The following is a 288,358-nucleotide window of genomic DNA, read 5'->3' as shown; positions in this document are numbered from 1 at the left end:
TGAGGTATGATCCTCAAAGACATAGCTGATATCACTTGTCTTGACCAGGGATGAGTTTGCTCTGGGAGAAGCCAGTTGACATGTGTGGTAGTTTGAATGTATTTGGCTCCCACAAGCTCATAGCGAATGGCACTATTAGAAGGTGTAGCTTTGGGAGTAGATATGGCCTTGTTGGAGGAAGGGTGTCATTATGGGGTGGGCTTTGAGGGTTCATATATGCTAAAGCCATGTCCAGTGTCTCAGTTCACTTCCTGTTGCCTTCGGATCAAGATGTAGAACTCTCAGCCCCTTCTCCAGCACCATGTCTGCCTGCAGGCTACCATTTCCCACCATGATGATAATGGACTAAACCTCTGAACTGTAAGCCACCCCAATTAAATGTTTTCCTTTATAAGAGTTGCCATGGTCATGATATCTCTTCATGTCAACAGAAACCCTAACTAAGACAACATGCCATCAGGCTCTACTCCCTTTCATCTCTGCCTACTCTTCTGCAGAGAACTCAACAGCCCTGTGGAGAAGTATACTTCACAAGGAACAGAGGCTCCTGTCAATGGCTAATGCCTGTTAACTACTCCCATAATTATGCTATTTTAGAGCAGAATTCCAGATGACTAGCTGACATCTGAACTGAAGTACTGTGCTGCACATGTGCATGCATGCATGTGTGTGTGTGTGTGTGTGTGTGTGTGTGTGTGTGTGAGCATGCATGTGTTTAATGTGCATGTGCGTGGGGATACATATGCCTATGAGTGCACCAACCAGAGGGTGTGAGCTAATTTGCTCTGTCATTATTTGACTTACTCCCTTTAAGCAGGGTCTTTCACAGAACTCAGAGCTCATGGTTTTTTGCCTAGGCTGGCTGGCCAGCAAAACACAGCAGTTGTATCTCCATCCCCCACAGTGCTGGGTTATAAGTGCATGCTGTCATGACAAGATTTTTTTTTTTTTTTTTTTGGTTTTTCGAGACAGGGTTTCTCTGTGTAGCTTTGAGCCTTTCCTGGGACTAACTTGGCAGCCCAGGCTGGCCTCGAACTCACAGAGATCTGCCTGGCTCTGCAAGATTTTTTTTAATGGGTCTTTTTGGCTCTGCCATTTATGTTCTTTGTGAGATACTAGTTAGTGAATGTCACTGTCCTGATCAAAGTCTTGCCTTTCAGAAATCTTACAGTGATTGGGGCTGGTGAGGTGACTCAGAGGTTAAGAGTCTGGCTGCTCTTCCAGAGGTTTTGAGTCCAATTCCGAGCAACCACATGTTGGCTCACAACCATCTATGATGAGAGCTGGTGCCCTCTCTGGCATGCAGGCATACACGCAGAAGGAACCCTGTATACATAATAAATAAATAAATAAAATAAATAAATAAATAAATAAATAAATAAATAAATAAATCTTAAAACAAATAGAAAGAAATCTTACAGTGATCAATAGCATGTGCCTCCTGCTTCTTGTCCCCCTCTGTTCTCATCAACTGCTCCCTGCTCCCTCACTCCATGTTGACCATTCTCACCTCTTTACCTCTAAACTGCAACTGCTTCTACCTCCCACCTATACTCTCTAGAGACTTATTGCTTGTCACATCCAACAGTGTTTAGGATGAGCAGTCTTAAAGGTTCCCAGTAGGCTGACCAAACTCTGACAGATCTATATTCTACTCTGAAGGCTGCCCCTTCCTTCTCCTCTTCTCCCCATCCCCCACTACCATGCTGGCAATCTAAACCAGGACCTCATACATGCTAGGCAGGTGCTCTATGACTGTGGTGGTTTGAATAAGAATGGCCCCCATAGACTCATGTGTTTGAATACTTGCCCCATAGGAAGTGGCACTATTAGGAGGTATGACCTTGATGGAGGAAGTGTGTCACTGTGGGGGCGGGCTTTGGGTCTAACATGCTCAAGCTACATCCAGTGTGGCACACAGTCTCCTTCTGTTTCCTGTGGATCAAGATGTAGAACTCTCAGGTCCTTCTCCAGCACGATGTCTGCCCACATGCCACCATGTCCCACCATGATGATAATGAACTAAACCTAAGCCAGGCCCAAATGAATGTTTTTCTTTACAAAAGTTGCCATAGTCATGGTTGTCTTCACAGCAATAGAGATCCTAACTAAGACAACCACCTACTCATGTTCCTAGCTTTCTTTTATTTTTTTAATAAGCATACTCCCCAATAATCTTTTGCCTTCCTAGTTTTATCTCAGAGTCTGCATCCCCAGAGACCAAAACAAACCCAAATACTGCTGTAAGCCCTTTGCGTACATGAAATAATCTAAATGTATGGCTTTTTACAGAATATTTAAAAGTCTAAAATCCCAGTAGCATGAGAAAGTTAATTAATCCTTACTTTTATTAGAAATATCACTCTTAGTTCTTAATCTTAAGTCATTTTAAAACAACTAATTGTTTTCTCTTTTTGGAAAGGAAAATAAACCATGGTTGGGCCCTCTGGCCATCAGTTTCCTGTCTTCATACTGCCCACTTCTAAGTCCAGCTGACCCCATTTTCTTCCTGGACCTTGTGCAGCCTGATTTCCCTCCATCCCTGGACCTTGTGCAGCCTGACTTCCCTCCATCCCTTGGAGCTTCTGGCCCTCTCAGAACCTGCCCTGCTTTCCAATGGTCCCTTTTCTTTGCTCTCTCCCAACTCCATGTCCAGCTATTGCTTCTGGATTTCCTTTGCCTTTCCTTCTTTCCCCTTAAATGCTTGCCAGGCTCTTCCCAAAGACACAATGCTTTGCTTTCCCGCTGCTGTCTCTGAGCAGTCTCCAGTAGCCTCTGCTAGTTTCTGGAGATGTCTAATGATGGTGTGCTCTCTGTCACTTCTGTACATTGTCACACTTCAGAAGTGGCTCCATAAAGATAAGCCTGATGTGGAAGCCATAAAAAAAACACTGGAATCTGCTGGCTTAAGATGAAAACACTGGTAAATAACTGAACAAGAAATGTCAAGAATTTGGGGAATCTGGTGCCTGTGGTGCAGTGAGTGGGAAGGGGCTTGGACCTGCCTTTGCTCAGTGTGCCCGGCTCTGCTGACTCCCCATGGGAGATCTTGATTTGGGGGATGTGGGGATGTAGGGTGGCTTGGGAGAGAGGGCTGGGGGGTGGAAGGAGGGAGGAGGTGGGATCTGTGGGTAGTATGTAGAGTGAGTAAAAGATTTCTTAATAAAGAAAAATAGAAAATAAAATAAAAGTGGTACTTAAAATAATAATAATAAAAAAAGAAATGCCAAGAAATCAACTTGACCACAAACAAATTTAATCATTAAGTAAGTGTTCTAGTTTGCTTTCTATTGCTGAAATAAACACCATGACCAAGAGCAACTTGGGGAGGCCATGGAGGAACACTGCTTAATGGCTTGTTTTACCTGTGTCTCACTTACCTTTTTATTGCTGTGGTAAAAAACCATGACCAAGGCAAATTTAAAATAGATTATTATTTTAATTTAATAAAAATTAAAAATAAAAGAAACAATTTAATTTGGGGGCTTGTTTACAGTTTCAGAGAGTGAGTCCATGACCATTATGTCAGGGAGCATGGCTGTAGGCAGGCAGGCATGGTTCTGGAATAATAGCTGAGGGCTTACACATGACCGCCTAACCACAGGTGGGGAGAGAGAGAGAGAGAGAGAGAGAGAGAGAGAGAGAGAGAGAGAGAGAGAGAGAGAGGCAGAGGAAGAAGGAGAGGAAGGGAGAGAGAGACTGGGCTTGCATAGGCTTTTGAAACCTCAAAGCTCATCCCTCATGACGCACCTCCTTCAACAAGACCACACCTTCTAATCATTCCTGAACAGTTTCACCAACTGGGGACAAGAATTCAAACATATGAGCCCACGGGGTCCACTCTAACTCAAACCACCACACTCTGGCTTGCTTAGTGACCCCCTCCGACATAACTAGTACCACCTACTACTTCCCCAAGGCTGGCACTGGCCCCCATCTTGATGATCAATCAAGAAAATTGGCTCGCAGGCCAATGTGATGAAAACAATTCCTCAACCAAAGTTCTCTCTTACAATGACTCTAGTTTGTGTGAAATTTATAAGAAAAAAAAAAAACACCAAAAAGCAAAACAAAACAAAAAACCTAACAAGCGAGGTGAGAAAAATATTTACAATCCACGTGATTACTTTTCTTACTAGAGGAGGAGTGCCACAAATTCATACAAGCACCTGAAATAGTAAAATAGAGAAGCAGGAAAGATGTAGACGCTGTATAGAGGTAACAAGGCAAATGGATGGTGGGGCGACCAGATCCTGACATGAGAAGAACGAATTTGGACTCTGACTTCATACTCTATAAAAACAGATAAAAATAAAGATTACAACACGAGCGTTCAAACTATAAAACTCTTAGAAGAAAACAATATGTTTGTGACTTGGGCTAGGCAAAGATCTGACACTAAAAGCATAGCAGCCATGTAGAAAAGTCAGGGGCACGACACTCTAACAGAAAGCCAGAGCTTTCGTGCATCAAGGGATATTGCTAAGAAAGTGAAGAGACAATTCACTGAGGGAAAAAAAATATTTCCAAATCACACATCTGCTGAGGCCTTAGTATCCAGAACATACAGAGAATGTTTGCAATTCACCAGCAAAATAAGAGGCAGTGTTCAAATGGACAAAACATTTTGGTATATATTCTTCAAAGGAAAAAAAACAAACAAACAGCTAAGAACAACTTGAAAAGCTGTTAGAAAATGCAAATAAACTCTGCAGTGGGGTACCACGTGTGTGACAATGAAGAAACTAGTGTCATAAGGACATGTAGGATGACAATCCCAAATTGTTAATGGCGAAGCAAATGGGGCGGTCTCTGTGTAAAGCAGTTGGCAGCATCTCAAAATGTCAAACATGAAATTACAATGTGACCCAGCTACTTCATCCTTCAAGAGGATTGAACACAGGGAATGTAGTTCAGGTGGTAGAGTGCTAGCCTAGTACGCCCATATCCCTGGATCCTGTGCCCAGCATCCAGGAAGCAGAAGCAAGAGGATCAGCAGTTCAAGATCATCCTCAGTTATGTAAGGACCTGGCTTAGAGGCCAGAGACCCTGCTACAAATGAACAAAAACTACTTAGGAAGGAACTGAAAAAAACTATATTTATACAAAATCTGTATTTGAATATTTAAAACAGTGGACAAAAGGTAAAAAAGAACCCAAATATCTATCACTTGATGAATGGATAAATAAAATGTGGTTATTTTAAATAACAGATCACCTAAAATATATATTTTAAATTTATTCTTTGAAATTTTCACACATGCATATAATGCATTTTGATCATATTCTCCGTCCTTTCCCATTATCCTCCTAACCCCCAAAATACCCCTTACCAATTTCATATCTTTTTTCAATAACCTGAGTCCAATTTGTGCTGTCCATATACCCTTGGGTGTTGGCCCATCTCTGGAGCCTGGGGGACCTACTAGGGACCATACTCTTAAAACTGACCTACTCTCCAAGCAGCCACAAAGTCAATAGCTCTTCTGCTAGGGGGAGGAGCTTACCTACTTGGTTCTGCAATGTTGACTGCTTTGATCTTGCTCAGCTACAAAAGCAACAAAGTATTTATAGATGTTTCAATATGGATGAAAATATGAAGCCATTCATAAAAGTCACATGTCATTTGATTCCAGTTATTGAAAATGTCCATATTTGTGGTTGTCAGAGACTAGAGTGTGGAGATAGGGTGAGGATGGGGACTGCTAATGCACATGAGATTTCTTTTTGGGGGTGATGTAAATTTCTGGAATTAGATAATGGTAATGGGGGTATAAAGTTATAAACATGCTAAAGCCACCAAGTTGCACCTTTTTTGAAGAAGTCTTTTTTGTTTGTTTGTTTGTTTGTTTGTTTGTTTGTTTGTTTTTGAGATAGAGTCTTATTGTTCATCCCAGTCAGGTCTAGAGCTCACTAGATAATTTAGCTAGTTCAGACTAAGATTCTTCTGTGTTGTTGGATTTTCTTTTATTCTAGCCCCATGTTGGGTGTCAAAATGTTGGTTGTTTTTTTTTTTATCTTTGGAGGGGGGGCCCATGACCCAGCTACCAAATAAATCACACAAAGAGGCTTATTCTTAATATAAATGCTCAGCCCTAGCTTGGCTTGTTTCTAGCCAGCTTTTCTTATATTTTTTTGGTTGTGAGCCTAGCTTTTAACAGCTGAGCCATCTCTCCAGCCCTAGCCAGCTTTTCTTAACCTCAATTATCCCATCTATCTTTGGCCTCAGGGTTTTTATCTCTGTATATTCCTGTATACCTTTTCTTTCCTTCTTACTCCGTGTCTGGCCCTGTCTATCCTTTCTCCTGATTTGCCATTGGCTGTTTAGCTCTTTATTAGACCATCAGGTGTTCTAGACAGGCAAAGTAACACAGCTTCACAGAGTTAAACAAATGCAACATAAACAAGAGTAACACACCTTAAAATAATATTCCCCAACACTTCTGCCTTAATTTTTCAAGTGCTGTGACCACAGATCTGTTCCACCATGCCTACCTAAGCTGTGGCTTAAAATGGTGACTTTGAAGGCAGATAAATTATTCATTTCTCTAATAAAAATGAGCTTAAAAATAAGGTAATAGATGATCAAACTCAAAATCAAGCTTTTAATGTTTGATTGAAACAATAACCAGGATTCATTTTTCCATTATTACATTAGCAAATATTTAAAATTTTGTACCACATAGTATTTCATAGCTACAAGGAAACTCCTTTATCTAATTTTGTTCAGATTAATAAGATATAGCATGTTCATAACTTTTTAAAAAACAAACATACTTCAGTCAGATGTTGCAACATTTGCCTTTAATCACAGCACACCAAGACTGATGCAGGAGAACAATGAGACTGAGGATAGTCTGAGTTACATAACAAGTCTAAAATAAAATAGGTAAACTATACAATTCATTAATTTATAAAATTAAATAGGGGCTTAAGAGATGACTTTGTCAGGGAAGTGTTTGCCACATAATCATAAGAACCTAAGTTCAGTCCCCAGTACGCACATAAAAAGTCAGATATGGTGGTGATCATAATCCTAGCACAGTGGAAACAGAGATAGGCAGAGCTGTGGAGCTGTGGCCAAGCAGTCTCTCACTTTGGGTCCCAGGGAGAGAGCAAAAGACAAGGTAGATGGGCTGGCTCCTGAGGGATGACACACGAGGTTGTCCTCCACATACACTCACACACATGTGCACCCCCCAAACACCAACAGTAAAGTAAAAATATAACTTCACTTCCAAGAGTTGAGTCTACGCTTTTGCTTTTATACAGATGTGTATAAAAGCTTTTAGCTATAGCACTGTTATCAAGACAAACCACTGGCCACAGCTGTATAGTCACACAAGGAAAAATCAGCTACCATGAAATAAGATTAAATTTACATGTAGGAAAATGTCTACAATATGTTTTTTTAAATTTATCACAATTACAAATATATATATAATGCCAAATCTATATGTATATTTACACATGTACACCTATATTTTATAGGTATTCTATTCATAGTACTTAAAAGGTACATTAAGGAGAACTTTTGAGAGATGAAATCAGTTTCCTAGAGCTCACAATTTATGTTATCTATGATTGGAATTTTATTTAGTTTTATTTAGCATGAGTTATCACATATTAGTTTATAGAAATGTTCTCTCCTGTCAGTTGCCAAGAGTTTATATCATTTCGTATCTAAGGAGAAAAAGCTGGACTTTGGAAGTAAGAGGGCTGTGCTGGTGGGCCATATCCCTGCTACTCAGGGGATGACAGTGCCTGTGAGAATGAGTGGTGCCTAGCATGATGGGAAAATCATCAACTGCATGGCCACCAATGGTCTTCTGTGCATACCTCACTGAAAGTGAGGAAGACAATTTTCTGTGTCCCATGAGAACAGGCTCCTATTTTCTCAATGACTCTGTCTCTGAGAACTAGCTCAGGTGCTGCACACACACAATACTTGTTTTCTTCTCTTATTGCTAGATTATAGTGGCTAGGCTTATGGAAGTCTTAGATGGAAGGTGCCGTGATATGAAGAGAGAGGGCTTTTCAGTGTCCTCTATGACATGGCTGGACATAACACTACTGCCTTTGATGGTTGACACTATGCTATATGTGGTAAAACCCAAAAGTTTGAGTAATGGACTTGTAAGGATTTTTATCCCCTATGCTTTAAACAGGGAAGCCCTATGCTTTAAACAGGGAAGCCGCGCACCTTATTGGCAAATGTAAACATTAATGCGGATGAAGTTGAGTTTGCTTGATAATACAGCTAGGCATCTGTGTCTTCCCAAATTAGTGGATAGGTGGTGATTTCTTTTCTAATACAGTGATAGATGTGGTGCTGCTGTTGCACAGTTAAAACTGGAAATAAAATTGATCCTCTTTTAAGCTGTAGTTAGATTTGTATATATTTGATTTGATTTGATTGTGTGTTTAAGCTTGGGTAATTTCACCTCTCTTTAACTAAATATAAAGCAAAAAACCAGTAGTTGTTTTCTAGTCTGAAGTGAAGTTGCAAGAGAAAAGAGCAAACACCTCTCTGTCATCGCAGTCTTGGAGAAATGAGAATGGTGTGGAGGAGGACCTCATGTTTCTCCAGACAGTATCTCACCCTGTACGCCATGCTGGCCACAGGCTGCTGGGATTACACATGTGTGCCACCGCGAGGAGGTTAGCAGGAAGTCTTAATGGGACTTCAGATTGATTCCTCTCTGCCTCCTTCAGAACGCCTTTTAAAATTTAGCTAGGATGCGGATCTAGGCACACCACACACATGTATTGAAATATCACACTTTGCCCCACAAATATGTGCAGTGACTGTTTCTCAAAGAATAAGGAGGCCAGACCCCAGAGTGACGAAGGAAAACCACAGCCGCCACCAGGTAGCTTTCGGGTACCGCGTCTTCGCCAGAGGCCAGCCAGACACCGGACCGCAAGGTGGCTCAGCTAGGAAAGATTCCAAGAACCCTTTGTTCTCCAGTCGCGGTGAACATTGAGAAAGAGGCATGCATGGTCTGCTCTGCTTTATTACTTGGTTGAGTGGTATCAGGAGGGAACGGTTTGCAGTCGTCACACTTCTCAGCTAGAGAGCAGCATGGTTGCAAGCGGTGGTCCAAGCTCTTGGAAATGCCACTCTCTGGGTTTCAGGTCCGGGCTCACAATTGCTTTAAATTCTTTGTTTGCTGTGAATTCTGTTCAGTTCAAACAAAACTGACACATTTCAAATCTAGACAGACAGGGAGCATCCAAAAGTTCCCATGAGGCAGGCAATCGTGTCGTGTCCGGATAGTACCTGCGTTTTGTTTGTTGGTTTGTTGTTGTTCTCTCTCTCTCTCTCTCTGTCTCTCTCTGTCTCTCTCTCTGTCTCTCTCTCTGTCTCTCTCTCTGTCTCTCTCTCTGTCTCTCTCTCTCTCTCTCTCTCTGTCTCTCTGTCTCTCTCCCTCCCTCCCTCCCTCTCTCCCTCCCTCTCTCTCCCTCTCTCTCTCTCTCTCTCCCCCTCCCCCTCCCCTCCCCCCCCCCTCCCCCTCCCCCTCTCCTTCCCCCTTTCTGTTATTTACTGGTAAATTCTGAGTGAAGTTATCACTGATGACTATGAAATGGTCAGAGACTGTGATTGTGATTCCACTTGTGTCCAGAGCACAGACTTCAATTGACCGTGAGCACCTGTTCAGACAGAGATGATATGACACATTGGGAAACTGGGAAAACAACTCAGTAGATCTCAACAACATTTACAAATAAAATCGAAGGTGATAAACTGGAACATATTAGAGTTTATACTCCACAGTAAAAGTAGACTGTTTATGGAGCCCAAGTTCATCGTGTGTGTGTGTGTGTGTGTGTGTGTATGTGTGTGTGTGTGTAGTAGTAGTAGTAGTAGTAGTAGTAGTAGTAGTAGTAGTAGTAGTAGGTTTAAGAGAAGATCAGATGCCTCCCTTATATTCATAGGCTCAAGTACAAAAGGTATCCAAACTAGTGCTAACCAATCACAGCCCACAGCAAATCCAAAGCCTGTGGAGTGTATGGCCTGCAGAATGGCTTTCATCTCTAGATGTTGGGGAACAGATCCCAATGAGTATTTCATGGTGAAAAATCATGTGATCTCAGACTTTAATGTCTACATGGTATTGTTGGAATCTAACCATTCCTGTGTGTTTCCATATTGTCTGTGGCCACTTTAGCAAGTTTGAGTCCAGTATTTAGGACAGTTACTTTATGGCTGACAAAGATTAAAAAAGTATAATATTTATGAAAACGAGTTTAGCAAACCTTGACCTAGAGGACTTGTGTGTGTGTATATATATGTTCATGGGAGTGGTGCATGTGCACACGTGTGTGGAAGCCAGAGATTAATCTCTGGTGTTTTATCTAAGATGCCATCCCTGCTTATTTGACATCTGGCCTGGCCCTGAAGTTGCTGAGTAGGCAAGGCTAGCTGGCCAGTAGTCCCTAAGACTCGTCTGTCTCTACCTCCCTAGCTGTGGGGTGATAAGTGCAGGTCACCATGCTTGGCTTTTTGCATGAGTTCTGGGGGTTTGCACTGAGGTCCTCATGTTTGTACGACAAGGTCTTTGACAACTACTGAACCCTCATCTCACCAGAGAACTCAATTTTATGATGCATTTTTCTCATGTGTATATCATCAGTATATATGTTTGCACTTATTTGTTGAATGCCTAGGGAAAAGGAGCATTTGGGGATGCCATGAGTACTACTGAAACTCTCCACAAAAAGGCAAGGAAAAGATAAAAATAATTCAAAACCCTACCACTCGTGTTGTAAGCATTTTAACCATCCTAGTATGGTTTTCAGTCTTTTATCAGACAGGAAGTGAGTCTGATTAACACCAAGTTGTCAGGCCCCAATATCAAACTAATATCATTATTTAATTGAATTTGTTTTTAATTGTTAAGACAGACTTGTCTTGGTCTGAGGTAATTAGCAACTGAATCCTCATGCTCATATACAAAGTCTTAAGTGTTTAAAATAATTTTAAAATCTTTGAGAGCTCAAGGTGACATCCTTAAAATTAACGTAATTAAATGAGTAAGACATGAGTTTAATTAATAAAGCATAGTGAAGAGAGGTCAGCAACTGGCTTCACGTGTGGATGATGCAGTTGGGCCATAGGACATGGTGCTGGTAGGAGGCTGAGCACATACATGGCAGACAGAACAGACACAGTGTAAGAAAAATTCTGTTATGGCAACTTTCTAAATGATATGAACGACTTGTTTCCGATTTTTACCATTTTCTCTACAAACTCTGTGAACTCTATGTCAAAATTATAAGATTTTCTAACATCTACAAAATTTAGAGCAAATTCAGATGCTATTTTCTTCTGGTCTTGAATCAGTCCTTAATAATAAGCTAGCGAAGTGGGTCCTTGCAATGCCGTCCAGCTCTCTGTGACATGCACGACTAGAGGCTATTCATATATGCAGAACGGGCTGCTCAGATTTCTGGTCTTGTAAAGAGCACCGTAATGAACTTCCCAGCCCCTCTCAACAGTGACAGCCTGATTGCTTTTTGAAAAGGCCACACCCATTCCCCATTCCTTGTGGGTGTGGCAGTTTGCCAAACTCTCACCAACATGGACTCCTATAAAACTTCCAAATCACCCCCTTCTCTCTTCCCTCCATGCGGTCTCTTTGTCTCTGTCTCTGTCTCTCTCTCCCTCTCTCCCCTCTCTCCCCTCTCTCCCCTCTCTCTCCCTCTCTCCCAATAAAGCTCTAGAAAGGTAAAAAACAAAAACAAAACAAAACTTCTAAATCTTCGTAGATCTGGTAGTTGAAAAGAAAGAATTGTACTTAAGTGGCGTAAATGATTTTTTAAATAACACTTATTTTACTTTTTTTTGTGTGTGTGTGTGTGTGTGTGTGTGTGTGTGTGTGTGTGTGAGAGAGAGAGAGAGAGAGAGAGAGAGAGAGAGAGAGAGAGAGAGCTTGCATGTGGGAGTTAGAGGACAACAATTGTTCTGTCTTTCCACCATGTGAGTCTCAGGAATTGAACTCAACAGCAAGTGACTTTACCCCTGAAGCCATCTTGCCAACCCTATATGCTTTTAGTCTGTGTTTCTGTGTTTCAGTTGTATCTGAATGTTGCAGTGAGTGCTCAACTATGAAAGCATCTCATTCACTTCATTTGTTTGGTCTGTTTATCCCTGAATGCTCAACTATGAAAGCATCTCATTCACTTCATTTGTTTGGTCTGTTTATCCCTGTGCGTCTTATCAGCCAATAGCCAGGAAACACTATCTTGCAGATGGTTAAGGTTTTTGCTTCCCTTGCAGAGGAGTGTTCACATTTAAAAACATTTACAAGCTTGAAGTTCCTAGGGAGCTTCATGGGAATTCTACTTAATCTTACTCTACCCTGAGAAAATGGCAAATCAAAGAGTTGGACAGCGTTGGCAGCTGCCCCAGCCTTCAGTACTGACATAAGTGCCGTCCCAGCTGTCTCTGGATTCAAAGAAGTCCCAAGGAAGGGCCAGATCCCTCTCTGGAGAAGCATTTGTTTCTAAATAAGGGATAAAAGTGTCTTTTGTGTTCCCAAGTTCCAGAGTCTTGCTTTTTCACGTGTGGATTCATATATGTTGACACTATCTTAAAGGAGAGAAAAAAATTCCATGCAAGTCATTTACTCAGATGACAGAGAAATCATGCTTTGCAGTGCATGGCTCTTGAACTTCTTTGGTGGCAGATTGTGTCCAATCCACCCTCATCCTTGCATCTTCCATGCTTTGTAGAATGCCTGGCACAGGATTGGAGAAGCAGGAAGAGGAACTGTTTTGTTTTGTTTTTTCTTAACTGGACTTTAGTGTTTGGGGAAAATCATTATATACAGAGGGTAATGGTTTAGACTTTGCTGAAATTAATGGCAAGATATTGTAGATGATAAATACAAGTTCTCTCTAAAACCACAACTGACTGATTTACAAATGTGGATTCTGGTTCCATTCTATTAGTAACCAGAAAGGAAAGCTTGATTATCACCAGAAACTCTGTTACTAAGGGAACCGATAAGGTCAAAGACCTCATTACTGATGAAGCTGAAAACACAAATTAGGAAACAAAAATCCATCAATGGCTGGTCAGAGAAGTCTCTAAAGAGTTAACGGACCTTGCTTGCTATTCACTTCCTTTTAAAAAAACCAGGTAGAGTGATGCAGAGGCAGGAGGATCATTGAAAATACAAGGCCAGCCTGAGCTCCACAGTGAGACCCTGACTTCAATGAAATAAGAAGTAAAACTAAAAATTATGAAATGCATGTTCATGCACTACCTAAAATCATCCCGCCTCCAGCGGCAGCCTAGCAAGCTCAGGCATGAAACCAGCCCAGCCCTAGATAGCCCCTTAGTTCTTGCATTGTGTTGCAATGCACAAAACATAAGGTCAAAAAACCAAACAAACAAACCAGGGACATCAGGAAAGACACATATTCACTTTCCTATGTGGATATTAGCTTTGAATCTTTGGATATGTGCATTTGGGTTCTCATAGAAGTCAGAAAGGGGTTATGGGTAAGGGTAGGGAGGAAGGAGACTTCAAGCTGGAGAGAGTGTGTAGAACACAGGTGGTAGGAAGTGGGAAAGGGGATTAATGGTGCAGAGAGGGTCACATGGAATGGGGAGGGGGAACAGGGTAGAGGAAGTAGAATGAGGATAGATAATTGACACTAAAGATCTTCGAAAAAGCCATTGGAAACCTATTATTGCATAAGCTTCCTAAAATCTATATGTGTATGAAAAGCATTGAAATGGAGTTACCCTATACAGATGCACAATGCCAGATGTTATATACTATCAAACAAGAAGCACAGTGTTAGTCAGTGGGGTCCCATATACTCCTAAAACAATACCAGCTATTGTCATTGTTGTTAGTTTCCTCCCAGAACTTGATGGTACCATATATCTGAGTGAAGTTGTTGTTGAAGTTACCATATATCTGAGTGATAGAGCATAGATAAATCAATATACAGCCAGAGGGATCTATGCATGCTCCCAGGGCAAAAAAGAATCAATAGTCTTACCCAGATGTGAACACTGAGCTACATTAATAACCAACCTAGCAAGTACATTCATTGATATAATAGCAGTATGAATGGACCTCATGGCTGGTACTGTTAACTGGGCCAAGAACCTGCAGCAGGGTAGGTCATAGATTCTAGAATTACTGCTATCACTTAGTTAAATGGACAGAGTATTAAACTGCACCCGAAATACTTACCTTTATACCCATAGACTAATGCTACTCTTAATTTCATCAGAGAAGCTTTTTTATTTTTTGCAGTAGATGGCAATTAATACAGAGATTCATAACTTATCAAAGTGAAGAAAACAAGATACTGTGCCGTGCTCAGCCCTAAATGGGATACCTGTATCTCCCTCTTCCTCCCTCCCTTCCTCCCCTTCCCTCCCTTCCTCTCTCCCTCCCTCCCGAGAGAGAGAGAGAGAGAGAGAGAGAGAGAGAGAGAGAGAGACAGAGACAGAGAGACAGAGAGAGACAGAGAGAGAGACAGAGAGCTCAGGGGTCATCATGGAAGAGGGCAGAAGATTATAAAAACCAGAAGAGTAGAGAAATAATGCTGTGAAATAACAGTTTCCAGATGTGACAGGGATGGTGCACAGATGAACTCACAGTGGCAATGACCACATCCAAAAGACTTGCATGAGATCAAGCTAGCCAAAATTCCAGTATCTGGGGAAGGGGCTCATGAGGTTCCCCCCTCCCCAGCTGAGGATAAATTCTGAGGGAGGGAGAGCCAATCTTCAGACAGAGCCCCTGGGAACTAGTTTGCTTCTTGGTACTGTAATAAACACTGTGACCAAAAGCCGCTTCAGAAGGAAAGTATGTCACCTGATGTCTTATAGCCCATCATGAAAGGAAGTCAGGCAGCAACCTGGAGGCAGGGACTTAAGCTGAGGCAATGGAGGGGTGCTGCTGCTTGGCTTGCTCCCCATGGCTTACTCAGTCTGCTCTCTTATACAACCTAGGACCACCTGCCCAGCAGTGGCACTTCCTACAGTGGGTTGGGCTCTCCCACATCAATGATAACTCTCCACAGACTTCCCACAGGTCTCTCTGATGGAAGCATTTTCTCAATTGAGGTCCCCTCTTCCCAGAAGTCTCTAGTCCATGTCATGTTGTCACACAAGTAACTGGCACATCTTGATAGGCTGCCCATGTTCCAGTGGAAGGCCCCATACCCATACGCATGATGGCAGCGGTAAATGGACTTACTGTGTTTTAAAAAAGAGTCCATGAAATAGCAAGGGGAGAGTGGGACATAGGGAAGGAGCCAGAGGGAAGGAAGTGTGTAGTGGATTTGAACAAAACACATATAGTCATGTCTGAAATTCTCAAACAATAAAGAAGGAAACTCGGGGTCATGATTGACATGGACAATTAGAAGTATATAAAATGTTAAATAGATTATCCCCCCCCCCTTTTTTATTTTTAAGACAGTCTCATTGGGTAGCCCTGGCTGTCCTGGAACTCATTATGTAGATTAGACTGGCCTCCAACTCACAGACACCTGCTTACCTTTGTGCTGGGATTAAAAGAGGTTACTACCACACTCCAATTCTTTACTATTCAGCTATTTACATGTCCTCCACCCAGGTACTGGGAGTTGGACATAGAGCCTTTGTTATAGCTAGACAGGTGCTACTGCTGAACTACATGCCAGCCCCAATAATGGTTTTAAAGTAAGGACAACTGTGTTGGAACTACTGAATTTTGAGGCTAAATGAACTTTGTATTGGTGTCTTAGTCACTGCCCTATTAGTATAAAGAGACACTATGATGTCAGCTGCTGGGACCTGCCCAGTCTGTCAACAGTCCTGAACTGAGGAGTGAGGACTGAGAAATTACAGAAACAGAAGACTAGATGGAGGCAGAAAAATAGGATCAGGAGGACTCTGAGTCAATACCACAGCAGCCCCGAGTTTATTTCTCAGGGCCTCTTTATACCCAAAGCAGGGGAGGCAAAAAGACCTCCCCCTCTAAAGGATACAATGGTTAAAGGTATAAACAAGTGTAAATACCTCCTTAATTCTCATAACATCTAGGAACCACACCTGTAGCAAAGCTTTGAGGAACAAAACATCTAGTAGCCATGCCTTTGGCCAATCATCCTGTCTTTCAGCCTTGAAGAGCAATGACAAGCTTGAACTCTCTAACCATAAGTCAAGATGGAATCAAGTCACTGGGGACTCCCACAGCCAACTTATGAAAGAAGACATTAATGAACTGGGGGCTTCCTTACAGTTTCAGAGGGCTAGTCCATGATCATCATGGTGGGAAGCATGGTGGAAAGCCAGCTTGGCTTTGGTACAGTAGCTAACAGCTTATGTCCTGGTCCACAGGCAGGGGCAGAAAGAAAGCACCTGGGCCTGGCATGGGCTTTTGAAACCTCAAAGCCCACCCCCAGTGACACACCTCCTCCAATATCCACATCTCCTAATCTGTCCTAAACGGTCTAGTAACTAGGAACCAAACATCCAAGTATATGAACTTATGGGGTCCATTCCTATTCAAACTACCATACATACATAGGGGGCTTTTCCCCCCTTAAGAATTACTTAGGTAGTAAGTGATTTTGTTATAAACAGCATAGCAAAACCTCTTTGAGAAGAAAAGATTGCAGAAATTATATGTTCTTCTCTTTTTTACCCCCAGGTGAAGGACCTCTGAACCCTCTCTCTCTACTTAATGTGTATTGATGGTATTGACAAAAAACTTGGCTCCTACCTGCAGCCTTATGAGTTGGAATCAGTGTGTTTCTTGGTCCTATGTGATTCATGCACATGTTGAAGTTTTGAAGTCTGAGGAACACTACTCTAAGCCATGGATACCTACCATGGCCAGACCTTACCTGGGAATCTTCCATAGACACAGCCCTGGGCAGCAAGCAAGAAAACGATGTGTGGACTAAGAACCTGATTGAAAACATAAGCTCTTGTGTGCTGTTTGCCATTGTTTTGACAACTTGACACAAGCCAGGGCCATCTGGAAAGAGGGAAAGTCAATGGGCAAAATTCGGTCATCAGATTTTCCTGGAGGCAAGTCTATGGGGGCATTTTCTTGATTATTGAAAACATGGGAGAGCCTTGTTCACTGAGGGTGATGTCACTCCCAGGGCAGGTGGTCCCAGGCTGTATAAGAAAGCAGGCTGAGTAAGCCACATGGAGAAAGCAGCATTCATTCATGGTCTCTGGTTCAGTTCCTGCCTCCAGGTTGCTGCCTTGAATTTCTGCCCGACTTCCCTCAGTGACAGGGACTGTGAATTGGAACATGTAAGCCAAACAAACCCTTCCCTCTCTCAGTTGCTTTTGCTTGTGGTATCTTCATCACAAACTCATCCTAAATCTGGGCCACAGCTGGTGATAGCCTACATAAAGGGCATGGGACAAAGAAGCTTCTGCTTTCGCCTGCCTGGCCTCAGTCTTGCTGGCCAGTTCCTGTCTCCTGCAGCTGAGGCTTTCCTTCAGTGGCATCAGAACACACTTCTTTGGGACTGCAACTTAGACTGAAGACCAGCTGAGACATCATCCGGCCTTGTGGACCAAACAACTACTAGATTCCTGACTTTCCATTGGAAGACAGCCTTTGTTGGACTAGCCAGACTACTGTCTATAAGTCACCTCTCATATATATATATATATATATGAGAGAGAGAGAGAGAGAGAGAGAGAGAGAGAGAGAGAGAGAGAGAGATTCTGTCAGTTGAGGTCCTCTAGAGAATCCTATTACGCCGTATTACACAGAAGACTTAGGAAGTGAACATTTCTTTCACTTAGAAGGAAACCACACAAGTCCAAACTGAAAACAGAATGCCAAACATTACTTGTGATTCTGCAGCTGATGGAGGGGCCAAGTGTAAGAATAAGGTGAAAGGGGGGTGGGGGCTGGCCAGATGGCTCAGTGGGTAAAGGTGTCTGCTGCCAAGCTAACAACCTGACTTCAACCCCTGGGACCCACATGGCGGAAGAGAACTGAGTCGGGCAAGCTGTCCTCTGACCTCCACATTTGTGCTGTGGTACACACACCGTACTCACTTACGTCCACACGAACTCAAAATAAATACACAAAAGTATAGTCAGACTCCTCTTGGATTGTCAGCCAGCAAATAATGACATGTAGACTTCTTATTAACTATGAAATCTTGGCCTTTAGCTTAGGATTATCCCCAACTAGCTCTTATAACTTAAATTAACCAGTTTTTATTAATCTATAATCTACCATGTGGCTTTTACTTTTCTCCCATTCTGTATATCTGACTTGTTCCTCATCTCCCTGGAGTCTCTCTGCAAGCCTAGATTCCTTCTCCTCTTCCCCTCTCTCCCCGGAAATCATGCCTATCCTTTCCTGCCTACCTGTTGGCCATTTAGTTCGTTATTAAACCAATCAGAAGGCACCTTATGCAGAGACACATCTTTACAGTGTATAAAATATTCTGCAACACAAAAGTGCAGTAAAAATTAAATTAAAAAAGAAATATGCAATATTAATTTTCTTCCTTTTTCCTCCCAACTCTCAGGACCATCTCACATCCCTGAGCGGCTGGTTCAGAAGCATGTCTGTCCTATGTGGGAAATATAGGAATACACAGGAAGAACAGAATCCATAGCAAGTAAAGAATTCATGCACATAAAAAAGAAAACGTTCACATTTATGTTTCTTTGAGGAAGCATTTTCCGTGGGAGGCCTTGCCCAAGGACTTCCTTTGTGTTTTCAGGGCCCCTCTGTCCTTTCTTCAGTCAGTATTTATTGAATGAATGAAATCGCTTCCCCTCCAGGGGCAGCGAATCTCTTCCCCTCTCTGCTCTGTAGCAACTGGAGTCTTGCCCAGAGGTCTTTGATATTGCACTTTCTCCATCACAACACTCATACAAAATCAGCACTTCTAAATGTCCCAGTGACTAAAGCAGAAGGCGGCTCTGAAGAAGGCCAAATGAAATGAGCCAATCAGAACACAAACAGGAATAAAAGGCTGTACTTCACCATGGTGACTGTTAGGTGAGCTGTAATCTAATGTTTGGATAGTAGAGAAGATTGCTTTGTTTTTAGTTTGTTTGTTTGTTTGTTTGTTTGCTTGTTTGTTTTTTGACACAGAGTTTCTCTGTTTAGCCCTGACTGTCCTGGAACTCACTTTGTAGACCAGACTGGCCTCAACTCCGCCTTCCTCTGCTTCACAAGTGCTGGGATTAAAGGCGTGTGCCACCACCGCCTGGCTGCTTATTTGTTTCTATTTCACCAGAGCATTCATCCTCCAGCTATCTTCTTAACACTTGCAGTCAGAGATGATAAGATATTATTAGAACATTATCTCATGTGACTATATATAATAAAGGACTTGGGTAAATCTAGACAAATAAAAATAACCTAATTTGAGCTTAAAAGTCCTTCAACATGTACATTTAGAGCTCTAATGCATTTTAGATTTCTGCAGGTACTTTATAGCAAAGAACAAGGAAAGAAAGGACCAGGTATTCCTATTTTGTGCCATCACACACTGATAGCCTGGGAAGAAATAAAGACAGGTCAAGTATCTAGACTAAAATATATTAGAGATGAGCCTACAGCATGCCTGGTACTGATTTGGACTCTAAATGTCTAAGGCAGACATTCCAATAGAGTGTAGTTCTTCTCTCTGGCTATATGGTAGAGACACTTGGAATGTCTGTCTATCTATCTATCTATCTATCTATCTATCTATCTACCTACCTACCTAGCTATCATCTATCTTTTATCTATCTCTTCTCTATCTACACACACACACACACACACACACACACACACACACACACACACACACGCACACACATCAATCAGATGCCTGCTCCCATTCCTAGAGGTTTTTAAGCAATTTGTTTGGAGTGAGGCTTTTTAAAAAGTTCTCTAGTATTCTGTCCATGGCCCAAAGTTAATAGTCACTGCTTTAAAAAATATTAAAATAATTTATACATAAATCATAGGGCCAGTTTATTTTGACCTGTGTAGTAATAGAGAGCATGTCTTTCCTTAGCCTTGAGACTATGGCCTTTGTGTTTCTATCAAGTCACAGAGAGTCATCATAAATGAATGTTGAAGACCTCTGCGATGACATCTGAGAAGCTACTTATTACTGTTTGCCTTCCTCAAGCTCTTTGAATGATTCTTTTTTAGATTTACTTATTTTATGTGTATGAGTATTTTGCTCATATTTATGTCTCTGCAGAGGTCATAAAGGGGCATCAGATCCCCTGGAACTGGGGTTATAGGAAGTTGTGAGACATGTGGGGTGGTTGGGAATCAACTCAGGTCCTCTGTAAGAACAGTAAGTGCTTTTAGCTGCTGAGCCATCTCTCTAGCTGCCCCCAAGCTCTTATACCTGTTTATTAAATGGGGAACAAAAGCTTGAGACAATGAAGAAAGATGCTGCATTCCTTTTGTGAAGCAGGGAAGGTACAGAACCCCATAGCTCCACTGTTCTGCCTCAGGAAACATGAACTGCCCATCTCCTCCCAGCACTCGACCAGCAAAAGTTCTTTGTAACAGATTGCCCAGAGAGCCCTGTGTTCGTCTCCTCAGGTCCATCCTCTGCATCATCTGCTGAGCCCAACTAGATGTAACCAAGAAGTAGTAATCAGGAAGAGTGTCAGTGTGCAGACTGGTTTATGTTAGCGTGACACCAGCTAGAGTCAATGGGGAAGAGGAAACCTCAACTGAGAAGATGCCTACACAAGACTGGCCTGTAGGCAAATCTGTGGCACATTTTTTTACTTAGTGATTAATGTGAAGGCCCATGCCACTGAGGGTGGTGCCACCCTGGACTAGTAGTCCTGAGCGCTGTAAGGTAACTGGCTGAGTAAGCTATGTAAGCAGCATTCCTCCAAGGCTTTTGCTAGAGTTCTTGCTGATTTCCTTAGATGATGGGCTGTGTAAGCTGAAATAAACCCTTTCCTCCCCAAGTTGCTTTTGGCCATGGTGTTTTATAGCACCAAGAGAAACCCTAACAAGGCAACCAGGAAGGAAATGCCATCAGTGAAGGGATGAGACAGAGCATCCGCACAATAGGGAAAGAGCTCTGAGGACTTAAGTAGTCAGGGGCTAAATTCTACTAGGCCAAGTCCTTCTATACTTACAGCCAGGCAGTTTCCCTTAAAAAATTCTACCCTCCTTGATACAAGTGAATATAGTGGCATTTTTGGCATCAAATGAAATTCTTTTGGTAGAGGGATATTATGCAAGCACATGGACATCTAAGTTGCACTTCAATGTCACAGACTATGAAATGTTTTCTTTTTTTTTTTTTTTTTACAACTGTGATGCCTAAATATCTGTACCATATCTAATGTTGTGGTATTTACTACACAGGATGCATTACATTGCCATCCCACCACAGCATTATTCCACTAACATACAATTTTTTTAAAAGATTTATTTATTATGTATACAGTGTTCTGTCTGCACCACGTATCCTTGCAGGCCAGACAAGGGCACCAGGTCTCATTACAGATGGTTGTAAGCCACCATGTGGTTGCTGGGAATTGAACTCAGGACCTCTGGAAGAGCAAGCAGTGCTCTTAACCTCTGAGCCATCTCTCCAGCCCAACATACAATATTTTGTTACATAGATTTAGATATGGTGGAGATGACACTGCTTCGTGGAACTGGAATTCCTATAAAAGACATCCCAGCATGCTCAGCCTCTGGATATTAGCCTCTCCCTCCAAGGTCAGCCAGAGTCTGTGTACTTGTGTGCAAAGCTCCGCTGAGTATCCCAGGAGGGTGCCTGCTGTCACAGCACCAACCACTGAAAATATAATTAGAGTTCCCAAGTCTTTCATCAAGGAACTAGCTCAAAGGGAAGGCAGCATCCATCCTTTCTTAAAGGGACATGCAGCTGAGAACAAACTCCAGCCTTCTCACCTGGTACCCAGTTCATAAACAGTTTCCTTGTCTTTGAAAAGAAATTAGGAGGCAGAAACTAGTTTAAAAATGGATCTTTATATAGAGTTTGACCAAAGGAGGAGGGCAGTATAACTTCATTCCTACTGCCCATGGCTATCTTCTGAGTTACAGAAAGCCATGAAATGGAGATGAGAATTTAAGGCTAATTAGTCTTTTCCTGACAAGAAGGGGAGCTGGACCCCAGGATGTGCCTCTGACAGGTCTCTTAAATAGAGATTTTATTTTTTTAAAGAAGTTTTATGTATTTGTATGTGGGTTTGTGCACATGAGTAAAGTGTCCACAGAGGCCAGACAATAGTCAGATCCTCTGGAGCTGGATGTACAGGTGGTGGTGTGCTGAAATCCAAACTCAGGTCCCCTGGAAGAGCAACAGTACCCTTAACTGATGAGCCATTTCTCTGGTTCCTCAGACAGTTCTTTATTTAGGTCTAGGCAGAAGAAAGTAGACTCCTAAAGAGCCCCCACCCCCCTTTTAGACAGTTTCATGATGTAGACCAGGCTGGCCTTGGATTCGATGTGATTTGCTCCCCCTCCTCCCTCCCATTTTCAGATAGTCTCATGATGTAGATCAGGCTGGCCTTGGCCATTATTCCACAAACACTGTGATTACACGTCTGTACCACCAAGTCCACTGCTCTCCCCAGTGTTGAGAAGAGCCCCTACCCACTGCAGGACTGGCAGTTCTTTGCCGGAACTTTCAATTACTCATTATCAATCAACTCTTGGCTCTATTAATATTTAACTAGTAGAGAGTTGTTGTAATCAAGGAAATTGTAGAAGGTGGCAACCACATTGCCTTCATTTTCCTGAGACAAAAACTTGCCTGGGGTTCGGCTTAGGAAGGACTGACTTCTTGTCCATAGTCTCCTTCATATTCTTTGTTTTGTCAGTTTCTTCCCTGAAAGCAATTGCAATCACCTGGCGGAAATGTGTTTGAGGATTATAATTTAACAGCAGAGGGGATGAAATAGTCAGGGCCTGCTGCAACAAAATAATACTATGTCATGGGTGGCTTAAGGAACAGAATGTTTCCTCCATTATTCTGGACTCTAAGGTCCAAGTTAGTTTCCTTTTAAGGCTGTGAGGACGAAGCTGATGTGTACTTCTCCCCCCAGGTGGTAGACCAGCAGTCTCTAGTGTTCTCTGGTTTATAGAGTGTCATCTTGAGCCTTGCAAACTCACTCTCTCTCCCCCTCCACCCTCTTCTTCATTTCTTCCTTAGGTAAGAACAGTAGTCATCCTGGATTACAGCAATCTAAGACCTCAGTTCAGCTGACTGCCTCCCTAACACCCTCTCCCCGTCACGTGCGGACGTGGTAGGATTAGAACTTTGATTCTGGGGAAACAGTCCCACATGACATGACTTTTTCTGAGACGTCTAAGATGCAATGGGTTACAGCTTGCCTCCTCACCAGCTGTGGTTCCTGTTTCATGCCTTTTTAACATCGTAACTGTGGTCTCATTTGGTGTTATCTTCCTCCAAAGGAAATAGCACTTGCTGTAGAGAGAGGAAACAGCTCTTTGCTCTCAAGAACTCAGGAGGTGACACTAGAATTATTGTTTTCTGTCATCCTTCCCCATTTCCTGCTCCCCACACCTTCTCCCAGGCTGCCGCTCAGCTTCTGACTTTCCTGCGAAGTCATTTGGGCTTCAGTCACTACCTCTGCTGTAGGAAAGCCAAGGAAGCCACTTATCTAGGTCTCTCAAATAGTTCAGACCCTGGGACACCCTACTTTGAGTTCTCTGTCCCTTACAGAGGAAGACAATCACCATCCAGAGATGAGTGATGGTCTCATCTGAGAAGAAAGAGGTCAACAGGATGAGCTGAAATGCCACATCTGGGGGGAAATGTGGTCCAGTGAGGCAGACAATAAGTGGAAGCATCAATATAGCACCCAGGAAGCTGCCTGAAGCTTTGGTTCATATTTGTGACCACACTGGGGTTTCTTACTGGCTTGCTAGGTGTAGTGATCACAACCAGAGCAGTTTCTAAGGCTAGGGCACAAAGCCACAAATGGGGAGGTGGTTGTGGTGGTTCTTCTGATTTTTTTCTTTCTTTTTGCCTCTAGTACTTTGCTTATAACTAAACCATTTATAATCATTGTTTTCCCCCTGATGTTCTGATGTCAAACCAAATAACCTTGGGGAAACTTTTTGTAAATCACCTAAAGGCTTATAAATAGTCATCTCCCAATACATGTGGGAATCCTCCAGAAAGACAATTGCAAATGGATTCTAAGAGACCTACAAGAGACCAAAGCCAGAACTCACACTGCATTTGAGAAGATGTCGGAAAAGGATGGGTGTGGTGGGTTTTACTATGTGGTAAAAACACTTCTCTCTTAGCTGCTCTGATTTTCTTTTTAATGATCAAACAGGGAACAGCACTCCTGCCCAAAGCTGGGTAGTCAGTGAGATATGCAGAATTACACCATTTTTGCCTGTACAGGTCATTCTGAGGCAAGTCCTCTGCCCCTTTCGGTGATTATATCTTAAGACAGTCCCATGCATAAGGAATGTTAGGAGAAAGAGAGAAAACAAAGTGAGAAAGACAGTAGATGCTCTGAGGGCTCGTCATCTCCTAATGCAGACTTCCTGTGCCCTGAGAACCTCCACTCAGATGTAGCTAAGGCTGGGTGACATGCATGGTCTCCACCTGGTGCTCTCACTCTGTTCTCTGTTCTGTACCAGTTTCTCTTCCATGTGGGCTCTGGTACACAAACACATCCACCTGCACACACATCCCCACAAGGTACTTTACATTGCTCTGGAATAGAAGTTGAGCAAAGGAAGCATTTTCTTCTTACTGTGGTTCACAGTAGCCTCTCCACCTCCCAATACTACTGTTCTTGTAGTATGCTACAATCTCATTAGCTGTTGTCTTGTCCCCCCTGGGGAACCAAAGGCCAGGAACAAATCTTTTATTTCTTTTAGCTGCTCTGAAGTTCTACCATGTTCAGAAGGTAGCAGATGTTTTAAAAATGCTTATTAGGGAGGAGAAAGTGGGGAATAACCTTGAATGCATTGGCACAGGAGACAATTTTCTGAACAGAACATTGATAGCACAGGCACTAAGATTTAGTAATTAATAAATGGGACTTTATGAAAATGAAAAACTTCTATAAGTCAAAGGACACCCTCAGTTAGACAAAGTGACGACCCACAGAATGGGAAAAGATTTTTACAAGCTCCACATCTGATAGAGGACAAATATCCAAAATATATAAAGAACTCAAGAGACTAGGCATCAAAATACCAAATAATCCATTTTAAAAATAGGGTTCAGATCTAGACAGAGAATTCTCAGTAAAGGAATCTCAAATGTCTGAGAAAGACTTAAAGAAATGTTCAACATCCTTAGTCATCAGGGGAAATGCAAATAAAAACTACTTGGAGATTCCATTTTATACCTGAAAGGATGACCAAGATTGATTAACACAGGCGATAGCTCATGCTGGAGAGGATGTGGAGCAAGGGGAACACTCCTCCACTGCTGGTGGGAGTACAAACTCATACAGCCACCATGGAAATCAATATAGCAATCCTCAGAAAATTGCAAATCAATTTACTTCAAGACCCAGCTAAATCACTCTTGGACATATACCCAAAGGACACTCTAGCCTACTACAAGGACACTTGCTTAACTATGTTCATTACAGTTTTATTCATAATAGCCAGAAAATGCAAACAACCTAAATGTCCCTCAACCAAAGAACAAATTTTTAAAAATATGGCACATTTACACAATGGAGTATTATTCAGCTCTTCAAAAAAAAATGACATCATGAAATTTGTAGGCAAATGGATGCAGCTAGAAAAAATCATCCTGAGTGAGGTAACCCAGACTCAGAAAGACAAATATTGTATGTTTTTACTTTTAAATGGATATTAACTGTTAAGTAAAGAATAATCAAGCTACAGTCCACAGACTCAGAGAGGTTAGATAAAGAGGGCTCTAGGTGGGAATGGCCAACCAGTGTCTGTTTTAACTTGAGGCCCACATCAAGAAAGGGAGCCCATGCCCTACACTGCCTGGAAGGCCAGGAACTGGAGTCTGGAGAGCCCAGAGACCTAGGGTAGAGGACACAGCTGGCAAAAAAAAAAAATCAAAGAATTTATTCCTAACTATATTCTACTATATGCCTAGACTGGTACCTTGTCTAGTCACCATCAGTGAGGTTTCCTGTGGCAGCTGACATGTGGAGAGAGAGCCCAAACTCGAGGTCTCCACCAGTCTCTCCTGTTGGAGCTCAGGGAACCCTGTGGAAGAGGGGAAGAAAGATTGTAGGAGTCAGAGGGTTGGAGGACCAGGAGAACACACCCACTGATGCAACTAAGCAGGGCTCACACAGGCTCACAGAGATGGTACAGCAAGCACAGGGCCTGCATGGGTCTGCACCAGGCCCTCTGCATATATGTCATGACTGGTAGCTTGGTGTTCTTGTGAGACTCCTAACAGTGGGAATGGGTGTGTCTCTGATTCTTTTGCCATCTCTTGGGACTCCTTTCCTCCTATTAGGTTGCCTCTTCCAGCCTTGCTACGAGGGCTTTTGCTTTGTTTTATTATATCTTGTTTTGTCATGTTTGGTCATTGTATCTTGGAGGTCTCTTCCTTTCTGAAGGGAAACAGGAGTGGGTCTGGGGGCGGGGAGCTGGGAGGAGTGGAGCAATTGGGATGTATTGTATGAGAAAAAAAATATGTTTTTAATAAAAAAGTTAACAACCATGGAAAATGCTTTTTAGGGGCTGGAAAGATGGCTCAGTGGTTGAAAACACTGGCTGCTCTTCCAAAGGACCCAGATTTGATTCCTAGCACCCACCTGGAGGCTCATAACTTTGTAGTTCCAGTTCCTGAGAATCCAGTGCCCTTTTCTAGCCTCTATGGGTATGGCATGCACACAATGCACAGATATACATGTAGACAAAATGCACATTTACATAATTTTAATTGAATTGTTTATTAATTAGGTTTCCATTGAATCTCTATGCTATATCTTCAATGATGTCATCGTCCCATTGAAACCAACTAAAATAGCTGGATTTTAAAAATCCCTGTGTTTGGAATAATCAGATAACTAGGTAGACAGATATTAGGTTAAGGCCCTAGAGACAGTGGGCATATACTGAGGTGACCAGAGCAGGAGACCCTCCTGCCCCAAACCCCAGGCACTTGTTGATTCTTAGGAGATGAGAGGCTGAGAATACATCCTGAAAGTGATGGTAGAGACAGCATAGGGCTTCACACAGTAGAAGATGCAAAAACTGGAACTTGGGTGTCCCTGTATGTGGGACTATGGAAAATCAGGGTAAACCCCCACAGGCAAATTCTTACTCTGTGGGCTTAAGAACTATGGGGACTGCCATCTGGTCCACTAGCCCCATGACTTGTCCTCTAGTCCACTCCTGCTGCCACTTCCTGATAGTGAAGGACTTGGGTAAAGATCTCAGGCTTGCATGGATCCCTGCACAGAGACATAGTAGGAGAAAAAGGAAGACCCAGAAATAGTTCTGGCTGAGTCCAACAGAAACCCAATTTCACATCAGCTCAATCCAAGGCTGGGTTAATGCAAACAACCATAGTTGCTTCATGAGAAGACAATCCTATCCAGGACTTCCATACATCTTCAAGCTGTTATTCCGTGGTATAATGATTTGTATACCTTTTCCCACCCAACCTTTCAGGTCTCCTGTGAGATGTGGGAAAAATAGTAGGTGTCCAGAAAACCTTGTCTCTGGGTTTGCTTCCTTATTAACAGAGCTGGTTTCTAGCTTTCAACACCTCTATCCCTGGAGTGGATCTTTCCTCAGCCCAGCCACTTGCTGCTCCCCAGCCAGTGAGGAGGCAATCCTAGCCCTGCGGTAATGGGGACAGATAGAGAGGATTGCCAACACTGGGTACACATATGGACCGTCACAGCACAGCCACTGTCAATGGCAACAGCACCATTAGTAACACAGCCAGGTAGGTCCTCTAGCATCTAGCATCTTCTTCCAAGAACTCTCAAACCCAGAAACCAGAGAAACCTGCTCTTTGCCCCTTTACCTTTGTTTTGACTCTGCTTTTTGGACCATTTTCAAGAGGCCACCCTCTCCTATATGTCTCCTCAAAGGGAGACCAGGGGACACTCAGAGGGCAGGACCTGACTTAATATCTTTCTTTTTTCCCTTTTTCCTGTATATGTGCATATTTGGTGTTCATGAGTGTGTGCATGTTCATGTCAGGGGAGGGTACATACACATGTGCGTGTGCGTGTGCGTGCGTGCGTGTGTGTGTGTGTGTGTGTGTGTGTGTGTGTGTGTGTGTGTGTACCAGAGGTGATGTTGGGTATCTTCCTTGGCTCTTGTTCACTTTATTTATTGAGATAGGTCTTTCACTTGAACCCAGAGCTTGCCAGTTCATCTCGTCTAGCTAGCCAGTTTGTCCTAGAAGATCCCCTGCCTCTGCCTTCTGAGTGCTTGGGAGTTTATGGGAGTCACCACCACCCCCTGACACTTACTCGGGTGTTTGCAATCCAACCACCGATCCTATGTTTGTACAGCAAGCACGTTACTGACTGTGCCCGTTCCAATGCTTTTCTTTTAAATAGACTTTTCTCAACCTATAGGGAAGGTAACTGCATCACAAAGAGCTCTGTCTCTCTCAAAACAACTCTTTCACAGTTCAATTAGCTTTGACTTCCTTAGTGACTACTATTCACACACTATTAGTCACTAAAGACAGTGAGAATTCATGAGGAACAAGCTACAGAGACAACGAACCAGATGACAGCCGCTGTGAGTCTTAAGCCCACAGAATAAGTATCTGCTTATGTGTTATAGCAGATTTCCACAGTCCTATGTGCAGAAGGCTCAGTGTTTTGGTGTCAGGAGTAGAGATGGGATAAAGGGTACAAGAGGAGTGGAGAGAGCAGGCCTGTTGATAAGACAGATTCAAAGGCACTGGGCTGCCAGCATCTGGCTTCTATCCCAGCCAAGGCTTTTCAGGTGTTCACTTGGGTCTGTGCAGGAGACAGCTACATGGTTGATATGATCATTTCTCTCCTCCCATTCTCTTCAAGCCAGAAGCCTCCCAGACAGAAAGCAGGAAGCATGAGTGTCAAGACAGAAATGGGAGAGATGCCATAGCCATTTTCTTCTGCATGTCCCTTGCTGTCCATCACACAGGGGCAGAAGAGTCTTTAGGACAGATGCTGCCTAGATTACTTGAAAACCTTCAGGTGAAGGACTAGTTTACCACAAGATGCACTGAAGTGGTTGGCCTGTTGGCTACACAGCCACCCCCCCCCCCCAATAACTGGGCGGACTTTTCCTTTCTTCCCTGTGTGCCTGTCCTCTACCAGATGGCTTTATATTCCTGATTTGAGTATGCCCTTTCAGAGACAAAGGTGGGCAGAGCAAAGCCCTGCTCTGTTCTCTTGTTGCTTCCTGAGGATGGACACATCATCTCCGCCTCTATCTCTCCATCTCTTTGGCAGCATCTCCTGATTTTCTCTGAGGACAGATGTGGGGGTGCCTGCAGAAGGTCTAGAGACTTCTTGCATCAAGCTTGTTCCACAGAAGTGCCTATTTCCTCACCAGTACTAACTGATAGCCCTCCACATACGGTTGGGGTGTGTGGTATGGCACATGGTCAAAGCATTTGTACCTACCCACACTGCTGTTACTGGCTCACTCCCAAGCCTGAAACAATAATGGCCCTGCTGAGGATAGTTTTCTTGACCGCAGTCCAGAAAGCTCTTATTTCATTTTCATATAGAAACCATTTAATCAGCCAGGGCAGCCTGTGGTCAGGCAGCCCGGCCCACACTTAGTCTTGACAGCTTGAAAGACTTTTGTGCTCTGCCAGGGGCACAGATCCTTTTCTTGAACATGTTGCTGTATCCATATCTTGTTTACCTCCCCTCTCCCACCACCCATGGGTCTGGTGATCTCCTTGGACCTGTGGCTGCCTCTAACTGACCACCGAGGAGGTAAGACAAGTTGGCTTTTGGGTGGAGTGAGCTGGCTATCACCACTTTGTGATTAGTTTGTTCCTACAGAGCAGCACCTCCCCTGTACACACTTCCAGAACCCAGCTTCTCAGAACACAAAGGTGGTGGCATGGTGGAAGAGTACCAAGGCCTATAGCTGAGGCGTGGGGCCTATAATCACAAAGTCACAGACAGAGAAGGCATATGAAGAAATGGGTCTTTTTTTATTATTATTATTATTATTCTCTGTTTTCCAAAAGGCTTTTCCTCTTGAAGGAGGAGTATCAGAACATCCCACCTGCATCCTCTGGGTGGAAGGCTGGAATGCAGCCCCTGGAACCATTGGGTACCATCCCACTTACCCATGGGATATGGCAGCATGTATTCTAAAATCAGATCTACAATCAAATTCTGTCTTTGCTTCTTTCTAGCTATGAGGCCTTGGGTAGGGGGCTTAACCTCTCCAGTTGGAGGGTTTTTACCTACAAAGGAAACTTAAGTCCCCATCTTGTTGACTCACTGAGCAGATTGACCAAGAAAGCCCAGGAGGAGCTTGTATCCCTGGTGTATATGTACAAGTGCTCGATACAGATCACCTTATTCTTTGACCTTTCTTTTTTTGTTTTGTTTTGTTTTTTTGAGCTGAGGACCTAACCCAGGGCCTTGTGCTCTACCACTGAGCTAAATCCCCAACCCTCTTCGACCTTTCTTGAACGAGAATCTTTGTTTTGTCCAGTGGATATAAAAGTGAAGGGGGAAAAAAGCCAAGATATGGGAAGAGATGATGAGAAGTAAAAATATGGGTCTGGAAGAGAAGTGGAAGCTGGATTCCATAGATGATGGAGTCTCTCTCACATTCCTTCGATGTTCGGGATACCACATAGACAAGAAATGAGTCTATTCCCCCAAGATGCTTTTCCAGGACTTTCTTCGAAATAAAAAGGTAATCATCTAGAGGACTTTTGAGAAAAGCCACTCTTGTGGTGGATATTCAGAATTTCAAAAGTCAACCTAGGAAATTAATACAGTGTCAATTATTGGATGAGATATGCCTGGATTCCCACGTCATAGTTGCTGTTTTTAGGGTATACAGAATTTTCTGTTGATAATATTTCCCAGTGTAAATATGGAGACAATTTGTCCAGTATATCATAGATTCTTGGACTGTGGGAAAACATGTCATTTGATAAAATCTTTGCCCTTGGTTACTGGCATGTGTCAGTGGGACAGCCACTAAGGGATGAAAAGGGATATTCAGACAGACAAAGCAGGGAAGGATGGACACACCCGGAGAAAGACTATTTCCAAAGGTCACATGTAAGGACCGTATGGCTAGTGCAGAATTCACGAGCCATTGAGCATCACCTGAGTGTAGGAGTGAGGGCTGAGTCAACACGTTGGTACTTGACATTTGAATTTGATCTTTCTAAGCTGTACGAAATCAGTGAATGCCTTAGGAGCATATAAAGAATGGTTCAGAAAAATCATGATACCGCAGAAAGAAAAAATCAGGAATTCCTGAAGTAGTGGAGGTAAGAAGGCCTGAGCTAAAGTAGGAAGAATCTTCAGGAAATTATTTTTAACCTTTCCCCAAATCTATCTGTCTGTCTGTCTGTCTGTCTGTCTATCTATCTATCTATCAACTACCTGTGTGTGTGTGTGTGTGTGTGTGTGTGTGTGTGTGTGTGTTAGAGTTTCTATTGCTGTGAATACACACCATGACCACATTAATATTTATAAAGGAAAAACATTTAATTGGGGTGGCTTACATTTTCAGAGGTTTAGTCCATTATGATCACAGTGTGACATTGTAGTATGCAGGCAGACATGGTACTGGAGGAGCTGAGAGTCTTACATCTTGACCCACAGGCAACAGGAAGTGATCTCAGATACTGGATATGTCTTGAGCATATATGAGACCTCAAAGCCCACCTCCACAGTAATATATTTCCTCCAACAAGGACATGTGTACTGCAACAAAGTAGTGCCCTTCCCTCTGAGCTTATGGAGGACAATTACATTCAACCTACCACAGTGTGTGTGTGTGTGTGTGTGTGTGTGTGTGTGTGTGTGTGTGTGTGTGTGTCTGTCTGTCTGTCTGTGTAGCCTGTGTCTATATGGAAGGATAACTTTTGGGAGCTGGTTCTCTCTTTCCACTGTTGGTTTGGGATCACATTCAGGCTGTCAGGTTTGTGCACTAAGTGTTCTTCCTTGCTGAGCCATTTCACTGGACCAGAACTCATGTTTGGATCACTAGATCCTGGAAGGCTTCTATCAGCAGGAGGAACAACTTCCTGGTTTCTGCTTTGATTATCTAGAGTGCATGATGGGGGCTCCAGGGACAGAGAACTTGCATGTGGGAAATGGATATTGGAAGATCAAAGGTAGAGGGGTGTGTGTGTGTGTGTGTGTGTGTGTGTGTGTGTGTGTGTAAACAAGGATGGGGCTGGTGAAAGTGCTCTCAAAGTTAAATTGAGTAGACACTGGCTCAGCTGCTGCCTTCTACTATCTTGTCTCTGTTCTTCTTAGAGAGGGAGTATTTAAGGATACCCCAAAGGCAAAGCAAACAGCTAGTGTTTAGCGTTTCCTTTGTGACTTCCTTGAGTCATTAAGTTCCTTACCTGTATTACCTCATTTGATCCTCAAAATGGTTTAATGAAATGAATACTATCATCTCTAATTTACAGATGAGCACATTGAGAGACAAAGGGATTAAGTGCTAAGCACCTCACCAATGGCAAAAGGCGGCATCAATGTCACTCTATGGGAATCGAGACATTTTCCATAAAAGAGAAAGGAGTCTTCCTTGTTCTTATTTTCAGCTGCAGAAAGATAGGGTAGTAAGACATGTGGATGAACAAATGTGCTTTGGCAGTTTTATTAGCACTTTATTCTTAGATCTGTTGATGCTTTCAAGACATGGTCACATCCCCTATTTCAGATTTCTCTCCAATTATCTGTGAGATAGCCCAGGCAGATGATCATGTCTCTATTAATCAATCAACAAATATTTGTTGGGTACCACACTGAGCAAGTCACTCTTCATAATGGCATTTTCTCTGTTTTTAAGGAGTTGAGGTCTAGGAAAGGACCCCTCCAGGGGTGATGGAACTACATGGGGTGTGCATGCTGAGTGCTGAACGAAGGCTGTGGAGCCCTGGCTTTCAAACATTGTTCCATGGAAACTCCAGATCCTGGTGCCTGCCTGGTAAGGTTTCTCAGAAGGATCTGGGATGGTTATGCCCTAGAGAATTCTGCAATGCTGAGGACAGTTTTGACCCCAACAACATCCCACCAGCATGCCGGAGAGAAATAGGGTATGCACTGATGGCATCCAGGGCACAAGGAAGTTGGCACATGTCCTGCTATGTACAGGACAAAGCCCACAGCAAGGAGTTAGCGACCAACAGAGAAATCATGCCCAGGCTGAGAATGCTACTCCAGGAAAACAGAGAAATAACACAGCACATTTGTTGAAAATTACAATAGACTGAATTCATGTGCTCACTCAAGGAATAAGATGCACCATGAAGTTAGGTGCTTTCTGGAAAGCCTTCCCAGCACAGTGATCATAAAGACCCCTCCCAACATAGTATGAAGAACATCCTAAAATTTTGAGGAGGGAGTTATTTAAAAAAAAAAAAAAACATACCATTTGAGGATTTTATTAATAAAATACAGAAATAAATTTGGAAGCTGAAGCTGATGTAAGATTACAGTCATCAGTAACTTTCATATTATTGTACTTACCAGCCTAATGGAATTTATAAATAAGGTTAGAATTGAACTTATACATTTGAATTAATGAAATACTTGTTTTATTTGAGGAGGGGGAAAGGCCTTTACTATTTTAAACAAGGGAAAAAAAGCCTCAAAACCCTATGCGAAGCTCCTGGACATAAAATCTGGTTCCATGGCTTTGAGCCTCACATGTTCTTCATAGTAGTGGAATTGGGATTGTTTGAGGAGCTCAGCACAAATGCGGAGTCCCGGGCCCAGCTCTGAGTCAGAACCTGCATTTCTATAAAATTCTGTTCCTATTAGAGTTTGGCAGTACTGGCTTCTGGGACTTCACAGAACAGAGACTTCCGGGGCATCATCAATAGGCAGGGCTATAGGCAGAGCGGCTTCTACAGGTGTGATTCAAGTGACCTAGAAAGGATGTACCGGGTGGGACCCCAGGTGAGGAGCAATAGGAGGGCTCTCAGACAGAATGTCCAGACAGAATTTTCTAGAATAGAAATAGGCAGGGTACAGGAAGAAGGTTACAGGGTACAGGGTCTGAAGAATTTAGGGTAATCGGGGAACTTGGAACTGAATGCAGAGCAGCCGCCAGCCAGCTCCCTGGCCCTGCGGCTGTCTCCTTACTGTGTCGACAGAGAAGCCACCACCCGATTCCAGGCCAGGATTGCCAAATGCTCAGCCACCATGAACCAATTAAACCTTCAATAGCCCCAGAATTTGAGGTTCATTATCTCCAATTTCTAGAGGGGAGCCAACCACTTCCGAAGCTCTAATTACCAAAGGTCAGCGGAGCACCTGAAACAGGAAGTCTGGTCTACAACAGCACATTCTTGGCCTCCACCGATCTTCATCCCAAGCCTCCCAGAGGAGGGGCTGCTCTCACTCAGTACAGTCCTTCCAGTTTCTGGGCCCTTGAGGGACTCTGACAGGAGAAAGGGGCTATTCTCCTCTTCATTTGGGCCCGTTTGGGGTAGAGATCAGAGTTTAACCTCATGCCACAAAGGGCCAGGCTGAGAAGGCTTCCAAGAAGGATACTGAGTCAGAGGTGTCCTGGGACCAGTAAGTGGGGAGCTAGAGAGAGCAGAGGAGGAGGCTGCTATGGAGTTGAGTCTGTCTCCATCCATGCAAGAAGTTGGAACCATAGCCAGCATCCAGTGAAGCAGCAGAGAAACCTCAGCTGAGTCAGGGATCAGCCAGTTAGTTTGTTGGGGAATCTGCTTCCTTTATTCATTCATTCATTATTGTAAGCGTGTCCATGTGGAGAAGATGCACATGCCACAGGACACGTATGCAGGTCAGAAGACAACTCTGTGGAGTGAGCTCTCTCCTTTCACCTTTACATGGGTTCCAATGACTGAACTGTATTTGTTCACCAGGTTTGTGTGGCAAGTGCCTTTACCCACTGAGGCACCTCTCCAGACCTTATTTGAGAATTCTAACTGAAGCCTTATTGGCCTGCAGAATCTTTCACATGCTAGAGTGGGCAGTCTAGGAGATGGGATTTGGAGACTGAAGTAGAAGCTGGCTGGGACTCCTGAAGTCCTAATTTCACTAGGAATCTGTATAGGGTCAGCTTCCTCCCAACCTCTTGAGAGGCCCAGAGGAGTGTCTAAGTCAAGGCAAAGGACTAAACTCTAGTAAAGGGACAAGTTCCCAAGCGATGACAGGAAAGAGACGGTCCAGCCACTCTATCCCTCCAAAGCCACTTTCTGCCACCGCCTAGAGACGGCATCTAGAGGCTAGACACCCTGCTCTGACCAGTTCTGCTCAGAGAACATACTGCCACCTAGCCCGGCACCCTGAGCTTTGTTTAGAGGCCAAGTGCAAGGTTTCTGGGCCAGCTTGAGCCTCACCTAGATGCTGTCCTTCAGTTCCTGGTTAATGACTTTCAGCTGTGAAGTCCTGAGTCTGTTAAGATATTTGGGAAGAAAAGGCCTTGAAAATCTGAGCCTTTTCCTAGGCAGTTATGGGAGCAGAGCAAATACCACTGGTCTCTCCTGTGAGCTATAGCACCACTGAGGAATGGGGAAATACCTTGAGTTGCTTGTAGGGAAACAGGGAAGTTATTGACCTCTTGACCTCTCGGGTCTCCTGCCCAGACCTCAGACATGAAATTTGCCCTCTCATTCATGGTTGGGTCTTTAGATGAGGTGTTAGTGTAAGGAACCTAGGATGTAGCCCGAGGACCCACTAATGCCTAACACTTACTCTTCTGGGATTAAAAAACAAAACAAAAAACATTTTTTTTTTTTTCCTGGCAACAACAAAACCCCAGTTGTTGACATTAAGCTGAGAATGCCTTAATGTAGTAAATGCGTGTGGGGCCTTCCACATGGTCTGGACAGGGGAAGATGGAGGAGATAGTTATGGTGGGTGACATGTGAAGAGAAACAGGGAAGCCCCAAGCTAATGGTCCTGCACCAGCTTATGGAGCCTCTCAAGCAGGGCTGTTCTCCAATCAGTTGTGGGTAGGATATACCAGAATCCTTTGGGGGACACTGCAGGGGAAGGTGGGCACAGAATGAAAAAAAGGAGATGAATACTGACAGGCTAGCCTAGCCCCAGCTCAGGTACCTGTCCCGGCTTCCATTAGAGAAGATGCCAACCTGACTGGACTTGGCAGGATTCCAAGCTGGAACCAGGCATCTAGCAGGCTCTGTGGGGACAGGCTGTGTGTCTTTTTTAGGAGTGACATGATAGTGCAGCCCCGTGATTTCACCCACCAAGACCCAGAAAGAATGGCGCACACGTGTAATAGGATACCACACAAGTTTTTAAAAATGAGTTGCTGCTGAGGTGGGTCAGCAAGTCAAGGCTCTGGCTGCCAAGCCTGGTGACCTCAGTTTGATTTCCAGAACCCACATGGTGGAGAGAGAAGCTCTGATCTCCAAGTGTGCACCAAGCACATGGACACCCCCAAATGAATAAACAAACAAACAAATAAATAAATGTTTTTCAAAATAATTACATGGAACTGGAGAAGTGGCTTACAGGCTAAGAGGACTCTGACTTAGATCCCAGCCCCCACACTGTGGCTCACCATCATCCTCAACTTCAGTTCCAGGGGAACCGATGTCCTCTTTTGACCTTTGTAGACACCAGACACTCGCCTGGTACACAAATAAATATACATGCAAGCAAAACATTCATGAACATAAAATAAAACAAATATATCTTTAAAAAAACATTTTCTTTTTTCAAGACAGGGTTTCTCTGTGTACCTTGGCTGTCCTGGAGCTCTCTCTGTAGAACAGGTTGGCCTTGAACTCATAGAAATCTGTCCTTAAAAACCATTATTTTTTAAAATTATACTATTCTTCAAGAATGTAAGTATGTAGGATAATCCCATGATGTTTTAGTTGGGAAAAGGTAGCCTTTGCAGCTCTAGAGTCCATGAATGTACACACATTCATGCTGAGAGCACAGGGCATCACCATCTCTGGATAAAACCTTGTGGGCGACATTATTGTCTTTATGGTTCTGGCTTTCTTTAAACACAACATGTGACTTCTAAGTTTTGGGATAACTAGGCAAGTGTATCCGGTGGACTCATGCAATGTCCGCAACAAATAGGTCGGGGGAGCAGAACCACCTCTACAAGTGAGTTCACCTGCATAACACACAGCTGGGAATTAGTACACCCAATCAGTATCTCTAAAAGGAGCAACCGATCTTTCTGACAGCCGCAATTATGATAGCACTGATTCTGCCACTCACATGCAGAATGGGTCTCAGCCAGCACACCACAAACGTGAAATTCCTCTAACAGTCCTGGTTCTAAGTTTTCGGGCAACGACAGCTGCTTATCCTATGGTAGCTCTGCTTTAAATGGTTGAAGCTGGCAGGGTTGAGGAGCCGTGACAGCCGAGAAGGGCCCTGTGGCCCTATAAGTTGTCTCTCACAGCCCTTGTGCATCTCCTTCCTGCCACTGCCTCAGCTTCACTCTGGTGTGGCCTCCTTCACTGCCCTGTAGGCCCTCCATTTCCATCTGGGTTTGTGTGCCAGAGGGAGGCTTAGGGACCACATTTAAAGTCCTGGCTGGACTTGGCTAAAAGGAACAGGTAGCAGAGGATGCAAGAGAGGTGGGGGCATAATGGCAGAGCACTGACACTCCCCCCAGCTGTCTCACTGTGGGCCTCAGCCTTCCTCCAGTGATGCTTCCTACAAACCTCCCTTTGTTCTCCTTCCCTACTGCTACTTCTGCCTGCCTTGAATGAGGTAGTAAACTGAATGGTGAACCATCAAAGATGTCCTAATCCCTGGAACCAGTGCCATGGCTGGCTTGCCAGCCTATCTATCTATCTATCTATCTATCTAAAGTATTCTTTCCAGATGTGATGGCCCATCCCTATAATCCCAGAACTTGGGAGATGGAAGCAGTATCTAGAATTCAGGGCCTTCCTCCCCAACATAGTGAGTTTGAGACCAACCTGAGCTATTTGAGACCCTGTCTCAAAAAACAGAACCAAGGGGTGGGTGGGACTCTTTTGTTCTTTGGTTATCACTAAGATGAGGAAATTGTGCTGGATTCTGCTGGGTGTCCTCATGAGAAGACCTGAGATACAGAAGAGAAGATGATGTCATCATGGAGGCTGAGACTGGAAGGATGTGGCCACAAGTCAAGGAAAGCAAACAGCCACCAAAAACTGGACAAGACAGAGAACAGATTCTTTCCTGAGACTCTAGAAGGACTACGAGAGTTCTGGTCTCCAAAATAGGGAGAGAGTAAACGTATTTAGTGTCTGCTGCTTGTTACCACGCCAGAGGAAATGCCACACAAGTGGTGTGCCACCAGCTCTGAGGAGTCTGGGTATGCTCCTGTGGCTCTCTTCCATCTTGACTACACTTTTACATTAGTCTCACTGTGCAACTGCCTTCTGATTGTTCCGATTTATGAACAGCATTTCCTAGCATGAGGATCTCTGGCATGGGCGTCTATTCACCCTTGTTGCCCCATGTCTCAGAGCATACTGAACCAACCCACTCCAAGAGTTCAGTCCTGGTTTGTCCAAGCAAGAACAGCAGTCTCCTTCGATTTCCCAGGAGTCACTCTAAGAGCAAACATGTCCCAACTGTAGCCAAATGGGCAGTTCCAGGTGAGGGCCACAGCACAGTCAGGTTTTCTCCCTTTCCTCTCTGGACACCAGCATGCCTGAGCCCAAGGCTGCAGTACCAACTTGCCATCAGCTGGAGCTACTGACTCTACCAGCTCCGTATGTGGTCCTGTTCTGCCTGTCCTGTCCTATAAGGTAACACATTTCCACACTGCTTCTTCACTTTAGAGCTGGGGTTACATCACACTAAACATAATTCAAATAGCTACATGTTGCTGCAAGGCAGAAGTGGTCCAAGGGTTATACATGTCCTGATACTAAAAAAAGAAAAAAAGACACTTGACTCGAAAGCTCTCATGAGTCCAGCAAGGTAGCTTAGTAAGTACCATTACTTACCCCAAGCTGGGCAATCTGAGTTCAGATGATCTGAATTAGATCCCCAGGACCCACATGGTAAGAGGAATCAACTCCTGCAAATTGTCCCCTGCTCTGTACACACACACACACACACACACACACACACACACACACACACACACACACACAATGCAAGTTGGGAAAGCAGGCAGAAGTGATGGGAGACTAATTGCCTCTCTCTGCAGTCCTTCAATCTCTGCTTAGCTTTCTTCATTTAGAAAAAGCTTCAATTGGGGCCTACCTTCCCCTCTGAGCTTTCCCAACATACGGGAATACTAATTCTTCAAGATCCTTAGAAAATTTGGTGGCCAGTAAGTTTGAGAAATTCTGGGTTTACAAACGAATGCCTCAAAGAGGTCTTACTTTCTGGAATCCTAGTTTTTATTAATGTAAGCCAAGCTCTCCTATGTTTCTTTTGATCAAAACATTCTTTGGCACATGTGTATCATCATCTCTTGACAACATCTTCTGAGAACTGCTTCTATGATGCCTGTGGATTTCCTTGTGAATATTTTGTGATTGGTTGGTTGTTTTTAGGTGGGAGTCTCACTGTACAGTTCTGATAGACCAACTCAGCATATTGGGTTCTGGAATTACAGGTAAAGGCACCACAGCCCGCACTGGGGGTTTTAGAGATTGTGGACCCAATATTTCCTTCTTTAGCTATCTCCCTAGTTAATTGCCAACCTATAACATGAGCAAGAAAAGATCTTGTTCTGTTGTCTGCTGCTGCAATAAAGTACTTGAACCCATGTACTTTGGGTTTGGGGCTTGTGTGTTTGGAGGCTGGAACTCCAAGATCTTGGTACTGGGATTTGCTCCGTAGTTGTTAAGATCTTTATGTGCTATATAGTGGTTAGGGCATGCCATAATTAGACTGTGATGGTTTGAATAAGAGAATCTGCCATAGGCTCGGACACTTGGATATTTGGTCACTACTTAGTAGTGTGGTTTGGATGGATTTGGGAGGTGTGGCCCTGCTGGAGGAAGTATGTCCCTAGCTGTGGGCTTTGAGGTTTCAAAACCATGTGCCAGTACTAATTCACTCTCTCTGCTTCTTGCAGGTGGTTCAAAGTGTGAGCCCTCAGCATCCTGTGCCAGTCTGCTGCTTGCTGCCCTGCTTCCATGCCATAACAGAGGGTCCTCACCCTCTGGGACCTATCAGTCCAAACAAAGCCTTCCTCTTGTGAAGCGGATTGGTCATGGTGTTTTATCACAGTAATAGAAAATGAGTTAATTCAAGACAAAGCAAGTGCACTAACTTAGGACTCTGTCCTTCATATAAAATGACTGATGCCATCATGGGCCCCACGCTCATGACCTCATCTAGTCCTAATCACCTCCTCCAGGCCCTACTCCAAATATTGCTAACATGAATTTGGAGATCAAATTTCCACATATGAGATTTTTGAGGACATATCTACATGAAAGCAGAGAAGGGTCAATGAATACCCGGGACATTGGCTTGCTATTCCTACTCAGTGATGAGGGTGGAAACAGCACCACACATTCCTCACCCCAGAGTTAGCAGATTTCCTCCAGAATACAATGGCCTGGGCTAGCTTTTATTGGTCTGACTTGGAGACTGGTTCCTGCTGAGCTGTTATCAGCAGAACTTGGCCCTCTCTAAAGCAGTAGCTTCCTCAGTGTGCCTCTTACATTGCTTTGTAATCTTTGTAAATAGCCCAAGCATCTCTCTTCTCTAAGCAGAACTGGTTTAGGAAAACTGTTATTCCTGGCCAGAAATTATTTCACAAACAGTCATCACAGCTGTAACTGGATACTTAGGATGTTGTCTGAATACCACCCAAAGACAAAGTCTTTGAGATCGCAAGAGAAAGACCCAAGGGCTCACTATACAATTTTGCTACTCTGAGGGAGTTTTGTGGGCCAGAAGCCCCAAACCACAGAGGACTTGTTAGAAACGCAGATCTGAGGTCACATCCTAGACCCAATGAGCAGTCCCTGCCATTGAGAAGCTCTGTTAAGTGATCTGTGGTCACACAAAGCCTAATACACATCAAAGTTTATCTCAGCACATGTCATTAGTTAATCCACTTAGTCGTGAGCAATTATCGAGTATTCACTGTATGCCCATATGTATGTCTTCTAGGTATTGGGGGCAGAGAGTAAAATAATAGCTACGTCTCTTCCTTCCATTATTGTGTGGTTACATTCTGGTAGGGCAGGTAAACAAACACTTTTAAGAAAACAGATGTTATGCAGTGTGAGATGCTTAAAAACTATTGGGTAATGGATAGAAAATGACTGAAGGTTGGAAGTGAGAGGCAGTGGCAAGGGAGGACCTGTCTGAACAGAGGCCTGCATGGTGAGGGCTCTGGTCCCAGGGGGTGGGGACAGGTAAATTTTAAGCAGGTAGCTGTTAGAGCAAAGGACTCGAGGTGAGTTTGAACTCAGGTACAGAGAGAAAGAAGACCAGTGTGGCTTGTATTTTGTGAATTAGGAGACACAGAGTTCAGAGAGACAGAAGAGAGCCAGGTCCATGTGTTTTCAAATTCACTGCTCTTTGAAATCACATGTTGGAAGGCATGGTAGACACAGATTTCTAGGGCTTCCCCTAGAGTTCATGATTTAGTAGCTGTGGAGGAAGGGGCCCAAGAATTCACATTTCTAATAAGCTCCAGGTGATGCAGTGGTGCTGGTCTGGGTACCTTACTTGTAGGGCCACTAGGGTGGGGCCTAGTTGGTCCTTGTAAAGAGATCAGTGCAGTGGAAAGCTAGCAGAAAATTCTGAATGGGACAGTGCCCTGGTCTGGTTTCCGTTTCCTTAGTGTCCTTCAGGAAAGAAGAAGGCCTTTCTAGTCACTCGTTATCACTGTGCTGATAACCTTTCCGGTCTTGTTCATCATGTGGTTTGATCATTCTCATACCCTTCCTTTCCATTTCCTCTCAAATACTTACATAGTATCTTCTGGAATCCCCATTCCCTAATCCATGCTCTTTCAGAACTCTACTTATTGGGAGCCTGCATCATACCAAGAACGCAGCAGGCTCTTTCTGGCAGGGCCTGTTTGGTCTGTGCCCTTCAAGTTCTATAGGTTATGTTTGTTGATGCCTGTTGTTGTTGTTGTTCTATGTTGTTGTTCTTTTAAACTTAACCTGTAGGATCTCTTACCAAAGCCTCTTCCTGTTAGGTGGCCCGACAGCCTGACTCACGCAGTCTTCATTTATTGAAGTCCATACTCCCTGGTTCCCTGGCTCCCTGTCTTCTTCTCTGCACATCTCCCTTGTTCATTTTGTTGAAATTAGCCCTGAGGGTGTCCCATCCTGTATCCTATCTTCTCACTGTTCTCAACCTCCTCATCCACTATGACCTTTGCTCTCTCCATTCCACCTCAAGGTTCTTCTCATCCTTGTTGCTATCAGAAAATATCATGCCTCTGCAAGTCCAAATGCTCATTCTTTCCCACACTGTCCTCTTCTTGGCACATGCAACAGTTCCTTGATGCATCAAGATCTCCTTGCCATTGATCCCACCAGCTTCTATAATGTATCAGCTATCTCCTATGCTCACCCTTCTTGTCTCTCCTAGGGTTTGTGGCCCACCATTGTGACCAGTTTCTTAACAATCTCCCATCCTCAGAACTGACTTGTCTCCCAAGTGTAGTCTACAAAACACCACTAGACCTGACTATTGACTGCTCCATGACTGCTCAAGTACCTCCATGTTAGCACGGAAAGCCAAGTGAGCAAGTCTGCTTCTACTTTCATTCAAAACCACTATGGGATATTAAGAACATAGTCTTTTATGTGACTTGGTCATAACCTGTTTTATCCTTAAAACTCTCACTTAACATTTTCCTGTTTTCTAATCTTCATGGATGAATTAGCCTCATGTCTCATTGAGAAAAGAGATAGGATAGAATGGGAACTCTGTTTCCTACCTAAAAATCCATAAACCAAGATTGGACCAAGAGCAGCTTGCTCAGACACAGGCACCTCTTGCACCTATTGAAGTAAGAGATGGGTAGATGCCAGTGCAAAAATATATAAACAGCTTTAAGAGCAATATGGCACCACCAGAACCTAGAAATTCTACAGCAGCAAGATCTGAACATCACAAGATAGAAGAAGCAGAGGAAAGTGACCCTAAAAATAACATTATGAAGATGATAGAGGCCTTTAAAGAGGAAATGAAAAATTTCCCTAAAGAAATTGAAGAAAAGACAAACAAAAATTTAGAAGAAATTAATAAATCCCATAAAGAAAGCCAAGAAAAGCAAGAAAAAAAAAAACAATTAAACAGGTGAAGGAAACAGTTCAAGACCTGAAAATTGAAATAGAAGCAATGAAGAAGAACAAACTGAGGGAATGCTGGAAATGGAAAACCTGAGTAAATGAACAGGAACTATAGAAACAAGCATAACCAACAGAATACAGGAGATGGAAGAGAGAATCTCTGGTGTGGATGATACAATAGAAGAAACAGATTCATCAGTCAAAGAAAATACTAATGCCAAAAAAGTCATAACACAAAATGTCTAAGAAATCTGGGACACCATGAAAATACCAAACCTAAGAATAATAGGGATCAAGGAAGGAGAAGAATATAAACTAAAAGGCACAGAAAATACATTCAACAAAGTCATAGAAGAAAACTTTCCCAACTTAAAGAAAGATTTCCTATAAAGATACCTATGAAGATGCAAGAAGCTTATAAAACACCAAATAGACTACACTCCACCCCCCCCAAAGTCCCCTCACCACATAATAATTAAACCACTAAACATGCAGAATAAGGAAAGAATGTTAAGAGCAGCAAAGGAAAAAGCAAAGTGACTTATAAAGGCAGACCCATCAGAATAACACCCAACTTCTCAATGGAGACTCTGAAACCTAGAAGGTCCCAGACAGACATAATACAGAGACTAAGAGACCAGGGATGCCAGTCCAGACTACTATACCCAGCAAAAGTTTCAATCACCATAGATGGAGAAAACAAGATGTTCTAATACAAAACCATATTTATCCACAAATGCAGCCCTAGACAAAGTACTGGAAAGAAAACTCCAACCCAAGAAAGTTAGCTGCACCCATGAAAATACAGGTGATAATCTCACACCAGCAAAACCCAAAGAAGAGAAATACAAATACACTACCAAAAAAAGATAACAGGAATCAACAAACACTGGTCATTAATATTCCTTAATATCAATGGATTCAATGAGCCTATAAAAGGCTAACAGAATGGATACAAAAACAGGATCCATCCATCTGCTACATAAAAGAAACACACCTCAATTTCAAAGACAGACACTACCTCAGTGTAAAAGGCTGGGAAAAGACTTTCCAATCAAATGAACCTAAGAAGCAAGCTGGTGTAGCTATCCTAATATCTAACAAAATAGACTTCAAACTAAAATCAACCAAAAGAGATCAGGAAGGACATTACATATTCATCACAGGAAAAACCCACCAAGACACAGTCTCAATTCTGAACATTTATGCTCCAAATATAAGGGCACCCACATATGTACAAGAAACATTACTAGAGCTTAAATCACACATCAAACCCCACACACTAGTAGTAGAAGACTTCAACACCCCACTCTCACCACTGAATGGATCTGCCAGACAGAAACTTAACAGAGAAATAAGGGATCTAACAGATGTTATAACTCAAATGGACTTAATAGATATCTACAGAACATTCCACCCAAACACAAGAGAATATACCTTCTTCTCAGCAACCCATGGAACCTTCTCTAAAATCAGCCACATACTTGGTTACAAACCAAATCTCAACAGATACAAAGAAATTGGAATAACTTTTTTTTTAAAACTCAGATCACCATGGTTTAAAGTTAGATTTCAACAACAGCAATAATTACAGAAAGCCTACAATCTCATGGAAACAAAATTGGAATATCTAAAAGAAATGGACAATTTTCTTTATAGATGTCACACACCAAAATTAAATCAAGACCAGATAAACAATTTAAATGTACCTATAACTCCTAAGGAAATATAAACAGTTGTTAAAAGTCTCCCAACTGAAAAAGCCCAGGACCAGATGGTTTCAGTGCAGAATTCTACCAGAATTTCAAAGAAGAGCTAATAACAAAACTCTTCAAATTGTTCCACACAATAGAAGCAGAAGGAACATTACTAAACTCTTTTTATGAGGCTACAGTTACCTTAATACTCAAACCACACAAAGATACAATAAAGAAAGAGAATTATAGACCAATCTCCCTCATGAACATTGATGCAAAAAATATTGTAGTTAGAGTTTCCTGCCTGGCCCAGTCAGGACAAATCTCTCTTACCCACCAATCCCATAGTCGCTCAGACCCAACCAAGAAAGCATACAAAAACTTATATTGCTTACAAACTGTATGGCCGTGGCAGGCTGCTTGTTATCTACCTTTTCTATCTTAAATTAACCCATTTCTGTTAGTCTAGACTTTGCCACATGGCTTGTGGCTTACCAGTGTCTTTACATGTTGCTTTTCATGGCGGCGGCTGGCGGTGTCTCTTTCCAACCTTCTACTTCCCAGAATTCTCTTCTCTCTTGTCCCGTCCATACTTCCTGCCTGGCCACTGGCCAATCAGAACTTTATTTACACAGAGCGATATCCACAGCAAAATATTCAATAAAATACTGGCAAACTGAATCTAAGAACACATAAAAAAAATCATCCACCATGACCAAGTAGGCTTTATCCCAGAGATTCAAGGATGGTTCAACATATGAAAATCGGTTAATGTAATACACCATATAAACGAAGTGAAAGAAAAAAAACCACATGATAATCTCATTAGATGCTGAAAAAGCCATTGAAAAAAATCCAACACTCCTCCACTGTTGATGGGAATGCAAACTTGTACAGCCACTTTGGAAATCAGTATGGTGGTTTCTCAGAAAATCGGGAATCAATCTTCCTCATGACCCAGCTATACCATTCTTGGGCATATACCTAAGGAATGCTCAATCATACTACAAGGACACTTGCTTAACTATGTTTATAGCAGCATTTTCATAATAGTCAGAACCTGGAAACAACCTAGATGCCCCTAAACCAAAGAATGGATAAAGAAAATGTGGTACACATTCACAATGGAGTATTACTCAGCTGTAAAAAACAAACAAACAAACAAACAAAAATCAATGACATCATGAGGTTTGCAGGCAAGTGGATGGAACTAGAAAATATCATCCTGAGTGAGGCAACCCAGACTCAGAAGGACAAATATGGTATGTACTCACTCATAAGTGGATACTAGATGTAAAGCAAAGAATAACCAGACTACAAACCACAGCTCCAGAGAAAATAGCTAACAAGGAGGACCCTAAGAGGGACACATAGATCGCCCTATGAAGGGGAAACAGATGAGATATCCATGAGTACACTGGGGATGAGGGGGCAATGGAGGGTGGAGATGGAGGATGAGAACATAAGGAAACAGAATGGTCAAGCTGCAACAGGAATGGAGTGGGAGAACAGTGAGGGAGATACCATGATGGAGGGAGATGTCATGTGGATTGGGAGAAACTGGGTGCTAGGGAAGTTCCCAGGAATCCACAAGGTTGACCCTAGCTTAGACTACTAGCAATAGTGGAGAGGGTGCCTGAATTGGCTTACCCCAGTAATCAGATTGGTGAATACCCTAACTGTCATAGAGCCTTCATCCAGTAACTGATGGAAGCAGGTGCAGAAATCCACAGCCAAGCACAAGGCAGAGCTCCAAGAGTGCAGTCAAAGAGAGGGAAGAGGGATTCTACAAGCAAGGGGTATCAATATCATGATGGGAAAACTTACAGAGACAACCAAACCAAATTAGTGGGAACTCATGAACTTTAGACCAACAGCTGTGGAGCCTCCTTGGCTCTCTGCATAATTAAGATGGTTGTGTAGCTTGATCTGCATATGGGACCCCCTGACAGCAGGATCGGGATCCATCTCTGGTGCATGAGATGGCTTTTTTGGAGCCCACTACCTATGGTGGGACACCTTACACAGCCTTGATGCAGGGGGAGGAGCTTGGACCTGTCTCTCTATTGCATGGACCAGGCTCTGCTGAGTCCCCATAGGAGGCCTTACCTTCTTGTAGGAGGGAATGGGGCTTGGGGAGGGGGCAGGAAGGGTGGAGGGGTGGGAGGAGGGAATAGAGGAGGGAAGAGAGAGGGATATGTGGTTGGTATGTAAAATGAATAATAAATTCCTTAATTAAAAAAAAGAAAAAAATTCCATAAACCAGTCTTCCCGGTTGGGGATTTAGCTCAGTGGTAGAGCGCTTGCCTAGCAAGCACAAGACCCTGGGTTTGATCCTCAGCTCAAAGAAAAAAAAGAAAAAAAAAAAAACCCACCAAAAATTTAAAAAAAAATTTCAATTAGGCCTTTAAAAAACAAAACAAAACAGTCTTCCCTTGTCAGACTCTTCTCTTTCCTCAGACGTATCATCCCTCTCAAAAGCTCACGAAGCCCCAGGTAATCTGAGTGGTCAAGCTCCCCACCCCAGTTCATTCATTTACTTCATCCTCATGGGTGTCCTCTATTGAATCGTTCCTACTGTCACACACATCGGCTGCAGGATATCCCATCTGCTCCTCCTGCAGTTTCTGTCTGTATTCTAATACAGCCATTTTTAGTTTCCTCCATCTCTGAACCCTTTCTAGTGCAGATATTCACCCTTTTAGTTCATGCTTCTCATCTTTCCATCCCGCCAGCGTTGCCACATCACCATTTTGGCTAAACGAATCAACGTTATATGTATGCATTTACTATGGTGGCTAGGCATCCGCAGCTGAACATGTGGAAAGTTATTTTTCTCTGGCTTAACTTTGATCATCTTGGAGCTACTAATTATTTTATTTTTCATTTTTTTTTCATATCACCAAGTTTTTCTAAACTTACCCCACAAATTACAAATCTTCTCTCATGAGTCACACAAGACTAACCAAGTTAGTTATGTTACTCCCAAGTTCAACACCTTTGTCAATACAGCTAAAAACAGCTCAGCTGTGAGCGGTACCAGACCGTGTGCTGAAATGTGGTGTCCCTAGCTTGGTAGTCATAGAATGAACATTGGAATCTCAGGATTCCAAGCATGAATGTTCTAGAAAACAAGGTGGGACCTTGAAGACTTTTAGCTTGGGGACAGGGAAAACCTCTCTAATGTATGAATGGAGTGTCACCAAAGATTTGTGTCTGTGTTTCAAAAATGTCATAGAATCACACACATATACATGAAAACACACACACACACACACACACACACACTCACACACACAGATTTGAGTTGAATATCTCTGGAGGGATTTTCAAAAAGTTGGTGGGAGGAAAACTAGGTCATTGGAGATGGGCAGAAAGAGGCATTCTATCTAAATCATTTTGTATGTTTTGAATTTTGCATTGTGTGTTTGAATCACTTTTTAGAAAATACTGAATGATTGGATATTTGTACCTTATCCCAACTTTTCTGGGTGTGTTCTCAAAATGTAGCAAGCCTGTGATGTCCTACAGAACTTTCATGATGATGGGAATATCTTGCATTTGGACCAGTATAATTAGGAAGCAAAGGACAAAATTCAAACTATACTGCACACCAAAGCTCCAGGAAGGGAAGGAGCTAATGTGACCAGTGTCCAACAGTGAGATGCCCAGAGCTTCTGTTTCCAAACACTTTTGCTCAAGTGCACCCGAAAACAATGTTAAGCTACTGGGTACCCTTTGCACAAATGAATGTTGACATCTACTTGCTTCATCTTTGGCTTGAGAGTTTATTTTTGTTAGGAGTTATAAAAGATTAAACATCTCATAAGATGAAATGAGATGAGGAGTGGCTATAATTGGAATAAATATTTCATGGGCTGGTTTGATAAAATAAGTTTTAATTACTGAATAATGCAGAATAACTCTGAAGAAAATCGTGTGAACAAGCCTATCATCACTAACCTCTAGTGCTCCTGTCTAAAGTTAGAACACATCAGTGTGGGCGCACTTCAGCCTTGACAGACACGCACATGACGGGGAAGACAGGAGCCCTGAGCACTGAAGACGACTTGATGAATCATTAAAGAAACCCCAGAAACCAACATATTCATCTTCTCTCTGTGGGCTCAAGGAGCTTTTGATACCCCAGAACAAGGCTCTGTGGTGAGATTACAGAAGGCAGAGGAGGGCATGGGAACTTTTAGGAGATGGTTGTGGAAACCAGTCCTTTGGGAGTTAAGACTCTGGCAATGGAGTCTAACACATTCATGACGTTGTGCCCTGGAGAAGTCCGCACAGCCTTGGATGTACTTTCTTCCCGGTCCGAAAACAGCTGCCGGGGATGATGGAAGAAGCAGTTTCTGTAGCTTCAGGTGAAGCTGAGAATGAGGAAGGAAGGGAAGGTGGTTTGCCGTGGTGTGTGTGTGGGGGGGGGGGGGGGTGGGAGGGTGGCCCTGGTAGTATTAGGGGCAGGGTTGCTCCCCATTGCAGTCCTGTTTATTTAGAGCGCAGTGACTCAGCACTGGGCTGTTTCTCACGGCAGTCATGAAGAACCAGCAAAGCGAAACCTAGTTGCTTTTGACCAGTAGTGGACTCTGCTCCAACTCAACCCTCCTCCCCCACAGCCCCTCCCCTCCCCTGACTAGGCGGCAGGTGAGGAGCATCTCTGTTCACCAAACGCGTGCCAGGACTCGCTACAGTATACTCCTTATACCAGGCTGTGGTGTCAGACCCATTGGGGACCAAAATTATCCTGTAACGTTCTTGAAGTTGAGCATGAACAATGGCTTACAAAGCATTTATAGGTGCCACATTGGAGACCAGCATGTTATCCTTCAAAGTATCCTGTGCAGAGCTACATTTCCCTACTGCCCGATCACCGTTTCTTTGGTCAAGTAGTGGATATGTAGATGATTGGCATCCAAGAGCCGCGTTGTAACTCTATGTTCTGTCAACCCAGGGGTCATGCCCCTTACACATTGCACACATAGCTCTGAGAGTGGGGTGGAGCCCTGTCACCTCTAAGATCCTGGAAACTGCGAACAAAGATCATCCCCTACTGGTGTGACGAGCAGAGTCCCTGACAGCATTTCCTTTTCCATTCAGAAACAGCTCCCTGCCCTATTCTCCACTCAGCAACTGTAGGTGAATTGTGTAAGTGTCCTTCTGCCTGCAGCCCTTGTCAACTCCATTCCCCTCCCTTTTCTTTAGTCACCTTCAGAAGATGGCAGATGTCCACTGCTCGCTGTCTCTTGCCAGGTCCTGCATGAAGCAGCCAACACTTAGCCTTCAGACAAGACCTTAGCACAACCGGCCCCTCAGTCTCACCCTGTTCCCAGGTTAAAAACCACACCTCTGTCTACTTGCAGCCTCATAAAGGACACAGAGGGCAAGAAAGGTAGCACATTTGGCCCCTTCCATCAACACAAGGAACTACAATGCCAGGAAGTGGCAAAGGAGGCAGAATTGGTGTGCTTAAGGTCTACTGTCTGGATGGTGTCTGTCATGGAAAGAGACCAAAAGGACCCAGAGACTCACAGCAGCCCAGTGGATTGAAAGGAAGGTGGGTGAGTGAAATCCAGGAAAACGAAAGCACTCGGTGTGACAACGTCTTGATAATTTTCAGTAGAAGACACTTAAGGCATCAGCGTGCTCTCTCTCATGCTCTGCCTCAAGGTAACTTCTAATGCATCAAATTAATAACTTCTATAACATGTGCTTAATTTGCCGGTAACTGTCATAAAGAAAAGCAAGCGCCTCATGAACATGTCTGGTTTAATTGACTCGCAGTTAGGACTCGCTGTTAGGACTCGCAGCCCCTCACTCCAGCATGCTGACGTCAGTGGCTAACGCTTATCTCTCCGCAGAATTAGCACTGCTGCAAGCTAATTCACACACCTGTTTCTCTTCCCCCATCAAGTCTCTTTATTAAGCCTTCACTGTCCATTTCAAAAGGTCTTGGGGGGTGCTGAAGTAAGCACTCAGTGGGGTCCTCCTCACCAGCCACCTAAGTAGCCCACTGTTCTGCAGATGTCAGGGAGGGAGGGAGGACAGATGAGTCAGAGAGCATTGCAGATGATGTCAGCTTCTTGGAGGGGGGGGATCATATTTCTGATCTGACACTACCAACAGCTATCTTCTGTTTGTTTTAATGATAAAGTAACAGGTGCTATATTACCTCTGTCGCTATGTTTCATCTGAAGTGCCCATTGCCAAACTGTTAGGATGTTACTTTCCAAGTAGAAGAAGCCTGGCATTTTCCCCTTTAACTCAGACCCAGACCCTTTGTGTTTGGGTAGTGATAAGGACACACTGTTCCCAGGTGAGAAGGTTCAAGTACCACCCACCTTGGCATGGTGTGTCCTGGAATTGTTAGCTGCTTGGTCCTGTCTCTGCTCATGCAGAATCTGGCTGCCTGCTGACCATGTTCTGATGCCTAAGTCCTCGATGACAGCTTTGCTCATACTGCGCCCTTTCAGCCCCCCTCTTCTTTCAAGAGGTCGTGCGAGCAAGCGAGTGAGCGAGCTCACTTGAGATTTGTCCACTATCCCCTTTGCCTCACCACGCTGTCTTTCTTTGTACTCCAATAGCCTGCCCCATCCACCCAATTCCATGGGCCTTGGAGATTCCCTATGCTAATATCAGTAAGTTTGGGCCCTACCTCAAAATAGTGGGGGCTCCGTTAGTGGCAGGGCTTGATTGTGTATCCAACACATGAGACCAGAGCTGGAGAGAAAAATGGGTTAGCTTCCACTCAAGTGACCTGTGAACCCATTGAGCATTCCTGCTCAGCCTCCAGTGTTTCGGCCTAGAACAATACACCCCTTGGTCATGCTAGCTGAAATGGTCCTTGGAGATTCCATTCTCCAGTGCTAGACAGCAATCACCTGGGTGGCTCCAGCATCCGAAGTGAGGCTGTACTGAAAACCAGCTTTCTGAGGCCCTCCCCAGAGAACAAATCACGAGGTTAACCAAGAGCGACATAGGTACCACTTTACTCTCTCAGCGGGATTTGTCAGAGAAATGAAAGTGGAATGTTCATTCTTTAGCACTTGACCATTGTAGTCACTGTTTCTGTCCCTGTCACCCCCCTGCTCCTGTTGCAGCAGAAGACTTAGCTGCTCCATGCTGTTAAGATGGAAAGGCTTCCACTTTGTAGTAGACTCAGCAAATATTTATTGTCTGCAGATGAGCAAAAGAGACCCCTGTCCTCATGGGCCACAGTCTACGCTAGCAGGGAGGATATGAGTAACAGTCAACACACACGTGGGTAGTAATAGCATTATCCAGTGTGCTGGTAGGGAATTGAATGTTACAGAAAACAAACCTGGGAGGGGATGGTGGTAAGGGTCAACAAAACTACCTCAGACATCAGGAAACACAAACACAGTTCACCCCGAGGGCTCTTTCACCCACGGAGAGACTCATCCTTATCAACGTGGAGGTGATTTTCAAGTCGGAACTGGAAGCCTGGTTATCTTTCTGTCACAGTGATATAGCACCATGGCCAAGGTAAGTTTAATTGAGTTCAATTGAGTTCCAGAGGGTTAAAGTTTCTGCTGACTGAATGGGACACAGTGAGAAAGTGGTTGGAGCAGCAGCCGAGAGTTCCCATCTACAAGCAAGAGGCAGAGAGTGCATTGGGAATGGCAAGGTCTTTTGAAATCTCACTCTTCCCCCTCCTCCCCAAACGGCCACACCTCCTAATCATTGCCAAGCAGTTCCACCAGTTGGGAACCAAGTTTTCAAACATATGAGCCCATGAGGCCATTCTCGTTCACACCACCACGTTCCGTTTCCTGGCCCCCATAGGTGCACAGCAAAGTGCATTTAGTCCAACTTGAAGTCTCTACAGTCCTTCAGTCTCAGCACCCTTAAAATGTCCAGGGTTCGAAATCTCAAAGTGCCGAGACTCAAGGCAATCTCTTAACTATCACCCCCTAAAAACAAAAAGGAAATTACACATTTCCAGTACACGATGGCCCAGAATATACATTACCATTCCAAAAGGAAATACTGCATCAAAGCAAGACCCAAATCCAGCAGGGCAAACTTCCAATCCTGTAGTTCCATGTCTGATGTCAGAGGGCTTAATGGCTCTGCCCTTCCACCTTGGCTGCCTGAAATACACTTCTTTCTCTTGGGCTGGTTCCTGTGTGCAGGAGCACCCCCTGAGTATAGCTGTCCTTGGCAGAGATTCCTGTATCTGGCCATGTCGGGGGCTCCATTGCAATCAGGCTTCACTATCACAGCTTCCCCCCATCAGCTTCCCCCATCGGCTGCTCAGGCCCTCCATGCAGGGTCTCCCCTGCCACATGCCTGACTTCAGCGGCTCTCTGTAACTTCAGAAGGAGATTCCGTGATGGTGTATCCTTCCTGGTTCTAAAATCTGCACATGGATGACACTGCCAAGTTAGGATACCAACTTGGGGTGACCTCTGGCCTCTTGGATCACATTTGTAGCTGGTTTCGTTACTTGTTCCCCTCTAGGAGCAAAACAGTCCTTAGATCTTTTCTTTCCACAGGTTAGAGGTTTAGCTGGGTGGGATCTTCCCCTGAGGACACTATTCCCCGTATTCTAACCCAGACCCTACTTTTCCTTAACCTCCACACCTCTTTCAGTGCCAGGCTCTCCACAAAAGCTTTCATCTCTCTTTCCATTGCTGGGCTGCTGATGCATTAAGATTTTTGCTTCTAGGCCAGTTCCAGTTTCCCATCAGCCTCCCTCATACTCACTAGAATTGGAAACTTTAAAAATTTCCCTTCCCCACTAAATTTTAGGATCAAGAAGACAGAAGTCTGTCCACATTGCCCCATACTCATTCCAAATACCTATTACCATGCCTGGCATGTAATTAGTGAACACTGAGTAAATACATGGATTGGTACCTATCAGATGGAGCCATTGCTGAGGCCTCTTGGAAGTGTGCTTTTGGGGCTTAGCAGTTAAGAGTACACACTGCTCTTGCAGAGGACCCGAGCTTGATTCCTCACCCACTTCTGGTGGTTCACAACGACCTGTAACTCCAGCTCCAGGGGTTCTCTTATGACCTCTATGGGGGCTGCACTTTTGTGCACAAACTCACATCCAAACTCATAAACATATACTTATAATTTTAAATTTTTATTTAACTAACATTTTTTCATTTATTATTCCTCTCCTCCTGTTCCCTTCCTCCAACTCCCATCTACCCCACTCTCCATCCACTCCTCCTCCATCTCCACTCAGAAAGGGGCAGGCCTCCCATGAGTTTGAACAAAACACGGCACAACAAGTTGAGGCAGGAATATATATATATATATATATATATATATATAATTTGAAAACTTTGGCCTGGCATGGTGGCTCATGCCTTTAATACATCCATCACTAGCCTACAGTGACCTAGGACAGCCAGCAGAGAGACCCTATCTCAACAAAACAAAACACAAAACAAAACAAAAAACCCACAATATATATTTTTTTAAAAAGTGTTTTGCTCCATGAGCCCCTACTTGGTCTCTCAAGTATCTACAGTAGATCATACCTACCCAGCTCCTTCCAGCTGGGGGAGCAGGGGACAGAGTTGTAGATAAAAGCATAGTCCTGTGCAGTTGCCTCCAGAGAGAGAAGCATCTGTTAGAGTCCAGAACATCCCCCTGGCCAGCAGACTTGTTTTTTTTTATTTTATGTTCTTTATTTTGAAATGTTCATGTGACTCCAAGATACAGACATCTTGAAACTGAAAGTGAGAATTAGGGAGGACAGCTGGAGCTTTGTCCTGCCCACCAACCACTAAACTGGGGAGAAAGGGTACACGTCTCCTCCTCCAGTTTCCTAAGTGGTATACCACAGGCTTTAAATTCCCAAGCCAGCACCCCAGGAAGAGGTCCTATGACAGATGCTGATGCCCAGGAGTGGGCAGCTACATGAAGGCCTTTGGGGGGGCATTCCTTCCACTGGGCAGGACCTGGGCTTTGGGGCAGCTCGGCTTCCTGAAAGGAGATGCAGCCTCAGGAGAGCACACCTTTCCCCTTTAGCTGAGGCTGTGTTCCACCATCCAGTTCACGTGCTCTAGGAGCCTCTTCCACTGGAAGCATGAGAGATCCCTTGTCTTCAAAGGGACCTATTCCCTGAATCTTGTTCCCATGTATTCTTGTGTTAGAAAACCAAGAGGTTGGTGCTAGATGTGAAATGGCTGAAGGTACTATGTCAAGGAGATGGTACCACCTCATGGCCTCCTCCAGGTGGGCTTGGCCTTTGGGGGTGAGTTTTGGGGCAACCAGAAGACAGGAAGCGCAGAGAAAGTTTGTTAGAAGTGTGTGGTTGGCAGGGTTTGTGGGCTGAGTTTGAGTCCAGGCCTTGTGACACAGAACTATTTACCTCTCCAGGGCTGTCCTGGGGTGATTTTGTACTGGTGGTGAGGCCTCAAGAGATAACCCATGGGCTTTCCAGCTCAGGGGACCAGCAGGCAGCTTGCCTCTCATTCGGGGGTTGAGTGTAGGAACTGCCCTGACTCCCATGGCACCGGGCCTCCACAGCTCTTAATCGGCTCCTGGAGGGCACTTTTTAGTGTCTCCCAGGAATCCCACCAGAACTTCTCAAACATCTTCACCAGGGTATTCTTGATGAAAGTTGAGTGCATGCCCATAAGCAACAGATAGAAATGTCTTTCAAGTGCCTTTCTAGCTTAAAAATTCATGTGAATTTTGCATCTGACTTTATAATCTACTCAGGCTTGTTTTAATATAAATATATTATTTCCTCCAACTATTCAAATAATATGTATAGTTCAAGGAAGCTGCCAGCAGAGGAGGACTGGGTAGCAAGCAAGCAGAGAGGACGCTAGCCCCTCATACCTGGAGCCTTGGTTAATTCTCTCCCCAACATGGCCTTCAGGTAGAGACTTTTGTTAGAAGAAACATATTTATTATAAAAGAATTAAAGCATTTTCAGCCTTTAGAAAGCACACTGTGAATACCCCTAGGACCTTCTCCTCCAACAAGAACCCGGGTAAGGACTACCTGTGTTATCTTGATTCTCAGGGGCCTTGCTCTGTCGGACCACTTTGTCCCCTGCAGCCCGAGTTCTGTCCTCACTGTCGTCCCTTGCAGATCCTGTGCCCACACTGTGCACAGAGTGGCAGCATTCCACCCAGACCCCATTCTGATAATCACATGCAAGTTGTCCTAGTTTGCCTTCTATGGCTGGGCTAAATACCATGACTGTCACCATTCCCTAACTGCTTCCGGAATCACAAGGCTGCACATGCGCTGTCAGCATCCAGGCAAAATGCTTACTTAGTCAGTCCAGGGCCTTACATCCTACATAATCTGTATGTACATGCATAGCGCAGCTACATAGCTCCTATATGAATGCTTGAAGTGGAAGTGATCCTTAAAGGCAGACTCCACCTGTTACCCTTCTCTTCCGTACATTTCTCTCTGGCAGGCCTGCTCACTCACTCATGTTTCCTACCCCCCCCCCCCCCCCGCCCCAGCAATGAACTCTTAAAGTGGGCTTTTTGTATCACATGGTCTGTTCTCATGCCTGGTAAAAAAATAATGACTAAAAGCATCTTGGGGAGGAAGTGTTTATTTTACTCACAGAGCCTATTCTAGAGGGAAGCCAAGACAGGAAGACAGGAGCTCAGGGCAGGAACCCAGAGGCAGAACTGAAGCAGAACCATGGCTTGCTCTTCTGTGCTTGCTCAGCCACGTTTTTTATACAGCTCAGGACCACCTGCCCAGGGCTGGCTGGCATTGCCAATAGGAGGCTGGGTTCTCCCACATCAATCATTAATCACGAAAATGCTCTATAGACTCACCTACAGGCAATCTGATGGAGACAGTTCCTCAGTTGAGGTTCTGTATTCCCGGATGACTTCACCTTGTGTCAAGTTGACAGAAACAAAAACAAACAAACAAAAGCAAACAACACCACCAAAAGCTAACAAGCACACAAGCTTTGTTTTGAACTCAACTCTGTCTTAAACCCAAAGAAATCACAGGAGAACTTGACCTGTTAAAATCATGCTTGGGCCAGGCAATAGTGCCTCACGCCTTCAATTCCAGTACTCAAGAGGCAGAGAAGGTGGGATCTCTGAGTTCCAGGCCAGCCTCGTCCTACAGAGTGAGTTCTAGAACAGCCAGTGCTACACAGAGAAACCCTGTCTCAAACAACAACAACTACAAAAAGATCCTGTCCTGGTCTTGAGGTCCAGGCTTAATTTCACAGGGACTTTTTTGTCTGGTGGGGCCATCTGCTGGTAGCCAGATGCTCAGGAATCTGCTTGAATAAAGAGAAGATGCCATAAACACTTCATCTCAGAGCCAAGATGGGGACAGATGAAGTTGGACATTGTTGTCTCTGTTTCCCAGCTTGTAGATGAGTACCCCCAAAAGAAACTGCTTACAGAAGGTCAACAAGCTCCTTGCAATAGGGACTTGGGAGCAGGGGATGTGGTATGATATGAGGTTTGAATGCAAATCTCTGTTTTGTGGTTCAGGGTAAATAGAGTCCCAAGAAGTCAGTGCTTCCAGAGTTTCAGGCCAAAATGTCCCCAAGAGGCTTCTTAAATAGCTATGGTCAGCAACCAGGCATCCCAGCAGAGTACCCTCTAGAGGAGACTGTTTCTTCATACCAAGGAGACTCTAGCAGTACTGGAAAGTGGGTGGGACTCAAAGGTGATGGAGGCAGAGGCCAGAAAGAGGAGCAGTTTAACGGTCATACTTACTCAACTTTAAAAACATTCACATCCTGGGAAGGCTTGGGGAGCTTTAGAGGAAAATTCCCTCTGTCAGGTATTTAGTTATGGGATCTTTTTTGCTTGTGTATGGTCTAAAAACAAAAACAAACAAACAGGCTGGAACCTGCACAGCACAGACAATTAGCTTTAATCTCCAGAGTGGTGCGTCGGGAGGTGACACACCAGTTCTCCTCCAGAACTCATCTGTGGGGCTGACTTTCAAGCCCTACGCAAGGTCACACTTGTGATTCGGCTGCTTTGATCATCCAGTGTGTTCTTCAGCTTTGCCTTGAGTCCAAAGATAAATCTTTTGCCAAATAAGTATTATTTCTCACCAAGCCTGCCCCCCTCTAGACTGAAAGTTTGTTGAAGTGATGGAACATATCTGGCTTATCTTTGGCTACCCACAAGCCCTGGCCATGTGTTTCAGAGATGCTTGATGAATATTTGTTTCTGTGGTGGCCCACTCCCTTCCACTGGGATGACATATATGCAGTAGAACCCAAATATCTTAGTTAGGGTTACTGCTGCTGTGAAGAGACACTACGGCCACGGCAACTCTTATAAGGAAACATTCCATCGTGGTGGCTTGCGGTCAGAGGTTCAGCCAGTTATTATCAAAGCAGGGAACATAGCAGCATGCAGGCAGAGGTGGTTCTGGAACTGAGACATCTTAAAGGCCACAGGAAATCAATTGACACATTGGGCGGTATCCTGAGTGTCTGAAACCTCAAAGCCTGCCCCCACAAGTGACACACTTCCTCCCACATGGCCACACCCACTCCTTTGTGCCTCTTCCTATGAGATGATTATGGGATAATTATGATGATTAGGGGGTTATGGGGGACCAATTACATTCAAACTACCACACCAAGTATCAAAAGGTTTGCCTCAGGGTTGTGATGGGGCACGCCTTTAATCCCAGCAGGGGAGGTAGAGGCAGGTGAATTTCTGAATTTGAGGCCAGGGTGGTCTACAGAGTGAGTTCCAGGACATCCAGTGCTACACAGAGAAACCTGTCTCAAAATAATCAATCCAGCAATTAATCAAAGTTTGCCTTCACTTCTCAATTAAACAGTTAACCTTTATTTTGGAAGAGTACTGTTTTAAATCTTCACACACATACACACACACACACACATACACACACACACACACACACACACACACACACACACACACACACGCCCCCAAGCCTGTGGAACCAACATGAGCCTCTTCACTTTTTTCTCTCACAGAGCAGGTGGTCCACATGTCTCCTGCATTGTTTTTGTTTGTGGGAGCATGAAGTGGGGACAGAAGACTAATGGAGGAGATTGAGGAGACAGTCACCTTTTATCACAGTTCTAAAAGCTGCTCCATCTGCTTTTACTTTCTCGAGCTGGGTAAAGACATGTCACTAGCTAGTGTTCTCAAACAATGCATACAATACTGTGTGTGAAAGAATGTGAAGGTTCTTCCTAGACCTAAAGAAGAAAAAGAAATGTAAAAACACAAAATAGTGCCTGAAGCAGGAACTCAAGTTGACTGGACTTATCACCACCTTCAAGTGCTTGCAAGGACTGAGTGCAATTTCCTTCCCTTCCCTCTAGTGGGTCCACAGCAGCTACAAATGCAAACAGAGGGAGTTTTTGATTGTTGACTGGCGCCCATCAATTCCCCCATCAATTCCCCCACCCACCTCAGGAGCTGGGAAGCCCTGACCTGACGCTGCTTTGCTCTTCTCTCCATGGACTTTTGGCCTCTGGCTGATATGTGATCTGTAACTGTCTCCCCACCCTTGCTGCCCGGTTTCTCACCTGTTGTCCTTATTATACCTCAAAGGTTACCTTTGGGTCACATAATAGAATAGGCCCTTTCTTACCAGAAAGAGCACAAATTTGTTAGCTTGCACTCTAGCAATGGCTTTGACATGTTTACCACTTGACTGAGCTGTTGTGGAATATTATTTTAACTCTGTAAAGATGTGTTACATTTGTTTATGCTGCAGAGTATTACTTTAACTGTGCAAAGGTGTGTTACATTTGTTAAATGATGTAAGAATATGTGTTTAATTATGTAAAGATGTGTTACATTTATTTCATCTTGCCTGCCTAAGGCACCTGATTGGGCTAATAAAGAGCTGAATGGCCAATAGGTAGGCAGAGAAAACAGAATGGATAGATAGGCAGGATTGGCAGGCAGAGGAAATAAGTAGGAGGAGAACTCAAGGAAGAAGAGAGAGAAGAAAGAGAAGAAGAAAGAAGAGAACAAGAAGAAGGAGAGGGATGCTTTTGGGACCATCGAGGCAGCCACCAGCCAACAGACACAGAGTAGGACACACAGAAAGAAAGTTATAAAGCCCAGAGGCAAAACATAGACATAGAGAAATGGGTTAAGTTGTAAGAATTAGCAAGAAACAAGCTTAAGCTAGGCCAAGCATTCATAACTAGTAAGTCTCATGTCATGATTTGGGAGCTAGTTGGTGGCCCAAAAGAAATAGTCTGCTACACTGAGCTCTTCAAATAGTGTGACGATCCACCTTCTTGGATGTCTTATCTTGGCCCTTCTGGTGGTTTGTTTGTTGTTTTCTCCTCAGCTTCCTTGCAAAGGTGAAAGGCCATGCAGCTGCTCTCACCTCATGACTTCCAAATCCATCAGAGTTAGACCCCTTTCCCCAAGCTCTAGAATGATACTCTGTCATCTCGCTCTCTTTAGTCCAAGTTGGCTTCTGGTGGCCATCCCTCTGTCAGATAGGTGTCCAATACAGAAGGTACTTTGAATATTTAGAGCAAAGATGGTTTTGAAAGCAGCATTGGCTGCTTGTGATGTTTCTAGATGGTCTGAAAGAGAGCGTTTTAGAGTGAGTCTTCAGGATACTTCTGGAGCCATAATGAGATTCAAGGCTGTAGGACTATTTGTGCTTCAGGAATTTGGAAGCCAGGAAGCTCATGGAAATTCACTCTCCATCACTCCTCTTAAACCCAAGACACAGTTGAACCAGGGTGAATGGTTGCTTGGTGGACTCTTCATAGCATCAAAGGGTAAAACATCTTCACTGGAATCAGAAATACATAGGCCACAGAGAAGTCATTTCTGGGTTATGCATCTGCCTTCCAAATCTCAAGTGGAACATTTGGGGCAGAGCATCAGAAAGGGTAGTTTCTGCTTGCACAACTCTTGCAAGCATTGTAGGACAAGTTGATGTACCTAAGAGACTAAACAGGTGTCTGGAGACCAGTCCCTGGTAGGAGAAATCTGGGAGGCTGGCAAGTAGTCCTTGGCCAGATCTGGGCTCAAACTCTCAGCTCCTGGGACTGGGAAAGGATCAAGTCCACTTGCAGTCCAGAGCTCATGAGTGACAAGAATTGTCTGGTTGTTATATTGCCACTGGGAGGAAAGATATAAAGTGCTGTAATGGAAAACCAAGCAATGCCCCCTGCAAGGTACAAAATTCATATCATTTACAAATACCTTCATCTACATTGACCATTTGCTTCTTATAAAACCTTGTGAAGGAGGAAGTGTGGTGATATTGTGTCCCCCAATATATTGTGCACGTTAATAAGCTTATCTGTGGTCCGAGAACAGAACAGTCCCTAGATAGACATAGAGGCCAGAAAATGGTGGCACACCTTTAATCCTAGCATTCTGGAGGCAGAGATCCATCCAGACCTCTGTGAGTTCAAAGCCACACTGGAAACAGCCAGGCATAGTGACACACACCTTTAATCCCAGGAATTGATCACAGGAAGCAGAAAGGTATATAAGGCGTGAAAACCAGGAGCTAGAGTCTGTTAAGCTTTTAGGCTTTGAGCAGCAGTTCAACTGAGATCCATTCAGATGAGGACACAGAGGCTTCCAGTTTGAGGAAACAAGATCAGCTGAGAACTTGGCAAGTTGAGGTTGCATGTGGTTTGTTCTGTTTCTCTGATCATTCAGCGTTCACCCCAATACCTGGCTCCAGGCTTGTTTTTATTAATAAGACCTGTTAAGATTCATGTTACAAGGAAGGTTAAATACTATTATTATGAAGGTCCAGACTTAGAGACTAGGAGATGGTCCAAGCAGATTCCTTGCTGCTGGTGAACAGCAGTGCTTAGATTCAGCTGGTCAGGTCCTGGCTCAAATCCTGTTTGTTCTTTTGGACTGGATCAGACTGTAAAAGAAACTTATGTTTGAAATAAAAGTACCAGGTCTCACCACCTCATGCTGGGGAAGTAATTTTCCTCCTTCTTGGTTGCTAGAGCCAGATTCGAACAGGAGGGACCACGAGGACTCTTGCCAGAGTGGAGGCAGGAAGCATGCAATCATTTGTCTTTATTTGAAGAATGGAACAGGTGTTCCATGCTGGCTGGCTGACTCGATTAATGTTGAATGCTCTAAGGTGCCACAGTATTACTGTAAATATCTAAATTCTGGGCATAGATGGGTCTGTGTTTCTCCCAAACAGCAGCATTTGTGGCAATATCATTTCCACAAAAATGCAAAATCTTCTTCAATACTTGACCAAGGCAGATGACCCTCTAAAGCCTTTCCCACAGGCTGCAAAATGACTACAGTGGTCTGACCCAGATTTTTCACAGAGTTGGTAGCAGCATCACAAATGTCTTCTGGGGTCAGCACCCAAGATGCAAGAGTCTCCTGCCCCTCTACCTATAGATCTCAAGCTTGGACTGAATGGCACTTGATGAAGGGGATTTGGCCCTGGCCAAAGAGGCAACATGAATTTAGAGGCAGATTCTTAGGAAAGATGAGGAAATACCAGGACCTGTTTCCTGGAAGTTCTTCCTTGAGGTCAGACTGTGCAGGGCCTGCCCAGCTGCTGAAGTCTCTGTTTCTGCTGTGTGGGGAAATGGGCCAAGTGCTTGGAACCAGTGAACACCTTTTATTTCACATAAGTGTGTGTGCTAGGGCCAGTGTGTTCCAGTATTCTCTCTATTCTGCTGGAGAGAGGACTTTGTTGTTGTTTTGTTTTTACTCTTTTGGGGGGCCTGCCACCCAGCTCCCAAATAAATCACACAGGGAGGCTTATTCTTAATTATCAGTGCCCAGCCTTAGCTTGGCTTAGTTTCTAGCCAGCTTCCCATAACTTATCCTGTCTGTTTGGCCTCTGGGCTTTTCCTGTTCTCTAACTCTGTAAATCTTACTCTTACTCCATGGCTTGCTGTGTAGCTGGGTGGCTGGCCCCAATGCCCTTCTTCTCTGGCTCCTTCTTCCTTGATCTTTTCTCCTCCCAGATTTCTCCTTCTATATATTCTCTCTGCCTGTCAGCCCCGCCTATCTCTCTCTCTTACCTGGCCATTGACCGTTCAGCTCTTTTTTTTACACCATCAGGTGTTTTACACAGGCACAGTAACACAGTTTCACAGAGTTAAACAGATGCAACATAAGCAAAAGTAACACACCTTAAGATAATATTCTACAACATGGTTGGTTGTGTACGGTTTTGCCCAGGAGTGGCTATCTGAGTCAGTCTCCTTGTCATGTTACTCTCCCCATCCTGGCCTTTGCGACATTCCACACATCCAATTGCTTATCTCTTTTCTCCTGTTGCTTAATTTTACCAAAGTTGAGGGGCTCTACCAAAGTTGGATATAGTCTTTAAAGAGACGGTTAAGATTAAGTGAGGGCATTGGAGTTGAATCTAATCCAATATGACTGGTGTTAGAAGAAAAGCTTAGGACCCAGGCCTACCAGAGGGGAGAGCAAATAAAGACAGCCATCCACAGCAATGAGGCCTCAGAGTAAACAACCATCTGACCTCTTGCTCTCATCCTTCCAACTATGGCAAAAAATGAAGTCCTACCATTTAAGCCATGCAGTTTATAGTACTTTGCAAATGCAGCCTCCGCTGACTAATGTGTCATCCTTCAGACCAAATACAAGGGTGACTTCTTGCCTCCTATTCACTATCTTTGAAACTTTAAAAGTGTAAACTTTCCTGCATGTATGTCTGTGTACCATTTGCATAGCTGGTGTCCATGGAGGCCAGATGAAGTTGTCAGGTGCCCTAAAACTGGAGTTAGAGATGGTTGTCAGCTGCCATATAGGGGCTGGGCAATGAACCCAGGTCTTCTGCTGAACCATCTCTCCAGCCCCAACTCTCCTTTCTTAACTGGGTAAGGGAAGGTCGGAGTAGCTCAAGGCAGTTTACTGGCTGACTCGCCTTACCTGTCTGCTACTAAGAAAGGGCTCACTGCCCCAAGCCTTCAACACTGGGTCTTTCCAAACTGGATGAGCTTTACTGAAGGCCAGCTGGTACCACAGGCTGCTCAAATCTCTGTCTCCATTTGTCAGAGTGCAAGAATTTAAGAGTTACAGGAGAGTGGGAGAAGGAAAGTCACTGTCTGTGTGTGGATGTCTTGGTGGTGTAGACTGGTCCAGGTGAAACACAGGACACTTAGATCTACTCTGTAGCTGTTGTAGACACCCTGACTTCTGCTCAGCAGAGTTCTTCTGTCTCAATATCACTTATTTTGTTTATTTTATCTAGTTTTGTATTGCTGAGGATAGAGCCCGGGGCCTTGTTCACTCTGGACAAGTGTTCTACCACTGAGCTACACCCTAGCCCTCAGGGTTGTTGTAAGTCAGGTTCTAGATTCTGTGCCTGTGGCCAGAAAACAACATTTTGTGATAATGGAAACAGCTCTATCATGACTGGCTTTTCATCCCTGGGGGGAAGGGAAACACTTGGATCCAGGCTTCCAGGTTGGAGAGCAAGCCTAGGCTGAGGCCTCCTCATTGTCATTCCAGATGCCACCTTTACAGCTGGGGTCACCAGGACTCTCCTGAAGTCTCCTGCTGGTGGTCCAGTAGGATCTTGCCACCCTGCCCTCAGCAGCTAGACGAGCTGAGCTGGGTAGATGTTTAGGGCTGGATTCAGGTCTGCCTCCTCCTCGGCTAAGCTTGAGCTGAGTGCTAGGCCCAGGGCTTTTCACCCCCAGATCCTGCTGCTACCTCTTACTGCAGACACCCAGCTCCCTGCCCTGCCTGTGCTTCTCCTCGCCTGAGGCCAGCAGGACCCACAGCTGCCTTTGTCACCCACTTCTATGCAGAGCACATTTCAGCAGCACAACACAAACTGAGTGGGCCTTCGCCACTCCGAAGTTCCAGATTCGAATCCTGCCTCCCACACTTGGTCTCGCAGTTAATGTTTGGCAGGTTATGGGCAGTGAGCCATCATGAGCCCTGGACCAGTGGCCTGGGCTCCATGGCAGCCTTGCCACTCCCACCCTCCTGGGCCATGGGAAGTCACAGAGAGTCCCCTCAGTGTAATAACATTTCCTGCTGTGGTGATCGGTTATGGATTCAAAGGAGATGATGGGTTTAAGCATTCAGCTCAGCTCCTGCTCACTGTGACCCTGACACAATCTTGTCATCACAATTGCTGAGAGTGTCCACGGAGCCTGGCACACAGTCGGGACTAAGCAAATATTGGCTTAGTGAACACAGGAGCTGGGCTGGAGGGTAAGTCCTTGCCTGGCTCTTCAGTGTTGCTCTGTGTTTGAAAAGGGGATAGCCTCAGACAGTGAGATTATAAAGTCCGCGAATCTGGCTTTTTAGAGCCCGAGAAGCCAATGGGAAGCGAGAGGCTGATCCTACAGGAGACAGGGAGGCTCTCCTCCACATTTCTTCAACAGCTTTCTGAGCAAGGGTATGGCCGTGTGTATTCCAGCAGCAACACTGCTGCCTAAGCCCAGGTGTGTTGGCAGGACACAGTCCTGGGGGAAGAGCCAGTGGACTGTGGGCTCTCGAGCTTGGGCTAGGCTAGTCCTATTGCCTAGTGCTCAGTAGCCACCTCTAACAGCGAGAGCACCAGGCGGGACATCCAGAGGTCACGGAAGGGGTTAGCAGAGGGGTTCACAAGTGGGCGGGGCAGGGGCAGGAGGGTGTATCAATAGCTGCATGTCTATGTCCACTAGAGCAAGCACAGAGAGCGGCATCCCCAACAGGGGCATTCATTCCAGGGAGGTTGGAGGAAAGGGCTAGGGGAGGCCTGACACTGAATAGAATGAACACAAGGACATTTATAGACTGACAGTCCCGATGCACACACATAACAATGTACATGCAAGCACACAGACACATTTGAAATGCATGTACACAGAGATATACAGAGATATACTCCTGCATACACACAGAGACACCTAGCAACAGATGCACAAAGGACAGACCAGGGGTTCAAGACCAGGGGTTCAAGACCAGGGGTTCAGGGGCAGCGCATGTCAGACTGCCTGGGCTAGGCAGCTGGTGTCAGATACTTTTTTTGTTGTTGTTGTTGGTTTTTTTTTTTGTTTTGGTTTTTTTTTGGGGGGGGGGGTTCAAGACAAGAACTCACTCTCTAGCCCAGGCTGACCTCGAACTCTCACAGAGATCCACCTGCCTCTGCCTCCCAAGTGCTGGGATTAAAGGCCTACGCCACCACCCTGCTCAGATACTGGGTTTTAAGCCTCACCCAATGGACTGCCCTTTCCATGAGCTCCTCAGACAGCACTAAGGGGGTGATCCCTGGATCATAGTTTGGGGGACACTTCTTTAGTACTCATTATTAAAACGGTGACTTGGGCAGATGAACAGAGGAACTGGAGACAATTCTAGTCCCCAAAGGCCTGTCTCTACCCTTAGCTAGAACGTCAGTGAGGCGCGTCAGGAAGGACACACCCGGAACACACCCGGCCTGCTTTAGCAAGGATGGCTGTGGACACAAAGAACTGGATTTCCGCTCTCTTTAGCCACCCCCCACCCCCCACCTTCTGGACCCTGTGGGTGGCAGCACACAGGTGATGCATTAGCCAGCAAACTTCTTAGAGTGCCTAGGCCAGGCCTACACCTGCAGGCTTCTTCTTAAGAGCCCCTCATTAGCCAGGCTCTGGATCTCCCTGGAGTCCCCAAATATTCTCTTCCTTTCCCTCACCCCCATCCCCAGACCACCAAACCTGCCCCACACGCCATCTTCTTCCCCAGGAGAGGCTGTTAGCAGACACTCGGTGGCCTGGCTGTCCTTGTGGGGACAAAGGCCTGTTAGGAGAGAGCTCCAGGCTCACTGGATCCAGGCTCACTGCCTGGTGGCCTTAGGCCTAATCCGTGGCGTTATCCTCAACACAATGCCCTAGGCAGTGCAGAGGTCGGTGTCAGAGAGAAGAGGTCAGCAAACACACTGGCTGTGGGGGGCAGTCCGACACCCGAGCTCCAGCTCACACCCTCTGCTGAGTGTGGATAAGTGTAACATGATAATTTGAGGGTACACACTACATTCTCTCCCTGTTCTGTGGAATATTCCTCCACCCCTCCATTCCTCTCCTCCCTCCCCCTCCTCCTGCTTCTTTTTCAAGCAAGTTGCCTGAGAAGGAGACGAACAGGAGAAAGAAATGTCCCTGAGACATTGGGGCCACAAGGCAAGTAAAGGGAGGTGTGAGTTCGGTGAGTCCTTAACAGGTCGCCATACCCACGCAGGACAAGTTTGTTCTTATGGGAAACCCTGTGGACAGGAACCCAGGGACCCTGGCAGTGCCCCTGTGCCAAACAAGGAGCTGGGACCTTTACGTCTGGACAAAGATGGGATTGGAACCATGGGAAATGTTGAATTTTCTGTTAAGAGAATAAAAGAATGCTCTGCTTCTGCTCATGGGTTTGTGGTCTGTCGTTTTTTCTTCTGATTTCAGCAGTTAATTTCTTCAGACATTTTTGTTTTTAAGTATGTGCAGTATTTGTGTGTGTTCATATATATGCATGAGTGTGTGCACAGACACCTCCTTTAAACACATTTATTAACAGATTTTAGAAAGGCAGACAAGAATCACAGTGTGCATGTACATGTGCACACATCCTTCAACTCAGCGCTCCCTGCCCCACCTTTCCCCCTGCCTCTCAATTCAGCCTTGAAACAATGGGTAGAATCAGGTCTTGCCATGATCAATCTTGGTTGTCCACTTGCCTGGATCTGGAATCAACTAGAATGTGAGCACTGGGTACACCTGTGAGGGCAATTCTCGATTGGATTGTTTGAAGCAGGAAGACCCACCCTCAGTGTGGGTGGTGCCTTCTGGTGGAAACCTGAAACAATGGACAGAGAAGAAAGAAACCTTTCCTTCTGACTGTTGGCCCTTATGCTTGCTGGCAAGTTCATCCACCTGTTTCTGTGGTACTGCACAGCTGCTATTGGAAACAGTTTCTTCAGGTTTCCAACATGGACCAAAAACCAGCAGCTCCCCAGGAATCCTCCAGGTCTTTAGTACAGAGTGGGATTGCTGAGACATTCAGACCCACAAACTGAGCATCAAGTTCTTGTCCTCTCCAAGGTGAGTAGTCATTGTTGGACTACCCAGACCCTACCTTGGAAGCCAGTATAATAGATACCACATATATACATATATGTGAATATATGTAGATATATTCATCCTATCCTGTAGTTCTGCTCCCTAGGAATACGATATTAGTCTACACTCTCAAAGAGGGAGAGAAAACTACAGCCCCCCCCCTCACATCTGCCACTGGGGGCTTCCTACTGTGGTGTAGATGTGTGAGGCTCTAGTCTCAACATCTGGTTTCAAGGCTGTTGTTCATGTTGCCTTTACTCTTAGTGCCTGAGATGAAGCAGAGAGAGGGATGTGAGTCTGAAGGCAGAGGTTCTTAAACTTCTTTAGAAATACTTCAGCTTAACAACAACAACAAAAAGAAAACAATCTGAAATGTAGGGATTTTTACCTTTTCAAAATGAGCATATCTGATACCTTAGAAGAATCCTGTAAATTATTGCTTGAACTCGTTTTTGTTTGTTTGTTTGTTTTGTTTTGTTTTGTTTTTTCCTTCTGGAGCTGAGGCCTGAACCCAGGGCCTTGCACTTGCTAGGAAAGCACTCTACCACTGAGCTAAATCCCCAACCCAGCTTGAACTCTTGAATTCACTCATTTGATTAAAGTCTACATATGAGCCAGTATCAGGTCCAAAGGCAACTCCATTTCCCCAAATTCTGGTGGTCAGACAAAGGCCAGCATTCCTCAGGAACTTGTGAAGCCAGTTCCGCTCTACCAAAAGGAGACATTTCCCTTATCACAGGCAGAAGGGACAAACAGTTCTCTTTGATGCCTACTAGTATATCCCAGTGCATGCTGGGCTCTAGGCTTCCTCCGTATCACAAGTACCTGATTTCATCTCCTCCCTTCTCCTCAACGCCTTCCAGCTCACGAGCTTCCCTTCGCCAGCTACTCACCCTGCTTTTAACCCTGCTATTTCAGGTATGTTTATTCTAGCTCTCTCTCCCTCCTCCCCTCTCTCTGTCTTTATCTCCCCCCCACTCTGCTTGCCTGCACTCCCCTCTTCCTATCCCTCCCCCCTCCCCTCCCCCACTGCTTTGCTCTAATATCCAGAACCAGTCTACTGGCCACGTGCAGTCGACATTCTCTCTCTGATCTGGACTCCGACAGATGTTTTCTGGCTGTTCTCTCTCATATCTACAATAAAAACCTTCCCTTTAACTATGGCATGGAGCTGACATGCTGTCAGTTTATGGATCTGGTGCTAAAACCCAGAGAGGGCCATAAATGGACTCCTTTTCAAGGGGCCTAGGCTCTCCTAACAGAACCAGGCTGCTGATTTAAGACTCTCTTGAGATATGGGTCATTTGTGCTGGCTTCTACCACCCACCTTATTCAACTCCAATTTTTTAAATTTATTTTTTACTGTTTTTTATTTAATTTTTTTAAAAATTCATTTTACATACCAACCTTAGATCCCCCTGTCATCCTTTCTCCTACTGCCTCCCCAGCCTCCCCCCAAACCCCCCATCCCCTCCTCCAAAAGGGTAAGGCCTTCCACTGGGAGCCAGCAAAGCCTGGTACATTCAGTTGAGGCAGGACCAAGCCCCTCTCCACTGTATCAAGACTGAGCAAAGCATCCCATCATAGGTAATGGGCTCCAGAAAGGCAGCTCATGGTCGAGCATGCCTGGCGGGACACTTAGTCATTTCTGCCTAGTCATTTCCAGGTCATACGTCCTATGTAACCCATGCCTCACTGCTGTGCGACCATGTGATCTGTGCGCATGCATGCATGCAAGCATGTGTAGAGTAGCCACGTGGGCCTGTGTGTGCAGGTATGACCTGGCCATGAAAGATAGGCCCCATGTTCCCCGCCCCCTTCACACATGTCCTTCCACAAGCCTGATCACGTCTTTCCCTTTCTTTTTGTCTCAATAAAACTCTTGTTAGTGAATTCTGCCATGTTTCGTGACTTTTCCTCGCAGGGTAAGAGCGCTGCTAAAAACCATCATTGGTGCCATGCAAAACAGGCCCTTCTGGGAACCTGTACCTGGGAAGTCTGCTCCATCCATGATAGTCCACTGTCCATGTGCCTGGCCGCAGGATCCTGCACACACCACCAGCTACTTCCATTTTCAGCCAGTGTAAACAGTTTCCTGGATCCATGGGGATGACTGTTGAGCATACAGCACCCCACTGGTATCCTTGAGACTGGAGGTACCCCGGCCATGGTCTTCACTGGCTACGGTCGGTCCATATGGCAGGCTAAAATTTCTAGCCATCTCCCACTTCTGCAGTTTGAGATATAATTCTCCTGGTTGGATCCCCGTCTTCAGGTGCATCCTCAGGCTGTGTAAGGCTGACACATTTTCCTGGTTTGATGAAGCAGTAAGTGCTGTCAGGCTCCCAGGAAGTCCTTGCCTTCACATGCCTTAGGCCCCCTCCTTAGTAGTCTGGAGGTTTGTGTCTGGTTCAGATCCATCCTTGACCTTAGGGATGCCTGGGGCCTTGACTTGGGATCACATTTGTTTTTTTATTTTTTTATTTTTTTCTCTCTGCTGCAAACATGGGAAATAAGGCTTCCAATCCCATCAGCCCCACCTCTCCCCTAGAATGCCTTCTGGAAGCTTTAAAACCTCTGAGCTTAATGCTTTGCTTAAAGATTCCTAAACTTGTCCATCTCAGGTACTAAGAGATAGCACAAATATGCCTTAGAAAATTATAAAAAATGGCCACTGAGTGGTTACTTAGACCCCGGTATTTTACAGGAATTATCTAACTTCTGCCAACAAACAGGGAAATGGAAAGAGTTGCCCTACATCATAGATTTTTTTTCTATCTAAGTTCTAACCCATCTCTTCTGGATTCCTTCTCTCCTGACCATATGCTTGTAGCTCTGCCTGAACCAGACGATTCCCTGACTCCAGAATCTAGATCCCGCAAACGAACCTCTGCCTATCCAACTTTCTGCTCCCACTCCTGCCCCCTGGACGCCTGTTTCTTTGGCTCCTCCTCTGGCTTCCTCCCCGTCTTCAACAGTGGCCATTTTCAAAGTCCTGGCTCTGGCTCCAACCTTTACACCTCCTGCTATCCGTTCTCGGACTGCTGAAGGGTCTGACCCAGCCGTTCAAACCCACCAACCATTCTCCCTTTGTGAGAGGTGGCCGGGGTGGATGGACTAGTTAAGGTCCGTGTCCCATTCTCTCTCACCAAACTCTCTCAGATAGAAAAGAAACTGGGTTCTTGTACCTCTAATTCTGCTTCCTTTATTAAACAATTTCAATATGTTACTCAATGTTATAGTTTCACCTTTCAAGATATATATATATATATGATATATGATATATCCTGCTAATAACCTACTTCCTGAGGAGCACAGGCAAGTTTGGAAGCAGGCAAGAATACATGTAGATGAGGTTCACCAAACTAACCCCGAACACCTTCCAGGGGCTGAGGTGGTTCCCGATCAGGACCCACATTGGGATTAAAACACCCAGAGCAGGTCTCTAGCCAGGGATAGGTTTATTACCTACCTTCTGGCAAGCCTCCATAAGGCTTCCATAAAACCAGTAAATTACAAAAAAATTAAAATGACAATTCAAGATAAGGACAAAAATCTGTCTCATTTCTTAGAATGACTCACTAAGGCCCTCCTTCAATATACTAGCCTAGATCCTGAAAGCCCAGGGCACAGGCAGGTCCCTATGACCCACTTTGTCTCACAGAGCTTCCCCCGACATAAGGGCGAAACTTAAATGCTTGGAGAAAGGCCCTCTGCGCTGGAGAGATGGCTCAGTGGATAAGAGCACTGACTGCTCTTCCAGACGGCTCTTCCAGAGGTCCTGAGTTCGATTCCCAGTAACCACATGGTGGCTCACAACCACTTGCAATTAGATCTGGTGCCCTCTTCTGGCCTGCAAGGACACATGCAGGCAGAACACTGTATACATAATAAATAAATAAACCTTAAAAAAAAAAAGTAAAGAAAAAACAAAAAAAGAAAGGCCCTCTGACCCCACAGGCAGAAGTGTTAGCAGTGGCATTTAAGGTATACCATGGAAGAAATGAAAAAGCCCCAAAAAGAAACTGCCAGAAGCTGGCCCATGATGCCCATCTGGTTCCCCAAAAGCTGCTAGGTCCCTGTTTCAAGTGTGGGAAAGATGGCCATTGGGTCCAGGCCTGCACCATAAGGCCTTGCCCAATATGTTGCCAAAAGGGTCACTGGTCAGCTGACTGTCCTAATGCACCTATCGTCATGGGAATCTCAGATGAAGACTATTGGTGAAATTATTAAGGCCACTCCACGTAGTTAAAAGGGAGGTTTATTTTGTGGGGTAACTTACAAGTGAAGGGATAGTTTACAGGGTCTGGGAAAGGTGTAGCACAGTCCGGCGATGTTCTCTGGAGAACTCTGCTCAGTCTACCTCCAGCATCCAGGGTCCAGTAACCAAGAGAGCTGGCCCATCTGGATCTCGGGTCTTCAGGGTCCTCTCTTGGCCCTGCCTTGTAAGCATGACAGTTACCGAAGCCTCTGGGGGTTGGAACTTCCAGATCAAAGCTGGAATGGCTACCCACTACATCTCCCCCTTTTGTCTAAATAAGAAGGTTCTAACCTAATACAAGACTGTATACAAAGAAATGGTTATCAAATATTGTCCAGGAGTAATGAGGGATAATGACCTAGATAAGATGGAACTACAATCAATGCAAATAATACCAAGCAAGAAACACATACTAAAATCCAGGGAAGTCTAGAGCGTGGGTAAATGGTGTGTTACAAAGATCATTCCGAAAGTGTCCTATCCTAAAGAACCTGAATCTAATACTTAATATATTCTATCTAAGTTTATATATATATATATAAAGTTGTACCTATAACTGCTAGTCTTCAATCCCATCAAAGACCTGAGAAGGAATATAATGGTACCTGAGAAATACACCCTGACACTAGGAAAATTCTGTCCTATCTACACCAGCTCCTTCACCCTAATAGTCTTCTCTGTCTCAGTTCATAAAAGCCCATCTGTAGCTCACCTCTGAGGACTTACAATTCCAATTCTTAAGAACTATTACTGCCTCTTGTGAGATCTGCAAAAACAAAAACAAAAAAACAAAAAAACAGATCCCAATACCAAGTACAGAAGTCAGCCTTTTCTCACTCACCAGGCTAGAGGTTCCCTTCCAGGGACTGACTGGCAGCTTGATTTTACCCATATGCCCACTGTCAGGAAAATTAAATATCTCCCGGTGTTGGTGGACTCATTTTCAAATGGGTGGAGGCATACCCTGTTTCTAATAAGCAGGCTCAGTCAGTTGCAGATCTCCTTCTCTGAGAAATTGTTCCTCAGTTTGGGATTCCTGCTTCCCGTCAGTCTGTCAATGGTCCAGAGTTCACCTCCCAGGTTTCCCAGACACTAGCTATGGCTCTTAACATTCCTTGGCATTTTCATATCCCATACCGTCCTCAGTCCTCAGGAAAGGTGGAACATACCAACCAGTCTTTAAAATCTATTCTTACTAAGATGTCACAGGAACTTCACCTCGACTGGGTAAGATTATTGCCTCTAGCTCTTCTCAGGCTCAGGGCTCTTCCTAAAAAGCCTCTTTCAATTTCTCTATTTGAACTAATGTATGGAAGGCCAGTTCTAACACCAGGTTTTCTATCCAACCTTTCAGCCATTCCAGATAGCCTGCTAACTTCCCTGCTATGCCACCTAAGGTCAATCCTGTAGAACTTCGAAGACCATTCCTTACCTCAGCCATGTGACAGTCCTTGCCCACCCCCAATCCACCTTGGGGATCAGGTTCTTCTTTCTCCTCCAGGCCAGTGCCCTTCACCCCTTTCCCCTAAATGGCAAGGACCCTTCCAGGTAATTCTTGTAACCCCCACAGCTGCTAAATTCGAAGGCTTTCCTCACTGGGTCCACCTGTCTCATCTGAAACCTTTTATCTCACCTCCTTCCCAGAAAAATCTTTCTTCATATAGAGCAACACAGACAGGGCCCTGCTCTCTCAAATTCCAGAGGACATCAGGACCCATTGCCTTGTCACCAATTCCAGAGGAATGAGGCATCACCCCTTCCTTTCCTAATTAGGGCCACCACAGAGACAGAGGCAAAAGGACCATCAGACATATCCAGGCAGTAAGGAAAAAAAACAGTAATAATCAAAAGGTATTTATACCTCCAGACCCAAAAGTGTCTGGGCTCTGCAAAAAATGACTCTAACATAACAGTCTATTACTGCTGAATGCTCTCACCTGTGTCTCCTGAATGCTAAACTAATAAAGGAGACAGGTACCTTAAATAAACTACCTCTAATAAAGCTTATCTCAGGTAAAAATTAAGCAGAGTACTAAACACCACAATGGTCACTAATTTTCTCATGGCTGCTTCTTAACATGTTCAAAAATTTTCCCAAGCTCCAAAAACCAGCTTAAATCCATCTGGACAGGCTGGATCTACTTCAGGTAAGTGCCAACTCCCCTGGTCTGGTAACACTCCAAATAAAATAAAATAATAATGATTCTCTGTAGACTTCCCCATCCTGATCTTGAACTGCCCGCCACCCCTCCTCTTGCTCATAGAATCCCTCTTCCCTATCTTTGACTGGACTCCTGGAGCTCAGCCTGGTGCCTGATTGTGAATCTCTGCATCTGCTTCCATAAGTTACTGGAGAAAGGCTCTATGATGACAGTTAGGGTATATACCAATCTGATTACCAGAGTAGGCCAGCTCAGGCACCCTCTCCACTATTGCTAGTAGTCTAAGCTGGGGTCATCCTTGGGGATTCCTGGGAACTTCCCTAGCACCACGTTTTTCCCTTACCCCCTGATGTCTCCCTCTATCAAGATATCTCTTTCATTGCCCTCCCACTTTGTCCTTCCCCCAGCTTAACCATCCTGTTCCCTCATGTTCTCATCCCCTGTCCCCTCCCCTCTATTGCCCTCTAACCCCCAGTTTACTCATGGAGAACTCATCTGTTTCTCCTTCCCAAGGTGATCTGTACACCCCCCTTAGGGCCCTCCTCGTTAGCTAGCTTCTCTGGAGCTGTGGGTTGTAGTCTGATTAACCTTTGCTTTACATCTAGTATCCACTTATGAGTGACTACATACCATGTTTCTCTTTCTAAGTATGGGTGACCTCACTCAGGATAATATTTTCTAGTTCCATCCATTTGCCTGCAGATTTCATGATGTCATTGTTTTTTTTTACAGCTGAGTAATACTCAATTGTGTATATGTACCACAATTTTCTTTATCCATTCTTTGTTGAGGAGCATCTAGGTTGTTTCCAAGTTCTGGCTATTACAAATAATGCTGCTATGAACATAGTTGAGCAAGTGTCCTTGTGGTATAATTGAGCATTCCTTGGGTATATACAGTGGTATAGCTGGGTCTTGAGAAAGATTGATTCCCGATTTTCTGAGAAACCACCATACTGATTTTCAAAGTGACTGTACAAGTTTGCAGTCCCACCAACAGTGGAGTGCTCCCCTTGTTCCATATCCTCTCCAACATAAGCTGTCATCAATGTTTTTGATCTTAGCCATTTTGACAGGTGTGAGATGGTATCTCAGAGTCATTTTGATTTGCATTTCCCTGATGACTAAGGATGTTGAGCAATTCCTTAAATGTCTTTTGGCCATTTGAGATTCTTCTGTTGAGAATTCTCTGTTTAGATCTATAGCCCATTTTTAAATTGGATTGTTTGGTATTTTGATGTCTAGTTTCTTGAATTCTTTATATATTTTAGAGATCAGCCCTCTGTCAGATGTGGGATTGGTGAAGATCTTTTCCCATTCTGTAGGCTGTTGTTTTGTCTTATTTACTGTTTCCTTTGCCTTACAGAAGCTTCTCAGTTTCAGGAGGTCCTATTTATTAGTTGTTTCTCTCAGTGTCTGTGCTACTAGTGCTATATTTAGGAAATGGTCTCCTGTGTCAATGCGTTCTAGGCTACTTCCCATTTTCTCTTCTATCAGGTTCAGTGTAGCTGAATTTGTGTTGAGGTCTTTGATCCACTTGGACTTGAGTTTTGTGCACAGTGACAGATATGGATCTATTTGCAATCTTCTACATATTGACATCCAGTTATGCCAGCACCATTTGTTGAAGATGCTTTCTTTTTTCCATGGTACAGTTTGGCTTCTTTGTAAAAAACCAGGTGTTCATAGGTGTGTGGATTAATGTCAGGGTCTTTAATTTGATTCCATTGGTCCAATACCAAGCTGTTTTTATTACTATATCAACTCCGAATTTTAGAGTCCACCTCTTTGGCTACTTTCCCCTCCATCTTCTCTCTCCTGGTTCTCAAATGTCACCTTGGGGCTGCCTGCTCAGTTTCTCTCCAGTTCTGGAGCCACTACTGTACTGCTACAGAAGTTGTGTGTTCTAGTATTCCAGGCAGCAAATCTCATTTTCCTGGGTACCTAGCACATGGAAAAGGACACCTTTCCTTTATGACTTGGGTAATTTTCCTCTCACAAGTCTCTCAGTCCACTTGGAGATGCCCTGGATTGAAATTCTTATCACCAGCCCACTTACCTTCTCTCTCACATCCTTTCTTTTCCTCCCCTTGGAGCTGTTTGCTCTGCCTAGGTCCCTCTCTTTGGCTTTCTGTTGAAGTCCTGCAGGTACATTCAGGCAACTTCTGTCCTGGGGCCTTTAAGATACTGGACTCCTCCCGCTGGCAGAGTTTCTGTTCTTGACCCTTTCCCCTTTGTCTCTCAGCTCCTCCTGGAGCTCACTAGAACCTTCTTTCTGGGGGATTTCCTCTTCTGTGACCCTTTCCTTAAGCCTCTCCCACCATGCCTTCTTTCCTGATTGCTCTGTTTCAGCAGGATCCTGGCTATATCCATGGGCTTTTCCCATTCAGAATATTTTTTACCTGCCTCATCTAATCTCCTCCTCTGACTCAGAGATTTCATTAAGCCTTTCTGCAGACAGCTGGGCTTCAGTGCAGCTCAATGGACAATTGATGGCACACTCCATTTCTTCCTCCACCACACAAACAAATGATCCTAAAATCTCCTATCTCTATACTGTCTCTGCTCTCCACTCTCAAAAGTCTCTCGTCTCTAAGCTTCTTGGCTCTATTTGCTCCCCTCTCCCTCTAATTGCTAAATTCAATATTACAGTGATTTAAATGTTTTTGAGTATGGATATATGTTTTAAGAATGTTTTATGCCATTCTACTCTATAAAATAAGTTGTCTATGGAGTTGGCTATGGTATGGCCCATCCTCTCCAGACATGAGCATGCTTGTTTAAAAAGTCCCTCCAAACTCTAGAAAAAGCAAGTCCTGATTTTTCATATGAAATGGACTGACCAGGCAGATACAGCCTTAAGAGTTGCAATTAGTTAAGACCTTCTTTATTACTGTTAAGATGATATAGCTACAGTTAGCCATCAACACCATCAGAGATCTGAGAAGAATAGATTTGAGTAGGAAGTATAATCCAAAGGGCTCTGTATCAATTAAAATGACATAGCCTTACCAACTACCTGGACAGCCAGCCTGGGGTCCTCCCTGGTGATCTTGATGGCTTTTTTGGGGGCAGAAGTTGTCAGTCTTTGGCTATCACACAGGACAGCATTAAATCTTCAGCTGCTACATTGGACAGCATCGACCTTTGCCCACCAGACCCAAGATGTCTGAGAGATTTTTCCATAGAAGAGGAACTTGGGAGAAGTAGAGTAGTCAACCTAACAGTATCCACAGTTTTGGCAGTGCCCTGGCAGTGGTTGAGTCATGGGGCAGTTCTTGCCAAGTGGTCAGCATTATCACAATCCAAGTGGAGTCTGTAGTTACCCATCTTTGGAGATAGCCTCGGTTGCTGCTACCAGAAGCTGGTATTTTTGTCTATCAAGGGAAACCTTTTTCATTAAACACCTTAAATGCCATGTTCAGCAGATCTCTGGGTATTTTGAGTTCATCATCAGGTATATTAAGTATACCTGATTTTAAACAAACTTTATTTGTTTTTAGTTACTTTTTCAGGCCCTTGACAATATCTATGGAAGGCTACAGGTTGTCCCTGTAAATGCATTACATTTGTACTTAGCATGACTACAAATCTGAGCATATTAAAGAATTTGACCTTTTATAATGTGGCTATTAACTTTCACATATTAATTATCTTCAACAGCTACAACAAGTTAGTAGCTTTTATACGATTAGGGTTTTACAATTTTATCCCTTTAAATTTGAGCCTTAAAATTTTGTATTGTCTGAGATCCATGCCAGGAGAGTGAGCCCAACCCTGACACTGCCTGGAGCACCAGGACCCAGAGATCTAGGATAGAACCAAACATGACTGGCAAAAACAAAATAGTCAATGTAATCACAGTGCTTAACAATATTCTGCTATACTCAGATTGGTGCCTAGTCCAATTGTTGTCAGGGAGCCTTCATCCAGTGCCTGATGGAGACAGAGGCAGAGACCCACAGCCAAACATTAGGCCAAGCCCAGGGAATCCTGCAGAAGAGGGGGTCAAGGACACCCCAAGGAAACCCATAGACTCGACTAACCTGGGCTCACAGTGGCTCACAGAGACTGAGCCGACAACCGGGGAGCCCGCATGGGACAGACCTAGGCCCTCTGTGTATATGTGACAGTTGTGTAGCTTGGTCCTCTTGTGGGACTCCTAACCATGGTAGCAGGGGCCGCCTCTGACTATTTTGCCAAGGGGAGGAGCTTAGTTTTACTGCAATTTGATATGCTATGTTTTGTTGATATCCATGATGGGAGGCCTGCCCTTTTCTAAATAGAAATGTAGGAGGAGTGGATGGGGGAGGGTCAGAATGGAGGTGGGAAGGAGGGACTGGGAGGAGAGGAGGGAGGAAAAATTGTGGTCAGGATATAAAAAAAGAAAGAAGGAAAGAGGGAAGGAGGGAAGGAAGGAAGAAAGGAAGACAGACAGACAGAAAGAAAAGATATGAATTTTAATAAAGGCAAAATATTCTACTATAAAAATTTGAATTGAAGATTTAATGGAATATTCTTTATCAACAAAATAAAACTTTAAGACATAAATACAGTCCACAGAGAGGCTGGGGGCCCATACTTTCTGATCCTTTCATAGTGCACCGTTAGGATATTAGTTTCTTGTGTGACTCAGTTTATTCAAATAGCTAAAGCTAAAGCTTAACAAAGTTAGCAAAGACAATGAGGCTAGCCATACATCTTTAAGTCAGTTTTTATTAACTTGAATAGATCTTTATAGCCTTAGGAATAACCTTAATCAAACATACTTTATTGATCAAATATTTGGTTTTCCTTATCTGAAATGTTTAATCTCAGGACAAAAATAATCATAAAAATCCATCCTAATCAAACTCTTTAGAGACCTCATGTTGATTCTTTAGTCTAAAAAAGAGGTACAATGATAAGCAAAGGACTCAGTAGGCCTAAGAAGTTTCATGGGTGCTGCCTTAGTTGGTGTATACCACGTGGTCATCTTAACCAAGATGGTGGTGACGTTCCATGGCATGTATTCTCTTAGACCTCAGCAAAGATGGCTACCAGCCACATGGTTGCTATTTATTCCAACATAAGTCCATCAGACATGTAACCCCTTTTTCTCTTTCTTTTTTTTTTCTAAACATCTATTTACCTAAACAAGAGTTGAATCCAAGTTACTTATACACATGCATGTGGTAGCACTTAATAGAAACTTCTCTGGAATGTACTTTTTTGTATTTATTTATTTATTTATTTATTTGTTTGTTTGTTTGTTTGTTTATTTATCCTGACTGAAGTTTCCCCTTCCTCCTCTCCTCCCATGCCCTTCCCTCTCCCTCCCCCCCACCATCTACTCCTCCTCTTTTTCTCTTTAGAAAAGGGCAAGCCTCCCATGGAAATCAACCAGCTGTGTTATATCAAGTTGCACCTCCTCTCCTATTAAGGCTGGACCAGGAGTAAAGGGTCCCCAAAGCAGGTACCAGAGTCAGAGACAGCTCAGGCTCCCACTGTTGGGAGTTCCACAAGAAGAGCAAGCTACACAACTGTCACATATATGCTGCGGGCCTAGGTCAATTTCATGCAGGCTCCCTGGTTGTTGGTTCAGTCTCGTAAGCTGAACCGAGTTTCATTCTTACCTCACCCTGATAATTTTTGTCACCCAGTTTTATAGCCCTTAGGGATCTCCCACAAATCTCCAAATATAGACATGTAAGGTGTTAGGGCTGTAACCTAAGAATTTGGTGGACACAGTTCAGTCTATGCCAGCCTATACTGGTTACCCACCTCATTGCTGTGACCAAATACTTGATAAGAAAAAAACTTAAGGAAAGAGCAACACATTGGACTCACAATTTGAGAGGAGATATGGTAGTGGGTGGTACTATGGCAGGGGACAGCTCAGTGGCTGTGAGTGACTTTGTATGCAACATCTGCTTGTTCAGATCCTAGCAGATGAGGAAGCCAACAGAGAAGAATGCTGGCATCTGGACTGTCAGGAGGTGGGATGCTGCCATCTATACTCAGGGTGGGTCTTCTCTTCTCATTTACTTCTCTCTGTAAGTATTTCCACAGACACACCTGAGGTGCACTGAACCTGGGCATGTTCTGGGCATGCCTTAATCCAATCAAGTTGATGTTAAGACTTTTACCTTCACTGAATTTCATTTTTTAATCTCCTGAATTTTACCCAGCAGGGCCACAGATAAGACCTGTAACTTTGAAAGTTTATTCTCGCAGCAATGGAGATTCATAGAGAGGAGTCAGGAGGGAAGCAGGGCTGAGGCAAGAAGCAACAGCAGTGATGCAGGTTGAACTTGATGGTGATCTGAATCAATGGCAGTGGGAACGGGAAGAAGGGTGAGAGGTCAGGGAGCTGGGACTGGCAGAGGGGAGGAAGACCCAGTGAGCAGAGATGCTCTTCCTGGAGGTAGCAGAAGCAGCTAGGAGCATGTTCTTGGGCAGCTGATGAATGTTTTAGTTGAGGAGTTGGTGGAGCAGATGGGATGAGAAATAAGAACATATGAATCCAACAGAAAGAAAGTCGGTTGGTGCAGAACTTGGAGCCCTTGGCTGTAATGCAAGGATGCCACCCAGGCCTCTAGAAGCCTGTGCTGCTCAAGTATCCTCCACAAAAGAGCACGAACAGGAGCAAGGCCTTTGTGCTGGTGGAGCAAGAATAAAAAAAAATGCAGCAGGGAGCTCACAGTGCAATCAAGAAAGGAGTGAGAAATCACAACAGAAATGTAGGTAGATTATGTAGAACACCAACATGAAACAGGGTGGTAGAGGGGACAAGTGTAGTCACACTTCCACAGGTAAACAAGGAGAACAGAGTGGAAGGATTTTCAGTTTAGATCTTGTTTGAGCTTTTGTGAGAAGCGTGAGACCTTTTCCTGGGGCGATGTGGCAGAGAGGCTCACGGTACTTAAGTCTTGGGAGGTGAATGGACTCTCACTCACGACTTGTACCTTCCACGTGTCGGGACCTGCCCCTCTGCAAGGCCCCTCTGTCACCTGTGCTGAGTTGTACAGATGGTGATGATGTGTGGAAAGACCAGGGAAAGCTCTAGAAGTTAGTCTTCCCCTCTGTTCAGAATGGGTCTGTCTTTCTGCACTTCCTGTTTCTACTTCCTGTAAGATTTGTTTTGGAGAAAGTTTTAGTGTGGCTTATAAAAGAAAAGAAAAAGAAAGCTCTCTAGGGTAACTGGCCTATTTTTGAGATAAGGAAGCCCTCATCTTCCTTGTTTTGATTTGCATGTTGCTTGAACGGGATCATATATTTCAATCAAAGTTCTGAACTGGAACCCAAAGAGGTTCAGAGAATTTCCTTAGAGCTGAATTTTGATAGGTGGCATTGGAACTGCCTGCAAGGCAGGACGAAGGGAATAGGCAGCGAAAGCTTAGTCACCTTTGACTAAGCTCTAACTCTGTGGCCTCCCTACAGTTTCCTCACTTCTCTGTCCTCGGTGTCTGGCTAACACCTGACTACATTCCAGAGTCTCCCCATCTTCAGAGAATCTACAACATCCATGGCTTTACAGTCTCTACATGCACATCTGGCCGAATTCAGCATTTTCATGGCTCACCTCCTTTCATTAGAATTTGAGATGAGGGTAGAATGTAATCACAGCAGCACAGACAAGCTTTTGTGATCTCCTGGTTCCTCTCAGAGCCCCCACCTTCCTCAAAGCCCAGGGCCACTACTTGTCCCCCCCCAAGCCTTCTGTGGCTCTTGTAATAGGTGCTGTCATGTGACACCCACGCCCTTTCAGCATGAGCCTCCTCCTCTGTGTGCAAGCAGGTCCATCCTTAGGAACTGCCCGGGACAGCAGGGGCTATGTCTGTACCCGTGCCTCCATTTGGGGAAGGGAAGAACCAGGCCAGCTCTCAAGCCCACAAGCCTGGCTGAGACCTCTAGTTCACCTTCTCCCTCTGCTCACTAGGGCTATTACTACATCTCACGGTTGCTTACCTTTGAGCATTCTCTGACAAAGCCCTGTACTCAAGCCTCTGTTTAGAGACTGTATCCAGATAGGATTTTGGGAAACCCCATTCAAGGCACAAGTCTGGTTGCTCTAGGGACTGCTCCTTTATATTCATCTGCATTTCATATCTACCTTTTGTTATCATCCTCATTTTCCCGACAGAGAAACCAAGGCTCAGAAAGGAGGAAGTACGGCATCCTCAGTTCAGCCAACTGGAAAATACAGCCAGTAGACAATGTGGACCCCCCCACTTAGTTAGTCAATTTACTGTATGGTGAAATGAGTGTTTCTGTGGGTAAAATTAAAGCAGAGCATCCCAGCTTTGGGAGAAAAGAAATCCCACATGCCGTTGTAGAAGAAGTTAGTTTGTAAAACCAACAGTCTGGGGTGTGTGGGGGGCAGTATTAGGATTAGCTAGTACTAATGTCCTACTAATTAGCTAGATACCACTGGGCTAGAAAATCCTTCTTTTAATAACTTTATGTTTCGTACCTAGAAAGCTCAAGCCTCCAGATTCCTCTCATTTGGCCAGTTGATGATGAGCCTTAATAAGCTCAAATAATCAAGGAGAACCCCAATAAGCCTGAGCATCTGAGGTTGGAGGCGATACATGCCAGGTGGCTTCAGGGGCCACCTCTGTCTTGCTAGAATGGCCTGGTGGCTATGGACTGAGGAGCCAGCTTTTTACTTTGGATCAACTTGGTCTCAGCTTCCTCGTTGATGAAATCCGTAGGGAGGCCCCGTAGTTCTTACCTCATGTAAAATGAGAAATTAAGGAGTCATTTTAAAATGTGGAGTCCAGACTTTGACAGCTACCCAGGGCTACTGCGACCTCTTACCTGTTCATGGGTTCTGACTTCTGTCATTGTATCTGTTTCTCTTCTGCAGCAGGGTTTCCTGTGCACACCATGCTGGTCTGGAACTCGCCAACCTCCCGTGCCAGCCTTTCTAATACTGGGATTACAGGTGTGTGTTGCCAGGCTCAGCTTACCATTGTTCTCTTGGCCAGCTACTTCCTGTGGTCCTTGTGGCCCACTCACGGACACAGCCCGGAAAAAGCCACTCCATTCTCATCAACTTGATTTTTTCAATTCAAGGACCCCTAGTGAATCTTGAATTTGTAGCTTTTGGTTCACGGTTTCTACAAGAAGGAACTTGCTTGCTCCAGACTCATCATTTTGTCTGATCAGTCAAGGATACCTAGTTGGGTCTTCCTCCAATCAGGCCCCACCTCATTTCTGTCATCCAAGCACGAGAGAGAACCATTCTCCTCTGTACTCAGTCCTTGAACATGGGAGGGTAAAGGCCAAGAAGGGAGCACAAGGAGGCCCAGCCCCGTGCATCCATCATCAGTCTGTGCTACCACTTCCCGAGGGACACCTGCTTCCACTTTTTTCCCCAGGGTGCTCTTGAGGAGGGAGAAGTGAGAAATATTTAGATAGAAGTATAGAGGGGAGAGAGGCAGATAGAAACACAGGATAGCCTTGGCAGGGCCCGAATCAAAACCCTGCTGTCTCTGCTAAAGGGCTTTTAAAGGAATGCCAAGGGGTGGAGCAGAAGACCTCCCCCCAGTACAGCCAAGTGCAGACCATCCCAAACACCTGAGCTGTCTCTCCCACACACCGCATTAGAACAACCTTTTAAAAGGCTTGGCTTCCTCTCCACCTCTTAGCCCACTGCACCTGACTGCCTCCCCCCATTTCCCAGCCACTCTCATGGAAGCACTTCCTTGAATTCCCTATTTATCTTCCGGAAACCTCAGAGACCTCAGTCCTTCACCTGCTTGAGCCACCCTGTGTAACAGTTCCACTGTCTCCTGTGCTGACTGATGGTCAGCCTGAGGTTCCCCCAACGGCATGCCTCAGATTTCCCACTTCTGAACCCCAGCAGATTTTTGGTGTCTTAGACTCTGAGCTTCTACAGACAAAGACAACAGTCTTCAAAGTGAGCCAAAAGGGCTGAGTCAGTGATTACTGACAACTGAATCATGAAATGAATATTTCCACACGGTGAGGGGTCCATTTGAAGTTACGACCCTACTCAGAGTGTAACTAACTTTCCATGTGAGAAGGGGTGAGAAGTCTGTCCCCTTTGGTACTGTGAATGCTCGTCTCAGAAGGAGAAATGCAGTTGCCTTCAGAATGTGATCGTGGTAGAGACAGGAAGCTATAAAATCAAAACGTGAAGCCAGAATTTTCTGAGCTTGATAGAGGAAATCAAAGCATTTATAGAAAACAATCAACACTTAGTCTTTAGCGCTGGCGATTTTTTCCCCCTGAAAGCTGTGAGTTACTACTAGGAATCTGTAGTAAGTGGTAGCAGGTGCCAAGGGTAAATGACAGGAAGACCAGAGATGACTTAGATTGGCCCAGAGCTGTGCTTTCAATGAAACAGGTATGGTTACTGCCCCTGCCTTTAGGGGATGGAGCCAGAGATAATCCATGAGGCTCTTTGTCAAGCACAGAGAATAATCTATGTGGTTCTCACCTTGGTGCTGGTTTTGTTTCAAGGACTGGGCCTTGATTTCATAGACACCTTTGAGGAATTCCTTCTCTTTGTTTTGATTATCAGTTAGACTCTCTGTAACCAAGGCTGGGACTGAAGTAACACACACTTCTGCTTCGGTGTCTCAAATTCTGGGATTAGAGCTGTGAGTCCAGCTGAGGGATTTTTATACACCTGGAGTGAATGGGACTCACTTTCCTATTAGATTCCTGGTATCCAGAGAGGGCAAAAGAAGGTGAAGAAGAGGCTCTCACGGCCAAATTTAGTTGTGCTGAAGCCCACTTGTCTGTGCCTGTGGTATGGGATGCAGGCGCTCAAGAACACATGTGGTATGGGATGCAGGCATTCAAGAACACATGTGGTATGGGATGCAGGCACTCAAGAACACATGTGGTATGGGATACAGGCACTCAAGAACACATGTGGTATGGGATGCAGGCACTCAAGAACACATGTGGGATGGGATGCAGGCACTCAAGAACACATGTGGTATGGGATACAGGCACTCAAGAACACATGTGGTATGGGATGCAGGCACTCAAGAACACATGTGGGATGGGATGCAGGCACTCAAGAACACATGTGGGATGGGATGCAGGCACTCAAGAACACATGTGGGATGGGATGCAGGCATTCAAGAACACATGTGGGATGGAGACTTGTTCTTCCTGGAGTGGAGTTGTCCTAATGCCAATTACTGAGAAATACGAAGAGGCTTCGGCTAGGATGGAAATAATTAATGGATTTGATCACTTTGTCAGGAACATTATTACTTGTTACAGTGCATGATTTAAGAATTCAGAAGTCAGTTCCCTCTCTATCATCATGAACTGATTCTGAGCCATTCCTGTATAAAACTCAGCCTTGAAAGTAGCTATAAACATGAAATTCAATTACAGCAAATCCATGGTAATCCCCCAACCCCCAATTTCACTTTCAGACTTTCAGAAATCATGTCGCACAGCACAAGGGAGAGTTCATGTTGTTTCATAGAAATGAACCTATTTAAGAAAAGTCTCTTTGTCCGAAGTTGCTCTCCTCCTGGTCCCTGGTGGCAGGGGATGGGTGCAGAGGGTTCTGCCTGCTGCTTCATCTTTCCTACACTCAGCAACTCCTTGTTCCAGGAAACTCTCTCCTCCCCAGCAAGCTGACTATGGAGCCCCCCCCCCCAGGTGGTAGTCAGTTAAATGTCACTGTAACAAACTGCCGCAGACAGTGGGAAGGTTCATTTTTGCTCACTGTTTGGAGGTTTCAGCCCACGTTCATTGCCCTGTTGCTTGTGGATCTGTGGTGAGGCAGCACTTCTCAGGGGAGTGGGTGGTCGAGTGAAGCCACTCATTTAGGGAGTAAGAGAGAAAAAGAGGGAGTCCCCATGATCCCCTTGGAAGGTACACCCCAGTGATCTAAGAACTTTGACCTAGGTCCTGTCTCCAATTCCCCTCCGCCCCCAATAACATCATCCTGGAGACCCATATGCTAATGCAAGGGTCTTTGATATGGGGACAGGAGTGGTACTCCAAACCCAAGCTATAGCACCTCACAAAGCGGTCATCACAGTCTTTCCTTCAAAGCCAAACTCCTCTACAGAAGCCTCCACCTAACCTAGCAGCTACTGAGCAAGGTATTTTTCTATATTACGAGCTGTGCAAACACTTTTGTGTGGGTGAGGTTGTATATATTATGTATGTAGTAATTGACTTTGAGAAATACGTTTCAGGTAATTTATATATGTAAAATAGACTGAAGAAATGTTAGAGTTTTAGGTTAGTGGGTGGGTGTTTATACTTCAGTTTCTCCAGGTTCCAACTACTACTTTCTACTGAGGTGACACGGGCCGATTTCCTAAAATATTCAGATTCCTGAAGTAAAAGAAAATGGGAGAACTAGTTGTGTTCCATTTCACTGGAGAATATTAGCAATTATTTTTACCTTAGGAATACTTGTCAGCAAAGAGGATGTTTTATAATCGATTATTTTGTTAAGAACTTCTGTGCAAGTGTTAAATGAATCTCAAGGTTTTTGTTACTGTCATGAGATGGAATTGAATTCTCTTCAAGCTTATGGTCTGGTTGTGGAACCTTGTGTCTAAGCACAAGAATTTGGCAGAGCAGTGTCATGGCATCTGGCGCTGAGCCAGACAAGGTGACACCACCTTACCTGACTTCTACCTTCAGAGCACTTGTCCTTAGAACCCAGATACAGAGAGACCATGTGAAAGCTTTATGGCCAATAGTGCAATAAAGGTCCCAGTTAACAGCCTGTTTCAATCACACTACAGTGAGTCCATGTGACTCCTTAGGCATAGTCTAGCTGCAGCAAAACCCCAGTGACCTCCACCTCACTGAGCCAGGGCAGGGGGCATACAGGTCATGTGGTCCCATCTGTTGGTCCTATTATTGATTCCTGTTTCTGACCCCAAAGATGAATATCATAATTGAAGAATGACATATGGTTTCACACCTAAGTGACCTTGATGTGAAGTGTCTTGGTGGGTGGTGTGTACTCCATTTCTGTCTCTTTGATGATAGCATGTAGCACTGGGACACCAGAGACTCATCTTCTCTTCCATCTTTGATCCCACTGCCAGGCTTTCTTATAACTGCTTTGATTTCAAAGAGATGTGAACATCTTGGCTAAGGAAACTATAGACTTTAATGACTGGTGAGGACTTGATACCCCTCAAAGTTTATACTTTATGGCATCAGCAATATCAGCAGCAGCAGCAGCAGCATCAATCACCGTTACCATCATTTTGCCTTATATCTTTTTTTTTTTTTTGTTAAAAAAAAAAAGAATTCAATTAAAAAAAAAAAAAAAGAAATGGAGAAACCCAGTCTGGGAAAATAAAAATCCATATGTGCATACATTGGATTGATCCTTGTGAGCCCATATATTGAATTAAACAAACTGGAAAATGTAGTGGGGGAGAATTGACAGCAATTGGAAGCAATCCTTCAGATTATCTGTTTCTGCAGACCACTAGTAGATGGGTCTTACAAAGATCAACATAGACAATCCGGTAAATGAGGAGGGACACACATGCTAAGATCAGCCCTCTTTACCAGACTCTCATGGAATCTATCAGAAAGGAATGCTGGCATTTCCTTGGACTGCCAGGCACTGCGTGAACTTACCTGAAATCACATATGTGATTAGGAAGGACACACAGCTACACCTAAGCCACAGCATCTGACCTAGCCCTGCAATCTGGGTTTAAAATGTAGCCCCGTTGCATTGCTGAGTATGTGTTGGTCATTCCCCAATCTTAAATTGGTGGGGGGTCAGTTCTATCTTGTTTGACTCTCAGAAGGCAGTCAGGGTTCTATCGTAGGTCAGTGGAGGAAAAGTTCCCTTTGAACATTTTCCTAGGAGGGTAGGAAAAACTGTCACCCAGAACCTATGGCCAAAGTGACCTCTCTAAAAGATAGTAAGGTGCCTCAGAATGATCACACTTTAGTAATTGTTTATCTAGAATCTGTCTTGATTGCCAGACTATGTATCCTGTAAAGGTGCACACAGCTGTCAAACCCACAATTTCAAGCTAGCAGAGTGCAATGCCTGCCACTTACTTGGTTTAAATATTTCAAGTGAAAACAGAAGGGAATTATTCCCCTATGAGAGGGGAATAATTGGACCAGCAAGAGATGGAATGAGGGACAAGCGAAGTGGATGAGCACTGCACAGTGATATACATATATGAGGGACATATTTGTATGCTTATTAAAGCATTCATGAAAAAGAAAACCAACAAAAACTATTTCAATAGCTTTCTGTGCACTACAAGCTTCCGCTGAGGTCTGGTTCCTGCTGGTTCCTGCTGGTTCCATGAGCTGTCATGTCTCCCTCTTCTAACATTAAATGTGTAATTTATAGGTGCTCCATTGGGTTCCAGAAGGCCAACTATTGGCTTTTCACTTTCTTGAATGTCATTTGTTCCTGACAGAAATGTGTGGACTCCTCCTCTTTCTAAGTCACTGACCCCATTCCTTCATAGTTAAGTTTCCCAGTGTCAAAATCCTTGGTAGCATACAAGTGGATCAGTTCTAAATAGTGTATTGCAATTATCATTTGCATGACTTTATTATCTACTGCAACAGGACCCCTTGAGGAAATCTTTTTCACTTTATCTCACAGACATGATGTGTCAATATTTGTGAATGAGAAGACTGTCATCTGAAAAGCTTGGCACATGTAGAACATGAAAATTCACCAACTGTTTTCTAGAAAATGTGTCTACTGGTGTGCTGGCTACCTAACTTGACATACAAACTTAGTTATCTGAAAGCAGGCAACCTCACTTGAGATGACTCTGTAAGATCCAGCTGTAAGGCATTTTCTTAACTAGTGATCCATGGGGGAGGGACCAACCCAAATTATGGGTTGAGCCACCTCTGACTGGTGGTTCTAGGTTCTATAAGAAAGCAGACTGAGCAAGCCTAGGGAAAGAAGCCAGTAAGCAGCACCCCTCCATGGCCTCTGCATCAGTTCCTGCCTCCAGGTTCCTGCACTGTTTGAGTTCCTGTCCTGGCTTCCTTCAATGATGAGCAGATGAATATGGAACTGTAGGACAAATAAACCCTTTCCTCCCCCAACTTGCTTTTGGTCAGGTGTTCTGTCACAGCACTAGAAATCCTAATTTAAACAACTGCCTTATATTTAAAAAAACATTTTTTAGGTTTATTTTGTGTATATGTGTTTTGCTTGCATGCATATATGTATTATGTATGTCTAGTGCCTGAGGTCAGATGAAGTGTTGAATCCTCAGGAACTGTAGTTATGAGTGGCTGTAAGGTACCATGTGGGAGTTGGGAACTGAACCTGGGTGCTCTGTAAGAGTGACAAGTGCTCTTGACTGCTAAGCCATCCTCCAGCCCCTAACATGGTTATTCTTTAAGCTTAGAACATCTACATAGCTTTGGGTTCAGATTAAAGCACCCCAAAGAGAAACTCCTCAGGGTGGTAAACTCGGGGAAACATCTTTATGCCTTGAAATGTCTTAGTGCATGGGCCTGGATTAATCCTGACTTTATTTGTACAGTATTTTCTGTGCACCTTTAGATGCCCACTCATGTGGATCTCATGATAACCCTGTATGCTATTTAAGGTACACAGGAAAAAACTCAAGTTCAGAGAAGCCAAGGCACTTGGCCAAGGTCACACCTAACATCAGAACTAGGGACAGAACCCAGTTCAATACTTTTCCCACAATACTATGCCATGACTCCCCCCCCCCCCCGTGCCCCCTCCTAGACTGGGATGTGTGGAATACACAGTTTAGGGTGCCCAGCTAAATTATGAGCTGGAGGTTCCATAGTGGTTGTGGTGTCCCACTCCTTCCTTCCTTTCAGAAGTCCCGGGCCTCTGGTAGCTCTCTCGTACACCGGGTGGGTGACTCTCCAGAGCAGGTGACAGCTTGGCAGTGACTAAGACCCAGGGAGATATAGTTGTATAGAAATATCAAGGTCATTCTCAAACCAATAGTCCATGTTAGTTATCAGATGTCCCAGAATTCTCTGCTTCCTTTTTTCTAGTCTATCACCATTTCCTTAGGACTAAGGATGGCAATGACGAGGGAGAAAAGCTGCATCTCTGACCCCAGCTTTGACTGCTCTTACTGCTGATCATACTCACAGGAGCAACGTGCTATAACCTAGGATCTTGCTGCCGTGACCAGGGCTCCTCCAAGCTGCACGCACACAGCCCCAGTGTGACACAAAGCAATCCCTTAGAATGAGGGAAGAGATGAAAAGTCATGCTCAGCTCATCCCAGTGTTTCTTCACTTCTATTTGGAGTGTTCTTAAAATGTAACAGTAGGACGCATAACACTGCACATACACATCTTAGTATACTTTCAGTTTTATTATTTCATTGACAGGAATTTCTGGTTTAAAAAAGGGTGGAAACTATTGCCTCAGAGTAAAGAAAGCCAGGCATGGTGACACACACTTGTGATCCCAGCTGAATGGAGACAGGAGGATCTGGAGTTCAGTCAGCCTGGGCTACAGAGTGAGAATGGGCTCAAAAAGGAGGGGAACTGGGGTAGGGGAGGTAGAGGGGGAAAGGGAGGTGGAGGGAAAGGGGAGGTGGAGGTGGAGGGGAGGGGAACTGGGGAAGGGAAAGAGGAGGGGAAGGGGCGGGGGAAGTGGGGAAGGGGAGGGGGAAATGGGGAAGGGAAAGGGGAGGTAAGGAAGTGGGAGGGGTAAGTGAGGAAGTGGGAGGGGTAAGTGAGGAAGTGGGAGGGGTAAGTGAGGAAGTGGGGGGGAGTGAGGAAGTGGGGGGGGGGAGGGGGGAAGGGGAAGAGGAGGGGCAAGGGAAAGGCGAGGGGGAGTTGTTTTGCACTGAGGCCCACACCACACTCTCCTCCTTTTCCTCTATTCCGAAGTCTATGAGCTCCTGGTGGCAATTTCTGGGCATGATCTCTGAATACACTCCAAGTGACAGACAATGCTTGCTTCTGCCCCTTTCCAGGATGCCTCAGCTCCTTAGGGATCATGATCACTTTGGCCATTGGAAAGAGGCAGAAAACCAAGAGAAAGGAGGAGTTCCCCAGCCTTCACTTACTCCAGCCCAGAAGATGGCTCTTCCAGAGAGAGCCTGTACATTCTTCAGTCCAGTTCTTGCATGCTTGTTTCCCAGCCCGTCTGAAAGGTTTCCTGTTCTTTGACAGATAAACCAGAGCAGTAAGGTATCACTGGCTCCTGCCTCCATATTAGTTAAGTTTGAAGGAACTTACCTATTCAAAATAGTCACTACTTTTTGGAAAAGGGAGCAGAGCCTGAAAAGGGACATGAGAGAAGTCTGCAGTCTCTCCTCATCACCAAGAAAACTACTGAAGTCGAACTTGGCAAGGAAAGCTGAGCTGAGCAGTCCTCCCAGCTGAGTCCCCATGTAGCCTTCCTCACACTCGGGCAGCTACATTAACAGGAAACCCCACAGAGGCCCAATCATGGAGTAAATGTCCAGTTCCACCTTTCCATCACAGGGAGTATTTCTGCTTCTTTTGACAGTGAGGTGTGCCTATGCCTTCACATTATACAAAAGCGGGGGCATACTATTTAGACAGGAACTGCCTAAAGAAACAATCTTTAGCAGTATTTACAAATGTGACCATACATATATTCTTTCTTCTTTTTTTTAAAAGCACTTCTCAGTATATTATCCCTTCTCATTTCATGCTAGTCTTTTGGGTACAGCTAATCCTAGGATAGTTACAAACCCACCACAACCCACACATATCCTCACAACTCATACTCAAATCTTCTAGCAACTTCTTGACTCTAGCTTGGTTATAATTCTGAGTATTCACATGAAATATGAGGACACATTTAACTGAGACCTCACATTTCAGTCTCTCAAGTCAAATGTGCCCTCACCTGTCCTAAGCTCTGCTCTGTGGGCTGTCTACATGTTTGAAGTCTAGCTACTGACTTGTGGAGCTATTCTCAATTTCACTGCAAGGCCAAGGCTAAGAAATTCTCAGTCTATCCAATTCTGATTCTGCCCTAGTTACTACAACCAACTCATGTAACTTCTCAGAGAAACAAATTTCTAGAGTACTTTGTTGGGAAGTAGTTTCGTTGGCTCATTTCTGCTTATAGTGCCACAAATAGCAGAAGTCGTCTAGGAAAACCCACAGCTAAGTGAAGCGCAGACTTGTGGGACTGGGAAGAGGGAGCATGAAAAGCATCTCTGATGATTCACTTTTGGTAGCCTGACCCTGGACAGGGTGGCTTGTCTTCTGTTAAGGCTTCCCAAGGACTCACAGAGTCTAACAATGTCAGTGTCCAACACTCCCTTCTGACAGCGTTTTTTTTTTTTTTTTTTTTTTTTTTATCCTTCAAAATGTTTCCATTGCCTTTTAGCGGTGCTTAGCATTGAGTTTTATCTGTGTCATGTCATCCAGTCTTTAATGCGATAAGGCAAGTATTTTTCAGATGCAGAACCTGCCCAAGTCAAACTACCGATTAGTATTGGAAGTCCATGTGAATGCACACCCATCGGGACTCTCTAGGGCCCAGCTTGTAACTATTACAATGGACTGCTTCCTTGGGGGCTGCACTTCCATGTACAGACCTCATGTTACACGGAAGGGAAATTTGCTAGCCCAGAGGCCACTGGATCTGATACCTGTTGTATGTTTTGTTAGTGCCTGTTTATTTTTTAAAACCAGTATTATCTTTGAAAAGCCTTCAATTTCACTGTTCATTGAACACAGAAAGTGACTAATTGTGGTTGGGATGTTTGCAGAATACACACATAATCACAGGCTGGGCTGGGTGATGAAAGGTTCCGTCTTCTCTCCTGCTGTGGGGTGGAGATGGCCCGTCCTAGGCCCTGACCACCTTTCATCTGTTTTGCTGTTCTTCCATATTCTTCAACGCCCACCTTGCATTTCCATATCCTGCACCCTCCACCACAGCGTCTTATTTCCCAGAGGACACGGTGCTCACACCTGACCTACACTTACCTGGACATTCTGCTCAGCTTCCTATCACTCTAACAAAAATGCTCTCAGGTTTGAAACCTTCCCAACCTTTGAGAATCAGAATAGACACGTTTGCTTTCCTACCTGTGGAAGGAGACACAGGAGCAAGGCTGCCACCAAGCGTGTGTGTGCACAGAACATCTCCCCACTGCCGCAGCCAGGGAGCCTGCTCCTAAAGCGCTGGGGTGAGCTGTCTTTCAGAGTTTCTGTGGTTTTGGACTTTAGAATATTTGCATAGATATAATGAGGCATCTTGGGAATTAGATCCCAAATTAATTTTTTGTGTGTACTTTTTACACACATACAGAGAGGTAATTTAGTACAAAAATTTTACTGCATCTGACTTGTGACTGTGAGTCATTACATACAATTAGGTGTAGATCTTTTCACTTAAGATATATTTTCACAAAAAACTTTTGCACTTTGGAGGCTTTTCGATTTCAGATTAAGAATGTTCAGCCTGTATTAGAAACACACACACACACACACACACACACACACACACACATACACACACACACACACACACACACACACACACACACACACACACACAGCTCAAGACGGATAGCATTTGATTGATAGATGTAATCTGAAAGGTTATGGTAGGCTGGTATTTTCTAATAAAAAATTAGAAAGTTTATACATTTGAATATATTATTCAGAGATTTTCATGCTCTTTAATTTTAGCACACCTTTTTTTTTTTTTTTTTAGCATGTGTGCACATTACTTGGATTTGAACCTAGAGCCACATACATGCTAGGTAAGAACTCTATCACTGAATGGTATTCCCAGGCCTTTTTCACCTTTCCTTTTGAAACAGGGTCTCATTCAGTTGCTCAGGCTTTGAACTCACTTTGTAGTCTTGAACTTGTGATCTTTCTCTTTTGGAATAGGTGTAGACCAGGCCCAGCTTATTTGCCGGTTCTTAACACTGCAGAATACTTTTTCTAAAATACAAACCTAATCATGCAACTCTTTAAAGTCTACACAAAAGTTCCTTATCAAAACATGGTGAAAATTCATGGCACTTAGCCAGGCACCCAGGGCCCTTCCAGCATTTTCTTTCCTGCTTCTGTAACCCCTAAGCCTTACCATGCACTATTCTGCTATATCTAACACACATACACACTCTCATACATTACATACTCTCCTATGCCTAGTTTCTATTCATTTCCCACTAATTGTGCTTTAATCCTTTATCCCTAAAGAGTCAGCAGACATGTGATGTCCCCCCATCCCTTATAATTACCATACTTACATGTTTGTCTGTCCTCTCCATCAGTTTAGTGAGGGCAGAGAATGGGCCTGTCTTGCTTACCAGAATCTCCATTGCTTCACACAGGGCATCACACACAACAGCACTTAGTAAAGGTTTATTCAGAGAATGAATATAGCAATGATACCTCGAAGATCTTCAGATTTGCGCCTGTCAGAATTGTTGAGAGGATAACCCAAAACTACTAATCCCTGAAGAAGGCAACTGTAGAGAACATGTATGTATTATGGTCCCCATAGGCAAACACCCCATCTTCTTCCAAGGAAAGAATCTATACACCCATCTTGAAGCCTTCCACACCCTCTAGAAATCCTAGTATTCCTCTATATGGGCTATGGGTCTTCTTGTAGGCTCTGAGCCACATGTACTTAGGTAACTCTTCTAAGCCAGCATCTGTCATGATTATCTTGGGTCTCATGATTGAGCAGGTATGTCCACTTTGCAGCCTGGTGGCACTGTGTCCCAGGACAGCTTTGAATGTAGCACAACACATTTGCAGATGCTATCATACTACAGTGTCAAATGATGCTGGACACCCCTGAAAAGTATCAAGTTCAAAGTGGGGCCGATATTAATATATTCACTTTCTTTAACCATGATGGGTCAAGACACATTCAGTTGATGTCAATTTTGGCTGCTTCTGGAATCAGTTTACCAATTGTTACATAATGCAACTCTATCCATAGTTTACACAGACACATGGTCTCAGACTGGTTCAATTTAGGCAGTGTTTTTTTTTTTTGTTTTGTTTTTGTTTTTTGTCGTGTGTGTGTGTGTGTGTGTGTGTGTGTGTGTGTGTATTTTATTTTAATTTGAACTTCTACACTGTTGTACTTCAGTGGATATTTGGTACTATCTGGAGACACTTTTGATTTTTACAACTTGGGATAGGGTGCTCACTTAGAGGGTTGAGGGAAGGGACATTGTGAAACACATTAGAATGTAAAAGGCAGCCTCCTCAATCAGAAATGACCTGCTCTAAGTGTCACTGAAAGCCCTGTGTGAAGGCGAACCTTGCTAGATTCTTGGGAAACAAGAACTCAGCCTATTCATTGATGTCATACCCTCTAAGACCCAGGGGAGCAAAGTGGTAAGAATGCTAGGCCTCTTTCTCCATTTCATGTTTAAAAGAAAGACTTGTATGCTACCTCTCAAGTAGAACAGCTGCCTTTGGGAAGTTTTTCTACATGGATCCCTGGCTGAGATCATTAAATCTCCTAAGGAAATCTCATGATGCAAGGTATTTAGCACAGAGTTCAACAGTTTTGCACATAAAAGGGTCTTGGGGAAATTGGAGCCATATTTGTTTTTCACACTGAAATTTTCAGGCCATTTTTTTTTCTAATGCTATAATCATCTGAACAAATATATCCATTTGAAATGTGAGTGAGATGTAAACTACTACCCTTCTACACAGACAGTCCAATGTATTTATACTTAATTCATGAAGGCATAATGTTACAAAACACATTTGTATATTATGAAGCCATATGGCATCAAATTTTCCAATTTATAGACAACTTTGTATTTACATAACAAATTATTAAATCAAACCATTTTTCAGGTTTATAAAAGATCATTGAGTTACACACACAGTGTGTATAAAAGCAGATAAGGCTGATCATACATATTTACAGTAGATACAAATTAACTTTTATATTTGAAGATAATACTTTTAACATTTCTTCTGTATCAGACTCCCCACTGTTAGCAGAATTTCCCAGGATTCCACTGTTTACTGCTTTCTGGCACACCAATTTCAGACTCATGTTTGGGTTGTTTACACGTATGAATTACTAATGTTCTTTTATCTTTGGCTAATGCAAACATGACAGAGTGAATCAGAGAAAACGATAAACTAACTTGGCAAATGAAACAGGTATTAATTGGGATTTAGAATCTTTTCAGATAGAATAGTGCTACCAACATCCTAAGCATCCTACTGAATCTTAAATCCTAATGCAAAATTGCCTGTGACTCACTAGAGAGGACTGAACACTGTGTAGAAGGGCACCATGGTTGACAACAGTGTGTTGTTATCATCTGAAAGAAAAAATCACCTCGTTGGTCTGAGAATCTTCAGCAACCTTACAGAAGGTGAGCCACCAGCCTCAGCTCCTCCCACACTGCTACTGCATTATTAAGTGAGAAGGTCATGTTTACTTTACAGACAGACAGCAAAGCTCCACATCAGGGTCTTATATAGGACCAAAGAGAGCTCATGCTACCGCACGTGATGATGCTCTTCAAGCATTTTCATTCAAAGTGCAACTGAAAAATATGTTCCCCCCCCAAATTTTCCTTTAAATAGATTTAAAAAACAAGTCCTGGACTGCCTGGAATGCTATAAGACAAATCACACAGGCTTTCTTAGTTAATTTTTACTCATTTGAAAATATGTTAAAACTACTTAGATGTGTAGTTTATTCTTTGTGTGCTTCCCAGAACTGTGAAGGGATAGAAAACGAATTCTATTTCCTTTGCTAGTTAGGACTATTATGTTCTCTAAAGGAAAAACAAAACAAAACAAAACTTTTTTTTTTCATTCTTTCCTAATGCCTGGTTTGTTTTCTTTAAAAAAAGGTTATTTTAGAAAATAAAGTAGAAGGGCTAGTTTTTATCCCAAAATAAACTGGCTTCAGTAGAAAGAGAAGGATGCGGCTCTATGGGAAAGACTGAGGTGTGAGTGACCAATTTCTTAACTGTACCGGGGGTGTAACATTTTCAAAAAAGTGTTACAGCATTGCATGACCTAACATCCTGGTAGTATCTACATTCCCTGCTTCCATGGAACTGTCGGAGGAGGGAGAATGGCCCATGTGCACAGAGGCGACCATGGTTTTCACATGGTTCCCTGAAGCTAAGTATACCATGGTGCAAATGGAGCTCACTCAGAATACCCAAAGAAGGCGTGGTCAAACCAGTCAAAAGACGGAAAGGCCAAGGCTAAGAATGTCTTCTGGACAGCAACGCATAACACATGCAGACACACGGAGCACACAAACACGTCCATGTCTCTCTGGGAACAAACAAATATGCACACAAACAGAAGAAGCAGGCTGATACAAAAGAAAAACATCAGTGGTTTAAAGAGACCAAATACATCAACTTGTAACAAAAACATGTCTACTACATGACCCAAAAGATGCCTTCATGTGACTGTAGGAAGGCATGGGCAGTTGTGGGACCCTCCCTCTGGTACCCCCTCCCCCACCTTCCCCAAAGACCAAATGACCATACCCACTGCAGGAAGCACCCCTGCTGCAGCCATCTATTCCATCGGGCTTGGGGATAAGGGATAGGGGTGAGGAGGGACAGACAGGAATACTCAAAAGATCTGGGGGTGGGGTGGGGTATCTTAGAACTCTGATATCAACAGTAAGCCTGGAGGAGGTTGGGTGTGGGGGTGTACACCTTTAATTCCAGCTCTTGAGAGTCAGAGGCAGGAGGCTCTCTGTGTATTTGAGGCCACCTGGGTCTACATAGCAAGTTCCAGGACAGCCAGAACTACATAGAGACCTTATCTTAAATTAAAAAAAGGAGGAGGAGAAGGAGGAGGAGGAGGAGGAGGAGGAGGAGGAGGAGGAGGAAGAAGAAGAAGAAGAAGAAGAAGAAGAAGAAGAAGAAGAAGAAGAGAAGAGAAGAAAAGAAAAGAAAAGAAAAGAAAAGAAAAGAAAAGAAAAGAAAAGAAAAGAAAAGAAAAGAAAAGAAAAGAAAAGAAAAGAAAAGAAAAAGACGACTTGGGTGGTATGCCGTGTACTGTGTACTTTGGCCCCAAGAAACAACTTGAGTTTTGTCTCCTTTTTCCTGAGTTCCTGGAACTCGGTTACATGATGGGTCTGAGGAGTTGAAAAGGAGGCTCAGGAGGGCGGTGGTATCTGGAGTCCAGTCCTGCTAGGGTATAATCTTCCAGCAGCTGGGCGCTGAGATACAGTGACCAGGGCTAGAGAGCAGGCAGTGTTCTCTCTGGGGGTTCTGGGTAGAGGCTGGTTCCAAGACAGAGGGACAACAGATCATATCTTTTGACAGTCTCTACCTGAGGTGGTCTGAAATTTTGTTTATGACACCACCACAAAGAACTGGGAAACAGGAGATACACTGTGCTCCACTGTTATTCATTACCTTGAACTTTATGCTGGCTCACAGTTTTAGGTTTGTGCATTTGTAATGTAGTAATTTTCTACATTTATTTCACATTTTTCTTATTTAATGTAACACAAATAATTTGGCTAATAAGACTTAACCCACATATTTCAGCCACATTTATATATATATATATATAAAATAATCTATGAATGGTATAAACAATTCTTTAAATAAAATAAATCTGATATGGTACAGAATACTGATAACCACTTTTCATAATTTTGAAGGCTGCTCTCCCTTCTGTGTGAAGTGACACTAGGGAATGATATGCAATGTGCTTTGATTTATTTTTTCCACTACAAAAAATAAAAACTGAACCGTCATCACCCTCATGTCTGTTAATGGTTGCTACATGTGGCTTTTGCCTCCATGTGTGGAAATGAAAAGTTATATCTCATCCGATGTTGTCTGTAGAAAACCTTTGATTCTGAGCATTGTTGGTGGAAAGCTAGCTAGTTCAACAGGCGGCCACCAAATATTTACTTAATAAAATGGCTGAGTAAAATAGTTCATCTAAGTGACTTTTAAATTTTATATGACCTATTCTGCTTTAAAATGTAGTTTTAAAAAATGCCCTAAATGGAACAGCCATGTCACTTTTCCAAGATAGTAAAAGGCGGTGGGGAGAATCTAAGAGCCAAAACACAGGGAGATGTCTTCAGGATATGCCATAGCCATGTCCCCCTCGACATCACTGCAGCTGTGGTTATCTGCACAAGACTTACACGTGATTGATTATACCAACATCATGGATGCTGGAGGGACCCATTTGGCCCCACTCCACCCCGAGCGACTATTAGCAGTCCATGGCTGCTGGGGGAGGGCATGTCGCTTTCCCTTCTGGTGGGTCCACTGAGAAGTTGCCTTGCGCCGGTAACTAACCTCCCACCCATGCTCAGGCAAGAAACTCTACTCAGATTCAGTGTGTCACACACAAGAAGACATGAAAATAGGATGAGGACTCACTGTAAAGAGAGGGGGGAATACAAGAGGGGGATGGAGGTGGAGAGAATGACTCAAGTTCATTATACAAATGTCTGAAACTGTAAAACAATAAGATAGTAACAAATGGTTGAGATTCTGAATTCTTGACTTAGGCCCATGAGCCTTCATCCCTTCAGAAATTTGCAGTTTTCCTAGGCACCAAAAACTGAGTCTAGTGGTCTGTGCAAGGTTCCTGCTAAAGAGACATTATAGATGGAAACTCGGTGGTATGCAGTATATGCCATGACTTCCCTATTACATCATTATGCCTTTTCTCTGCTGTTAAATACAAAACCAGCATCTTTTACATTATCATAGAAAAGCATTTAGGTTGTATTTTTATTTATCACTTTACACTGGTAGTCTCTGGTAGGTGTACTCCATAGAAACCAAAGAGTTTTGTACACTATTTCTTTGTACAATAAAAGATAAAGTGTGCATTAAGTATGCTTGTACATGACAATATTGTACAATATTTACATTTCTAATATCGCCATGAAATTCTGTATTTTTTATATACAACACTGAAAATTCTTCAGAAACATTTGGACTATTTCTTATAATCACAATTTTAGCATAATAGAAAACATTTCTCAGCAATCACTTGACCATTTATCACTTGGCTCACACAGGGATTTTGATTGTTTTGTTTTGAACATTCACTTTCCTTCCTGATCCCAGCATATCTGCATCACTGCTCCTCCTGGCACCCTGTGATGGTGGTACCTATCTGCCATCGTTTACATTTGGATCTAACGGTGGCCGTATCGATACCTACACACAGATGAATCTGGGCATGCTCCTTTGATAAGCACTGTGTACCAGTGGAGTAGTCTCTGTTATCTGGAGATCTTCCTCCTCTTGGGCTTGGGGGGCCTCATCTGTCTGTCAGCCTGTGGGATTTGGTGAACCTGGAAATAAGGTGGGGAAAAAACAACAGGAAGTTGGAACCACAAACACCATCTGACTTCTGACAAAGAAATAGGGCAAAAACCAGTCTGCTCTGTTTTCAATCACTGCTCTCCTAAGACACTTTAAACATTTATGAAGACCTAAATCTGTACTCTGTTTCAGCAAGGCTTGAGCAATAGTAGAAACTGATCCTCGGAGCTGGAGAACTGCCAGCCAGAGATCCCCGGATCAACAGTCTCACTGTGTCCTGGAGAGTCAGGAAAACGCATACCAAATATCATTTGTTCTCTTCATCACCCAACTTATTTTATAACTCCCACAAAGTGTCAAAGATCAGAACATGTCCATGTAGTTCAGTCCAAGGACGTTTGCTCATGAGAACTGGTGTGGACAATAGTACACACTACCATTCATCGGCAGGCCGAGCTTGTGTCAGGTGGGAAGAATAGTTAATACTACTCACTGTTATATACTAGTACAGGAACTAGGAGCATTTAATTCTGTGTGCCAAGTTGAAAAAGGGTTGATTGGTACCAGGGAATTGGACATCAGGTACATTTTGAGGGACAGGAGGTGAGTAATCAGGTCTCCCAAGGTGTAACCTGGCGACTGATGTCAAAGAATGAAGTAAGACACAGAAGACAGAGTAGACCTGAAGCTGTGACCAAAGTAATGTTTAAAACCAGCATTTGGAAACAAAGCCATTGTAGTATTTGCCAATTCCCATTGTGTAAATACTTATACCATAGCAAATTTTAACCTACCAACATAATGTCACAAAACTTAGACTTAGGAAAACAATCAGTTGGGTTAATTATGTGCTTTAAATATAATGTTTAAGAGTTAGGAACTAACTCAGCTGTAAGTGTTTGCCAAGCATGCATGAAGCCCTAGATTCAATTCCCAACACTAAGCCAATTATAAAAAGGAAGTTTAGACAACAGTAGAGGCTACTGTATTTAGTCAAGGGTAAAATTCTTTTTTAAAAAATAGTATTCAAAACTTTAAAATAATGCTAATGAACTTCCAGGACTGCTTCTTTCTCCAGACCTTTCCACACATGGTTTAAAACAAGTACAACTCAATTCACAAATGAGGAATTATGTAACTCAGGAAAGAGTCTTTATCTACAACAAGGTATTAGTAATCTGTAGGTCCAATGTGGACCGAAAAGGTATGTTACTTAGCTATATAGTGTTTTAACGTTTTGTGCATATACAAGTGCTTTAATATCTTTCAAACAATTGTAAACATGAGACATTTTACTTTTGGATTCTCATGACAGTTAGGGACATCTTGCAACTCCAATGCAACTTCCCCCATGACTCAACTCTGCTGGAGTGTAAAGGAGGAAGTGCTTCTAAAGAACACATTCCAATATTGCCTCATTAGTTGCCAATGCCTGGTGGCCACAAAGGCCAAATGTCCCAAGACAGAGAGTAATGAGATGAAGACCAAACCATTTTTATCTTTTACATCCTAAGGTACATTGTATAATGCATTTCCTAACCCTCCTGAGTTGAGGAGATTTGGGCTGATAGAAGCTGTGTTGACAAATCTCTGTGCCCTCTCTTCACTATTAAGCAGGATGCAAAGGACATGTGGAGCATGGAACATGTCAAGGTCCTAAGGAGTGGTGGGCACTTCACAGAGCATCTAGGATGTGAGTGGCTGAGTGGAGTAGCACCTTCCTCAGAGGGCACCAGAATCAAGTGAGTCATGCCCTTTGGAGCTGAAATTCTAAGACTAGGAGCGGTCAGCAGTGTAAGCAGCACATCTTTGTTGGCAATTCTCAATTCTAGAATTGTTGTTGCTCTCATACCTGATCCTCTTTACTTATAGACAGTATATACCTGGTCCTAGAAGATGTTGAGTTGATGGCCACTGGTCTAGATCTACAAGTTTATTAGGAAACTCAGTGCCACCCTACTGTAGGTTAGATTACCAAATTTTTATGACCCTCACCAATGGCAATGTTTTGTGAACCTCTATGTTACCCATCACTGAGTAGTCCCTGGATGGGTTGTTAGAATTCGGATGACCTAAGTCAAAGTGTTGGTAAACTACTTTTCATTACTACATAGTCCAAAATAATTCTTACTTCAAAGAGATTACTACAATTAGATTTGTGTGTTTATTTAAATATGTATGTGAAGGAGAGAAAGCTTTGTACTTCTCACCTCAAACTCTCCAATGCATAGTTCAACAAAAATGTGAAGAGAAAGCACGTTACTTCCTTAATCACAGGATTTACAGTTTATGTTAGCACAACTTTGCACAAAACATTTTAATCTTAAGATAACAGAAGGAAAATGAGAAGTCAGTATATTGTTGAAATTGACCAAACTTTTTTTTAATCTCACTTTTTTCCCTTAAATGTATGGAGTGAAGTTTGCATCTTCGAATATTTTGGTTCCATTGATGGCCACTGACACTCACAATCAAATGCAGAAAGCTGTGGTTGGGACCTCACCATATTGCTGCTGACACTTAACGAACCTTTGTAGGAAAACAAATATTATTTATCTCAGAAAAAAAATAAAGCTATAACTAATTCAGGATCCTTTTTCTTAAATGCTTTTCTGGTATCAGTTCAGCATTGCTCTGAGAGTTACTCCACAATGTTAAAGAGAGGCTACCAAAAAGTGTTAATGCAATTTATTTTCAAAGAAACACAGTATAATGAGAAAAATAAATTAACTTACAGTCCCAGACATTTTGTCCAGTTCACTCATGGCCTCATGAATAGCAGCTTCTAAATGGTTATTTAGTTTTCCACTTCTGGAATTAATGAAAATAACATGCCAGATTAACAAATTAAAGAAACAAAAGGCTTGATTTAATTCCCTAATCAGAAAACAAATATATCAATTCTATCAGAGAAAGCAAATCCAGATTCACATTTGGAAATTTCAGGTCATATTACCCACCACTGAACACTAATGATTACGGTAACACCACCTTGAAAAGATGAACACAGGAAGCTCACTCCACCATGTGCTGCTTCTGCATTCTGGTGAAGAAGGTTGGGTCAGGGGATCTTGGCTTCCAAAGCAGCTGCTTCTACCAGAATCTAGCCTGCCCCACAAGTGTTTCTTGCCTGGCTGTTTTTCAGCAGGGAAACAGACTGTGGCTAGGACAAGGGGACTGAACTGCAGGCTCTGGCCACTAGGGAGCTCCCTCTGCCCTTTCTGGATCATCTCAGCTATGTGGAATTGAGCAAGAACGCTAAAATCAGATGCACTGTCCAGATAAGAAATAGCTTATTCCCTTGTCACGCCCGAGGCTCAGAGGCTGGCTTTACCACGTTGCTCCTTAAACTGAAATGATTTTCAACAGACACAGAATGACTTTCTCAGGTGCCTGTCTCTCCTCTATTGCTCTCCCGCTCAGCATTCCACTTCACATTTTCCATGGATAACATACCACACATTTTTGAAACTAATATGGATGAAGCTGTTGTACCCATTACTACATTCAAGCAAACTGACCTTCTCTACGGCTATACATCCTTTCACCTACCTTCTTTCCCCTTATCTATACATATAAATCTTCCTTCCCAATCTTCTGAATATGCAGACAATCTATTCCCATCAGGACATGTGATGGGAAAGTGGCTGAAGCAAACTGCCATAGCAGGCTCCCATTAGCACAAGAGTTAAGTTGTATCTCAGCATCGGCATGGAGGTTGGAAATGTGCACACTTGTGGGAGGTAACACACCTTAACTTCAGTGGGATGCCTTTAGATGAAGTCTTTTCATTTACCAGAGTGGTCCCTAGGTTTTCTCCTCAGTACACAATGGCCAGACAATTCCTATGTTTTGTTTTGTTTTTTTTCTGTGCCTTACAGATGCTCAGTTATCCACCTTTGAGTATTATACTTCTAGGCACACCATGAATGCTGCATATAGTTGCTCAGTGAATTTTTCCAAAGTGAACATAAATGGTCCTGTATCTTGGTAAAACAAATGTGCACGCAAGTCAGTTCAACTGAAAGGCAAGATTAGCCTAGTAATTTTAACCAATTATCAGGATAATGCCAACAGTTCCCTCCACCTTTTGCTGGTCTTATAATCTATCTATCTATCTATCTATCTATCTATCTATCTATCTATCTATCCATCCATCCATCCATCCATCCATCCATCTATTATCTATTTCTCTATATACACACTTCCCCCATTAATTAAAAAAAAAGCTAAAAATGCAGAGAAGTTCAGAGAACAAAATAATTCCAACATACCCACTCCCCAGAAATGGGTTGTTATAAATTACATGTGCCTATGAAGTATTTTTAATCAAAAAGATCAATCTGGTATTCCCACTTGGTGACTATTCTTAGTCACACTCCCTCCCATATGCCTCCCTAGCTTATGTTTCACTGGACACGCCCATGGACAGAACTGCTTTATGTATTTACATACACAAAAAGCTGTCATGATACACAATTCATCTTTTTTCACTATCATCATCATCATCATCATCATCATCATCATCATCATTATTTTGAGGCAGAGTCTTGCCAATGTTGATCAGGCTGAGCTGGAACTCTGAAGCCTCTCCCTCCACAATTGGATAAAGACATGCATCACCATACCAGTATTCCTGTATCATTATTTTGGGGCACAATTCAAGCTGACAAATTTTTCATTTTTTCTACCCATGGCACAGCATTTCCACACATATATTGCCTGTTATTCCGGTTTTATGGACTCTTCCATCTTGTAGAGTCATTCTGAATTGTTTTTCCTGTAAGGAGTTTGCTAAGGTGATCATGGGTGGCTTGGAAGAAGCTCAAATCCAGGACTCTGGGACCATTTTTGTTTGGCTAAGGTTGGGCTACGACCCCGTTTAAGGGCTGTTTGGTGAGAATATTCTCCATGGGCAAGTTGCCCAACAATATCACACTTGCTGCAGTGCATTTAATAGGTATATCTTTATTTTATCTTTTGGATTGAGAAACAGGCACTTACATTTTTTCAAAAATTAAAAAAAATTACTTATGTGTATGAGTGTTTTGCTTGCAAGTAAATTTGTATGCCATGTGCATGCCAGGTGTCCACAGATACCAAAAGGCATTGAATCCCCTGGGACTAGATTTATAGATGGCTGTTAGCTACTGTGTGGGTGCTAGGAATTGAACCTCAGGCCTCTGGAAGAGCAGCCAGTGCTTTTAACCACTCAGCCATCTCTCTTGCCCCCATATGCATTTAAGTTTCAAGGATATTCAGTTCTTATGTATTTTGATCACAACATCTTATGGAGTTAAAATGGACTATACCTAAAAAGTTTCAAATAGCTAAAAAGAAGAAAAAATATTTCAATAGAAAAATCCATCAGGGAACTATGCTCTCTTCCCTTGAATCTTTTTTTAAATTAATCAATCAATTAATTAATTAAAGTCTGAAAGTGCACAAGCCATGGTGTTGAGGTCAGAGAACAGGCTGTGGGAGTTGGCTCTCTCTCCAACCACGTATGTGGACCTTAGGATTGAACTCAGAAAGCACACTCAGTAACCGGGCAGCCTCCCAGCCTGCCCTGAATCTTAATAGCCAAAGGATTGTCTATATATTGAAAGGCTTCTATTTGCAAAGGACTGTGTCAGATCTTTATGTATTGTCTCATCTAATCTTAACAGCACTCTCATGAAGTAGGTGTTGTGATAACTGTGTGTGTGGAATACTTTGTGATTTCTTTAGGTGAAAAGAGTGAAATCAATTATAATTATGTAATTAAGAAAATGTATATTTAACTATAAATAACTTTTAAAGTAAGAATCATGATTTTTTCCAATGAAGAACACAGTAATTTTATAATGAAAGCACAGAAATACTTATTGAATACAAAGTTAAAGCATTAGGAACTCTTCATTCACTCAATCATTAAATATTTGTAAAAATACATGCACTATGAAACGGTTCAGTGGGTAAAGGCACTTGTCAGCAAAGCCCGATGACCTGAGTCTGACCCCAAAATGCATGTGGCAGAAGAAGAGACAACTCACACAAGCGGTCTTCTGACAGCTACACATTTGCCAAGGCACATGCATACGCCCCTCCCCTGCCAAATAAATAAAATATTAAATGCTAATTTAGACTAAATAGCACAATGTTTTGTTTATATTAAACTGAAACAGAATCTAGATGAAGAAATGACTATTTTTGGAAAGAGAATAAACATACAGATGTGGAGCATGGGATTATTTGAAGTCATCATGAGAATCAAGAGGTAAAGACAGATTTTTCTAGCTATCACATCTACAGACCAATTTTCACAGTTTGTGCTGGGGACGAATGAGCTTAACAGAGGAAGAGAAGACTCCCTGAGTTCTTAAAGGGGACAATTAATCAAATTTGGGTTTTCCAGTCCCGAGAGCCTTCCTGTGGAGTCTCCGCTAGTATTTTCTATTTCCTGCTGACATTTAATAATAAACATTTTTACTAATGGACACTCTAAACCCTAACTGATTAAGCAACAGACATTCATATAATCACATTTATAGTCATTAATGGAGATAATTGCCACTTCTCATCTCCTTTGACTATATTGTCATATTATCTTTATCTTTACTAGTTAAAAAGACAATAAAAAGGCCAGGTAAAATCTGTGAATGATATAAGATGTAAGTGTGAACTGAGAAATTATGTATGACTTTATAAGATTCACTTTAGAATGTCTGGGACTCATTTCAGGTAGAACATAACAAATTTGCATAAAAACAGAAAGTCAAGAACTCTGTACTCTAAAAATCTAATCATAAAGCAGATGAGAATTTAAGACAATTAAAAACGCTAAGTTGAATTTACTTTTTTTTCCTTTCTTTTTTTTTTTTTGGAGCTGAGGATCAAACCTGGAGCCTTGCGCTTGCCAGGCAAGTGCTCTACCACTGAGCTAAGTCCCTAACCCCGAATTTACTCTTTTTTATTGTTTAGGAGTTTCATATATGTATATGATTCATTTTCATCAAATCTACAACCCTGATATTTCTCCTCCTCCTGCTACCACTTTCCCTCCCAACTTCATGTGCTCCCCTTCCCCCTCCTCCTCCCCCTCCTCCTCCTCCCCTTCCTTCTCCTTCTTCTTCTCCTCCTCCTTCCTGTCCACCTCTTCTTTAAAACCCACTGAGTCCACTTGGTGCTACCTGTATGTCCATGGGTATAAGACCATTGACTAAAGTATGATAGGCTCTCAGCGGCTATAGCCCTGAAGAAAAGTGACTCTCCTTCTCCACAGCCCTCAGTTGCTCCTCAGTTAGGGGTAGAGTCCCTGCCCTGTCCATGCTGGAATTTTGGCTAGCCTGCTTCTGTACATCAGTCACAGCGCTGTGTGTTTTGCGTGTAGTCATGTCTGGCAAATACTCTTTACTGCAGATGTGCACTACCTCTGGCTCTTAAAATCTTCCTGTTGCTCCCCCTTCTGAGATGAACCTTGAACCTTGGGAGGAAAGGTGTGATACAACTATCTTATTTAGAACTTAACATTTCACAGTTTCTTATTCTTTACATGTTGACCAGTTGTGGGTCTCTACACTAATCACCATCTACTAAAAAGAAGTTTCTCTGATGAGGGTTGAGAGATGTATTAATTTATGGATATAAACAGCTTAGGAACAGTTTGCTACTATATCCATAATATTATTGGAAGAATAATAGTAGTAGCTTCTCCCCTAGGGCCTGTGACCTTGCCAGCAATGAGGTTTTTTTTTTGTTGTTGTTGTTGTTTTTTTTTTGTTTGTTTTGTTTTTTACCAAGTTAGTGGTACCAGGCATGCATTATATCTTGTGGATAAGGTCTTAAATCTAGTATGTAAATAAGTTGTTGGTTGCTCCCTAATACCCATGCCACTATTGCACTAGTGAGTTTGTATTGCCAGGATGCTCATTCTTGTAGCTTGCTTGGTTCACAGCTGGATAAGAAAGTGGATAATTTTTCCTCCTGGTAGCCTACAAAGTATCTCTATCTAGCACTATGAAAGCTCTTCAGTAGGGATGAAACTTCCAAATTGGTACCAGCTTGATTTCTCCATGTTCCATAACGCAGGTATGTGGTGGCATTTCTCAGTTTTAAAGTGAAAATATATTTGGCTTATTTTTATCATTTACTACTTTCCAGCTTTATAAGATATCAAGTAACTAGAAGAATTTGTACACATAGAAAGCTGGATCACCTTGTAATTGAAAATAATAATAATAATGTATCAAAAAGCTTTGGAATTTTTCTTTTGTAGAACCACTTCTTTAAGCAAAAGATTAACCTAAATTGTTAAAATGTTACTTCTTCTTATGGTAAGAATGTGATTATTATGTCAATTCAAAGATATTCATTTATGATATGGTAGTTTAAGATATTTACAATTAAAATGATTACATAAAATTCTAAACATTTACTTCATGTTTCAACTGGCAAACATATTGGATAATTTATTTCTTTTACTTTCAACCATATATGCCACGTACTATGTGTGAGGCTCTCTATATTATTATCTATGTTATAATAATCCTAAAGTAGGAATTAATATGCACATTTTATATGCTGAATGTAGACTCATGGAGATTAAGCAACATACTCACAGGCATAGAGCTATGAAGCAGCAGAAAACGGGACATGAAGCCAGGTCAAGAATCAACCTTTTAAATCTCTGGACACTTTTGCTTTTCAGACATTTCTTCTTCTTAGTCTACAACAATACTTAAATCTCTGTCATCGCTGTGGTTTGAGTGTAAACTGTTGTACATATGAGAACACTTGGTCCAGTTAAACCTTTAGGAAGTAAGTGGACTCCTGGGAGATAGGCCTTGAGGTTTTAAACCTTGCTCCACTCCCTGTTGACTCTCCACTTCCTGAGTGATGATGCAATGTGACCAGCCAGCTTTCAGTTCTTACCACCATGCCTTACCAGCCTGCGGTCAAGGGTTCCCTACCAGAATGGACTGTGTCCCTGTGGAACGGTCAACCAAAATAAACCCTTTCTCCTGTGAATGGCTTTTGTCAGGTATTTTTCTCACAATGAGAAAGTAACTAAAAACAAAACAAAACAAAAAAATAAAAAACAAAAAACTTCTATTGCAGCTCTGGTGAGATAATGCAGCTGCTCAGAGTACCACTGCTCTTGCACAGGACCTGTGTTCAGTTTCCTGCTGCTGCGAACCACAGGTAACTCCAGTTCTACAGGATCTGACTCTTTAAGACCATCACAGGCACCAGGCACACACATGGTATACATACAGTCCAGGCAACACACACACACACACACACACACACACACACACCAAACAACGACAAAAATAAAAAACAACAAACAAAAAATCTAAAAATAAAACATCCCACCTTTACTGTAGTTTTCTAGGAAAACTTCACAGGAAGAGTACAGAAGACAGTGAACATCTGTGATCTCCCCCTCTCTGCTTCCTTATTTTATTCCACAACCCATGATCGCTTTGTGTTGGAATTCTGGCCCACCCCTTGGGGACCCAGCCTGTGTCAGGATGTGAAGCCTCCTTTAGGGAAAAGCCCCTCCATTCTTATTCCTCGTCCCTTCCTCCCTTTCTCGTCATGAAGTGGGCAGATCTCTGCTTTTCCTCTTTGCCTTCCTTTCCCTCCCTCTCTCTTCTTCCCTCTCCCTCTCTCCCTCTCTCTCTATCTGTCTATCATGATAAACTCTCCACATGGACACTGTGTCTGCATGGTATGAGTGACTCTCTACCATGCCACACCACTGCATCCCACACTGTATCATTACACTGTATATCACCAAAGGACTGGAAACTGGTCTTGCTGTGGTCACATGGCCACCAAACTGCCCAACACAATGGAGATGTCTCACTTCTTGACTTACTGGATCGCTGTTGATGGATTCAATCTTTGTTTGCTTTCTCTTTTTGAGACAGGTTCTCACTCTCTGGCTTATGCGAGACTTGAACTCATGGTGATCCTCCTGCCTCAACCACCCCAGAGGGCTGTGATTACAGGCCAAAGCCACCATGCCCAGCTTCAGTCTTTGTCTTCTAAAGCCTTCCTCTCTCCCCCTGGTTCTTCTCCTCTTTACTAGTCATTGTCCCACCTTCTTTCTGTTAAATGTCTAATTTTCCAGCATTCAGTCCTTAGTGCACTAATCTCCAAGTTGGCAGAGCACCTCTATATGACTGTAACCTTTGTACACATCAAATGCCAGTTTCCCAGTCTCAGACTTACCTGTCAGCTCTCTCCACAACAGATCCCTCCATATTTCTATTTTAGTTACTGCTTCTATTCCCTTCCTAATCATGCAAGCCCAAGTCCTCGGTTGCTTTCTTTCCTATTTCGATTATCACCACATTTTGTTAATTTTACCTCCTAAATATTTCCTGAGCACATTTCTTCTCTTCCATCTTTATTACTGCTTGGGTCCTTCCTTGGCTACTGGCATGAACTCCTAGATGATCTTCTACCACGTTTTCTTAAGATTTCTCCTCTTCTACATTCCTATCAAGGTGAAAATCTGACCACCTGGCCCACTTTGGGTACTTCAAGTAAAGCAAAGAGCCAGTATATTGGCTCCGGCTTATACTTCTGCCAATACACTTAAAATGGTCTAGCTGATGCTTTCCCCCAATTTAGTACCAACATTATCTAAATACTGTCCTACCTGAGCCCATTTTGGTAATGAGTCAGCTATGGCTTAGTTGTCATCTCTAGGAACCATTCTTTCTGTTTTGTTTTGTTTTCTTTCTTTCTTCTTTCTTTCTCCCTCTCTCCCTCCCTCCCTCCCTCCCTCCCTCCCTCCCTCCCTTACTTCTCCTCCTCCTCCTCCTCCTCCTCCTTCTTCTTCTCTCTGTCTCTGTCTCTGTCTTTTTCAGTCAGGGTTTCTTTACATGGCCTGTCCTGGAACCCACCATGTAGAGCAGGCTGGCCTTGAACTCAAGAGATCCACCTGCCTCTGCCTCCTGAGTACTGGTATTAAAGGGATGTGCCAAGATGCCCAGCTCTAGGAACCAGTCTTTGTTGAGTTCACTGTTCCTTCTCTGTGTTTCTCATATATACTTACATATTATAATGCTTTCCTCGCTATTTTCATGCTTTGTGTATTTCTGAATCTGTCGCTAAGGAATATAGCACTGTGCCTGGCACAGTTTTTTCCTAAATTAGGAATAAATAAAATTGGGAACAAATGAATAAATAAGTGATTTGGTTCAATATCCCTTATTAGTTATGTAACTTTCAACTAATTATTCAAGATATTTGGGTCTGAGTGTCCTCATTGGCAAATGGGCTCAGTAATTGTGGCTTATCTTGTGACTGGGAGAATAACACAAAAGAAAACAATGGTTGTGTGTAATGCAAAACCTTGCACTGGTGTACAAAAGGCCAGCCAGTGTGGTTGAGAGATCAATATGATAAATATGGCTGCATCTTACTACTTCTGCTTTGTGTTTTCTTCTTTCTCTCTAACCTGTGTGCTAAACTGTATGATTACTTATGATTAAGAGCACTGCTTTAGACAGTTCCATATTAATTGATCACAAACAGTAAACTGGCTCTAAAGAAATAATTTTAAAATTGTGTGTTATGCATTGCCTTTCAGAAGTGGTCTAAGTGAAATGTAGGGAATGGGGAGAAATCCAGTTTATCTTGAGCAGAGTTTGTAAGTATCTGAAGAAAGTTACTCACTTCTGTTTCACCAACTGCTTCTTGCAGATAACCCAAGTACATAGTCTGCTTCCCAGACAGAAACATCTGGGGTCTTTTAAACAAAAGCATAGGCACCACTGAGCATCCAACGACTCACTATAAATGTGTGACATTGGTATTTCACAATATCCCTCCTTTTGCTTGCATTAATTTTACTGTTCTTGTCCTACATCCAACCTCTGCAGGGGAAGTGCCACTTCAGAGGAGAGAAACTGGATCTTTTATGGAAGATCTACAGCTAACAACCTAAGTGAAACTGGTACTTTTAAAAGGATGGTGAGTGGGGCTAGTAAGTGGTAGAGTGCTTGTGTATTTACAACACTCTGAGCTCTACCCCCAGCACCACATAAAATAAATATAAAAAACTCTGATAAAATGTCAAGTCAAAACCAGCAAAGACTAAGCCTATGTCTTCAGGGTGTATGTAAGGATCACTTTACAATTTACTTTTTACATTTACTTAGTGTGTGTGCTCATGTGCGCAGTGCACCCACTACAATGTGCACATGTGGAGATCAGAGTAAAATTTAGAGAAGCTGGTTTCCTCCACTTTGTCAGTCTAGGGTTTCCAGGGACCATCAGGCTCAGGGGCAAATATCTTTGCTGAGTCAGCGATCTTGCCAGCCCTGGTATCTAATATTTGGTTGTTGGAAAATGGGGAACTGAGGAGGTATGTCAATAACATGGTTGAAAATAATCCTCTGTATCCACATTCAGAACTACATTTGTTTCTCTACCTTAATGTGAAACAATGATTACAATTCATAAAGTACCTTATAAAAATGCTTTGCAATATTACCTGCTTAATCTGTATATTTTATTCATCAAAGCAATCCAGGAAGACTTGAATCATGGTGGTTCAAAGTTCAACTTCGTATTAGAATTCTAGGAGAATTTATACTCAAGTCCCTAACTCTGGGGAGACAAACAGCACAGCCACTAGCATGGCTTTGACCGGTGGGGACCTGCCAACAATTGTACATGTATATGACAGGGTGCTTGCTCCCTCTCCAGTACTTGAACGGCAAACAACAGACTCACTAAACTTGGAGAGCATATTTAATTGTCATTAAAGATGTACTAATCACACTTTTTTTTCCTGTAAGTTAGGAGGTGAGGATGGAGGAAGGAAAGAATGGGTGAAGAAGCAAATCCCACATGCCAACACAAATAAATTACATAGAAAACGTCTTTTTGTAATAGATTGTTTGAGGTGTCCATTATGGCCCTCTGATGAGAAATATCAAAGAATAGTACCTGGGTCACAACATGAAACCAATCAGTGAGATGTCACAGTCCCTGAAGGAAAGACAAATTGAAAATCAAAGTGCTTACTTTCTGTTCCTTCTCCGGACTCGGCTGTAGGCTTCTAAACCTTCTGTTAGGGTCTTCAACTTCTCGGGCTCCACCTAAGTGAAGGTATGAAGACCAAACCACATTACCCAGACCTGTAATTGTTGAACATGCTTTTCATTTTACTTTCTTGCTGGATAGTGAGTGTGGCACTGGGAAAGGAGCTCCTCTCACCCCAGCCATCAAATGTCCTGTCCTTGCTCGATTCCAGGCAGATTCTGGGACTTTTAAGTTGAAGCATCAGTGGAAATGAAAGGCAGTTTGGCTTTGACATTGCCAGTGTTTTGAAAATAAAAAGCCTGGAATTTAAATAACTTTCCACACACACAATCATATAGCTCACAAGTCCTGGCCCACTTTCTCCACAGCCTTATGCTCTCAAAGGTAAGTGTGGTTGGTGGTCAGGGAAGAGGAGCTTTAGACAGGCTGGAATCTTATCTCATTTTTTTAAAACAGGAATTAAACATTTAAATATTCTTTATTTAAAAGGTTTTAGATCTTTTTTTTCTTATTTCATTTGTATGAATGTTCTCCCTGAATGTGTGTATGTGCACCTTGTGCAATACTGGTGTTTGTGGGCATCAGATCTTCCTGAACTGGAGTTACAGATGGTTATGAGCCACCAAGAGGGTGCTGGGAACTGAACTTGGGTCCTCTGCAAGGACAATGCTCTGAACTGCTGAGTTAACTCTCCAGTCCCAGACACTTACATTTTCTAGGCCTCATTTTCCCTGTCGATAAAAGGTCATTAATACATATCTTGCAGCTCTGTTTTCTGTGATCAGTAGGATGGAAGGATGTACACAGCCTAGTGAAAAGCAATTATTATGTAGAGTGCATTAGGCACCCAAGAGGCCAGAAAATGAGAAGGGTAGGAGCCTGCTGTAGGAAGGAGGCCCATACTTTGCAGGCCTCTCTCTCCTGCCCTGCCATCACTGCAAATCTGTGAAGTCGGCTTACTCCACAGAACTTGGCCACTCAGTGGGACTGGGTATTTGCATGCATGGGGTGTGTGCATACCTACTGCCCCTCCCTCAAGAAAAGCAAAAAAAAAAAAAAAAAAAAAATGAGGGGAATGTGTATGCATCAAAATGCCTTTGGAAATATTTTGCTATTTTTGATGATCTTAAAAAAAAAAAGCTATCCCTTATCAGTATGCTCCTCACTAGTAAGCCACTTTTATATAAAAATTTCAGAGTTTGGGAAAAGCTTCATGGATAGGAAATACTTATCAGCAAAGAAATTAGCTTTTGTCTTTAAATTTTAATGATACACATGAATGTCATTTATAAATAATTTCTCTGTGACCTCCTCCTCAGACTAGCACACACTAAGAATAACAAAGTGTTTCCACTTTCATTTCTGAGAACAGACATTTCTATCTGTTCAGTCAAGTGACACAACGGTATTCATTTGTGTAGCTTCGTATTTTGTCTCAAAGAAACCAAGTTTGCTAGAAATATCTGATAGAATATGTGCCAGAACAAACGACATCTTTGTGCCTGCCACACTTCATAAGGAGATGTGTCATACTGTCCAAATAAGCCCAAGTAAGCTGAATGTATCCATCCACATCTCTAAAATACAGAGGCTTTTATGTACAGTATCACATTCCTTGGTAAAGTTTTATTTTGTGTGCACATTCATGAAAGGAACACACAAGATATTATACATACTACATTTACAGAACTATAATTCAGTTACACCTTTCTTGTTTTTTGAGATTGTATTTTTCTCTACAATTGTCTCATTGTATAACTCATGCTTAACTTCACTTATTTTTAAGTGAACTTCCTGCCTATAGGAGGGAAGCCTCCCTGCACAGAAAGCTCTGTCTAACCCAGGTCTCCCGTGGCAACGACAGACCTCAAAATTGTGATGAAGCACAGAATTTAGGTTCACATTGAAACAAAAGATGCAACAATTAGCCTGCTGGCCTTAATTTTAAAAACTTGTTAGGTTGCCTTTAATCCTATCACCTGGGAGGCAGAGGCAGGCAGATCTCTGAGTTCAAGGCCAGCCTGGTAGACATAGGGAGTTCCAGGACAGTCAGGGCTACACAGAGAAAACCCTGTCTCGAAACACAACCCCACAAACAAAACAAAACAAACGAACAAAAATTTGATGGGTCAGAATATTTTTAAATTTTCAATTTATAATTTCAACTAAGTGAAGAATAGGAGCAGCAAAAAAATTGTGCTGTTTTGTGTAAAAAGAACTACTTTATCATTTAATCTGATAATCTTACATACTAATTTTATTTTACATTATGAGAGTAATGAGTGTAAATAATATGGCCAGAATTGAACTGTTCTGATTTCAAAATATTCAACCTCTTTCTACCAAATTAAGTCCAGCATGAATAAAATATAAAATCATTTTACAGCTAAGAAAGCCATATTAAAAATATACATATATATATATATATAAATATATACACACATGTAAATATAATATACATCATAAAAGTTAGGCTAGTAGGCTATTTAAAATAAACATGTTACTGACATTTAGTAACATGTCCAAATTTATCTGTGATTAAATATTTTATTAATCTGTTCGTGTGTGTGCATGCATGTGTTGGTGATACGGCTCATGCGTGTAGGTCTGAGGACAACTTGCATTAGTCAGTCCTCGTCTTCCACTATGTGGGTCCCAGGGATTGAACTCAGGTCCTTGGGCTTGGAAGCAAGCATCTTTATCTGTTGTGCTATGATCAATTTTTAAATGCCTGGATAATTTTCCAGTGGTCTTTAATTTTCCGAGTTTATTACCTATCATAGTCTCTTCATTTCAATCTGCTTCTGAAGCAGTCACACTGAGCTACATTATTCATAGATGGTTCAGTGGCCTGGAGTAATGAGAGTAGTTTCTGAAACTAAACCAAAGGAAGGCACACCACTGCATTTCTGTGATAAAACCATATATATATTTATGTTTATATTCATACATACATATATATCCCCAGGAAATGTTTATTTAATATGTGTATGATATATATCATATATATGATAATATATCATATATATATATATACACACACTGTATATTGTTTCTGAGGGAAAAATTGGTTATTTACAAAATATTAAAAACTCTTTAAAAGTACTCCTACAGATGGTATCAGAGAGGAACAAAATATATTCAGATTCTCATCAAATGAAAATCATGCTTAATGATTTAATTAAGACTTCCTTATAAATTAGTTAACATATAAATAAAAAACAGGGAAATCAAGCATATAAATATAACATTAAAAATATTAAACACACAAATATTTTTATAAAACTTAACTGGGGAAGCAGGTTATTTGAAGATACTGAATACTTTATCTATAATAGATTCTAGTATACTTACAAGTCAGGTTATTCCTAGCTTGGTGAGAAACTGGTAGAATACTTTATCATCTTACCTTTGGTCATAATCTCAGAGTCTCATTCTAGTAATAATGCTGCCACTAGTAAGGTCCACCACTGCACCACCCTTCCTACTTGTCTAACAATGATAAAAAGCCATTCCCATCACATTTCCAAGGCAATTCTGTACAGAAATTGAAAAATAATCTTAACATTCACATGGAACAAAGGATCCTGGATAGCCACATATACTCCTGAACTAAAACACAAACCAAACAAATCTCTGCTGAAGATGTTCTCATTGCTGAAATCCACATTAACCAAAACATATCGACACTGGTGTGAAACCTGACACACTATCAAGGGACTCAATTAGAGGATAAAAAGATATAAGTCCAAGCCACCTGAATATTGTCAAAGATGACAAAAACACACATTGGGGAAAAGACAGCATCTTTAACAAATGGTGTTGGGGAAACTGGATACCTACAAGTACAAAATTGAAACTTTATCCTTCTCTCTCAACCTGCACACAAATCAACTACAAATGCACCAAAAAGTTCAATGTTAGAACTGAAACTCTAGAACTTCTAGAAGAAAGAGTAAAGAGGACAGGCTCAGGCAAGGACTTTCTGAATAGGACTCTGGTCACTCAGGAAATAGGACTGCAGTGGTTTGAATGAGTATGGCTCCCATAGGCTAATGTATTTGAAAGTTTGCTCCCTAGTTGGTGGAACTGTTTGGGAGGGATTAGGAGGTGTGCCCTTGTTGGATGAGGAGTGTCACTGCAGGCTTCAAAAGACTCTTTCGCCTCCCAGGGCTCTCTCTGCCTTGTGGATATGGATCAAGATGTGAGCTCTAAGCTGTTCTTTTGCTCTGCCATCATGGACTCTAAGCCCCTGAAACCACAAGCCAAATCAAATGCTTTCTTTTATAAGTTGCCTTGGTCATGGTGCTTTATCACAGTAATAGTAATTAATAGTGACAGTAATAGTAACTAAGACGAGGACCAGCAAGTGGCATCACATGAATTCTTCTGTCCTATAAAGGAAAATAGTAGACTGAGGAGGCATCCCACAGAATGGGAAAAATAATTGACTAGCTATATATCTGACAGAGGATTAGTGTCTAGAATGTGCAAAGAACTAAAAAAAAAAAAAAAAAAAAAAACCAAAATACCAGAAAAACAAACAACTCAGTTAAAAAGTGGGCTATGGAACTGAACAAAGTTCTTTGAAGATGAAATAAAAATGATCAGAGAATTTTTTTAATTGTTCATGATCCTTAACTACCATGGAAAGGTGAATTAAAACTACTTTGAGATTTTATCTTACCCTAGTCAGAATGGCTAAGTTTAAGAAAATAAAGCCAACAAATGTTAGCAAGGTTGTGGGAATGGGAACCTTCATTCATTTTTGTTGGGAGTACAAGCTGGTACAGCCACTGTGGAAATCTGTGTGGTAGTTTTCCAAAAACAAAACAAAACAAAACAAAAAACCCCCCAAAACTAGAAATAGATTTCCTCTATGCCTCAACTATACCACTTCAACACAGTCCAAGAGAAGAATTCTAAGTGCTTGTGAGAAAACTTCAAGAAACCCAGACAAGAATCTCATGACCTCAGTTTCTTCAAAAACAGAATTGTTCTTGGAATGTGTTTTCATGCCTCTCCAGTGTAGCAGATAGGATCGAGTTGACTTCAGCTGTTGTTATTCATATTCCCCTATGGAAAAACATGTTTTGTCACGTGTGGCTTGCCTTTGTGATTGAACAATTTCTCACTTGACGCTTTTTACCCCTCAGAGTATAAATTGTCCAGTGCTCTGAATAAAGCTGGCTAGTGCATAAGACTTTAATCCCCCTCATTTATCAGCTCCATCCTCCCATGTCCCACCACCTTTAGAGTGATCAACATACCATGATTGGGCGGGCATGCAGATTCAAAAGAATCTACAACTACAGTAACTAATGTTCCTCCACTTTTATAGCTGCTCTACTCACAATAGTTAGGACATGGAAGCAGTGTAGATATCCGTCATCTGATGAATGGATAATAAAAGTGTGGTACTTCTATGCAATGGAATTTTATTCAGTTGTAAAGAAAAAAGAAATCATGAGATTTGCAGGTCAATGTAAGGAACTGGAAAATATACCGAGGAAGCCCAGACTCAGGAAGACAAATCTTGCATGTTTTCATTCATATGTGGATCTTACCATTGAATCTTTAGATTTGTGTGTTTAAACTGGAGTATAATTTAGGAAAGTAGAAAATCTAAGATGATTAGTGGAAGGTGAAAGAAAGATTTTAAGGATGAAGAATCAAAGGGGAGGAATAGGGATGAAAGTTTAAATAGAGGAATGGGAGAGTAAAACCAAGTGTGTGTGTGTGTGTGTGTGTGTGTGTGTGTGTGTGCGCACGCGCGCGCGCATGCGGGGGTAGGTAGAAGATAGATAACCAGCACTGAAGTTGTTTGAAAAAACATAAAAACCTAGTATTAAATTAAGCTTCATATATACATGTATTCGAGAGACATTTAATTGGGATTATTCTGCAAGCAAGATAATGCTCCTCCCAGAAGCCATAGATGGTCAAACAAAAAGCCCTTTGCCAGGTGTTGCATTCTTTCTTTCCAGTTACTGGTCAGTGGTATCTTGGAGTTTCCAAAAACAATATAGGATATTGCATGGTTTATGGGTGCCCACCAAGAACTTGATGGTAAAAATCTATTGTGAAGATAAAGCATTTTTTGGTCACAGGATATGGAGAAATCAAGTTGTTATTAAACAGGAAGCTTCCTTTCTTGACTAGTTTATGTAGTACCAGAGGATGCTGTATAGGCTTTGGTGGGGGTGAGGTGGGGGGAGTTATCAATAGTCAATAGTCTTACCTAGATATGAATCCTATGAGATACAATGATCAGTGAGACAAGACTATCCACTAACGATAGTGGCATGAATGTTATGGGGGCAACCACACACTTTCTGATAGGATTTAAGAACTGTTCCACAGAAGGAAACACATGCCTAGTTCTGTACATCTATCTGTTCAAGAATCCCGGTCCAAGGGTGAATTTACTACTACTTTATTAAATGGACATGGTATCAAGCTACCCTGTAAATTTGTATGTCTCTCTCCATAGATCGGTCTAAGGACAAATGATGGAGTACCAGTCATATCACGGATTTCATAACAGAAATGAGACATTTGCCTCCCATTCTATTGCTAGCATGTCTTGGGGTTCTGGGTGATGAAGAATACTATGTGTAAAGTTAGAAGACCAAGGTTTGGATCTGCCCGAACAGCCTGTGACTCATGTTCTTAGCAATGCCTCTCCTCTGAGCCTCAGTTCTCTCCTCCATAAAGTGGAGATAAAGATTACATCTTGATTAGTCAGAGATCTGAATGAACATGAACACAAATCTGCTTTACAAACACCAAAGTAGCCTTTCTCAAAATGCTACTGACACATGTGATAATGTTTTAAGTAGAACATTATAAAATCAATATTTTAACCATTATGTATTTATATAAATTCATATTTAAAAATAAACCTCGTAGGATATTTGAAGAATGAAGTTATTTAAATTGTGAAAGTGGCATCAAGCTTAGTATATGAATGCACAACTAGTATTTGTTGATGGAATAAATCAATCAATACATAAAAGAAAAAAATAGTAAATGAACAATAGTACAAGTGCTAAGGAGTGCTAGTTAAACTCTGGCAAACACAGATGTGAAGTAATACATAAATATGAAGCATTTGTTATCTATTATAAAATTATTAAATAGAAACATTGAAGATAACAGTAAATACTTAAAAAGAACATCTTTAAAGTGAAAAATCCAACTAACTTTAGAGTAATATTATTTCAGTACTTTTGAGATGACAGAAATTAGTGATAAGTAATAACTTTGGTATAAAAGTTGATTTATTTGTGATAAGAAGGATGAAGATAATTTCCCAGTTGTAGAACTGGTAAGAAAGCTCTTCATAAAGCCTGGCATTTCAGTGTGCCAACCAGGCCCCTCCCCCAATCATCTTCTTATCCATGTTGCTCTCATCAGCACTTTGGCAGCCACTTCTGGTCTACTGGGATTGAAGTATTTTTGAGTGCTACAGAATTACTAAGAAGTAAATCTATATTAAGTATCTTATCAAGCCATGATACATCAACAGAATAAAAGTTTGGGGCAATCTTGAATTTCTAGGAAAATGTGTCACAGAAGCATGGATTTGATTCACCTTAGATTTTAGATTCCATTTGCTGCTGTCTAGATGAAAATTGCATTAAAGCTTGGGAACTGGAATCTACACTGATCTTAGTTATCAGACTGAGGAGGGATAAACTTCTGAGTCTGGTTCAATCTTGCTTATGGGGGAAAAAAGGTCACTACAGTGAAGTTTATAGTCTTACCTACCTTTTCACTCAGTCTAGTATTTTTCTTGATATTCATATCTTTGGGCTGATCTAGTTCTTCATTATTACTATCTTTCAAATTTGGATTAGTGGCTGACTTTGTTGGCCTGGATTTATCTTTCTTATTACCTCCAAACATGACTCTGCTTCATTTCTAAGAAGACTCTTATGCCAACAGAGCATTGGTTGCCTTTGTCATAATGCTAGCCAAAATGTAGCTCCACAACTGTGGCTATCTAGGAAAAGATTCATTTCCAGCACTGGTTAGGAAGACAGAGTAGGAAGTGTGAACATACAAGGAACATTTGGGATACAGAATCACAGTACTAAGACTACAACTTAGCTATTACCTGTCATCAAGTACACAAACACCATTATTTAAAATAAATTAAGGAAGGCATGCCTCCCAAAGTGCATTCCCAGGTGCAATCTTTTAAATTCATAGCCCTGGAGCATAAATACTGCCAATTTTTAGTTATGCACCAAATTCTCAAAAGCCTGTGCATGTGACAATGCTGAACCAAAAAACAGAAACCATGCTGCCTCCAAATGAGTAAGTTTTAATAAGGATGAAGTTGACAGCTTTAGTCAATCAACCAGAGAGCCATCTTTACACTATCCCTGCAAAGACAACCATGCAGACCAAGTCACAGTGTCAATCTAGGAAGGGAGCTCCTGCGCACTGATGCTATCTGTAGAAATTTCTCTGGTTATTTAACAAGTGCCTCTCTATTGTCCTTCCATGAATGTTTCATGGAAAGGAAACATTTCTGTGTCACTCTGGTGATGTCTTTAAAGTTCAGAATACACATAGAAGTACAATGAAATATGAAGAACAAAGGGATAGCATCGAAATCAGTGAAAAGATTTATTCATAATAAATAAGAATTTTATGTTTTGATTATTATTGAGTAGCAACCTTTTAAGGCTAGTTCATACATGATCATAAGTGGCAGGTGGTACCTATTTATCTAAGAGAGTATTAACATATAGGCCATACAAAGAAGAAAAACAAAACCATACAGAAAACAAATGACCCAATTCATCAAAATGAACTAATATATCTGAACAGAGACTTTTCAAAAGAAATATGGATGGCTAATATATAAATTAACAAGTGTTTGACATCATTAGACAAAGGAAATGCAAATTAAATCCACTTGGCATTTTGGTCTCATTCAAGAGAGAATGGCTATCATCAGGAAATGACAACAAATATTCTCAAGTATGCAGAGAAAGAAGAACCCTTATGCGGTGAAAGTGCAAACTGGTGCTCCCACTATAGAAAACAGTACAGTGGTTATTCAAACAGCTAGAAACAGAGCTGTCATCTGACCCACACATTCCACTCCTGCACGTATATTCAAGGGAATCTACATTCTATTAAAGAGATACTCTCTCATCCATGTTCATTGTTGCTCTATTCACAAAATAACCTGGAAGACAAATTAGCCTAGATGTTTATCAACTGATGAATGGATGTTGAAAACATGGTACATATGCACAATGGAATTTTATTTAGCTGGAAAGAAAAATACAATTAAGAAATCTGCATGTAAATGGATGGAATTTGAAAAAATTATGCTGAGTAAGGCCCAGAGAAACAAATGTCATATGTTCTTCATTTTTGGATCCTAGTTTTCCATTCTCCAAATATGCATGTTCAACTTGGAGTTACTGTAGAAGCCAAGCCATTGGGATGGGCTTGTATCAGGGAGGGGGATGGTAGAACATAAGAAATAGAAATAAAATGGGAATGCTGAGAATGGAAAAGTTTAAGCAGGGAAGTGATAGGGAGTGGATAGAGGAGATGACAGGACAGAGGGAAAGGTCAACCAAAATGAAAGATGTTTGAAAATATCATATTCAAACGAACTGGTAACCAAACTAAAGAAAATAGACTTCATACGGTAGATGTTGGGGCTGAGATGGGTCAGTGGTCAAGGGCATTTGCTGCACTTGCAGATAACCTGTGTTCAATCTCCAACACCCACATGGTGGCTCAAAACCATCTATAACTCCATTTCCAGGGAATACAATGTCTTCTTTTGACCTCCATGGGCACCATGTACTCAGGTGGTGCAGATATATGCATACAAGCAAAAACATAAAAATAAAAATCTTAAAAAAAAATTGAGCCTTTTGCTCCTCCAGATCCAATGTTCCAAGAGTCATCCTCAGCTCTGTAGCAGAAAACTTGATGCAGTCTCCCTTTCCTCTCTGATCCTATCCCCAGTGCATCACAAATGTCCTCTCCTTAAACCTTCCTTCACTTACTTATCCCATTATCCAAGCCTCCAACACCAGCAGGCATTTCCTGGGAACACAGCTGTCTAGCAGGCCATGGAAACAGGTAAGCCACCTGAAAACCTTCACCACTCCCTCTTCCCTTCCAAATCTAATCCCTTAGTCTCATCTCAGCTCTGCAACAGAACACCTGCTGCAGCCTTCCTTCATCCCCTTCCTACTATAAATTCCACAGACAGTCACTCCTCTCCACTCCATAGCTCTGCAGCAGAATGCCCATGGCAGCCTTTCCTACCCACTCAGTTTCCATCTCCTGTGCATCCCATTGATCTTCCGCTTCTAACCTCCCTCCCGGACTCTACTTTGTCCCAGCCCACAACCCCAGGAGGCACCCCCTGCTAACTCAAGGGCTGCTCCTGCCAGGGCAACAAGTAGGGGCCCAGCAGATACACATTTCTACTTCTGCTCCCCCAGATTCAATCAATCCAGTCTCATCCTCAGCTCTGCAGCTGGAAATCTGCTGTGATCTCCCTTTCCTCTGTGACCCTGTCCCCAATGGATCACAAAGATCTTCTCTTCCAACCTTCCATCCCCCAACTCATCCCAGTCTTCCAGTCTCCAACACCATCAGACATACACTGGGAACACAACAGCTGAGCATGCCAGGGAAACAGGTCCACTGAAAATCTCCTATCATGCAACACACAACCAGAACAATCTCCCAAAATCCAGTGAGGAAGCAGAAACTAAGGAACAAAACACTTACCTAACAGAGACAAAACCAGATATCATCACCCAGGCCTATAATCATCCCACTCCCAGAAGCCTAGATTACAATTGCTTATCAACAATAGGAAGTTTACAAACTCATGGAAACTGAGCAACTCTACTGAATGAAAAATATGTCAAGAGAGAAATAAAGAAAATAAAGACTTTGTAGAATTCAATGAAAATGATTGCACCATACACCCAAACTTAGGGGGCACAATGAAAATGGTGCTAAGAGGCAAGTTCATAGGAGTAAGTGTGTAAAAAGACAAAAAACAAAACAAAACAAAACAAAACAAAACAACAAAAAAACAACAAAAAAAACCCCAGAAACTGGAGAGATCTCATACTAGCAACTTTAATAGCACACACACCTGACAGCCCTAGAACAAAAAGAAGAAAACACACCCAAAGGATCAGAAATAATCGGCAAGAAATACTCAAACTTAGGGCTGAAATCAGTAAGATAGAAACAAAGAAAACAATACCAAGAATCAATGAAACAAAGAGTTGGTTCTTTGGGAAAATCAGTAAGAAAAACAGACGCTTATCTAAATTAACTAAAAGGAGAGCGAATATTCAAATTAACATAATCAGAAATGAAATGGGGGACATAACAACAGACACTGAGGAAATCCAAAGAATCATAAGGACATACTTTAAAAACCTGTACCACCACCCCCAAATTGGGAAGTCTAAAAGAAATGGATAATTTTCTCGATAGGTACCACTTACTAAAGTTAAATCAAGATCAGATAAACAATTTAAATAGACCTAATAACCCCTAAGGAAATAGAAGCAGTCATTAAAAGTCTCCCAACCAAAAAAAAGCCCAGGGACAGATGGTTTTAGTACAGAATTCTACCAGACTTTTAATAAGAGTTAACACCAATACTCCTAAAATTATTTCACAAAATAGAAACATAAAGAACATTACCCAATTTATTTTATGAGGCCACAGTTACCCTGATATCCAAACACACAGCAAAGAAAGATAATTACAGATCAATTTTCCTTAAGAACATACATATAAAAATATTCAGTAAAATACATGGAAACCTAATCCAAGGACACATCAAAAAAATCATTCACCATGATCAAGTAGGCTTCATCCCAGAGATGCAGGGATGATTTAATATATGAAAACCAGCAAATGTAATCCACTATATAAGCAAACTAAAAGAAAAAAAAAAGATCATTTCATTAGATGCAGAAAAGGCCTTTGACAAAATCCAACACCCCTTCATGATAAAAGTTCTGGAGAGATTAGGGATAAAAGGAACATATCTAAACATAATAAATACAGTTTACAGCAAGCCCATAGCTAACATCAACTTAAATGGATAGAAACTCAAAGCCATTACACTAAATTTAGGAACAATACAAGGTTGTTCACTCTCTCCATCTCACTCAATATAGTACATGAAGTTTTAGCTAGAGAGATAAGATAACAAGGGGATATAAATTGGAAAGGAAGAAGTCAAAGCATCATCACTTACAGATGATATGAGAGAATACATCAGTGACCCTTAATAATTTCATCAGGGAAACCCCTACAGCTGATAAACACTTTCAGCGAAGTAGCTGGACATAAAATTAATTCACAAAAATCAGTAGCTTTTCTATACACAAATGACAAATGGTCTGAGAAAGAAATCAGGAAGACAACACCCTTCACAATAGCCACAAATAATACATAATATCTTGGGGTAACTCTAACCAAGCAAGTGAAAGGACTTGTATGATAAAATTTTAAGGATTTGAAGAAGAAAACAAATGAAGAAGATATCAGAAGATGGAAAGATCTCCCATGCTCATGGATTGGTAGTACTAATATACTAAAAATGGCCATCCTACCAAAGCAACCTACAGATTCAAGGCAATCCCCATCAAATCTCTAACATAATTCTTCACATGTCTTGAAAGGAGAACTCTCAGCTTTATCTGTAAACAACAACAACAACAACAACCACCACCAATCCAGGATAGCTAAAACAATCTTGAACAATAAAAGAACTCTGGGAGATCTCACCATTCCTGATCTGAATTATACTACAAAGCTATAATGATATAAACAGCCAGTATTAAAAATACTTTTTATGTATCTTGGTAACAAAGGTTTTTGCTTGTTTTGTTTTGTTCTTTTTTTTTTTTTTTAAGAGGGGAATTTTTTTGAGACAGGGTTTCACTGTGTTGTATAGCCCTGGCTGTCCTGGATCTCTGTAGATCAGGCTGACCTTGAACTCACATTGCCTCCCTTTGCCTCCTGAGTGCTAGGATTAAGAGTGTGCACCACCACTGCCCAACTGGTTTTAGACAGAACCTGTACTGGCCATCTTCTGTAATCAGGACTCAGGGGTATAATCAGGTAGGAGTGGGGAGAGTCAATGCAATGATTCCTAATGTTATTCTGCTGTACTCATAGATTGGTGCCTAGCTCAACTTTCATCAAAGAGGCTTCGCTCAGAAACTGATGGGAACAGATGCAAAGACCCATAGCCAAACATCAGGTGGATCTGGGGGGGAATGCTGCAGAAGAGGGAGAAGAAAGACTGTAGGAGCCAGAGAGGTCAAGGGTAGCACAAGAAAACCCACAAGATCAACTAAACTGGGCTCACAGGCGCTCACAGAGACTGAACCAACAACCGGGAGCTTGCATGGGGCTGGCCCAGGCCCTCTGCATGTATGTTACAGTTTTATAGCTTGGTTTTCTTCTGGAACTCCCAACAGTAGGAACAGGGGCTGTCTCTGAGTCTGTTGCCTGCTTTTGGGACCCTTTCTTCCTCCTGGATTGCCTTGTCCATCCTTAATAGGAGAGGAGGTGCCTAGTCTTACTGCAACTTGATAAACCATGGCTGGTTGGTATCCATGGGAGGCCTGTTCTTTTCTGAAGAGAAATGGAGGAGGAGTAGATTGGAGTGGGGGTTTGGGGAGGAGGGGCTGGGAGGAGAGGAAGGAGGGAAAATTTGGTCTCAATGTAAAATAAATAAATAAATTTAAAAAAGAAAAAAACCATTCAACACATATGAATCAGAAGATTCAGTCTGCTGTTTAATGCAAAATGTGTTAAAGGAAGATGATTTTGGGCTTGAGGAGATGACTTTGCAAGTAAAATGCTTGCTTCCCACATATGACAACTTGAGTTTGGATCTCCATATGAAAGCCAGGCAGGTGTGGTGGCCCACTTATAACTCCAGCAGAGACAGGGGACTGTGTCAGACTAGTTGAAACAAAGGATCCAGGTTCAGTGAGAGACCCTGCCTCAATATGTACAGTAAATAGAGATTGAGGAAGACACTTGACATCAACCTGGGACCTCCAGGATCTCCCCAGGCACACATATACATGTGCATATGCACACATATATTGCGCCTATGTGATTGCAAACACACATGCATACCATACAGACTTACATACACAACAAAGCATGCCTTTATCTTGTGGGGGTATACAATGGAATCTAGATGCAGACCAGGGCAAGAACAATGTTTGGGGAGGGTGGTAATCTTTCTTTAGGTATTTATTTTTATAAAATTGTACCTGAGCAGCCTTGGTTCATTCACACAGAAACTGTAAAGTAGTTTAATGACTCTGTCTTGTATTTAGAGTGGTTCCACTTATATGAGCCTACTTTTGCTGTTTCTAATTACTTCTTGAACAAACTGTCAAAAATATTTAGCTTTATCAACCTATCAGATGCTTGGCTGGCCTCAGAGAGGATCAAGAATAAAATGTTTTGTGAGTAATAGTATGGAATTCATTATCTTATCAAAAGTAGAAACACCAGGCCCACGGTGTATCATGACAAGTATATATTAGGCACTATAAGCATGAGTTTGAGGACCTCCTGGCCCCTTGAAGAAAGACAGTCCTTTTATTGTGCAGGCAAAAATGCTCTTGGTTTCCTGCCATTAAATCTAAGTGCCAGCTTAAGTCTGAGCAGAGTTGAAATCGCTTTGCACAATACCCTCTTTAAGAGAACAGTGTATACCTGTAAGAGTAATTTTTTTATTAGCTAAGAGGATGAGAAATTCTGTTTCTTCATATGAGGGAATTGGGCATGATTTCTCCTTCTGGTTCAGAAAAAAAAAAAATGTTTTTATTTACTTTAAACATTCTGCATGTTTCTTGCAGCCAACTGCACCAATTTTAAGAGAGGGCAGACACCACTACTGATTTCTTCTAAGTCAGATGGTAGTTCATGGGTATATTTTCATTTAATTTCTATGGTCAGGTTGTGCTAAGTAGACACAGACTACTGATGTAAACATTTCCACATGTTAGAAAGACCCAGAACTTCCTCTGAATTCAGATGTTACCAGCTGCTTTCTGTAATGGTTTTAACTTCACCCAGATTCTACCAATGCCCCACCTCTGGATATTACAGGTAAGCACGTGGAGGAAAGCTGTCTGTTGACATACCTTGCTCCATGGGAGCAGCCCTTCCTCTGCCATATTTTCCCCAGTCATTGTCACTTGCCTTCCTCTACTGAATAAAGAACTATGTAAACACAGAGAAGGAAGATGGAGTTAACAGGTTTCTAGAAGTCTGGTTGAAGGTTAGGGGCACCCTGAGCCTAGTGGGTCTGTAAGGTTTTCATGACTCACCCCTTGTCAACATGACATTGGTGACTATAACCATCCCCTCTTCATTTTATGCTCCAGAAGCTTGTGAGACCTCAATGAGTCATGAAGAATCTTAAAATCAAATCCAAAGAATCCAAAGTGATGATAACAAAACAGAATAATTGATATCTGAACAGAGGTTAGTATTTGACAATGGATAAAGATTGGTATACCTTCCCTTCCTCGGGGCTTTGTTGGCATGAACTGTGAACGTCGTCTTCTCTTAGGAATTTTCCAGGCCAGGAAGTCAGTCCTTTGATTTGGCCCCAGACCAAGTCACCAACGTTGAACGTCCTTGGTCTATAGTGTATCAACTCATGTGAAGAGGGAGAGTCCGGATTCCTTAGGTCATCTTCACTACTAATGCTTTTAGCATCTGAGGGACTAGGCACACACCCATTAATGCCTTTGGCATTAAAGTCTCCATTGTAATGGATGTAGTCTTTGACCAGAGAACTTTCCAAACTATTTGAAGAACCTGGAGACTGCCCCTCTAGGACTAGGTCTTGTTTTGCAGTGCCTAACAGCTCTCCAAAGCCCCGACTCTGACGAGGTCTGTTTCCATTAATGTGTGCACATCTCTCCACAGTGTTCTCTAGTCTCTCCTTAAAACTCATCATAGTTCTTTTATAGTTATTATACCTGAAATTTTCCTCCAGAATTTTATCCCCTTGACAATTTCTTGGTGGTAACAGTATTGGGTGTTGTTCCCCAGGTAGAAATGGCAGTGTAGACACATTGTTGGGCCTTTCATGACAAGGACTACTGTGGATATGGCCTGGATGATCTAAATATTCCTCATATTTCCACCTGTTCCGTTCTCCTCTGGGACTCTGCTCCCCATCCCACTGTTTTCTGGATGTGTGGCAACTTGCTGACTTGAAATACTCCAACCCATCTCCTTCGCTGGAGTTCTTCCCATGGTCTATGCTCTTGGGCAGCCGCGCTCCTCTTGCATTCCTCAGCCTGCCATCATGGTCCATTCCTCCCATGCTCCGACCATGAATGACCGCGCTCACAGCACTCGACAAGTTCAACGGGTCACCAATAGACGCAGTGAAGGCACTCATGGCGCTCAGAGCCGGAACAGGGCTGATCTGAGTTGTACTGTTGACAGCAGTGGTGATGACAACCTGCATCCCTTTGCTGGCCGCATCGACAACTGCTTTGTAAATGGCATCTACAGAGGCGTCTCCTTGGCCACCCATAACAAGGCTGTCTTTCACTGGCTGACTAAGAGATGGGTCAATCCTTGGCTGCAGCTCACAAGGTGTATCTTGGAAATGTGGAAGTGCAGGGTTTGGGTTCTCAGGAAGTGCTGTGAGCCCCGGCTGAGTGCTTATTCTTTTATTTAGAAGAGCTGCATCTCCTTGCATCCTCACCTTAAATAGGCAGGAAACAGGGTGAAAGGGGGGGGGGGGGAGAGAGAGAGAGAGAGAGAGAGAGAGAGAGAGAGAGAGAGAGAAGAAAAATTTAAAGCTCTTACAGAGGAAGGTCATTAATTCCAAGAGTCAGCAAAAGACAAACAACTGACAGGAAAGTGCAAAGGACAAGAATGAAACTGAAGGCCAAAGTCATCCTTTATAGACAACCTTACGTGTCCATGATACTTTTATAATTGGGTAATTGGTTTAGCTGAAATAATTCAACACATCTCTTTTTAAACTTATCATTGCCAAACATTTCCCAGAAAAACTAAACTTCAGGGAGTTGCACACAAGGTGTTCCTAGGTGATGACACTGCTTGCCCAATGGTCTTACAGGTGTTTGAAACTTGACATTCAAGTTGCAGATGGCCAAAGAAGCCAGATTTTTAAAATGACCGATAACTAATGATTATATTTAACTGAGCGAAATAGAAGATAAAATAAAAATAAGTTTCCTTCCTAACAATGCATTTCTTTGATGACATTACACATTAAATTTTATTTATTTATTTAATTTATTCATTATTGTGTACATGATCTATGTGGGCACATGTGTGGAGGTCAGAGAACAGTTTTTTTTTTTTTCCCGGGGGGTGGGGAATGTTGCTTTCCTCTCAACTTTATGTGGTTTCTGGGGGCCTATCAGACAAAAGCCTTTATCTTCTCTAAGCCATCTTGCCAGCCACACATGATACTTCTTGAACTCTTCAGATGGGGTCACGATTCCTGCTCCTCAGCCTTATCCAGCCACTGCCTGCCTCATGCTGCCAAAAAGGACACTGTCTATAGAACCATTCTTAGACAGAAAGAGGTAAGGGGAAGGGGATTTCTGTACAGGAAGCATTACTGCAGTTTGAAAACTTCCTGAGGCTTTTCTAATTTCAGTAACACCACGTAAGAGTCAGTGCGACAGTCCTTAGGTCCCCCGGCCCTACAATCATAATTTCTGCTTAGCCCTGGCCCAGGGACCACTCCCTTCTGGTCTCGGCCTACTTCCTCACTAAACCAGCACCTAGGAGTCAACCGCTCCTAGGCCACTCTTTTGCTACCACCCCATCTAGACTTGCTAGCTAAAACCTAAGTCTTGGATCATTTTAACTACTGGTTTTGTCCATATCCACAGGAAGGTAAAGTATTTTATGAATAGGAATTTATGGTTTCCAACCTGCATGACGACCTGTTGCTTCTCCTTCAATCCTATGATCTTCCAGTCAGATGTCATTTTCACCCCCACTCCACAAACCTTCTTCCATCTCACACACTACCTGCCATATTATCTCATACCCTGTTCTCAGGAGATGGCCCTACTTACCGGGAGAAAATGGAGCTCATGGTGAGATGTGTTACACTCTGATATTCACTGATCCTTCATAGCACATATTTCCCAGCAGTTATCCCTCTCTTAGATCTTGTCCAGTTTTCCATCTGCTCTATGGAGGGAAGCTCTCCACTTCTCAGGGATCTTGCTTTCTTCTCTCCATGTTTACTTTCATATACTTTTTTGGCTCTTAGCATATAATATTATGTGCATACCTCCCCATGTAGAAGGTTAGTGCTCAACCCGACATTCCCCTTGGAGCACTACTCCAGGTCTCTTGCTCCTCATGGTTTACTTTTTGGAGCAATAACTCATTTGGAAATTCTCAATGTCCCATTCATCATTCTAACCATTGCAATCTGACTCTGCTTCCACCATGCCCCCCTAAACTGCATTCTCCTGAGCTGCTCTCATGTCTAATGAACTGACTTCAGGCTTTAGCTTGTTTTCTTGGTGACACAGGTATGCACATATTCCACTATGAATTAATTTACTACATATATGTGAATATTTCATTATTGGTGAGACAGGTATTCATCACCACTCTTTACTCAGCCTAACACTTTTTTATCCTACTCAATCTTAATTCCTTTCTTAGAGGAAACCAGTGCTATAGAGCATCCTGGTTAACACTTAAAATATTAAAGCATGTAGGTCAATACCTAGGTTCTCTTCTTCCTTCCTACCCTTTCAACATATATAGAAATGTACTGTGCTACTCTTCTGCCAATACTAGTATTAGAATTTTGTCATCTTACAGGTCTCTGAATATTGGATTAAATATGTCCACCTAATTGTTTAAGCTTTTATAGATGGGCATTATGTATCATAATTATTTTCTGATTGATGACTAGCTATGTGGCTCTTAATTTCTGATTCCATGTTATAATGAATGTTTTGTTAGATGTGCCTCTGTTCACATTTGAAGATTTCTCTTATGTCAACACATATGAATTGAACTTCTGGGCTAGTAGACAGATATGTGTGTGTGTATATATATATACAAATATGCTTCAAAACTTGATAAACTACCAAATTATCCTCCAAAGAAAATGAGCCAGTGTGATGATATTTTATTTGTGCTGAAATGTGACATTTTATTTGTATGTTAATAAATAAAGTTTGCCTGGAGATCAGAGGTCATAGCCATAAACAGAAGTCAGGGGGTGGTAGCACATGCCCTTAATCCGATCACATGGCAGGCAGAGTCTCTGTGTGGTCAAGGACACAGCCAAGCGTGGTGACACAAACCCTTAATCCTATTACCAACCATAGAGACCTGGAGGTCTGCATAGACAGACAGTGATGAGGAAGTCATGTGGCTGGGCTTAGAGCCAATGAAAAGACAAAACAGAAAGGCAATAAAATCATGGGTTAGATGGGAAGAAGCTCTCTCTGTGGAAGCTACTGCTGGTGGTAAGCTAAAGCTAGTCATGGCTATTGCTCTGATCTCTTTGGCTATTACCTCTGTATCTGGCTCTGTGTTTCTTATTTAATAAGACTGTTTAGAAATTCGTCTACAAGCCAAGATGAATATGCAGCTCAGTGGTAGAGCATTTCTCCAGCATGTACAAGGCCTTAGGTCTGAACTCCATCACTAAAGAAAAAACAGGCTAACAAAGCTTAGCCAGCATTCAGATGGACCAACAGTGAGAGCGAGGATTTCTTCCTACCTTTGCCAGCAGAGTATACCATCAATCTGACATACACAGTAATATACGCAATTGCTTATTCTTTTCATGTTTATAAATAATTCATATTTCATTTTCTATGAATTTTCTATTTAGATTTATCCCTTATTTTTCTAGTCAGTTAATCCTTTTTCTTCCTGATTTATAGGACGTATTTTAATAAGAGAGGTGTCAATTATGTGGTATGAATTATGTGTATATTTCCTGACATTTGGTTCATCTCTAACTTTAGACTATCTTTGATCATATAGAAATTAAATTTTTTGTTTTGGATACACATTTTTCTTTTGACCTACTGGCTTGAAAGCTTTCTCTGTTTTATTATTTATAGTCTGTGATGGTGCATGCCTTCAAGTCCAGCATGATGGAGTGTGAGTAGGAGGATGCAAATTCAAGACTGGCTAGCTTGTACTACATAGTGAGCCCTACACTTTTTGTTTTTTGTTTTTTAATCTTGTACATTTTAGTCTCACATTTATATAATATCACTCTTTCTTTATAATCTTTACTATATTAGGCATCTTTGTAGACATAGAAGACCACGTGGCCCAAGCCAGGAAGATGGAGTGTGGTGAGAGCTAACACTGAAGGAATTGGGGATTGATCACAATGTGGGCACAAGGCACAAAAGGACCGAGGAGGGTTTTATTCACAGTTCCAAAAAGACTACTGCTTTGTACAAAATAAAGTTATATTTAAACAAAAGACTGGAATTTTTAACAATCCTCATTATTAAGAAAGAACCATCAGTAGACTCTAAAGGACATATATCTACTGTTTCATTCCTCCTGTCTAATTATTTCAATAAAACCAGACATTGTTTTCAGCTAAAATCACATGTGGGAGGAAAGTACCTGGAAGTTCTGAAACAGACAAGCCATGGGGTTACTGTTAGCTGGGCAAGGGACTGCAGGCTGTCCTTGGAAGGCCTGAAGATTCTGGTGTCCCTGGAGAAGGTGCTGCTGTTGTTGACTTGGAGGAAACATCTGATTGCTGTTTAACAGCGACTGTAGATGACTCAGTTGATGGTTATTCAAAGAATTGTTTATTGATGATATATCACCTACAGTTTTGAAAAATATAAAGTGTAAGTCAATGTGTTTCTTCAGAGATCCTATGGTTATTTTTGCACCTGAGAACTCCTGAAACATGAACTAAAAGCTGAACTTACGTGGGCAATTTGGTTATTTTTATCAGCCTCACTTAGCCATAAATGTACCTTTAGCATTTAGTTTTATCTGCATGATTAGCCTTGTATTTTATACCACATAAAGACTACTTCGTCATTAATGTTAAGCTTCAGAGTTAAATGATTCCCTATGGCTATTAGTATTAGAACAACTACAATTGAAGGTTGAAAAAATCCTCAGCAATCATAAGTAGTTGACAAGGAGACAAAGAGTGGGTATGAGATAGTCTCATTTATAAAATTGTAATTTTAAGTCACAATCATCAATAAATACCACCAAATAAAATTAGAGGCTTAGTTTAGAAATATGCATTTTGTTTTGCATTAAAATGTTAGTCAGCTAAAATTAAAACTGTAGAGAAACCTACCAATACAAAAGAATTAATTCACTGCCCTAGATGTCTTAAAGATTTTAAAATTGATGACATCCATGGATAGCATTAATAACTGGTTGTATTTATATTTAAAATTCAGAGTTGTTTTAAATTGTTGAAATTTTTGGGAAGTTTTGTAACAAGACATCTATGTCTACTATGTTTTTTGAGTTATTTAACTATAACAATTTTAGGTCTAGACAGAACTAATTGTGCTGCATTATACAAGTTTCCATAAAATACAGCAATCGGAATAATGAGTTTCGTAGTGTATCAAGACGCTCTTGATACCATCATGTACACGTGTTTCTGTTTTCTGGTTTCATGGACACTTCCTGTACCTTCCCCTGTTGTTACCTGCACCCATCATTATAAATACTTGACATTATTTTCAACTTTTTTTTGATAAGCTAATCTATGTGAAAGACTTTATTTTTATGGCACAAATACATACGTATAAAAACAATTCTGAGGAAATCTAGATTTATAAAGAGGGATAGTTTCCTTGATCTTGGGGGAAACCTCAGCTTGGAGTATTTTGATGCCTGGCCTTTTCAGCTCGGCTTCTTAGGGTTCCCCTGGATCCTAGTGCAGCTGCTCATCCCAACCCTGTGATGCCAAGCCAACTAAAACAGAAGTAAAGGTGCTTTACAAGATTCAGACTGCTCTTGTCTGAAGAGAATGGTGGGTTGGTTAGGTTTAGGTGGCATCAGAATTAGAAGATAAGAGAAAGCAGATTACAGTGGTATATAGTAATGCTAGAATTGGAGGAAAGGAAAAAGCCATTTCATGTTTGTTTAGCTATAGTTTTGTGTGAGTGTTGTTATATTTAATTCCTTAAATAAGCTGTGACATAATAAAAACATTTTTAAAAATGGTGTGACAAAATGTAGTTTTAAAAAGGAGAAAAGAGAATTAGAAAAACGTTTCTTTAAAAAAATTTGTGAAAAAAAATTAACTTACCAAGCAGACCTGTCCCCAGTAGAGGGTTAAGTAGCTGTGGCACCACAGAGTTACTGTTGAGTTTAGCTGGACCAGGTGGATTCCCAGCATTATTAGATATATTCAGCAATGTTTCTGCCATTGACACCACTGCTGTCCCACCAAGTGTTGAGACAGTCAGTGCTGCCACTGCTGATGATGTAGTGGTTGTGGTAGTGGTTGCCTGGGAGGAGGTTGCTATGGAAACCTCTGGATGATTAGCGGTGTTGGCCGATGCTGAGTTCAGGACACCTCCCAACAGCTGGGGATTCAAGGCCATTAATCCTGAGGCCCCAGTGACAGCTGGGAGGAGCAGGGGGTTAAAAGTAGTGTCACTGCCTGTAAAGCTCGGTAAAGGGTTTCCCATGGGGCTGGTTAAAAGGGTCTCAGCTCGGCTGTTGTCTGACTGATTGCTTGGCAAACGGTCTGGTGGGGTTGTCATCTGTGTTAATAAGGGTAAAGGGGTATTTTGCTGCTGTAAAAGATCTGAGATGGTCAGATTGAGAGATGGCAGGGGAAGCATGGCAGCTGCTTGGGCTTGGTTCTGGAGCAGGGCTGCTAAAAGCTGAAAGTGAACAGGCTGTAAGACCTGCCCATCCAGGTCACCAGAGAGAAAGGCTAAAGCAGCGTTTACATTGGGGTGGAGGAAACCTAAAGGGTGGAGGTTGATCTCAGACTTGCCTTCTCCTGCTGAAGGCTGGAGGATATTTAATAGATTCTGGTTTAGGAGATGCTGTTGATTCACTGGCAAAGAGATAGGCAGAGAACTGAGGAGGCTGGGGTTCAAGGGGTGTGGAAGATGGTTGTTTGCAGTACTGTTGGATGGAAAATGAAGGGCATGCTCCTGGCCAACAAAAGGAAAATCACTCCCAATGGGCAGCTGACTCTGCAGTGGGTGTCCAGCTGCGCTGGTGACTATGACACCATCTTGGAGAACAGATGTTGTCTTTGTGATGGCAGGGTGGTTGCTGCCAGCTATAGCTATGGAGGATGGTAGGCTTGGACCACCTAAAATGAGAAAAAAGAAACACAGCCATTAGTTGTGGACAAGATGACATGTGACATTTCCTAAGATACATTTCTATCTGTTCTACCTACTTCATTCACTGTAAGTAGACTAACTGTACCATAGATAATTTGACATCTGTTCATAGAACTTAACTCACTTTGAAAATAAATGTACTGAAGAAGGATGCTGAAAAGCAAACAGGCTTCTGTTCATAGCTCCACAAAGTGAAGCTGGGCAAGGATATTACATTATAGCTCATGCATTCACTTTGGTACATAAAAGCTTCCATTTTTTCCAATTTATACCCTATCACTTAATAAAGGTGTTTGGTCTTATTTATAAGATACTACTTTCTTTTAATGAACCAAACAAATTTCTTTAAAACAAGGATGTACATGAAACATAAAGCAGATAATAAAAATCACCTATGTTAATACACTATATCAAATATTTTATTGTATAGCTTTCTGATTTTCCATACCAGTATATATATATATATATATACTGAATATATATATATTCAGGTATATATATACACACACACACACACAGTCACAGACACAAAGCCATGTATTTTCAAAACAAAACAGAATTGTGCTATATGTTTGTAACTTTTCATTTATCAATTTAGTGAATACTTTTCCCTTGTTAATTGATATATACTGAATCATTTTACTAGTTCTGAGTATTAGTATATGATAATTTAACCACCCTATAATATCAATGTTTTTGTTTTCAATTATTTTGCAATTACTTTGAAAACAATTATTGTTGACACTTCGATATTATTATTAATGTATCTTTTCAGTTGCCTACTTTTTTTGTTTTTTAAAGACAGGCTCTCACTGTGTAGCCCTGCTTGACCTGGAACTCTTTATGTAGACCAGGCTGGCCTTGAACTCACATCACAGAGTCTCTGCCTCCCAAGTGCTGGGATTAAAGGTGTAAGCCACCACACTGGGCTGCACAATTATTTTCAAAGGACACATTATTGAACATGCAATTTCAGAGTCACAAACCTTTACACATATATTGTCAAATTGCCTTCAAATGAAATAGATCAATACACATTCAATTTATATTCCTTTAAACGGTGTATAATAGTGCTTATTTCTCACCAACACACTGTTACTGCTTTTAACAGTGAAAAATAATGATTAATAATCTGTTATTCTGATAGTATATGAATGTTTCCAAAACCATGCAATAGTAAAAATATGGTATTTTCTTGTTTTCATCAAATGGAATAGTGCAAAAATTTTTTTTATATACTTTTAGTTTTTTAAAAAACTATGTAGTATGTAAAATAACTACATTTATTAAGCTATGGTGATAAAGCTTAGCATTTATATTTCCATTATCACATATGAACACAGTGGTGAGCATTTTCTCATATAACTTGCGACTGAGTTGTGTATGTGTGTGTGAGTGCATGCATGTGTTTGTGTGTATAATAAGTAATTAAACCTAAACCCACAAACCCCAGAACTACACCACCAAGTTTTCTTATTTGAGATAGGGTTTTCTCAAGTTGCCCAGATGGCCTCAAATTTGTGATCCTCCTGCCTCAGTTTTGTTTATACTAGGATTCCAGGCACATACTGCCACACCCAGCTCTCACAGATTTTCTCCTAAGGAAGTTTATTTCAAAGTGTCATAGAAAAAATTTCCATCATTGTTATAATTGCTATGAGAATCAAAAACAGGTAAAAAAAGGCTTGTCAGTTGAAAAGTCTATACAAATAAAAGGGAGTTCGTTGCTTTTATTCCTGACATCAGCAGGATAGTGGTGAGGTGGTACCAGTGTTAACTCAAACCAGTACTACCAACACCACCTTCAGAAAGCTGCTAGAACAATGGTTTCTGTTTTCCCATCTGTCATTGTCTGATTTTTCTAAAGCTCTCAGTGTTTTATTTAAAGGCTGAGATTAAAAAAAAGTTTTTGAACATATATAAATATTTATGAAATATTATCATGAAATAATGACATGTTCACAAAGATTAGGGTAAGAAGACATACAGAATGCTGAAGTAGGCAAATGGTATACAACTCTTTAAATAATTCAGATTTTTTTCACAAAACAATCAACACCTTAAATATTTCATTGCTTCTTAAAATTGTCATTTCCATACATACAGTTCATCATTTGCATCTGGAAGGCATCTTTTAAATGAGTCAGTGAGTCTTATTTACTAGGAACCACTATCACTGCCAATTTTTCTATCTGCTAAATAATAATGACATACTTAGATGTGGAACTCGCCGTTCTTCTGACCACATGCAGAGTATATTTTCAAAATATTTAGCATATATGTAGCGAGGCTTTGTAGGTGATGGTTTTCCTTAGAGATTATTTTTTATTACTTTAATTTGCCACTGAGAAGCATGCATATTTATGATTCAAGGAAGTAGTCATTTGAGGATAACACTATTTTAAAAGCTCTCCATCTAAATATTCTTAAGAAATTATAATTAAAAGCACAGTCACTGTGGTTTTTTTTTTTTTTTTTTTTAGCCTGCCAGCAAGAAAGGATGAGTCTGTAAGCTTTATAAAGGCAAGATGTGTATCCAACACATATATATATATATTTTTTATTTTCTCCAATTTCTAACAAGTAAACAAATTTCAAAAAACAGTATATTCTGTTGGAGAATAGGATCGAAATAGTAACACAAGTTTAAAAACCTTGCCATTTTCCTTGCAGAAACTCAGAGTTTAGGCAAAGTGGTAAATGCAGAAATTTCCTACTCTTCCCCTTCCTCAAATGTATAATTACAAGGTAGGAATTTGTGAATGTTGAGATCTATATTAGCTAGGATAACAAGACTGCAACATGGTAAGGGCTGTACCAGCTATATAGACTATACAAGATGGGGACAATTATAAAACTGATGGTGTCTGAGAAAATGGCACAAATGAGAGATTAGTTAAACATTTGATCAGGCATTTGAGAGATGAAAAGGGGTAAAAAGTACTTCTAAGTAGAAGTAAAATAATTTTTTAAAATACTGAAAGTTGGATGAAGGATGAGTCTTGTGTTTCACAAATACCAGTATCTGAAACATGTGTATGGCGTTTACATACCCCGACTCCCTCAGCCCACAGTTAAGCCCACCAGTTTACAAAAGCAGTAAATGCATCTGAATACATATTTTGAAACCATTAAAGACAAGTATCATTTCTTATTTCTCTCTGTATCTCAAAAACTAACAGTCATTTCACATGGTTGAATTAAAAAAGCGTTTGTTGGTTTAATAAATCTGCTGAGATCCTAATATTTGCACTCACATCTATAAGGGAGGTAATGTAATGTAGACACGGAGGAGGTGGAAATTGACTTTGCAACTCATTGGTCCAGTGCCAGGAGATAGGGGACACTACACAGGAGGTGGCTTGAAGATGACAAAGGCTCCCAAGTTCCTCAGGAAGTTAAAAGTCACCTCACAGCAGGGGACTTCCACCTCAAGGACAGTCATTCATTAATGCACAGAGTCAAATAGAACCCTGAATTTGCATGGATTTTTATATGGGAGGGCAATTTAAAGAATACTTATTCCTGAATCACTAACTGTAAACAGACAATATTTTGTGAACCCATTTCAGACTTATGCATAAAAACCTACATTCGGTTAAAATATGTTAAAGCCGTTTTTTTTTTTCTTTTTAAAAAGATGAAAATTTCATCAAACATTATCACTAATCAAAAGGCATCTGGGAATTTGGAAGAAGTTAGCAATTTCCAGTCATTCAATTAATAAGGAAACTAAGATTACTTTGTGTCAACCGCTATGAAGTGACAATTTCTTTTCTTGGTTTTGTTGTTTTCGAAGTAGGATAAAGGGAAAGCCACTCAAGTGGTACCAGGTCCCTAGCCTAGACCTGCAGAGGTAGGCAGTCTAGTGTGGCGAGGGAATGATTATGCTACCTTGCTCAGTGAGGACTGCACAAAGATCTTATGCACACACAACTCTGATTTTCGTGTACAGGGTGTGTATATACAAATCACAAAAATTATTTGTGACTAATTTAGTTCTTAAGATGTTTCATTTGCTTTAGTTTTAGACTTGCTCTTCAGATTTATCTTATTGGACAACAACATTCCTTGACAGTTCACATTGTGATCGATTTTTGTATGACTGCCTCTGAAATATTAGTACTACTGTTATCCATGTATGTGTAAAAAAAAAAAAAAAAAAAAGCCCATACCAAGTGGATCAAAGAAGGGTTTTTTTAAAAAAAAGTCATTAACTTGGTTCATTTGACTGCAACTTTAAATAAGCATTATTTTGTGCTAAGAACTTTCTAAACTGAAGTGGCCAAATACTGACTTTTTATCCACAAAACTCAAGAGCTTAAGGAGTAAGTCTTATGAAAAATATTCCTCCACTGTTTCACCTTTATCATTTACTTTGCTAACTGTACTTTCATTGCATCCAGGGTCCGAAGTAATCCTTAATAAAAATAAATCCTTCCAGAGATAAAATATCATGGCCTAAATGAGTTTAATAAATATACTTCTCAGTCCCATTGAAATATGAAAAAATGTCTTCTACATTTAGAGGACTGATTTTTAATGATAATAACATAATAAGATGAAAGATAAATTTTATGAGAAGTCTAGGTGTTCAGTGAAATATTTTCAAGCTTTAGTAATAAGCACAGTAATGAGCATTTACAAAACCACATCAACTTCACCTTTCTGCTTTGGGTTCTAATACAGATTCTTGACATTCTTAGACATTCCTGTCTAAGCAATAGGCAGACAGGGGAAGGGACCTGTGGTGACTTTGTTTTTCACAAGGGAGAATGGGTCCCCAAACAAAAGCCCACTGAAGGTGAAGAAGGGGAAGGAAGCAATTGTAAGATCCCAGGAGATGCTCTTGGCCTTTGAGGGCCAAGATGCTGGAGAAGAGAAAGGAGAGCAGAAAGAGATGTGGCTTAAATCTCAGGATGTTAAGGAGATCAGTTTCTGGACAATGATGAAATGAAACCAGAGAAATAAAAAAAAAATTGTGAGTGATTATATTGTCTCTTTTCTTTCTTTTGTGGTGGCGGGGATGGATTCAAGCATGCTATGCAGCAGTTCTACCCCTAAGCTACATCCCAGTCTGTTTCCTTTCTTAACAACCAGAACCTATTGGAATTACTTTAAAAATGTTTGGAAAACGTCAGATTACTCAAGTAGCAAAGTTCATTTGTTTTTAGGTAAACAGGGTATTTGTGTTGTGATAGCAGACTTGAAAAAGGAGGTTAAATCTCTTGGTGGGATTTGTTTTCTGACCATGAATGAGTGAGTTAAATGAATCATTAATTACCAACTAGAAGGTTCATTGCAACACAGTGCTGAATTTTTAATATAGTCAACTTCGTATCCTATTATATCCTGTTTTATCTGCAGCCATAAAACAGTGCCTAGTTTCTTATAGGTGCTCAATAAACACTGAATTACTTCATGAGCATTCTAAATTATTGTGACATGCCAATGAGCTACAAAAATCAATTTATTATGCTCCAACTAGTATTTTCACAAGTAAACTACAATATTTGGAAAACATTGTAGTGATATTTTTGAAAACTTTTTAATAGCTTATAACATCAGTGCTAGTGGGTGCTAAAAATCATTTCAGTGTGTCATGACTGTGGCTAAACATTTATGTGGAAGATGGAGTGAGGTTGAAAATACCAAACTACCAGTGTTTGCATAAAACTTTCGTTTGTTGTACATTGAAATGCTTAGTGGACTGCAATGCCAGTTATCTAAAAACTTAATTGTGCATTTCTATGTGAATAGATTACATGGAGGACAGTTTGCAAGAGTGGGTTTTCTCCTTCCATCATGTGGGTCCTGGGGATCCAACTAAGATGGCCAGGCTTGGCAGAAAGCACCTTTACCTGTGGAGCCATCTGGCAGGTGCCAATGAATTTTGTGTTGTGGGAAGCAACTTTCAGTGCTGCTTTAGGATGAGGTTACTGAGGGATGGTCTACCGAGTTGTGCTAAGGGGTCATTGTTAGACTAAGGTGTGCAAAAGGTTCCTGTGAAGTTGTGCTGCCTAGGACCCCCACACCAAGTTATTGGAGGAATGTCCATACCTGTGCCCGTGCATGCATCTCCATGGACCACTTCCAACCTCAGGAGTCTTTCATCAGCTCTTTTGGATTTCTATTTTTAGTTTCACTTCTGGTTTGTAAAAGGTGAGTTTTTACTTTGAATTTGTAAGACGTCCAATAACAAAAGGTTATTTTTACTCTTTGCTTGGCTGGCACTGATACTGCTAAATTCCCAGAATTAAGCCCCTCGCAATTCTGAATTATTTGGTACTACATGAATGTGGAAATGAAATCTACTTTGATAGGGGTGCATTTTAGCATTATTTTTCATAAGTCAATTTTTTGTAGGATTGATACTACTTTCTAGAATCTGGATTCTTTCTGAAACTACTTAAATGTTTTTGGACTAGATTTTAGTAGATAATATCTTAGGTATCTCCTAGAGAACTAAAAGATTGACAGCTTATAAGAGAGTTTAATATATTACAATGGAATACATTTCTCCCAACTAGTACACTAGAACAATTTATTTCTTTAAAGGTACAAAATAGATCATTGATTCAGCAAACATTGTATCACTCTGAGTTTCATTATCACTCTTGATTACATAGACTTAATCAATGTCTGAAGTAAAAACATATTTTAACTCCTTTTATATACAAGAAAACACTAAACCTGTAATATGTAAACAAAGCAAGTGGTGTAACCCTGGTATAAGGACCTTCTCAAGGACCCCTGGTATAAGGACCTTTTCAAGGACCGAGGCAATGCCTATAGTAAAAATATCTTTCAACAAAAAAGGGTTCATTCTGCAAAAATTTTACCAAGAATAGATTTTCAAACAGTTTGGTTGTCTGGTTGAATAACAAGAACACAGAGCACTTTAAACTTGCAAGTCACATGCGTCATAAATGGAAGAAAATATAGGCTTTAAAAAACCTAGTATGAAATGCACTTAACAGAAACTAGCTCAAGTTAAGTTACAACTGTCACAATGCTTCAGGCTGACAAATGTTCCACACCTGTCTCTTCAACACTCTCATTTCTACCTGTCTGCACTTCTTATCTCCTCTGGAAAGTGCAGGGTGTAACTTCCCTTTACTTTGTATTCTGGCATGTTTCGAGAATAAACAAACACATAGAGCAAAAACTTAAATACGTCATAATCTTTTACACTAAGTACTTTTTCTGTGGTCCCACTATTTCACTGTCTTAGACCTACCACTTCATTAGCTGTCCTGAGTTTCAAATGTATTTTGTGCTGAAACGTTCTCACTGCAGTAAAAATATACATACACACTTACATATGTGAATACTCATGAACATGTGTTTATTCATAGGTTTATTTATATCCTGATGAGTTAATGCATAGAGTTAAGAGTTAAGGCAAATAAATGTGTTATAGTTTCTCTTCTCTCACAAACCCATACTCTTGTCCCTCAGAACATTATAATTTCATGTAGTTAAGCAGAGTTGATTGTTTTTCATTAGGAAAAAGGAGTATTTCATAGTAAAAATAGTTTAATGACTTTATCATATGGGAAACAGGATGGTTGTTATTGAGTATGTTCACACAGTAATTTAAATACTTCTGTTTGTACACTGTGAAAGTCACAGGACCAAGGGAGGGACTAGTTGTGAGGATGTAGGCAGGGCTTGGGTTATGGTACAGGTGTTTTTGCTAATTGTTAAGATGAGGGCATACTGAAGTTTGCTGGTCAAGGACACTTGATTTCTGACCCCTCTCTAAACCAGACCACTACACTTAGGTGGTGAATTTTGTCTCTCTTAAAAAAATTGAAAATTTTGCATACATGTAATGTGTGTGTGTGGGTATGAGTTTGTGGGTGTGTGCAGGAGAACACATGTGGAGTTTGGAGGTCAATGTGAGCTGGTTTCCTTTACTGTTCTTCATAGTATTTCCTGAGACAGGGTTTCTTATTAAATCTGAGGCTTACTGATTAAAAGCTTAGCTGGTCACCAAGCCCCAGGGGTCCTTCTGTCTCTGCCTTCCCACACTAAGATCAGAGGACTGTGCCATCATGTACGGCTTTTCAAAAGGGCATTGGGGCTCCCAACTAAGGGCCTCTGCTTGCACCGCAGACACTTTACTACTGACAGAGCCATCTTCCAGGCCCCTGGCATTTCTTTTAAATGTCCCCTACTTATTATTTCCAGAAGAGTGTGTTTGGCACTCTGTGACTGGACTGGGGTCTGAGGACTTGGAGGTCTGGGTTCCAGATCCACCACAGCATTACTTGACCATTTAAGCATATCACCAAGGATCTTACTGCTAGGAACTAAAAAAAATTTTCAGTGGAAATAATAGACTTGCTTTGCAAATTGATATTTTAAAGAGACACTTGCACATACTTCACTATAGAATATTCAGAAGCATTCATGGAAAGGCAACTTAAAAACACTCAATAGAATTAATAAAACACAAAGCCTTACAATTTAAGAATAAAGAAATTTAGTATTTTTCATATATTTGCCACAATCTTTGCCTGTAATTCTTATAACTGAACTGTATATTTAAAAATGTGAACACAGAATGCACATATAGGCTTGCACACCAATATTTTTAGTTTTTAAGATAGAATGATTCCCCGAAAGGAGATTTTGAGGGGCTAGAGAGATCATCATTGGTTAAAGGCAACTGCCATGCAGGCTTAGCCACCTGAGTTCAATCTTGGGCCCACATAAAGGTGGAAGCAGAGGACAGACTTCATCTGAGTTGTCTTTGACTTCCACACATGTGCTATGGCATGTGCATACCTTCCCCACATCATATACACACAATAATAATAAAAAGAGATTTGGAACATTAGTTACCCATTCAGTCAAGCATGAGAGCAAGTCATTTCTCCATGTCTTCCTGCTCTATTTCTGCCCTGTTGTTTAAAGGAGTAGACAAGGCACTGGAGTGAGGGGGTCACCTGAGCTGTGCTTATGCTGTTAGGAAAGTAGAGGGGCCATGCTTTCTGTCTGTTGGCCACAGTACCATGAAGCCATGCAAGCAGGAAAGAGCTGCACTGTACTGCTTCAAAGGCGTACAGAAACATCACCCACAGGGACCCGTCCCTGGGGGCAGTTAGGAAGGTCACAAATGTGGTACACATGTGTGGGGGAATTCTCTTGATATTCTGAACAGCTCAACTGTACGGACAAAAACCATTTTAATCCTGTGTTCTATGATATCAGACTCCAAAGACAGAAGGCAAAAAGAACTGGCTTTTATCTAAAAGTATATTAAAAAATATACACATGTGGATTGCCATCTGACTTAATGTGTTAACTATTGGAAAAGGAAAACAGTGTTTCTGGAGACTAAACATTTTGGATGAACTTGTGTAGCTGGGAAGGTGATATTTTGGGACCAGATAAACCTGAGTTCTACTCCTGGTTCAGTCGTAGGGCTTTGGATAGTGAGGTTCTCTGAGGTTCAAGTTTTTCATCTGTAAAATGAAGACATTTTATTCTATGGACAACTGTACAGATCATGAATAATGCGAGTGGACCATGTGGCACACAATAGGTAATCTGATAGGTATATGCAGCACTTTACAAATAAGGTAGCTCATGTTTTCAATCCCGGCACTCAGTGGGCTAAGACAGGAAGATCATGAGTTTGAGGTCAGCATGAGCTATGTACCTTACCTCCAAACAACAGCAGAAGACCAAAAGGTGTTTTCCTTTCCTCTCACAGAGAAAGCTGTACTGCCCTGTTGCCTCATTCTCACTGCCCAACCTCACAGCTCATTGAAAGAACTAATGAAAGAACAAGTACCAGTGTAAACAGGTATTTATGCTAGGCAATTATGACAGCATGTTCAGGTGACATAATTTACTTCATAACCAGAAGAATTATGGGGGTAAAGTCCTTCTCAATATTTATCTCTCCAAAGGAGTTCATCAGTAAATCAACTCCTTTTCATAACCAGCTGTAATCAGTTCTATATATAGTAATTATTATTTAATTTCACTAGGTCTAATATTTTCAAATTATTAACTGACCTAGATTTTTATCATGTATGTCATGTTAGCCTATACATGCTCAGTCACATCCATCACACTGCCTAACATTTGTTATTAGTCTTTGAGTTACTCACGTGCTAAAGCTTTTTTACTTTAATAAACTTGTAGTCCATGTGCCCTGATACCCCTGGCACTAGCAATCTAGGTTAGATGTATATACGGATAAGTGGAACAAGAAAATAAATGACCAAGGCTATATAAAATAAGTCTGAACTTGACAGTCAGAAGAAACAGGAATATAAATAAATGTAGGTCTTTTTCATAATAAAAACACTGAAATACATTATGATTGAAATACATACATTTGCACATATGAACACAGACCTGACATGAAGCAAACTATGGTAAAGGGTATCGGAACTGAATAATAAATGAGACTAACAATGCTTCACCAAAATGACTGAGGCATGCTCAATAAATATGGTACATCTTAAAATACTTATGAACTTTATGTTGTTTTAATTTCTAAGAGCATATATTAAACTTTTATTTGTACAGTATTAGCTAAAACAGCACAAGCCAGTGAAAAGTTGGAAGCCCCTTATGCATCCTTTAATTATCTCGTTAAACACAATGTTTCATGAGAGTCCTTAAATTAAGAATATCAAGAAGGCACTACTCAAATTATCTTTTAAGCCTGCATTCATTTTTAACACAAAAGATCATTGTACAATTCTTCACCAAATATTGACATCAAACCAACACAAAACACAAATGTGAAGGATGGCAGTGTAAGGTGGCAACACCAGGAAAGAGGACACTCGACTCCACCTTCACAGACATGTGGATGATAACACTCTTCCAGCACAGTGGCATAGTCAAGCCTGTCTACAACTACATGGTGATATATCAGCAAAGGTGGCAGCAGTTTCCCTAGTACCAGCAATCTGGATTTTATTTATTCTGTGGTGCTGAGGCTTGAACTCAGGGTCTTGTGTATGTCAGACAAGGGAATCTACCACTGAGCTATATCTCTATCTCCAAACAGTTTAGTTTTTCAATCCTGCTGGTTTTAAATATGAATGCTAGGGTCCCTGCAATCACCTTTGATTTCCTCTTTGTTGTTTCCTACAAGTCTGGAATCATCAGTGTTGGGTTTCAAGGGTTTTCTCTATTGTTTCCATGACCAACTTTTCTGCCCCTTGAATAAGTTTACTTCTCTAGTCTTCCAGGATAGTTTTTTTTTTTTAAATTAAAAATTTCTAAGGATTTTCTTGTGCAAATAAGAAAAACATAGTTCTTTTTTCTAATGTGCCTATTTTTTGCATGAGCTTAATAGTGGGTGAAGATTTATACTTAATTTGGGTTTAAAACTTTAACACTGGTGCTAAAAATATAGTTTAGTTCTATTTTAAAACATTTCCATAAAAAATTCTGGAAATTATGTTTTCAAGCCCTATTTTATTATTATTTTCTATTAATTTTTTGTTTTAAAAGGAAGTAGCCAGCTGGGCGGTGGTGGCGCACGCCTTTAATCCCAGCACTCGGTAGGCAGAGCCAGGCAGATCTCTGTGAGTTCGAGGCCAGCCTGGGCTACAGAGTGAGTTCCAGGAAAGGCACAAAGCTACACAGAGAAACCCTGTCTCGAAAAACCAAAAAAAAAAAAAAAAAAAAAAAAAAAAGAAGTAGCCAATCTCCATGCTTGAATTTTCTTGAACAAATAATAAAGGATAGCAAACTATGGCAAGAAACACATTAGAGGACAGCTTCCTACTTCACAACCTCTAGTGACCCTTCCCTACCTATTTCTGTTGAGCAGCAAGAAAAAAATCCATTTCTTTTTATACTTTGGATTTTCCATGACAAATTTCATTTACCCGTATACAAACCAAAGCTGGGCAAACAACTTTTCTATTGGTGAAGACCAAGGACACATCGCGTGAACCGGAAACCTTGCCTCCCATGGCTTCTTTCGCAGTGTACAGTTCAATGGTTATGAAACCGATTCAAAGTCAAACAATATTCAAAATGACACAGATGGACAACAAATGACAAAAAACCACATGGAATCCTCTTAGCTGGTAATCTTTCCAAAAGACAAGTCCCTAGCATTCTGTAAATAACATTATAAATACCAAAGAAGTGAGAATTTTCACAATGGGGAAAGGAATATTTCTTATCATAATAAATATTTTGGTATAAAAATTTAAAAACTGTAGAAAACTTTAGTACCTTTGGGTACTTTTTTCTAGTAAAATCATACCTGCTTCAGAACTTGTTTGATTATAGCTGCTAACAACGCTGTTTGGTATCACTGGAGTGGTGGACGCTGAAATTCTTGACTGAGGTGGATTGGGATGTAATGAATTTCCTAAAGCCATGCCCGACTGACTGAGCATCCCACAGTTCCCGCTAGCCTGAATCTGATTTATTAAACCTGCAAGATGGTGGTTGGGGACTGGACTGTTACTGTGGACAAAGTTAGTGGTTGCGTTGTGGCAGTGCACGGCTTCCCCTCTTAAAGGTATGCTCTGTGTCAGTGAATTCTGAAGAACACTGGAATTCACATTAGGATCTGGAAAATGCAGCTGGTTGGCAGAGCAAGGCAAAGCAGTATTTGATCCCCCACAACCCGGGGTACTATTGCTACTCAAGTGAGAGCTTTGACAACTCATAGACTGTAGTAACTGAGACATTGAACTTATGGGAAACGACCCCTGCCCCTGCTTCCTTAGCAAGTCGGGTCCAGGTTTCGGAACTGCAGAACTATCCATTTGAGACTGTCTGAGCAAACTCAACACTGTGGCAGGTGGCTGTTTTCTTTTCCGTAGTGAGTCCTTTTGCTGAGACATCAACTTATCTCTTAGTGCTGCTCGACCACTTTGGGCTTCACCTGCTGGGAGGAGCACGTGGGCAGTCGGGGGGAACATGGTGTTTAAAGTGCTGTGTCCTTCAGAGCTGCCACCGCTGGCAACAGCTCCAGAGTTGTTACTGCTGCTACTGTTGTTACCAGCAAGTTTGTTTTGATTTGCTAGCTGTGCTTTGGCTGCTGCTGAGAGTAAACTACTTGCTGGAAAGGAGGCAGCATTGTGCTGGTTCAAGATCTGATTTAAAGGCATTCCCAGCAAACCAGGCTGACTCTTTACAGAACCATTTCCCGCAGATGCAGGAGGAAAAGCTGCACTGCTTGGGGTAGTAAGTACATTACTCATTCCAGCAATTAATGGGTTAGGGATATCCTTGTACTGATGATGTCCATCAGACTTGGTAGAAGGGCTTGATGGCATTGATGGCCTTGGGGAACCTATTGTTGACCTTGGTGACCTAGGTGGAACCTTTATGCCACTACAAGTGGCTTGGGGTCCTACAGGTGGCATCATGAAATTTCCATGATCTGATGATGTGGAAGATGAGCGTGATCTTTGGGGCGATGCCTCAATCCTTCCAATTCCAGTCCCCATCATGTGCACTGGGGATGTCACTGGAGAAGGGGACAGGGAGGTTGAAGCTGAATGCTGAATTCTTTGTACATGACTCCCATGATTCATATGACCAGGTTTTACAGTTGGCAAAGGGAGATTACTTGGCAAAGGAACAACAGCAGGAGGCATGCTTACATTCATCACAGGTACCTGAGAGTGGACATTTGAATGGAAAGTGGTTGGATTAATGATAATAGGGTTCTGATTCACTGGTTTACTAGGAATAGGGTCAAGAATGCCAAGTGGATCTTTCTCAGATGTTAATGGCTTTTTCTGAAGAGCACAAGAAGGTGGAGGAGGGGGAGGTGGGCCTTGGGGTGGTTTGTGGTGGAACATTGCTCGTGGTATTTCCATATTAGTTGAAAAATTACACATTGGTTTTTTCATTACTGGACTCTTTGTAGTCAAGGTTGGGGAAAGAGGTATATTAGTTCTTCCAGCCATTGCACAGGATGACTGTATGGGAGAACCATGTAGCATTACTGAAGGTGGAGAAAGAGGAGTCCTATTCAGGTGAATAGGACTGCAATTGGGAGCTCCATGAAAACCAGGGTTATTTCTTGTGAAGACATCAGGGCTTCCAAGTGGGTCAGTCCTTGGAGAGATAGAGCCATCTCCATAAATCTGGGAACCTGATGATGCTGGGCTGGGTAGGCCTCCATGGCTGCCACGAAATGGGGATTTCTGTCCATGTTCACTGCTGCCCAATCTCTGTCGGGGGTAGACAGGGTGGAGTTCTTGCTGCTGGGTTCCAGGCAGGTCTTGCACATATAGTCTTCCCATGGCATTTGATGATCCAGTCACTAACTTGAAAGGATTCTTACATTCAGGCATTACAGAATTTGTAATTCCTTCGTGAGACTTGTTTCTTACTGATCTTGGAGTTGCCGCCCGTGAAGGTACTACTGGAGTTGCATCTGATGTGAAAGAGAAAAGAATTTTGTTAATTGTTTCAATTACTTTGTGTTAGGAAGAAGGGAGGAAAAGAGAAAACTGAGGAGGGTGAGACAGGTGTATCTGGGAATGCAAATTTATGAACAAAAGCTGTGACACTATGTAATTAAAGATGTTCTATAAGCTATTAAACTTTGATTTAAACAAAACATGTTATTCACTACTAGTTGATGAAAGGTTCCTAATAACTCTTTATTACACTTGTTTACTCCTTGTTTCTTAAGAAAGCATGGGCATAACAATCAGTACAGACTGACATTAGTCATTTTAATATTTAGAATTTCAAAATCAAGACTGACAGAGCAGATGGTGATGGCAGTGTTGGCTGTGTTGCCAGATTTCCAAATTTTAAGAAAACTAATCTCTGTGGCACCTCTTATGCTAGTTAACTAAATTGTTGTTTCTATAAGATGATGCATTATTCTGTAAGTGTTTTCGATTACTTGACTGAAACCTCCCTGTACGCTATGGTCATAGTTCCTTATCCCCAAATTGTGACTGGAAGAGCAAGCTCTTAATCTCTGTGATTTGAGTGAATGAGGTTCCAGTTCTCTCTATAGGCAATGAAAACAAGAATACATGTAGTGATTATCATGATTAGCTTCCTATCATGTCTGAAGTTCTGTATAGTACAACTTCTTAATTGGCTCTTGCTGTAAAGACAGCTTCAGTCCACCACTTTAGGTACAATATTACAATCATTTTATAAGGACAGACTTCTCATCTAAAATTTAGTTGGGTTTTTAGAGTTGCAATTGAGTATTCCCTTTCTACATCAGTTTATTTCTCCATCCTTTTGGAATCTTTCAGTTCCTTTGGAGATCAGACAGAATACAGGCAACAAAAGGAAGCTGGCTTATCATACAGAATTTTCAGCCTATCATGTCAGAATTCCAGGTTTAAGGTTTTTTATTTTTTTACTTTTTAAGGCCCTGAGGATAGTTAAGTATTATATAAAGTTGCACCTTCTAAAACAAAGATGGCAAATAATATTCGCATATGCTAATTCCCATTAAATGTGTGTTAGCTGCTTAGAGAGCTGTGTTGGAAAGAGTGCTTTTCTAGCTGTACTGTATGAGAAAATGCCAGAAAGTCTATGAAGGCACAAGAGATGAAAGTGGCACCAATCACACTACGTATCCGCTATATCTATTTTAAGACTTAAAAGCATATTAGCAATTATACTTAGATTCATCTGCAATCAGATATACTTAAAGGGATAATTACACCCTTAAAATGAATCAACTTTTACTATTTGCAACCGAGTATACAGGTCAAATCATATAATACCTTATAAGACAGCATTTCCCAACCTGGGATACACAGATTCTAGCCCAAAGAGAGAATGAAGATGTGTCCCCTCCCACCTTGGAATATTATGGAAACTTTTTGATTAGAGCATGGCAGAGGTTCTTCGCCAGAGTAATTTGTTGGGACTCAACAACATAACAGAATACAGAAGATATACAGAACTGAGGATAATTTTTTCATTAAAGAGGGATTATTAAAGGTTCTTAATTAAAGAAACTGATTCAGAAAGAATTTCTTCTATTCCTGAGGACAAATTGTTACTAACTTTAAAGTAACAGGGATGCCAAATGGACAAGAGTCAGGCTGATGTTGAATGACAGGCAGGAAAGCACAGTCAGCAAGTGTGAGAGCTTGGTACTGGTCAGGGACAACACTTAAAGAACAAATGGGAAACTATGTTACTATTATACTACAGGGAGGTGAGAACTGCCCAGGAAGTCTGAAGTTTTAATTACTTAAACCCCAATTTATGACAACATAAAGCCTGAAGCTAGTAAAACAGTCTATTTAATCCAACAACACACAACACTCTAAAAGGAGATGGGGAACACTTTTATTGTATCTTTAATTTCAAGAATTGAATTTGTATGGACAGGTATAGCAAAAGATCTAGATCAAGATTCTTCTGGGTCTTTGGAGCAACAGGGCAAAATGTGGAGACAGGAATATGCTGTGATAGAAGGCAGTACAGGCTCAGCATGTTTAAGAACAGTGTGGCTGGAGATGCTCAGTCATTAAGAACACTTGCTATTCTTACAGAGGACCTGGGTTGGGTTCCTAGCAACCACATGACAGCTTACAACCACCTGTAACTCTAGTTCTGGAAGATCAAATGTCCTTATTTGATCTCTCTGGCACCAGGTATGTATTGGTGCACATATATACAAGCAGGTAAACACATATAAAATAAATAAATCTAAAAAAAATAAAGCATATGCAATATATATGCAAGATACATGCAAAGTGATAATATCCACACTAAGGTGGCAGGGCAATGGTAAATTCTAAATAATTTAGTAATATCAAGTGTTCCTTTACAATGTTGGAATCAATTTGCATTTTAAAAACTAGACTTGTTAAGAAATAAGCTCCCTGAAAGCTTTTTTCCTCACCTACCTCCGTGGAGCAATTCTTTCAACTACTCCTTGTTCAAAGTTAGTGGGTTACTGGACAGCAGCACTATGCTAACAACAACTAAATGCCAGTTTTTCTTTCTCGGCACTTTTGCCCTGAGTCCTTTTAATTATGTGTATGACATGCATATGTTCTTGCATTCAGGGCTCTTAATGGTTTCGCCCCAGTCATTTATTATTATTATTTAATCTTCTACTCAACCCAGGTCACACACTAATTATGGTATACTCATGCTATTCTTTTATGCCTAAATTGTTTTTCAAAGCTGGTCTTGATTATGAGTCCCAGTCTTTGAGTGCTGCCATTAAGTCTTGGATGATTATCATAGGTTACATGCATTATGATGGTATTTTTTAGAATTTTGTAGAACAGAATCAACTGTCCATTAAATGAACACTTGGGAGCTTAGTTGTATTCATGTTGAGTTATTGTTTCAATGTCAGATAGGTTGTGCAATTTTGAAGAGAGTTCATAAGAGTGCTATGAACAGAAGTTCTTTAGCTTCAAGTAATCCCATAGAGTACAAATTAATCATTAAGGGGAAAATACTTTAACAGTGGAAAACTTGAATGGACCCAATCTTAAGCAAGTAATCAAATTTAACATTGTCAACATAGGATTAGCTGACATTATATACTTTTTGATAAGATATAACATCATTTATATATCAATCCTACCAAAGTGAGCATAAACGTAATGTGAAGAAATGATTAAGAAATCCAAATTGCGGAACATTCTGCAAAGCTGGCCTATGTGCCTCAAAAATGTCAATGTCATGAAAGACTGACACAAACTGGGGAACTGAAGATTAAAGAAATGTAACAGCTAATTATAGCGTACAATCTCTGGCTACATTCCAGATTCTAAAAAAAAGAATGAACTTCTAAAAAAGCTGGAAGGGTTATTAGTAGGCAAATAAAAGGAACTTTAATATAGACTACATGTTAGCTCATGGAACTTCATCAGTATCACTGGATTGTGGTGGCATAGGAGAATGTTCTTTATTTCTACATTCAGATGATATTATAATCTTTCTCATCAAGTAGCATTTGATGTTAGTGAATTTATTTATGTACAGCTTGGAAAATAAAACTTAACAGCACATGGCAATTGAACAAATACCCTGTCAGTTTTCTGTGACTGCCATTTTTCACAAAGGGAAGTGTGAGGGAGGGCTAGACAGGCAGCTGAGTGGGTAGAGGCACTTGCCCCAGGCCTGACAAGCTGAGTTTGGCCCATGAGAGAGAACCTACTTTTGCAAGGTGTCCTCTGCCCTTCACAGGTGCACTGTGCCCATCCATGTGAATGGACGCGCATCTGTATACACAAACACACTTCAATCAACACATGTACTAAAATTTTTACTTAAAAGGAATGTATGTGTATGTGTTGGGAGTGTATCATAAGAAGCTCTGGGCCAAGTGATTTGTACTTGGGTAGGTGCTTAATAAATAGCTATTATGACTAAAACACTAACATAGTTAACTTCTTTTTATTTACTTATGATTGAAAATGGACTTTCCCATGTAAAATATCCTGATTACAGTTTTCCCCTGCTCTGTTCTTCCCAGTTCCTCCCTCCCATCTGGATCTACCCCTTTCTGTGACTCATTAGAAAACACACAGACTTCTAAGGGCTAATAATAAAATAAAATAAAATAAAATATAATAAGATACAAAAAACTTCTAATAATATTTCTAAGCTATATTTGAGGCTTGATCTTATCCACTGAAATCTAGCCCTATGTAAATGGCTGTTTTCCTATAAAACAATGTAGCTTCCCCTGTAAGCTTGTCTGTAGGTACTGACAAAGATTTTTAATTTGCTGGTTAGTATTGATTTTGATTGTGTTACTGTATGATATGAATGGGAAAATTTTAGAAATAGATCCACAGTAACTTTTCAGATAAAATTTGCTGTTTGTATTCAAAAATGGTAGAACACACAAAAAAACTGTAAATGTTCAAAATACAGACAGAAATCCCTTGCAAAGTGCTTTCTAGCTATTCTTTGTCTTGGAGTGGAGTCAGAGACATCTCCTAACTACACCAGCACTACATACTTGTTCCTCCTCCAGGACTGGTGAGCACCAGAGAAGGATGTGGGGCCTCCATGCTTTTATGGAGTGTGGCCACTGCAATGATTTTCCTCTTATGTATACAGAGCTTGGTGACATCTTCATCTGCTTTCACGTCTTCTGCGGTTCTCTGCTTCACAGCAGCTCCAGGATCAAAATTAAACACCTGGAAAAAAACCACGCCATCTCTTGATAGTAGGTCCATGAAAATATTTAATAAAAAACCCTCTTGTTTACAAAGAGGAACACTGTACATAGTTTAAGCTTCCAGTAGGAATTAAACCTTTAAGATTTTAAATGGAAGAAAACCAACTTTACATAGTTTAAAAATACTTCTGGCCAAATAATATGTTTTTAGCGACAAACAATTAAAATGACACAAATCTGATATCGAACATAGGGAAGGGCAAACTATCTGGTGATGGTTCTGATTCAGAGACTTCCTGACAGGGCAAAGGCACAAAAACACATGAGGCACACGGTAAAAGCACAAAGAGCCATAGCATCCTATATTTGTATATTTCCCACAGCATTCCTATACGCCCACTTCCCGGCTGCTTACATTTATTGCTATACAAATATTACCTCCTCATTGATCTAAAACTGTTGTATGTCAAAAATTCTCATTTATCATATAAATCTTCCCCCCTAAATTTATTTATTTAAATTAATTAATTACTTTTCCCCAGCCTGATCATAGTTTCCCCTCCCCTCTCCCCAGAAAAGGCCCGGGCTTCCATGTGCACCAGCCAGTCCTGGCACATTAAACTGCTGCAAGACCAGACACCTCCTCTCCCACCAAGGCTGGATGAGGCAACTCAGTAGTTAAAAATATGGTACCATACAAAAAAATGGTGTTTATTAGTGTTTAATTTGAAAACTAGTAGTAAATACACATTTCAGAGAATAATTGTCTATTTTCATACCAAATAATTCACCTTTTAAAATTTATTTGCTTTTTACTTTGTAAAGCAATAAAACTACTTCCAATTTTTTGCTATGGGAGCTGAGCTTTGTGATTTTAGAGTATCTGTGGCAGATTTGCTGATACCAGTCTTAAGAATAACATTATGGATTTGAGTAGCCATAGTAGTGAAAGAAAGCACTACACTAGAAGCAGTTCCAATAAAAGGAACAATAAAATAATCAGTATGTCATCTTTGAAAATAAAAATTATTTTTTCACAATCTTTAAGCATTCCAAAGTGCACATAAAAAATTGAAATGAACTTAAGACCAGAGGCCTAATGTAAAAATGAGAGGTGAAATGAGAAAAGCAAATATATAAAATTTCTACAACCAAACCCAAGCCAGAACACCAAAACCAAACCCTGCTGTACTGGACTGTGACGGTTACCTTGGGAAGAATCAGAGGACATTCCAAGCCACACTTGCATGTTCCATCAGTAAGCAGGTATGTTTTAACCTGCTCCAAGCAAGACAACAAAGACCCACTGGGACTGTAAAAATAGTTTAAAAACATATCAGGAAATAATTTTGATGACACATACTATAAAAAAGCACAATTTACAGACTTATTGTCCCTTCACAAGATAATATTTTCCTACTAGGGAAAAAACATTTTCTTTGCCAATATTATGTTAGCTACTAAATTACAGACTTTAACACTATCTCTTTCTTTGGAACAGAAATACTTCTCAGAAAAATACATATGTTCATAGAAAATGACAAAGCATTTCGAAAACCAGGAACAGATTAAAGATGGGAAAACTTTTCTTAAGAAAGGACATAAACAGGTAAGAAAGGAAGACGAAAAATACTTAAAGTGTGCTGGTTGGTGGTGGCAGCATCGCATGCCTTTAATCCTAGCACCTGGGAGGCAGAGGCAGGTGGATCTCTGAGTTCAAGGCCAGGGCTACACAGAGAAATCCTATTTAAAAATAAAAATGAACCAAAAAAAAAAAGTCCATAAAATGATGCTATTTATTTGAACAATAGGGTTCACTTTAAGCTCTCTGAGTGGAAAGGGACACTGCAACAGGCTAAGGTTCGAACCAGAAAGTTTAAAGTACACGAGAAAATTGGAGAGAACAGTTCCATCCTGTGTCTGCTGCCTGCTTCTGTGGAGGTTTCTTCCCATCCCGTCAGTGTTTCTTTGAAGATAGATAAGTGTAATCTAATTAAAATTCCAGTGAATAGAAAGACTGTACATAAAGGGAGACAGCTATTAGGCAGAAGTGACAGAAGAAGGTGAACTTTTTAAGAAATGGAGTGTTAGGTAGTCATAACGATAGGTTACCAGGCTCAGGTTTTGACATCAGTAAAATAAGTAAGCATGGACCCTTCAAGTCTATGCATTAGGTCCTGACTTGGCCTAGGTAAGCATGGGTCCCTTCAAGTCTATGCATTAGGTCCTGACTCGGCCTAGGTAAGCATGGGTCCCTTCAAGTCTATGCATTAGGTCCTGACTCAGCCTAGGTAAGCATGGGTCCCTTCAAGTCTATGCATTAGGTCCTGACTCAGCCTAGGTAAGCATGGATCCTTCAAGTCTATGCATTAGATACTAAGTCAGGTGAGGTAAGCATGGACCCTTTAAGTCTATACATTAGGTACTAAAGTCAGCTGAAGTAAACATGCAAGTCTATACATTACGTATGGAGTCAGGTGAAAGGACAAGTCTGTGCTACTTAATTACATTAGAGGATTGTTTAAAAACAGAATTTGCATTTTAGGACATTTTATTATTAAATGGTTGATTTTTACAACATAAATGCATAACTCTGCTTTGAAATTTATATATACTTTGAGATTATATTTTATTTCTAATTCTTTAGAAAAACCTCCCCATAAGCCTTCTGGTCAGATTCATTAAGAACAATATCCTGTTTCATATATGGAGCATTACTCTTGAATAGAATCTAGTCTGCCTCCACAGAAAAACAGGCAGTATTTGAAATGGGTTAGGTTAAAATGGAACTCATTTTGTGTTCATGGAAAATTATACAAGTGACTTTGGCACAAAAGAAAAAAAAATCTAAAAAAAAATTATCCTAAACTTAGTGAGCTAAGGTGTTCTGGATTACATGAAAGAACAGTAATTTTCACATTACAGAGATTCACCAGAGCACACAGGGGCAATAATGGTTTTAAAGTTTTGATAAGTTTAATAGAAGTGTCACTAAAATATCATTTTGATTTTTTTCTCATGAAAAATTAGTAAGTTTAGTAAAAAGAAACTGCTCAATATTTTACTTAAAAGAAAGTGTATGGATGGCAATCTAGAGGGATTTACTTGTAAAATTTAGCCTAAGGTGAAGAATTCCTAAATTCTATTATGAATACTCCAGATACTTTAAAAATATTTCCTACTACTCAGGGTTTTTTTTTTTTTTCCTTTCTCCAGTTACAGCTATTTAATTAACTTCTGAGAGTAATAATTAACATAAAATAGTTATCTGAAAGGACTGGAAACAGGTGGACTGCTTATGATGTAGCCTCTGTGCCTCGAGGCAGGGCCAGCTGGACACTAACTAAGCTGAAGGGAACAGCAGAGGGGCTAACTTCCCACCAACGCACCAGCAGTAATTCAGTCTTAGCCAAACAGGTTAGACTGATGCTCTTATCTGGGAAGTTCCTCTCTAAGAATTCTTGGTGATCAGATTGAATTTGGAGACCTCATGCTAAGAGGATAATCAGACATTCAAGACTAGGGAGACTTGGAAACTCACGAACAAGGTAACTGTGGATTCTTAGACCTTTGTTTGGTTTCTTGACTCTGAAACTTGACCTGATTTTTGCTCACAGCAATGTGAAAAGCTGATCTCATAAGTAGTTATCAAAACTGTGGAATCACTTAGTATATCTGAATATACATTTTTCTTTATAAATCTTGAACAGTCATAAACACAAATATGTCATAGATAATGAGCAGTATTGTATTAGTAACAAAATATTTCTGACAATCCATGAAGAATATTGGCAATAAAAATATTTTGAGAAGATTAGTCATGAGTCCTGTGTATCTTTTTTCCAAGGGCTGGACCTCCCATTCTCTATTATTCCTTTACTATAATTAGCAAATCATGCCTTTAAAAGGTCAGAAAAAAATATACATGTGACAAAGGAATTTTAATTGGAATTCAAGTTTACCTCAAGAAACATCTTATCCAAAGCAAACAAACCCACATCTGAGCTGAACTCTTGAGATCTGGCATGGAGTCTTTATGTTCATATAGCAAAGAATATCTCATTCATGTATCTTTAGTTTTTTTTTGTTTTGTTTTGTTTTGTTTTTTTCTTAAAGACAGGACTTTCAGTATCCCAGATTGGCTTCTGACTCACTATGTAGCCAAAGCCTGCTTTGAAAACCTGATATTCCTACCTCTATCTCCTAAATGCTGAGTTTATAGGCATGCACCACTCTCTCTCTCTCTCTCTCTATATATATATACACACATACATACATACATACATACATACATACATACATACATACATATATATCTTTGTGGAACTGAAGAATTCTGTTGAAGCTAGGTTACAAAAGCCATACTGAAAGTATACCAAGATTATAATGATGTTAGATATCTTAGAAAAATTTCTGTTCTTAAATTGTATCATGAAAATTTATGGTATCCAACTTTCATTATTTATCAAAAACTAAAAATTAATTAATTTAGGGGTCAATTATTTAATAAAGAGGGTAAAACTTTGTTTTGTTTTTCAGACAGAGTCTCAATATGTAGCATTGGGTTGCTTTGAGTTTGCTAAACAGACCAAGCTGGCCTTGAACTCAGCCACCTGCCTCTCCCTCCCAAGCACTGGGATTAAAGATGTACACCACCATGCCTGGTTAGGGGCAATTTATTCCATTCAACTTGTTCTATCAAACACACACACACACACACACACACACACCCCATAAGAATATAAAAAGGCAGGCCATGTGCATCATGATTTTGTTTGTTTGTTTGTTTGTTTGTTTTTGCTATTACAGGTAAGAAAATTGATTAAAAGTCTATACAGAAAAGATAAAAGTTACTTTTAGTCAAGAGATCTAACCATGAAAATTGCAAATTAGCCTCAGAAAAGCCCGATGAAGTACTCTGAAACAGGGCGATATTCTTTTTTTTTTCCCCTCAGAAAATAAAGCATTTATTTGGTTTCTTAAAATTTTGGAGGGTTAGTGCATGATGATAATGGCAGGAAGTAGATGGGAATGGGACTGGAGCAGTAGCTGAGAGCTTTATATCTTTTTTAAAAAATTTACAATTTAATTTAATTTTATATATCAGTCATGGATTCTCTTGTCCTCCCTCCTCCAGCCCCCCTCCCCCATTCCCATCTCCTCCAGGGCAAGGACTCCCCTGGGGATTCAGCTCAGCCTGGTAGATTTAATCAAGGCAGGTCCAGTCCCCTCCTCCCTTCAACCAGGCTGAGCAAAGTATCCCTGCATAAAGCCCCAGCTTCCAAATAGCCAGCTCATGCACCAAGGACAGGTCCCAGTCCTATTGCCTGGGGGCCTCTCAAACCATTCAAGTTAATTGACTGTCTCGCTTATCCAGAGGGCCTGATCCAGTTGGGGGCTCCTCAGCTTTTGGTTCATAGTTCATGTGTTTCCACTAGTTTGGCTATTTGTCCCTGTGCTTTTTCTAATCATGGTCTCAACAATTCTTGCTCACACAATCCCTCCTCTTTGTTGCCGATTGGACTCCCGGAGCTCCACCTGGGTTGTGGCCGTGGATCTCTGCATCTGCTCCCATGTTGGGATGGCCAAGTGGTCTAAGGCACTGCATTCAGGGTGATAATCTTAAGAGATATTGGGTCTATTTCTAGTATTTTACATTTTCCTGTGAGTATAGTATCCTTGTTTATGTTTTAGAAGGCTTTGTATTTTCTTTATCCTTATTACAGGGAAGCAGAAAGATAACTTTACATAGACACAAGGAATGCATAAAGATTCTCTTCAGTAATCTAAGGAAATTTACATTGCTAAGCAGCACAGAATAAAAATACTTGTGTATTTCTAGCACAGAGGTCATTTATTCAAGTTTATGTTAGGTGCTGTCAGTCACAATATTTTGTTCCCTTAGAGAAGATCAGTTTTTTATTGCCCTAATCTTGAAACTGCAAACTTGGAGGTAACAGAGATAGTAGGAGCTCACCTGATGTAAAGCACGCCATTGTGATCCACACGTCGCTGCCAACCCACAGGAACCTGTACAGCTGGAACACCTCCTTCCTTGTCTCCTCCGTCACACTCTTTGCCTCCATTCATTTTCTGTGTCTGCTTGGGGTGCTCCAAAGATATCAGCAATAAGATGATATCCTTCTAGTAGAGAGCATGGTGGCCTTCAAAACAGGGCCAGCATGGCACAGTTTTCCTGGACTACGAAATACATCGGGAAGCTTCGGCTCAGTTTGGAACCAAGTCTTTGAAATCTGCCATTGTGAAAATGTTTCCCATTATAATCTACATTAAATACAACGCATTTCATTCCTAGGCATGGTCTACATAGGCAAAACCAAATACTCTCAACCAGGGAAAATCATAATTCACCTGTGCTAGTACCTGTCTGAAGCAGAAGAGAGGGGGCGAAAAGTTTTTAGTTGTACATTTTTCTTGAACCTTGACACTGGACTAGAATAATCTCTATTTCTAGAAACTGGTCTGTTTTGACACTACCAGCTGGTTAATGTTTCCAGGGGCTACCACCTCTATAGGCCACATTCTTTAAGCGTTCTCTTTATTTTCCAATGTGAATCCAAGGTGTTGCAGGTTGGTTCATCTGGTGTTTTCATGACTTCAAAATTCCAATAATGTAGCCTGAAATATATGTAAACATGTAAAATGTACATTTCATGTTGAAAATTGAGAAGCCACACAATTTAAAAAATAAACTTCTAAATGTACCCAACCACTTTTGTGTCCTGTTCTGTCAAAATCATATGTAACATTCAGTTTTTCTTTTTTGAAAAAAGATAATTTTTTAGTCTATTTTTCTTTCTAAAGTTTTTTTTTAAATGGAAATAATAGAAGAAATAAAATATACATTTCCAAATGTAAGGGCAAGTTTTCTCAGCATTACTGAAGGGATGAGAGTTGATTTATAGTCATGATTTTACAAAACTTTATATTATGGTGTACTCTCTAAATTCTTTCATTAAGTTACAAGGTGCTATTTGAAAAACAAACAACAGGGATCTGCAATAGTATAGAATGCTTATATAGGTGATCTTGAAGGAGCAATTATATAAAACATAAGTGAATTAAAAAAAGATTTAATCTAATCTCTTAGTATTATGGAGAGTGACGTCACAGTTGTATACTTGTGTTTTGAAGAACCCTTTCAGTGATCACTTTAACATGTACTACTCAGTCACATCACTGAAGCCACAAAACCACATTAAAAAGGAAGAACACTGTCCTAGTGTCTTAATAATGGGACATGTGGCTCCTTATAAAAAAGTTTTCAGTGACAGCATAGTTGCAAATTAAAAAAATGGGACATCTGAAACATCTGAAATGGGAGTGACGAAGTGCTGGAAAACTGTCAAATGACAGGATTCAGGGGAGGTTTTAAACTGATTTCAAAAGATTTATGTGGGAAATCAACATACTGTTAAACAGTATGCATGTATAACTTAACAAGTTAGACAGTGCAAGCAGGCATGCAACCAGTTAGTCTCAATTCTTAGAGTCTACATATTTTAACTTGCCTAAAATCTTTCAGGGTCTTTCATTAGGAAAGCAAGAAACCATCTTTCAACAAAGGCCACTATAGATTTTGACATCCCTATACTTTCTCTTTAGCTATTTATATCTCTATTGTGGACCTCCAGGCCCAATCCATTTAATACTTTTCTTAAAATTTATGTGCAGTTTTGTGTATAACATGTGGGCATGCATGCATGTGTGTGGAGATCAAGAGAATAACACTGAACTTGGTTCTTTCCTTAGACTTCTCAAGTACCTAGAGATGCATGCCACACTTTTACCTCCCAAGAAACCTCACTAGCCCCCAAACATTAAATTCTAATATTTGAGCAGTATTTATTGGCACTACTATATAACCACTCATGTATTGACACAATCTTTTAATGTTGTGTGACAGATCCTGAATTATTTGTTTTTAAAGTGTTATACACACACACACACACACACACACACACACAAACACACACACACATATTTATACATACATAAACATAAAACAGTCTTTGATCCAAGTCCCTATCCACTGTCCTCTCTTCCCCTTTTACAAAATCTATTTTCCCAACTCTCCCTTTTACTTTCATGTCTTATTTTTAGTTTTTGGTGACACTGCATTTAGTTAGGGTTTATTACATGGACAGAGTGGGGGACCTCTTTGCTTGACTTGAGTACTATACCACTGAGGAATATGACCCTTGAGTCCCGAGCCTGAACATCAACTCTAGACACTGGCGATTGTTCTCTAAAGAAATTGCATTGCTTCTAAATACTTTCCATGGATGAATGCATCTTCTTTCTTTTGTCTTGGAAACTTTATATGTATCCATATCTTTTAGATTTACTTATTTTTATTTTATGTATGAGTGTTTGACATGTATGCATGTATGTATGTCACATGTGTGTAGAGCCTGCAGAGGCCAGAACTGGAGGTAGAGATAGTTGTTAGCTGCTCTGTGTGTGCTGAGAACCTTATCTGTGTTCTCCACAAGAGAAATAAGTGCTCTGAACAGTTGAGCCATCTCTCCAACTTCTCTTTTTTCAAGTATTGAGTCATTATCAGTTTGTATTTTTTCCCCTTGGACTCTTTTGTATGGCATTAAATATTTTCCCAAAACATTACTTTCAATGGTTGGGATGGATTTTTGGGAGTTGATGTGTTAATTTAATTACTTCCATTTATCCTGTGGGCATAGCATTCCTCTAAAACTTTCATAACAATGAACAAATCTGAGAAATGCTCCTGCACATATGACCACACACATCTCAATAGTTCACCCAGAATTGTTTGCTAAAATAGAAGTGTGTAATTTTGTGTTCTTCAGACACTCCTTAAATGTATGAAGCAGTCCTAGGAGAGGATGTAAGGGCACGTTTCTCAAACCACCGAAGCCTATACATTGCACTGTTTCTCAAAATACTGAATGTGTTCTACTTATGTCTTATAGATAACCATCATCTGAGGTGCAGTAATTCTTTTTTTATAATTTGCAGAATAAACACTGAACACTTTCTCCTGTTTCCCAAATTTAGCATTTTTAATATTACTATGCTTCAGAAAGCCTACATTCCACAATATCCTTCCCTCTTTTCCCTTGGAGACCCATCATGTTTATGTGGCTTCATTAAATTCTATGAAGACTGAAAAACAGAAAAGACTATGATATTCAAGCTGCCACCCTGTCACTAACATTTGGGATCTAAGATTCAGCTTATGCTTCAGGTTAATCTGTATTTATTTCACAGACATTCTGTAATGATGAGAATCAAATGTGTGAGTTTGTTTATGTGTGTTCTGAAGGAGATACTTGTTAGAGTTCTATAAATGTTTTCATTTTTTCTGCTTCTTTTCAATATGTAAATCAGTCTCTGAAAATTGGCTTTGAGAGACCTAAATTTCAGTGGCTTTATTTTCTTTATTGCCCTGGCTTCTGCTGACCATTCAGAATTTAAGGTGTTACTTAGCCCACAAACTATAATACAAACCGCAGATACTCATTCATTTATAATTAATTCACTGATAATTTGTATTGTCAGCTTATTAGCAGTATCAGTCTATTTACTGAGTCTCCATTCATAGGAATATACATACACACACTGAGCAGGGACTTTGACTCAGTCTATCCTTCCTATATTAATTATTTCCTGATGATTGTATATATTCTAGTCAACACAATTTTATATTCTGGTTTTTTTAATCACTTAAGGTTATGATACATTTGAGCATGACAAGTCTAAAACGAAGAGTTTTAGAAGAAGCCAATGAGTGTATGCATGTTGATAAGAGCTAATAACCATTTTTTGTGCTCTAGATTTATCCTTAAAGATATCACAACTTCCTTGTGAGACCTTCTGTAGAGAAGATAAGGCTTTATGAAGACTAGTATATTTATTTGTGAACTCTCAGTTTTATTATGTGGCATATTAATTGTATTAATAAAGGAACTAGAAAAATTAGGCTTATATTTAAACAGGGTGCTCTTAATGCAGTAGACCTCCTTTTTCAATCTGTTTTATTGATGTTCTTGTCCACATATGAATAAAATTATTATACTTTTTAAATGTATTTAAAAGTCAAACTTAAAAAACTATAAAGACTAAATATTAGATAATATCACATCATAAAAGTACTAACTAGCCATTCTTCATAAGTTATTCTAATTCTAAAGTAACATCAAATACCATAAAGTCATTGTAATAATGTCAAACAAACTTTATTAACAGTAAACGTATTGAAATGGCTTTTGTGTGATGATATTCTATATTGATGCACATGACAAATTGATCTGTGCTCAGTGGACATACTTAGATACACAGCAGCATAGAATTAAACAGCCAAAAATTCTTCAATTATCAGTAAAGACTGTGTGTTAAGTAAAATATGGATATTATTTGATGTGATATAACTAAATAATCACTAAACTTTTTAGAATATGATTTATTCTAAAAAGCTCATTAAATACTTATAAACAGGAAGTCTACTCCCATCCTGCATTGGCAAGACTGAATGCTTCACTTTTCAGACTGATAGGAAGTTTCATATAGAGCAATCCTCTGTGCTTACATCTCAAACAGTATATGTACAACAACGGATGTGACTGGACTAAAACATACTATTAGCACTATAGAGAGCTGTATCTAAATGACTACAACATAATTATCATTTGATTGAATAACAAATAAGTAACCACAACCTTTCTACTCTTTGTTAACTTATGTTTGTTAGTTAGAGTAATCCTAGATGACATTTCCTTAATCTTTTCATTGCATCTATGCAGCCCCCAGTCAATCTTCACATATTTACTCAAGTTATGCATTTTATTTATAAGCATCCTATTTTCTCTCATTTTGAAAGAAAACTTTGAAATATATTAACCCATTTTATACTAGTTACTATTTCCATTTGATTCTTCTTATGACTGGGTGGACACTTCTAAAAATCTTTTTGATACATCCTCTGTAAGAGATCCAGAACACTATGCTGGGCTTGGCTTTCCCAAACAACGGTCGTCATAACTCTTTTTGGTTAATCAGTTGGACCAGAATACTCTCAATAATGCATCCTTCCTTGCTTGATAACCAAAGTCTCAAATTCTATGTTCTGCTCTTTCACAGTAGAAAGTATAAAGGTCCACAGCCTATGTGGCTCAGTCAGTAAGAACACTGGCTGCTCTTGCAGAGGAGCAGGGTTCAATTCCTAGCACCCTCATAGTGGTGATGGTCTGTAACTCCAGTTCTAGAGGGGATCCAATGTCTTTTTTTGGCCTCTGTGGGCACCAAACATGCATGTGGTGCACAGACACATGTGTAGGCAAAATACCCATACAAACAAAACATAACCATTAAAAAATAAGTGATATTATTTGATATCAAAAATGACGTGATAGTCATACTGGAAGGCATCCATCACAAATCTTAAGGTCTTGGGATAGGCTCATAAAGTTTTGGCACTCTCCACAATCAAGGCAACGAGCACCTTGGCCTGGGTCCCCTCCATGGCCAAGAAAAGAACTTACAACCAGGCCAATTATATTTGGCTATAAAATTTTAGCAGCTCCCATGTCTGAGTCATACAGAAATCTTAAGTCATGTGTAGGACAGAGTGCAAGTGGCTCTGAATATCTTTTGCAGTTTCACTGGGCCTTGTGATCTGTAGTGAAGTGGGACAGGTGTGACACTGCTCACACTTTGTTTCTAGGCCTCAAGAAGCCCATGCTGTTCACACTGGCTCTTTGGAATGCTTTTACCTTGTCCACAACCTCAGCTAGCTCCCCTGCAGTTGAGGAGAGATGTAGGTGGAGAGAAGCCCAGCTGTCTATCCAGGTCAGCTGAGGCCTGTCAGGAAGATGAATGTAGAGGACCTCCACGTGGAACAGGGAGGAGCTGGCTCAACTGACTGTTGTAAACTACAAACCAGCAGAACCGTTAGTAGAGGCAGCAAAAACCTCTACTGGAAATAATAATACGGCTAAAATAGAGTTGGCTCATAGTGTTGAGAGGCTAGTTAGCTCTAATTAACAGTGCAAGCCTTAACTCTTATTTCCCGTAACATAGAAATTATAACAATATAGATTGTTCTTTGAAAAAAGCCACCCTCATATATGCTTAGAACATTGTAGTATTCAAATTATTATTTATAGGTAGCCATTTAAATCATGAGAAAGCTATTTAGATCCTGGGAAAGGACAACAATATGGTAGGGTAGGAAATGCCACAAAGTTGCTATACAATGATGATTTTTTTTTTTCTTGAGTTAAGGTCTCACTATGTATCCCTAACTCGTCTGGGACTCACTATGTAGGTTGGCTGGCCTTGAACTCACAGATATCCTTCTGCTTCTGTCTTTCAAGTGCTGAGATTAAAGGAGTACAAAACCATGCCTAACTTGATAATCTTAATTTAAAAAGTGCTATCATATGTCTAAAATATAAATTATAAAAATAGTATAGCAGCAGCATCATAATTACTAAAATATGTAAGTATAGGAACATGATACTAGTGTCCTCTCAATTACCATCACATGTTTTTTGGTAATAGGGACATATTTTATTTTTATTTTTTATTTTTTGTACAATAAGCAAACATCAGCTCTGTAACCAGGAAAATATTTCTAAAAACCTCAGATTAGTATTCACAGAATTAATTAATCCAGGGAATTAATGGTTTCTGCTTCTCAAAAGTACCAAGGAAACTCTCTAACAGAAACATTTATAAACTTTGTGCTTAGAACTGACAATTTACTTCTGTATCTTTTCCAAAAGAAGATTATGATAAGAAGAATCAGACCGTTAACCTGGATGACTTGAATAAAGAAAAGCTGAGGCTATTTGCTGTATTCTGAATTCCCCTAGGGATCACTCTGACTTTTCTGCTTGGAATTCTATTTCCCATTTCAGCTTCTTGCCTATAACCAAAGCAGATTTATTTGATTTATTGTTAAAAATGTCACTCAAAAAGGCCCTTCCTCATTTCCCCAGTTTTTGTATGACTTCACACTTCTTGTAAGTATCCTAGCTTGGTTTCTATTGTTGATGAACACTATGACAACAACTTAGAGAGGAGAGGGTGTACTTCACCTGACAGCTTAGTTCTGCAGGAAGGAAATCACAGCATGTACTCAGGTAGTCACCTGGAAACAGGAACTGAAGCAGAGACCACAGAAGGACACATGCCGGTTTGATCCTCATGGCTTGCTCAACCTGCTTTCTTAAGCCACCCAGGATGCCCCGCCTAAGGGTGCCACTGCCTCCGGTGGGCTGAGCCCTTCCACATCCATCATTCATCAAGAAAATACCCTACAGACTTGCCTATAAGCAATCAGATGAAGCAGTTCTTTATCAGAAGTTTCACTTCCCTGATAATCCTAGCTTGTGTCAGGCTGACAACCTCATGGGAACATTTAAGTCCCCCGCCCCCTGTAATTCTTTCTTGTAATATCCAGTTCCTTTCTTTTACAAAAACTACAACACAACACTTCGCTAGTCCTTTGCCAGTCTACCTGATTGCAAAGAAAAAGCAGCTGAGACCAGAACTTCCCCTTAAAGCTTCCTTTTATAACTTTACAAATATAGAAGGATGTGGAAACAGAGGGGCTGCATGCATAGGTAAACAATGCCTTCTTTCTTAATATAAAAACTGAGCAATAACTAGTCTCAACTACATAGCCTTAAGTCTTTTTTTTCCAGAATTATTCTTAAAAATAATAGGTTATCATAAGGCATCTATAAAATAATAAACTGAGTATAAATCTGAAGGAAAAGTATTTGTGATATGTTTTACCTATTAGTCCTATGATGTTACTTTTTTGCTTTTCTGTATTTGAAGATTTTCATGAAGAATAGTGATATCAAATCCTTGTGCATTTTTATATAACTGTTTAAGAATAAACACGCAAATTAAAAGTGGCAGATTTTGCATTTTATCCTTGTATGAACAGTATTTTGGCTACTTCAGATGCAGACTATTTTATGCAGGCCAATTAATATTGAAAACAATCATTTAGTTACCCAATAAGTCTCTTCAAATTTATCCCTCTAAACTAAATGTAATCATGTTCCCTTTGACCAACATCCTTCTGATTGCCTTCGTTCCACATGCAGACCCTGCAATGGACAACTGCCGATATATTGTTTCACTTCTGTGAGTCAATCATCTCTTCTAGATTTCACTAAGACACGAAATCTAACTTCATGAGTGAGATCATGCAGCATTTGTCTTTGTCAAACTCTTTCACTTCAGCTAGTATCTTCCGGTTTGTTCTTTGTAATGGCTGCATTATATTCCCCTCCATCTCTGTGTGTGCATCACATTTTCTTTTCATTCTCTCATCTGCTTATACATACATACATACATACATACATGCACACTCCATATCTATAATAAATATATAAGTAAAAATTTTTCTCCCACATACTGATTCATTCCATTGGATATATACCCAGTCATGAGATTGCTGGGCCAGATAACAGGTCTAATCTAGTTTTGTTTTAGGAATCATCCTCACACCTTTCCCATATGGTTATATGAATTTACTTTTTAACCATAATATGCAGGGTTTTCATCTTTCTACAGCTACACCAGCACTTGTTATCTTTTGTCTTTTCGATAGCCATGCTTGTGGGAGTACAGTGACATCTCATTGTAGTTTTAACTTAAATTTCCGTAAGTCTTCTTTGGAAAAAGGTATTTTTCTTTTTAAATTAGATTATTTATTTTGCTATGAGTTTCAAAAACATTAGGTTTGAGTATTGAGCTCTTTTTGGTTTGTATGGTTAGCAAATATTTCTTCCCATTCTGTAGGTTCTCTCTTCCCACTTTGTGATTATTTCCTTTGTTGTACAAAAAAACCCTTCTAGTTTGGTACAATATCATCTGCCTATTTCTGCTTTTGTTATCTGTACATACACATACACACACACACACACACACACACACACACACACACACACACACACATGTACACACACCCTAGCCCTGGTCACTGTCAATAAGTATTTCTTCTTTGTTCTCTTGTAGTATTGTAAGTTCAGGTGTTATGTTTAAGTAAGAAAGCATTTTAAATGAGAATCAGGTTACTCTTAAAGTGAAAACATGGTAAAAATTTAGTCAACAAGACACTCATCCAAGACAGCATTTCACCATATGACCACACAGATCCACTAGACCTCCAGCCAATATGATTAAATACAGTGTAACTGTGGTCTGATAAAAGCTTGGATACATTTTTCTCAAGAAACAAGATGAAGAGAGTGCTTTCCTATGTGTTTTAGAGAGGGATTCTCTAAAGCATACAAGCTACATGAAATAGGTGATCTTTTGTCGTGTTTTAGCTTGGACATCAGAAACAAAATGAGTAGTAATAGTTAGAAATGTTGTGTGAGATTGTATGTAATGTCTTCAAAGAGAATCATGTTAGCATGGAACTGATTCTCACTGGAAAGCTGAGAGTGGCCCTGAAAATGTGCTGACCAAAGAAAACTTATGCACAAAATACTCAAGTTGGAGACTTGCAAAGGAATTTCAAAAGCTCAAAATGAAGCAGAAAGTAACTCAGAAGGTATTATCAATGAAAAGCCAACCCTCTAACAAATAAATAAAAAATGTAATGCTATTTATAAAAAAGAGGACTTTGGATCAAACCCTAATTACAAAAGTGTTTGACTTGTACATGGCCTATAATTTATAATAATATCAACAACAAAAACAACAGAAAATATTGCCAATACAGTACTTAAATCAAAAGACTCCAATGAAAATATATAACTCCTGTTTACCTGAGAAAGTGGACAGTGAGTGCAGTAACAATAGGTCAACATTCCTGCCTTGCCACAGTTATCTGGAGCAGAGCAGTGGCTGCTCCTCCAGAAAGGGCTTGTCTCTCCAGCTGGCTTCAGTGGCTTTCTGCTTCATTCCACCATTCTGGCCTCTGTGAGCGATCAGGTTTCCAACTTCTGGAATAGAAAGGACTTTGAGATAAGGGCTGAAGCATACACTTTAGCCCTGGTAAGAGGCAAGATTATTTTTTATCCATCATTTAAACTTTATTTCCATTTCTTCAAAAGGGTGCAGGCCCAGCACTGAGTAGGCTAGCACACACTTTTGGTATGTGCAGGAGCATCACTAAACCAGTTAAAGCCATAAGCACGCAGGTAACTGTCTTATTAACAACACTGAGTTGGCCTTTAACTGGTGATTCTTGAGTCAGTGACTACATGAAGAACTCCCAATTCATATATCTTCTACATCTGTACTGTTTGCAATATCATGTTACCATATTCTTGGGAACTCATACTAGCATCAGAAGATTATGGAATCAAAGTATATAATTTACTTTTTATTAAGAGATACAAAAGTTAAAATACTTGCCAAAAATATTTTCTGAGTGGATCATGAACATAGCTGATCATTAAGTATATGCTTGTCAAACTCATTACTCTCATTGTAAGATAGGGAGCTAGAGAACACAGTTCCTGCTTCAAAGAACACTTAGGAATTGAAACAAGGTAGAAGCATTAAGAATACCTAGGACATAAAATGAGAAATTCTTGTATTTCATGACCTCCATTCCTCAATAAGCAAATGTTATCTAAAATACCAACTCATCTTTCCTCTCTACCATCATAATAAAAGTCTAACTAAACATTATTGTAATGTTCATAATATCATGAGCTGGAACTGACCTGAAATCTTCCTTCTTGATGGCTAGCTTTCATGGTACCAGAAGGCACAATGCCAGCTTCCAAAGGAAGGAAGAAGTGGACAGTCCTACCCAGCTATGATATCTATGAACCACAATAATAATAATTGTGGCATGATACACCTAAGGGTACAGTAGTAGTATGCATAACGTGGTGGTAACAAACAGCTCTCTAATTGGACTTAAGGCTTACTCTGTATCAAGAATCCTAAATGATCTTATTAATAAAAAACCTGGTGCAAGTTACTGGGGTAAACTCTGAAAGATCAGAGAGACAGAACAAGCCACAGCTAACCTCACCTAGCCAACCTCTCAGCTGATCTTATTTCCTCACATTGGAAGCCCGAGTCCTCATCTGAGTGGATCTCATCTGAACTGCTACTAAAAGCCTAAAAACTTATAAAGCCTCTAGTTCCTGGTCCTCACGCCTATATACTTTTCTGCTTCCTGCCATCACTTCTGGGATTAAAGATGTGTGCCACCATGCCTGGCTCTGTTTCCAGTGTGGCCTTGAAGTCACAGAGATGCAGATGGATCTCTGCTTCCTGAGTGATAGGATTAAAGGTGTGTGTGCCACCATTTTCTGGCCTCTACATCTAGTGGCTATTCTGTTCTCTGACCCCAGATAAGTTTAATAGGGTGCACAATATATTAGGGAACTCAATATCACCACATTACTCAATAAAAGGGAACTCATACTTGGTATTAGAAACTTAGCCAAACTATTCAGTGCTAGTGAAGTCATGGATCCTGGAGGCAAAAATACAATCGCCACTTTACTAAATTAGCATAACCTTTAAACACATTTTAAATATTTGTCCTTGTATCCACAAGTAAGTGTAGTCCTTACTTCTCATCAAGGAGACTTCTCTTTGCAACAGACGGAGACCATTATGAAAAAGTACAACCAATCAAAATGCAGAGTTGTGGAGACCAGCCCAAAAGATATATCTACAGTTACAACTTCTATACCTAAAGTTCAGGGATCATTGTGGAAGAGGGGGCTAAAACACTGTAAAAGATAGAGAACAGGGAGTTTGCTATGAGATTATGTTTTCTAGGAATGTGTGGTGGTTTGAATAAGAATGTTCCCCACTGGCTGGGAGGTGGTGGCACCCCTATAATGCCAGTACTCAGAAGGCAGTGGCAAGCAGATCTCTGTGAGTTTGAGGCCATCCTGGTCTACAGAACTAGTTCCAGGTAAGCTAAAGCTATACAGGGAATCCTTGTCTTAAAAAAAACAACCAACCAACCAACCAACCAACCAACCAACCAACCAACCAACCAAAAACAATGGCCCCCATAGGCTCATATACTTGAATGCTTAGTCACTAGGGTGTAGCACTATTTGAGAAGGATTGGGATGTGTGTCCTTGTTGGAGCAAATGTGTCACTGGGGTTGGGCTTGGAGAGTTCAAAAGCCCACGTCAGGCCCAGTCTCTTTCTTTCTCTTGGCCTGTGGATCATGATGTAGCTATCAACTCCATCTGCTATGCTTGCCACCATCTTCTCTACTATGAAGTTAACAGATTAAATCTCTGAAACTGTAAGAGAGCCCCCAATTAAATGCTTTATTTTGTAAGAGTTGCCTTGGTTGTGGTGTCTCTTCACAGCAATAGAACAGTGACTAAGACATACTGTCAGTAACTAAACTCATAAAACCTTACCAATATGACCGCCTAAACAAGAGCCCAACAAGAACAATAGACACAGTAGCATGGTCAGGGGAAAGTCAAGAGGCCGCCTTCCTATACAAATAACTACAGACCACCAAGGATTGCTCAGAGTGGGAGAAAAATGGTCTTCCCCAAGGAAGAACACACCATTGATCACCCAACACTCAATATTTAGCTCTGAAAACATATATACAAGTAACATTATACATACTGATCAAGTATTACCTGTATATTTCAGAATGTATGTAAATGTGTATGTAACAACAATTAATGAAGAAAGAGGCTATAGATGTGAAGGACAGCAAGGAAGGGTGCATGGTAGGCTTTGGAGGAAGGGCAGAAAAGGGGGAAATGATATAAACATATTATAATCTTAAAAAATAAAAGAAATAATAAAAAAGAGTAACACTGGAAGCAGTATTTCAGACTGGAGAAGCAGCAGCATAGCCAAGAGAATGTGGGAGGAAAACAAATGGAGCTAAAATTACTGACACACAAACCAGGACAGTAGCAGGAATCTTAAGTGTTCTTATTAATGAAACTCAAACCCGAGGCCAGTTATTGGGGTGAATGCTGAAAGATCAGAGAAGCAGAACAAGCCACAGCTATCTCACCTTGCTAGTTCCTCAGGTGATCCTTTTTCCTTAAAGGTACTTGTTAATAAAAACAAACTCGAGGCTAGTTATTGGGGTGATTGCTGGAAGATCAGAGACACAGAATAAGCCACAGCTATCTCACCTTGCTAGTTCCTCAGGCGATCCTTTTTCCTCAGGCTGGAAGCTTCTGAGTCCTCCTCCACATGAATCTCAGCTGAACTGTGTTGTTCCAACACCTGAACACTTAACCAACCAAACGCTTAACTAACTACATGCTTTACTAATTTAGTTCCTGGTCCTCACGCCTTATATACCTTTCTCTTTTTGCCCCCACTCCTTGGGATTAAAGGTTGGGTTTCTGGGATTAAAGGTGTGGGTCACCATGCTTAGCTGTTTCTAAAGTGGCCTTGAACTCAGAGATCCGGCTAGCTCTGCCTCCCAAGTGCTGGGATTAAAGGCGTGCACCACCACCGCCCAACTTCTGCTATGGCTTACTCTTCCCATTTTCTAGCTACCATTTTTGGCTTTGTTTTTAGTGGCTGTCTGTTCTCTGACCCCAGATAAGTTTATTTCGGGAACACACAATATTTCAGGGAACACAATACCCACCACATTTCCCCTGTTTTTGTCTAAAATTAAAAAAAGGTTATAACTAATACAAGAAAAACTATCCAATAAGTATATACAATATATATAGACAAGAATTACATTAACAATGTCTAGTCCATTAACATTTGACAAATTCAGATAAAAACTCAATTATATATATTAACAATGTCCAGTCCAGTAACATTTGATAAACTCAGACAAAAAAATTTTTCATTACTTATGCTATTTAAAACAAATAGTTCCTTTTTTTTAAAGTAGATTCCATAATCTCCCTTTTTATCTTATCATATCCATTTTCTCTCTTTTCATAATAGATTCAATAATCTACCTTTTGTCATCTTTCTCTTTCTCTTTTTAGAGTAGATTCAATGATCTACCCATTTATCCTATTATTTCTTTATCTTTTTTTCTCAGAGTAGATTCAGTGATCTACCTCAACATACAGCAAAAACAAGCAAAAATGACATCATTCATTAGTAACTCTAAATTTAGTGGCCAAATTTCTCAATCAAGACACAGGTTAGTTGAATGGATTAAGTAGTAAAACCCATCTTTCTGATGTCTAATCTTATTTTCAAAATAGGAACCATCTTAAAAGAATGGAAAATGTATTATAAACCAATGGGATCAGCAAAGGCGCAGGTTTCACTATCCTAATATCTGACAAATAGACTTCACACTAAAACAAATCACAAGAGATAAAGAAAAACAATTCTAAGAAACAATCAACTAAGTAGATATTATAATCCTAAAAACATATGCACTAAACTCAGGCACATCCAAGTTCATAAAAAGTGTATTGCTGGACTTAAAGACACAGATTAACTCCAGCTCAGTAAGAGCAGCTGATTTTAATACAGTACTTAATCCTAGAGCAGGTTATTAGGACAAAAAATAAAAATAGAAACATTATAATTGAATGACACTATGTAGGGCTAGAGAGATCTCTCAGTAGTTAGTAGAGCTTGCTATTTTCCCAGAGGACCTATTCAGTTCCCAGTACATGCAAGGTGGCTGACAAACTTCTGTAACTCTAGTTCCAAGGGATCTGATGCCCTCTTCTGGCCCTGGCAGATACCAAGCATGCATATCGTGCTATACATAATGCAGGTAAAATACTCATAGATTTATAAACAAAATATCTTTAAATGGAACATCAAATGAGTACATCAAGTAGATACAAAAGGTATCTACAGAATACTTCATTGAAACACAAAAAAATATACATTCTAGTCAGAAGCCTACCAAAGTTCCTTTAAAATAGAACACATTTTGGAACTTAAAACAAACCTTAAAAAGTATAGAAGAGCTATCTACTACAATGTAATAAAACTGAAAACCAACAACAAACATATGAAGATTAAACAACTCAGTATTAAATGATGAATGGGCAAAAAAAAGAAGTCAGGAAACACACAAACAAACAGTCCTGGAATTAAAAGAAGATTAAAACAATAAAATTCCTGGGAAACATTAAAAATACCCTTCAGAGGGAAATTAATAGCTGTAAGCACTACACTAAAAATAAGAGACACAGTAAGTAATGCAACTGAAGATTTTAAAGAACAAAGAACAAACCAAACTCAAATCCAGTAGATAGCAAGAAGTAATAAAAACTAAACAAGACATTAATGAAATAGGAACACAGCTAATAATACAATCAATGAACCTAGGAGGTGGTTCTTTGGGAAGATTAAAAAAAGATGGACAGATCCTTGGCCAAAAAGAATCAGAGATGAACAGGGAAACATTACCATAGACACCAGAGAAATCCAGAGTACTATAAGCAAATACTTTAAAATCCTAGACCTATACTCCATTAAGTTAGAAAATCTAAAAGAATGAACAAGTTTCTAGAATCATCTTAACCATCCAAAGCACCAAAAAGGAGGCCAGCAATCCACACAGACCCACAACAAATGAGGTCAAATAGGGAGAGAAGCTTCTGAATAGGCTAAGCAGTCTGCTACGGCCAGGCTTGAAGAATTTTTATTTTTTTTTGAGATTGTAATGTAATTACAGCATTTCTTCCCTCCCTTTCCTCCCATCAAACCCTCCCTTATAACTCTCCTCATTCTTCTTCAGATTCATGGCCTCCTTTTATTTATTTATTTTTACTGTTATTGCATGTATATATGTATATTCATACATATAACCTGTTTAGTCCTTATAATGTTACTTGTATGTTTGTTTTCTGGGCTGACTTTTAGCACCAGGCAACCAACTGGTGTGTTCTTCAATGGGGAAGACCACCTTTCCCAGCTTTCCTCAGTTTCCTACAGGTCCAACAGCTGCTCTTTAAAAGGACTTAAGACTGGCCCCACAAGAGGGAAATCATGCCTGGTACCAGAAATCCAGCTAACTATTCAATGCTAGTGAAGTCATGGTATTGGAGGAGAATCTATGGTGATATTTTATTTGTACTGAAATGTGATTTGTATGTTAATAAATAAAGTTGCCTGGGGGTCTGAGCTAATAGCAAGCCACAGCAAGAGCCGGACAGTGGTGGCGCACACCTTTAATCCAGATCACATGTCAGGCAGATCTCTGTGTGTTGAAGGATACAGCCAGTATGGAGACACACGCCTTTAATCTCAATACCAACCATAGAAGACCTGGAGGTCTTATAGACAGGCAGTGATGAGGAGGTTATGTGGTTGGGTTTACAACCAGTGAGAAGGCAGAACAGAAAGTCAATAAAAGAATAGACACACAGAAAGTAGGCCTCTTTGCTGAGGGGAACCAGCAGCAGTGAGGGTAAGAAAAAGTTTTTAGCTCTTAGCTCTTGCTCTGACCTCTTGGGTTTTTAACTCTGCAATTGGCTCTGTGTTTCTTATTTAATAAGACTGTTCATCTACATTTAGTGCCCACATGGCAAGGATTCATTAAAAACTGCTCAGCTTGGCTGGCTCGGCTGGGCTTGGTGGCCTTGGAAGGCCTGGCTCCTTGCCTGGGCCTAGGTCGGCCTAGGCCCCAGGCCTGACTGACCCTACAAGCGGTTACCCGCAGCTGGAGCTACTTGCCTAAAGCCGGAGCTACTTGCTTAAAGCTGGTGCTACGAAAAACTCAGGCCTGCTGGAGCTACTGCTAATCGCAATAGCTACACGCAACTGCAGATAGAGCTGCTTGAGGCCAAAATACCAACACACATGGTCGGAGCTTAAGGAAGCCAGAGCCCAGGCTCAACTAGGCTCAAGCTGGATCATGTGGCTGGATTTAAGCTTTTAGCCAGAACTCCTGGCTATGCTTTCTTGCTTTCTTTCTCTCTCCTTTCTCTCTCCTCTCTCTCTCCCTCTCTCTCTCTCTCTCCCTCTCTCTCTCTCTCTCTCTCTCTCTCTCTCTCTCTCTCTCTCTCTCTCTCTCTGGATTCATACCTTGGACGCTAGGTAGCTATTTTGAAAATTCCCTTGGATTTCTACTGTTCTGCACAGACTTGGTAAGTCAGTTAAGATATCAGATATTTTAAAGGGAAAAAGTATTTAAAAGAGAAAAAAAATTTCCACATTAAAAAAAAAATGTGTTTTATGTGTACAATGGAACAAAACTGGTCTTTGTTTGATAAAATTTTAGGCAGTCTGAAAATGGAACAACTATATGAGAAGATTAATGTTGATGGGATTATGCACATTATTACTTTCCTTATCTTTATTTTACTATTTAAAAAAGATAGTCAATTTAAGTGCCAGGATAAAAGCTTTAGAAAAACCTGTTAAACCTGTTAAAATGAATTATAGAGAAATTCAGATTCAGAAAGAAGAAATTAACAGTGAAGTTGTTTCAGGATTGGATTATAAGATTACAGAAAGACAGCCTGTTTTCACACAATCACTCTTAATTTATCCAGTAACCGTACAGTAGCTACCTGGTCAAGTGAATGCACAAAGTATTTGGACTACAGTTGAAATGTTAGATTTACAAAGGTTTAAGGAGGCAATAGTATCATATGGCATGCATTCCACATATGTAAAGCAAATATTAACCACCTGGTCAACTTATAATAAGATTATACCACAGGACTAGCTGGTAAATGTTGTTCTGGAACCCGGGGCACAGCTACAGTGGAAAATGCGGTTCAAAGAGGAAGCTAAAAACATAGAAAATCAATGGAGGGATAAAGGTATACAAATCTTCCAGGATCAGGTTGTTGAAGAAGGCCAATATGCTGTAATACAAACACAATGTTTATATGATATCCAAACCCTAGTTCTATGTTGAATGGCAGCCTTGAATGCATGGGACAGAGTTGAGGAACCAGGAAAGAAAACTGAGTCATTTACAGAGGTTATACAGGGCCCAAAAGAATCTTTCGCAGATTTCTTACAAAGACTGACTTCAGCAGTAAAGAGAATGGTCCCAAATTCAGAAACTAGCTAGATAATAATCGAATCTTTGGCTTTTGAGGATGTGAATGCAGCATGCAAGAGAATAATCAGGCTGTTAAAGGCAAGATCTGCACCCTTGGAAGATTGGATTAGAGACACGTTTAATGAGGAGACTCATGACCATGATGATATGTGGATAGGAGAAGCAATTTCAAGAGGTTTGAGGAATGTCAAATGTTTTAGATGTGGAAAGCAAGGACATTTGAAAAGGAACTGTAAACAGGGCATTCCTAGAAACAATGTTTCTTCAAGGAACAATGGCAACAGAATGCCCCTTCCTTCTGGAGTATGCAGAAGGTGTGGTAAGGGAAAACACTGGACCAACGAATATAGATCAACAAGGGACAGGTAAAATAATACTTTGCCTTGGTCTTTGTTAAACTTTTTTGGTAAACTTCTATAAGTAAACAAAGACCAAAATTAATAATAAAAATAAATGGTGTTTTGTTGTCTGGTCTGGTAGACACAGGTGCTGACATGACCATAATTGCACCAGAATTTTGGCATCCAACTTGGCCTCTTCAGGAAGTAATCGTTCAATTGTTAGGAATTGGAACATTATCTCAAGTGCAAGATGGCTTGAATATATAGGTCCAGAAGCTTAGAGAGGAAAATTAAAACCATATGTGGGTAACATAGCTATGAACCTGTGGGGTCAAGACCTGTTGCAATAATGGAATACTCAGATAAACATCCCTCCAACCTCAGAAACAAATCATAAACTAGCACATGTTTCTGAGAGAAAGATTAGAAGTTATTATTCTAATGAGTGGTCACCAGCCATCCATATTATACAAGAACAGGGCACAACAACTGATGATCTTCCAAAGACAACAACAGCTCTACCTTTAAAACTGTTAACAGACAAGCCTGTATGGGTTCATCAAAGGCCTTTAACAACAGAGAAACTCCAGGCTTTAGAACAGCTGGTAGAAGAACAGTTAAATGCCCAGCATATTGAAGAATCAACCAGCCCTTGGAATTCTCCTTTATTTGTTATTAAAAAGACATCTGGTAAATGGAGAATGGTAACAGACCTTAGAGCAATTAACAAAGTAATTCGGCCAATGGGCTCTCTACAATCTGGAATTCCTTTGCCTACTCTGTTACCAAAAGGATGGCCTCTCATAGTTCAAAGACTATTTCTTTTCAATACCCTTACAAGAAAAAGACAGAGAAAGATTTGCCTTCATGGTGCCTACTTACAATAATTCTCAACCAGTTAAGAGATTTCAATGGAGGGTCCTCCCACAGGGAATGTTGAATAGCCCAACCCTGTGCCAATATTTTGTACCACAACCATTGGAAGTGATATGTAAAAAATTTCCTAAATCTATAATTTATCATTAAATGGATGAAATTTTACTAGCTGACTCAAATGCAGATACTTTAGAAAGAATGTTTGAAGAAGTAAAGAAAATTTTGCCTTGCTGGGGATTACAAATTGCTTCTGAAAAGATACAAAGAGGAGATTCTATTAATTATTTAGGATATAAAATAGCTCTACAAAAAAATTAGACCCCAAAAGGTGCAAATTAGGAGAGATTGACTACAGATTCTTAATGACTTTCAAATATTATTTGGAGACATTTCTCATCTACAAACTATTGTTGGGGTAAAAAAATGATGAACTGAATAATTTGTTCAGAACCTTAGAAGGTGACAAGGACTTAAACAGTCCAACAGAATTATCACCTGAAGCTGAGAAAGAATTGGCCTTGGTAGAAAAGGAAGTACATGAAGGACACGTGGATCGTATCAATCCAAAGCTGGATTGCATTTTGGTTATTTTACCTTTTAGACATTTTCCTATAGGAATATATATTTTTTCTTTTTCTTTTCCTTCCTTCCTTCCTTCCTTTCTTTCTTTGTGTAGCTTTGCGCCTTTCCTGGAACTCACTTGGTAGACCAGGCTGGCCTCAAACTCACAGGAATCTGCCTGGCTCTGTCTCCCGAGTGCTGGGATTAAAGGCTTGCACCACCACCACCCAGCTCCTAATAATTAATAGTAATGCAGAGGGGAGATATTATATTGGAATGGATATTTTTACCAAATAAACCAAATAAAAAATTAAAAACTTATGCGGAAAAAAATCTCTGAATTTTCAAAGGAAAATTGAGGCTTTGTCAATTAGCAGGAATAGACCCAGCAGAAATTGTCATACCTTTAACTAAGGAGGACATTGAAAAATTATGGACAGACAGTGAACCTTGGTAAAGAGCTTGCAGCATTTTTTTGGGAGAAATAAACAGCAAATATCCCAAAAGCGATAGAACTGATCTTATAAAGAGAGCTGATTGGATCTTGCCTTGAATTGTACATGAAAAACCCATATCTGGAGTTTGTACATTTTATACAGATGCAAACAAACAAGGAAAGGCCGGTTAAAAATCAGAAAATTTAAGTAAAGTGGTTCAAAATTCTTATAATGCAGTTCAAAAATTGGAATTGTATCCTATTCTGTTGGTATCAATGGATTTTCAGAACCTCTCAACATTGTTACTGACTCTCAGTATGCTGAAAGAGTGGTATTACATATTGAGACTGCAAATTTATCCCTGATGCATCAGAGTTAACTTCACTATTTATTCAGTTACAAGATACAATCAGGAAAAGGAGTCATCCTTTATATATAAGTCACATCTGATCCCATACTGGTCTGCCAGGCCCTCTAGTCCAAGGTAATGATGAGATTAATAAATTATAGATAGGAAAAGTGCTGGAGGCCTCAGAATTTCATAAAAAATTCATGTCAATAGTAAAGGTTAAAAAAAGGATTTTTCCATAACCTGGCAACAAGCCAAGGAAATTGTAAGGAAATGTCCTACTTGTTCCTTTTTACAATCAGGCATCATTACCAGCAGGATGTAACCCAAAGGGTACTCAGAGGAATGAAATCTGGCAGATGGATGTATTTCACTTTGCAAAATTTGGAAAATTGAAATATGTACACCATATCATTGATACTTATTCAGGATTTCAATGGGCAACTGCTTTGAGTTCTGAAAAACTGAAATTCTGTAATCACTCATTTGCTAGAAGTTATGGCCATCATGGGTATACCTGCACAAATTAAAACTGACAATGCTCCAGCATATGTCTCTGTTAAAATGAAATAGTTTTTTGTTTATTACAATATAAAGCATATTACAGGTATACCACATAATCCTACAGGCCAAGCAGATGTAGAAAGTTCAAACAGAACTCTAAAGGATACGCCAAATAAACAGAAAGGGGTAACAAAACCCCCAGAAATAGACTGCACAATGTCCTATTAACTTTGAATTTTCTCAATGCTAACAAGAAAGGAACAAGAGCTGCAGAGAGACATTGGATAATAGAAAAAAACTATAGAATTAAATCAGCCTATATACTTTAAGGATGTGCTGACCTCAGAATGGAAACCAGGATAGGTGTTACGTTGGGGATGATTTGAACAAGAGAGACCTCTTAATTAGAAGAGGTGATAGTTCATCAACAAGCATGACCATCCAATTTTAAACTAACTTATACCATTAACACATGCCTTTTCATTTAATCAGGTAATAACTTGCCAAAAGGGAACCTCCCCAAAATTAGTCTTAGGGAAAGGTTTTTGTTTTTGTCTTTTAGGAGAATGAAGGCTAAGGAATCTGAAGAACACTGGACAAATGAGACAACTGAAGAAAAATGACAAATCATGTATCCCAGGAAACAGAGTAAAATGGTCTAATGGTATATCATCTATAAAATTTTATGTCTTCCTAAATGTTTGTTTCTGCTCTTCTCTAAAGAAATTTAACAATATTGGTCTTCTTGTAGTCCCAGTTCAATTAAAATTTAAAGCTGACTTTGGAGTTGGAGAATGGCTCGCTCCTTCATTAAACTCAAGCATGTTGTTAAAAGGAAAATGCAAACTCCCTGTATCATGCCAGAAGAAACAGCCATCTTCTGATATGGGACAGGAGAAAAACCAAATTAATTAAGGGACTATTCTATTACTGCTAATCTCAATTCTTTGACTCTATTCTGATTCTTTAAACTTTTCTTAAAGTATGAATTTTACATCAAATTTACAAGATTAATGTGTATATATATATATATATATATATATATATATATAATTTGTTAAGATATTAATGGTCATATAGAGTACTAACTAATTCTAGAAAAAAAGGCTTCAATTAGCTGCCTATACATGTCTCTGTGTTCGAGTCTCTTAGCAGTTTTCTGTATGAAATCACGGCCAGGCCTAACATCAACTGAAGTCTCTAGGAAGAAGATGGGGCCCCACAACAATAATAATTCCATGTGGACAATAATAATATCACTAAGCTGACAAAAATCATCTATAGATCAATTTTGGACTACAAACTGCTCAGAGCAATTTTGAGATGGCTAGATGAGATGAGCCAGTTTCAAAGACTACTTGTATAAGGACTTGAGATAAGCCCTGAACTTTGGCATTATGTTCAAACTGGACAACAAAGGATATAGCTACCTTTCCTAGAATTTGACAATTAACCCAAAGTTTTTCTTTTCAGAATAAAGATATCTTCGCCCATACCATCAGGAAGCAACTTTAAGAATGCGACACCCACATTCCCAAAGAGGTGGTGTGGGGCGGGTGATTTTTTGGTCTTTTAATAGGTTTTGGGTCTTGGATAATTTTCATTGTTTAGGAGGGTTGGTTACAAGTTGTTGTTAAGGGTTAGGAAAAGGGCTAGGCAAAGGAGATTAGATTTAAGGTGCTTGTTTAAAAAAAAAAAAGAAGAAACAGACAATTACTAGTTTTAAATACTTTACATTGGATTGGATTTTTTATATTGTATATAAATTGTATATATTGAGATTGATAGTGTTAGAAAATGCCATACATAGAATACTAATCTTGTTCAAGATATTGTACTTATACCATTCATTTAACAATGTAATGCAATTTGCTGATCCTTGAATGTTATTATTACCAACTATTAGGATATAAAGAAATGAAAGTTAGTAGTTAGACATTACAATAGAACTTGTAGTCATATTAGGTATGTTTTCAAGATTGAGAGGATATATTTTAGATAGACAAGTCATCTTCAAACCCTTCAGAGATCTATAGAATATGGCATTTGAAATACTTTAATAACTTTGAAAAATTTTCTTTTTTGTTATGACTATGAGACATGTCATCTCCTGGCAGTACCAATCTACTTCAGAGAAAATATGGGCATTGAAGAAATTGCATATGGAGTTAACTTTCATTGTGGCAAAAGTTAGCCACTGAACAACAAAGTATCCTCGAATCAAATGCTGACAAACAGGGCAGACAGGACATGAAACAAAGGACTACCGATTCTTGCCAAAACAAGTGTGGTTGTGGCTTTAACAAAAGGCAGCCAAGACAATATGGTACCATCCCTGAAGTGGCCTTTGCAATCCGGAAAAGGTACAGTGCCCTTTCCTTCAAAGGCAGCTGAACAGGCAGTGGACCGATGGCTTCTGATGTTCAGTGGAACAGCAGCTGAAACAGTTATTCTTGAAGAGTAATTAGCTCACTCCTCTCAATAGTAGACTGGCATTTAATAGTGGGATGTGGAGAACAATGGGATGCCGAGATGAAGACAGACAGAGAGAGAGAGAGAGAGAGAGAGAGAGAGACAGACAGACAGACAGACAGACAGACACACACACACACACACACACACACACACACACACACACACACCCAAGAAGAATGGACAGCTGAATTAAAAAAACAACAATGTCCAGAATCATTTAAAATCCTGAATCATGACATGACACTAGTGGAATTCAGATGTTTCTGGTACATGGACTGCTCTCACCAAATGTGGGGTCAAACTGTTGACCTTGTGTACATCCTACTTCCCAAATGAGTCTGTCAGATATGCTAAGCCTATAGGCTGAAGATGATGCCCCAACACTTCGGAGAAACCTCAGGTGACTGTCTGTTTCTGTTAACTTACAATATATATATTTTGGAAGCTGCTTGTGTGCACTTCCTGTTTTTATTTTGTTAGGTAATATTTCCTTCTTGGGTCTCTGAGGGAGTTGAAGATTAGATAGTTTCAGTTAAAGTTTAGATAGTTATAGTTTTCCTTGTTAATAATTTTAGAAAAGAAACTCACTAAAGTGTAAGTGTATAAATTTGAAAGACATTATAAGATAGTTCTGTTAGTAAGATAAGTTAGGATAGAAAGTGAATCAGGTACATTTTGGACTTACCAAAATAGGATAGATAATGGAATTATTTTCTCTGAATTTGTCAAATGCAAATGAACTAGACATTGTTTAGGTATTTATTGCTTGTATATATGGTATATAGTTATTGTACTTTTATATACAGTTTTTCTTATATTAGTTATAACTTTTTCTTTTTTCTTTTTTATTAAAATAGAAAAGGGGAAATATGGTGATATTTTATTTGTACTGAAATGTGATTTTATTTGTATGTTAATAAATAAAGTTGCCTGGGGGTCTGAGCTAATAGCAAGTCACAGCAAGAGCCGGGTGGTGCTGGCGTACACCTTTAATCCAGATCACATGACAGGCAGATCTCTGTGTGTTGAAGGATACAGTCAGCATGGAGACACACACCTTTAATCTCAATACCAACCATAGAAGACCTGGAGGTCTTATAGACAGGCAGTGTTGAGGAGGTCATGTGGTTGGGTTTACAACCAGTGAGAAGGCAGAACAGAAAGTCAATAAAAGAACAGACACACAGAAAGTAGGCCTCTTGCTGAGGGGAAGGACAGCAGCAGCAGTAGGATAAGAAAGGGTTTTTAGCTCTTAGCTATTGCCCTGACCTCTTAGGTTTCTAACTCTGCAACTGGCTCTGTGTTTCTTATTTAATAAGACTGTTCATCTACAAGAATCTGTAACTCTAATTTACTAAAGCAGCATAATCCCTAGCAACAATCTATGAACAGTTGTCCTTATACCCATACATAAGTGTCGTCTTCACTCCTCATCAAGGAAACTTCCCTTTGCTGTAGCCGAAGACCACTAAAGAGAACCACAACCAATGAAAATGCAGAGCTGTAGAGCCTAGTCCCAAAGGATACATCTATAAAACACTCTGCACCTAAGGCTCAGGGAATATTATAGAAGAGGGGATGGAAAGAGTGTAAAAGCCAGAGGATCAGAAGTCTTCCGTAAGATTGTGTATCCAACTACCATCAGGAGCTACATCCAGAAAAGTCTCACCAACATCAAAGTCTGAGTTACACTCCAACATGAACTGAAGAAAGATGACACCAATGGACATACCAAACCGGATGAGGACAAGCTCACAAGGTCTCAACCCTATGCCAAAAACTATTTGCAACTGAAGAAAGCTGGAAGCAGGAGAGGTGGTCTTCCCCAGGGAAGAGCACACCAAGTTTGGTTGCTTTGTGCCAAACTGTCATCCCTGAAATTCCTTCTTGTTATACTTGCTTTCTGTTAGTTACTTTTTGGTTGCTGTGATAAAACACCATGAACAAGGCAACTTATAGAATAAAGAGTTTATTCTGGTTTATGGTTCCAGAGGATTAAAGTCTATAATGATGGAGATGTCATGACCACAGGCAGCAGGCATGTCACCAGGAGCAGGAATCTGAGATTTTACAGCTTGAACTGTAAGCATGAGAGAGCAAACTGGAGAGATCTTTAAATTCTCAAAACCTATCTCCAGTGGCACATGTCCTCCATCAAGTTTCAACTCCTAAACCTTCCCAAAGCAAATGCAGAACAAGTATTCAAATATATGAGGCTACTGGGGACATTCTCAAACTATCACATGTTTGAAGCACTTGTTATAGCACTGTGAGAATAGAAGGAAGTTGAAGGGATACAAGCAATAAAAGAGGTCAATTTATTCCTATTTACAGATGATTTATTCCTATTTACAGATATTATACATAAGAAATCCCAAAAATTTCAACAGAAAACTTCTAGAAATGATCAACATTTTAAAGTGGCAATAATTGAAATACTATGATTTCCAATAGTCTCAAAATATCTAGAAATAAATCTAACCAAGGAGTAGAAAGACCTTTACAAGAAAAAGTCAAATCCCTGAAGAAAGACATTGAGGAAGACACTACAAGATGGAAAGACATCCTATGTTAATGACTAGGTAAAATTACTATTGTGAAAATGACTATTCTACTAAAATAATTTACAGATTCAATGCAACAAAAATCTCCATGACACTCTTAACAGAAATAGAAAAATATTCTAAAATTCATATGGAATCACTAAAGAGGCCAGATAGCCAAAGCAATCCTAAGCAAAAAGAATAGTGTTTAGAATTACCATAGCAGAGTCCAAGCTGCATTTCAGAGATATGGTAATAAAGACAGCATGGTATTGGCACAAAACAGACATGTAGATAAATGGAACAGAATATAAGACCCAAGCATGTAATCACAGCCATCACACTGACCAAGATGCCAAACATATACATTGGGGAAAAGATGGCATCTTTCACAAAGGGTGCTGGGAAAACAGGATGTCCACATGTAGAAGGATGACATTAGAACAATATGTACAAAAATTAACTCCAAATGTAAATGACTTTAATGTGAACCCAAGACACTGAAACTACTAAGAGAAAGCATAAACAATACCCTGTAAGATATAGGTTTAAGGAAAGAAATTCTGAATAGGACTCCATTCACTCAGGAATTCAGTGTAACAAAGCACAAATATGGTCTCATCAAAGTAAAAAGCTAAGGAACAGTCAAGTTTCCTGAGGAGGATGCTCAGAGAGTGGGAGAGAATCTTTACCAGCTGTTCATCTGAAAGAGATGTATACAGAATATACAAAGAACTCAAAAGAACAAAACAGTCAAGGAAAAAGAGTGACCCAATTAAAAACAGATCTGAATAAAGAGTTCTCAAAAGGGGCTGATATCTCAAAAAGGGTCTGATAAAGACATCCAAACTTTCTCACTTTCTACACACTTTGGATCTCTGTATGAATTACCATGTACTGCAAGAAGCAGCTTCTCTGATGCTATATTGGATATAGCAATATATCACTAGGAGTCACTTTATTGCTATGTTTCTTTAGCAGGATAATAGTAGTAAGTTTTCCTCTAGGGTCTGTGAACTACCTACATTCAGGATTTTAGCCACTTTAGCAGTGTCACATATGGGTTTCTTCTCATGCAGTAGGCTTAAATCCAATGTTAAAAAGGACCTGGCTACTCCTATACCATCTGTGTCCCACTGTGCCTGATAGCTTCCAGGCATGCCATTGTTGTGGGCCACAGGATTTGCAGTTTGGGCTATATTGATGACTACTTTTCTTCTTTAGTAGCATGCAAAGTACCTTCCAGCACCATGAAAGTTATTCAATACTGGTGAAACTTCTAGCTGGGCACCAGCTCCATTTCTCCATGCTCGATGACATGAGTAAGTTGGTGTCTTTATCAAAACCCTCCCCTCAAGGCTCAAGGATCTGTGTGGAAGAGGAGGAGGAAAGACTGTAAGAGACAAACGTGGTGGATGACTTGAAAGAAACAGCATCTTACACACACACACACACACACACACACACACACACACACACACTCACAGAGACTATGACAGCATGCAGAAAACTGCACAAGTTCAACCCAGACAAAGTCTCAGATCTGGAAAGAGGAAGTGGACACAAAATCCCACCCCTAACCAAGAAGCCACTTGCAATTAATATCTGCTGAGAAAGAGAAAAATCAACTTTCTCCAAATGGAGTGTCAATGGGAATATCAACCATACTCCAGGGTAAGCCCCATGCCCAGAAGTAGTTGGTCAACACAAAGTGGACTCCAATTTTTTTGGCTGTTTCCCCCCCCCCCCATTTGTTTTATTTTTTTCTTTTCTTCTGTAAGAGAAAGTGAACATAAAGTTGAAGGGTAGGGTGGCAGTGAGGATCTGAGAGGAGTAGGGGAGAGGTGAGAATATGAAATATATTGCATGAAACCTTTTACATTAAAAACAGGGTTCAGCACCATTAATGATTAGGGAAACACAAACTAAAACTACTTTGAGACTCCATCTTACCCAGTCAGAATAGCGATGGCAAGGAAAACCACCACCATCAAATGTCGGCAAAGATATGGGGAAAGAAACCCTCCTTTATTGTTGGCTGGACTGCAAACGGGTGAAGTACTCTGGGAATAAGTATGGAGAATTCGAAAAAAGTTAAAAATAAATCCACCTCATGACAGAGCTACACTACTCTTCAGCACATGCTCAAGGAGTCAACACCCTACTCCACAGATATTTGCCCCACAGATATTTGCTCCGCCATGTTCATTGGTTCTCTATTCACAATAGCTAGGAGATGGAAACAATCTAAATGACTTTCAACTGATGAACGGATAATGAAAAACGCAGTATGTATACACACTATTCAGCTGCAGATAAAAACTGAAGTCATGAAATCTGCAGGCAAATGACAGACTAGAAAATATTATACCTAGTTGGGTAACTGAGACCCAGAAAAACCAACACTGTATTTTCATATTTACAGGTCCCCGTTTTCAATCTTTAGATATGAGTCTATAACTTGGGAGTAACCACAGAAACCAGGAAAATACAGAGGGACCACTATATATGTGTGTGTGTATGTGAGTGTGTGTATCTTATCTATGTATAGTGTGTGTGTGTGTGTGAGTGTGTGTGTGTGTGTGTGTGTGTGTGTGTGTGTGTGAGAGAGAGAGAGAGAGAGAGAGAGAGAGAGAGAGAGAGAGAGAGAGAGAGAGGGGGGGGGGGGGGAGAGGGAGAGTGTGAGAGGGAGGAGCTCCAGAGAGGGGATAGAAGGGTACAGGTGCTAGGGAGAAGAAAATGAGAAAAACCGGCAGTGGTTAATTTAAGCGGAGAGGTGAGTGAGAGCAACAGTGAGGAAGCAGCAAGGAAGAGCATCGAAGAACACTACAGGTGACTGAAGAAAGTCTACAGGGAAACAATCTCTGATTATTTAAAATATAGATATACTATACATAGTAGGACATGTGTATACATGTATAAATAATCTAAGTGAAGCCACATTGCAGAGGGAGATAACGCTCCTTCCAAGAGTCAGACTATCTAGCAGAAGCCCCAGTGCCAGGCATGGGAATTTTATGAGTTGCTGACCAGGGAAGTCCAAGAGACTCCCAAACAATACACGCTGTTGCCATTGGCTTGGTTGCCTCCCAGAACTTGATGGTACGATCACTGCTGAAGATGCTACACACCCTGGACAGAGGACTTGGATTGGAGGAATCCAGCTGTAACTGATCTGGAAAGAGTTACAGAAGCTGCCAAGAAAGAAAAACCAACCAATTACTTAGCTATAATGCCTATGAACTACAACAATGAGCAGATGTCAAGATACACCCAAAGGTCCAACACTGGTACTTCTATGTTGGGATACTCAGCAGCTACCCAATTAGACTTGAGGCCTGCTCAACAGGAGGGAATTCATATCTGCTACTGTAAACCGAGTCAACTACCCATACTGATGATACCATGGATCCTAGAGGAGAACATACTACTGTCACATTTTTGTTTTTTAATTTAATTTTTCCTATTTAAATTTTTTTCATTTTACATACCAACCACAGTCCCCACTCCCTCCCACCTCTCCCTTACCCCATACCCCATCCACTCCTCAGAGAGTGTAAGGCTTCCCATGGGGAGTCAACAAAGTCTTACTGCCACTTTCCTAAACTAGTATAATTCTCAAATGTATTCTAATGACCTATTCTTATACCCACAGGTAGTGTGGTTCTCATCTCTCATCAAAGAAGCTTCTTTTGGCAGACGATGGAAACCATTCATTACAGAAACTCGTAAGTGGTTAAAATTCAGAGAACAACTGATCATGGGGTTCTATCCCCAGTTGATGCATCCACAAAACAATTGCTATACCCAAGGCTTAGGAAACATTGCTAAAGAGGGGTGGAACAACTGTAAGATCCAGAGGACCAGGACATCTCCTGAGAGATGGAGTCTTCTATACATGACAGAGAGCTGCACTCATGAAGTCTTATTAATATGGCTGCCTAAAGAAGACTTGTAAAAAGTCAACAAATGGCAGCTGACAGGCCAACAATGGATGGAGGAAATCTCATAAGGCTTCTACTAGATGTAGAGCTACATTTAGTGGAGAGAGGGAGGATCAGTCTTCTCAAGGAATGAGACCTCTGACAGTTTATCCAATCCCAAAAGCTCAGTCCTAAAGACAGACACAAATGAACAACACTAAATAGACTCAGCAGTGTATTTATATACATACACGTATATATGTTCATAACAGCAATAATAAAGGATAAGAGGTCATGAATTTTAGAGGGAGTGGGAGAAGGCATGGACAGAGAGGGTGCAATGGAAATGAAATAAAGTATTCAAATATGAACTTCTCCAAAAATAAAATAAAAAATCGAAAATCAAAAATTACTAAAAATTTAATTTATTTTGTTTTTAGTTTATTGAAGCCCATTGGTAAGAATGGGTTATTTTGATTAGTAAAACGTATAATACAATCAAGGGATATTAGTGATAGCTACAATTTTAAATAATCTTCATTGGCTAATTTTTCCACATTTTTATGGCATTAAAACATTTCTGATAGCCAAAGATAACCATTTGTAAAGGAAAACAATTTTGTAAAAAACAGCTCATTTGGCAAATTTCTGCTATTAAGCCTATTGAGAAGCTTGGATAAGAAGAAAACCTTGTTCCAAAACTTAATGATTTATTATTAGCAGATTCATATTTTTGCTCAGAGATATAAACAATGTGCTAGAACTACATTGAACTTCAATTACACGAGAAAACTCTTTTTATTGGTGTTTTACCAACTAACTTGCCCCTGCAATACTGAAGGAAGGGTGGTGACAAATGTCAGGCAGATCTGCATATGCCTGTTGTATTGTTCATTATGGCATGAATGTGCTGTTTATTATGGCATAAATCTTGCTCAGCTAATTTGATGCACAATATTGGGTCCAAGCTTTTAAAAGGGCAAAGTGTAAGGTTAAAAACAAAACAAATTTCCAGTTTAAATATTTATATAGAAATTAGTGAGGAAGCTTTGTCAACAGTTTATGAAAATATAAGCTAGCAGCAAAGTTTATTTTTGCTTTATTATCTAATGTAGTTTAATTTATAGCACTGTTGAGTGTCCATTATTTTTACTAGTTAAAACAGTAACATTTAAAAAACCTGTATGCCCTGTCTAATGTTTGAAATACCTTCTCGACAAAGAATCTCCTGCTAACTGGATGTTCTTTCTGGTCCCATTATTTCTTGCATAGGTAGAAAAACCAAAAACAGTTTTATAAAAGTGCTTCACTCAAAGCAGTGCTGGGTATGTGTTCCACCTGGTGGAGCGGGCCTTAAGTCAAATCAGATGGTTGGATGGTTACTACCACAAACTTTGTGTCATCATTGCCCTAACACATTTTGCTGCTGGACAAAATACGCATTGTAGGTCAATTGTAGGCTTGTGGCTGGGTTGATGTTTACAGTTCTCCTTTGCTAGCATGAAGAGCACTTGGCCTCTCCATGTTCAATAACTTGTGTGTGTGTTGTCTTTGCTAGTGGGTCTCTGATTCTTGTACCTTCTTTTAGGGCTCCTTTTTTTTTTCTTCCCCTGTTGGCTTGCCTTGTCCAACTTTGATGCAATGGCTTTTGTTTTATCTTATACTTTTTGTTAGGTTTTGTTGTTATCTCTTAGAAGCCTGTGTTTTCTCTAATGAGAAACAGAAAGGGAATGGATCTGGATAAGAGGAGGGGTGAGGGGAACTGGGAGATGTGAGTGGAAATCTGTAATCAGGACAGATTGCATGAGAGAAGAATCTATTTTCAATAAAAGGGGAAAAACAAAGAAAAAAAGTGGCTTCACAATTTTCGAACCAATCTTGTGTACACTTACTGAGGTTCGGTACCCATGGGATGGGTATCTGGTGAGAAGAAGGTAGGGATCAATAAATACATCTTCAAAAAATACAAGTGTTTCCAGTACAGGGTAAATCCTTATATACAGATACTAAAAACAGCTTTGGTCTCATGTATCTACAACACCTCAAACTTTAGTGTTGCTTGTGAACATGTATCTTCATTTAAAGAAGCAATTTGCTTCTATGCAGTTATTGTCTGATGATATTTATTAGGTGATGTTGCCTTTATTTACCCAAAGAGCATGTTACAATACAAACTACACAGAAAACTGACCTTCTCTCCAAACAAATCATCAAAACTGCATTTCTTGAAAACAGATGGAATGTTGACATCTGTTCTTATTACTTATATCATTACCAGAACCAGCAAGCCAGTACAATTCAGACATTTAAAAAATACCTTGTAAACTGGTAACATAAAACTAAGAGAGTAAATGAATATATCTATGAAAATTACATTGAATACAGTTTCCTATTCAAATTCCTTTTCCATACACACAAGCTAGATTTGAGCTCTTTTCTCAATTTCTATTGTACATTCTCTATACCTTGTAAAATACATTTATGAGCAATCCTTTGACTAAACTTTATTTATTCAAACTCATTATATGAGTTACTTGACCAGAGGCCACCAGAACTCCAGGTAGGCCAAATGCCCTGGGACCTTCCCTACCCTCTTGGTGCCCTCTCCACAATAATCTCAAATTCCCCAACCCCTCCGTATGGCCATGTCCCAGCCCCTAAGTCAGGCGGAAACCCCCTGCTCAACCAGAAGTCATTCTGGTGCTCCTCCAGACACTACCCCCAATCCTGCCTCCCTTCTTCATCGCTGGGTCTCAACTCACAGCTCAGGTGGAGACCTTTGTTCAACCAGAGGTCACACTGGCTGCTAGAAATCCAGATAGGCCACCTGCCAGTGGACCTCCCTCACTTTCTCGGTGCCCTCCTCCACAACATTTTCCCTAACCTTCCTCCCTTCCTCCTCACTGTATGCCAGACTTTGATGGAGATCCCCGGCTCAACTACAGGCCTCACCAGCCAGAAGAGCAGAGAGGAAACAGAAACCAAGAAACACAACACCTGTCCAACAAAGGCAAACCCAGAAATCAGCACCTAGGCCTATAATCACCCCAAACCCAGATGCCTACATACCAAAATAAGAACACAACCAACAATAGCCAAGGCACTATATCACCAGCAGAGCCCTGCTATCCTACTACAGCAAACCCCGAATAGTCTAACAGAGCTGAAGCACAAGAAAAAGATCTCAAAGCCAACTTTACGAGGATGATAAAGGTCCTAAAAGAGGAAATGAATAAATCCTTTAAAGAAATCAAGGAAAAGACAAACAAAAAATTGGAAGAAATGAATAAATTACATACAGAATCCCAAGAAAGCCAAGAAAAAACAGTTGAAGGAAATAAAACAGTTCAAGAAAATGGATATAGACACAATAAAGAAAACATAAACTGAGGGAATTCTGGAAATGAAAAATATAGGTAAACAAACAGGAACTACAAAGGCAAACTTCACCAACAGAATATAAGAGATGGAAGACAAAATCTCAGGCAATGAAAATACTATACAAGAAATAAGATATATCAGTTAAAAAATGTTAAATCTAAAAAAAATTCCTAACACAAAACATTCAGAAAATCTGGGATACCATGAAACAAAAAATAAAACATAAGAATAGTAGGAATAGAAGATGGAGAGGAATCCCAGCACAAGGCTGAGAAAACATTTTTAACAAAATCATAGAAGAAAATTTTCCTAACATAAAGCAGTACATGCTTATAAAGGCACATAGAACACCATGTAGACTGGACAAGATAAGAAATACCCTCAACACATAATAATCAAAATACTAAACATACAGAACAAAGGAAAAAATATTAGGAACTGCAAGGGGAAAAGGCCAAATAACACAAGGCAAGAAGATCTATTAGAATAATACCCAGCTTCTCAATTGAGACTCTAAAAGCCAGAAGGCCTGGACACATGTCTTGCAGACTCAAAGAGATCACAGATGCCAGCCCAGACTACAATACCCAGCAAAAGTTTCAATCGCTATAGATGGAGAAAACAAGATATTCCATGACAAAACCAGATTTAAATAATACCTATTCACAAACCTAGTACTATAGGAAGTACTAAAAGAAAAATTCCAAAGCAAGGAAATTAGCTGCACCCCTGCCCCCCAAAAAGGAAATAGATATCTCACACCAGCAAAACCCAAAGAAAGTAAACACACACACTGCTACCACCACCACCAAAACAAACAAACAAAATAACAGGAATTAACAATCACTGATCATTAATATCTCTTAATATCAATGGACTCAATTTGCCTATAAAAAGACACACGCTAACAGAAGCTAACAGAATGGATCCTTCTGCTACATACAAGAAACATTATCTCATAGTAAAGACTTGGGAAAAGATTTTCCAATCAAATGGACATGGTGTAGCTATCCTAATATCTAACAAAATAGACTTCAAACTAAAATTAGTCAAAAGAAATGAAAAAGAACATTTCACATTTATCACAGGAAAAAAATCCATCCAGATGAAGTCTCAATTCTGAACATTTTTGTCCCCAATATAAGGATCCACATTTGTAAAAGAAACATTAGTAAAGCTTAAATCATACGTCAAACCCTATACATTAGTAGTGGGAACCTTCAACATGCCACTCTCACCAATGGACTGGTCTGCCAGACAGAAACTTAACAGAGAAATAAGGGAACTAACAGATGTTATGACTCAAATACTTACCAGACATCTATAGAATGTTTCATCCAAACACAAAAGAATATACCTTCTTCTCAATACCCCATGGAACACTCTCTAAAATAGACCACATACTCAGTCACAAAGCAAATCTCAACAGATACAAAAAACAAAAAAACAAAAAAACAAAAAACCTGGAATAACCCCATGTATCCTATTGGATCACCATGGGATACTGTTAGAATTCAACAACAACACAAACTCATGGGAAATGAACAACTCTCAACTGAATTACCAATGGGTCAAGGAAGAAATAAAGAAAGAAATTAAAGACTTCCCAGAATTCAATGAAAGTGAATGCACAACATACCCAAACTTATGGGACATTATGAAAGCGGTGCTAAGAGGGAAGTTATTGCACTAAGTGCCTACAGAAAGAAATTAGAGAATTCTTACACTAATGGCTTAACAGCACACCTGAAAGCTCCAGAAAAAAAAGAAGCAAATTTACCCAGAAGGAGTAGATGGAAGAAAATAATCAAACTCAAGGCTGAAATCAGTAAAATAGAAACAAAGAGAACAATACAAAGAATCAACGAAACGAAGAGTTGGTTCTTTAAAAAAAAAAAAAAAAAATCAACAAGATAGACAAACTCTTATCCAAACTAACAAAAGGCAGAGAGAGAACATCCAATTTAACAAAATCAGAAATGAAAAGGGGGATATGATAATAGACACTGAGGAAATCCAGAGAATCATCAGGTCATACTTCAAAAACTTATACTCTACAAAATTGGAAAATCTAAGAGGTCAGATAAACTAATTAAATAGACCTTTTACCCCTAAAGAAATAGAAACAGTCATTAAAAGTATCCAAAGCAAAAAATAAAAACAAAACCAAAAGCCCAGGGCCAGAGAGTTTCAGTGCAGAATTCTACTAGAATTTCAAAGAAGAGCTAATACCAATACTCCTCAAATTGTTCCACACAATAGAAACAGAAGGAAGGTTGCCAAATTCTTTTTTATGAGGCTACAGTTAACCTGATACCCAAACCACACAAAGATGCAACAAAGAAAGAATTGATGCAAAAATACTCAATAAAATATTGGCAAACCAAAGACAAGAACACATTAAAAAAAAATCATCCACCATGACCAAGTAGGCTTCATACCACTATGGTGATAGTTTATCTGTGTTGAAATGTGATTTTATTTGTATGTTAATAAATAAAGTTGCCTGGGGATTAGTGTTAATAGCAAGCCATTTAGCAGAAGTCTGGCAGTGGTAGCACACTCCCTTAATCTGATCACATGACAGGCAGATCTCTGTGTGTTCAAGGATGCAGCCAGCATGGAGACACACACCTTTAATCTCAATACCAACCATAGAGACCTTGAGGTCTGTATAGAAAGGCAGTGATGAGGAGGTCATGTGGTTGGATTTACAACCAATAGAAGGAAGAATAGAAAGTCAATAAAAAGACAAACACACAGGAAGAAGGTCTCTTTCTGAGGGGAAGGACGACAGTCACAGAGAGGGGTAAGAAGGCAGTCTTGGTCTTAGCTCTTGGCTGCTGCTAAATCTCTGGGCTTTTAACTCTGCATTTGGCTCTGTGTTTCTTATTTAATAACACTGTTCATAATTACATCTACATACCACAGATGCAGGGATGGTTCAACATACAAAAATCTGTCAATGTAATCTACCATATAAACAAACTGAAAGAAAAAAACCCACATGATCATCTCATTAGATGCTGAAAAAGCCTTTGACAAAATCCAATACCCCTTCATGATAAAGGTCTTGGAGAGATCAGGAATATAAGGAACATACCTAAACACAATAAAAGCAATATACAGCAAGCCAACAGCCAACATCAAATTAAATGGAGAGAAACTCCAAGTGATTCCACTAAAATCAGGAACAAGACAAGGTTGTTTGCTCTCCCCATATTTATTCAATATAGTACTCAAAGTTCTAGCTAGAGCAATAAGACAACAAAAGGAGATCAAGGGGATACAAATTGGAAAGGAAGAAGTCAAACTTTCACTATTTGTAGATGATATGATAGTATACATAAGTGACCCCAAAAATTCAACCAGGGAACGCTTACAGCTGATAAACACCTTCAGTAATGTGGCAGGATTCAAGGTTAACTCAAAAAAAAAAAAATCAGTAGCCCTCCTACATACAAATGATAAATTGTCTGAGAAAGAAATCAGAGAAAAAACACCCTTTATAATAGCCACAAATAATATAAAATATCTTGAGGTAACTCTAACCAAAAAAGTGAAAGACCTGTATGAAAAGAACTTTAAGTCTTTAAAGAGAGAAATTGAAGAAGATATCAGAAAATGGAAAGCTCTCCCATGCTCATTTACATAATAAAAATGGCAATTTTACCAAAAGCAAACTATAGATTCAATGCAATCCCCATTTAAATCCCAATACAATTCTTCACAGACCTCAAAAGAACAATACTCAATTTCATCTAGATGTTTCAATTCTTAAAATCTATACCCCAAAGACATTAATAAAGCTTAAATCACAAACTGACATTCCCACGTTGATAGTGGGAGACTTCAATACCCCACTCTCATCTATGAACAGGTCATCCAGTCAAAAACTAAACAGAGAATACTGGAGATAACAGATGTTAAAAACCAAATGGACCTAACAGATATCTAAAGAACACTTCATCCAAACACAAAAAATTATACCTTCTTTTCAGCACCTCATGGAACATGCTCCAAAATTGACCATATACTTGGTCACAAAACAAGACTCAATAGATACAAGAAAACTGAAATAACCCTTGCATCCTACCAGAACAACAGAGATTAAAGCTGAATTTCAACAACAGAAACAACAGAAAGCCTACACACATGCAGTCTGAATACAGAACAAACCCAAACTTATGGATACAATGAAAGCAGTGCTAAGGGGAAAGTTCACTAAGTGCCTACATAAAAAAATTGGAGAGATCTCATACTAGGAACTTTACAGCACACCTGAAAGTTCTAGAACAAAAAGAAGCAAATTCACCAAGAAGGAGTAGGTGTCAGAAAATAATCAAACTCAGGGCTGAAATCAATAAAACAGAAACAAAGAGAATACAAACAATTAATGAGACAAATAATTGGTTCTTTGAGAAAACTCAATGAGATAAACAATTCATATCCAAACTAACAATAAGACACAGAGAGAATATCCAAGTTAACAAAATCAAAAACGAAAAGGGGGACATAACTACAGACAATGAGGACATCCAAAGAATCATTATGCCATACTTTAAAAATCTGCACTCCAAAAACTGGAAAATCTAAAAGCTATAACCCATAAGTAAATACAAGCAACCCGTAAGTAAATACAAGCAGTCATTAAAAGTCTCCCAACCAAACAAAAGGTTAAGATGATTTTAGTGGAGAATTCTACCAGACTTTCAAAGAAGACCTAATACCAGTACTCCTCAAAGTATTACACAAGATAGAAACAAGAAGGAGCACTGCCAAATTCATTTTATGAGGCACAGTCACCCTGACACCCAAACCACACAAAGATTCAACAAAAAAAGAAAATTACAGACCAATTTCTCTTATGAACAAAGACGCAAAAATATTCAATAAAATATACACAAAGCGAATCAAAGAACACATCTAAAAGATCATTCATCATGACAAGTAGGTTTCATCTTAGAGATGCAGAGATGGTTCATCATATGAAATCAGTCAATGTAATCCACCATACTGTTGTGGGATATTTTGATCACATTCTGATGCTACCTAGACTGACAATAAAGTTTGTTTTGAATCAGTGGGCAGAGCTAGCTACTAGCTGACCAAAATTAGCCATAGAGTTTTTGGAGGACCAGGGACAGATAGAGAGACACATGAAGTAGTAGGGTGGGGCTTTGAGAGAGTCTCTACCCTTTTTGGATAGAGGAGAGAGAGTAGCCCACTGGTTGCTTCTTTGCCACTTTTCTGATCCTTTAGGTTCTTACCCCAATATCTGATTCCAAAGTTTTTATTGACAAAGAAATGAAAGAATTAGATAAACACTTCACCATATACATAAACTGAAAGAAAAAACAAACATGTGGTAATATCATTAGATATGACAAAATCCAATACCACTTCATGATAAAAGTCTTGGAGATAATAGGGATACAAGGAACATATCTAAACACAATTAAGGCAATTTACAACAAGCCTATAGTTCACATCAAATTAAATGGAGAGAAACTCAAAGTAATTCCATTATAATCAGGAACAAGACATGGCTGTTTGTCCACTCTCTACATATCTATTCAATGTATTACTTGAAGTCCTACCTAGAGCAATAAGACAACTGAAGGAGATCAAGAGGATACAAACTAGAAAGGACTACGTCAAAGTTTTGTTATTTGCAGATGATATGACAGTATATATAAGTGGCCACAAAAATTTTACCAGGGAACTCCAGCAGCTGATTGAGTTGATATTGTGTACCCCAATATATTGTGCATCCTAATAAAGTTATCTGGGGTTAGAGAACGGAACAGCCACTAAATATAGAGGCCAGAAAATGGTGGCACACACACCTTTAATCTTGGCATTCCAAAGGCAGAGATCGTCCAGATCTCTGTGAGTTCAAGGTCACACTGGAAACAGCCAGGCATGGTGACTCACACCTTTAATCCCAGGAAGGATGGCTGGAAGCAGAAAGGTATATAAGGAGTGAGGACCAGGAACTAGGCCTGGTTAAACTTTTAGGCTTTTGAGCAGCAGTTCAGCTGAAACCCATTTGGATGAGGACGCAGAGGCTTCCAGTCTGAGGAAAGAGGATCAGCTGAGGAACTGTTGAGGTGAGGTATCTGTGGCTTGTTCTGTTTCTCTGATCTTTCAGCGTTCACCCCAATACCTGGCTCCAGGTTTGTTTTTATTAATAAGACCTTCTAACAATTTGTGCAAATCCGATAAACACGTTCAGTGAAATGGATGGATACAAGATTAACTCAAAATTAGAAGCCCTCTTATATACAAATGATAAATGGGCTGAGAAGAAATCAGGGAAACAATGTCTTTTACAATAGCCACAAACACATAAAATATCTGAGATGTAACTAACAAAGCAAGTGAAAGATTTGTATGACAAAAACTTCAAGTCTTTAAAGAAAGAAACTGAAGAAAATATCAGAAGATGGAATGATCTCCCATGCTCATGGATTAGTAGGATTAACATAGTTGTAATGGCCATCTTACCAAAAATCAATCTACAAATGCCACACAATTGCCATAAAAATTCCAACACAATTCTTTATAGACTGTGAAATGACAATACTCAACTTCATATGGAAAAAAAACCCTAGGATAGCTAATCCTGAACAATAAAAGAGGTTCAAAAGGTATCACCACTCCTGATTTCAAGCTGTACTACAGAGCTATAGTAACAAAAACCATATGGTATTGGCTAAAAACAGACACACTGATCAATGGCATAGAATCAAAGACCAGACATAAATCTACACACCTATAGACACCTGGTTTTTGATAATGAAGTCAGAAATACACAATGGATTAAAGAAAGCATCTTCAACAAATGGTGATGGTATAACTAAATGCCTGTATGTAGAAGAATTCGTATTGATCCCTATTTATCACCCTGTATAAAACTCAAGTCCAAGTGGATCAAAGACTGCAAGATAAAACCAGATACATGAAACCTGATAGAAAAGAAGTGGGGAATATCCTTGAATGCATTGGCACAGGAGACAACTTGCTGAATGAAACACGTATAGCATATGTGCTAAAATCAACAGTTAATAAATGGGACCTCATGAAACTGAAAAACTTCTGCAAGGCAAAAGACACTGTCAACAGTATACAATAGCATACAGAATAGGAAAAGATTTTCACCACCAATTCCACATCTGATAGAGGACTAATATCCAAAATATATAAAGAATTCAAGAAACTAGACATCAACAAACCAAACGATCCAATAAAAAATGGGGTACAGATCAAATAGAATTCTCAAAAGAGGAATCTCAGATGGTCAAGAAAAAAAATAATGTTCAACATGCCTAGCCGTTAGGGAAATGCAAACCAAACTGACTTTGAGAGTCCATCTTACACCTGTCAGAATGGCTAAGATAAGAAACCAAAAAACTAAAAAACAAGTGACAGCTCATACTGGTGAAGATGTGGAGAGGAGCAAGGGGAACACTCCTTCACTGCTGGTGAGAGTGCAAGCTTGTACAGCCACTATGGAAATCAATATGGTGGCTCCTCAGAAAACTGGGAATCAATCTACCTCTAGACCTAGCTATACCACTCAGGCATACCAAAGACACTTCATTGTATCACAAGGACACTTGCTCAAGTATGTTCATAGTAGCTTTATTCATAATAGTCAGAACCTAGAAATAGTTGAAGACTGGAAAAAAGAAAATGTAGTAACTTTACACAATGGCGTATTACTTGGCTGTTTTAAAAATCATAAAATTTGCAGGAAAATGAAAGGAACTAGAAAAAAAAGATCATCTTGAATGAGGTAACTCAGACAAACATGGTAAGTACTCACTTATAAGTGTATATTAGCTGTTAAGTAAATGATAATCAAGCTATATAATCCATAGACCCAGAGATTCTAAGTAACAAGGAGTGTTTTGTCCTAGGGGGTATGCATTGATCTTCCTGGGAAGGGGAAAAAGAACCCACTTTGTGGGTGAATTGGGGGTGAGTGGAGATGGGAATAGGAAGGATCAGGTGGCTGGACGGGGAGGAGATGAAGGGGAAAACAACTGGAATTGGAGGGCATTTTTGGGGTGAGGTGGAAACCTAGTGTAGTAGAAACTCCCTGGAATCTATGAAGGTCACCATAGTGAGGACTCCTAGTACTGGAGGATATGGAGTCTGAACCACTCATCTGTAACCAGGCAAGGCTTCCAATGGTGGGACTGGGACACCAAACCAGTCACAAAAAACTTAGACCTATAGCCTGTCCCGTCTACAGGATGTGTTGGGGCAATGGTGGCACAAAAGTTGTGGGAGTGGCCAACCCATGACTGGTCTAGCTTGAGGTTCTAGCCAAATCTCATGCCAGCCACTGCCTGGTGATCAGGAGCTAGAGGCTGGATAGCCCAGAGAACTAGGGCAGACCCAAACACGACCAGCAAAGAAGAGAAAAGGAAATGATTCCTAATGATATTTTGCTGTGCTTATAGACTGATGCCTAGCACAGCTGTCACCTCAGAAGCTTCCTCTGGCAGCTGATGGAACCATATTGCAGGGATCCACAGCCAATCATTAGGCAGAGAGAAGCCCAGGTTGGAGGTCTCCATCAGGTCCCTCCCCTTAAAGTTAGGGGAATCCCGAGGAAGAGGGGGAGAAGGAATTGTGGCAGAGGGCTGAGGGCACAGGGAGAACTCAGCCTGAGGAGTCAACCTAGGTAAGGCCTATAGGGGCTCAGAGACTGAAGTGGCAATCATAGAGCCTGCATGGGTCTGTGCTAGGCCCTTTGCATATATTTTATGGTTGTTAGCCGGGTGGTCTTGTGGGACTCCTGACAGTGGGAGCGGGGTATCTCTATTTTACCTGCTCTTTTCCTCCTACTGGGTTGTCTCACCCAGCCTTGATGTGAGGGTTTGTTCCTGTTATTATTTGTCTTGTTGTCTGGTATTCGCTTGAACTCCCTGGGAGGCCTGCTCTTTTCTAGGAGGTGTAGGGGAGTGGGATGGCAAGGTAGATCTAGGCAAGAAGGTAGGTGGGTGAGAACTGGGAGGAATGGAGGTAGGGGAAGCTGTGGTCAGATGTACTGTATGAGAGCAGAGTAAAAAAAAGACAACAAACAAACAAAACCAAATTCATATATGATACCAAAGAACACATTCTAAAGTCTCAAATCTCTTTATGACATTAACCTTTTCTAACCTGACATCTTTCTCCATCATTTATATGCGCATTTAATCAGGTCTGTGTTTTAACTTGCATGGGTCTACATTTATCTCCCCAGTATTCTCTCTCTCTCAGTCAGATTACTTCTCCTGTGTAAAGTTCCTCTTCTCCTTCCCTCTGGACCCGAGCTGCACATTCTTTTCCTCAATGCGTTGTCACTGAGGTTCAGCGATTCATGTCTGAAGATGCATGGCTGCTATCTCAAATTCCCCTGACCACTGGTCATTTGTTCACCCAAACTTAAACCTTTGTCTGCTTTTATTTTGATTTTCTTACATGTGACGAAGCTGTGTCTTTTGAAATAATTTAACCTTACGCAGCACCAGGACTACTCCATAGAGATCTAAGCATTGCAAACACTGACACAATCGCTTCATCACTCGCCCTCTTCGTCTTACTCTGTATATTTGTAATTTTAGAAAATTTTGACGTTAAGTTGCAAATATTACATCTTTGTTTTGTTTCTGTTCTTTTTGGGTTTATACTCAATACATTAGAGGGTGCAATTCTGTCCATACTGTTCTCTTATCTGCTATTTTACAGTAAGAAAAAAAAAAATCAGAACATTAAATTGAATGCTTTCTGAAAGCATTTGACTTTAAAATGTTTATTATGTAAATGTATTTGGCATTCTTCAGTGTATGATTCAAAGTTTTGCCTTGCCTTAAAAAGCTTAAAAATTTATTTTTGTACTGATAGAGAATGAAACAGACAATGACCTTGATACTAACACTGAACACATCATTGAGTTGCATTTAAGTTTCAAGAACACCCAGCAGAGAGAAGCTCCCGAAATCTGGAAAGAATTTGCAGTTAAGATGCTAAAGTTGGCTTCAGAGTCTTTAGGAACACTGGGAAGTAAAATAGTGCAAGCAATTTTATTTCTGGGTAAATAAGTCTAATGTTAGTGAAAGTTTTCTATGGCAATGGATACAAAATAAAAAGATAAAAGTTTTCTTTATTTCTAACTATTAGTACCGTTTGAAGACTTTACTGTGCCATTTGTTAAAGAGCAACTGCGCTATATTTTTAACATTTTTATTTTTATAATTCTCGGGATGGACAATGGGCAGTCACATCAGCCAATCATCTTCTAATATGTTTAGTGATTTATGAAGACAAAGTCTATGAAAGGGATTACATATGGTCTGGGAGCATATACAAATCCCAGCTCAGGGTTAAACAGTAGTACTAGTTATTAATTCATTATTTATATCAGTAAGGTAGGCATAATGGAATTCAAGAATAGATATTGACATATAGATCATTTATTAAAAACAGCAGGCAACTACAAAAAATATAAACGTGTGTTTTCACATCTAAAACAAACACAAGGAATTTACCAAATGTAGGAAAATAATCCTAAGGCCCCCAAACTTCAGACAGTTAAGAAATTTGCTCCTAGCAATAAATGAGTAATTTCAAAGACAAGCTTATAATTATTCTCTCTTTCTTCCTTCTCCACCTCCCCCCACTGTGTGTGTGTGTGTGTGTGTGTGTGTGTGTGTGTGTGTGCGCGCGCGTGCATGCCAGAGGTTGGTGCTGGTTGTATTCTTCAATCATTCTTCCCCTGGGACTCACTGAACCATCTAGACAGGCTGGCAAGTCCCAGGGATCTCCTATCTCTGCCTTCTTGGTGCTAGGATTATAAGTGTGTGCTTCCAATCTCAACTTTTTGTGGGTGCTGGGATCTGAACTCAAGTCCCAAGGAATTTAGTGACTGAATTCTGTCTTCCTAGACCTCCAATTCTGATGTTTTAAAAATAAGCATTCCAATATAAACCTGAAATATTAACTTTTACATTTTAAGTATAAACACTTTGGCAATGCAACTTTCAGACAATAAAATGTGAGGGGCCAGGTGAGAAGGCTTAGTGGGTAGAGGCTGTTGCCTCTAAGCCTAATGAGCTGATAGTGGAAGGAGAGAATCCCTTTTACAAATTGTCCTTACCATCACATACATGCTATGGCACATATGTATCCACACACCTACACACAGAAATAAATACATGACAAAGATTTTTTTTAAAGGTAGGTTATTTTTAACACCAGTGCAAGATTTAACAGTGGCATAAGTCTACTGCTGAATTATCAAAGTCTACTGCTGGATGAAACCCAGTCCTGGTACTGGAAGCTTCATTTGTTGACAATAGACAGCTAGCTAGGATTCTGTCTCTCTCATCACTTGTAGCTTTCATTAGCGTGGCCATCATATATTACAAGAAATTTCTACTGCACTAGGTTTCCATGCTGCCCCTCAAATGCCCTTCAATTCTACCTGTATCTCTAACTCATTCCCTCCCTCAATCCCATCTTCCTTCTCCCTTCTTTCCTGGTCTTCCCATTCATGTCCCTCTCCCTGCTCTAGTCTTCATATAAAATCTATTCCATTTCTCTCTTCCAGAGAAACCCATGTCTCCCCTAGCCCCTTCCTCTATGTCTAGTCGCTCTGTGTCTATGGATTGTAGCTTGATTGTCATTTATTTAATGGCTAATATCCAGATATAATCAAGTACATACATATTTATCTTTCTGGGTCTTGTTGTTTCCAATTTCTGGCTATTATGAATTACAACAGCAATAGACATGATTGAGCAAGTGTTCTTGTGGTAGGATGAAGTGTCCTTTGGGTATATGCCCAAGAGTAGTATAGCTGGATCTTGAGGTAGATCAATTCCCATCTTCCTGAGGAACCACATCACTGATTTCCATAGCAGATGTATAGTTTGCACTCCCACCAGCAGCAAAGTGAGTGTTCCCCTTACTCCACATCCTTGGTAGCATGAGCTGTCACTTGTATTGGTCTTAGGTATTCTGAAAGGTATAAGATAGAATCTCAAAGCAGCTTTATCTGCATTTCCTTGGTGTGTAAGAATGTTGAACACTTCTTTAAGTGTTGCTCAGCTATTTAAGTTTGTTGTATTTGAGAATTTTTGTTTAGATTTGTCTGTAGCCCATTTTCAAATTGGGTTATTTGTGTTTTTGATATTAAGTTTCTTATTTATTTATTTTTTAAAATATTTTAGACATTAGCCCTCGGTTGGATGTGGAGTGGTTAACTTGAGATTTTGGCCAAAAGGGTCCCACAGAAACTCCCAAACAAACCAGACTTGCAAAGACAATGGGTTGCTCTCCACAAACTGACAGTACAGCCCCACTGCTGAAGTCAACAACTCGTTGAACATGGAGGGTTGAAAGGGTGCCTGTAAAGGGTGTTGTAGTGTTTTTGACATGAAAAGGTACTCTGCAAAAGAGACATTTAAACACCAACTAACCACAAAACCTTTTATCTATGCTGCATGCCACAGAAATATGAAGTAGGAATTCAGCTGACCATGGCAAAGCTAATACCTGGCACGAATCCAAGGGCCTTTCCAGAGGATAAAGCCAAGATGTAAGGAGTCTTGATGATATTGGCTTTTGAATATATAAATGAATAAGAAAATAGCTATTTCCTACAATGAATTTCTTGTGTGCTATTGTGGCTTTTCCATTTAATTCTTTTTCTAAGAACAGTGTGTTTGATCATTCATTGGGGACAATTTCCCCTATACAACTGGAATACTTGGATAACTTCCTCTAACTGTGCTAACAACAGTCACAGTCAAGACCCCAATTTCAGGCCTTTGTGTAATTATTGTCATTAGCAACATCTGGCCCAGAGCATCTATGGATGAAAATATTTTATCTGAGATACTTCCCAGTCTTTCTAAGAACAGACTGCAGTATCCAGACTATCTGTTAGTTCCTGAGGGAAGATAAAAATTTACAATGAGACAACTTCCCAGGCCAGGCAGATCTGCTAGTTAAGCTCAATCCTCCCTTCTTTCAAGTGCTGTCTCTAGTTCTAGATCTCCCTTTAGCAATTAACTCAGAACTGAAGGGCTTTTACATACCAGGTACATCAAGCTATGATGCAAATTGCCTAGCTACTGAGTTCACTTCCTCTGTCCTGCCAGAAAATGGCTCAGCCAAGATTAGACTGGACACTGCTCCAAAGGAAAATAAGGCAGTTTTATTTTCACCATGACCTAGTGAATTATAGACTCTTAACATTTTAACTAACCACTTCTAAGAATATAGTTTGAGCATATAAATCCCCTTTCTCAGATCTATTAACAGAATTTAGTCCTCAGTTAATTCTATTCCCCATTAGTCACTTCCCTTTTTGGTTGTGATAGATGACAATCATTTCTCTTTGTGTGTATCTTATTACCTCCTTTTTAACCCTAAAAGAATTCAGTCTGGTGACTATGCCTTGGTCAGAAGCTGACAATTACTGCTCTTTGGATGGAACTTATTACCTCCTTTTTGACCCTAAAAGAATTCAAGCCTGGCAACCTTGCCTTGGTCAGAACATTGCTAATTGCATAGGTATATAACTGTAAACCTCAGAGACCTAAGGAGGACTAGACTGGGGAACTAGGATGGAGAATTAAGATGGGTAAGCATTAAGTTAGGAAAAACTAGACAGGAAAGAAGAAGATGGGAAAGAACTAAGATGGAAAGAATTTTATGGGGTAGAGCTACATGGGGCATAATTAACATGGGAAGAACTAAGAAGAGAATTAAGAGTAGAAAAATGTAGAGAGAATCAGGTAAGACAGAAGCTAAGTATGAGAGAAAAGAAGATGTGTGGAAAGAGACCTAACTCAGAAGCATAAAGTGAATGGACTAAATAGATTGTGTATGTAGATTAATTTGATATTATTTAAGATTAGATCCTCAGCTGGTTGTAGATTCTCCCCAGACCATGGGAAAAGGCTATTGAGGGGCAGGACCCCCATAGTCTTTGTTAGATCTACCATCTGTCCTGCCTATGAAATATGCTAGGGCAATGGTGGCACAACTTGTGGGAGTCACCGACGAGTGTCTAATTTAACTTAAGACCTAATCAGTGCGATGGGAATCCATACCTGATACTGCTAGGTGACCAAGAACTAGACACTAAATATCCCAAGACATAGGGTAAAGCCAAATACTACTGGTCTAAAAAAAAAAAAAGTAAGAATAAAATGACACCTGAGGATATTCTGCTATACCCATAGATGGGTGCCTAGCTCAGCCATCATCAGAGAAGCTTCCTCCTTCACAGATGGGAAAAAATAACAGAGGCCCATAGCCAGGCATTATGCAAAGAGAAAGGAGAGAGTAGAGGGGAGAGTGGAAAGGGGAGAGGGAAATGGGAGAAGAGCGAGAGAGCGAGACAGAGAGAGGGACATATATATAGACAGAGAAACAGACAGATAGACAGACACAGAGAGACACTTTGGAATGCACTGTTCTAAATGAGATGGCCCTATCAAATCCTTACCCTCAGAGCTCAGGGAACCCCAAGGAAAAGCCAGGGGTGCAGGAGACAGAGGGGGCAGAGGACACCAGGAGAACACAGCTTGCTTAAAAGAAAAACAAAACAAAACAAAACAAAACAAAACAAAACAAAACAAAACAAAAAAACAGGGAAAAGTTTGTGTGAACTCAGAGACTGAAGCAGCAATCACAGGACCTACATGGCTATGCACTAGGTCTTTTGAATATAGTAATAGCTTTCAGTTTAGTATGCTATGGCCTCCTGAATGTGAAAGAGTGGATCTCTGAGTTTTGTGCCTTATCTTGGGGCTCTTGCATTTTCTGTTGGCTTGTCTTATCCAACTTCAATATGAAGGTTTTTGTATTATCTTATGTTTTACTGCATTCAGATTATATTGTATGAAAAAGAATCTATGTTTAATTAAAGGGAAAAAGGAGCTAAAATCGCATAGTACTTCATATTTGCAGCCATAGTTTTATCAACATTTACCAGATATTTTACCACTGTATTAGTTCTATTTTTCTATGGTTTCTAACTCTCAGTGACGAAATTGCAGGAGTGTACTTTAGATAACTGGGTTGTGTTTTCGTAAGTGTTAATATCAGGAGAGAGTAGGTAAAGGGTATAGGGAAATGCTCTACAGTAGTTTTGAAATCCTGCCCGAAGTCTAAAATGATTCCAGTTTAAAAGAATAAGTCACAATCTTAAAGAGGTGAAGAAACAGTAGTAGATCTTTTTTGGTTTTAAATTATGCCAATCATCCCAGTCCAGATGATTTCCTGAAAGAAATAAGTTAAGAGAAGCTGAAGATGACATGATTATATTGATGGTAATTTTTGAAGAACCCTAGAGATAGAATTTAGAAAATTAGAAAATGAGATTATTTCTACTGCTTTTTTCCCAAGGTGAAAAATATGGAAAACATATACCAGCCTATTCCAGAGCCTGCAAGATTGTGACAGGCATGAACAAGAAGATAGTTTTACATGCCCTTAGAATGGAAGTCGGCGACATTTATGAGATAGTTTGGATTCAAAAGAACAAATCCTGTCAGAATAATTGCATTTTGTGAAAGTATGACTGGTTGGCAGCTCTGAAAAGTGTTCTAGCCACAGTAAACTTCCTTTTAAAAAAGTTATTGGCCAAGTGTTTGGGCAGATGAGATGGTTTAGCAGGTAAAGCATTTGCCATGCAAGATTGGTGATCTGAGCTTATCTCCAGAACACACATAAAGATGTGGAGAGACTACTAACCACGCTCCCCCTCCCCCCAAGCTCTAGCACATGTTTGTCTACACATACAACATACATGCATACATACACACACAAGAATTTAAACAAATTTAGGCCTGCCAGCACCCGACTGGACTAAGAGGTGTGAGTCTTTATCTTCATACCCCAACACCCCAGCCCCTAGGCTTTGTTGCCCAGGGGCACAACCCTGCGCCCTTACACCCCCCACCTGTTGCAGTTCCAGTTTCAGGACAGTTGGCAGGCAGACCTCCTGCACACAGGTCAGAATACCACCATCCCCCATCAGACACTGTAACCCAAAGAAAACACTAAAGCCTCATGACCCAAAATGTCCAGGAAATCTGGGACACCATGAGAAGACCAAATCTAAGAACACCAAGTAGGCAGCATCCAAAAAGAAGTCTCCTTGCCACATAATAATCAAACCACTAAACATACAGAATAAAGAAAAAAATATTAAGAGCTGCAAAGAAAAGGGACAAGTAACATATAAAGGCAGACCCATAAGAACAACACCTGACTTCTCAATGGAGATTTTAAAAGCCAGAAGGACCTGGACAGATGTCATGCAGATACTAAGAGACCATAGTTGCCAACCCAGACTATTATACCCAGCAAAACTATCAATCAACATAGACGGAGTAAACAGTATTTCACGATAAACTATCTCTACATAAATCCAGCCCTACAGAAAGCACTAGAAGGAAAAATCCAACCTAAGGAAGTTAGATACACCCATAAAAACACAGGCTATAGATAGTCCCATGTCAATAAATACCAAAGAAGGGAAACATACAACACTACACCAAAAAATAACAGGAATTAACAATAACTGGTCATTCATATCCATCAATATCAAAGGTCTCAATTCACCTATAAAAAGCCACAGGCTAACAGAATGAATATAAAAACAAAATCTATCCATTTTCTACATAAAGAAATACACAGCAACTTCAAAGACAGACACCACCTCAGAATAAAAGGCTGGGAAAAGACTTTCCAATCAAATGGATTTAAGAAACAAGCTGGTGTAGCTCTCCTAATATCTAATAAAATAGACTTCAAACTAAAATCAGTTGAAAGAGATCGGGAAGGACACTACATATTTATCACAGGGAAAATCCGACAAGATGAAGTCTCAATTCTGAATATTTATGCCCCAAATACAAGGGTACCAGCATTTGTAAAAGAAGCATTACTAAAGCTTAAATCACACATCATACCCCATACATTAGTAGTGGGAGACTTCAACACCCCACTCTCACCAAAGGACAGGTCTGCCAGACAGACACTTAACAGAGAAATAAAGGAACTAACAGACATTATGACTTAAATAGACTTAAGAGATATCTACAGAATATTCCACCCTAACACAAAAGAATATACCTTCTTTTCAGCACCCCATGGAACCTTCTCCAAAATTGACCACATGCCTGGTCATAAAGCAAATCTCAACAGATAACAAAAAAATTGAAATAAACTTCTGTGTCTTATCAGACCACCATGGCTTAAAGTTAGATTTCAACAACAACAAAAATTACAGAAAGCCTACAATCTCATGGAAACTTAATAATGCCCAATTGAATCACCAATGGGTCAATGAAGAATAAAGAAAGAAATTAAAGATTTCCTAGAATTCAATGAAAACGAATGTACAACATATCCAAACTTATGGGACACCATGAAAGCAGTGCTAAGAGGAAAATTCATAGCACTAAATGCCCACATAAAGAAAGTTGGAGAAATCTCACTCCAGTGACTTAACAGCACAACTGAAAGCTCTAGAACAAGAAGAAGCAAACTCACCCAGGAGAAACAGATGCCAGGAAATTATCAAATTGAGAGCTGAAATCAATAAAATAGAAACAAAGAGAACAATACAAAGAATCAATGAAACAAAGAGTTGGTTCTTTCAGAAAATCAACAAGATAGATAAGCCCTTATCCAAATTAACTAAAAAGCAGAGAAAGAGGATCCAAATTAACAAAATCAGAAATGAAAAGGGAGACACAATAACAGATAACAAGGAAATCCAGAGAATCATCAGGTCATACTTCAAAAACTTTTACTCCATAAAATTGGAAAATATGAAAGAAACTGACGATTTTCTGGATAGGTACCCCGTACCAAAGTTAAATCAAGACCAGATAAACTATTTAAATAGACCAATAACCCCTACTAAGGAAATAGAAATGGTCATTAAAAGTCTCCCAACCAAAAAAAGCCCAGGACCAGATGGTTTTAGTGCAGAATTCTGCCAGATCTTCAAAGAAGAGTTAATACTAATACTCTTTAAATTGTTCCACAAAATAGAAGCAGAAGGAATTCCTTCTATGAGGCTACAATTACCCTGATTCCTAAACCAAACAAAGTTGCAACAAAGAAAGAGAACTACAGACCGATCTCCCTCATGAACATTGATGCAAAAATACTCAATAAAATAATGGCAAACAGACTTCAAGAACACATCAAAATAATTATCCACCATGATCAAGTAGGCTTCATCCCAGGGATGCAAGGATGGTTCAACATACAAAAATCTGTCAATGTGATACACCATAGAAACAAACTGAAAGAAAAAAAAACCCACATGATCATCTCATTGGATGCTGAAAAAGCCTTTGACAACATCCAACACCCCTTCATGATAAAGGTTCTAGAGATATCAGGAATACAAGAAACATACCTAACCATAATAAAGGCAATTTACAGCAAACCAACAGCCAACATCAAATTAAATGGAGAGAAACTCAAAGCAATTCCACTAAAATGAGGAACAAGACAAGGCTGTCCACTCTCCCCATACTTTTCAATATAGTACTTGAAGTTCTAGCTAGAGCAATAAGACAACAAAAGGAGATCAAGGGGATACAAATTGGAAAGGAAGAAGTCAAACTTTCATTATTTGCAGACAATATGATAGTATACATAAGTGACCCCCAAAATTCTACCAGGGAACTCCTACAGCTGATAAACTACTTCAATAATGTGGCGGGATACAAGATTAACTTAAAAAAAAAAATCAGTAGCCCTTCTATATACAAATGAAAAAGGGGCCGAGAAAGAAATCAGAGAAACATCATTCTTTACAATAGCCACAAATAATATAAAATACCTTGGGGTAACTCTAACTGAGCAAGTGTATGATAAGAACTTTAAGTCTCTGAAGAAAGAAATTGAAGAAAATATCAGAAAATGGGAAGATCTCCCATGCTCATGGACAGGTAGAATCAACATAGTAAAAATGGCAACCCTACCAAAAGCAATATACAGATTCAATGCAATCCACATCAAAATCCCAACACAATTCTTCACAGACTTGGAAAGAACAATACATAACTTTATATGGAAAAACAAAAAACCTAGGATAGTTAAAAGAATCCTGTATAATAAAGCAATCTCTGGAGGCATCATGATCTCTGAACTCAAGCTCTACTATTGAGCTATAGTAATAAAAACAGCTTGGTACTGGCATAAAAACCTACATGTGGACCAATGGAATTGAATTGAAGACCCTGACATTAATCCACACACATATGAACATTTTTGACAAAGAAGCCAAAATTGACTCATGCAAAAAAGAAAGCATCTTCAACAAATGCTGCTGGCATAACTGGATGTCAACATGCAGAAGATTGCAAATAGATCCATATCTGTTGTCATGCACAAAACTCATGTCCAAGTGGATCAAAGGCCTCAACATAAATCCAGTTACATTGAACTTGATAAAAGAGAAAGTAGGAAGTAGTCTGGAATGAATTGGCACAGGAGACCACTTCCTAAATATAACACCAGCAGCACAAACACTGAGAGCGACAATTAATAAATGGGACATCCTGAAACTGAGCAGCTTATGTAGAGCAAAGGACACAGTCAATAAGACCAAACAACAGCCTACAGAATGGGAAAAGATTTTCACCAACCCCACATCTGACAGAGGGCTGATCTCCAAAATATTTAAAGAACTCAAAAGCTAAACATCAAAATACTTAACAATCCAATTCAAAAATGGGCTACAGAGCTTAACAGAGAAGTCTCAATAGAAGAATCTCAAATGACTGAAAGGCATTTAAGGAATTGCTCAACATCCTTAGTCATCAGGGAAATGCAAATCAAAACAACTCTGAGATACCATCTTACACCTGTCAGAATGGATAAGATCAAAAACACTGAAGACAGCTTATGTTGGAGAGGGTGTGGAGCAAGGGGAACACCCTCCACTGTTTGTGGGAATGCAAACTTGTACAGCCACTCTGGAAAACAGTATGCTGGTTTCTCAGAAAATTGGGAATAAGTCTTCCCCAAGATCCAATGATACCACTCTTGGGCATATACCCAAGGAATGCTCAATCTTACCACAAGGACACATGCTCAACTATGTTCATATCAGCATTATTTGTAATAGCAAGAACCTGGAAACAACCTAGATGCCCCTCAACTGAAGAATGGATAAAGAAAATATGGCACATATACAATGGAGAACTACTACTTAGCAGTAAAAAACAATGATATCATGAAATTTTCAGGCAAATGGACAGAATGAGAAAATATCATCTTGAGTGAGGTAACCCAGACTCAGAAGGACAAACATAGTATGTATTCACTCATAAGTGGATACTAAATGTGAGGGGAGGGATGCCCAGACTGCAACCCACAACTCCAGAGAGGCTAGCTAACAGGGAAAGACCCTAGGGGGAATACATGGATGACCCTGTGAAGGAGAAGTGGAGAGATCTACATGAGTGGACTGGGTGTGAGTGGGTGGCAGAGGGTGAGGAGTAGGGGATGAGAACATAGGGAAATGGGAGGGTCAAGCTGGAACAGGGACAGAGTGGGAGGGCAGGGAGGAAGATACCATCATAGATGAGGACATCATGGGAATAGGAAGAGGCAGGGTGCTGGGGAGACTCTTAGGAATCCACAAGGTTGACCCCACCTTGGTCTGCTGACAGTACTCCAGGGTGCCTGGACTGGTCTACTCTGGTGACCAGCCTAGGTGTCATCATAGAGCCTTTGTCCAGTGACTGATGGAGGCAGATACAGAGATCCACGGCCAGGCACCAGGCTGAGCTCCAGGAATCCAACTGATGAGAGAGAGGAGAGATATTGCAGGCAAGAGACATGGAGATCATGATGGGATGACGTGCAGAGATGACCGGCCACACTAGTAGAAGCCATGAACTATGGAGTGGTAGCTGTGGAGCCCCCATGGGACTGGCCTAGGCCCTCTGGATACAGAAGATGGTTGTTTTGGCTCGAACTGTTGGAGGGTCACCCAGGCAAGGGGCTCAGGATCTGTCCCTGGTCTATGGACAGGCTTCTGGAATCCAGTGCCTGTGGTGTGACACCTTGCACAGCCTTGGTGCAGTGGTAAGGGGCTTGGACCTGTCTAGGCTCAGTGTGCTGCGCTCTGCTGACTCTCCATGGGAGACCTTGATTTGGGGGATTTGGGGATGCGGGGTGGTTTGGGAAAAGAAGGACTAGGGGGTGGGAGGGGGGAGGGGGGAGGAGGGAGGAGGGAGGAGGGAGGAGGGAGGAAGAGGGATCTGTGGATAGTATGTGGAGTGAGTAGAAATTTCTTAATAAAGAAAAATGAAAAAAAAATTCTTTCATTTCCACCTTAAGGACCTCTATTATCTTCATGAAGTTATTTTTAAAGAAAATAAAGAATTTAAAGAAATGTAAAAGTCTCTTTGTCATTTAAATGGCAAAATAGAGCTAAATAATTCAAAAGTCAAATGTATTTTTATTGTTGGAGTGACCACACAGTTCTATGACTCCATGTTCAAGGCCAACCTGTTACTGGAATTCTTTACTGACTAATCAAAATGCATTCACTGCAAGTCTAGCCAAACAAGTATCATTTTCATTAATAAGTATGAAGACAAGTTCAACTGCAAAAATATAAGGATTTAGAAGAATAGATACAGAACAAAAATATAAAATTTGTCTTAAAAGGAAATTAAATGGAAAATAGGAGAGATGCCATTTATAGTATATGGGATAAAAATTTTTTTTTTTTTTCTAATTACAAGTTCAGTATGTCTAGTCATACAACGTAATTGGTAAAAGGGCAAAGGGGAACTCATATTTATCAGATAATAACATTTAATCTACATTAATATATGGCATTCTTCTGACAAACTAGATATTTTCCATGTTTCATTCAGCAAATCTCTTCGAAGATAAAAAGTGAGAATAAATTAATCTCCACAACAGATGGAAATTACAGATGCCTTTGAAAGAAGAAAGAACCTCTCTTGAGAAACCATTCTGCCTTGAAGGATTGAAGCCAGGATCTCATTATAACCAGTTTCTTCTTGTGGTGGTGGCTATGGGTAGGACAGGCTTTCTGTGAGTAAAGTGGAGCAGCCTATTTACTAATGTACTATGGCTCAGATCAAGTGAGATGTCTATGTGCCAATCAGCACACGTTCAGGATGGCAGCAGAATTAGAGCTAGAAAAAAAGAGAAGACAGAGTTCACAAACACTGCTAGTAGAAGCTGACAAGTAATTTTTTGAGTATAACCTAGGTGTTAACCCTTCTTTAACTAGAACCAGCTTTAATTTCTTTTATATATTAGAATTCCATTCGATTTTTTTACATAAAATATTAATCAAACAAAAATACATAATCTCTTAAATTATAATGATCAGAAAGCAGAAGCATGGGTCAAGATGCACGTTCATGAATTAAGCAGAGAATTATGAAGTCAAATACAATCTAGCTGACCACGTAATCGATTTGTCAGGGGTTATCAAACATTGCTAAACAGCTTACTTCAACATTAATTCTTTTAAACTGCACATCTTTCTTATTTCCTAGTTATTATTGAGTGCTTCAACTAGGACTTCCAAATTGAAAACAAAAGGAATGGGTACACTTGTACTTAAGATAATATTAATACATGGCTGTGTTATAACTGTGAATGACATAAGACTTTAGGAAAACAATGGCAAATAATTGTGAACTTACATGTTTTACTAATCAGGGCTCTAGGAGAAAATAAGTTCATATACTCAAACTGGATAACATGCAGAAATATTACAACATTAAGGGAAATATTTGGGGGAAATAACAAGGGTTGTGGATGACCACAGGGATTAAAATACTTGGGACCTATTAACACACTAGAAAAGAGCAATTTCTGTTGCTGAAAGTAAAGGGATACAGCCAACCTGCATCTGGCCTTTAATATCCCATTCTCATTCTCTTTCCACTGTATGTTCTTCTCTGAGGAACTTCTAATGGGCTAGCTGCTAAGAAAGCTCTTTGATGTAGTCCTAAAGGTAATTGCAGAGGCAACAAGGTTGAACAGAGGTAGGGTACTAATTTAATTGATAGATAGTTGGTACCTGAAGCACCATTCCATTCAAAAGGATTCTGTGATGCCATCCAACATTCCACAGACCTTTTGCTATGAAAGGCATGTGTGTATTCTGGGAATGGAAGAGGTACCATTGCATGTGTGGTCATGAGTCTGTTCTGAGCATGGAATGGGGAATGGTGGGATGTGATTTACCCCTTTGGACTTGTAAGTCTTAGTATGTTTTTCAACTCATTTGCTTACTTGTTAACACTATGCCAACAAATCAAACAAAATATACAATAGGGTAACATTGTGCTGATTTTTGAAATGCTTAAATGTTATTACACTAGTTTTCTTATTGCTATGACAAAATACCAGACAGAGCCATTTCAGGAAGGTTTGTTTGGCTTAGATTTTGGGAGAGCAGCCTATCACAGCCGTTGGTCATATTAGGCCTTGGGAGAGAAGCCTATCACAGCCATTGGTCATATTAGACCTTGGGAGAACAGCCTATCACAGCCATTGGTAATATTAGACCTTGGGAGAGCAGCCTATCACAGCCATTGGTCATACTGTGTCCAAAAGCAGGAGGAAAAAAAGAGATGGACACTGGCATCCCACTCATTTTCTCCTTGATATGTAGGCCAGAACCCTAACCCATGGAATGTTGCTACCCACTTTCAGGGTTGGTCTTTCCTCTTAAGTTAAAATTTTCTAGTAACATTCTCATGACATCTCAAAAGTGTGTTTCCATGGTGAATCATAATCTAGTTACACTGACAAGGTTAGATATCACAACTATCATGTCTATATGAATGAGGCTGAAAATAGTAATTTTTGAACCAACAGCTTATATGTGAGTGGAAATGACAAAAAGTGGGATATAGGGGCAAAAAACTACTAAGTATAGAATCTGGAAATATCAATATTTAAGGGGCGAGTGGTATAGAAACAGCTTAAAAATGTTAACAGTAAAAGCAAGAATATCTAGATTATAAGTACACTGTAGAAGGATAGCTTCAAGAAAACAAAGGAGTAGAATATTTGTTGGAGAAAGATGCCATGAATGTGAGATGTTGAGAAGAGAGCTGTGAAGAACTAAAACATGCCCCATGGACATGACAGTTAGGAGATCCCTGGTTCCTGAGTGCAAGCAGTTCCAGAAACAGAAGAGGACAGGAAGACCAATTTGAGGGAGATGAGACATGATGAAAGGTGAAGACACGGACATAGCTAGATAGAAGCAGGATCAAGGAAGTATCTGATTTTGTGTCACATTACATTTAAAAACTAAAAAACAAGATAAAAACTAACAGAACATTAATAAGTACAACAATAACAAGAAAAAAGAAATAGCAAGTTACAAACCAATTATTTGAAAACAGTAAAATCAAATAATTTGATTAAAGTGGATAAAGGGTTTGAGCAGCCATTTCTGAAAAGAAGTAAGAATGGTAAACAAGCCGGGTGGTGGTGGCGGCGGCACACGCCTTTAATCCCAGCACTTGGGAGGCAGAGCCAGGTGGATCTCTGTGAGTTCGAGGTCAGCCTGGGCTACAGAGTGAGTTCCAGGAAAGGCGCAAAGCTACACAGAGAAACCCTATCTCAAAAAAACCGAAAAAAAGGGTAAACAAATACATAAAGATGTTCAATGTTATTACAGATGAGAAAAGTGGAAATAAAAACAATGATGTATCATCTCAACCTAGACAAAATGGTTATTATCAAAAGTATAAAACACTCAATTATTAGATATACTGAAACAGAATTCTCATACATTACTCCCATAAGTACAGTGATTAAGGACTGCAGTATAGAAGCTCCATAAAAACCTGAATACAGAACCATAGAATCTGATAATCTGATTGGGCAACTTGTCTCCCATGTCTACCTTCCTGCACCCCATGCAGAAACCCTGTTCCAGACACTAGACTAGGGCCATCAACTCCACCCACCCTGATGACTGAGGGCTTCCTCTTTCCAGGGAGGGTTTCTAGACAAACACCTGCATCTTGTATGAGGAGTAAGTTCCCTGCTTGTCTTCTTGTGCCCCTCCCTTTCACCACCCCCTTCAAGTAGGGAGTTCCAATTCATCCTGCTATCCCTATCCATCCTCACTGAATGCCCTTGTTTCCCCAGCCCCAGATAGGGAGCCTAGACTCCCATCACCAGCTCCACCCACCTCTGTCAACTTCATCAATTCCCACCATAGAAACTTGCTCCCTTCTCTGGGTAGACACTAGACTTCTGAAGCCAAATCTGCCCATCCCAGTGACCAAACACTGCTCCTCTCCAGCAAGATTCAATAGACCTACTACTGAAAGTCAACCCAATGGCCCTCACTTGCTTTGTGGTTCTTCCCTCCTGTTCCTCTTCTTGGTAGAAGGATCCTAGACTCCTGTTGCCAACTCCATCAGACCCTTTGCATGAGGGAAAGTTCTGGGTACTCCCACAGACTCCTGAAAATTCTAAGAATCTTCTAATTCTACAGAAAGTCTTCTCATGGGCTCAGAAACCTTACTTAGCTTGAGATTGAAGCAGGACTACTTCTGATAACCTGTTTGAATATTAATACTGAATTGCCCAAGACTGAACCCAAAAGTTTAATGAAATAATGAAAACAATTCAATAAATTAAAATAGAATTTGATAAAGAGAATCTCTGAAGAAAAGGCAAAATGAAATAAAACTGGAAGTGAAAAATTCAGGAACTCAACAAAAAAGTTCAGAGGAAAGCTTCAGTGGTATATTGGATGAAATGGAAGACAGGACATCAGGTACTGAAGACAAGTTAGAATTGGATCACTCAGTTAAAGAAAACAACTCCAAGAATGGGACACATAGGAACTCTGGGGCAGTGTAAAAAGACCAAACCTATGGATAGTAGAAAAGAAAGAAAAGAGAGCTAGGTCAAAGGCACATAAATATTCTCAGAAGGGAAATCAGAAGAAAATTTCCCTAATCCAAGAAAATAGATGTGTATCAAAGTCCAATAAGATATAGAACACCATACAGAGAGGACCAGAAGAGAAAGTTCGTGTCCTATAACAGTCACAACACCAACTGTCCAGAAGAAAGAAGGGGTATCGAAGGTGGTAAAAGGGGAAAGACCAGGGCATACATAAAAGCAGGTCCATCACAACGACACTGTATTTTTCAATGAAGGCTACAAAAGCCAGAGGGATTGGCATTATTTCTAAGTCATGAAACACGAGAAATGCCAGCCTAGATGACTATACTCAGCAAAACTACCAGTTGTAATTGAGAGAGAAAGGAAAACTTTCCATGATAAAAATAGATATAAGGAATTTGGACCACAAGTCAGCTCTACAGAGGACACTGAAAGAATACTTAGGTTTGAAAAGAAAAGGTTAAACCTGCCCAAAGAAGGCACAGAAATCAAGTATTGATTGCTAATTTGACAGGACCCAGAAGACAAACCTTTAGATATGTCTGTGAGAAATTTTCTAGACTGCATTAATTGAGATGGAAATAATCACTGTAAGGAAGGGTGGTGACAGTCCCTGGGCTTAGATCCTCCATTGAATAAGAAGGAGAAACTGAGCCAGTATTCACTGTCCTGTTCTTCCCAACTGAACGTAACATAACACCTCTAGCTGCCGCTGCCATGACCTTGAAACCATAATGGAATAACCTCAAACAGTGTGCAGTATATCCTTCCTTCACTAAGTTTCTTTTTTGATGATTAGCAATGAGAAAAGTAACTAATACAACCCAGGGTAGACTCTGACTCATAATCCTCCTGGCTCAGCCTCATGAGCACTGGGATTTCAGGCATGCATTCATGCATGAATGATATATTGCTTCATGATGTATTTAGTTATTGTGTGAAAATAGTCATTCAGAGTAAATAATTGGATATACTGCTGGAAACAGACATCCTGATAATAATCTTCTATTTTATTTCTGTGCTTTCTAATATTTTAAAAAATCAGTATTTTTATAATGCAAATTGTAGTTAAGGAAATAATTAAATAGACTTCAGTCAAGGTGTACTAGACCATTCTTTCCAATGACATATGTTTTTTAATGTTAGTAATGAAAACTAAGGACTCCCAACCGCTCATGTTTAATTATATTTTTCTCTGACATTACTCAATTTCCCCCAGTTCCCTTCACTTGATACAAGAACACGTACAGTTAAAACTCCACCAATAGTAACAACAGGAAGGTTCAGCCACATAGAAAGAAGTCAGTTCTTTTCCAACTGGGCCAGCAAAAAGTAAAAAAATTCAATTATCTAATCACATTTTTTATAAATATTTTCCTGTACAGATTGCTAAAACACTTCTAAACTATACTTCACTGTATATGTTCTTTAATTAAAATAATGAATATTACAAAGAGACATTAAGACAAAGCTAGATAAGCAAACCATTTTAAAAGTTTGTTTATCAGAATTACTATTTTTATTTCAAGACAGACTAAAACATTTCTCTTATTAAGAGAAGAAAAATTTAGTTCTGATAAGGGGGAAAAGGGCTATTTAAAATTGCTGATGAAGTATTCATAAAATAGTATAAAAACTGAAACCATCCTGACAAAGACTGAATTATTTATTCTCCTTAAGAAAAGGAAAAATAATTTAATCATGCATTCAGACTTGCAAGGCAATAACTTCTTATGCAGTAAAAGAAAAGCCTAAAATAAGGAAATGAGATGTTGCTCTTCAATTTAAGAAAGACATGCTCCTTAACTCCTAAAACAGGGTAGTAATTCTGGAGGTTAATGTAAAAAGTAACAATATTATTTAGGTCAGCTTTGAAATTTATTAGAAACCCAAAATGCAATTAAACTGATTTTAAAATTATTTTATCTATGCTTAGAATAGTTTAGCATTAACATATAAAAAATTTACTTAAACTATTATTTCTTAAAGAAAAAGTATATAAATTAGTGAATAGTGCAAATTTATAAGAAGGAAAATGCAACTCAATGGCTTATCTAAAGTTCTTGGTATATATTCTAAATTATAAAAGAAACACAGAAAAGTTAATGACTGATCCCAAATGTGGACTAAAGGACCATTAACTTCCCCATGTGTATAACATCTTACCAGGTAAAATAGTAACAAAATTGGTAGGTTCTCCTTTGCTCTCATGAGAACCTGAGGAGACACAGACTCACTCAATCACTCCAAGTATGAGCTCTCCTCCTTCCCTTTCTGCAGGTGGCTACTCTCAAGCCTAACCTTGAAAAGGGACGATGACAGGCAAAAAGAGGCATTGGACGGAGCCGAGTCAGGGACAATTTTTGGGTTCATATAATTTGTTGTATTTTGGTGACGAGAATTTAGTGAAGCAACAAGAAAGACAAAATTCCATTAGTGGTTAGACGAAAAGGGGCAGAGAAAGTCATCTGAGGTGACATTATTTCTGCTTTTTCAATTGGCTGCTTTGTACCCTTAGAAAATGTGGTTAGTGTTTGAAGGGAGTTCTTGTGATGAATTCATTTTCTTGAAGTATACCATGAACAGTGAAGAAGTACATAAATCAACACATGGAGCTGAGGGAGCTTTTACAGAGACAAGTGTAAATGAGAATCAGAGACCTTTCCTGGGCCCCTCTTGACTCTCATGGGTCTGTGCATGTGTGCTGCTGCCTCTGGAGGTCAGAGGTCAGGAAGGGTCGGATCACCCTGCACTGTGGACCCTCCCCAACATAAAAAGGTTACATATTTGAAAATGTCAGCAGTGCCGAGTTTGAAAAACCATCTGTGGACATCAGCCATGTATGCCTACCTCCCAAATTTAAATACTTTCCATCGATTTTGTTAATTTTCTGTAATACAACTAAAATCTTAAGCCTTCTCTGAGTGACTTCTGTTAGGAAAGTGGCCCATACATCAATAACCAAATCTAGACTGACTTGAAAATCACAAGCAAACAATCTGAGGATTTCCTTTATTGGAAACAGCTCCAGGGTCTTTGGGACCGACCATGGGTTTGAGCCTAACAGCCACAGACGTGGGCACCAGTGGGGAAAAGTGATGCTGGCACAGCAGATGCTGGAGGGTGCGATGCAGTGTTATTCACTGGGCAAACTCAGAAGCTTCAGTCCTGCTGACATCCATCAGTGTCTTACTTTCAATTTGTTCCTTTTAGTGTTAAAGAAAGGTGTATGTTGTTTTGTTGTTAAAACAAAACAGAACAAAACAAAAACAAAAAACTCTGACTAATAGAACAAGGTAAAAATGTAGAAGCAACTTCTTTAAATTATTTTGTATAGAGTTACTAAAGATTCAGCAGTAGACTTATGATACACTGTTGAACTATGACATGTTGGTACTGCTACTGGTAATATTTTCACTAATCCATGAAGTATACTGTGGACAGGATGCCGAAAATGAAAAATCCAATGCTTTGGTCTTCAGAATGAGTATGTTTATGCAGAAGGCATTAAATACTGCATATTAAGAAGTTAAATAAATTAAAAATAAAGCCACTGAATTGGACAATGAATTACTTAAAATAGTATTTTCTGATACTGAGAAAATTTGTATAGTAGTGAAAAGAAGAAGCAATTCAACAGGAAAATGCTTGCCCAAGTTTCATCCCCAGGACAGAAAAATAAAATCTATAAAAATCACTGTAGTTACATGAGCATATGGCAGATCAGAAGCTAGACATGGCAACACACAGGGAGATTTGTGAATTTTGATTGTCTGCTCTGAGGCAGGAGCTGCTATGTTGCTGAGACTGGTCTTGAACTTGGCTTAAATACTCCTACTGCCTTAATTTCTTCAGTTGCTGAGTACATATAAGCACTACATGTCCACCTCAGGAGGACAGCAGAGTTTACTACTGTCCTTTTGTGTCAATTTTAATAGTTTACAGACAGCCTGAGAAGTCATCTTTTCTCAGTATCCCAGAGTCCTGAAGGGAACTCTATTCCCTCTACCTTAATGCCAGGGTAAGGAACCAATAGGTCACCTATGGCTCTCCAAATGAGAAAGAGTATTTAAATAGCAGGTCATCAATGGAGAAGGGGGGGGATATGCTCTCATTTTCTTCTTTTTAATGCCATTTTAAACTTTATGCCATATTTAGGGAATATTCAATAGGTAGTTTTTAACTCACTATCATTTCCATAAATTATAAAAATTTTAAAATAGATTATGCAATAATTTACAAAGTGAAAATAAGACACACCAAAGACCACAAGAAGAAAAGCAGAAGCCTGTTTGATATGTTCAGTGATAATCAAGGGTTTATTATAAGAGATAATGTGATAGAGGATGGTTAAGCATTTACAATATACATCAGAACTATTTCACACTGACTTTGCAGTAAAAAACACAGATAAACGAGTATCCAAGTTTAGCTGTAAATGTACCTATTTAGTCTCATAGTCCACTTTGCTTACCTTTTTTTAAAAATTATATTGTTGCCATGGTTCAATATGCTTGTCTTAAAACAACTTTTTTTTGGTTGTGGGAACCATGTCCATGGCTACACGTTTAGATCCACTATCATAGCTGGCATACATACGTGATTTAAGCTGAATCAATAGATGGATACCTGTCCAAGCACATATCAATTGGGAATTTAATCAACTAACTGAGAATGAATTTAATGTCTTAATAGGAAAGTGACTGGATGTGACTTAGGATACTGATAGGAGGAAATAATTTCATATTCCCGATGAAGCTGTTTTTTTTTAATTCCCACAAGTTAGGAGAGCAGAGAACCAAAAATGGCTCTCACATTCAGTGTAAGACTATGACAAAATCATATGTCATGAACAGAGTTCAACTACAAATTCTGTACACTTTTTGATTCCAAGTTCTAAATTTCTTTTAAAAGTACCAGACAGTTTAGGGAAGTTTTAGCAAAATCTGAACACCTTACATTTATGGATTAACCTAGTATGTGAAGCCTAGCGTCCAAGAACTCTTGATTTACACCTGCTGGTTGCCGACATAATGTATCCTCATATTCAGATCACAGAAACAGCAAAGATTGTCTCCTCTTTACTGTAACATAAAAAAATGTAGCTTAAGACCTAGTGTGAGACCTGATTGCTAAAAACAAAGCTAACTAAGAAAAAAAAGTAGGTCAATTTTGTTGCAGGATTCTTTCTGCTGCCAATAAAAGCTCTAAGCTTAAATTTTGTAAAAATATCTTTACGTGGCAACATGCTATTTTCTCACAGAAATTATATGGATACAAAAAGGACAAGAAACAGTTAACATATGTCATTCAATATACTATGAATGTAGACTATGAAATTATTAGTGAGCCTTGAAGAAGCAAAGGTTCAGCATAAAATAAAAACTATTTCCTGAAATACATATTTGACTTAAGTTACTAAGAATACCATGAAGGAACACATAATTTAGTATAAAGTATGTGGGAAAAAATGCTTCAGGCTGAAGGTCTAAGGAGATTAAGATGGAGTAAGTGAGTGTCTTGTGTGTCTTCTGAAACAGCATTCCATTGCATATCTTTTAATCATACTCACTTAAAATATTATCTGGAATTCATGTGTACATTTAATGTAAAGAAATTCATGTGACTCATGAATACATGAACTTTTTCTGAAGGAGGGAGAGTTTTTATTTCATTATTGTACTGGTTTGAATAAAAAGGAACAATTTCTAAGGCTTGGGGGTGTAAAATGAATGTTTTTTTTTTCCTTGCACATATGGAACATTAAGGCCTATTATGATAAATAACCTTTGACTTGCAGTGGGTATATTCACATATAAATATATGTAAACAATAGTTAAAAATGTGTTCCAACTTATTTCAGGGTAAATTCAAATTTACTAGAATGCTACAAGAAGTGGACAAGAAACTATCATTCCCTTCACCCGGAACTTGGAAATATTGATATTCTGCCCATGTTTTTGACAGTTATGAATCTATCTATCTATCTATCTATCTATCTATCTATCTATCTATCTATCTACCTACCTACCTATCTATCTATCTATCTATCTATCTATCTATCTATAATCTATGCAACTGTTGAGGAATATTTGTTTAACTATGCAAAGATGTGTTGCATTTGTTTATGTTGATGAGTACTTGGTCAATGATGTAAAGATGTGTTGCTGTATTACCTCGCTTGCCTAAGGCACCTGACTGGTCTAATAAGAAGCTGAATGGCCAATAGTGAGTGAGGAGGTATAGGTAGGACTGCCAGGCAGGGAGAGTTAAGTAGAAGGAAGAATTTAGGCTTGGGGAAAAAAGAAGAAAGAAAAAAGAGACACCAGGCAGATACCACGGGCCAGCTAGCCAGACACAAAGGAAGGAAGAAAGTTGGACATACAGAATGAAAAAGAAAGGAAAAAGCCCTGAGGCAAAACATAGACAATAGAAACAGGTTACATTAAGTTAAAAAAGCTAGTGGGACACGCCTAAGCTAAGGCTAAGCATTCATAATTAATAAGTCTCTGTGTCTTTATTTGGGAGCTGGTTGGTGGCACAAAGAAAATTCCAACTACAAATGGCAGCCAATATGGGGCCCAAAGTTCCATACACTGCCTAAGAAGGCTGAAAAAATAAGAGGAAAAAAAACATGAGAGAAGGAGAGAGAGAGAGAGAGAGAGAGAGAGAGAGAGAGAGAGAGAGAGAGAGAGAACAAAATAAAACAAACAAAATGGATATGGTTCCAGTAAGAGGCATTGCTGTGCAGCATAGCACTTGAGCCACCAGCATGCTAAGTAGAAACAGCAAGCTAAGTAAAAACACTTGTCACAATGCAAGCACCAACTTCCTAGAGCTGGGGCAGCTAAATGCAACTCTAGTTTAAGTATCACATGAAAAATCCATCAAGATGAAGTTCAATTCTGAACATTTATGCTCCAAATTCAAGGGCACCCACATATGTAAATGAAACATTACCAAAGCATTTCAAACCTCTCACACTAATAGTGGCAGAATTCAATATCCCACTTCCACACAGTTATGAACACCTGATTTTTGACAAAGAAGCCAAAATTGTACCACGGAAAAAAGAAAGCCTCTTCAATAAATGGTGCTGACATACTGGATGTCAACATGTAGAAAATTGCAAACAGATCCATATCTATCGCCATGAACAAACTCAAATCCAAGTGGATCAAAGACCTCAAGATAAATCCAGTTACATTGAACTTGATAGAGGAGAAAGTAGGAAGTAGACTAGAATGCATTGGCACAGGAGACCACTTCCTAAATATAACACCTGTAGCACAGACACTGAGAGTGACAATTAATAAATGGGACCTCCTGAAACTGAGAAGCTTATGTAAGGCAAAGAACATAGTAAATAAGACAAAACAAAGTCTACAGAATGAGAAAAGATCTTCACCAATCCTACATCTGACAGAGGGATGATCTCCAAAATATATAAAGAAGTCAAGAAACTAGACAGCAAAATACAAAACAATACAATTAAAAAAATGAGCTACAAATCTAAACAGAGATTTCTCAACAGTTGAATCCCAAATGGCCAAAAGACATTTAAGGAATTGCTCAACACCCTTAGTCATCAGGAAAATGCAAATCTTACACCTGTCAGAATGGATAAGATCAAAAACACTGATAACAGCTTATGTTGGACAGGATATGGAGCAAGGGAAACACACCTCCATGATGGTGGGAGTGCAAACTTGTATAGCCACTCTGGAAATCAGTATGCCGGTTTCTCAGAAAATTGGGAATTAATCTACCTCAAGACCCAATGATACCCAAGGAATGCTCAATCATACCACAAGGACGCTTTCTCAATTATGTTCATATCAGCATTATTTGTAACAGCCAGAACTTGGAAACAACCTAGATGGCCCTCAACCAAAGAATGGATAAAGAAAATGTGGTACATATATACAATGGAGTACTACTCAGCTGTAAAAAACAATAACATCATGAAATCTGTAGGCAAATGGATGGATCTAGAAAATATCATCCTGAGTGAGGTCACCCATACTTAGAAAGAGAAACATGATATGTAGTCACTCTTAAGTGGATACTAGGTGTAAAGAAAAGGTTAATCAGACTACAAACCTCCAGAGAAGCTAGCTAACGAGGAGGGCCATAAAGGGCATGTACAAATGGATCACCTTGGGAAGGAGGAACAGATGAGATCTCCATGAGTAAATTGGGGATGAGAGGGCAATAGAGGGAAGGGGATGGAGGATGTGGACATGAGGGAACAGGATGGTTAAGCTGGGGGAGGGACAGAGTGGAACAGCAATGAAAGCGATATCTTGATACAGGAAGACATTATGGGGTAAGGGAGAAACCTGGTGCCAGGGAAGTTCTCAGGAATCCCCAAGGACAACCCCAGCTTGGACTACTAGCAATAGTAGAGAGGGAGCCTGAACTGGGCTATCCTGGTAATTAGATTGGTGAATACTCTGTCATCATAGAGCCTTCATCCAGTGACTGATGGAAGCAAATGCAGAGATCCACAACCAAGCACAAGGCCAAGTTATGGGAGTCTAGTCGAAGAGAAGGAAGAGAGATTATATGAGTAAAGGTGTATGTGTGTGTCAAGAACATAATGGGGGAAATCTACAGATATAACTGAACCAATTTCATAAGAACTCACCAACTTTAGACCAACAGCTGTGAAACCTACATGGGATCAGACTAGACCCTCTGTATATGAGAGACAGTTGTGTTTCTGGGTCTGTTTGAGGGGCCCCTGGCAGTGGGATCAGGCTCTATCCCTGGTGCATGAGCTGGCTTATTGGATCCCATTACCTATGGTTGGATACCTTGCTCACCCTTGAGGCAGCAGAGAAGGGCGGGATCCTGCCTCAACTGAATATACTAGACTTTCCTGTCCCCTCATTGGAGAACTTATCCTTTTGGGGGAGGGGATGAGGGGTGAGTTGAGGGGGGAGGTTAGGTGGAGGTGAGGGATGTGGGAGGAGGGATGAGAGGGGGAATTTGTGATTGGTATGTAAAATGAATAAAAAATTGTTTTTTAAATAAAAAATAAAATTATGTGCTCAATCTGCTAAATAAGGCATGGTGGGAAATAAGAACAAAATAATTAAATGGGGGAGGGGATGGGAGGACATGGTAGAGGATGAAATATGGGGAAGGATAATTAACACCAATGGCCTCTTGAAAAGCCGTATGTAAACCAGCTACTTTAGAACCTTCCTAAAATACTCACATGTATAAAAGGAGTTTAAATGAAGTTATCAAATAATGCACAGAGAAATATGGCAATACCACAACTAGGCATCATATACTATCAAACAAAATCCATAGTTCCAGGAATGCATTACATTTTTTTTTTGAGTTATCGGTCTAAAGGGGTCCCATAGAAACAAAACATTACAGACTATTCAAATACTATTGGTTACCCTCCACAACTTGACAGTTAAGATCCTTACTGTTGAAGAGACCACACAAGTATGTCATGGAACATGACTGAAAGCTAGCTGATTTTAAATTGCAAGTTCACCTCTAATGGATAGTGTTCATAGTAATGAAAGATGCTATATACACTACAGGAGAATAAAATCAATCATTAGTCTCACCCAGCTACAAACCTTGAGACCTACAATAATGATTTGTCTCTAAGATATGTTAATTTGGGCAATAATGGTACAAATGTATGGGAGTGTAACCTATACCAGACATTGTTCATGAGGCCAAGAATATAAGACTACATAGGTCATGGGCCTTATGGGAAAATCTACTACTATCATTCTGCTAATTGAATATAGTAGCAAAATGATTTGTAATGACAGACTGATATACCCATAGCTCCTCATCACAGAAGCTTCTTAGCAGCAAATGGTAATTAACATAGAGACCAACATTTATATAATTAAAGATTTTGTAGTGCTCAGCCCTAAATGGGGTGCCTAAATCACACTCTTTTCCTGAAGGCTCAGTAATCTATGTTGAAGAAGGGGCAGAAAGAGCCAGAGGTGGTGGATGACTTCAAGGAAAGATGTGTTCCAGACACTGCAGGGTGGATGCACATACAGCATGCATAAGATCTGTATAAGTTCAGTCCAGAAAAAAAAAATCCAGCACAGAAGAGGTTAGGCAGGCACAAAGTTCCACCCTAGCCAGGGAGCTATTCACAAATGATAGCTACGGAAAAGGAAATTCAGTTTTCTTCAATGAAGTGGAACTGGGCATATCTGTCACACTCCAGAGTAGACCCCATGCTCAGAAGTAGCTGGCCACACAAATCAGACTCCATGTTTGTTTGTTTGTTTTTTATCATTTTGTTTTGTTTACTAGGAGAGAGAGAACATGAAGGTAAGTAGGTAGGGATTTGAGAGATGATCTGGGAAAAGAATATGGTCAAAAGCTACTGTATGAGAGTCTCAAAGAATATATAAACATTAAAAAGCCCACATTGTATGAAATTCTCAAAGAACTAATAAAAATACATTTTTTTCCCAGATGAGAAAAGTTCATGTATACAGGATGTGTACAGGAATGACGCCTCCCTGAGGAGTCACTTTCATGGCATCAGAAGGGAACATGCAAGCTTCCAAAGTAGGGAGGCAATCAGCAATCCTACTCAACTATGATGTTTATGAACCACAACAACAACCACCATTGCATGATAATCCTAAGGATACAGTAGTGGCATGCACACCTTGGTGGTAACCAACAGCTCTCCAGTTGGACTGAAGACCCACTCAACACGAGGGAAAACATGCCTGGTGGATTTTAGAGGGGAACATACAACCACCAGTTTGTCAAACCAGCATAACCCCCAACAACAATCTAAGCAACTGTCCTTATTTATACCCATAGATAAGTGTGGTCCTCACTCCTCATCAAGGAAACTTCTCTTTACAATAGGCAGATACTATTACAGAAAACCACAAGCAATTGAAATGCAGAATTGTGAATCCCAGTCCCAGTGTACCTAAGGCTCAGAGAACATTGTAGAAGACCAGACAGAAGGACTCTAAGAGTCAGAGGAACAGGGAGTTTATGGTGAGACTGTATCTCCGAGTAACGTCAGAAGCTCCTTACACCTATAAAGTCTCAGTAACATGACTGCTTACACTTGAGCTGAACAAGGATGACACCAACGGACATATCAAAATGTATGGGGGAAAGCCCACACACACATACACACACACACACACACACACACACACACACACACACACATGTGCATGTTAAAAGTAATTAATGAAAAAAGAGGACATGAACTTATAAAAGAGAAAGAGGGGGAATATGGGAGGGTTTGAAGGGAAGAGAGGAAATGGAGAAATGATGTAATTATATATTCTCAACCCCTTCCCACATCTTTCCTCCTTTGAAGTTGTGCTGCCACAATGACGGAAAACTGAGTAACACACAGAATTACATTCCTATTTGTCAGACTATAATGTGAGCCCTTTGGTGTCAGAGTCTTGACTATGCAGCCTTGACCTGGACAATTTTGCACAGTGGGTAAATTCAGAATATTCTACTATTTGAAAATGCCTTTGTAATGCTTTCAATGTTGCTAGAGAAAAACTGGAGCTAGACTTACTATTTAATGGTAGGAAGTCTCCAGTCTGTTGTCCATACCCACTTGCCTCTCATGAATCCATATTCCAAAGTCCACACCCTCTAAGTCCTGGTTCTAAACCCCTTTCTTAGGTTGGTTTGTTGCGTAGAAGGGATTGTGTTTGGTTTCTGTCTATCCAGTTACATTCCTTATTTATTTCTGATTCTCCTTGCATGGAGGATTTGATTCACAGTACCCAATTTCTAGCTTAAAGCCATCTCATTTTGGTGGTCTGCCCTGGTACTTTGTGGCTTTCTCTAATTGTACAAAGATACCTATCAAGTACTTTGGTGAGCTGGTCTATCAACAAAAGGATAAACAACACCACAAATTTGATCTTAGCAAGCCCGTAATTTAATTTCTCTGCAGAGACTCGTGATGCAATTTTATTCCCTTTTTAAAATTTTCTGGATAAAAAGTAAATAAGCTCAAACATTTCAGCATATATTATTCTCCACCTCAGAGCAGTTACCTTATCTTAATGTATCCATGCTTTTCTTTTGTGGTGTTGCTTTCACACAAAAGTATTAAAAAACAAAACAGCATTCCACACTGGAAAGGCAGCTTTTTGAATGGAAAACCTAGAGAAATGCTCTCTAGTAGTTTGATACATAACAAAATTAACATTATAATTTTAGAATGTAACTGCTAGATAATATATGTTCTTAACAGAGCTTTCTCCAACTCCGGAAATCAAAACAGATTAATTTTTCTGGCTCGGGATAGATATCTAGGTTTACTAGGCTACTGTAATTCCAAGTATAAGGTAAAGAATAGGGAAACTGGATTGAGCCTTATCTAGTTTGACCTAAAAGTAAATTATGAACACCGACTGACACATTCTAAATAAAAGCACTGCTGTTCATTTGATTATTTAAAAATGTGTTCAAGAATATTTTAACAGCAGCCTTGAAAATGACTACATACAGTACTGTAGAACTTTTAACACCCCACAGTATTAAGCAGTGTGCTCCCTGGAATTGTGGCACAGAGAATGAGAGTTTCAACGTAAGCATCAGCAATGCAGAACACACCCTCCCTTCACGTTCAATATCTAGGTCACACACACTACTCCAAATACTGTGGATAGAAAGAAAAAAAGCAGGAGGATTTCCGGGGAGGCAAGAAACCATATGACATTCAAATAATGAGAAAAACAGCACAACGTGGTTTTTAAAATGATAATTCCCATGTAAAATAAAAAACAAAGCCTTAAATATTATCTTTTTTCATTTATTATGTAAGCTGAATAAAACCTTTGAGAAGCGTTATTTAGTTAATAAAATGTCTTTTGTCTCCACCACTCTCTCAGATGTGTGTGTGTGTGTGTGTGTGTGTGTGTGCGTGCGCACTGCGCGCGCTCGCGCACAAGTCAGAAGCAGACAAAAAGGGCATATACTGAAAATAAATGCATTGTTAATCAAAAAGCATATGCAATTTTCAGAGAAATCCTGCAGCAGTTAGCAGCAATCAGAAAAACTATAGCTTCCATTTACAATAAAGGCAAATGGATATGATAATAATGATCTCTAAAATTATTTTTTTATTTACAAGCAAGTCTTAGAGTGTTTATATTTTAATTATGAAACTGCATAATGCTTTAGGAATTTAACAATTATACTGTTAGAGATATTGCGTTTAAATGATCATAATCTATTTTATTATTTTACTTGAAATCGACTGAATATGTTGTTATTGATTTAAAATATCTTGCTTTTTTTCTAAACTGTATGTGGAAAGATAAGAAATACATTTCTAAACAGAACACAGGTCTCCAAGAACATAAACAATGAATAAAATTTTCATATCTGTTAAACTATACTAATATAGTTGTTAAATTACATTTTTATTTTAATTAAATTATAATTGCATCATCTTCCCCTTCCCTTCTCTGCCACCCGTGTCCCACTCCCACTGCTCCCTCTCAAATTCAAGGCTTCTTTTCCAGTGGTTTTAAGGGAGATAGAAATGAAAACAACTTGTCTTGCAGTTTTCTTAGCCTATCTGAAAAGAGCCTTTCAGTTTGCAAGCACAGCAATTAAGAAGAGTAACATGAAAACTACTGAGTATGTAGAAAGAGCACTTCATACAGAAAGTACTGCACCATCAAAGGCATCTCCAGACCTATCAATGTGAGTTCTCTAATGCACACAGTATAGAGCACACAAAGGAGTTGCTTCAGGTACAGGAAAACACACACGATCCTACTATGTCACCTTATGTTGCCACAATTCAAGTGGTATCCATAATAATCTTTGCAAAATCCCAACTGGTCTGGCTATTTTTCTGTTTAAAAACTTCATGACTTTATTTAAGGACAGAATGGAGAACACATATTTTTCTTTTTGTTAGGATCCAGTAAAATAACATTATAGGGGTTAAAAAAATAAATAAAATCACAACAGGTGGAGGATGGGCCACCAACAGATGAGAGAAATTTCAACAAATTACTGTGAGCTGAAAAAGAGAATTGCTGAAGGTGTCCAGAAAACCTTGACTGCTGTGGATATCACTCTGTATAAATAAAGTGCTGATTGGCCAGTAGCCAGGCAGGAAGGATAGGGTAGGCAGGACAAGGAAGAGGAGGAGGCTGGGAACAGGAAGGCTGGAAGAGACACCACCAGCCGCTACCATGAAAAGCAACATGTAAAGACACTGGTAAGCCACAAGCCATGTGGCAAAGTATAGACTAACAGAAATGGGTTAATTTAAGATAGAAGAAGTAGATAACAAGAAGCCTGCCACAGCCATACAGTTTGTAAGCAATATAAGTCTCTGTGTGCTTTTTTGGTTGGGTCTGAGAGACTGTGGGACTGGCGGGTGAGAGAGATTTGTCCTGACTGTGGGCCAGGCAGGAAAACTCTAGCTACACTTGACCCCGTAGTTGGGCCATTATTCTATGGAACCACAGAGACTCAGGCACTGAGAGACTGCTGAAAGGGGGCAGCAAGGAGAAGATAGGTGAGAACTGGGAGAGTCACTGAGTATTTGTATTGGGAAAGGCATTTCCATTCACTGAGGTAAACTATGAAAGCATTCACCATATAAGAGTTCAGCATCAGAGTAAAGAATATGAGATGTAGCACTGAGGAGTACACTCCATTTCCTGCAGTGCCTAATTCCCCTGCCAAGAATCCTAAATCTGCCTTTGAACATTACATGGTTGATTTGTTACCTGGAATCCTAGACTTTGAGTGGAGCTAAAATGAAAAGTGGTTAGATAGGTAACAACTGCTTCTTCTCAAAAACACTTTTAAAAGTAACTATTTTAAAATATAATGATTGTTAAGATTATAAAAAGAGCTCCCAGCCATTGGAGCCCCAGGGACTGTGTAACTGCCTCTTCCCCTGCACCCTCTCTAAGAAAACAACCCCCTGCAACACCAGTGAAAACTGGAGTCATGAGCCCACCCTGCACCGACTGGGAACAGGTAAGGCCCCATCTCCGGACTGAGCAGACCATGTCCCTAGCCACCAGTCTCCAGGGGTACATTCCATGCCCTTCTCCCAACCCATTGGAGCCCCAGGGACTGGACAGATGCCTCTCCCCCTGACCTCTCAACAACAAAACCATCACCAGTGACACCAGCAACCACCAGAGTCAGAAGCCCACCTGGCACCAATTGGGAATAGCTGCTTCCTGAGTCAGAGCCCATTAGTGCACAATGGACTAAGAGCTGCTCCCTGAGACACAGAATCCGTCAGCACCAGTTGGATCAAGAGCCCAGAAAAGATCAAGAGTATCAATCGGACCAAGTGAGGCTCCGTCAGACACAGACACTACTTGCACAGATTGTAGGAAAAGATGGGTAGACACCAGTGCAAAAATACAGTCAACAACATCCAATATGGCACCATCAGAACCTAGTGGTTCTACATCAGCAAGACTTGAACATCCCAACACAGAAGGAGCAGAAAAAATTGACCCTAAAATGACTTTAAGAAGATGATAGAGGCCTTTAAAGAGGAAATGAAAAATTCCCTTAAAGAAATAATAGAGAAGACAAACAAAAATTTGGAAGAAATCAATAAAGAAATTGATGAAAAGACAAACAAAAAAATGGAAGAAATCAATAAATCCCTTAAAGAAAGCCAAGAAAAAGCAATTAAACAGGTGAAGGAAACAGTCCAAGATTTGAAAACTGAGATAGAGGCAATAAAGAAGACACAAACTGAGGGAATGCTGGAAATGGAAAGTCTGAGCAAATGAACAAGAAGTACAGATGCAAGCATAACCAACAGAATGCAGGAGATGGAAGAAAGAATCTCTAAAGTTGAAGATACGATAGACGAAATAGATTTGTCAGTCAAAGAAAACACTAAAGCCAAGAAAGTTATAACACAAAATCTCCAGGAAATTTGGGACACCATGAAAAGACCAAATCTAAGAATAACAGGGATAGAAGAAGGAGAAGAATGCCAACTCAAAGGCACAGAAAATATATTCAATAAAATTATAGAAGAAAACGCCTATGGAGATACAAGAAGCTTACAGAACTATAGTTGAATTTCTAAACAGTCGTATTAATAAGAAACACAGAGCCAAATAAAGAGGTAATAGCCAAAGAGATCAGGGAACTAGTAAAGAGCCACAACTTCCTTATCTGACCACCTCGCCACCTTTGCTTCCCCAGAGAGAGCTTCTTCCTGTGTGATTTGTGTTTTTATTGTTCTCCTATTTGGCCTTCTCATTGCCTCTAAGCCCAGCCACATGACTTCCTCGCCACTGCCTGTCTATACAGACCTCCAGGTCTCTATGGTTGGTACTGGAATTAAAGGATTGTGTCACCATGATTGGCTGTGTCCTTGACCACACAGAGACTCTGCCTGCCATACAATCAGATTAAGGGCATGTGCTACCATTGACTGACTCTGCTTATGGCTTGCTATGTGACCGTGCAAGAGACCTCTGATCTCCAGGCAAGAGACCTCTGATCTCCAGGCAAACTTTGCTTATTAATATAAAAATAAAATCACATTTCAGCACAATAAAAATATCACCACACCAAATAGATTGGATAAAAAAAAAGTCACCTTACCACATAATAATCAAACCATTAAACATACAGAATAAAGAAAAAAATATTAAAAGCTGCAAAGGAAAATGGACAAGTAACATAAAGGCAGATTCATGAGAATAACATCTGACTTCTCAATGGAGACTCTGAAAGCCAGAAGGTCCTGGACAGATATTATGCAGACAATAAGAGACCATGGATGCCAACCTAGACTATTATATCCATCAAAACTCTCAGTCGCCATAGACGGAGTAAAGAAGATATTCCATGATAAAACCAGATTTAAACAATACCTATCCACAAATCCAGCCCTACAGAAAGCACTAGAATGAAAAATCCAACATAAGGAAGTTAGATACCCCCATGAAAACACAGGTAATAGAAAACTCTCATGCCAACAAATACCAAAGAAGAGAAACAATCAACACTACCACAAAAACAACAACAACAACAACAACAACAACAACAAAACAAACCCAGGAATTAATAATCACTGGTCATTAATATCCATTAGTATCAATGGTCTCAATTAGCCTATAAAAAGACACAGGCTACTAGAATGGGTATGAAAACAGGACACATCCTTCTGCTGCATACAAGAAACACACCTGAACTTCAAAGACAGACACTACCTCAAAATAAAAGGCTGGGAGAAGACTTTGCAATCAAATGGGACTTAAAAGCAAGATGGTGTAGCTATCCTAATATCTAATAAAAAAGACTTCAAACCAAAGTCAATTGAAAGAGATTGGGAAGGACATATTTATCACAGGGAAAATCCACCAAGATGAAGTCTCAATTCTGAACATTTGTGCCCCAAATACAAGGGCACCGACATTTGTAAAAGAAATACTACTAAAGCTTAAATTGCACATAAAACCCCATACACTAGTAGTGGAGATTTCAATACCCCACTCTCACCACTGGATAGATCTGCCAGATTGAAACTTAAGAGAGAAATAAGGGACCTAATAGAAGTTATGACTCAAATGGACTTAACATATCTACAGAACATCCCATCCTAACACAAAAGAATATACCTTCTTCTCAGCACCGCATGGAACCTTCTCTAAAATTGACTACATGCTCGGTCACAAAGCAAATCTCAACAGATACAAAAAAATTGGAATAACAGGAGGGGAGGAACAGCCCAGGGTGACTGGGCAGCCAAAGGATATCAACAATAGAGCAGCTCCAATGGGAGAGAAGACAGAAAGATCATAGAACAGACAGGCGGAAAACACTGTAATGAATGAAGTAAAAATGTAGGGAAAACAAAAGACAGGTAGAAATTCTAAGAAAACTGAAGGATGATGTAAGTAAAGGAACAAAAGACTCCTTGGCATTATAATCATTGAAACACTAATTATTTAGTGGCAGCCGAGTCATGACATTATTTCAACCACTGAAACGATGGCAGCAGTGGAGAAAATAATAGGGACAAACAGAAGTGGATTAATTGATTGCTATTGTTTTCCTGGAGCTTACATCCTAGTAATGTCAGAGTGAAATAATTACAAAAATTAAGTAAATACAAAATGAATATTAACAATAAGACATAAAGAAAAACATAGTAGTGAACAGAAACCTGAAGGCATAGGACTTTCTATCTAAGCAGTTACTAACTAGTTCAGTCAAGAACTCAAGGGAGGATTGGACTCAACGAGTAAATTTATGCTGGAGCAGACAGCAATTGTGAGAGTTTTCTGAAAAAAAGATGATGTTGATATTAGAGGGCTAGGGAGGTGGCTCAGTGGTCAAGAGCATGTAGTGCTCTTGAAGGCCACTTGGGTTTAGTACCCAGAATACACGAGGGCTCATATCCATCACTCTAGATCTAGGAGATCTGACACTTCTGACCCAGACAGGCACCAGACACACATGTGGTCTTCAAGTACATACAATCATGTACAACACTCAAACACAATAAATAAAAAATAATACAAATAAATCTTGGAAAATAAAGTGATGATGTAGCTATTTAATTATGGTCTTAAAACAGACATAAATAACATACATTATTACCAAAATAAAAATTAGAACCATGGAAGATGAAGAGCTGAAGGAAAAGTAGGGTATGATATGAGGAGGCAAGGGAAACTGCAGGTGTGTGATGGTAGCTGTGTCTCTTGCTGCTTCAGAATGCTATCTTGTGAGGAAACGTTCTTGAGGGTGCAGTTAAGTTGTTCCCACAGTATCAGAAACTAAAGCATTAGTGCACTTTCCTGTTGTGACATATATCCAATAATGGAAGGGTCCACACCACAAAGTATGTTGTCAGAACTGTAGCAACATTTGTGTTGTGATTGAAAGCAGTATCTCACCTTCTAGAAGTTCAAGGGGAGAAAGAATGTAAAAGAGGGAGCTAGTCCTCCCTGATCTCAGAGAAGAAAAGGCTCATCATACCCACTTCATAAAAATTGACTAAATGTCCACAGTGCAGAACCTAATGTGCTGCTCCTGCCACTTTGTGATACCCTGCTTCAAACTGTCTTTGAAGCATATGTTTTATGCTGTTTCGTTTTGCTACATAAAGTTTTGTTTTAACTGTTTGTATCTTTCCACTGAATCCTTCTGTCGTTTGAGAAGAACTTGATGGACTGAAATATCTGAGGCCATTTGCCAAAATAAGTCTAAGTTACCTTGTCTCACTCACATACTTGTCCCAGTGATGGAAAAGCTCGTGAGTATGCTGGCATTTACATGAACATACACTGACCATTTTCTGATGAGCATTCTTACCAGTGTGAGCCCAGAGACTGAGTGAGAACTGGAAACAGTTTAGTGAGCTTGTCTGTTCAGAGATATCTATTTTAAAAGGTGATATATAATTACTACAATTTTAGATACAAGAGTTTCATTTAAGAAAGTAGCTCTGAAGATAAAATGGATTGTTTCAATAGTTGGGAAAGAACTAGAGACAAACTCAAAACTTCAGTGCTTTCAGAGTTTCATGTACCCAGTTCATAACTTTACTACATTAGACCATAGAAAACTTTCAAGTACAGTGAGGGTATCAAAGTTTACAATGATGGATTTCCCATTACATTCTAATAAAAATGACAGATGGAGTTTTTTTTTTTTGTTTTTTGTTTGTTTGTTTTTGTCTTTTAAGAAACCCACCACATCGAAAAACACTGAACATAGTTGAACACACCTTAAAATAGTGATTACATTCTTGATGTTATAGTTTCAGATGTAATTATTTCTAAAGGTAAATAAAATACATGGGCTAAAACATAAAAAAAAAGAGCAAATGAGAAATCTATGAGGGTATCTTGTGTTTGTAACCTTGTACTGCACTATTAAAGCTTTACTTCCGAGATGACCTTTGGTTGATAAAGTGTTCAACTCAGGTTTCCTTCTCTCTGTTAGGACAAACAACACTCCCAGGTGGAGGACCAATTTCTGAGAAGGAACAAGTGGCTAGGAGCACCCATGCCTCGAGGCTTTTCCTGAGGTCCACATCTCACCTAATCATTATTCACAATCGCCTAGAAAAGCCTCAAGTTAAATCTGTGCTGGCTATTTAGAACTGCATTTGTAAGATGATTTTAAAACCTTCTTTCTTGTGCTTCCGTGATTTCCCTTTTTGTTTAATTTACGTGTACCTTCAGATGCAACTACAACAGGCAGTGAAAGTTAGTAGCAGTTAATCTGAATGTCGGCTTTCTTTACTCATTTATAAAAATAGTCTACTATTTGAAGAGTGCCTAGGTATGACATTATATAGCACAGGAAACTGGGCATAGGAAAACCTTCAAGGTATATGAAAAGCAGTGATAATGAAGAAGAGTTGCATCAGCTCAGAATTTTATAATATAGTTTTCATAAGTTAACTTATATTTGAAAAACAAAATAAATTCAATAAATGCAAAAATGAATTCAAAGATGCAATAGCTTCTGAAATCCAGAGATAAGTTAGAGTCACACCATGCCACAAGCTAATTCAATTCTTGCCTTTTCTTATCTATAAATAATTTATTGTCAAATGTTATACTGGAGCTTTTCATTCTTATTTTATGTCTAGGACAGACCATTGCAATCCTCTCACTTTGGTGTTAGCATAAATAGATTATGTTACAATTTCCTATTAAATATTACATTAAAAAATCTCCTTATGCAAACTACACAACTCCATACTTAATAGTATCGCTATTATCAGAAAGGCAAAATATAAGTGCTGGTGTGGAGAAAAATATTCATTATTGGGGTGAATATAAATTAGCTCTTCCATTATGGGGAAAAACCATGCAAGTTCCTCTACACTACAACATGGTCATTGCAGCTAAGAACAACACACTGCCTACTCAAAAATGGTTCTCCTAGCATGTCTCTGTACAAAATCTACAATAGTGAAAAGTGAGAGCTAATATAATTAACAGCATTTCACAACATATATCAGTATACCTGAAGGAAATAAGGTCCTCTCTCAAAAAGAGTGATTAAGAGTCCTGTGTCTCAGACTGCCTCAGTCAGAATCATTTTATTTACAGAGATATAGTATTTTCTATCTTGAGTAGATATTATGAGGATAACATATTTTAAATAGCAAATCAAAGTTAGACATGCACTATTTGTTATTATAGTTAGTAATAACTTTTTAGAACCTACTTACTTTTCAAAACTCATCAAAGATAACTGAAAGAAAATTTTCAATATGTATGACTTTAAACTTGAAGTTTAACTTTTTGTTCTTCTGAATCAAAAGAAAAAAGAAAAAAGAATTTGTTGCTATTATTTCAAATATTTTGTTTGTCTCTGTGTGTGTATGTGCATGAGCATGTGGGGACTTGCAGAGGCCAGAAAAAAAACCTTGGATTTTTGACAGCTGGAGTTACAGGTGGTTCTGAGCCACTGGGAATAACAATCCAGTCTTCTGCAAGAGCAGCAAGTGTTCTTATAGGCCATCTTTCCAGCCTTCCCAAAGACTTTAAATTATAAAACAATACATGACTTTTACATGTAAGATTAAGAGTTAATTTTCACACACTTTTTTTTCTACAAAAGGATAAATCTACTTCTAGTTGGGACTGACTTGGTACTATGTCTTTTTAAATTAAGAATTACACCTGAAGATATTTTGTAGTTCTGGCTGCAGTTATCAACTTTCTATGATGAGCAACTACTACATTTACTGTCATATTTTGTAGCTGACTCTAAGGGTACTACTTTCTTCTCAATGAATAGCTTAACAGTGAATCAGATAATGACTGCATCATGAGATGTAGTATTATTTTCTATCTGATTTAAGGATACAAAGACAAGTTGTGTTTGAGAAGAAAATATATATTAAATTTTTTCTTAAAAGGTTTGGGAAAGTCCATGTTGATATATTCACAGAATTCAATTTAAGACATAACCTTCTGAAGTTAGAAAAATGAAATATACATAATGGTTTAAAGAAGAATTATAGTATTTAATAAGACAATTCCAATAGAAAATCAAACAAGGTTTTTGTTTAGGTTTGGGAACATTCTGCTTTTACTATATGAGTGATAACCTTTTTTTTTTTTTTTTTTTTTTAAATAAGTAGTTTAGTACGGTTACCTTTTTATAGGACTGTCAAGGACCAAGATGTCAGGAACCAAACTTGAACCAGTTAGGCCAGGGAACAAGTCATAAGACCACACTGCCCTTCCCCAGAGCAATAACACCCATTTACTAACTGGAGGCTCCCAAAGATAAGAACATTCCACAGTCAGGTGCCATGACAACTGAATGTAAAGAGCATTCCATGGTCAGGTAGCCTAGCAACAGAACAAATGGCCCCTGACCAGTGACCTTAGCTGACATCTTGCAGTTGCATGACCTGCACGTCTCCCACATCTTGCACCCCTTCCACATCTCTTCCCCTTCCCTCCTTCCTGCCCCCTCCCCTCCTATGCTACATAAGCCTTGTGGAGGGAAATAAAAATTGCAGCTTGATCAGAATCTTGTCTTGCTGTGGTCCCTTGTGTCCCCTGTCTCTTTCATTTGCTCCCACAGGTGGGTCACCCCTGTTGAAACCCCGCTGGCTGGGTACAGGACTCATTTTGAAATAGCAAATTAGGTAGCATTAGTTTTGGCTAATGCTGATATTTAATAAAATAGTCTAAGTATGTTGTATTGGAAGTATGAGATCTCAGTAAAAGTGCTGCAGATATAAAATATAGGTTAGGTAAATTTACATCTAGAGCCAGGCGGTGGTGGCGCACACCTTTAATCCCAGCACTTGGGAGGCAGGGCCAGGCGGATCTCTGTGAGTTCGACACCAGCCTGGGCTACAGAGTGAGTTCTAGGATAGGCTCCAAAAAGCTACACAGAGAAAACCCGTCTTGAAAAACCAAAGAAATAATTTACATCTTGAGTCAGTGTGTACACTGAAATATTAACAAATGATATCATATAATACCTGTAGTTTATTAAAAATAAAAATATTGGTGTATAAATAGAAGATTATCCACCAATTTGATGCCAAATTAGGAATGTGGGGATTCATTACTAACTTTAAAAAATTTATTTCATTAGTTTTTAAGAGTGCTATATTAATATCATTTCCAGAATACTCCTCCCTCCAACTCTTCCCATGCTCCCTTTTCTTTCAACTTCATGATTAAATTATTGCTACACACACACACTACAGACAAACATACAAACATAACAAACACACATATAAATACAAACTACTGAGTTCATTTAGTGTTACTCGTGTGCATGTGTGTATGTGCACATGTTTCGGACTGACCACTGGGAACTGGATAACCTATCAGGGCATTTGTCCCTGGAGAAGACTGCAGCTTCTCTTCATAGCCATTGGCTGCCTATAGCTCATTATCTAGGGCTGGGGTATAATTCATTATGTGATGTCAACTGGTGTTTTCAATGTATGGTCTTGTTCAGAATACCATAATGCTAAGATTTCATGGGTGCACCTTCTTGTCATATATAGAAAACACTATCTCATATCAGACATCCTCATCCTCTCTCTCTCTCTCTCTCTCTCTCTCTCTCTCTCTGCCTCCTCTTTAGTGATGTTCCCTGTGTTGTACATGTGCACCTTACAGTCACATTACTAACCTTTTTTTTTTTTTTGGAAAAAAAAGTGAAATGTACAAAATAAAATCAAAACATTAAAGCAAAATCTTAAAAAACGGAAAACTCAGAAGGCATATTACAACCTGTAATATTTACAGATTTAATGTTTGTTTTCTGAATTAGGTTGTTTTCCCCACTGTATACAAGGCTGGCTGGCCTGGAACCCACTATGTACTAAGGCTTGCCTTAAATGAATGATAATCCTGTTGCCTCATCACCAACACCCAAGTGTTGGGATTATAAGTATGAGCTACTACTTTCAGTATTTTAATATTTTTAATATGATTATTGATTCTTATTAAAAAAAAAAACCCCTCCAAAGTGTCAGCATGGGGAATAACATTGACGTTCATAAAAGAATGAAAAATTCAAGTTCATTTTACTGGTGATAATATAAAATTAAAATGTCATACACTTTCATTAGATTTAAGAACAAACACAGCTAATACAAAAGTAGACAGAACTTCAGAGAAAGAAGTACTCTTATAAAGTGTTGATGAGATGTAAATTGGTAGGTTTATTTACCCTTGATTAACCAGTGCGATTACAAAGAATGTACGGTTAAGTTAGCATTTCAAAAGCATTCAGTGGGATTTGAAGCATAGTCGTGCTTCTGTATATGGGCATATTGAAATTTAGGAGTCCGTGCTTAAGAACAAAGAGCATGTTAAATCAGCAGACATCAGTACAAAGATATGTACAAGATGTGTATAGAAGTCATGCTTATCAGAGAAAACTGGAAACATCTCAAATGCATTTACAGGAAAGAAGTTTCATATTTTTGTAGTCTTATTATTAAACTGAAATATTACACAGTGCTTAAAAATAGCAATGTGAATGATAGCTACTGACATGAAAAATGTCACAATAAATTGCTAAGTGAAAGAAGCATGGCGGCCACAGAGCATTTACGCCCTACAGTTCATAGTCCTGGTCACAATCACACAGACATATATCATCACAGGAAATCATTGATCAACTCAGAAAAGAATGTCAGAAAACACAAGCAGCATATCTCCAGGTTGTTGTAGTACTACTACATTTTCCTGCATCACTAACTTTACAGTGAATGTTAACTAAGCTTACAAATACTCCTTTAGGATGACAGGTTTATACACTTTTTTTTTTTTTTTTTTTAACTACTTGAAGTCCCTGGCATTTCAAACTACAGATACCAGATACTTCCATGTGTAATGAAGACAAGAGAACCATAACTGTATAAAGAAACTGTGGAGCACAAACAATATTCCTACCTTCTGCAGAGAAACTGGGACATACATGCAAGCGTGAGCTCCAGCAGTGTAATGGTGGTAAATGTTCAGGGGCACTGTGCTCAGCAAGGGAGGGCTGCTTCTCTCTGTTAAAGAAGAACATGGGCACATCTGGTTTAGAACCTGAGACCCAAACCCATCTCATAGTCTGCCAGCAACATCAGTGAGCCTTTGACAAAGAACAAAAGAATTAGGATATTGCTATCCTTGTTCTTCAGAGCATTAACCACTAGGGAACAGTACACTCTTTTCATGTTTATCTTATATATTTTAAGGAGATATACCTAAAAACTATCAAATTGTTTATAAGAATAGTAGTACAATTTTTGTGTCTAATATCTGCCAGGTAGTGTGCTAGATCCTTTCCCCATTCTTTGATATTTCCAACATTAAATACTTGTTCAGCAGTATTTATTAGGTGCTTATTTTATTCAGTGACTATATGAAGTACTGACATACAATGGCAGTCAGTCATGGCACAAGGAATCTAGCAATAACGCACCTTCAAATGGGGTCACTGGGTATTGGTAGTTGATCTTCACTAGCAAAACTTTAAATACACTCTTTCTATTCCAGCACATTTAAAAAGAGTGCTTAAATCCAAGTTTGAAAATCACCACCACCACCACCACCACCAACCACCACCACCACCACCCCCACCCCTCCAGACCTTGTAAGTTAAGGCAGATAAAATATTCAAGAAAGAACAATAACTAAATTGGAATTAGTCACATGGAAAACACACAAAGTATGCTATATAGCTTTAATACATTGTTTGTAACATGTTATTTAATCCTCACAATATGTCATTACATAGATGTTAGGAACCCCAATTTATCATGAGAATACAGCATTCTAGACAGGATGGTGATAAAATAAGTTTGGTCTGCATAATTCTAAGTTTTAAAATCTTACTTAAGAAAAAATAAGAAAAATACATACTAAATAGAAAAATAAGTAAAGTGATGAGTATAAAAACTAAGTATTCTGGCATATGCACACGCGCGCGTGTGCGCGCGCACACGCACACACACACACACACACACACACACAAACCCACCCACAGCAATCACCCAGGGTGACACATATGTATGGTTTGTGGTATGGTTATAGTCAAGGCCCACCACTGCATGGTGAAACAGCATGGAAGAAGAAAGCAGGGAGATGGAGAAAAAGAGGTAGCTACTTAGAAAGGGGAACTATGTAAAAATCATACTCAATCACAAACTGTAGGAACCTTAGATGCCTGCTTTTAAGTGATGTCTTACAGATAAACAGTAAGAAATATTATCATTTATTATATGACCATGAGAAAGTCACCTATATTCTCAGGGTCTCAGTTTCCAAATATCTAAATGAGAATAATAGTAATCTTGCTTGATAGAGTACCAGGTACCATAATTGATGCTATGTCACAGGCTTTAAATAAGTACCTGGGTTGAGTTACTGAGTCTCTTCACAGAGCATATTATAACACTCATATTGCACATCTCAAGTACTCTTCATCTCAATCCTATGACATTACTACTACCTGACCTCAGTTGGGAACAGGAACTGTCCTCAGAAAGCCTAGGCTTGTGTGGATTATTAGTATCCATTTTCTCACCTGTAAGGTAGAGATGATCATACCTGCCGGAGTTGCTGCCTGTTGTTTGCTTTTCCAGCATTCTTTCCCACTACTTACATTGTAGACAGAGTTTCTTTTACGTCCCCTCACCCCAGCTGATTAGATGGGCTCTATTCTCTCTCTAGTCATGGTTAATAGTTCTACTACAGGCAGGATGGAACCAAATCTATGCTAGGGATGCTCATACCTGCCAAGGCCACCAAGTGTGGAGCTGACACTGGAGCCAATCCAGAGCATAAGTAATATGAGCCTCAAATTTGAGCACTACTGTGTCCTTTGAGTTAAGATATCATAATATTTGGCCTAAGCAATCCACCCACCTCTCCCTCTCTCCTGTGTGTGTGTGTGTGTGTGTGTAAGGAAAGTTGTTTATAGGTATTAGAATAATTATAAGGTTAACTTAAATAAGTACAAAAACATTTGGTTCATTTCATTTAAAGGAGTACACAGATAATAGCTGACATTATTGTCATTTTTTTTTTTGTTTGGTTACACAAACCTAACTTCTTTACATAGCAAACTGTACCTCTTAATAGTTATAACAAAATTCTATAAAAATCAAAGTACTTCAATAAAAGTCTAGCCTTATTAGGTATCATTTGTGAAGACACACTCTGTATAAAAGTTTAAGAATGCAGATACAATGTTTGAAGTTATTTTAGGTGATATACTTGGCAACAACACATTAGCTTCCTTACCCATTGAGCATAAAACTTACGCTAGCATTTCCTAAATCTCCATTTCATCACTTGATACTTACGTCTATAAACTTGTTTGAAACATTTTGAAAATATGGATTGCTAGCTAATTAATTTCCGATGAATTTTATTGAGCTTAATTAGCAAAGTTGGGGGCAGAAAATTACTTTATTACTTATATATAAAACACTATTTACAGGGAAACAATGATATTACCTTATTTATACAAAAGCTGACTTTTATAAAAAATAAAAGTAATTTGAAGTCAGAATTAAAATTGGAAGACTAAAAGTGGGTAGTCTAAATAAGCCTGCAGGCATTACAAAACTGTTTTCTTCTTGCCTACAGGATTAAATGTGATTGACAATTATTTCCTTCTTGTGGGTAAGGAAAAGTAAACTTCAACTATGTTCCTGTCTAAAACTGAGAAGCTAAGAACAACTGACAGTAATGTCACTTTAGAGTGTCTACACCACCAGCTATGTCCTTCCAAGAAAGGATCAGATAATCTGTTCAGGAAGTTAGGAGAGTGAGTTCTGGTTTCATCCCTGACCATTATAAGCGTAAATATGGATTTTATAAAGAAAAAGTCTATAAAAAAGAAAGGAGAAATATTCAATCTAAAGGAATGATAAGTTAAACAATTTTAAAGGAGGAAAAGAATGGAACAAGATGACAATCTCCACAAACAAATGACAGTACAGATGACAGTCCCTGGTCAAAACACAATCTCTATAAACAAGTGGTAGTACAGATGATGGTCACTGGTCAAAACACAATCTCTATAAACAAGTGATAGTACAGATGACGGTGACTGGTCAAAACACAATCTCTATAAACAAGAACAGATGATGGCTAAGACATGACATAACATATTCTTTAAGAGCCAACCTGGAGTCCGCCCGAGGGCCTAGCAACAGGAGCTGTCAGAATTCCTAGTCGATGTCAGAGTTCCTGATCATTCAGAATCTACCTGAAGGCCTACCAACAGTTGCTGTCAGAGTTCCTGATCATGCCTAGCCAATGAGGGATGACCACACAGACTGGGCGCTGGGAGGAGGGTATATAAGGCCTACCCTGTTATTGAATAAAGGAGTTCATTATTTGCTTTCAACAGATTCCCAGTGTCTGAGTTGTTGATGCTGTGCCTTCTCATCCCCTCCTCCAAGGGAGCCATTAGAATCCAAGCAACAGATCAACAATTAACAAATGGGGCCTCATGAAGCTAAAATCTGTACAGCAAATAACACCATCATTTGAGGAAGGCAGCAGCCACTAGAATGGGGCAGTGTCTATATCAATTATGGAGCTGATAGAGGGTTAGTATCTAAAATATATAAAGAACTAAAAAAAAGTTGAATATAAAGAAAACAATGCAATTAAAAATGGGAAACAATTAATGAGAGTTCTAAAAAGATGAAACACAAATGACTGAGAAACACTTAAAAATGTTCAACAAACTTAGCCATCAGGGAAATGCAAATTAAAACTCCATGGAGATGTCAAATGGCCAAGATCAAGGAAACAAGGGATATCATATGTCAGTGAGAATGTGGGGAGGAGATACTTATTCATCACTGATTGGAGTGCAAATGCGCATAGACACTATGGAAATCAGTGTGTAGGTTCCCTCAACACTGAAAATTCAATCAACTACAAGATCCAACTATACCATTCTTGGGCATATAAACAAATTTTGGTCTCTACATCTTACTACAGAGATATTTGCTCACCCATGTTCATTGGTGCTCTATTCATAATAGCCAGAAACTGGAAACAGCTTAGATGCCCATCAACTGATGTATGGATAATGGAAATGTAGTAATTATTCAGGTGTTAAGAAAATGAAATTTGCAAATACATGGATGGGACTAGAAACAATCATTCAGAGTTAGGTAACTGAAACTCAAAAAGACAAATGGGAGGGCAGGAAAGAGAGACATCAGGAGAGACAATTTTAACATTTTTTGTATTAAAATAGACATATTTTAGAGTGAGTTGTAAATCTTCCTGTATTTTTCTTTACAGAATGAAATCACGACCTTTACCATGCTAGGCAACCTCCTGCCACTGAGCTCATCCTTGGCACCTGAGCAGCTTTCCCCTAAACTACAGATCTTAGTGACTGGTTGTTATGCTCTCTGCTGGCCATGGACATGTACAACAATGAAAAGGGTTTGAGAAAGGATTTAACAGAATCAAAGTGATGTGGAGAACAAGAGAATAACTATCTACCAGGTGGAGAGCTGCTAAAACAAGTCCTCAGTAGAGAACTAGTGCAGTAGTTCCAGTCTGGCTCCTCAGAGTTCCCTTCCACTGGGCCAGTGGTTCTCAACCTGTGGATCATGACCACATCAACAAGTAGCATATCTGATATCCTGGAGAACAGATATTTACATTATGATTCATAACAGTAGCAAAATTAGTTATAAAGTAGCAATGAAAGTAATCTCGTGGTTGGGATCAACATAACACAAGGAACTGTACTCAAGAGTTGCAGCACTAGGAAGGTTGAGAAGAAGCACTACTCTAGGCCCTAAGCTTGGACTCTGTTCTTAGTTTTGTTGACTTCCCATTTAGTCCACTTTAGCAACTATCCTGCTATATCTATTTAGTCAAAGTCCCTCATTCTTGATACACGATTAAACTCCTTAGGTAAGCACCATTACTACCCTGGTCCACAGTCTTCATTCAATAGTCCAATCACATTGGTTTCTCTCTCTCTCTCTCTCTCTCTCTCTCTCTCTCTCTCTCTCTCTCTCTCACACACACACACACACACACACACACACACACACACACACACACACAATTCTTGTTAGAACGGATGTTGAGCCCAGTTTCCTTCCTCATTTGAAATACCTCATTGCAGTGACTCCTATGCCTCTCATGACAGTCCCTTGAATAGAATCATTATTATCTTTTAAGGCACCATGATTTTTTTTCTTTAGTGACTGTGATGCTCTGACTCTCTGGGCAGGAAAATCCTGATGCTTTCCACGCCTCCAATTCTTGGTGAGGCCATTTGATCCTGCTCCAGTCCCACTCTGCTCGCTTCACTTTCAGACTTTCCCATTGGCGAATTTGCTAAGGATGATGTAGCACTCCACTGGCCCCTCTGGAAGACATGAGCTGTCTGCAAACTGGCTTCCCTTTCATTTACCCTTCTTCTAACTCTTACCATGGCACCCTTCCCTTCAGCTCTCACATCCCTTTGTTTCAGTCCTCCTTCCTGCTCTAGCCACCTCACCCTTCCCTTCAGTGCTCTTCCCACACTTTCTAGCTCCATTCCTCTGTTCATGCCTACTGATTTCCCCTTTCCCTTCCAACTCAGCCCCTGCAGTCATTAAAACTGTAATGCCTATTTGCACTTGTGGCACTCAAGGAACAAAGTCTCCTGAACCCCCAAGCAAAGAAGAAACAAGGCTAATAAGAGATAGCTAGAGAGGCTTTGAAGACATTCAGACAGCTTCCAGACAACTTCTCAGTCCTTCCCTCTAAGATGCAATCCACTACCTACACACGATTACACAGCAGAGCAAAAGAAAAAAAATATAAGTCATCTCTTCTAATATTGGCTAAAAAAAAAAAGCTGTAGCCATTATTGGATAAGTTCAATCTGCCCATTTTTTGTTGGACACGAAATTCCAATAAACACAAAGAGTGGGGAAGAGATATTTTAAATAAACTACTGAATTCTCTATTTCTGACTAATGGCTAAAGTTTCAAAACTGAAAACCATGGCAGCACCAATTGGACTTAGTGGGCTGTTAAAAAAAAGGGGATATAAAGTTGGGAAAAGGAAGTGTGTGGGCATCTAGGTGGCGAATATGATAGAAATACAATGTATGCATATCAAAATTTTCAAAGAATTCAGACATGCTACATTAATAAAATGTTATATTAAAATTGAAAACTAAGGTTTACATTTGTCTATACAGGGATATGTTCACATGCGCCACATTTTTCTTTCTCTGAACTGTATTAGAATTAGTTCATAAAACTCTGTTAAAAAGTCTTCCTATAATAAGAGCCAGAAGACCAGGAACTATGCTAGGAGAGCATGGCTCCTAGAAATGACAACAAAATGACTGAGTAAACAAGATCTGAACAATAGTAAATTACCAATAAACATACTAATACGAAAGGGAGAAATCTCATGGGCCTCAACCCCTCAACAAAGAACTACAGGTAACTAATAACTGTCGAGGGAAGGAAAATTAGTCTTTCCAGAGATGAGCTCTCTAGCTGGTTATCCAGTGCCAATGGTCAGCCCTCAAATCACACACACACAAGTAACACTAAATGGACTTAGCAGGTTGTATTTATATATTTATTGGTATATGTATGTTTAACAATAATAAAGGAAAGGCCATCAATTTGAGAAGGGATGAAGAGTGGACATGGGTTTGTTTTTTGAGACAGGGTCTTACTATGTAGTTTTGGATGGCCTAGAAGTCAGTACATAGACCAGGCTGGCATTGAATTCACAAAGTTCTGTTTGCCTCTGCCTCCAGAGTGGTGGAACTAAAGGTGTCTGCCACCATGTCCTACAAAGTATATTTTAATTAAACAAATTAAAATATATAAAATCACAAAAAAACAGAGGGGAAAATTCCCTTAATTGGCCCAGAGAAAAACACTAGTACAGAAAAAAAATCTCAAATATTTTTCAAAGAATTTGTGGGCTGCAATAAGTTATTTGGTAAATAACATTAATTATATACTGATGTATTAGTGGAAAAAGTTAGACATATCACCAGAGTTGTCAAAGCTATCTATGTCAAAGTATAATTTTATTCTATTTAGATATATTAAATAAGTACATGTTACTTCTATTAAATGCTTAACATTATAGTTATATTTTATCCCAAGGATTAAACATATGATGAACATGAATTACTTGATAAAATAGTAACAATCCAAGTGAAGGAAGAACTATGTTGTTTGATTTTGTGATTTTTAAGATAACTTCCTTGACTTAAGTATAACAAAACAATACAAAACAAAAACACCAAAAAGAAAAAAAAAGGAAAGAAAGTAAAGAAAAAAAAAGATGGATGTTTTTGTTTTACATGATTGTTTTCATTAATAATTCCAACCTAGTTGCCTAGTTGTTAAAAAAAAAAAAAAGACAGATTCAAGAGTGATAAAGCACAGTGAAAAACTTATTATCATGTGACATGAAAAGTTTAAACAGTTTCTTAACCACTTTTTGGTATCTTGAACTCTGAGGTACTTGTTTAATAGCTGCCCAGTGAGTATCTTCTGAATTTCTAAGATGACTGTTGAAACGTTAATACCTGTAGTGGATAGCCATCCCAGCATTGGCCTGGAAGTTCCAACCCCCATTGAGGCTTCAGTAATGGTCACACCCACAAGGCGGGGCAGACGGGGGAGCGGAAGACCGAGGAGCAAGAGGAGGTCGCTCTCTTTGTTCGGGAACAACGTCGCACTGCGCTATACCTTTGCCAGACCCTGCAACCTACCCCTTCATTTGTAAGTTACCCCACAAAATAAACCTCCCTTTTAACTAAAAAAAAAAAAAAAAAAAAAAAAAAAAAAAAAAGGGAGCCTCCTAGGCCTTTGGAATTTGCCCCACGTGAGCGCCAGATATTGGTGAAATTATTAAGGCCACTCCACGTAGTTAAAAGGGAGGTTTATTTTGTGGGGTAACTTACAAATGAAGGGGTAGGTTGCAGGGTCTGGCAAAGGTATAGCGCAGTGCGGCGTTGTTCCCGAACCAAGAGAGCGACCTCCTCTTGATCCTCGGTCTTCCGCTGCCCCCCCCCCAAATCCCCACCCCCCGTCTGCCCCGCCTTGTGGGCGTGATCATTACTGAAGCCTCAATGGGGGTTGGAACTTCCAGGCCAATGCTGGGATGGCTATCCACTACAGATACCAGTGTAAGTTATAATTGCTATGCTTGGAGATTGTTTTCAGTATAGTGAGGAAGCCCTAAAAATATTATGGTCTGTGAAGAAGTGTGTGTTGTCAGGCCAGTAAGATGGCTCAGTGTGTAAAGGTGACTGCCATCGAGCCCAACAAACTAAGGTTTATCCCTAGGATTCACTGTAGAAGGACAGAGCTGACTTCTGAAAGTTGTCTTCTGACCCCCATACATGTGTTTTGCCAAGCACAACCACTCACATACACACACAGCAAATAAGTAAGTCAGTCAGTAAGTAAATAAATAAATAGTTGAAAGGAGAAGTATATTGTCTATAATGGGAAACACTGTACTATGAAGAGCCATTTACTGCTAGTACGTGAGGTAGTATGTATATTAATAAATATTGTTATGATGCTCAAACAGACTGTGAGGGTCAGTTTTCTATTCTAGTTTTCTCTGTAAAATCAAAGTTAAAAATTATAACCAATACATGAATCAAAAATATAAAAAAGTAATAAAAGAAAAGGGAAGAACTATGCAAAGCAAATAAAGAAGATGTTTTCACTAAGTATGGTGGTTCAAATGAGAACGGCCCCCGTAGGCTAATATACTTGAAGACTTGCTCCCTAGTTGGAACTGTTTGGGAAGTGTTAGGGGGTGTGGCCTGGTTGGAAGAGTTATGCCACTAGAAGCAGGCTTTGAGGTTTGAAAAGCCCTGACAATTCCCAGTTAGCTCTCTCATCTATAGCTTGTGCACCGAGGTCTGAGCTCTCAGCTCCTGCTGCTGCTACACCTTCCTGCCTGCTCCTATGCCTCCGGCATGCTGGTCATGCATCCTCATGCTCTGAAAGTGGAAGCCCCAAATATACTTTCTTTTATAAGTTGCCTTGGTCATGATGTATTACCAAATAGAAAAGTAAAACTACAAAACTAGGGTATACATGTAAATGTATGAAAGTATCCATGCATCAATGGGATAAAGGAGAGCATGTATTCATTAAGGGAGGGAAGGGAAAGAAATTTTAGTAAAGATGATGCCTGGCTGTTCTTGGATGAGGGAGAAAAAGAATAGAACAAGACACAAAAAACCTGTACAGAGTTGACAGAGAACAAATGTTATATGTGGTCAAGCTGAGAAATTGGGTGATTTGTAAGGTTTTATACTGGAAGGCTTTAGTAATTTATAGCTAGAATGTCTTTCCCTTGTCTATTAAAAGCTAGAATGTGTTTCTTCTGCCTATGAAAAGTAAAAAGCTGTCTTGGTTTTGTAGTTTCCTTAATTATAGATTAAATCATGGTAGTTCATGTACTGATAAGCCAACAGGGAGTTGAAAACTCTGTTGAGTCAAGAATGCCTCTGCTGTAGCTGTGGAACTTCACAACCTCACCAATCTATCTAAATGTACTCTAACCATATATCAATGCATGCCAACAACCAGATGAGGGAAACTAGGATGTCTATCACTGGGACATATTCATCAGATCTGTGTATCAGGACCATTCGAGATTTTCTCTACTAGCTGTTTTGAAATATTCGTTTATCTGTTGTAGAACACAGTGTTCACTAATCATCCATTCTCCTTCTCCCCACGTCCTCTTTTCTTCCTCTGAACTCTTGGTAGGCTTCGGTAATCATGTTGCTATTCTGTGAGATAAGCTTTTAGCTCCCACATATGAGTGAAAACAGACTATCTTTGTGTGTGACTGAATTTTGTTAACCTGGTGTTTCTTATTTCTATCCACATTGCTAAAAATGTCAGAATTTTCTCTAAATTCAGCAATATATGGGATGTGTATAGCTTAATCACAATTTATCAGTTCTTCTGTTAGTAGGTACTGAGGCTGATTTCATACCTGGTTTCTGTGAATAGTGATGCAATATCCATGTGACTATAGCTACGAGTGTGACAGGCTGACCGCCTTTCTTTTGGATATATACCCAACAGTGTGATCTCTGGGTCATCTTTACCAACCCTTCTTCCCAGGGTTCAAGGAAGGTCCTTGTGGAAGACAGGCTGAAAATCTAAGAGCCAAAGGCAATGGTGACTACAGGATTCTATTCTGCAGTCCTATTTTTTAAAATTCTGTCATTTGGTTTTCCAAAGTGGGTATAGAAATTTAAAGTCTCACCAACAGGGCAGGGTTCCTTTTTCTATACCTTGTTGCTAGAATGTATTTATTTTTTGTCCTTTTGATAATAATCAATTTGGTAGAGCTGAGATGGTTGCTCATTGCTATGGGATATTCTATATGTCAATGTATTGCTCTGATTGGTTAAAATAAATGAAGTGCTATTTGGCCAGTAGCCAGACAGTAGATGAGACAAGGAGGAGGAGAATTGTGGGAAGTGGAAGGCTGGGTGGAGAGATACTGCCAGGCGTAGCCATGACAAGGAAGATGTAAGGTACTGGTAAGCCACAAGCTACGTGGCAACTTACAGACTACCAGAAATGCGTTAAGATATAAGAACTAGATAGCAAGAAGCCTGCCACGGCCATACAGTTTGTAAGCAATATAAGTTTCTGTGTGTTTACTTGATTGGGTCTGATCGTCTATGGCCCTGGTGGGTGAGAGAGATTTGTCTTGGCTGTGGGCCAGGCAGGAAAACTCTAACTACAGCTCATTGTGGTTTTGATTAGCATTTCCCAAATTAGGGTTTTAAGCATTTATAAATTAATAATGATGACCATTTCATATGGGATGTGTGGATTATTTTCATTGTGTTCTTTATATGTAGTCTAGATATTAATCTTATTTAAAACTAATCATACAAAATTTCTCTTCCCCCAACCTGTCTCTTCTCTCTGTTGTTGTTTGTTTGCTATTTTGAAGCCATTTAGTTGATGCAATACTATTTATTAAAGTGTGACTTGCTTTGGGATTTTGATACCACACATACTCAGAATCTGTATCTGGTCAGTTCAATATCACAAAGTGATTCCCTTATATATTCTTCATGCAGTTTCATAGTTTAGATCTGACATTGAAATATGATCTATGTTGTTTTCTTGCATATGGAGAGAATTAAAGTACATTTTATTCATTCTGCATATGGATATCAAGATCATTTATTGAATACAACTGCTTTAATCTACCTCTGTTCTTGTTGTATTTGTTGGAAATTGGCTTAAATATGTAAATTTTATGCTGTTTTAATGGTTTATATAGCTCTTGTCATGCCAATTATCATACGGTTGGTATTCCTATAGCTATCAATGTGTTTTAAAGTTAGACATTGTAATACAACTAACATTATTTGTTGTTCAGGATTGGTTTGTGTTTCTGTGAAGACTGGATTGTTTTAGAGTAGTCTGGTAATTCCTGCATTATTTCTTCTAATCCATGAACTTTGGTTGTCTGTTCCATGTGTCCATTTGGATTTCATTATAGTGTTCCTTTTTGGGTTTAATCTTTTCCTCAGTATTTATTTATTGTTTTGTGACCACTGTGAAGGACATTGTTTTCTTGCTTTTTCAGTTGTTGTATTATTGAAATATAAAAGATTTTTAAATGTGTTTACTTTGTGTCCAGAAACACTACTGAATTTATTAATTGTAAGAGTTTTAGGATACAGTCTTTATCTTTTTCTGAATATAAAGTCATGGTAGCTGTGAATAGCGACAATGTGATCTCTTTCTTATTTGAATGTCCTTTAGACAAAAATAAACCAAGTACTGTCATAAAGGTACACTTCTGCACACTTTCTGTATGATCAGAAATCCTACTGTATAGACTGTATGTACGTAAAAAAAAATCTAGCTTCTGACTATTAGAATACCCATTTGTTTATTCAGTATACAGCTGTGTAACTGTGTTTAAAGATCTTTAATTGTCATATTTGTTAAACGAACAACTATTGTTTTATGAGGAATTTGTGTGAATTTTTTTTTTCAAATTTCTTAAAATCAAATAGGGGAGGTTGGGAACTGATTGCACTGTCAAGGCTGAGACTAGAATGGCATATTCAGAATTAGATGTACAGACTCAGAAATGATCAGGCTGACTTAAAAATTTAAGTGAATTGATGAAGTCAGTGCTTCCCAAGACTTCTAGAAATAGCTTTCAGTTTTCTCAGTCTTCTAGGCAAAGGAAAGGATATAGAGCAGGAAAGTCAGGCTACTCTGAAGTCCCCAAAAGAGAGGACATCACTAAAATCTAAAAGTACTGAAAGTGTCAAGCGGACAACTATTCAAATTGCAAAATCCTATGCATTTTCATTGTTTTGGCTAAGAATCTGATTTCTTGCCTTGTGATGTTCATAAAAGCTTAAATGGAGACTGCTTATGAAAGTTTCCAGTGGAGAAAAGTGTAAAATGGCTCTACAGTAGTGGTTCTCACCTCCTGAAAGCTGCGACCCTTTAGTTTCTTATGTTGTGGTGACCCTCAGCCACAAAATTATCATGTTACTTCTTTATAACTGTAATTTTGCTACTGTTATTAATTGTAATGTAAATATCTGACATGCAGGATGGTCTTAGGCAACCCCTGTGAATGGGTTGTTCAACTCCCAAAGGGGCCATTACCTACATACAGGCTGAGAACCAGTGCTCTATGGTCAATTACCATTCTTTCTACACTTATTTAAGAATTAGGGCCATTTTTATCTTTAAATAAAAAGCAAGGAGGAAGTAGTTATGGGAAGAAGGTTTGCTTCAGCAGGAAAGCACAGTAAACTTGCTATAAACTTCAGCAGTGTTCACTGTCTTTGAGTTCTTTGTTCTTAAACTGAAAGGCCCTTATTCTCCTAGTTTCTTCCAATGTCTGGCTATGATGTTGCAAATTATTATTTCTAATATTTACCCCTTTCTGATTTGAAAGCTTTGATAAATGAATCATTATCCCAAAGTAGAAGGCAGAAAACTAAATATAAACATCAAAGAAATAACCCAAACAGATTAAATGAGTCAATATATGTAAAGTACTTAGATCAGCGCCTAACAGTGCCTGGCACAGAGAAGAAATATGTTTTTAATGTTTACTCCTATTATCTCCAGTATCATTATTATGTACAGTGACCATCAAATATCCTGAGACCTTAAGCTCCCAGGTATCAGGGAAATATGCAGTATAAATGTATGATGGGAAAAATTCCCAAGTTCTGGAAAATCAAATGAATTTGTTCAGGGCACTAAAAATATTACAGGCTGAGTCAGTTCATCAACCCAGTGTTTGAGTCCATCTTATTTGGTTCTTGATTCATTGCTATTAAAACATTTCAGTTTCATATGTTCTCTTTAGAATGACTATACCAACTGTTTTTGGCACTCAATATAAATGACCTTATTTGATAAAAACAAACATTTTAAAGTTACAAATAGCTGTTGATAACAAAAAGGGAAAAATATATCCAAATCTACTCAAAGTGAGCAAACTCAATAACCAAGGTATGCTGTATATTGTAGTGAATTTTGTAGTCTTCATGGGTTTAATCCCATGAAACTGTCTATATTCAATAATGTTTTTATTTAAAAAGATAACTTTATCTGTTTTAACCTAGTATTTCATCAGTTACACAGTAGAGAACACATACTTGTATTTTTCTTTATCAGATGTTATGTTTTCATTCGATTAGTTGAAGTAACTTAGACAAAATGTAGAATGATAAGGTCTACAACAGCAGGCAAAATTACCCTAGGAAACAGAATAAGCATTTTATAAAGTACCACTGAGGTGTCTGAAAACTTAATGAACTACAGGTTCTTTTCCTTTCACTATTCTTGCATCAATCATGATCAAGACAAGTAGTCAGTGGAGATCAGGAAGGGAGAAATGAGGGCATGAGGTGCAGTAGAAAAATGGAACACCTTCCCTTCTCAGCCCTTCTTTTTTTTACATGAGTTAGGGGCTATGTAGTCTTAGGCTTTCCTCAAAATCATTACATAACTAAGATTGAGCCTAAACTCTCAATATATATCCCTTGACTCCACCTCTCAAGTGCTGGGATTAGAGTTTTCTACTACCATGAGCAATCAAAGTTCTTCAAGGGAAAAGGCAATGTTCACCTTTTTCAGGGAGGCTGAGAAGAAAATGGCTAATGAGGAATAAGGAAGAGTCTCATGTCTAAACTGAAGGATGACCTCTGATCATGCAGAATACTTCCCCACGCTTTCACTGTCACATTAGTGTGAAAGCATCAGTATGGGCAGTGAGCACAACCCAGAATTGCTTAATCTCTTACCCTGCATGTGACCCAAAATTATCAGCCATATTAAGAGGCACACTACATCAGCTCATAACTATTCAAACTTATTATCTTTAAATATACACATATATTATTGCTATTGAGAATGGGATGTAGTATACAAAGGGATTTATGGCTTGATGTTGATTTCTAGTGCTTTAATATACAAATTGATGGGCTCTAAATCACATAGAAATACATATCCTAACAAGGACTGAGAGGCAGATGGGATACTACCAAAGAGTTAAAAGCTCATATCTCTTCTGGAAAAGATTAGGCATGAGGAGGTATGTCCCTGGTTAAAACAGCCACAACTATAAAACCTATGAAGACACAATAAAAAAAAATCTTATAAATTATCCTAAAGATACATATCAATTGAAGAAAAATTTATTCAGTAGAATTTGCTAGCTCTTAGAAAGAACAATGAGTCATTGGCACTTAAATTGGAGCTCATATCTACTATTGCAATGGTCTTGGCTTAAAAAGACAGACTCCACTCCAAGGGCATGGGCAAAAATCTAGGATTTCTTCTTGAGCTCCAGGTTTAAATCAAGGGCCTCTGGTATATTAATAATGACAACATAATACACGGCATATTAATAATGTATATACACATACGTATTCCAGGAAGTAGGAAAATTATCCATGTTTCTCATGATCCAGCCATATTGTTCAGAGGATAAATCTTAGGCAAGTACAGCTGAGAGGAAGCAGATCTTTTCTACTTGCACTGAACTCTACCCCAGAGAAAAGAAGTGAACACTGGGATCCAAGTCATCTTAAGTAACTCATGGGGCATGTATTCTATGCTGAGAACACTGGGATCCAAGTCATCCTAACTAACTCATGGGGCACAGGTTCTATGCTGAAAGAGACTAACCCAGAAAATGAAAGGCTACTTATCACTGGACGTCCTCTTACTGTTCCTGTCCTTAGCACTGGAGTGGTGGCTCTCAGACTTTCTAGGGAAAAGAGGGAAGGCTTTAAAGACAGAATGCCAAGCTCTATCACCAAGAGACTGGCTTTAGTTAGAGCAGAACAGAGAAAAGTATTTCTTGAGGAAATTCTGTTTCTGGTAAGCAAATAGCACTCTTCTATCTTTGGGACAGCTAAAAAGCAAATGGTAAACTATATCAGTGAGCAGCAGGGAGTGACTGGATGTCAGTTTTTGAACAAAATAGAAAAGTAATATGAGGAAAATACAAGTATTTACTGGAGAGCATCAAGGAAAGAGACAGTTAAGAATGGATGTTCTGAGGTGAGATAAACTTCAAACACGGCCTGAAAAAAGTATAGCACAAAGGCTAGACTTTGACAGGTGTGAACTGGTGCAAAATTGATGCCAGGGGAGTATTGAAAACTACAGAACATTCCACCAGCAATTACCAGCACCTATCAGATGGATGCGACCAAGCATAACCAGAGGCAGCCAGGGAGCCATTGGTCATAACCATTACTGTTCTAGAGTCCCTGTTACCTATGAGTAATGTTTAGATCCTACAAGGTAGCATCAAAAGTATTTCAAAGTTAACGAAGAAAATTTGATTAATATAGTTCAGCCAGGTTGCTAAATAAAGAAAAGAGTAAACCAAAGGTGCTACTATACACTACCCCACACATCTACATGTTAATCAGACTTTCTTCCAACTCACATGTACCTGACAGAAACATTTAAAGGAGGAAGGACTCATTTTTGCTTGAGGTGTAGGTGTTTTAGTTGATGGGCAGGATCCGTCCATCCATGCATCTATGTATATATGTATGTATGTATGTATGTATGTATGTATCTATCTATCTATCTATCTATCTATCTATCTATCTATCTATAGCTATCTATCTAATCTACCTATTTACTTTTATACCATCCTCTCTAAGGTTCTAGGTACATTATAGAAGAGGGGCAGGAAGAATGTAACATCTGGAAAAGGTCTAGGGAATGACATCTGGGAAAGTTCACTACAATCATGAATTTACTGCCTCTGCGATGCCCACACTGGGTCTGCAAAAGAACAGGCATGTCAACTGTCAGGCATGGATTGAGGAGGGGCACAGAAAGCTTTACCCATAAATACTGAACTATTTGCTATTGATAAACTCAAAGGAGAGACATTGCTTTCAGTTGTGCACCTACTGGTGACCTCCCCAGGCTCTAAATGACCTTGGGTTAACTCTATGCATTAAAAACAAGGTGCAAAGTCATGAGTTTGGGAAGGAGATAAAGGGTAAAGGTAAAGATAAAGGGATAGAATAAAAGAGATAAGGTAAAGAATGAAAGAGATAAAAAGATCAAGATAAAAGATAAAGGATCCTGGTAGGGATAAAGGAATACTAAAAGGAATTGGAAGGAGATATGAGAAGGTCTTAGAGAAGAGACTAAATAGACTATATTACATACATGTATGAAATTGTCAAGGAGTAAAACTAATCAATCAAAAAATTTCAAATGTTTCCCCACAAAGACAAACCTAGGATCAAAAGGATTCTTTGTTGCATTCTACTAAACCCTTAAGGATGAGCTACTATGAACACCTTCAAACTGTTTCATTAAATAGAAAGGGAAGGAACATTACAAACTCATCCCACAAAGCCACTCTCACCTTAACTCACAAACCTGGACAACATAACAACAACAACAATGAATAAAAGAAGGAAAAAACAAAACAACAACAAAAATCTATACAGCAAAGTAAAGTCACTAATGAACAGAGACACAGAATATTCACAATAATATAATTGCAATTTATATTAATGTACACATTAAAAAGATCATACACAATGACCAAGCTCATTTCATCCAAGGCATACAATATTGGTTCAACATACACAAAACAATAAATGTAATACAACAAGAGTAGCCAGAAACTAGGAATTTCATGACCAAGTCTTTGATAAAGCTTAAGACTGCTGTGCGATAAAAGCTTTGAACAGAAGGAACATATCTCAATGTGATAAAGGGTATGTTACAAACCTATAGCAAACATTATACTAAATGAGGAGAACCTGGAAGCAGTTCCGTTGAAACCAGAAATAAGAGAAAGTTGCCCATATAGTATAGTGTTTAAAGTCTTAGCTAGAACAAGAAGATAAGAAAAAAAGAAAGGGATGCAAATAAGGAAGGAAAAAAGTCTGTGTCCTTATTTGAACATGACATAATAATACTATACTTAAAAAACTCCTAATGACTTCACAAAAAAACTCTGCAGCATGATAAAAATGTTGGGCAAAATATAAAGAAACAAAATGAACATATCAAAATCAATAACCATCCTATATTCCCAAATGACATTTCTGAGAGAAGGATAAGGAAAAACAAAGCCCATTTACAGCAGATGAAACAATACTTAGGGGAAAACATCCACAGAGGGCAAGGACCTCTACAGATGAAAACTTGACGACACTTAAGGAAGGAAGTTAAGAAGACACTGTAAGATGGAAAGACTATGCTGATTGACTATAAGAAATAATAGAAAAATGGTAAGACTAAAAGTGACCTATTTGATAGGACCAAGCAGATGCCATAACAGGCTGCTCAGTCTTCTCTCAGAGATTAGGCCTCATTTTCAGTTTCCTGAGACTTGAACAAGCAGTTTCTGGGAGGGCCGTGAACAAAAGACATAGTCCTTGCAGTAGCTCCTTTTTTGCATGTACTCTGACTGCTCAAAGTTCAGCCATGTGTTTACTGTCTGGGACCCCTCACTATGTCCATGACAGCTCAAGGACAGAGCCTGGAGGACTGAGCCAGCCCCCACAGTCAGTACGTGCTAGGCCAGCCAGCCCCCATGGCAGCTCAAGGACAAAGCCTGGGACTTGTCCCAGACAGCCCCCAAAATGATAATTGTAACCCCAACCAATAAATTCAAAGGTTTCATACCCTCACCCAATTAAAAGAGAACAGAGATAAAAATAAACCAATCCCAGTAGCACCCAAGCCAACCCCCACCACCTCCAACTGCCCTGAAGGGCTTGCAGTTTTAGCCTCTAAATAGCTAGCCACACAAAGAAAGAACAACTCTTCCCTGCCTCACTATATTGGGTGTAGGAACAAGTTCCCTGTCTAGACTTGTAAACTTAAACAAAATAAACCTTGCTGTTGCATTCTGGACATCCACAGTCTTCGGTGGGCTCTTTGGGGTCATGATCTGGGCATAACATTATTGATTCAACATAAGCCCCATCAAAATTTCAGTGACAGTCTTTACAAAATAAGAAAAAAAGTGATTCTAAAATTTTTATGGAAATACAAAAGATCCTTCTGAAGCAACAATATTAGGGGAGAAAAAGCATTACTAGAGGCATCAAAATACCTAATTTCAATTATAAGTCACAGTTAAAAAAACCAGATATGTAGATGAATGAAACATAACAGATCTTCCCCAAATAAATCCAAACAGCTACATAAATTTAATTTTCAATGAATGATTACAATTTCTTCAACAAATGGTGCTGGTAAAACTTGTACAAAAATGAAATCACAACTCTTTTGCTCTGTACAAAACAAATAAAAAATACACAAAAGGCATTAATGTAAGACTAAGCCCTTTAAAACTGCTACAGGATAATAACGGTGAAACACCTAACAATTTAGGCATAGATACAAACTTTCTGAAAAGACAGTACAAGGAAATAATCAGGAGACAGATTACATTGTGTGAGTGTGTGTGTGTGTGTGTGTGTGTGTGTGTGTGTGTGTGTGAGAGAGAGAGAGAGAGAGAGAGAGAGAGAGTGTGTGTGTGTGTGTGTGTGTGTGTGTGTGTGTGTGTGTCTGTGGTGGTGGGCGTGGTGGTTTTTGTATTGTTAATGCCCTCTCTGATATATCCCTGGCAAAGTTTTTGTTTCCCATATTGCATAACTTATGAAATGAAACACCAAGAAGACATTTAGTCAATAAGTACATGGGCTAAAAAAATAGTTATTTTCAATTCTCTATTTGAAAAAATATTCAACATCAGTAGCCCTCAGGGGAATGGAAATTAAAACTGTATTGGCTTATAGTAAAAGGCATGGATTCCTTACTATTGAACAAACCTTAAGTGCAACTGGACTGCTGTTGGTTGCCACCATAACATATATGCCATTATTGCATCTTCACAGATATTGTATGATGCTCATCATTGGGGTTTGAGTTCATCATAGTTGGGTAGAAAAAGCAACTGCTTCCCCCACCCCCTCCAAAAATTCTCCACAGCACTTTCTGGCACTATAAAAGCTGTCTCTGAATTATTAAGCTTTCTGGTTAGATTCAGCTCAATTTTTCTGAGTCCTCCTCCTGTATTCAAACTGCATGTAGTCCTCAACAATAGGAACTTGCTATTATCTTCTTGGAGACAAAAAAAAAAAAAAAGGAATAAAAAAGCTTATACAGTTTTCAGAGTTCCTTGGACTCCCCTTACCAACAGCTGAGAAGAGGGCTTCTATTGCCTATTTGGGATTTTGTTAGATAGTCTAAGGTTCACATTATTACTACAGGTGGCCTAACTTCATTTGAACATGAACACACACACACACACACACACACACACACACACACACACACACACACAAATTTAAGGCAATTATAAAGTCATATGATTCTCTATGGCTTTGTCACATATCCTTAGTATTACTTATGCCTCATCTTTGCCCTCTGTCTCAGTATTGTTCTGCTTTCCCCTTGCCAGCTAAATCCCCCATGGTTTCCGTTCCCTCCACAGCACGTGTACCCCTTTATTCTACTTCCCTCTTGAGAGCTCCTTCCACCATGATGTATTCTACTTTCTTGGTTTTATAATCACATCTGAGGATTTGGAACTAGGATCAACAAATGAGAGAGACCATGCATGTTTATCCGAGTCTTGGTTACCTTACTTAGTATTTTCAAGTTCCATCTATTTACCAGCAATTTTCATGATTTCACTTAATTGAGTTTGAAAGACCCATCCAGTATGTGAATGGCACTATTCCATAAGCTGCAATTCTGAACTAAACAAACAGACAAAGTGAATAGTTTGTCTAGCTTTTGTTTTATCTTATATTTATTAGAAGCTGGCCTTTTTAAAAAAAAAGTGTTTCTGCCTTCCTAATAATGGGTGTCACCCATTCTTCAAGCATGAGTAATTGCTGCAATATTTCTGAATATTAAAAATATTAAGTAAAGGAAACTACCCACAAAAGACTAAAATAGTATTATTAGATTAATAAGAAATATGAAAATTGGCAGGTATGTAAATAAGAATGACTAATGTATGCGAAGCTGAGGTGTGTGGATAGGTTGAAAACTGGTTGAAAGCAAATGAAACATTATTTATTGTTACTGGCACCAGATACTTTTTGAGTTGATGAGAATGTTCTAATAAATTCTCTGTGGTAGAAACTGTTGAGCTGTATAATATAAAAAAAAGCCAGTGAATTATATACTTCATATTTACTTATTTGAACTGAAAATAGATTCTTTTCTCATATAATATATCCTGATTATAATTTCCTCTCCCTCTATTCCTCCCAGCTCTTTCCTACCTCCTCCATAGTCAGATCCGCTCCCTTTCCCTCTCTCATTAAAAAAGACCAGTCTTCTGAGATAATAATAAAATATAAGGTAAAACAAAAACTATCATATCAAAGTTGAACAAGACAAACAAACACAAGGCAAAAAAAAAAGAGTCCAACAGAAGGCATAAGAATTAGAGACCAACTTGTTCACTCACTCAGGAATTCCATAAGAACACTAAACTGGAAGACATAATATATACATAGTAGACCTGATGGAGACCCTGGGCATGATGCTTCAGTCTGTGAGTTCATACGAGCTTTGCTCATGCTGATTTAAAGAGTTTTCTTGGTGTCCTCCATCCCCTCTGGCTCCTACACTCTTTACACCTCCTCTTCCATGGTCTTCCCTGAGCTCTGAGGGGAGGGATTTGATGAAGACATACTATTTAGGACTGAGTGTTTAAAAGTCTCTCTCCCTCTCTCTGCAAAATGTCTGGCTGTGGGTCTCTGTATTTGTCCCCATCTGATTTAGGAGGAAGCTTCTCTGATGATGGCTGAGCAAGGCACTGATTTATGAGGATAGCAGATGTCATTATAGGAGTCACTTTATCACTAGAGATTTTGTTTTGTTTTCCTTCAAGTCTTTGAGCTCTCTAGTCTCTGGTTCTCGGTCAGCCAAGCAGTGTTAGGTATGGGTTCAACTTTGTGGATGGGCCTTCAGTCAAATCATTTATCGGTTCTTTACTCCCACAAGCTTTTTGCTACCATTGCCCTAGTATACCTTGCAGGCAGAACACCATTGTACATCAAAGGGTTTGTGGCTGGCTTGGTGTTTATGTTTTTCCTGTGGTAGCATGCAGAGTACCTTCTACCGAAGAAGCTAGGACATAAGGTGAAGGCTCTATGTAGGCACCAGCTCTACTTCTCCATGTTCAATAGTTGTGTAGGTGTTGTCTTAAAAAATGGGGTCTTGTTCCAAGTTTGTGAACAGCAACTCATTGTTTTGGCAACATCCTGGGTTGTTTAAAAGAGTAACCTAAATAACAAAGGATTATACACTAATAAAATGTCACATATATTTAAATTAGGTAATGATCTAAGTACATTAGTGTATTAAAATTTTCCATCATTTCTGAAACATACCTGACATAAACAATTTAGGAGTGGAAGGACTACATAGTATAATATTTCTGAGGTTTCTGTCTAGTCTTGTCTGTAGATTCTGTACCAGTGGTGAGCTGGTGGGAGCGTTCGGCAAAGGCTTCTCACTTCATGGCAGACAAGAAGCAAAGAGGGAGACTAGCTAAACTATTTGACTTTCTACTCTCCTCCCTTGTATTTAATCTGGGTCTCTAGCCTATGGGACATTTTAATCACATTCATAGTAGTTTTCCCACTTAGGTATATTCTGGGAAGATGGTTCAGTTATCAAAGTGTCTGCTGGAAGCATAATGACCTGAGTTCTAATCTTCAACACCCACTAAAAGTGCATGTTTGTAACTCAAGCAAATGGACGTAGAGATAGGTAAAAACCTGAAACCCATCTAGTTGAATTGATGAGCTCCAGGCTTAGTGAAAAGCTGTCTCAAAAATATGGTGGGACCAGTGAGATTGGTCAGGGTAAACAAATTGGTTGCCAAGTCTTATAATCTAATTTCAATCCCCGGGACCCACATGGTGGAAGAAGAGAACTGATTTCCATTAACTGTCCACTAACCTCACATGTGGGAACAGGCACACATATACATTAAGTAACAGATGAATGTTTAAAAATAGTGAAGAGGGTTAGAGAAAGACACTTGAGGTTGACGTCTGAACTCCATATTCAGGTGCACACACATAACCTGCATCCACCATTGTGAACACACATGTATTTCACACGAACACCATGTATGAACACATCATACAAGAGTTCATTTTATGCTTCAGTTAAAACACAACATAGAGCCGGGTGGTGGTGGTGCATGCCTTTAATCCCAGCACTCAGGAGGCACAGCCAGGTGGATCTTTGTGAGTTTGAGGACAGCCTGGTCTACAGAGCGAGATCCAGGAAAGGCGCAAAGCTACACAGAGAAACCCTGTCACAAAAAAACAAAAAAACCCCAAAAAAACCCAAAAAGAACAAAAAGAACAACAACAAAAACACAACAACACAACATAGGCTTTGGGATATTTGATCAGGCTGAAAGGCTGAGGAATAATTAGTTATGGCTGGTCTCATGAGAAGAAAATGATGTGCACATTTTCAGGAGTTTGGGGTGGCCACATTGAAAACAGACACACATTCGATGGTTCTTCTGTTTATAAGGGAAGGAAAGGGTTGCAAGGTATGAAAGGCTCACTGCATCTGACCAGGTGTCTAGATCTGTAAACCTTCTGCTTCCCTTCTCTTATTCTGAAGCACCTAATATCTATCAAAAGGTAAGGATCCCAATTTTAGGAAATATGTCTTTCCCTAAAATAACATTTTATGTATTCAATTCTTAGGTTAAAAAAAGCAACTTGATTTTTCCATTCTAAAAATAATAAATTATTTAATAATCTAAATACGTGTAAAAACGAAAGAAACTCAACAGGGAAAAACCAAGAACTCCTAAATAGTTGATGTTTTGCATATTTTAAAAGATGACTTCTATAACTTTTTATTGCAAAAGCAGTGATAATATTAAATTATATATATATATTTTAATAAGTCTGTATTTAAAAAATTCCTTTTAAACAATGTGTATAATAATAACATACTGCCCTGTGATTTGCCTATTACAGTTCATCACTGTGTATCATCTGGGTGGTTTCCAGGCTGAGTTATTAATAATGTTTCATATTTTCTTTGTTTAATGCTCTTCCTTTCTGCAGAATTTTAAAATTAGTTCAGAGGAGAATATTTGGTATCTGGTCTAAAAACATAATCTCTCTCCAGAGACGTTTACCCTATATCAATTAGCATAGTAATAAAACACCTGTTTGTACATACTTTGACAAACACATCCTACCCTCATGAGTATTATCTTCTTACTTATTGTAGTAAGTATCTGACATTCTAGTTACAACCTATATTGGAAAAATAACTTATTATAATTTTTTTAGGTGAGGAAATAGTAATCAAATTTTGAATATGTCAAGGGATTCAACTAATCAGCCCTTTTAAAATCGGAGAACATCTCAAAAACCTAACTGGCAATGGAGCCTTTATCATATGAAATTTTGGGAATATTGCAATTGCAAATCAAAAGGAATCAAGATTATGGTGGAAAAGTATACATTTGTATCTGTTTCAGTCAAGTCAAGAAACATTTTGGACATGTCTTATGAACAAAGCATTATATGTCAGAAAGTATAACAGATTATACAATGCTTACATTTTGTTTGGGAAGCCATAATATACTTCAGTAACTATATAACATTTAAGTAAAAGTTTTAGGAACTAGCAGAGACATAAATAGAAACTGTTTCCAGAAGCTCCAAGGGAAGGAGGAGAGAGAAGGAGAAAGGAGGAAAGATATCCATCACCTATTATCCATCTCTCTCTCTCCTCTCTCCTCTCTCTCCCTCTCCCTCTCCCTCTCCCTCTCCCTCTCTCTCTCTCTCTAGGTTATTTATTGCTTGTTCTTAAACATTTTTAATGAGGCAGTGTTGGGGCTTAAGGTTTTATTCAACATAGGCTTAACATGAAGGTTAGGAGAAAGAGAAGTGCTCAGAACAAGCATGGGTATTGCTTTCTCAAAGAATCTGAACTCTGCCCCCTCCCCCGCCCCCGCCATGTGTGTGTGTCTGTGTGTGTCTGTGTGCATGCGTGAGACAAGGTAATTTGCCCAGGCTAGTCTCAAACTTGAGATTTTCCTGTGGTATTTTTTTGAGTGTTGGCTTTAACATCTTAGAAAACATTCATAGCCCACCCCCCCATCCACCGTTGGATACTGACACTTCCTGTTACTTCTCTACAAACCACTAACAAATTATCTGCAGATAAATTATAATAAATTCACCCTTGTATTTAGTTATGCACATCCCCTATGGTTCACCTAGTACTTTCATTAAGGATTTTCCTTGGTATATACTTGACCCTGGACAACTATTCTACTGTCATAGTGAGTCAGTTACTATCAGGTTATTTCCTTTTGTGTCTGTCACATAGAAAACATTTTTTTTCTAGTTTACACTCCCACTAGCAAAATATTTTTTTTGGATAGCAAATATTGTTCACTTCAAATTACTTTGAATAAATCAGTCCAATTTTTTAGGTCTGAACCTTACACACACACACACACACACACACACACACACACACACACACACTTTTAGCACTTTAAAGTCATAATGTGGGGATGGAAAATTTTCTCAGTGGTTAGAAAGAAGTACTGGTTGCTCTTCTAGAAGACCTGAACCCACATGGTAGCTCACAACTTTCTCAAACTCCAATTCCGGGGGATCCAATGTGCTCTTTTGGCCTCTGCAGCCACGTGTATGGTATGCAGGGAAAATAACCATACATGTTTTTAAAAGTCATTTTTGATACATAAATGCTTTAGAAAATAAATTTGACCATCTTCAGACTCTACCATACGGAAAACCATTCTCTTTATTTGGAAAAGATAGGGAGCCCCATCATTGAATATTCAATCGAGGTTCTCATGTTACTGAATGGTCGCTACTCAAACATCCCTTCCTAGAACTAAAGGGCCTTCAACTTTCACGTTAGAAGCTCTCTGTTGGTCAAGTGTTACCTAATCATTAGGGCTTTGCATTCTACAGCTGAAAATAATTCAATGTACCTTACTTACAGCTGAAAATAATTCAATGTACCTTACTTACCTCAAAATCAGTACTGGTAAAGGCACAGAATTACACAGAGTGAGCAACACTGAGAAAAATCCCCAAGGATTAAGACTCAGTGGATGTTCAATGGAGGTTAATATGGATGTCAAAGGACTGGAGAGGTCATTAGAAAAGTAGAAAGAAAAAACAAACCTTGAGTAACATCTGAAAAAGGAATCTACTGAAAATCATGTTAAAAACCATGCATTATGAATATATCTATGGATGTGACACATTGTGTCATTAACTTTTTTTTGGAAACTGTAAAACAGAAAATCAAAATGTCATTTTTTTTTTGGGGGGGGGCGATTTTCTTCGTGGCTGAAAATTTCAACTTTATCAGTTCCTATGTTGTAAGATGCCTGTGTGGGTTTTGCTGTTGTGAAAAGGGATAGATTAAACACTGATGTGCAAGTGTCTCTGTGATATGTTGACTTCACATCCTTCCTGTGAACATGCAGGATTGGTACAGCTGGTTCATACAGCAGGTACAGCGTCAGTTCTTTGGGGAGCCTCTGCACTGATTCATTCCCACACTGGTTCCTCTAGTTTACATTCCTGTTACCAGTGTATTATGGTTACCTTCTGTCCATGTCATCTCTAGTGTCTGTTGTCTTTTTAATATCTGCAAGTCCGACTGAGGTAAGATGGAATCTCAGTGTACTTTTAGTTTTCATTTCTCTGAAAGCTAGGTAGGGTGAACTCTCCCCATCCCACCCCCCAACACCTTGTGTTCAGAGGATGTTTATGTTTCCTATTGTGAAAATTCCCATTCATTTCAGTACTACACCTACTCACTGTACTTATTATAGTATTGCTATTAATCCTCTATGAGACATTGTCTTAGTTACTTTACTACTGATGTGATAAAACATCATGACCAAGACAACTTATCAAAGAAAACATTTAATTTGGAGCTCATGGTTAGAGAGAGTTAAGAGTCCATGATAGTGGAGCAAAAGCACAGTGTCAGAATAGCTGAGAGCTTACACTGGAAGCAGAGACAGCAAGACACTGGGAATGACAAAAGTCTTTTAAAACTGCAAAGCTGTCCCCCAGAGACACACCTCCTCCAACAAGACCACCCCTAATTCTTCCCAAATAGGTCCACCAATTGGGGATCAAGTATTCCAACTCCCATTCTGTAGCCAGTCACTGACTTTGGTTAACTGTAACTGTGTAGAAGCTTTTTAATTTCATGAGGCCGCATTTACGAAATTGTTGACATTATTCTTCTTGTGCAACTGGAGTCCTATTCAGAATATCCTTGCCTATGTCTACAGCTTGAAGTGTTTTGTTTTATTTAATAGTTTCAGAATTTCAGGCCTAAGATTGAGACCTTTGTTATATTTGGAGCTCATTTTTCAGCAGGGTGAGAGACAAAGGTACAGTTCCTTTCTTCTACATGTAGAAAGTCAAATTTTCTAGCACCATTTATTGAAGAGGCTGTCATTCCTTCAAGGAATATTTTCAGCATGTGTGTCAAAATTAGGTGATTGGAGCAGTGTAGTTCTTCAATCTTATCCATCAACCTATCTGTCTGTTTTTGTGCCAATGCGTACCATGCTGTTTTCGTTACTCCGGTCCTAAAAGAACCTGAAATCAGGTATGGTTATGCTTGCAGCATTATTCTTTTTATTCATGCATATTTTGGCTACCTGAGATCCTTTGTTCCATAAACATTTTAATATTATTTTTTCTATTTCTGTGAAGAATGGTATTGGAATTTTAGTGGAAGATACATTGAACTTGTACATTTAATTTGGGAACTGTTCCAAATTCATGTTAATTATTCTTATTCTTGAGCATAGGGGGGTCTTTCTATCTCTTAGTATCTTGGTTCTTGTCTTCATACAATGTGTAAAACAAAATTGATTCTTCAAAATGTACAGCCATACTTAGTTAATTCTTCTGTAACACAGATGCAAACCTTAATTAAATGTGCTTGTAAGCAAAGGATCCATAATTTTGATAGTGTTAAATATTCATTTTACACTGTAGATGTAAATGTAATATCCATTATCTTTGCTTATATCATGATAGATTTCAGTGTAGAAAATGTAGGGAGTAGGGTGAAGACATAATTAAAACACATTTGAAAAATCCTGGGACTGCAAAGTCTGGAAGATTAAAATCAATGAGAAATTGAATGGTAATTCTTCATCTCAGTTTAGAGATTTAAACATAGAAGAAAATTGATCATAATCCTCATTAACTGTGTTATGTTATTTCTCAGTGCTGAAAATTTTGTAGGTTGAAATATTAAGTCAAATAAGACATATATAGAAAGTCAATACATGTAGTAGAAGGAGTCATGTAGAAGAAAATCCCCCAAATCATTTATATAGTGATAAAATAATCAATAGTAGCATGTCATTATAGTAAGATAATATGTTCATTAATAGAAAGGAAATAATTTTATGTTAAGTACTTCAACTACCTAACCAAAAAAGAGATTTCTCATTTAATCATAGTTATATATTATAAATGAAGCATTATTGTTTGTTTACCTCAAAAAATGTAGTAAAACAACTGGTTCCTAATCTTTAAATTGAAAGTTTAATTAAATTCTATTGCATTCTGAAGAATAATAAGAAAAATGAATGAAGTGGCCAGGTATAAACATGTAATGAATGGAAATATAACCCCCACTCCTGTCAGCTAGAATATGATGCCATGGGTAGTTGTGGTTAGAGATTAACATTATGCAAGGGAAGTCAGGGATTTAGGTCTTAACATAATATTTTATAACTTTACAAAATTATGAGAGAATGGTTTGTGAATATCATGTTATGGTTGAGAATATGGTAGATCTATATTTACAGTAAGGAAAAAATTTCAAATATTTCAATACAGTTTGTGTGTGTGTGTGTGTGTGTGTGTGTGTGTGTGTGTGTGTGTTTCAGCAGTTTTCTTTGAGATAAAACATTCCATCTTAGAAATAAACTCCTCGTGACTCAGACTGTTTAGAGGGAGGCTCCTTAAGACCCAGGAAGTAGCCGGGCGGTGGTGGCGCACGCCTGTAATCCCAGCACTCGGGAGGCAGAGGCAGGTGGATCTCTGTGAGTTCGAGGCCAGCCTGGTCTACAAAGTGAGTTCCAGGACAGCCTCTAAAAGCTACAGATAAACTCTCTCTCGAAAAACCAAAAAAAGGAAAAAAAAAAAAAAAAAAGAGACCCAGGAAGTAAACAACCCAAAAAGGTCAGGAAATCCATCTCCAGAAACTGAACACGTACACTGTGCCCACTTTCTCCAAACTTGCAGCAAAACTGCTGACAGACAGGGTTAGACAGCTAACTGCCTTGAAAAAAGCGTAGACCCTCCGAGCTACCCAGAAAATACACCCTCCAACCTGCTGATCTGCCTACATGTTACACAGTACACTTTGAGTTTCCAGCTTTTGTGAGCTCAAACCCATGCTTGATGGGCTTCTGGTAAGACAGCTGTTTTTGAGTAACCCACATTCCTGCAAGTAACCTTTCACCCTTACCTCTGTAAGGAACAGAGTAAAACTCAATGGTTCACTAGTTGACCTTCGGCGGTATCCTTTGCTCTGTCACTGGTTCCCTATGTTTGATGAGTGGATGTTTGTTCATATTTTCCAGGGATAGTGTTACACAACATTGTCATTAACTTTACATATGACAACTGAGAAGTATAAGATCATTTTCATCAGATTTAGTTCCCAAGTGGTTTGATATTACATTCAAAACACAACCGAAACAATAAGCTATATGTGTACCAGAATTCACAAACATATAAAGAACAGTTGCTCCTCTTATTGTTTACCACTATACAAGAGCCTGCACTGTGCTTCCTACAGTTACCTCTTAGCTAACCAGAATGACACAGTGCTGGGAACTAATATGTCCACTTGCTACAGAAGCAGATGGCAAAAGTAGCTGCTTTAAAATGTGATCAAGTATGAATGCTCTATTTAGTATTTTCTTTGAAGTCTCAGATTTTAAGCTAAAGCAACTTTAATCAAGGGAGGAAGGACCAGATAGCTGCTGCAGACCTAGTTTACTTCTTATGTTTCTTTAGTGGGAATGTTAACAACAAAATCCACAGCAACACGACAATGAACTTTATCTTCTCTCAAGGCTATGAGGAAAAAGTCACTCATTCTATTATGTGGAGTTCAGTGTTAACACACAACCTTAATGGACAACAACTAGCCAATTTCTGAAAAAATCTAAAATGCATTTAATACTTTAGATCCTGATTATGGTGATACTTATACAAAACTATGAAAGTACTAAAATTTACAGAATTATCAAAAAAAAATGAAGAAAAAGTCATACCAAATAATTAAAAAGAAAAGCCCAGTATAGGGGTACATCCTTCTAATTCTAGTACTTTGCAGAAGGTGGCAGGAGGATTTTGAATTTGAGTCTAGTATTATTTATACAATGAGGCATTATCTTAAAGTAATCAATAATAAATAAGGAAAAATAAAGAATAAAAAGTAAATGAACCCATACCTATACCCATTCATACCCATACATAAAAGGTGACAGTGAGGACAATTTACATCTATCATGTCATATAACTTCATAACCCCTCATTTGGGATAAGGACTAGTTTCTACTTTTTTTTTTTCCACAGAGAAGACACTGAGGCTCCCTGAAAGTGGAGGTGACATGCCCACCTCAGAATAACAGTGAGAACATCAAAAGGGCTAGAGTTGCACATTTGAGGGCTGTTTCTTATTTCCTGAAGTGTAGGGTCAGTTGGAGAGCCAACAGATTTTTCGGGCTCTGGCTTACTCACTTTTCTTACCAGCCCCACGAAGCTACCTAGGTAATGAAGATAAGCACTCATGGTTTACGTGTGTAGTGTGTCATAGCTGATCTATTCGCAAACCTTATTTTACTTATTGCTTACCAGTACTCCAGTTATGTAAGTATCATCATCTCTCTTTGCTAAACAACAACAAAAACCTAACATTCAGAGAGTGTTAAGTAGATAAAGTCCATCATGACAGAAGCCAAGCTGGAACACAGATGTTCCAACCTAGATTCAAATGATTTTCTACTATGGCACAGTTTACCTGATACACTGGGCTAAGAAAGAGATAAATAGGAGCACTGTATCCGATACGTGTGTATATTTGCGCGCACACGTGTACACATCTGTGAAGCCCCTGGTCCACTTTGGGTGTCATTTCTGAAAGCTGTACTAGGTGATTTTGTAGACAGAGTCTCTAATTGGGACCTGGGATTTGGTGATTAGGCTAGTTTGAATGGCCAGAGAGCTCCAGGAATTGGACTCTCTGGTTCCTCATAACTGAGGTTATAAGCCTGGCTTACAAATATATGTAGGTACTGGACATCAATCTCAGGTCCTCATACAGGTGTGGCAAGCACCTTATACCAAGTAATCTGAAAATTTCACACCTGTGTACATGAAATCATATTTACCACTCAATACTTTGTCCAGCTCCCCTCCTGAGACTTCCTAATGTGTCTCCCTTCCAACTTCACATTCTACCTTAAAATCCAAAAACAAAACAAAATCCACTGAGTTCAATTAGTGCTTATCCATATGCCCATAGGTAATGGAGCCATCCATGGGGGAATGGGCCCCTATCATTGGTTAGACTCCCAAAGAGGAGTGATTTTCCTCCCCTTAGTAGCCAACAGTTCTGCAGCAGAAGCTCAGGAGCTAGTCAAGGGCAAGGGCTAAGTCAGCTTACAATGAAAAGAACATTCAGTAATCAAAATTGCCTTTGAAGATAATTTACATAACATAAAATTGGAACATACTATGTGTATATATGGTTAACAAACCAAGTAACTTTCATTTCAAAGCAAAAATTAATATTCCACATACACTAGGGTATATATCTTAAATATAATCATATGCTTCATGTATTTCATAAGTGACTATAGGTGATAGCATACATATACACACATATATTTCATATACATATGCATATATACACATATATCTTACAACCCCACTGTTTAAATAATGATGTCATAAAAAGCTCACTATGAGTTACAATATATGATAATGCTTTATATGTTACTACATTAATCATTTAAAAATTTCCATGAGGTAGATATACCTTTTTTAAAAAACAAATGAGGAAACAAAGACTTAGAAAGGTGAATCTTACAGAAAGATGATATCAGTGTCATCAGATTTAAAATCTATTCAATCTGAGTCTACAAGTCAACTCCCAGAATATGACCTGATATTCACATTTTTATAGTGATCTACAATATCTGGGCATTCACAGGACATAGCAGATTGAACTGTATATATGCCATATATGACAACTATGAGAAAGACTTAGACTCTAATTTGCAAAACCTCATGTAGAAACTCTATGGATAAGGACTTTTGGTCACAATGCTACCAGAAGTACACATTTAAGACACTTCTCTGACACAGACACTCAGCTATCATGGGCAAAGTACAAACTAGAGACAAAGTAGAAGAGGTTTCCAAAAACCAAATAATATAGCTGATTAGGCATGGGGAGGGCTATCACTGCAATTCTAGTATTTGGGAGCCTGAAACAGAATGACTATGAGTTTAGTAAGTTCTAAGGCTAGCCTACACCCACTAATACTGTTTAAAAACAAAGCTGCACTAAAAATAGACTGCCACATCACAGATCATAAATAGTAAGATTTGTCGAGTCTTATAGAGCATGAAATTGCACTGAGATGTGAGTTCCCTAACTGTGAAATAGGCTGAGAAAGAATCTTTCGGAGTTAATTAACCCTTATATAAAATGCCTAGGTCCTAAAACCCAGGCCAATCAATCCACTGACTCAGTGACATGGTAAAGAGAAAGACATAAAAGAGAACAAACAAATTCAAAAGTATTTGAGGAAAGCTAGAGCTTGGACAGTAAAAAGATACAAAAAAAGGTAAGGGTCTGAGGACTTAGAAAAAGGATACAGAGAAATAAAGAGAAAATGCATGTATAGAAAACAGAAAGTTTATAAAAATAAGAACTTAGATTCATAAAAAGGAAGAAATAACACCAATGTAAAATAACAAGAAATTGTATAACGAAACAACAAAAAAGACAAGAATAGTCATATAGAAAAACAAAGCAAAATTATTAGAAATAAACACCCACCAATTGAAAGAGAAAACCTTAGCAGACAATATAAACTGTGTACTGGCTGTGGCAGAAAACACCACCAGTAAATTGGAAAATGGGACTGAGGGGTTCACGGAGATGAGAAGAAAACAGAAATGGCCATTGAAGTCACAGTGGCCGGAGGGCTTAATATGTCATATCAAATTTCAAAAAGAATATAGAAATTGTGCCATCACAGCAATGTTTGAGCAGTTAAAACTCAAGGTACTTCCAGAATTAAAGATCAGTGACATACTTCAGACTGAGAGCTCCACTACTGAAGTCAGAAAAAGATATAAAAAGCAATTTATACCCCAAGCCACCTTACTTGATGCAATTGCCAAAATTAGTCACTTTCTATATGTAATTGGTTCTATATCTAGAAAACTCAGGCAAAAATAAATATAAGAAATTAAATTTGAATTCATAGCAAGTGTTAAGTGGGGGAAAAGTGGCATTTATAAAGTATGTCAATATTTTAAAACATAGCTTTGATATACTGAAAAGCATATGGACAATACTGAAAAATTCACTAACTCAGGATATTTACATTCATACACATAAACACAGACACACACACATGCATCCACCAAAAATAGAAATTATATGGTTCAATTTCCTGAGAAAATAGATTACAACACGAAGACTGATACCAGGTACCATGTAGATTCATCTACCAAAAATACAGGGAATTCTTTTCAAACCCAAATACATGGACTACCCAAGAAAATGGATCACACCTTGGTAAATGTAAAAGAATCTGAATCAGAAAAATCAGACTCTGATTATAATGACCTAATGAATCACACAATATTATGAATGAATTTCAAATGTTAAATGACAGAAGAGGCTCACAGGTACGGTTGCATTTACATGGCACTCTGGAAAAGGCAATTCTATGGGGAAAGAAAATGAGTTGTCTGGGCCAGGCAAGACTGGGAAGACAGATTGAGTACAAATGAACACGACAGAGTCTTTGTGGTTGAGAAAAGTTCCATTTCATTAATATGACAGAGAGTAAATGAGTGTGTACCCATACCAAGACTCAGAACTATACATTAGGAAGGTCAAAAGTTTTCACTTTCTTAATCACCCCATTTAAAAATTCTCACTTTAATAATGCACTACCTTGGATGCATTTATCAAATTAGAAAAACAACAACAAAACCCCAAACAAACAAACAAACCAAGGGTTCCAATCAGTGAGAGAAAATAAAGAAAAAATGCAAAACAGGAGGAGAATGATGAATGTAAGAACAGAGACCATTCTTCAGCATGACTGATGAAGCGAAGGCATAAACAACATTATGAATGAAAAAGGGGACATAGTTACTAAAAGGAGATATAAAAAGACAACATTAAACATATTAAGATATAGTTCTCAAGAGAAAATAAAAAATTCACTAACAAGATATTTGCATTTACACACACACACAGACATGCACACATGTGTGTGCATGTCCCTATCAAAACCAGAAATTATATAGTTCAAATTCCTAAGAAAACTGATTTCAACAAGAAAATTGATAAGCTTCTTTTACAAGTACATGTAGATTCATACCAAAAATATGTGCATTTACACACATGAATGTACACACACACACACACACACACACACACACACACAAATTTGTATGTGAAAAGGGTCTCACTGTGTATCCCAGCCTTGCCTAAAATTCAGAGATTCATCTCCCTCTGCCTGCCAAGTGCTAGAACTAATCACCATGCCCAGTCTTGTATGTTTATGCTTAGACTTTCCTTTGTAAAATTCAAATGAAAGGACAATTCTACAACGTATTTCATAGTATCACATAGGTAATACCAGTCTTTAATGATCTGTAGTTGCCCTGAACTTTCACCAGAAATAGTCTTATGAGGTCTAGTAATGGCTCTCCAGTTGTTTTACCAATATAATTACTGTTCACTGAACCTGGCCATACATACTGTATTCTCTGTAATACAATCCACTATAAGTACTGTGGGTGAGAAATGAGAATCACTTTTTAAAGGGGTAAGGTTGAAGTAACAAATAATTGTTCTGTGAAGTTACAGATTCAAAAGTACCATAATTGGGTATGTTGATCCCATAGAAAAACAATTTATTCTTCATTCAGTATTTAAAATTTCAATAATACACTCTACAAACAGTTCTGAAACCTTGGTACTGGTACACATAAACACACTCATCAAGGATGAGTAAGAAAAGGCCATCAAATGTCTAAAGAGAGGATCATTCTGAAGGTTATTGCCAAAAATTCCTTATGAAAAGGATTTATGCTAAGAAAAAGAAAGCCAGATACAAAAGTCCTGCATGATAGCTGAAGTCTATGTAAAACTCTTTGGTGAAGTTAAGAAAAAAGAATTCTAGAAAAAGATGTTATCCAAAGAATTATAAAACTTTGCTGTAGAGTATATATACCATGTAATAGTAGTTTATCAATCTTCATTTTCTTGTATGTGCTAGCTGTTTTAAAGGGTGGTAAAGAATATTTCTGGTGGCTTCTCTTCGTTTTCCACTTGACACATCAGGAAAGAGGGGCTCTCAATGGAGGAATGCCTCTTTAGGACTGGGCTGTGGACATATCTGCAGAGGATTTCCTTGACTGTTAGTTGACAGACAAGGGCCCAGCTGACTGCTGGCACTGTCACTCCTGAGCAGGTCTGCAGTGTCTAAGTACGAGAGCTGGACATGCGTTCACAGGGACAAGCCATGGTTCCTGCCTCTGCTCCAACCTGATATCCTGCGCTGATGTTGTTCAATGATGGACTGTGCCTAGGAACCATAACGTGAAATAAACCCTTTTGGTTTTGGTTAGTTTTTTTTTTTTTTTACAGCAACCAAAGCAAACTAATACAATATTCTTAGGGGATACATGTTGAAGTGTTTAGGGAAAAAGTTAATAATCTCTGGTATTTATTCTCAAGAAGTTTAGTCAAATAATGGTAAGTAATGCATATATAAGACAGTAATCAAACATGGCAAATGTTAACTTTCAATCTATGATGAGGGATAAGTGATATTAATTATACTCTTCTTACAAACTTGACATTGCTTTTACATGATGAGAACATAAGGGAAAGGATGGTCAAGCTGGAAGAGGGATGGAGTGAGAGAGCAATGAAAGAGATACCATGATAGAGAGACATCATGGGAACAAGGAGAAATCAGAAGTTCCCAGGAATCCCCAAGGATGACCCCAGCTTAGACTAGCAATAGTGGAGAGGGTGTCTGAACTGGTTTACTCCAGTAATCAGATTGGTGAACACCCTAAGTGCCATCATAGAGCCTTTCTTCAGTAACTGATGGAAGCAGATGCAGAGATCCACAGCCAAACACCAGGCTGAGCTCCAGGAATCCATTTGAAGAGAGAGAAGAGGGATTCTATGAGCAAAGGGCATCAAGATCATGATGGAGAAACCTACAGTGACAATCATACCAAACTAGTGGGAACTCATGAACTTTAGGACAACAGTTGTGGAACCTCCATGGGACTGGATTAGGCCTTCTGTATAATTGAGACAGTGGTGTAGCTTGATCTGCTTAAGGGGCCCCCTGGCAGTAGGATCAGGATCCATCCCTGGTGCATGAGCTGGCTTTTTGGAGCCCACTAACTATGATGGGATGCCTTGTACAGCCTTGATACAGTGGGAGGGGCTTGGACCTGCCTCTACTGAATGTACCAGGCCCTGCTGACTCTCCATGGAAGGCCTTACGTTCTTGTAGGAGGGAATGGGGAGAGGGTGGGTTGGGGTGAAGGCTAGAGGAGCAGGAGGAGGGAAGAGGGGGATCTGTGATTTATATGTAAAATGAATAAAAAAATTTCTTAATAAAAAATAAATTAACTGGGGCCAGAGAGATGGCTCAGTGTTTAAGAGCATTGACAGCTCTTCCAGAGGTCCTGAGTTCAATTCTTAGCACCCACATGGTGGCTCACAGCCACCTATAATGGGATCTGACACCCTCTTCTGGCATGCAGGTATCCAAAAAAAAGTTAAAAAGTAAAAAAAGGATGATTGTCTAAGAAACATTTCATATTATTACATATGTTTGAGGAAATGATTAAACTGAAAATGTGGAATATATAAAATCAGAGAGTATCGTTTTAGTTAAAAATTATGGTTAACTTAATTAGAATAGCAAAAATGTTTTAAGTAGTAAGTAGATGATTTATGAAGAAAGTTTTGAAAAATTCTATTAAGTTCTACCTGTTAAGAATTAAGTTAAAAAGCAAAGAAGCTGCTTAAAAATCCACAGAAATTAATTGCAGATGTCAATTGAGCTAAATTCTTTGGTTAAACTCTAATCTAAACGCTGCTGTGAAGCTGATGTTTTTCCTAGTTATGAACAGCAGTGAATTAGCAGACCCTGAATGACACAGAGTTCTAGGTCTCATCCACTCATTTAAGGGCCTGTGAAGGAGCTCTGTCATGAGACTGCCACAATAACTTCCGGCAATTCCTCCAAGACTCCCTTTATGTACACACTCTTCGGTGCTGTTTCCATGGAGAATCTCCACTAAAATAGAAGACAGATTCAGAAAGTCCAGGAAATAACAGCTAGAGTGGTCACAAAGATAATGGGGGAAAATAGAAGAAAAAGTACCCCAGAGTTTTCTCTGAAGGGGAGGAAAGGTAAAATTTCAGAACATAAGAGCTTACTCAAATGTCGTAAGAAAGCAACATACATGTAGACATTACAAATCAAAAGGTTTGAAAGAGGTGTAAAGCAAAACCTTGCAGGGGTATCAGCAGAAAAAATACTGCATAATAGTTACCAAAAACTGAAGCTGTTCTCGCATACAACCATATGACACAAGGGAATACAGAACATGTTCAATTTTTAAAGGTAAAACAAATCTCTATGCAAGAATCTTAGACCTATTCTAGTTTAAATATTCACCTTATTTTTTTTTTTTTTAGATTTATTTATTTCATTTGATATATCCGAGTGCTTTGCCTGCTTGTATGTATGTATACCAAATGCACGCCTGGTGCCTTTGGAGGTCAGAAAAGGATGTGGGATCCTTTAGAAGTAGAGTTATAAATAGCTGTAAATCATCATGTCGATACTGGGAACTGAACCTGGGTCCTCTGCAAGGGTAACATGTGCTCTTAATTGCTGAGCCATTTCTGCAGCATTTCAAACATTTACTTTTTAAATTTTTTTATTCAGTAAACCCCTTTATCCATACATTTTTACATGCAAGCATTCATCTCAAATAATCATTGGTCTGGTTCGAGGAACCTGGTCGCTGCCGCACCATCGATTCTGGGCCCTCACATGGACTCTTCCTGGTCATCCTCTTGATGCCCTGTGGTAGAGATCTTGCAGCCCTGGGTCTGCAGGACAGCCCCCACCCCTGATCCAGCATATTACAGGTTGGGTGGATATTGAGGTGGGCCAAGACATAATCGTGGCTTGGGGCCTGGGTAGTTGCAGGGTTGGTCAGTCTGACAGCTCTCCCCTGTCTTCGCCACCAGGATGAGCTCTCCAGCATTGTCCTGACTAGTTCATCCCTTGGAGTGATGAGCAAGAGGTGGGTTTAGTTCTCTGGCATTCAAGTCCTCAGAGTTGATTCTCCCACATCTACACCTTCAGGACCAGCTATACTGTGTTGCCCAGGCAAAGTGTAGAGGCCACTCTCTGGAGTGCTGCAGCTGATGTGGGGCAGGGACAACTCTCCCACTCTTCTGACCTCAGGACCAGCTCTTCCACCTGCCCGAGGCATTGATGGTGGTGGTGATGGGGGACATATCTCTCCTCCGCACATGCTGCCACATGACAGATGAGTAATGGGGACAGCTCTCCCATTCTCACAACATTGGGCTGGCTCACCTCTGCCAACAGGGTCAGCTCTACTGTACTGCCCACGAGAGATGCAGGGTCCACTTTCCTGAGTCCTGCAGCTGGTAAGGAGGAGGGTCAGCTCCTTTGCCCACCACAGGTGGCAGGGTCAAAGGAGGGGATAGCAAACATTTACTTTTAAAGGCACCATATATAATCTTGTAATTGTATCTTCTATCCTTTACAACCTTAGTATCGTTCTTTAACAATATAACTTAATATGTAAAAAGATAACTTCAATGAGTATCAGCAATAAAATATAGGAAGACAAAAGGATAGTTGAATTCTGTTATGAGAATAGACTTTAAGTATAATTGCAACAAAAAAGTATATGGGGTACTATATGAGTTAATTAACTTCAATTAGCCATATCACAATGTATATGCACTTTGAAACATGTTATACATGATAAATACATACAAATTTCTTCAGCACTTCAACAATAAAGCAAAAATGGCAGCATTAATAATATACTTGTGAAATGAAAGCAAAATGTATTATACTTGTGAAGTGAATTAGATTCATCAAAAAGTGAAGGTATATAATGAGGATATATATTTTATGAACTTTTATACTACAAGTAATAGCACTGGAATATCAATAGAAGCTATTTAAAATTCAAGAGAACATGAAAAGGCAGAAATAAGTGTTCTGGGGAGGTAATTTCACTTATAGTCATTTATAAATAAAGCATTTTTATTATTTTGTTAATGCAAATTAACAAAAATGTATACAACTCTGTAACAGAGAACAAAATTCTCTTTAAATGTCCTAGAAATGTTCACCAAAGTTGATTTATCCTATACCATAAAGACAACTTGATCCAGGGTGGTAGCACATGTCTTAATCCTAGTAATTGGGAGGTAGTAGCAGATGGATCTCTGTGATTTCAAGACTGGCCTGCTCTACATAGCAAGTTCCAGGTCAACCAGGACTACACAGAGAGACAATATCTAATAAAGAAAGAATCATTGATAACTAAAATTTTAAAAAAATTTAGGGGTCAGCCACTTATGGGGCAAAAACTAGGAAATACTAACTTCAGATAAAGAGAATACATAAAACTGTATAGAGATAAAAAACATCCTCCAAAGAAGAAATCAACACATCAATGTATTTACTGTACTTATGTATTCTAAATTAAAAAATAACAATAGGAACAGCCCAAAATCTTAACATGCATTTCTACTATAAAAATGATGTTGAACTCATTCTCCATTCCACTCTCTTGAGATCTCATTAAAATAGCAGTGATGAAATACTCTATCTAAAGGTAAAACAGGCAGTAAGGAAGAAGGATGATCCACCAGTGGCAAAGGCAGTTTAACCATTTCACAATGGAAAACAAAAACAAAAAACACAAAGCAGCAGAGAAGAAATGACAGATACATGGGCCAACACATCAGAGTAGCTTTAGAAAGATGGTTAAATAAAAAACAAATAATGGACATTAGTAGAGTCATGTGGGATGAAAAAAGCTGAAAGACAAAGATTTAACTCTTCTCAGGACAAACACAGGAAACCTTGCCTAAATACTAAAAGCCCCTTCTCCAAATAATGATGAATAATAATAAGCCATTCCTCCAAATAATGATTAATAATTATTTATAATAACAATTATTTATAGTCATCATCATCACCATCACCATCACCATCATCATCATCATCATCATCAGTAGTAGTACTAGAAAATTAAGTTTCTTCTCCAGGGTAAAAGGCAAAGCTTCACATAAGAAATGTCAACATTTTGATATTTGGGGTTGTGAAATATGGTGGCATAAGACAGTCTTTCTGGAGATGGTTCTTTCCTTCTGCTGTGGGTTCTGGGTACAGAGTTCAGGTTACAAGGCTTGTGCCACAAACACTTTCTCCAACAAACCATCTCTATGCCTAGCACTAACAATTTCTCAAAGCCCTACTCTCTCCTTTCTGCCTCTCCATCTACAAATTTGTACAAACATATTTTAATTTAAAAGTATTTAGTTTAAAAATGTTTCCTTGTTTAGACTTAGATAATTTTCATTCTTTGAGAATTTTACACATTAATACAATGAAATTTGGTTGTATTTGTCTCCATTTCTCCCCTCCAACTCCTATGATATTACTCCAGACACTAAAAGTGAGGGGAGGGAGAGAAAGCCACTTTTTCTTGAAGATCAGGAACAAGAAAAAAGCAAGTGCACCCACTTTACCATTTGTATTCAGAGTACTGGAAAGTCTAGCCAGAAAAAAAGAGCAACAGACTAGAGAAAGAATTCAAGCTGTCCCTGTAGTGAAACAATACAATCTATTACTTAGAAAACTCTCAAGGCACTATCAAAACACAAGAACTTCATATTTAAACAATTATGTATGCATACACATTAAAATAAAAATATACCTCTAGGAATAATTTAACCAAAAATTAAAAGAAGTTGCTTTGAAAATATACAGAACATTGATTAGAAAATTAAAGAAAGTACAAACAAATAGAATGTTGTCTCATGTCTTTGTAATAGAAAAATTAATATTGTAAAGCTTTCCATACTACTCAAAATATATGATGTACAGATTTACTGCAGCACTCATCAAAATATCATTAATAATCTCCACCGAAACAGAAAAGACACTCATCTGAATGAACAAAGCAATCTTGAGCAGAAACAACCAAAGATGAAGAATGTTGATTTCAAAATATATCAAGAAGCTGCAGAAACCCAAACACTATGTTATTAGCACAAAACATATAAACACATTTTAGGCAATAGACACCTTTCCTGGCCAAGTCACTTCTCTTCCTACCAATCTGAGGTCATCTGCAAACTTAAAATCCTAGTTTCAGACCTGCAGCCCTTGAACCCTCTTTGTGTATGAGCCACACTTGCTTGGTAAGTTCCTTCTTCCCTTTCCCTACCCTTATTCAACCCTCCACCACCTGCAAATGCACAATCTTAGTTACAGACACGTGACCTTCTTCATCTGTTAATGCTCTTTCTTGCCCTAAATTCAGACCTGTGGGTTGCGGGCCACTTTTCCCTGGTCTATCCAGCAACTTTACCTGGCCTAGCTCAGA

At 39.9% G+C, this 288,358-nt stretch overlaps 1 protein-coding gene and 1 non-coding gene across 7 annotated transcripts; one reads left to right on the top strand and one right to left on the bottom strand.

The window, feature by feature from the left end:
- The first annotated feature begins 7,943 nt into the window (after window positions 1–7,943).
- Window positions 7,944–8,072, top strand: LOC118583291. The gene has a single exon (XR_004944877.1). It is a non-coding gene; the product is annotated as a small nucleolar RNA SNORA29 (small nucleolar RNA).
- Window positions 8,073–98,460: 90,388 nt separating this feature from the next.
- Mbd5 (methyl-CpG binding domain protein 5) lies at window positions 98,461–246,756 on the bottom strand. Of its 6 annotated transcripts, XM_036183292.1 has the most exons (14): window positions 246,657–246,756; window positions 190,379–190,488; window positions 189,665–189,793; window positions 172,171–172,347; window positions 162,351–163,012; window positions 157,583–157,685; window positions 156,212–156,392; window positions 149,531–151,666; window positions 136,212–137,237; window positions 134,540–134,748; window positions 129,423–130,631; window positions 113,819–113,892; window positions 103,522–103,597; window positions 98,461–100,815 (listed from the first exon to the last, which is right to left on the bottom strand). In XM_036183292.1, the coding sequence occupies exons 5-14, from the start codon at window positions 162,461–162,463 to the stop codon at window positions 100,744–100,746; spliced, it is 5,199 nt and encodes a 1,732-aa protein (XP_036039185.1). In that variant the 5' UTR covers window positions 162,464–163,012; window positions 172,171–172,347; window positions 189,665–189,793; window positions 190,379–190,488; window positions 246,657–246,756; the 3' UTR covers window positions 98,461–100,743. The 6 variants fall into 6 exon arrangements, with proteins under 6 accessions (XP_036039185.1, XP_036039186.1, XP_036039187.1 ...); XM_036183293.1 differs by lacking the exons at window positions 189,665–189,793; window positions 190,379–190,488 and having other exon boundaries at window positions 162,351–162,627; window positions 162,746–163,012; XM_036183294.1 differs by lacking the exons at window positions 189,665–189,793; window positions 190,379–190,488 and having other exon boundaries at window positions 162,351–162,627; window positions 162,758–163,012.
- Window positions 246,757–288,358: the final 41,602 nt, after the last annotated feature.

Source organism: Onychomys torridus, chromosome 4 (assembly GCF_903995425.1).
Source record: "Onychomys torridus chromosome 4, mOncTor1.1, whole genome shotgun sequence".
In the NCBI taxonomy this organism is placed as follows: Eukaryota; Metazoa; Chordata; class Mammalia; order Rodentia; family Cricetidae; genus Onychomys; species Onychomys torridus.
Note: the sequence above shows the minus strand (reverse complement) of the source record. Positions and strands in the feature narration are given on the sequence as shown.

Excerpts from the sequence above, each read along its gene's own strand:
- Mbd5 (XM_036183292.1), bottom strand. The coding sequence starts at position 162,463 with ATGAATGGAGGCAAAGAGTGTGACGGAGGAGACAAGGAAGGAGGTGTT. Across the intron at positions 137,238-149,530 it reads TCAAACAAGTTCTGAAGCAG|GTGGTCCAAGCCTACCATCC; the intron begins GTATGATTTTAC and ends TTCTCATTTTAG. Across the intron at positions 103,598-113,818 it reads GTCCGGAGAAGGAACAGAAA|AAGTGGAAAACTAAATAACC; the intron begins GTAAGCACTTTG and ends CATTAATTCCAG.